The sequence below is a fragment of the Balaenoptera borealis genome (assembly GCF_965194805.1).
Source record: "Balaenoptera borealis genome assembly, chromosome: 1".
In the NCBI taxonomy this organism is placed as follows: Eukaryota; Metazoa; Chordata; class Mammalia; order Artiodactyla; family Balaenopteridae; genus Balaenoptera; species Balaenoptera borealis.
In genome coordinates this window covers 167,676,163-167,962,299 of record NC_138860.1, presented here as the reverse complement: position 1 = coordinate 167,962,299, position 286,137 = coordinate 167,676,163, and the positions used below count along the sequence as shown (strand labels likewise).

Genomic DNA, 286,137 nt, shown 5'->3' with positions numbered 1-286,137 from the left:
TGCGTGCGTGTCACACACACAGGGGAGGAGGGGAGAAGGGAGAGGGAGGAGGGAAGGGGAGGGGGAGAAGGGAGGGGGTGGGGAGGGGGAGAAGGAGAGGAACACGCAGAGGGAGACGGAGAGAGATTTTTTAAAAATAGAAATGAGTTCACTCTCTAAATCATTGCTCCTTTTGAACCACATGTGTCTTTAGCATAGGTCCTTCTAGGAGCTGACCTGGAGAAAATAGTGTATTTGGGAGGTGTAAGTAACACTGCAGAGAAGTGGGAAAGTGATACAGGGAAGGGGAGGCAGCCCCCTAAGGCTGCACTATTAAGCCAGCTAGCACAGAGGGCAAGCGAAGATTTCTCCCACAGGGAAGCCCTAGGAAGTGGGATAAAACACATGCCTCAGAAGGATCCCAGCCAAAGGACAAGGGAGCTGGGCATTTATACATCACCTCTGAGTGCTGAAGCTGCTCCCCAGCACTTGTGACCTGTGATGTATGCAGGCAGCTTCCTGCAGTTCTGGGGAAAAGATCCCTCAGCCATGATGCAGATGCTGGCAGCTGGAAGTCTTGGGGGCACACTGATGGGTTTGAAGGATAAGGGCAGGGCAATGACAGTATCTGTTTCAGTCCTCCCTTGTACCTGCTCAGATCAACTTGCACCCCACACTGAGTTTCATGTCCTTCCACTGCTTCTTCAAGGTGGTGGCCAGTCACTATTTTTTAAAAAGGAAGACGATAGTAGGGTTAGTGGAACAAGCCAAAATGCCACTGCTGTAGCTGGTCCTGAGACTAAGTGATGTTCACCATCTTCCTTCTCTACCACCCATTCTAGATGCCCCTCACCTGGGCCAGCCGGGATCACTTACCCCTGCCAGTTCTTTTTTTTTTTTTTTTTTTTTAATTTTATTTATTTATTTATTTTTGGCTGTGTTGGGTCTTCGTTTCTGTGCGAGGGCTTTCTCCAGTTGCGGCCAGCGGGGGCCACTCCTCATCGCGGTGCGCGGGCCTCTCACTATCGCGGCCTCTCTTATTGTGGAGCACAGGCTCCAGACACGCAGGCTCAGTAATTGTGGCTCACGGGCCCAGTTGCTCTGCGGCATGTGGGATCTTCCCGGACCAGGGTTCGAACACGTGTCCCCTGCATTGGCAGGCAGACTCTCAACCACTGCGCCACCAGGGAAGCCCCCCGCCTGCCAGTTCTGTAACCACTTTCTTTGCCTGCTGGTCTCCTGGCATGAGAAGCTCAAATTTGCCAGGAGGCACATATAATTTTAGATTTAGTAAAACCATTACTGTGTCCTCTGGTAGCAGTGTTCTCCCCTTACCCTCTGGGAACTAGGATCTCTAGTCTAACAGAGCCTAAGGATTTGGGGAGAGGAAGCATAAATTTACCAAGTGGGACACTGGGATTAATGGTGAGAAGGGCCACTTCCATGGTTCCCAGAGCTGTATAGTCTACTGATCAGGAACACAGCATGTATATATATAATGGCTATTGGCTGAAGGTACATAAATATATCGTAAGGACAGCACCTCGACCTTACCTTCTAGCTGATGCCTTAGTTCTACCTTCAAGTGATTATTCCAAGATTTTCTCAGGATGGCAGCTTCTGGTTGCTATGGCATATAGGAGGACCGGTGGATAATACGGTCATGCCCACATCCTCCATGGTTGTATTATTGGGGGAATCCCATGATGAGATATTAGACACTCTGGGAGCCTTCAGATAGTAGTGCTAGCCAAGACATTATGAATTGAGAACACAAACCTGTATCAATCCCATGAAGTCATAGAAGAATCATGGCCCCTCTGGAACGGTTGGGTTCTTTGTAATCAACCTGTCACCCTGTGGTTGGGTGCTCTTCTTCAGGGGTGGTACCGTATCAAGAGCTTGGCATCAGTCTTTGCTCTTACAGACTGGACACTGAGTAGTGGTAATGCCTAGATCAGCTTTGGTGAGGGCAGCCTGTGCAGTTGGGCCACGCATGGCTTCCATCCTTGCCGCCATGGCTGCTTGGTCCACCGGCCCATTGTGCATGCTCTGAGATGAGAGGATAGCTCATTTCGGTGGGATGAACCACGCTATCTAACTGGCTGTTCGGTGCCTCCTCTGCAGTGAGCACTGTCTGGTAGACATTGAAATGAGACCGAGATCCACACACTTTGTACCTACCCTCAGAGGTCAATCCACAAGCTTCTTCTCCAGATTTCCTTAACTCCAAGTTTTCAGTCTTGCCCTTTGCAGGTTCCTGATTAATCAACCAAACCATCACCACTGCCCAGAAGTGTCCTTTACTCAGGTCACTTCTCCTTTTGAACCAAGATCAGAACGCCAAGGTTTATTAGCGAAGCTTCGGATTCCTGGGTAAAGGCCTTTTGGTAGACTTTCCATCCACCTTGCCTCTGATGGTTAAGTGCTGCCGCCTGGCCTCTGCAGTTCTGGAATCCCACTGTCACACCATTAACAGACACGAGGGGGTCCATGCACATAGCAGCCTCGCCTACTATCCTCTTAGCTTAGAAAGGACAGCCGCCACTGGGCTGCTCCATGATGCCTTCACGCGCTCATTTCTTATTGCTCCAGTGAAAGGAGCTTGCTGAGAACGTCTCAGCTGGAGGGTCCTCTGGTTTCAGGTAATACTTTTCTTCTAGAGAGCCGACTTCTCTGAGCCTTTTGACTGCTTCCTCCAGTCCTGGCAGTTCATGTGTTGCTACATCATTGATTGTAGCTATTCTTTCTGTCTGTTGTTAAGCTATTGCCTAAGCGCTATAACCCGTTGTTTAGTACTGGAGCCAGGACTCAGAAAATCATATTTCAGCATCTCCAGTTGCTCCCCATTATGTCCTGCCAATAAGGAGCGCAGAAGGGAGTTGATAAGGCTAAAGCACGAAGGAGGGACTTGCTTCTTCCTATTGGCTTCCTGTCGGCTTCCTCTTCCCACGAGCATCACCCTAGTGAAGCTTCTTCACCCTGGCACAGCAGTGACTTCCCTTCATGGCCGCTGAATCCATTCTGCAGTTTTCCCAGTACTCTGCAGCACCAGTTTCCAACACTTTGGTGCCCCTCCTCAGAGATCGGAGTTTTAGTTTCTTGGAATCCCTCCTCTAAGCTTTTCAATTTTGGTAATTCCACCCTCTTACCTTATTTCACCAGCCCTGGGTATGGCATCTGCTCCTGTAATTGCCGCCTTTGTGATAACTTAGCGATCACGCTTTTTACCTTTTCAGTTACCTAGTTAATATCGTTATACCTACTTAATACTTTACATTAGATTCTATTTAAATTAGTATTGTGGTTTCTGTCTCCTGATTGAACCCTGATCTTGGTTTTTTCTTTTTCTCCAAGTTTCAAGGAGTCATCCCAGCTCCAGGTGCCCTTGCTGGGATGATAAACCGAGAGACCCAGGAAAGTACCTCCATCTCAACAAACTTCTCTAATCCAGCCCCATGTTCCATCCCTCTCTTCACTCAACACCCTCAATATACATTCCCAGGTATGTTCTCCAGATTTCTCTTGCTCCTTATTAGTCAGATCCTGCGGTTCTTTTTGTAAAAATCCAATTTCTCTAAGCAGAGATAGTACCTTCTCAGTGGTGCCATGCTGGGACTTGACCTTAGTGATTAGCCTAGAAGTCACAAGAGAACGTAGTAGCAGGCCTTGAAGAGAGCAGGTATCCTCTCACAAGGTATCTGCCTTAGGTGAGGCCTCTGCCTGTTCTCCAGGTAAGGAGGGGGAGCCTCTTACCCTCCAACAAAGGTGAGTGGGACACTTCTGCCACTCTAATCATTGGGTCCTGGACCTGGTTTTCAGCCCTTTCTTCCCTCCAGCTGCAGGAGATTAGGAGATTTTTAAATGCTGTCATAGAAGTCTTCTGGTTTTCATGCCATGACCTAGATTGGTAGTTGGCTAGTTAGTTACAGCGTATAATTTTCTTCATTCACCACATCAACGGTACTTAACAGCAACCAACAAACTCCACAAGTTCTTTTAAGTACCATTGCCTCCGTATCTCTCAGATGTTAGAGAGGCTATATAAACCGTCACATCCCCTTACACTTGTATCCTAACCCCCATTCACAAGTGTCCTTATAACAGAGCTTCTACGACATGTCAAGGACTGTCAACAACCGGGTCTTGTTGCCATTGACTGGCAAGTGACCCAACTCTAGAATTCCATCGTAAGGACCTGTTTCCTAACACCACTTCTGGTACAAACTGTCCAGATTTGACAAGGATTTGAGTTCACTTCGTTTATTTGAGAAGTGTCAGTTACTTTGGGAGAGAAGTGGGAGGTGATGAAGGAAAGGAAGACAACCTTCCTTAAGGTTGTCTTACCTTAAGGTAAGGAGAGTGTACTATTAAGCCAGCTACCGGGACTTCCCTGGTGGCGCAGTGGTTAAGAATCTGCCTGCCAATGCAGGGGACACGTGTTCGAGCCCTGGTCCGGGAAGATCCACATGCCGCGGAGCAACTAAGCCCGTGCACCACAACTACTGAGCCCACGCGCTGCAAGTACTGAAGCCCACACGCCTAGAGCCTGTGTTCCGCAACAAGAGAAGCCACTGCAATGAGAAGCCCGCCTGCTGCAACGAAGAGTAGCCCCTGCAACGAAGAGTAGCCCCTGCTAGCCACAACTAGAGAAAGTCCGCGTGCAGCAGCAAAGACCCAATGCAGCCAAAAAAAAAAAAAAAGCTAGCTACCACAGTTGGTAATCAAAGCTTCATCCATCAGGGAATCTCTAGGAAATGGTACCAAACACATGCTTCAGAAATAACCCATGTGAGGGGTGAGGGAGCTGGGATGTTTATATACCACCTCTGAGCATCATTGGTTAGGTGTGGAACTGGCAGCATCTACATCTGAGCCATCTGATTACTTGGTTAAAATGCAGATTCCTGATTGGGGGAAACTATGAAGAGCATTCAAGACTTCTCTGCAACTTCTTGAGAATCTATAATTATTTCAAAATTAAAAGTTAAAAAGATAGATAGGATGACCAGAGAAACCAGTTATATGGAAGACCAGTTATATGCAATTAACAGACTACATATACTTAATGTGTGTTTGGGGATTTCCTTTCAGTAAGTATGGGACACTACGGTGAAGAAGAAGCCCCTTTCATATCCTGCTGTAAATAAATAGATACGGTGGATAAAATATAACAAATGTCTTTTTAAATATATAGCTGAGATCAAAAGCTGTAGATAGAAAAGAGTCACCTGAGAATAATTGTAATCACAGTTTGTAATAGTGTGGGTATGAGGGTTAAGTTTGTAATAAAAATACAGTGGTGGTGGTGGTGGTGTTTGGGGGAAACCTTAGCCAAGAAATTGAAAGAAAATTTGTCATGGAACATGTTAAGCGAATGGAGCTTCTTGTGAAACTACCCATGGCACTCCTCTGCAACTTAGGGCACATGGAACTTCTGTAGAAACAACTCCCACTAGTAAAATATTACAAAGTATGAGAAGAGAAAGACTTCTAGGAGATAAAGTCAGAAGATGAAACAACTTGGATAATTCACATGCTGTGTTAGTTGGGTCCTCCAGAAAATAAATGCAGGGATGGAGTTAGGAGTGCAAGGGGTTTATTGAGGGGTAATGCTTGTGAAGGATAAGAGAGGAGGAAGCAAGATTGGGCAGTGAGAGCCTTGGACGTGACGCAGATCTGACAAAGTCTTAGCTAACCCAAAGGGGAATTACAGAGCAAATACTGCCCATTAGAGAAGTCCCATGTTGAGCAAAAATGGCGAGACTCTACTACCCCGTTCGTAACCAGTCATTGCTTGGAGACTGTCAAGGAAGAGCATGGCCTCAACTCAAAAGCCAAGGCAGATCCTGAAGGTACTAACATCCCTAGGTTGTCAGCTAACTGCACCCCTTTGTGGCTGAATGGCAAGTTTTTTAATGAAGGGAGATCTGAATGGTGCACAAGTCAAAAATTAGGGTAACAGAATAATCTTAAAGACTTTAATAGAAGTATGTTTAAAGAGATAAAATTAGGAATAGAAGGCATATGGCTTATGAAAAAAAGAACCAAATAGACATAGTAGAAATAAACTATCAAAAACTCATTTGATGTTTTGAAAAGTAGACTAGACACAGGCTGGAGTGAGAATTAATAAATTCAAATTGGTCTGAAGACATCACCCAGATTGCAGCACATAAAGCAGCACAAAAAGATGAAATTATGACAGCTATTATAGAATATTAGCAGAGTGCATGGGCTCTGAAGCCACACACCTAGAATTAAATTTCAACTCTATTACTTACTAGTTATAAGGCCTTAGGTGTGTTTTTAAACCTCTTTGGGTCTCAGTTTTCCCAAAGGTAAAATGAAGATATACTAGTACCTACCTCATGGTATTGCCATTAGGATTAAATGAGTTTATAGTTCCTATCAACAAGTTATAGTTCTTATAGCACATAGTAAGTACTCAGTAAACATTATCTAACATTATAGAGGAATGGAAAATATGAAAGATAAATTAAAAGTCATGGTGGAGAAAACGAGAAGTTCCAACACTTATCTAATCAGTCCCAGAAGGAGACAATAGGGAAGAAGCAGCATTTGAACAAATGATGGTGGAGAATTTTCTATACATGAAGAAAAATGAGCCCCTAAAATGAAAAACACTAAGTTCTGGGCTTCCCTGGTGGCGCAGTGGTTGAGAATCTGCCTGCCAATGCAGGGGACACAGGTTCGAGCCCTGGTCTGGGAAGATCCCACATGCTGCGGAGCAACTGGGCCCGTGAGCCACAACTACTGAGCCTGCGCGTCTGAAGCCTGTGTTCCGCAACAAGAGAGGCCACGATAGTGAGAGGCCCGCGCACCGCAATGAAGAGAGGCCCCCACTTGCCACAACTGGAGAAAGCCCTCACACAGAAACAAAGACCCAACACAGCCATAAATAAATAAATAAAAATTAAGTGAAACTGTTTATAAAAAAAAAAAAAAAAAAGGAAGGCATTTCTAAAAAAAAAAACAAAAAACAAAAAACAAAAAAACACTAAGTTCTGAGTAGGTTTTTAAATTTATTTATTTATTTATTTTTTGACTGCGTTGGGTCGTCGTTTCTGTGCGAGGGCCTTCTCCAGTTGCGGCAAGTGGGGGCCACTCTTCATCGCGGTGCGCGGGCCTCTCACTATCGCGGCCTCTCTTGTTGCAGAGCACAGGCTCCAGACGCGCAGGCTCAGTAGTTGTGCCTCACGGGCCCAGTCGCTCCGCGGCATGCGGGATCCTCCCAGACCAGGGCTCGAACCCGCGTCCCCTGCACCGGCAGGCAGACTCTCAACCACTGCGCCACCAGGGAAGCCCTGAGTAGGTTTATTAAAATGTCATCCCTAGAGATGTTGTAGAGAAACTAAAAAAATCATAAAGATAAAGAAATAAATCTGAAAAGCTGCTATAGAGGAAACAGATTATCCACAAATGAATGACATTTGCCTGAAGCCAATTTCTCACAAGCAACAATAGATGCCAATGGAATAATAGCCTCAGAGTGATGAGAAAAACAATTAGAATCCTACATTCAGCTAACCAGCATGTAGGCATGAGTGTAAAATAAAGAAATATTCAGATATACACAGACTGAGAGATAAGGGAATCTTATCTCAGACTTTTGCTCCAAAAATGTATGAAGGATGAACTTCAGCAAGAAGAAAATTAAAATCAGAGGAAAAGACTCCTCTACCAGTCAAGATGGAATAACAAGAACCAGACTTACGTTCCTACCTGGAACAACTAAAAAAGAAAAGAAAAGAAAAGAAAAAGGACAAAATATATGAAACAGTGGTTCTCAAGGCATTGGACATCAGACAACAAAGGGCAGTGATCTCTGAGAGATGGGAAGCAAACAAAGTGAGCCCTATAATTGCCCTAGCTTACTGCCTAGAGAAAGTTTCCAGGTCACAGTGCAGGGAGAGGGAACTCAGACAGACCCTGGAGGTCTTCCTGAGATAAGGAGACAGAGCTGGAAGTCCAAGGAGGCCAAAGAAGTTAGAGTTTGCAGGACAAATTACCAGGTGGGGAAGAGACGCACAGTACTGCATATGAGGAAATGACCCAAGGCTGGGGAAAGAACCTCCCAGAAGGATTAGAGGAAAAAATTCTCAGAGTTCACATATAGCCAGGAATTGTGCCATTCCCAACAGCTAGAGTGGAAAATATGACTGAGTACAGTAGTCAAAAGGGTTTTGCCTCAGTAGTGGGGAAAATTATCTCTAGACTAAATGCTACTCCGGTCCTGCCAAAAAAGTTTTAAAGCAAGACTTTTGAAAGGGTCAAATTAGTCCTAAGTAACTTAACCATATCCAGAACAAAGCTAAAGAATATTTATAGGAATACAAAAATTATTCAGCATCCAACAAGGTAAAATTCACAACATCTGACATCCAATAAGAAAGTACCAGGCGTGTAAATAAGCAGGAAAATACTACTTATAAGGAAGAGAAAAATCCATCCAAACCACCCAGAAGGACTTCCCTGGTGGTCCAGTGGTTAAGACTCCACACTTTCAATGCAGGGGTTGCAGGTTTGATCTCTGGTTGGGGAACTAAGATCCCACAAGCCATGCAGTGAGGCCAAAAAAAACAAAAACAAAACCACCCAGAAACGACACATGATAGAAGTAAGAGACAAAGACATTAAAACACTTACTATAACTGAATCCCATATGTTCAAGAAGCTAGAAGAAAGATTAAGCATGTTAAGTAGTGTCATGGAAGATATAAATAAGACCCAAATCAAATTTCTAGAGATGAGTACTGTATGCCAATTATATCTCGATAAAACTGGAAGAAAAAAAAGTTTCTAGAGATGAAAATTACAATGTTTGAGATGAAAAATACACTGAACTGAATTAATGACAGTTTTGATGTTGCAGAAGAAAAGCTTTGTGAACTTAAAGACATAGCTATAGAAACTAACCAAAATAAAACATAGAAAGAAAAAAAAAAGGACCGTAACAAATGGAATGAGCATAAATAAGCTGTGGGATAACTTTAAAGCAGCCTAAGATATGTATATTAGGAGGGAAAAGAGAGGAGGAGGGACAGAAAACAATTTGAAGAAATGTCTGAAAATTTTCCAAATCTGATGAAAACTATAAACTCACAGACCCAAGAAACTCAATAAAACACAAACATAAGAGACATAAAGAAAAATACACCAAGACACATCATATCAAACTGCTTAAGACAAGCGATAAAGAGAAAATCTTAATAGCAGCCGGAGTAAGAAGACGCACTGCATGCAGAAGAAAAGGAATAATGACAGCCAGTTTTGTATCTGGCAACAGTGCAAACTAAAAGACAATGGATCTTCAAAGATATTTAAGGTACTGAAAGAAAACTCTGCCAATCTAAGTTTGATAACTTAGATAAAATGGACAAATTCCTTGAAAGATATAAACTACCAAAGTCCACTCAAGAAGTAATAGATAACGTGAACAACTCTACAAGTTTTAAATAAATGGAATTTGTAGTTAAAAACCTTTCCACAAAGAAAACTCCAGATCCAAATGGCTTCATTGAGGGATTCTTCCAAACATATGAAGAAGAAATAATACAAATTCTACACAAAATCTTCCATAATATTGAAGAGGAGGGAATACTTCCCGATTCATTTTATGAGGCCAGCAAATTGAATTCAACAATATATAAACAGGATACTACATGATGGTCAAAAGAACAATACATCCCAGGAATGTAATCAATATAATTCATCATATTAACAGACTGAGAAAGAAAAGCCGTGTGATCATCTTAATATGCAGAAAAAAAAAACATTTTCCAAATCCAACATCCATTCTTGATTAAAACTCTCAATGCTCTAGAAATAGTAGGGTAGTTCCTCAACTTGATAAAGGGCATTTATGAAAAACCTACAATTTCTATCATACTTCATGGTAAAAGATTGAATGCTTTCCCCTAAGATCAGAATCAAAGTAGAGATGTTAGCACGCATCACTTTTATTGAACATTATACTAGAGATTTTTGCCAGTGCTACTGGAAAAAACAACTGAGTTTAGTAAGGTTTGACACAAGGTTAATATGAAAGAATCCATTTTATTTCTGTTTATTAGCAACAAATAATCAGAAATTAAAACTTAAAACATTATTTACAGTATAATAAAATATATGAAATACTTGGAGATGAATCTGACAAAAGATGTGTAAGACCTATACACTAAATGCTGCAATGCATTGCTAAGAGGAATTAAAGAAGACCTAAATAAATGGGAAGCTATGCCATGGTCTTAGATTACAGGACTCAATATTGTTAAATGTCAATTCACCCAAAAGTCATCTATAGACTCAACACAATCCTAATGAAAACCCTAGCAGGTTGTGTGTGTGTGTAGAAATTGACAAGCTAATTCTGAAGTTTATATAAAAATACAGAGGACATAAAATAGCAAAAACAACTTTGAAAAAGAAGAGGAATGTTGGAGGACTTACTATAAAGCTACAGGAAACTAGACAGTGTGGTATTGGTTTCAAGAGAGACAAATAGATCAGTGGGACAGAACAGAGATTCCAGAAATAGAGCCACACTTAGCCAATTGGTTTTTGAAAAGATATGAAGGCAATTCAGTTGAGAAAGGATTATCTTTTCAAGAAATAGTACTAGAACAATTGGATGTCCATAGGCAAAAAAAAAGAACAAAAATAAGACTCAAAATGAATCACAGACTTAAATGTAAGACATAAAACTATAAAACTTCTAGAAGAAAACATAGAAGAAATATTTTGTGTGTCTTGGATTAGGCAATGATTTCCTGTATACAATACCGAAATTTTTAAAAATTGGATACAACACACAAGAAAAAATTGATAAATTGGATTTCATCAAAATTAAGAAAAATCTATTCTTTGAAAGACACTGTTACAATAATGAAAAGACAAGCCATAGACTGGGAGAAATTATCTGCAAATCACATATCTAATAAAGGACCTTTATCCAGAATACAAAGAACTCTGAAAACTCAATGATAAAAAAAAACATAGCTCCCCACCAAATGGGTAAAAGATTTGCACAGACACTTCACCAAAGAATACATGTGGATGGCCAACAAGCATGTAAAAAGATGTTCGACATCGTTAGTCGTCATTAAAATGCAAATTAAAACCACAGTAAGATACTATAGTGCACCTATTGTAACATCTAAGGCCATTCAAAGTGCTGGTGAGGATGCGGAGCAAATAAACCTTTCTTATGTTGCTGGGGAAACTGCCAAACGTACAACTATTTTGGAAAACTGTTTAGCAGTTTCTTAAAAAGTTAAACATACACCTACCACATAACTCAGCCATTCCACTCCAAGGTACTTAAGAGAAATAAAACCATCGTTGCATAAAGATTTGTACACACATATTCGTTGCTGCTTTATTTATAATAGCCCAAATTGGAAATAACTCAAAGGTCCCAAATCAACAGGTAAATGGATAAACAAAATGTAGTATAGCTCTACAATGGAATACTACACAGCAATAAAAAGAATAAGCTATTTATATATGCAGCAACATAGCTGAATCTCAAAATAATTATGCTGAGTGAAAGAAGATAGACAAAAAAAGAGTACTTACTGTTATGATTCCACTCAAATAAAATTCTAGAAAATGAAACTAATCTATAGTGACAGAAAGCAGATCAGTGCTTTCCTGAGAATGGGGTGGGGCAGGGAGTGGAGGGAAGGAGGGAGAAATTACAAAGAGGCACAGGGAAACTTTTGGGGTGATGTTCATTATCTTGACAGTGGTGATGATTTCACAGGTGTATATATATGTCAAAACTTATCAAAATTGCTCATTTTAATGTTTTTTTAATATAAATTTATTTATTTTTGGCCGTATTGGGTCTTCGTTGCTGCGCGCGGGCTTTCTCTAGTTGCGACGAGCGGGGGCTACTCTTCGTTGTGGTGCGTGGGCTTCTCACTGTGGTGGCTTCTCTTGTTGCGGAGCTCGGGCTCTAGGCGCGCGGACTTCAGTAGTTGTGGCACATGGGCTCTAGAGCGCAGGCTCAGTAGTTGTGGCGCACGGGCTTAGTTGCTCCGCAGCATGTAGGATCTTCCGGGACCAGGGCTCGAACCCATGTCCCCTGCAATGGCAGGCGGATTCTTAACCACTGCGTCACCAGGGAAGCCCAAAATTGCTCACTTTAAATATGAGCGGTTTATTACATGCCAATTATACTTCGATAAAGCTGTTAAAAAAAAATCCCAGAAGGAAAGTGTGGGAAGCAAGAGGTAATGATGAACAAAGAAACTGGCAAACGTGTTAGTGAATCTAAATAAGCAATAATGATAATAATTATAAAATGGATTGAAAACATCTGGTTTTGAATTGGTTGGTAGAAGTAAGGCAAGGGATTTTTACTCAACTCTCAATTTTAAGTGTGCATTATGTATGCTTCACTTCCATGCTAGCTGAGAGAACAAAGAAAGGGGATTTTTGAAAAATCAATTCAAAAGAAGATGTGAAATAAGAAAAATGAAGTAAAGAAAAAGCAGGAAGTAACTGAAGTCACAGGAAAGGTGGTAGGAATAGTTTAACGCACTTCCTTAAAAATTCTTGTGGGAGTCCAGGAAGGCTTCCTGGAAAGGGGGACATTTATTTAAGATGGTGTTTTAAAGAATGAGCAGAAATATTATAATACATAGAAGGGGTTGCATAGCAAATGCACGGGGAGGTAAAAAGACATGCTAGAGGGACTGAAAAAAAAAAAATTCTAGAGTCAGCACGTAGGCTGTGACCCTGGGGGAGGTCTGGAGGGGATGGGCAGGAGGCTGCAAACATGGTTTGGGGCCACTCACTGAAGGCCTTGAATGAGGGCAGTGGGGAACCACAGAAAGATTTTCCAATCAGAGGTGACTCTGGTTGGAGGGGTGTTTTTGATGTATCCCTTGAGGGCGGTATAGAAAATGAACTATCGCGGCAGTACTGGAGGCAGGGAGGACGGTGAGGACGGTTGAGGGGAGGCCATGGGGACAGAGGGAAGAGGCCATTTCTTATTCCCCTACAACTCAGCTTCCTGGTCACCATCAGTGACAGGTCTTTCGGTACAAAGATGTCCCCAGGGAGCTGTGACTTCCAGGCTCACAGATGAGACTAAGTTGGAGAGGATTGTTCTCCCAGCAAATCAGTGGCAGCACCAAATCTGTGGAAACATGCTGTTTAAAAGTGACCTAACTTCTGGGAATTCCCTGGCTGTCCAGTGGTTAGGACTCAGCGCTTTCACTGCTGTGGCCTGGGTTCAATCCCTTGTCAGGGAACTAAGATCCCACAAGCCACGTGGTGTGGCCAGAAAAAAAAAGGTGACCTAACTTCTGACCTCCAGATCTGCCTTATGAAGTGAGCACAGCCAGCAAAGAGCCCTGGCCTTGAGTCTGAAGGCCTGCATTCTGGTGTCTGAGTCAGCACTGGCTCACTGTCTAACCTCAGCCAAGTCCCTTGCCCTCTCTGAACACCACCTAATCGATCAACTCCTGCCTCAAAGTGAGGGTGTTAGACCAGCAGGCCCTCCTTTGACCTTCACAGTGGGCCAGCAGATCTGGCCCCGGTTCTCTCTCTCCTTAATGTCCCAACCCAGTAGCATGCCCTCCTAGTAGGGTCACCCCCAGCCCTACCACTGGGCTCCACCTCTTGGAGAAGCAAGACCCTCTGATTTCTTCCTTTCCTAAAATGAAAATAGCATTACTCTTTTCATTATAACAATAACATGGGTTCATTGTTAAAAATTTAAGCCATAAGAGAAGTATAAAGGAGAAAGTAAAATTCAAGTGCAATTCTATTATACAAAGGTAGTCACCATTAAGATTTTGACAGCAATCTTGCAGACAATTTCCTCTGTTCTCACACACACACACACACACACACACACACACACACACACACATACTTTAAACACCCACACACATAACTTTGTGTAAATGAGATCATAGTATTGATATTTTAACTATGTTGCAATCTAAAATATCTAATTTTTTTCACTTAATAATATGTCATGAATCTATGTAAAAAATATTTTGTTATTAAAGTTTTTAAAAATGTTGATTACATACTCACATACAAATATACCATTATATTTATGCAAATGCATAAATGTGATCAGCCCGAACATGGGCAAACCCTAGTCACCTCTTTATTTTATGTGGCTCCCTATTTTTCTCTATTTTTCTCAACGAATGGACCATGAACACTACTACAATGAATATCTTTAAACATATGTCCTTTTGCATTTTTAGGAGAAATATTCAGATGTGGAATTGTTGGGTCCAAAATGTGAACATTAAAGTTTTTTACGTATATTGCTCATCTATCCTCCAAAAATTAGTACCAGTTCTCACTTCTACCAACAATATGAGTGCCCATTTCTCAACACTCATTTTTTTTTGGTAGGTGGCAGTTTTCGTAAGCAATGGAACTTACATACGAGGCTTGCCTTGGTCAAAACCCTTTTTTAGCAGAAGGCATTATCCATTTCTAATCTAATAGGTGAACATGTCACTTCATTGTTTTTATTTTCATGTCTTGGGTTATTAGTGAAGTTGATCATCAGCTTATTAACTATTTGGATGGTTTCTTTTGTGAAATGGCCTGTTTATGTCCTTTATCCATTTTTCTGTTGGGTTTGTCTCATTGCTTTTTAAGAGCTCTTTATATATTAGGGATTTAACCTCAGACCACCTGGTTTTTCAGGGTCCCTAGAGTTCGGCAACATGGTCCCCTGCAGTCAGATTCCCAAGAGACTGGAGCAATTCTGCCTCTGGTCAGCGGAGGGCAGCAGTGGGCAAGATTCACTTCCAGGCTGGACACACACATACACACACACACTCTCACACACCAGGAAGACCCTTCCAGAGAGCTTCTTGGTCCACTGACTCTTAAGGGCCCCCCAACACAGATTATTTCCCCTCAGTCTCTGGAGACAGCTGTGAACACTGAAGAGAATCAGGCTCTAAAGACTGGAGTTCCAAATCCATCTCTGTCACCTCCCAGCTGTAGGTTGGGTGCAACCTTTGCGACCTCCCTACCTCGGTTTCCTCATCTGTAAAATGGGTCCAGTGATACCCACCTTCCCAGGGTGTGGTGAAGGAACAGTGAACAGAGGAATGTTGTAGTCTGGCACGTGTAGGTGCTGGGAGATTACAGCCCAGCCCACCCAGCCCACTCCCCCCACCCACACGCCAGGCCCATTCACTCTCTGGCTGAACAAAGGGAATCACTGCCTCCTGCTGTCACAGCTGGGTTTGCTTCTTCCCAAGCCTGCCCCATGTTTGATCAGTTCTGTGTCTAAGGAAGATCCCCCGTGGGCTGGCTGTGTGGAGAGAGACTGCAGGAGAGGAGACCAGTGAGGAGGGGGAGAGCTAATGAGGACCCACCCCAGGGCAGTGGGGAAAGACTTGTGGGCAGGAGGGACCAGTGAGAGAGAGGCAGAAAAGGTCAGTGCCTGGCAACCCGTGAGATGCGCTGGCCAGAGGAGGGGTGGGGTGGCGGCTCCCAGGTGTTCTACCTGAGGGACTGCAGCGACAGCTGGGGGAGGTACGGTTTGGTCATAGAGGAGAAGAGTTCTGCTTGCACTGTGCTGAGTTTGAGGTGCTAGAGAGACTTCCAGGACCACCCCCCCCAAGCAGTGGGAAATCATGGCTCTAGCCTCTCCCCTCCTCCCTGCCTTACCTCCCGACCCCTCAGGCTTGCAAAATCTGGGTTCATCCCTGTTCTAGATCTAATTCAGGCCAAGGGAGGGGATCATCTCCTTCCTTGCTTCCTTTCCCATCTCTCCCCTCCCCTTGCTCTCCCAACTCTCTCTAGGTCCCAGGTTTGGGGAGAGGGACAAGAGGGAGACCTTTATTTGACTCAGGGTCCCCTACCACTCCCTTATGCTAGGAGCAAGGCAGGGCCCAAGGGGCCCCCGACTCAGGAGGGGAAACCGGAAAAATGGGTTTCTGATGGGAACAACTATGGCCTGGAGCTGGGATGAATCATCAGAGTCACTAGGCAGAGAAGGCAGTGAGCTGGAGGAGAGGGCTGGACACAGACCCCTAAGCTGCAGGCTTTTGGGGGAAGAGAGGTGGGCAGGTAAGAGGCAATGAGGTCCTGGGACTCTACAACGGCGGCAGGGTTGGAGGGGGTCTCTTCAATCTCCAACCTGGTCCCACGGCTGAGACAGGAATTATAGACTCTTATTCCTTTGTTTCTATTAATGATGATGGCAATAACATCATTTATAGATTGCTTACTATGTGCCCAGCCTCCTTAAACTCTTTACAAACGTTACTTTATTTAATCCTTGCTTACCTCATTGTCAATCTCCATTTTACAAATGAGGTCACCGGAGCTCAGAGAGGTTAAACCATTTGCCCCAGGTGACAAGTGCAGAGTCAGGGAGTTAGGGCACAGCCCTCTGTTTGACCCCAGAGACAAAGAACTCCTCTCCTCTTTCCCCACCATCCTCCACAGTCATGGTTGGACTGTGTCCTGCACCCATCAAGATCAGTGGGTTCCCACCTGGGTCCCGGGCACGCAGAGTCCTCGGAGCTATCATCAAGGTGAAGATGCCCGGAGGGTGATGGGTACATTTGTCCACCATTAGGTCACCCTAGGCACGGTTTCCCTAAAGCCAAAGGATTCTGAGCATGTTTTTAAAATATGTGGACTTGGTGCGGAGGAAAGGAAGGATGAAGCTGGTTGGAGCTACCTGGGGAATGTGGTGAGGCCCCCCCACCAGATTGGCAGCACCAGGGTCATCTGAAGAAGGGTGCTGGGGGCTCCTTGGGGCTCCTTAAAGCTGCACTGTCTGTGGTTCTGGGAGGAAGAGGCAGGGGCGTGTGCATGTGGAGGGGGGTCCTGGCCGGCAGCCCCTGCCATGTGGAGGGGGAAGGCCTGTGCTCATCTCCTATCCAGCCTGAGGTAGGCAGTGGGTGGTGGGCGTGGCTTCCAGAATCATATCAATGCCTGAGGAATGCATGTGGCTTTAGCAAACCCCAGCCACAGGCAGAGGAGTGGGGTACAAGCCAGGGCCTGTCCTGGCTTAGGGTGGGGACCCTGGAGAGTGTCCCCACCAGGCAGGCTTGGCCTGAGGCCAGGTTTGGGGTGGGGCTGACCAAGGAAACTGCGCGGTGAGCATCAGGCATCCCTGCTTGCTGCCCCTAGCTGGCTTCCCTCCCCTGCTGCCAGGCTCCACTCCAGCTTCACATCTCCCCACCCATTTCTCTAACAACAAACCCAGGGTGGGTGCTACAGCCTTTGTGATGTCCTCATTTATCAAAGCACAGAGTACCTGAACTGTACCAGGCATTTCTCTTCAAGATCTTATTTAATCCTCATAACCTATCCAATTATACATTTTTAATCATTAGATGAGGAAAAATAAGCCTCAGAGAGGTTAAGTGACTTGTCCAAGGCCATACAGCTACTAAATGTCAGAGCCTTGTGGAGTCCAGGTGTCTGACTTCAAAGCCGATTCACTTTTCATTTTACGAAGCTAGGGGTTCAGAGGGAATAAGATGTGGTCCTTACCCTTGAGGGGTGTCTAGTTTGTTCCTAGAGGGATAAACAGGTAGGTAAGTAATCTCACACAGTGTGAGTGATCGGGCAGTAGAATACAGTGATAGGAGCACAGGCGGTGTGATGGCTGCGTTTTCTCCTGCTGTAGACAGTTTCCTCAGTGAGAGGGGCATGGCTGCAGTCACTCAAAGCTTAAATCATCCCTCAAAAGGAGGGGGAGGAAGAGGGAGAGGAGAAGGAGGAGGAGGAGGAGGTAATAGAAAGATAGAAAGTGTGTGTGTGTAGTGATGACAGAGTGTCTGGATCCAGCTGTTCATGAGGGTATATTTCCCAAGCGGGTCAGCCAACGATTTCCTATTTTTGCTTAAGCCAGTTTGATACTTGCAACCAAAAGACATCAACTTAATGCCACTTGTATAGCACGTAAATGGCTTCAAAATGGAACTCTTGACTTTTATCCCCCAAACCTATGCCTTTCCTGTACTTCCCCATCTTGGTATATGGCACCACCATCCACCCAAGCCCTTGTCCTCCCACCCCATACCTAACCCAGCAACAAGCCCTGTCAATCCTACCTCCAACATATATCTCAGGTCCATCTATTTCTCTTTATTTGCACTGCCACCCTAGTCCAGGCCACCATCATCTGTCACTTGGATCACTGCAAATAGTCTTATCAATGGTCTCTCTGCTTCAGTTCTTGTTCCCTCATAAATAGCAGCCAGGGTAATCTTTCAAAAACATGAGTGATCATGTCACTCCCTTGTGTAAAACTCTTCAATAATTTCCCATTGCACTTGGAATGAAATCCACGCTCTTTGCCAGGGCTGCTAATATCTGACACTTATCTACCTTGTAATGTCATCCTGCCTTCTTTCTATTTCACAAAGCTGCCAAGTTCATTTCTATCTCAGGGAACTTGCATTTGCTTCTCACTCCATCTGGAAGGACCTACGTCTTCACATGGCTGTTTCCTTCTCATCATTCAGGTTGGGCCTCAATATCACCTCTCACAGAGGCCTCCTTGAGTACCCTAGCTAAGGAAACATCTACCTCTCACTCCAATCCCAAATTGCTCTCTATCATTCAGTTTACCTCCTTCATGGCATTTTTCATGTAATTTTGAGTGAATCAGAAATAGACTAGCCATCATAAGCACTGTAGACCAGCTTTGGGTAAGCTCAATCCCTGATTGCATTAAGGTGATCTGCCTCTACTACTTGTCAAAATTGAAAGTATATTCTTTCTTGAGGAAGGCAACATGAGCCAGAGCTTCAAATTATCTCTACATTTTTTATACATGATGTCAAATTTTAATAAAAAGTTTCCAAACATACAAAGAGATATGAATTGACCAACAAAATCAAGAGAAAAAAATGTATATTAGAAAGAGACCCACAGGAGACCCAGTTATTAGCATTATCAGACTTTTCAATAACAGTGATTAATATGATCAACAAATTAAATGAAAAGATAGAGATATTCAGCAGAGAAATGGAAAATTATTAAAAATAAATTCTATAACTTAAAAATATAAAAACTGAAATTGAGAACTCAACAGATGGGTTTGATAGCAGATTAGACACAACTGAAGTGAGAATTAGTGGGCTAGAAATAGGCAAAAAGAAAACATCGAGACTAAAGTAAGGAGAGACTAAAGGATGAAAAAATACAGAAAAGAATGTAAGAGACATATGAAACACAGTGAAAACGTCTGAGTTATGTGTAATTAAAATCTCATGAAAGGAAAGAGAAAATAGGTCAGATGCAATTTTCAAAGAAATGATGGTTGAGAATTTCCAAAACCAAAGAAAGACATCAAGTCATAGGTTGCATGAAGCACTATGAACTCTAGACGAATTAATACAAAGAAAACTGAATTCAGACACACAATAGCAAAACTTCTGAAAACTAAAGACAAAGAGAGAATGTTAAAAACAGCCAGAGGAAAAAATATTTATCTTCAAAGAATATGCAATAAGACTTGTAGCAGACGTCTACACAGAAACTATGGAAGCTGGAAGACAGTGAAATGAATGAGAATCTCAAATTGCTGAAGGAAAAAACTGCCAATCTAGAATTCTATATCCATTACTACTATGACCTCATCTTCTACTCTCCCCTATACTTATTTAGTTCCAGTCATACTGGCTTCTTTGTTATTCCTTGTATATTCCAGACATGTTCACACCATAGATTCTTTGCATTGGCTGTTTCCTCTACTTGAGTCATTCTTCCATTAGATATTCATATGGCTATTGCCCTTATCACTTTCAAGTCTTTTCTCAAATATCACCATTTCAATGAGGCCTACCTTGAACACCCTACTTAAAACTGTAATCCACTTATTCCTGATCTTTCTTCCCTGAATTATTTTCTCTATATATTATTACCTTCTGATAGATTATATACTTTATGATTTTTTGTCTCCCTTGACTTAAATATAAGCTGACAAATGTAATTGATTGGTTTAAAAATATATTTAAAATAACTCTAGCTTTTTTTAAAATCAGGAGGGTCATTAAGGATATTTAGTATGCCATGATGTCAGAAACAGAAGTCTCCCTTCATTGCTTGTTTACACTTGTTCTGATTTTTCCATGTGTCTTTTATTGTAAGATAAGACTAATCCTCTCTGGAAGTAGATGGGAGAGATAGATAGACAGATGGATAGAAACTGATAGGTGTTTAAGTATGGATTTTTTCAGTTGCATGTTACAGGAAGCCTAGCTAAAGTGACCTTAAAGAAAAAGGATATTTATTATCTTACAAAAGAAGTCATCCAGAGGCAAGCTTTCTCCTGTGTTAGTTCAAGACTGACATCAATTTGCTTTCCATTTTCACATTTGATCACAGTCAGCAGGCTGGCTGCTACAGTTTCACAAGAAGACATGAAAATATCTTGCTAAAGAGGGATAGTTTCTTCTTCTCCATCTCTTTTTAAGGGCTAAGAAACTCATCTTCTGCAGGGCTCTCAGCAGGCCTCTTTCCTGTTTCATTGACCAGGACTGCATCACTAGGTCATTCCAAAACCATTTACAGGGAAGGACAATGAATTATTGTGATTGGCTTAGACTGATCATGATTTGTCTGCTATGGTAGGAGGGGTCCAGACTCATGAGGCAGATGGCTGCTTTGATACCTGACGAAAATCAAGGTTCTGTCACCAAGAAAGGGAGTGCAGTTGGATGGGCAAACCATAGGATTCCTTACATAGCATCTCTCAGATTATCATTTTAATAGTCACTTTTCATCCTTGTGCTCACTCATCCTCACCGGTCCAGGGGTATTTTATCATTGTATTTTGCAGATGAAGGTCAGAGATGTTGGGTGACTTGCTGAAGATCATAAAGCTAAGACATGTCAAGATCCTGTTTGAGGTCCGCCCATGGATGTCCTGTCTGTAGGTCTGTGATGGTTTAAAAAATTGGCCACAAAACTCATAAGTGAATGTTCATGGCAGTATTATGCATAAGAGTCAAAGGTAGAAACGACCTAAATGTCCATCGGCTGATAAATGGATAAACAAAATATGGTATATACATATAATGAAATATCATTTGGTCATAAAAAGAAATGAAGTTCTGATACGTGCTTCAACACAGATGAACCTTGAAAACAATTATGCTAAGTAAAAGAGATAAGTCACAAAACACAATGTATGTGATTCCACTTATGTGAAATGTCCAGAGAAAGCAAATCCACTGAGACAGGAAGTAGATTAGTGGTTGCCAGGGGCTGGGTAGAGGGGTGGGAATATTGGGTAAAGTGAAAACTGAAGGATATAGGGTTTATTTTTGCAGTGATGAAAATGTTCTAAAATTGGTTGTGGTGATGGGTTGAACATGTACTCAAAGCCAATGAATTTTATACTTTAAATGAGTGAATTGTATGACACGTGAATTTTATCTCAAACTGATACTAAAGAAACTGGCTGCAAATTGTTTGAAAAAATCCTCCTATGGAAAGGTGGGGTCTATGTCACCTACCCTTGTGACTGCTTTGACCGATAGAGTATGAGGGAAATGACAACACGTGACTTCTGAGGCTCCATCTTGTAGCAGTTTCCACCTGGCTCTCTCTAGACTCTGGTTCTTGAGATGTTCCCTCTCAGAACCCAGCTGCCATGCTGTGAGAAGCCCAAGTCACATTGAGAGGCCACATATCAGCCCTCCAGGTGGCATTCTCAGTTAAGACCAGCCTTCAGCCATCCAAGGCCAGGAGCCAGACATGTGAGTGGAGGAGCCTCCAAATGATTCCAGTCCCCAGCCACTGAGTCTCCCCAGTTGAGGCCTCAGACATCCTGGAGCAGGGACAAACCCTTCCCACTTGCTCTGTCCAAATTCCTGCCCCTGGAATCCATTAGCGTAGTAAACATGTGGTTTTATCCTACCAAGTTGGGGTGGTTTATTATGCAGCAATAGAAAACCAGAGAGCCACCTTCCTCCTCCCAACTCTACAAGCCCCATCTCTGTCCCATCTGATTCCTTCTAGGTCCCTCAAGAGTCCCTCATTCAGGTGTCCGGGAGAAGCAGATGGTGCTCAGAACTGGGGAGGGCAAGGGTCCTTCTTTTCCCCGCACCCAGTTCTTTTCTGAGAGCGTTTCCCTCACATTATATATGGTTGACGGCTTCACCTGTGGGTTCAAATTCCTGTTTTAATCCCTGGAACACCTGCACTGACACCTGTTTGCCCTGGCTCTGGGAATTGGGAAAAGGGCTCAGGTTTGTATAGATTTGCATTATTTTAATGTAAATTTGCTGGGCTTCAGTTACCCTCTGTCTCTGTCTCTTACCCAGACCTCTCTCCTGAGCTCATGACCTCAAGACCCGACTGCCTGCCAGGCCACTCCCCATTCCTCGTGATGTCCTAGAGCCCCTCGGACTCAGTGTGTCCATAGAGAACACATCATCTTCCCTTCAAAATCTGTTCCTCCTCCCATGTTCTCCATCTCTGAAAAAGGAAAACCATCCATCCAGCAACCCAAGCCTGAAACCCAGTAATCATCTTCTCTATACTCACTCTTGGACCTTCTCATCCAGTACTTGGGCTTTAAACATCACCTGCACATTGACAACTCCTATATTTTTGCCTCCAGCCCTGACCTCTCCTCTGAACTTTTTTCCAGCATGTTCACCTGTCTCCTTGACATCTCCACATGGATGTCTGAAAGGTATCACAAACTTAATGTGTCCAACAGCTGCTCCTGGTTTGCCTTCCACAAATCGGGTTTTCTGGCAATGTCAACTCTATTCTCCCAATTGCATGGGCCACACATTTGGACTTACCCTTGACTCCTCTTCTGCACCGCACATCCAGTAAGTCAGGAAATGCTGTTGGCTCTAATCAAAGTATATTCAGAATCCAACACTGCCCGGTGTGGCTCTACCACCCTAGAAGCCAATGTCATCTCTCCTCTGGATTATTGCAAAGGCGTCCTAGCAGGTCCTCTGCTTCCAACTTTGCCGACATCCATTTCCCACATAGCCGCCTCATGATCCTTCTGATGAAGGCCAAGCCTGTCACTCCTCTGCTGGAAACCTCCACTGGCTTCCCATCTCACTCAGAATAGGAGTCCAAGTCCTGACGATGGCTGACGTCATTTGGGCCCCTTATCTCTCCCTCCCATCACCTACTGCTGTTTTCCTCCCTCTTTCCAGCCACCCTGGCCTCCTTGCTTTTCCATGACACCCAAGACGCTCCTGTCACCAAGTCTTTGTGACTGCTGCTCCTTGTGCAAGAATGGGTTTCCTCAAGATACGTGTAAGGCTTCTTCTCTCGTTTTTCTTTCATTTCTGCTCAACTCTTTCTAAAAGAGAATCCTTCCCTAGCTGCCCCACACCCCACCTTGGCACTCTCTGTCCCCCTCGCCTGGCTTTGCTTTTCTCCGTAACACTTAACACCTGACTTCTCAGGCCCTGCTTGTTTATTACCTTCCTTCTCACAGTTGAACGGAAGCTCCATGAGCTTAGGGTTTTTTCTGTCCTGTGCAGACTGGTTCCTAGAACAGCTCCTAGACCACTAGTAGGCACCTTAATAGTCATCTGTGGAATGAAGGAATGATCCCACCAGCTCCCTCACCCATATCCAGTCAGCCACAAAGTCGTTTCTATTCTCCTGGACCCACCATTTCCTTCACACTCCCGAGTCAACGCCCTGGTTCTCCCCCGTCAACTATTGCAACTGTCTATTAACCAGTGTCCCTCCCTCTGCTCCGCATCCATTTAGGCTCTTGCCGCAGCCGCTTAAAACATTAATTTTGATTATTTTCCCCCAATATAAAAATAATACATGTTGCCAATGGAAAGCTTAGAAGACACAGATCAATGAAAAAAGAGGGGAAAAAACCCACCCATATCCCTACCATTTAGAGATAAGCACTATTTACATTTTGAAGTGTTTTCCTGCCAGTCTTTTTTTGGGTGCACAAGCGATTACATTTTGTACATATAGCTGTGCTTCTGCTGATTCTTCAGATTAATACTCTACTTTGAAAAAACCTATCATCATGGCAGCTAATTTAAATTTATTGTGTAACTTTAAGCATGTTATTTCACCTTTCTATGTCTCAGTTTCCTCACCTGTAAAATGGGAATGATATTAATACCTACCTTCTTGGTGGGTTGTGAGGATTAAATCTGGAAAGTGAAACTGGTAAGTGCTCAGTAAGCATTAGCTACTATTATTGTTGTTGTTTCTGAGTGCTTATGCTGGACCAGGCACCTTTCCAAACATGCTGCAGGCACAAACTCATATAATCCTTACTCTCACCCTATGAAGTAGGTGTGGTTATAACATAACACAATTAACTAAAGAGGCTTCAGTGGCTTCACAAAGGGAAGGGAAAGCAAAGCTGGTGAGGGTTCTCTCCAGCTTACAGGAAAGTCTGATGCTCCCACCATCTGGAGGGTATGTAGTATCAAAAACAATAGCTGGCGTTCCCTGAACAGTTAACGTCCACTGGGCCCAGTGCTAAGTGTTTGCATGAGCAAGCATTCCTCCACAGCACTGGTTTTCATAACCTGAGCTGCGCGTAGCTTGGTGGATCAATTAGGGAACACAATTTGCATCCCGCGGCTTGCGATTGGTTACACACCACTGCAAGCTGGAAGCAGCCCGGAAGCTGCAGCTGCGTCTGGCTGCTGGCTGGGTCTTGCTTTGTTTATACTAACAATGGTTGCTTCTCAAGGTGTGTTACTGATGGTGCTGGAGGTGACAGAAATAGGAAGGCCAGTACTCAGGAGGAATATCGAGATGTAATCAAACCCACAGATGCTCAGGGATGTTTAACATTCATAGCCGTACACATACTGCTAGGACAAACACCTTTATCATTAAACTATCAGTAAGAAAAATGACTTGGCATTGCTAGACTGAAAGTCTCTAATCCGTCCATGTTTTCACATTCGTTTTTATGAGTAATTTCAAAACAACAACACAAGAATAATAATAATGATAATAATAACCTACATCAACATTTCCTGAGCTTACTATGTGCCAGGCCCTGTGCTAAGAGCTTTATATACATGATCTATTTAATCTTTACAACAGCTCTATTTGTTATTGCTATTTTCCAGATGGGGAAACTGAGGCACAGAGAGATGTGGCAGTTGCTCAATGTCACACGACTAGAAGAAGGAGGCAGAGCCGGGTTTCAAACGCGTGCGGTCTGAATTGAGCTGGAAGCCTCAGCCACTGCTGTACTGCCGGATAGTTGATAGCATGAGGTTTCTGCATTATTGCTTGATGGTTGAAAGAGGCCACAGCATCCCACTGAGTTTTCCTACCCATCCCAGGGGATGCTTACCATTATTTCTGCTGTTTCCCAATGAAGACCAAGGCCTAGGGATGTCAAGCAAATTGCCTTTGAAAGTCACACTGCCAGTAAGTGGCTGAGCCTGGGCTCAAAATGACACCAGCTGAAGCCAAAGCCCTTGACCTCCCTGCCTGGGTCAGGTCCTCCTGCTATGTCCTCTCTAGCATCATGTGCCTGAAACAGCTCACAACTGGATCATGATTGTCATTTTACACACACCTGTGTGGTTATTTGATTGTCTCCCCATCTAGAAGGTAAGCTCTGCAAGGGCAGGGTCTGTATTGAGTTTTGCTCATTATTTGTTCCCCCACAAAGCAGGTGCCCAATTAATATTTGTGTATTGAATGAATGAGTGATGGATTCTGGAAGAGGCACTGAGCTGGATGCAGGCGGCACAGCCCCACTGAGGTTGTTTCTAAGACTCAGGGCATTGGGCTCAGCCTGTCCTGATTTCAGGAGTCATAAAATGATCTCGGCACCTGAGCCCACCAGCAAGTGTGGCCTGGAATTACCTTTTTGGCCCAGAGCTTAGACCCAGGTCCTTGGAGTCATGTTAATGCTCATGGCCTAGCCAAAACCATCCCTACTTCTTTCTTGCTGGAAAGGGCTGTTTTGTTTGGGTGCCACCCTCTTGAGGCCAAGCACTCAGGAGACAGGCCCCTCCTCAGCCCTGGGGCATGAATCATGATTGGTCTAAGCCAGTCGTGGTGATTATATTCCCTTTGCCAGTATTGGCTTAATGAAAATTATGTGATCTAATCCTGGCCAATGGGAACTGAGGGGAAGTCTAATGGGGGGCTTCAAATAGAGGTTTTCTTCTTTTAAAAATGCATAGGAGGAAACACCTTGTTCATCTAACACTGTCATGTCTTCAGGTGATGACAGGCACTGCTGCATCCATTTTGCAACCATGAGGCAAGCCATTGCCAACAGGGGAAGGAGGCTGATGCATCTTTGAAGGCATCACTGAGCCACTGAATTTCCAAACTCTAGAATGTCTCTCCCTTGTTATGTAAGAAAATGAACTCCTATGGCTTAAATCATATTTAGTTGGAGTTTCTGTTCCTTGCTGTTCAAAGCCTCCTGATTGGCACTCAGGGAGCCTCTGGCTCCTGTGGCATTTGCCTAGTTGTTCAGCTGGATGTCTGCACATTGAGTCTTCCTTTAGGGGGCGGAAACTAACATTTGTGAGGTTCCTACTACAAATGCATTGTCTCATTTATTCCATTGCAAAGTAGATTGTTTTACTTCTAACTTACTGATAAGGAAACTGAACTGCTGTCTGGTAAAATGACTTGTCCAGGACCACACAGCCAGGCTCCCTACTGCCCATGGGATAAAACCCAAACTTCTTACCCTGGCATTCAGTACCCATCAGGATCCTTGGTCCCTCCACCCTCTTCAGCTTCAAGTCTCACTATTCTGCACTCCCCACCTCACTCCAAACTCTAGCAAGCCGAACATCCTCTAGTTTCCCTGGTGTGCCCTTTGCCCATGTTGCTCCATCTGCCCAGGATAATCTATTTCCTTTCTGAATCTTTACTCTTTGGGCATTAGTTTTGCTGTCAGAAGCCTTTCTTGACCACCTGAATTGGCTTTGGCCTGCCCTTTCTCTGCATGCCTGCAATGCCCTCACCCACCTCTCCTCACACTTTATAGAATTGCCTGGAGTCATGTTTGTCTTCCCACGAGACTGTGAACTTCTAGAGGCCTAACAGGGCAGTGCTGTGCAATTGTCATGAGCACTGACTTTGGCACCCGAGTTTGACTGCCAGCTCCATCACTTCCTAGTTATAGGACTATGGTACATCCCTTCATCTCTCTGTGCCTTAATTTCACTCCCCATAAGATGGGGATATTTAATAGATTCTACCTTGCACAATTGTGAGGATTAAATGAGTTCATTCACGTAAAATACTTAGAACAGTGCCTGGCACATAGCAAGTTCCCAATAAATCTTGTCTATTTTCATTACCTCTGTACTCAAAGCACTTGGCACCTACCAGACGTTCAGCAAGTGTTTGTTAAATGAACGAATGGAGCAGTTGTGATGGTGTTTTGTGTCAGCTTGACTAGGGATGCCCAGGTATATATTTAGACAATATTTCTGAGTGTGTCTGTGAGGGTGTTTCCAGAAGAGATTAGCATTTGAATCAGTAGACTGAGTAAAGCAGATTACCCTCCCCAATGTGGGTGGGCATCACCAAATCTGAGGAGGACCTGAAAAAAAAAAAAGAGGCAGAGGAAGAAGCAAATTTGCTCTCAGCCTGAATACTTGAGCTGGAACTGCGGTCTTCTCCTGCACTCAGGCTAGGACTGATGTGATTGGCTCTCCTGGATCTTGGACCTTTGTGCTTGGACTGGAAATGCACCATCAGCTTTCCTGGGTCTTCAGCCTACTGGGGAACTTCTCAGCCTCCATAATCCCATAATGAGCCAACTCCTTATAATAAATATCATCTATCTACTATCTATCTATCTACCAGTTCTGTTCCTCTAGAGAACCCTAATACAGAGGTGAAAATCCGGATACCCAGAACACAACTCTTTGGGCACTGATGTGGCCTGAAGTTAAACACTGCTAAGGCTCTTGCATCAGACGCACTTGGGCTCCAACCCTAGCTGTGTGACCTCAAGCAAGTTACTTCACCTCTCTGGGCTCCATGTCCTCATCCGTAAAATGCGGAAATCAATCCCTACCTTGAAAGGCTGTTATGTCTATGAAAGATTTGCCTGGCACAGAGCCCAGAATATAGTGGTGGCTCAAATACCTGAAGTTTCCTTGCCTCCACCCCATGTCATAACTTTTGCCAAGGGCCACATCAGAAGAAAGGATGTTAGGAAGTTGGCTCCGGGCCACTCAAAATCTCAGAGGATACAGTAGTCTTTGTGACTTAAAGACCCACTCCCCACCCTGTGCTGTCCAGGCCCCCCCCAGCACCATTCCAGGAGCCTTTGAACTTCCTCAGCTTTGACGGGAAATGGACGCCCACAGCAGAGACTGGAAAGAGCAGGCCCTCCCTGCTTGCTTCCCGCTGGGTTAGAGGAAGCAGGAGGAGCTTTGAGGAGCTGAGGCCGCCCTGGGTGAGCACTGTGTGACCTTGACCAGGGCCTGCACCTCTCAGGGCTCCACTGGACCCATCTGTCCAATGGGGTTGGGCTCCGTGACCTCTGAGGTCCCTTCCAGAGCAGGCATTCTGGGACGCAGGAAGTGGGACCCCTCGGCTGCCAGGGAGATCAAAGGGTGGCTCTCCAGAGGAGGCCTCCCAGCTGCTTGCCCTCTGGAGCAGCTCCTGGCTTCCTGCTCTGCACGGAGCCACAGCGCAGCCCTGGGAACTGCGGAGACCTCCGCCCGAACATTGGGCTTCCTCACCCCCCTCCCACCTCCAGTCTTGAGTCATGGGTTTGAGATACTTGACTCCATTTTCCTCTGTTAGCCACCTGTGATGGAGGCACCATGCTGTGTATTCTTCAAGTATAATTCATAGGAAATGTCTGTCTGTTCCTTAGGACACTGGGGAACTTCCCACTTCACCCTTTCAGAACCTCCCAAGACTCTGCATGGGTAATGGATCCCATCCACACCCCTCATCTGGCCTTTGAGGCCTGTGACACCTGCTGTGCCTGGCCTCCCATCCTCTGGTTCCGGCTGGTTGATTTCACCTTACTCTGCTCAGTGTCACCTCTGTACCTTTACAGATGCTGTCCCTGCCCCTGCACCTCCCCATACCTCCCTCCCCAGGTACTCACAGCTAAGCACAGGATTGGTGCTTTCCTAGGTCACCTCATTTCTTCCTGGCAAAAGCCTCTGAGGGAGACATTATTGCCATCTTTGTTTTCCAGTAGGATGCAACAGAGACTCGGGAAGGTGAAATGCCCTGCTGAAGGTCTCTGGGCAGCTCCAGGCTGAGCCCAGTCTAGGACCCCACCTCCTTTCTCCACATCCAGTGCTCTGTCCATGCTCTCTCCTCTCTGCTTCCATTGGTCAGGGCTCTTGGCTTTGCATAGCACCGAAATCCAACTTGAAGAAGCTTAAGCCAAAAGGGAAGTCATCAGCTTATCAGAAGGATATTAGGGGAATTCCCTGGCCGGCTAGTAGTTAGGGACCCATGCTTCCACTGCAGGGGGCATGGGCTCGATCCCTGGTTGGGGAACTAGGATCCCGCATGCCATGTGGTGTGGCCAAAAAATAAAATAAAAATTAAAAAAAAAGAAGGATATTAAGGTACATTTTAGAGTGAGACCAGGAGCCAAACTGCGGGGGTACAAATATTGACTATGCCACTTCCTAACAATGCAGCCTACAGCAAGTGAGGTTACTTCTTGGTGTTTCAGTTTCCCCATCTATAGGATGGAGTTTATAATAATACCTCCTTCAATGGGTTGTTGGGAAGGGTCAATGAATTAGAGGAGTAATTAGACTGCAACCCACAGTAAGAAAGATATTTTATATCATGACCCAGTATACACATACTATGAAACAAGTCTGTAAAACAATATTTTCTGTTGTAGTTTAGTCTAGTTCCAGTTCTAGTTTAGTCTAGTCTGTTTTGTTTATTGAAAAATATTGGTACCAACTCCTTAAAATGATTTCATGACCCCTCCCCTTGCCATGGGTTGTGGTTTGAGTTTGAAAATTATTAACATCTATTAAGAACTTCGCAAAACATCTGGCACATAATAAGGCCTCAATAAATGTTAGCTTCCTATTATTGTTGATATTCATTGCAGATGAGCAAGACTGGAGAAGGACAGGTTTGACTGCAGCAGCACTTTAGTACAATCAGGGTTCCCTCTCTGGCCTCTGTCTCTCACCTTGGCTTCTCTTTCTGTGTGTCGGCATCTCTTCCTCACTCTGGCTTTCCCATTCAGTAGGGGCCATGGCCGCAGCTGCTCTAAGATGACATCAGTGTGGCTTTACTACAAGTAATCATAGCTGACATTTATTGAGTGCTTTTGAGAGTCAGACACTGTTCTAAGGCTTTAAGGTTTTCTCTAACTCAGTCCTTATCATAACCTGGAGTCCAGAGCAGAGATTGGCTGGATGCTCATCAGATCCAGTTTCTCTTCCTTGACCCACAAGTGAACTACATTTCCCAGAACCCCTGCACCTAGGTGGGGCCACGTGACTAGTTCTTGCCAATGGAATATTAGTAGAAGTGACCTGTGGTCCAAGGCAGTTAAGAGTGAATACTCTCCTGTGCTCTCTCTTCCTTTAGTCTGCCAGCTGACTGAAGACAGGGCAGCGCTGAAACCATGTTAAAGATGGTGGGACCGGGTCTTCCCTGGTGGTGCAGTGGTTGAGAGTCTGCCTGCCAATGCAGGGGACGTGGGTTCGAGCCCTGGTCTGGGAGGATCCCACATGCCGCGGAGCGACTGGGTCCGTGAGCGACAACTACTGAGCCTGTGCGTCTGGAGCCTGTGCTCCACAACAAGAGAGGCCGCGCACCGCGATGAAGAGTGGTCCCTGCTTGCCGCAACTAGAGAAAGCCCTCACACAGAAATGAAGACCCAACACAGCCAAAAATAAATAAATAAATAAATAAATTTTTTTAAAAAAAGAGAAGATGACTGCTATCTTAAAAAAAAAAAAAAGATGGTGGGACCACAAGGTAGAATGAGTGTGGGTCTCCGAATGACTTCACAGAGCAGAGCTAATACTCACTGTCCCACCCGTCTCTGACCATCAGCAGTGGACTCTGAACAGCTTAAGAAATAACTTCTTTGTTGTGCTAAACCACTGAGATACTGGGGTTGTTTATTACAGCAGCTGGCATTGCCCAGTCTGATTAATACAAAATTGTGTTTTCTTGGTCCATATTTTACAGATGAGGAAACTGATACAGCAAGATGATAAATAATATATATATTTTTGCAAAGATAGCAGATGATGAAGTCAGGATTTGAACGGAGAAACCACATCATGAGCCCACATTTTATCCATCATTCTATGCTGTAGATCAGAAGTCAGCAAACTCCAGCCCACCATGGGCCAAATCCAGCCTGGACTGTTCCTTCACATATTGTCTTTGGCTGCTTTCACCTGCAAGGACAGGGTTTAGCACAAATTTAAGAGTTCTGAAAGCGACCATATCTCCCTTTCCCCCAAACCTGAAAATATTTACTATCTAGCCTTCTATTTAAAAATCGGGATCCCAGATCCAAATTGTAAAATAAATTCCCTTGGAAAGCCAGTTTGAGTCATGTGCCTATGGATGGACCAATCATCATAGCTGAGGAGAACAAGGCACTGTGATTGGCCAAGCTCGGATCAGGTGCTTGCCCCACAGCCAGTTGATGCAGCCAGGAAGGCAGGGTTGTATAAAAAGTTACATAGGGCTTCCCTGGTGGCGCAGTGGTTGAGAATCTGCCTGCCAATGCAGGGGACACGGGTTCGAGCCCTGGTCTGGGAAGATCCCACGTGCCGCGGAGCAACTGGGCCCGTGAGCCACAATTACTGAGCCTGCGCGTCTGGAGCCTGTGCTCCGCAACAAGAGAAGCCGCGATGGTGAGAGGCCCGCGCACCGCGATGAAGAGTGGTCCCCACTTGCCGCAACTAGAGAAAGCCCTCGCACAGAAACGAAGACTCAACACAGTCATAAATAAATAAATAAAAGAACGTGAATTTCTTTAAAAAAAAAAAAAGTTATATAGCCAGAGCAAAAGGAGGTGTTATGGACTGAAATGTGTCCCCCTGAAATTCACATGTTGAAATTCTAACCCCCTATGTGACTGCTTTTGGAGATAGAGCCTTTAACGAGGTAATTAAGGTTAAGTAAGGACATATGGGTGGGGCCCTAATTCCATAGAACTGGTATCCTTACAAGAGGAAGAGACAATAGAACTCACTCTCTCTTTCCATATGAAGTCACAGTGAGAAGGTGCTGTCTGCAAACTGAGGAGAGAGGTCTCACCAGAAGGCAACCCTTCTGGCACCTTGATCTTGGACTTCCATCTAGCCTCCTGAAGCAGGAGAAAATAAATTTCTGCTGTTTAAGCCACCCAGTCTTTTTTGCTGTTTTGCTGTGGTAGTCTGAGTAGACAAATACAGGAGGAGTGGTTTTCCAAATGGTGTGTGTTGGTTGGGGGCTTGGGAACACAAACATGGTGAATTAGCACTGGGAGAACCATTGTGAGCCAAGTAACACCCACCCCATCCCCCAGTCTGTATCTGTTGCATTATTATCAAATACTATTAACAATAGAGTATTATAAATGGTGGATAATTATACCACTGGGCAGAACAATGGCAGCAAACTCACTCTGGTGGGGACTTGCAGAAAAAAATTGAAAGGAGATCTCAGACTTGCTCTCTCCTGCTCCAATATCCTTGGCAAGACCCAACACATGGGCCCCAGTAGGGGTCCCCAACATTCTCTCCGGAGCCCCTTAGGTCATTTTCCTAGTACTCATACACATATTGGTACATAGACACATAATGGTATACAAACACATACTGGTATGCATTATACATATTGTTACACAGAAAGTAAGGAAGTGCTACAAAGAATGAGGAGACATATCAAAAAGGACACAGGAGCTAACTTGAAGAGATTCCCACTGCCCAAATCAGGGACAATCTGAAAATCAAAATAATAAATGATAGTAATGGATTATACATCATCGAATAAAATAGCAATCTATGAGTCTCTATTGATATAAATGAATGGATGGATGAATGAATGAATGGGAAGGAAATTTTTTTCTTATCCAGAATGTCAACTACTAAATATAGAAAGAATGAGAGTTAGAAAATCATCAAGGGATGGTAGAACTAGCGGGTGAAAGCCTGATGAGGAACAGAAAACTAGTGGGGTCTCGGAGTATCTCCCCCATGTTATTTATTAGTTACAAAAGGAAACATGGTAACTTTACGGTTACTTTATGGTGGCCTCTATCTTCACCTAGTGATTGAGGTAAACTTCACCAATATTGGGGTAAGATGACATGGTATGCTTTCTGATATGATGCCCTGGATCAGTTGTATACCAAGGGTGGGGCTGTGTGGTGGAGAGTCAACTGCCCAGGGTGCAGGCAATAAAGGAATGAATCGTATTTCTAAAGAATTTAAAAATAGGAAAACTGATTAAAATTGATTCGCTCTTTGTGATGACCACGTGCCAGCAATTTGGTGATGAAACACCTGAAAATACCTAAGCTATTGCTGCCATTACTTTTGAGTTTTAATTATATATTTAGTACACACACACACACACACACACACACGGGTTTCATGTGAGCATATTTTAATTACTAATCTTTTAATAAATGTTGGGTTCAAAGCAGAAGCGTATTTGGAGAATTTCCGGTTATACAGTTGATCCTGGCATATGTGGCCTCTGAAAAATGTGGGGTTTTTTTCCACTTTTTTTTTTTTTTAGAGTAAGTCAATTTCAGTTCTTAACCATTCAAGCTAACTTTGGAGCAGTTTGTGCCTCCAACCTCTATATTTCCCTGTATTTAAATAGTAGACTCAGAATAAGCAATAACAGTGATGGCAAAGAAAGTGATCCTGAGTTAGTTTAATTCTGACATTCTATGTGACTACCTGGAGTTTTCCCCCCATGTGTGACATTTTTTTTGAACTTTAGAAAAAAATGTAGTCATCCTTTTCAGGCTCACTTCATTGATGGAAAACGCTGCAGAATGAGGAACAGTGAAAAGGCTTTCCCAGACAAAAACGATTGCTCTACATGAAGCTATGCATGCAGTAGAAACAACGATGGAAAAGTTAACTTCAGCCTTTGAAGAACTGCGCGATCCAAAGGAGAACCAGTTCAGATTTTGCTCTCTGCTATGTGTGACAATTTTCCCCGAGTTATCTTTGATCAATGTGAAGTTTTCGATGAGGTCCATCAGACACAAAAATATTTTAATCAGCTGGAATCAGCTTTCATCCCTGTATAGTAAAACATCAAGCTTTAAAATTGCTTCTTGAAGGTTGGTGGACAGAAATTGTGGAGAAACTCATTAACTATGTAACAACAAATGTAAGGAAGTGAACATTTACATAGAAGTTATCATCAGATTTCTAAAAAGAGAGCGGGAGAAACAACAGAAGATCTTCTTACCCTACCAGAAGTTATAAAAGGGAAATGTTTGAATGCTGCAATTGTTTTCACCAAGAATTGGATAGTTTTGAAAAGCAATGTATCATATAATGTCAATTTTGAGCCATTTTGTCTGTTTTTGCGAAAGAAGAAAAACTTTGGAAGTTGTTTTTTAACCAAGTATAATAGAAATATTTGATGAATTTTCTGGTGAATATATTTTAGTGGAAATTTTTTGATTGTGGAACTTTTAGAATCAGTATCAATCTGAAAGAAACAAAGCCACGAGCAGCAGTGAAATTTCTTGGATTTATCGTGAAAGGGGATTTTTATGAGTGTCTTCAAAACTTCCCCGTTTTTCTATTTATTTATTTATTTGTTTGTTTGTTTATTTACCTTATTTTTTGGCTGCGTCGGGTCTTAGTTGCAGCACACAGGATCTTCCTTGAGGCGTGCGGTCTCTTTGTTGTAGCGCTCCGGCTTCTATCTAGTTGTGGTGCGCGGGCTCCTGGGTGCGTGGGCTCTGTAGTTTGCGGCACACAGGCTCTCTCGTTGAGGCGCGCGAGCTCAATAGTTGTGGCGTGCGGGCTTAATTGCCCCGCGGCATGTGGGATCTTAGTTCCCCAACCAGGGATCAAGCCTGAGTCCCTTGCACTAGAAGGCGGATCCTCTACCACTGGACCACCAGGGAAGTCCCCACCCGCCCCACCCCCGCACCCCTGTTTTTCTGTTTATCTGTTGATTCATATGAAAGAAACTTTTCTAAATTAAAGTTAATAAAAACGATTCTTGGATCAACTATACGGACAGATTTATAAATCTAGTTATGCTTTCCATTAAGCATGAAAATATGAATAAGATCAATTCTGATGAAGACATGAGAAATTTACAGCAGTTGAGACACAAAAACACAAAGTTATTATGCATTTCGGTGACAGACCAATATGTAGGTATAGGTTTTACTCCTTTCTTCTAAAAACTATACCAGTGTAATTAAAAATCATTAATCCGTTAATTTTTCTTTTGTCCTAGAATATTTTTTTTTAATTTAATTAATTAATTAATTAATTAATTTATGGCTGTGTTGGGTCTTTGTTTCTGTGCGAGGGCTTTCTCTAGTTGCGGCGAGCGGGGGCCACTCTTCATCGCGGTGCGCGGGCCTCATCGCGGCCTCTCTTGTTGCGGAGCACAAGCTCCAGACGCGCAGGCTCAGTCGTTGTGGCTCACGGGCTTAGTTGCTCCGCGGCATGTGGGATCTTCCCAGACCAGGGCTGGAACCCGTGTCCCCTGCATTGGCAGGCAGATTCTCCACCACTGCGCCACCAGGGAAGCCCCTAGAATATTTTTTAATATTTTTATTTCCTCATATTTTCACTGGCATTTCTATGTTTCTTTTCTGGGCCATTATTATCATTCATAACATTTCATGAGTATTTCTGAAAAGAATGGTATCATATACAGGAGGAGAGTCTGTTCAGGGTCTTGGATGCCCTAAGTAGGACACTGAGAAGGATGCAACCTTCAGTAGTATTCCTGCCCAAAATGTATCATCTGATTCTGATCGTGAGGAAACATCAGACAAACCGAAATTGAGGCCATTTTACAAAATAACTGGTCCATGGAATCTTTAAAAATGTCAAGCTCAAGAAAAACAAAGAAAGGCTCAGGAATTATTTCGGAGTGAAAGAGACTTAAGAGATATGAGAGTTAAATGCAATGTGCCACTGTGGACTGGATCTTGGACTAGGAAAGAATAGTTATAAAGGACATTAATGGAATAGTTGACAAAATTTGAACATGAACCATGGACTAGACAACAGAATTGTATCAGTACTCAATTTCCTGGTTTTGATGATTGTATTATTGTTCTTTAAGAGACTATTTTTGTTCTTTGGAAATTACCTCTGAAATATTTAGTGGAAAGGGGGCAGGATGTCACTATATGAGTGATTGTGTGTGTGTGTGTGTGTGTGTGTGTGTGTAGATATAGGTACCGAGAGATAGATATAGAAAGAGATAGAAAAACAGAGTGAATGAGGCAAAATGTAAACAACTGGTGAATCTGGCTAAAGGACATTTGGGAGTTTCTTGTACTATTGTTGTAACTTTTTTGTAAATTTGAAATTATTTCAAAATTAAAATTTACCCCCCACACCAAACCAATAAAGCCTAAACAGGTTGAGCTGGACTCAGTGGTATGTGGCGTAAAGAAAAGCCGATGACACTGAGCCACCTATTATGGGTGAATAGAAAATGGGAGAGAGAGAAAGACAGGGGGTGGAATATATCAATTCAGCAGGAAGAATTGGGGGAAGGTGATGAGGAGGCTGTGGACCAGTGGAATCTCAGACTCCTGAAGGATAATCAGGGAAGGACAGAGCAAGCTGCTGGATATGTGGTCCTGGTGCTGGAGGGACCTATCAGGGTGGAAGAAGTAACCTTGTGCAAGTCCTGGGAAGATGGAAAAAATTACACGGAGAAGAGAGAACTGGGGACGAACCGTAAGGAGACCAAGATTTAAGAGCTGGCAGAGGAAGAGAGGTCAGCAAAATAAATAGGAAAGGAGTAATCAGAGAGCTAAAGGGAGAGTTAAATGGCAGAGATGTCACAGAAGTCAAGGAAGGTGAGAATGTCAAGCAGGAGAAAGCAGTCACTGGGGACAAATGTCATGAAAAGTCAAACAGGATAAGGACAGACTTTTACAGTGGATTCCAGCAAGCAGTTACCGATACACTCATGAACATACCTATGAAAACTCAGGAAAGGATAAAAATTCATTAAGACATCAAAAACCAGGGTTGGAAATCAAGCCATGATTGGAATCAAGACTTCATACTTATTAGAAAGTGACAGAAGTGGGCTTCCCTGGTGGCGCAATGGTTAAGAATCTGCCTGCCGATGCAGCGGACAGGGGTTCGATCCCTGGTCTGGGAAGATCCCACGTGCTGCGGAGCAACTAAGCCTGTGGGCCACAACTACTGAGCCTGTGCTCTAGAGCCCGCGAGCCACAACTACTGAAGCCTGCACGCCTAGAACCTGCGCTCCGCAATAAGAGAAGCCACCGCAATGAGAAGCCCGCACACTGCAACGAAGAGTAGCCCCGGCTTGCTGCAACTAGAGAAAGCCCGTGTGCAGCAACAAACACCCAACGCAGCCAAAAATAAATAAATAAAATAAATAAATTTATTAAAAAAGAAGAAAGTGACGGAGTTGGATTAAGAAGTGGGATTCGCAAGCCACAAGTGATATTTGATAGGAAAGGGTAAACTGTAAATATCCTTCCCTCTCTGTCCCTGGGTCAGACACTTAAGGTATGTCGCAACAAGAAAAAAGGGGCAGCTGTGTTTCTAAGGCATGAATGCTGCTTTTGGGGGAGCCAGAGTGCTGTCTCCCCTCCTCCAAATCAGTCCTTTAAAACAAATCCATACAAAAACTGCAAGTCCTAGAAAATGACCAAGTAGGAAGTGGAGGGAGGGACCTGGGAGTGCATTGTATCCTGAATTGGGGGATTCTGGTTAATACTTTTTTTCTTTCTCTTTTACTTTATGTGTTAATTTTAGTCATGTATTATAATAAGAAAAGAGAGATATTAAAAATAATTATACAGGGCTTCCCTGGTGGCGCAGTGGTTGAGAATCTGCCTGCCAATGCAGGGCACACGGGTTCGAGTCCTGGTCTCGGAAGATCCCACATGCCACGGAGCAACTGGGCCCGTGAGCCACAATTACTGAGCCTGCGCGTCTGGAGCCTGTGCTCCGCAACAAGAGAGGCTGCGATAGTGAGAGGCCCGAGCACCGCGATGAAGAGTGGCCCCCACTTGCTGCAACTAGAGAAAGCCCTCGCACAGAAACAAAGACCCAACACAGCCATAAATAAAATAAATAAATAAAATTTGAAAAAAGAAAATGCTCCCTATTAAAAAAAAAAAAATTATACATAAGTTTGGTAAAACGCCTTTGTGAAAATGCCTGGGGAAAAAAAGATTGGAGGAGCATACAACAAAATAGTAGTTACCAAAGGAGATTTTTCCCCTCTTCCTTCAACTTTTATGTAGATTCAAATGTTTCTGTCATAAGCACGTGTTGCTTTTATAATGGAATGAAATAAGCATACATTTTTAAAAGGAGAAGGAAGTTTAAAAGTGTCTATGAACTTGGAGATTGGTGAAAGAATTGTTAGTCAAGGGATAGGATGGGGGAAGCAGAAGTGCAGTTAGTTCCTATGAATAATCGCTGACATTTCTAGAGCACTTTCTGTTTTGCAACGTGTTTTTACAAACATTATCTCATTTTGTAGACTGTGCTGGCTGGCTGCGACCCGGGTCAACTCCATCACTGCCGCACATGGGAGACCTCCCTTGGGGTCTGCAGTGGGTGCTGCAGTGGGTGCTGGCCCAGCTCACGTATTGATAACAATAACCACTAAAGTGGCAAAAGTGCCTGGTACTCAGCTCATGCTCACACAAGTCCTATGAAGTGGGACATATTATTAAGTCATCTTCACGTTGTGGATGAGGAAAGCGTGGCACAGAGAGGTTAGGGAACTCGCCCAAGGTCACACAGGACGCGGATTTGGGCTCAGAGAGTGTGGCTCCATAGCTCCTCTGCACTCCCTGGACGCTCTGAGCCTCCGTAAGGCCTGCATCCCAGCACCTTCCTAGCCCCCCAATCCTCCCAGCCCCCTCCCAGCCCTGCTCTATTCCCGGGTTGTGCAGTGGTAGCCCTGAGGCTCTATTTCGTCCCCACCTGCACCATGCAGGGCACCAGGAACACCGGGGTTGCACACGTGCCTCAGTTCTCAGATCCCAAGAGCTCTCTGGGGTTCCCTTCTCAGGGGCCCTTTAGCATTCTAAGCTTTGTTTTTGCTGCCCCTCTCTGTCTCCTCTCCCTCCCCTCATTCCCGGGGTGGTGGGTGCAGAGGTGGTGTCTTTTCTAGTCTCAGGGATTATCACATGTTCTCTTAAATCTTTGGTCTTAGGTCTGGGCCTAGGGTTTTGACACAAAAGTCCAGAACTTAAGCCCTTGTTATCCCTGTTATTACGTCATCCCTTCCCAGAGGCACTAACCACAGGAGTGCCCTAGCTAACTGAATTATTAAGCGCAACAAATATTTATCAAGTGCCAGCTATGTGCCAGGCACTGTTTTAGGCACCAGGCATAAAACTGTCAATCAAAATCTGATGGAGGAAGGACTGAGGGCACAAGGGCATTTTGGTGGGGGAAAACCCCTCAGTTAATGCTTCAGAATGCTATCCCGCCCTGATTCTAAGCACCCCATGCCACTGTGTGTGGTGGGAGGAGAGAGGCGGAGCGAATGGAGTCAGACCAGGCCCCACCATTCACTTCCTGTGTGGCCTTGGCCCCTGACTTCATCTCTCTGAGCCTCAGCAACTTTGTTCGTAAAATGGGGATCACCAAAGCTGCCTCATGGGATTATGGTGAAGATTAAAAGGGGTGGGGGGGTGTCAATGGCCTGAGTATGGAGCCTGGCTCGGAGGAGGCACTCAGTAGGGAACAGCTACCAATGTTGTGTTTTCCTTATCTCTGGGATCTCCCCCTGTGGCTGCAAACCTCATTTAATCAGCCTTCGGATTCCTGTCCCTCTACAAGGCTGATGGGCTTGGCAAGAGGCTCTAGCCCTCAGCTCTGCAGGAGCAGAGATTTGATTTTATCAGGCCCCGGGGGTCATACTCTTGGGACCCCGATGAATAAACCAGGTGTTGGGCTTCCCTGGTGGCGCAGTGGTTAAGAATCCGCCTGCCAGTGCAGGGGATACGGGTTCGAGCCCTGGTCTGGGAAGATCCCACATGCCGCGGAGCAACTAAGCCCCTGCGCCACAACTACTGAGCCCACACGCCACAACTACTGAGCCCGCGCACCTAGAGCCCGTGCTCTGCAACAAGAGAAGCCACTGCAATGAGAAGCCCGTGCACCGCAACGAAGAGTAGCCCGTGCTCGCCGCAACTAGAGAAAGCCTGCACACAGCAACGAAGACCCAACACAGCCCAAAATAAATATATAAATAAATAAAATAAACCAGGTGTCAAGTGCCTCCTCCTTTGTGGTGACCTGCGTACCCTGTCCACCATCAGGCCTGAGGAGACAAGCTCATGTGGAGTGTTAACTGTGGGGCCGGGTCTCGCCTGTATCACTTCAATCTGCTCAACCTCCCTGTGGACAGACAGATGGCCCCAGGTTTACCAGCAGAAAACAAACACTGAGGCTCCAAGAGGGATCACACTCCTCAAAGGCCTTGGAATTAGTTTTTAAAGTGTTGTTCAGAGTCCAGGACCAGAACAAAGGGAGGAGGACTGATCCATAGCTGACCCGAGGCACGTATGAGTGAGGGTTCTTTTGGTTACAAGGACATAGGCCTGCTGTAATGGGTTAAATGGTAGCATGCCCAAAAGATAGGTCCCTGTCTGAACCCCCAGAACCTGTGAATGTGCCATCATTTGGAAAAAGGGTCATTGCAGATGTAATAAATTTAAGAATTTGAGATAAGATCATTCTGGAGTACCTGGAAGGGCCCTAAATCCAATGACAAGTGTCCCTATGAGAGACAGAAGGGAAGGAAGGTCATGTGAAGACAAAGGCAAAGATTGGACATCTGTAGCCACAAGCCAAGGGATGCCTGGAGCCATGGGAAGGTGGAAGAGGCCAGGAAGAGTTCTTCCCTAGAACCTGAGGAGGGAGTGTGGCCCTGCCCACATCTTGATTTGAGACTTCTGGCCTCCAGAACAGTGACAGGATAAATTCCTGTTTAAGCCACTAAGTTTGTGATCATTTTTTACAACAGCTCTACAAAACGAATACACCTGCCCATGGGGAATTTGGCTCATTGTAGCCAAACCAAGGGAGGGGCTTGCAGTTAGGCCAAACTTTGGGATGGCTTGGTGGAGGCATGAGGGTGCTGCCAGCACCTTCTTCTCTGCACTCTGCCCCTCTCAGCATGGGATTTCTACTCTCTCAGATGGCTTCTTCTGGGGCCATGGCTTTAGGTGCCCAAGGATAGCCCAGGAGAAGGCTTCTGATTGGCCTGGTTTGGGTTATGTGACCCTCCGGTCCCCACTGGAACCACCTGGTTGGAATAAGAGGCACAGCAATTCCCCCAAAGAAGGAAGCTGTTGCCGCCTGTAGAAGGTAAAGGCCCAGCAGGAAGCATGAATTGATGTCCACGCACAGGTATTTCATCCAGGCCATTGAGAAGCCTGGAAGCTGCTTCTCCCCAGGTGGGTGAAGTGTCCATCCAGATAGGACTGGGTACCCAGCTCAGCGGGCTGGGGTCTGAAGTCAAGCCTGTAAGGTCTCCCCACCCCGCCCCAGGTGAGCCTCTAGTATTTCTGCATTCCTGGGGATTTATACCACTGCTTTGGTTTAATGACATTCCTCCCCTTTCACTCTTCTACAGGCCATGTGCAGGGATTTTTGTTTTTAGTGAATGACCATGATTTTGCCTGCCTAGTGCCCCCTACTTCTCCCCAGGGAAACTTGCCCCTTCTCTTACTGGCTCTCTAACGCTCCCCTGGGATGCTATAGATGCCGCCTTACTGGCTGCAGTTGATTGGTCCAGAGGTGGCCACCTGACTCAAGCAGGGCCAATGACAGCAGACTCCCTTAGGAGGATACAGCTCTGATCTGCAGGTTGGGGTAGCTGCTGGTGCCCTTGCACTCTGGAGAAAGATTAACGCTTATTTGAGGGAAGCAGAAAGGAGGGAGGCCTGAGGTATTCTAGCCCCTGGTTTGATTGTTCCTGAGACCTCTGCTCCTTGTACAGCTTGGTTGTTCAAATTTGTCTTGGATTCTGTGAGCCAGTAACCCCCTTTTCCTGCTTATTTGCCAGCCTGAGGTGGAGTTCTCTTTCTTGCTACCCGAAGTGTGCAAAAATAAGCGTTCAATATTATATATGAACAGAATAAAGCCTAGAACAATAGACTCACATCAGGTCACGTGTTGACTCTGTCTCATTTTACCTATGGGACAACTGAAGCCCAGAGAGGGAAGTTAGCTCCCCATAGGAACAAAGCATGTGAGCAGTGGCGCCAGGACCTCAAATACAAGCCCCCAGTTGTCTGCCACTCTGAGTCACTTCTTTAAGGATTTTTCCATGACTCTGGCACCCTGATTTGTGTGTGGCTTAGAGTGGCTGGCCTTATTCCTTTCTTTGCCTCAATTTCCCCATCCCATCCCTGTGGGCACACAATTCCTCGCAGAAGAGAAGGGAATCAGATGTTATCCATGTGGGCTGCTTTGTGTTCTCAGGGCCTGCAAAAGACTATTATTATTTAATTTACTGCAAATGGTAATTATAAGGGAAGGTAATTGTCTGCCCTTTCATTATGGCACTTCTGCCCTTTCCCCCTGGCAGCCCCTGGGTCAGTCATAAAAAAGAGCTGTGTCCAGATCTGCTGTGACAGCCCATCTCTGGAGGTTTGTGGAGACCACCTAGGAGGAAGGGCTGAAAATAGTAACTGCCATCACTTTCTGAAGGTGATTTGTGAATGATAAGGCCCTTCCATATCCATGAACTCCTTAGATCCTGTAGGGATGGGGGAATTAACACTCCCTGAGCCCCTGCCAGGTCCTGGACACTGTGCTGCCTGCCCTACGTTCTCCATGTGAGATTATGCCTATAAAAAAACCCAGCAAGATGCCTCACTTATAGTAATGCTTGGTGAATGGTGGTGTATACAATTTCTAATCCTGACACACTGCTCTGTGAAATAAGGGTTATTATCCTCCTTTGATAAAGGAGCAGGCTGAGATGCCCTCAGGTCCTAAAGCTACTGGGAGCCAGTATTTGAACCTTGTGTGTCTGATCTCAAAGCACTCATGCTTTTCACTTACAACTTGCCCCAGGCACTGTTGACCCATTTCACAGTTGAAGAAATTGAGGCCCAGAGCTGCCATGTGGCTTACCCAAGCTCATTGAGGTTAGTAACAGAGTCAGGACGAGGATCCACATGTCCTGCCCTGCCTGGTTGGGGCTCTGACTTGCTTCTGGCTCTGCTCTCCCCGCACCCCCACCCCCACTTTTCCTTCTGCCACCTCCCTCTATCCCACAAGCCCCAGCTCACTACTGATGGTAGAGACGCATAGACGACTAAGTCACAGTCTTGACCTCTGGCTAAGCAAGCACTAAACTCAATTGCGGACCTGGAAACTCCTGAATAAGGCTGGCCCTGCCCATGACAGTCATTACTAATGAGTCACAACATTCTTCCTGTTCAGAGGCCAGATTCCTAATCCTTTGAGATTTAAATAAAAATCGACTGGAATTTCCTACCTCACACTTGGTGGAAATCCAATGATGTCCCCAAGGTTTCTTTGCATTCCAGTGACTTACAGAGTCCTGGTCATTTCCAGCTCCGACTTTCTCCTCCCAGTGCACCTTCAAGCTCTCTCCTCTGCCTGCCTTTCCTCTCTGCTCTGTGCCAATCCAGGTAACCCAGAGCCAACCTACCATTCAGTATGCATCTCATCTTATTAAAGGCTTAAGGAAAGAGAATGGGGGTTGTATCATAGAGATGCAAAGAGCAGAAAGTTGAATAATAGCTATCACTGCTTTTACAAGTCCTGCAGACCCCTGTTCACTGGTCACCTCTCTCCTCAAGCTCTTGCATTTTTCTGATCATCCTCACATTTCAAGACAATGCTCATATATTTCATTTTCTGAACCCCCTCGCCTTCAAAAATTCAACCCCCATCATTTTTTTTAAATATGATTTTTAAAATAAATTTATTTATTTATTTTTGGCTGCGTTGGGTCTTCGTTGCTGCACCTGGGCTTTCTTTAGTTGCGGCGAGCGGGGGCTACTCTTCATGGCGGTGAGTGGGCTTCTCATTGCGGTGGCTTCTCTTGTTGAGGAGCATGGGCTGTAGCGCGCGCGGACTTCAGTAGCTGTGGCACGCAGGCTCAGTAGTCGTGGCTCACGGGCTCTAGAGCGCAGGCTCAGTAGTTGTGGCGCACGGGCTTAGTTGCTCTGCAGCATGTGGGATCTTCCCAGGCCAGGGCTCGAACCCACGTCCACCTGAATTGGCAGGCGGATTTTTAACCACTGTGCCACCAGGGAAGCCCTCAACTCCCATCATTTTAAATTGAATGAATGAATGAAAAAATATGTATTGAGTATGCAATTTATCATCTGGTGTCCAATGAAAGGATTAGCAATCTGAATGCAGAATTACAGCTGGGATAAGTGCGCAAAAAAGAAGAGGTCCATGGAGTTATGAGATCATCCTGAAGATAACAGAAGTTCCTAGTAGGGGTGGGTGTTCTCAGGGAAGATTTTTCCAGAGGAGATAAGGTGAGAGTGGGTCCCCGAAGTACAGGCAAGCCAACATTGCAATGGCCTAACCCACACATGATCTCATTTTGTACTTCCCCTGTGAAGTAGGTATTGCCATGCTCTATGTGCAAATGAGAAAACTGAGGCCCAGAGAGAGAACAAAAAACCCCCAAAACTTGCCTAGGGCTTCCCTGGTGGCGCAGTGGTTAAGAATCCGCCTCCCAATGCAGGGGACATGGGTTCAAGCCCTGGTCCAGGAAGATCCCACATGCCGCGGAGCAACTAAGCCCGTGAGCCACAACTACTGAGCCTGCGCTCTAGAGCCCACGAGCCACAACTACTGAGCCCGTGTGCCTAGATCCTGTGCTCCACAACAAGAGAAGCCACCGCAGTGAAGAGTAGCCCCTGCTCACCGCAACTAGAGAAAGCCTGCACGTAGCAACGAAGACCCAACGCAGACAAAAATAAATAAATTAAATAAAAAACAAACAAACAAAAAAACTTGCCTAAAACCACCAGCCTGTAAGAGACAAAGTTGAGGTTCAAACCTAGCTCTGTTGAACTCTTAAACCTAATCTGTTGACTCTAAACTCTACAGCCATCTTGAGAGAAATAAAATAGGCAAAGGTAAAGAGAGTGAATGGGCAGAGAACTCACATGCTCATTCATTCATTCATTCACTCAGCTAACACCACATAGCACCCACCAGGCCCTGCAGCAAACAGAGCTCTGGACCAGGAGTTGGAAGACCTCAGCTGAAAACCTGGCTCCAAACTTAGCCAACCATTTTCCTTCTTTGGGCTTCAGTTTTCCCACCTGTGAAGTGGGGTATAACATCCCTGCCATCCGTCCTCCCAGGAATCCTGTCAGGGTGCAATTAGAAAGTACATGTGTTGATGCTCGAGGTTGTTTTTAGTTCTGATGGGAGGTACACCCCAGTCTGTGGGATGAAGAGGCAGCTAGCTTCAGCTGAGGGCAAGGAGAGGAAGATGGAAATCTCTTGGCATCAAGATCCCACTGTGAACAGGCTGGGGATGCAAGGCTATGAAGCCAGCCTTGTGCTTGCCATGATGGGGCTGCGGCAGCTGGGAATCGCCTGGACACCTCTTGTTTCTTCACTACCTACATCCATTTGTCACCAAGTCCTGGTGACACGGAGTCCTTAATATGTCACACATTTGTCCAGTTCTTTCCACATCTGCTAGTGCCACCCTGGTCCAATCCATCACCATTGTTCACCTGGCAGACTTTGAAAATCTCCCTCCTGTCCTCCCTGCTTTCCTGCTTTGCCCCATTCCAGTCCATTCTTCTCCCAGCAGTGACAGGGACCTTTTGAAAAGAAATCTGACCACTTCTCTGCTTAATGCCTGCCTCTCCATGACTTCCTATTGCTCTTAAGCTAAAGTCCTAAATCCTTGCCAGAGCCTCCCTGGGACTTCTGGCCCTCAGCGCCACTTTGCAACCCCCCTCATTCCATTTGAGCTCCACTGTCTTTTTGGCCTTGCAATACAGCAAGCTCCTCTTTGCCTCAGAACCTCACGTGCTGTTCTCTCTGCCAGAAATGCTCTTCTCTCATCTCTTCTCTGGTCTCGGCTTATGTGGCCCTTCCTCTGGGAAGTTCTCCTTGATTTTCTCTTACCCCCTTCCCGACACCTCCAACCTCCCCTTTGAAGCTCTTATGAGATGAATTACTTATTCACTTGGTTATCTGTTAAATTCTGTCTCCTGGAACAGATGGTGGGAGAGCTCACTAAGGTCCACTTCTCTTTGCCTTCCAGAGGAACACTGCTTCCCAGCCTCCCTTGCAGTTGGGCAGGACCATGTGACTAGTGTTGGCCAATGGATGGAGAGGATTCTCTAGCCTCTCTTCTCCTGCCATGGTAACTGAGAAAGCCACATGTTCCAGTGGGTGCAGCTTCAAGATGGTAGGGACTCCTCAGCCTAGGTCTCCAAGTGACTAGAGCAGAGGACCCAGGATGAGCATGTGGCACACGGGAGAAATAAACAACTCGTGTTATGTCACTGAGGTTTTGTGATATGTCACTGGAGTTCTTTGTTACTGCAGCATAGTCTGGCTTATCCTAACTAATGCTCTAACAGAGCAGGGCCTGGGTCTTGTTCACTGCCTCTCCAGAGTCTGGACCCTAGCGGCAACATAGAAGTAGGTGCTTTGCAAATACTTGTTGAATGAGTGAAAAAGTAGAACATGTAAGACATGGTTTCTTCCTCAAAGCATTTACTCTAACCCAAGAGACAGATACTTATATACACAACAGTTAGAATGTAATCAGGGGCTAAATTGTAAAAATTAAAGAAGAAGGAGGGAGAAGAAGAAGGAGGGAGGTCAGTGGGTTGGAGTGGTCATGGAGGGCTTCCTGGAGGAGAATAAGGAGGATTTGAAGAACTGGAGAGGCTAAGAGTGGGTTGCTGTTCACCCGATCATTTGTCCATCCATTCAGCAAACATTTATTCTAATGCACCATGATAAGTGCTTTGCCAGCAGTGTGGCCAGAGGACTATGGTGCTCTTGGAAACCAGAGGAAAGTGCCTATCCCCACACAGAGGACCTTGAATAGCCTCACAGAGGAGGTGATGTTTGAGCTGAACTTTGATAAGGAGGTGTTCACTAGAGAGATAAAAGATGGGTGGAAAAGAACTGAGGATCCCAGGCAGAGGGAACAGCATGAGCAGAGGCCTGGAGGCACGAAGGTGCACAGTGTGTTCAGGGAAGGGGCAATGTTCAGCGTGCTTGGATTTGGGGTAGAGGGGCCTGGGTGGCAGTGGCAAAGAGATGAGTTCAATTTCTTCACCTCTGGCTTCTTGCATCTCAGCCCACACCAATTCCATTCAGACCATATTAAAAGCCTCTTGGATGCTCCCAAAAGACTTTTTAGAGAACAGCTAAGTTAAGACCTGAAGGATGAGTTAAAAGTGACCAGGAAAGGTGGGATGAAAGGACAAAGAAGGGTATTCCAGGCAGAGGGAACAGCGTGTGCCTTGGAAGGTAAAGAGCCAGGTCTGAGACGCAGCTCACTTAGTCTGACTGAAGCATAGCTTTCCAGGTGGTTAGACGGGAGGCTGGTGAGGCAGGGACAGATCATGTTACCCTCCCCCATAAATCCCTTATAAAGATTCCAGCTCAGCAGCAGTCAAAGCCTTCAGGATTCTGTCTCCCATCTCCCTCTCCACCCTAAACTCCAGTGCCTTTGCATGTGCTATTCTAAGTACTTAGAATTGCAATGATGATGATAATAATAACATAATAACACTCGTTGGGCCCTTAGAATGTGTTAGGTGCTATGTCAAGCACTATTTCATTGCACAACAATGATATTAACAATCACATGGGTTGGTGAATTTTTTAAGTATTTTTTTTTTTCCTATTAGACTTTATTTTTTATTTATTTTATTTTTTAAATATTTATCTTTTTAAAAGTATTTATTTATTTATTGGCTGCATCAGGTCTTAGTTGCAGCACGAGGGATCTTTCGTTGCAGCGCGGGCTTCTCTCTAGTTGTGGCACAGGCTTAGTTGCCTCGTGGCCTGTGGGATCTTATTTCCCCAACCAGGGATCGAACTGGCGTCCCCTGCATTGCAAGATGGATTCTTAACCACTGGACCACTAGGGAAGTCCCTAGACTTTATTTTTTAGAACAGTTTTAGGTTTATAAAAAAATTGAGAAGATATTACAGAGTTCCCATATGCTCCCCCACCCTCCCACTCAGTTTTCCCTATTAGTAACATGTTAGTATGTTATATTTTTTAAATTTGTTGCAATTATTGATGAAAACTTTTATTGATTTATTACTGTTAACTAAAGTCCATTGTTTATTAAGATTTCCTTAGTTTTTAGCCTAACATCTTTTTTCTGTTCCGGGATCCTGTCTAGGATACCACATTACATTTAGTTGTTATGTCTCTTTAGGCTTCTCTGGGCTGTGACAGTTTCTCAGACTTTCATTGTTTTTGATGACTGTGACAGTTTTGAGGAGTACTAGTCAGGTATTTTTTTCGGATGCCCTACTGTTCTATTTGGCCTGATGTTTTTCTCATGACAAGACTGAAATTACAGGTTATTGGGAGGAAGACCAGAGAGGTAAAGTGTCATTTTCATCACATACTGTCAAACATACATACTGTCAATGTGACTTGTGACTGTTGATGTTGGCGTTGATCACCCGGCTGAGGGAGCTGGTGTCAGGTTCCTCTGCTGTGAAGTTACTCCTCTTCCCCTCCGTTTTCATACTGCACACTTTGGAAGGAAGTCACTCTGTGCAGCCCACCTCCTTGGCTATCTGCAGAAATTATTTCAAATTCTTCTGCATGAGAGATTTGTCTCCTCTCCCATTTATTAATTTATCATTTCACTGAACTTCTCAACAATGGCTTGCTATTTACCACCCCCATTTTCCTGGAAACTGGAAAACCCTCCCTTCTTCCTAACCCGGCTCACCCCAGAACTAATTTCTGAAGAGCTTCTCCACCTCCATGAGGGAAAAAAAAAATGGCCTCCTCTGTGTCATCTACACCCTCTTCCCCTTTATAATTCCACCGAATTCCCACTACACAGATGTATTGTGCTCCGCTCGGTGCCAGGCACCGTGCTTAGGGCTTGAACACAAATGGTCCACGTGGGCGCTGTCCTCCAGTAGCTCACAGCCTTGACATCCTGTGCTAGACTGGAATCTCCAAGAGGGCAGGGATTTTGACCAACTTGCTCATAGCTGTGTTTCCAGCCAACCAGCACAGCGTCTGATAGGAGGTCCTTAATCACTATTTAACGAATTGGGAAATGCTTCCTGGAGGAAGGCAAACACTGGCAGGTGATTGTTTATGTGTGTGTCCTTCCCCGGGGGACTGGGTGCTCCCTGAGGGCAGGGCCAGCCTTGATTCATCGTGGCCTAGAGGCCGGCTGGCAGTGAGTGAGTGTCACAGGAGGTCTGAGCCCGGTGAAAGGACCCAGGGACTGGCCGCCGCCTCAGGTAGGAGTGAAGTTTGGAAGCTGACACAGCCCGGGAGGCCGAATCGGGAGGACTTGGTGACTGATTGGCTGGGGAGGGTGAAGCGGGAGGAGGAGTCACACACAGATGGCTCTGAGGTCTGGAGCTGGGGGACAGCCGGTGCCACCTCTGAGAGACTCGGCGAGGACAGCCACTGACAACCTCCGGCGGCCCCACCCTTTGGGGGCTCGGGCCTAGGGCCAGGGAGCGCCGGAGCTTACTGAGGGAGGGGGTGGCCTGGCCTGTACAAACTTCTCCCCCTCCCCCCATCCCCGTGTCCTCGACTTAAAAACAAAAATCTCAGCCTGGATTTTGAGCGCGATCGTTGGTTATCAGGTGTGGGAGCCCATCCTGGGGGTCCCCTCCTGCCTGCCGTCTGCGAGGGAGACCCCCAGGCGCGGCCTGGCCCCACGCGGGCTCGGCCTGGTCGGGGCCGCGGCCCGCCAGGCCCAGGTCCCCAGTCCGCCGTCGCCGGGGAGGGGGCCTGGGCGGGACAATGGCCGCGGCAGCCGGGGCCCCGGGAGCCCCCGTGCTGGGGAAGGGGCTGGCCTAGGGCCGGGCGCCGGTGCCCTCCCCGCGCGGCTCGGGCGGGCGGAGGGGGGCGAGGAGTTCCTTTGTGGCTCTGCCTCCGGCGCGGCGCGGGCGGGGGGCGCCGCGCAACTTTGCGAGGCGGCAGCGGCGGCGGCGGCGGCGGCGAGCGCGAGACGAGGCCCCGGGGCCCAAGCGGGGCCCCCAGCGCGCGGCCCGCCCCCGCCCCCCGCCCGGCCCCCTCCCCTCCCGCGCCGTCGCCCGCGCCCGGCGCTGCCCACTCGCGGGAGCCCCCGGGGCCGGACGGGCTGCGCAGCCGGAGAGGCGGGGGCCCGACGCGGCCCCCCCGGAGCCGGGCGCCTGGCGCGGGGGCTCGCCGAGCGCACGGGGGGCCGCGCGGCGCTGCAGACCCAGCCTCCCGCCGCCGCCGCCGCTGCCGCCGCCGCCTCGGCGCTTGCAGAACCCAGAAGTGAACAGCAGGCGACCCGGAAGGTTTGCGCGCGGCTCCGCACCGAGCCGGAGCCGGAGCCCGGAGCCGGAGCCCCAGCCCGGCCCTACTCGGGCCGCCGGGCGCGGGGCTGCGGCCGCGTCCCGGAGCCGCCGCCAGCACAGCCAGGTCCGTGCGGGCCCGGAGCGCGGGGAGCGGGCCCGGCGGCGGCGGGCGCCCGCCCGCGGGAAAGTTGCGCCGAGTTGCGGGCGGGGGGCCGGCCGGGGCGCGGGCGCTGTCAGCGCGGGCCGGGGCGCTCAGAGGACCCGGGGCCGCCTGCACCTCGGGCCCGGCCCAGAGTGGCGGCGGTAGCGGCGCGCGGGGTAGGAAGTGTCTCCGGCGGTGTGTCTGGTCTGCTCTCCGAGTGTGCGTGTGCCTGTGTGTGTGTGTGTGTGTGTGTGTGCGCGCGTGTGTGTGTTTTCTTAAGCCGGGCTATTCAAACCTGCTGCAATTCTCCGGTAAACAATGATTCATGGGGCTTAATGCAAATAAACGGATTGCAAACGACGCGGTTCGCGCACTTTGCAGCCGGCCGGGTGGAGCGGCCAGTGCCGGATTTCTCCCTTTTTTTGCAGATCTGCAGAATATGGCGTCCCTGTCCTGTTTTAAAAATAAGCCAGGCTGCCATTTTTGTTTTTCTTTTGTCTGAAAATTTTAATAAAACTGTCTGAGAATGTGGGAGAGGCGGCTGGAAGCAGAGGGGGCACCCGAAGGGTTGGCTTTTTTCCTTTTCTTTGGCGAGAGCCGCGAGCCTTTCGGGGAGGTGAGACACAATGCAATTGCACTTTAAAGAGAGAGAGAAAAAAAAAAGGAAGCCTCTGGGCGATTTTGGGGGGAGGGTTGGGAATTTAAAGTTAACTCCGAAAGTTTTCTTTTTTTTTTTTTAGTTTTTTTTTTTTTTTCTTTTGGAAGGCGGTGAAATGCCGCGAAAGGATCTCGGGGCGCATTTCTCCCCCCAGCCAGCTGCCTCTGCGGGATTTTTGGGAAAAAGTTAACTGCCGGTTTCCCCAGAGCTGCGGGGGGGATGTGGAGGATTGGGGACGGGGGTTTCGGGGGACCAGGAAATGTCTTTTGGAAGAGGCCGCGTAAAACGGCATTGTAAGGAACTATATTCTCAGATTTGGAGGAGAGGGTTGGCAATAGGGGCTCTGAGTGGGCCCTGGGTTTCCAACTAAGACCCTCGGCATGAGGAAGTAATCGTGCTCTCCCCCACCCTGTCCTGGAGCAGTGTGGAACCCTCAGAGCTCTGAGCTGGGGGTGGGGTGGGCCTGTCTCCTTCATGGGTGGCCGGGGCCCCATTGTAGGCGGAAATCCTGCCCTGGGTGCTGGGGTGGCTCCCTGAGCCCTTGGGCAAGTGTGCTTGGCAGTTGGAGAGCCCCTTCCCCGACCTGGTGGGCCTCCTGGCCCTGGTAGGTGGCTTCTGGTGGTGAATGCCCCCAGGTGGTTGGCTCTTGGCTGGGTGCAGGCCGGCAGCCCCAGTGGGACCTGTCTGAGGGGAGGGGCCAGGAGAGGTCCGGTGGTGGTCGTCTGAGCCTCTTCCCTCGGGTGTGCTCTTACCCCCTCTGCCGCCCCTGCCCTGCCCTGGAGGCTCCCTGTTGGAGGCAGTTTGGACTTGGGTGAAGTTCCTGTAGTATCTCTCTGGACAGGTCAGGGCTTGCTGGCTTTCAGGCTACAGAAGTGTTCTGAAGGCCAGGCCCACGAGGTCTGGGGTGGCTGGCGCTGTCCAAGGCACCTGGGCAGCCTTGGTTGGGTGTGGTCTTTCCCTTTTGGGAAAGTTTGTCTGTCCTGGGAGGACCCTAAGCCTGTCTAACCCTTGCCCCAAGGTCTCCTGGAGGGGAGATCCCTCCAGTCACTCCTGGTCTCTGTCCTGGCTCCACAGGGCAGGGTGAGCTCACTTCGGGCAGAGCCAGGGGTTGAAGCCTGGGGCTTAGGGATTCAGGGCTGCAGAACTTGGCATGTCTGAGCCAGAGGGTACCAAGCCAGGCATTTTTCTGATGGAGAAACTGAAGTCCAGAGAGGGGAAGTGATTTTCCCAAAGTCACACTGCCAGTTAGATGGAGAGCTGAGACAGGGACTCAGATTTCAGGTTTTCACGTCTGGGCTCTCTCCACTGTTCTGTGTTGGGGGTCTGACCCTTGGAAGAGTCATTTTGGACAGAACTGGACTGGAATGGGACAGCATGTCCACCTTCACTCCTACCCTGCCCACCACCATCATAATCCTGCCTGGGTGAAGGGAACTTTACAGTTTGCACCGTGTAGTGCATGATTGTTATCACATCAGGTTCTCCCAGAAACTCAGGTGAAATTGTCAAGGTGGGGGATACTTAACCCCATTTTAAAATTTAGGAAACCGAGGCTTGGAGAGGTTGAGCCGTGGAAGAGGAGGGCTTAAACTCAAGCTTCCGGACTCGTTGTCCAGGGAGCCTTTTCCTGGGTGGACTTTGGTAGTTGTGGACAGATGTCTTTCCCAACTTCTAGTTTTTGATCTTTCAAATTCTTCTGCTGACCCCAGTGACTGTGTAAAAAATCTAGAAGCCCACCCCTTAAAGAGTGTCAGAGCTGAAAAGGCCCTGAGAGGTCATCTCGGCTCAGAGAGGGGCAGCCACAGACTTGAAGTCACCCAGCAGTTTGGGTCCCAGCTAGGAGCAGAGCCTGTCTCCTGTCTCCTTTTGTCTGTGAGACACTCAGAGGGAGAGTGAAGCACTCTACCTCCCGCCAGATTCCACTGCTTGCTGGTGGTTATGGTGATGGGGCCACGGGCACTATAATGGCCAGCACCTGGCAGAGGCATGGCTTTGTCCCGGGGGCTGAGGAATAGGCTGTCTGTGGTCTGGGGGATGGGGGCAAGATGGCCCCTGGTGTGTGGGTGAGGTGTGGACTGGGTCTGAAGCTAGCCTGGCTCCAGCCCTTCCCTGGGCAGACACTTCCCTGCCTCTCTGTAAAGTGAGAGTCCTTTCTTCCTTCCTTCCTCCATTCATTCATTCATTCATCTCCATCCATTAGTTCATTCATTAGTTTGCTAGATTATTCTTTTATTCTTTCATTGTACATTCATTAGTTTATTGGTTAGTCATTTCAGTAGTCATCCATCTGCCCTCCCATCCATCCATCCATCCATCTGTTCATCTGTTCATCTGTTCATCTGTCCAGCCAGCCAATCCCTAGCTTACCTAGCCCAGGTTGGACAGCCATGTGAAATACAAGGACAGTCCTTCAGGGTTCCAAAGCTAACAGGGTGCAGAGAGCACTAGCTAGGGCAGTATCCATGGGTGCCTACATGAGTCCCCAGGGAAGGTCTCTTGGAGAAGCAGGGGCTTGAAAATACCACTACCATGATGGTGAATCTGGGTCCTGGGTCCAAGATCCATTTGTCTTTACAGTTTGTACAGTGTGGTGTATGGCTCGTGTGACTTTGGGCACATTCTTCCCCTCTCTGAGCCTCGATTTCTTGATCTTTAAAATGGGGTAATCTCTGTGACTCTCTCATGGCTTGTTGGGAACGAACACAAGAGTGTCTGTGATGTCTCCCCGCCGTGGCCAGGCATGTAGTAGGAGCTCAGTGTACACCAACTGAATTAGAAGGATTGTTGATTACCAACTCAGGCCCTACCTCGATTTTGAAAACCATTGTGCTGGTTTCAGAATGAGCCCAATGATCTGGGGACCCTGAAAGCCTTGTTTAGCCTTGTCATTCCCCTGCTGAAACTCTTTTAATATTTCCTAGGCATTTTGAAGAACAAAAATCCAAAGTCCTTTAGAGGCCTACAAGGCCCTTTATGGTCCGGGCCTGCCCATCCCTCGACCTCAGCTCCCCCTCTACCCTCCAGTCTCACCACTTCCAGCCACACCAGCTTCTTTCTGCACCTCGAATTTACAAAGCCTGTTGGCAGGGCCTTTGCACGTTCACCCCCGACCTGGAATGCTTGCACGGCTGGCGCCTTCTTGTTTTACAGGTTTCGACTCAGTTGGGGCTTCCCTGGCCACCTTGTCTGTGATAGCTTCCCACTGTCACTCTCGGTCACATCAGCCCTTGCAGCTCTTACCAGTATCCGAAACTTCCTCATGTATTTGTTTATTTGCACTTCTTGCCTGTCTGCACAGCTGGCACATGCTTAAACCCCATGCAGGCGAGTGGGCAGGTGGGTCCAGCACGGAGTGGCTGTGGCTTTGGTGGACGTGAGGAGATGCCCGGGGAGCCCAGGTGTGGCGGCAGCCCTGGCTGCGGGGCAGCCCCTGGGAGATGAAGTGACACCAAGCTCTGCCCTCTCCTCCCCTGGGAGGCTCCGGGCTGTTGTCAGGAAATAATGAGATGATTAAATCATGGGATCTAAGAATCCTAGTCTCTTTCAATCTCAGAACCTTAGCATCTAAGAAGATTTCCGCCTCAGAACCTTTGACACTGGAGTCTGCACTTGATCCAATCTGGGACTTAGACCCTTTACAAAGAGCTCTCACTGCCTTACTTATTTAGTGGCCCAGAGTGCTTACATTGTGCCAGGCCTTGTTCCAAAAGGCTTTATAAATGTTGACATATTTAATCCTCATTGTTATTACCCCTGTTTTACAGCCAAGGAAATGGAGGCACAGAGAGATTAGGTAACTTGCCCAAGGTCACAGAGCTCAACAGGCACATTGTGCGATTTGAACCCAGCACTCTGGGACTCTGCCTTAGAATCCCACAGCTGGTGAGGGGAAGCCCAGCCTCACCTGACCCCTGCACAGAGCGGGAACCCCCTTCCCACATCCTTGACAAGAGGGCCTCTGATCTCCGCTAGAGTGGCAGGGAGTTCCCTCCTCACCAGTCCCCCTAGCCTCCCTTTGTCAGACAATTGTCATTGCTGGAAAGATCTTCTTTACACAGTGTGAAGTACTGCACCTCCCCCTGTGAATAACACTTGGGAAGTGATGTTAGTGATAGACGGTTTCCCAGTGCTTTTGACCTTATAGTTTCATGACTTCAGTAGCTTCTTTCTCCCCACTGGGTTGTGAGCTCCCTGAGGGCCTCCTTGGTGCCCGGTGTTGAATGTATGACCGGGCATCGAGTGTACATGCATCCCGAGCTCCTCCTGTCTCTGTAGCACCGTGCTAGGCCCTTGTCCAGGGTATTGGAAAGGCTTGGTGTACTGGGGGAAAGAGGACAGTTATCTTTCCATGTAGCCGCATGTATACCCAATTCGTGGAGAACCATTTGAGATCTAAAGTCACGCACTAATTGAGGAGAGGTGGACCTCACAGATTATCCAGCCAAACCTCAGTCTGTCCATTGGGGAAACTACAGCAGGAAAGGAGAGGAGTAGGCCTTGTCCACACCTCCCGACGCTTTGCCTGGTGGGCTTTCCTCTCCTCGGGTGCCGACAGGCTGCCACAATATGTGCCTTGGGGTTCAAAGGCAACGACAGCCCTGGTTGGGGAGCTGCTCCCTCTGTTGCATCGGCCTCCTCGTCTTCACAATGGGGGTAACACTCCTCGAGGTGCAGGGCTGCAGAGGGCCCAGCGCCCCACCTGGACTTGGGTGGGATTGAGAGGTGGGTGGAGTGGAAGTGGGTTGGGGGCTGTGGGTTTGGCTTCGTGGAACCAGGGCTGGCGCCGGGCTTTGGAGGCTGGTAGGATTCGGGGACGGGGCGGAGTGGTGTGTTGAATGGATAAGGTGTGTGGGGAAGGCCAAGGGATTTGGCTCTGGGGCCCAAAGCGTCCTCCCTTGTCCCTGCCTCATCCGTGTGGCAGGATATCCTTGGGGGGCGGTCCCTACCATTTGAGTCCTTCTCTGAGCTTTGGGCAAAGGCTTCATGTTCCTTGAGGGGACAGCTTGGCCATTTCAGGTTCTGGGGTTCAATGGGAGGACACCTGGCTGGGACGGGCACACCCCCCCAGACACACTCAAATACACACACTTGCACATATTCATACTGTCAGCCATTTCGCTTCCACCTTTGACCCTACTCCCCCTGCCCCACTTTTGCCAATTTGAGATGCTCCCCTGCTATTTCAGAAACACCACCAGAGGTGCCCCAAACTGGGCCTATAGGAGCCAGGAGTTCAGGAGACAAGTCCACACACGTGATGCACACACATCACACAGAAGCACGTGTATGCATTCCTGCCACCCACAGCTTACACACATGTTCATATACCCGTGTGCACCTGCCAGGAAACAACACACAGCTGCCTGCCTGCCCCTCCTCGTGTACTTCCACACTCTTGTACACGCCATGTTTATCACCTGCACGCAGGCATACTCATGCACACATGTGTTTTACACGTAGGTGCCTCTTACACCAGCCTCACGTTCTGGCCTTGCACACAGTGCCTCCTGCACACCCGTGCACCTGTGTGTGCCCACACCCTGCCCGGATCTGCTTGCACCCTGCGTGGACCTCCCACCTTCACTCAGCAGGACTTCTTGAGCATTTACTATATACCAGGGCCCACGCTCCATGCTGGGGACAGAGGTGGGGAAAACTGATATCGTTTCTGCCCTGGTCGGGGAGACATTAGACAAACACAAATGATGATACGATTACAGACTCTGGTAACTGCTGGAAAGGAACCACTTTCCTACGATGAGGAAAGTGGTGCTTTTAGATTTACTATAACCAGTGACGATAATCGTGTGCGTAGGGGAGAGGGGCTTCTGGGAGGAAGTGATAGCTGAACTGGCTTGAAGTTTTCCAGGTGAGGGCATTCCAGGCAGCGGGAACAGCTGGAGCAAAGGCCCCGAGGTGGGAAACCAAGGAACATGGAGAAGGCGGTAGCCCTGAGACCTGGGGGAGGTGGGCCTGGCCTGCCAGGGCCTGTAGTAGGTCTTCCCTGGCCTCGACCCCGACCCACATGTCCACCTCAGGCCCTCTCCATCCCTCTCTCTGACCAGCCCAACCTTCCCTTTGCTGCCTTGCCCTGCTCATGGCCCACTCTACCTGCTGGCCTCCACCCCGGGCCTGAGCCCTGTCTGTCCTGCCCCACCGGCTGCCCACCCCAGGGGTCCTGAGATACAGCATGAGGAGAGGCTCTGACCACCTGCTGGGGGTTCCCGGTCTGGGACCCCTAGGACCTGTCTAGAAAGCTCCTGGGGGCCAGGCCACAGCTGGGGTTCAGCAGCTGGCTCTCTTGCTTTGAGTAATCCCAGACTTGGCTCTCCACTGGTCTGCCAAGCAGCCCCTGTGGGGCCTGAAAGGCTCCCCGAGCTGCCGCATCCACCGCCCCCCAGCCCAGGTGATGTCTCTGGTTGGTCACATTTCCATGTGGGTCTTTGAAATGTTGGGAAAGTCTCCTGAGTGCCTCGGAGAACCTAATGACAAAACCGCAACGACCAACACTGAATCCTTACTGTGTACCAGGCACTGTTCTAAAGACTTGTTACGTATTCACTCATCGAATCCTCACAAAGACACTGAGGCCATACCTTTATCATCCCAGTTTGGTAACAGTCTCTGGGGCTTTGACCCAGGTTGTCTTGTTCCAGAATCTTTACTTTTAACCCGTCAGTGGCCACATCGCCCCTCGGAGGGTCCAAGAATCCAGGCTGCGATTTAGTTGAATCTCTTTGTTTTATAGAGGAAGGAACAAAGGCCCAGAGAGGAAATGGACTTGCTGAAGGTCACACAGCGGGCAGATGGCAGAGGCGTCCAGCTCCCTCTGCCCTCACCAGCCGCACGACCTTGGGCAGGTTACATCTTCTCTGAGCCTCATTCCTGACCCCAAGCAAGGGAGAGATTGCCCTGGAAGCCAGCAGGGTGGGACCTTTGGGGGATGCGAGGACTGCAATCGAGAAGGGACACGGGTGGGGGCTTTTGGGCCCTCTGGATGTGTGCTTGGTAATAAGTCGTTGAGCTGCTCATTTTTGTTCCAGGCATCTTTCTGAATGTGTGTTACATTTCGAAATGTTCACAGCATCCACCTCACAGGGTCGTTAGGAGCCTGAGTGAGAAATACTTGTAAAGCACCTAATAGTGCCTGATATGGAAGAAGTCCTCAGTGATTTATTATTATTGTCATTTCACCCTGGCAGAAGGAGTTCCCTGTGGGGATGGGAGCTGGGGACCCAAGGGGAAATGGAAGCAGAGAAGGGCATGTGTTCAAAGCCTGCTGAATGTCCTCTCAGCCCTGAGAAGGCGGTCATGGCCCGTTCCCTGGTGAGGGCACTGGGGCTCCCAGAGAGGGTCACCTCCCAGGGTGTCTGTGAGTGGCTGGTGGTAGAAGAGGGGAGGGACAGGGAGGGAAAGGGATAACATCCCAGCTTCCATTGACCAGGGTGCACACAGCAGCCCCCTCCCGCTCTGATCAGCCCCACCAGCACAATGAAAACGGCCCTTCGCAGCCCTGCAGGGCTGTGGAAACCCAGCCTAATTGGATGCAGGACCCTCAGAGGCCTAGTTCCTCACAGGAAGTTCCCAGGAACAAGTTTCCGAGGCTGGCCTGGGTACTGGGGGTGGCGTGGGGGGCAGCAGCTGGGACTCAGGGCTCTGGCTGTGTGGAGTTGGGGGCACATGGAGGGCAGAGGGGTCATGGGAGAAAAACTTTGAGCACGTGGGGTCTCAAAGCGCTGGGAAGGTGGGAAACCTCAGCTTCCCTCTCGTAGACCATCTCCTGCTTGTCCCTTCCAGGCCATCCTTCTGGCCCCATGATGACCTGTCTGTTGAAAACCTTGACCATGGCCTTTCCTGGCTCAGGGACCCCTGAACATGGCCCCGCATGGCCTTTCATCCAAGCACTTTATCCTGGAACTCTGGCCCTTTATGAACTGCCCCGGCAACTTTTCCCTCCTTCCCCTGTGAATTCCTGCACTGGGCCCACACCAGACCAAACACGAGGCCACGTGCTTTCCTGCCTCGGGGCCTTTGCACATGCATTTCTTCCCACCCGGCTTGCCCTTCCCTGGCATCTCTCTCTTGACATCTCCCCTTCCTGCTATCAGTAAGTCCCACCTTCATGCAGTCTTTGTTCATCCCTCAATGGGATGAGCTCGTCTTCCCAGGACCACCCCCGCCCCTAGCTCAGCCATACCCCAGCAGTACCTTGTTGCCCCTCCCTGGGTCAGGGGGCATTTTTTTTTTTTTTTCCAGGGGGCATTTTTGAGAAAGCTTTTCTGTCCTAGGAAGCTAGCAGCTTTCCATGTCTTTGCACACATGCCCCTCTGCTCTCTCTCTACCCTCTTGCTCTCCTGGCAGACTTCCCCATCTTCAAGACCCGCATGGACAGACCCCCTCCTCCCATGGCTTCCCTCAGTGAACATTATCGAGCAGTTAGGGTGAACTAGGCACTTGAGCACCTACTATGTGGCCGGTGCTAGGCTCTGGGGCTGCAGCAGTGGCCCTGTCCTTGAGGGTCATGGCGGGAGGCAGTGTTTAGAGGTGTGATACAGAGGTGGGGTAGGGGGAATGCAGGGGGCCACAGGCGTGTGTAACAGGAGAGGGTCAGAGAGTGACCTTCAGCTGAGACCTGAAGGAAGAGCTGGGTGAGCTGTGCCACTGAGTCTGGATATAGGGTTGTAACCAAGAATCAGACCCAAGCCCTGATCTCACTGACACCTGGGGGATTGGACAGATAAGTTATCAGGCAATTCTAGGGTAGGGGGATACGTGCTTAGGTAAGGGGAGCCCAGGAGGCTGTGGGAGCTCAGGGGAGAGGCTGCAAATGTAGCCTAGGATGGGGCTGGCGATCAGGAAGGTTTCCTCTAGGCAGTGACACCTCAGCTGACTTCTGATGGCTGATGGGCATCTGACAAGGTTCCAACTGGATGATGGCCCCCCACGTGGAAGAGCATAGCCTGTGCAAAGAAAGGCACGGTGGCATGAGAGCAACTTGTTTTGGGAACCTGCAGGTAGTTTAGTGAGGCTGGAGGGAGGGATGCATGTGGCCAGCAAGGCCTCCTTAGCAAAGGCCCTGGGCCACCCTGGGGAGTTTGAACTATACCCCAAAAGTTATGGCAACCCAATAGGGATTTTAAGCAGGAGAGTGAGTGAGTGGGCAGGCTTTCCTTTGTTTGGCTTTGGCTCCCAAAGTCCCCAGATAGGCAGGGGAGTCCCTCTCTGACTGCACTCCTGGCCGGGGTCTGGGGTGGGGCTTGAGGCTCACTGTGGGACTTTGAGCAAGCCCCTGACTCTCTCTGAGCCCCTCTCTCCTCCTGGGTAAACCTGCAGGGCCTGAGGCCAGGATCCTAGTGGGGCCGTAGGCAGAGGCTGGGGTGTCTCTCTTGGCCAAAGCTGCCTGAACCTTTAGTTTTATTTAAAATATTCCTTAAAAAGTCATGTAGCCACGTTTCAGAAAAGTCGGAGCATAGGGAAATGAAATATACCAAAACCCACCCCCGTTTCTGTCCCCACCCCAAGCCTGAAACACACCACTGCTAGCATTTTGGTGTTTCCTTCCTATCTTTTCCCTCAGCACCCGGTTTTTATATAGATGTCATTGCTCTATCTATACAAATAATTTTAAACTCTTCCCTTCCCCCCAACTAATGTTGTATCATGAGTATTTCCTAAATGACTGCAGGGTGGTTTTAATCCCTCTTTTTAATGGATGTGGCGTCAAGGTGGAAAACATGGGCTCTGGAGCCCGACTTCCTGAGTTCAAATCGTATACACACTGCTTGACTTTGGGCAAGTTACCTAATTTCTCTGTGCCTCAGTTCCTTGTAAGGTTGATATGAATGTTAAATGAGTCATTGCAATGCCAGTAAACATTGGCTATTATCAACGACTGTAGAGTATCACTGTGTAACATGATTTACAGAGCCACCCCCCTATTTAAAATTTTGGCTGTTCCAGGTTTTTGCTACTGTAAAAAAACCATTGAAGCAAACAGCTTTGTGCATAAAACTTTGTCTATATTTGGGATATTTCCTAGGTACAGATGACCAAGAATAGGATTGCTAGGCCAGGAAGTCTGAAAATTTTTATAGAGCTCATGGCACGTTATTGCCAGATTGTTTTCGGAAATGTTTGTTCTAGTTTACACTCCCAGAAATAATGCATGGAAGTGCCATTTCACCATACCCTCACCAGCATTGAGTATTACCATTTTCTTATTGCTTTTTGCTATTTTAACATGTGAAGCTCATTTAATTTTCACTGCTAAGGAAGCAGAACCATTTTCTGTGTTTATTAGCTGTTAACTTTTTTGGTCTGCTAGTCTCTCAGCCTCTTCTCAGATCAATTAAGAAGATAGGGCTTAGATACAGAAAATAGGGAAGAATATAACACAGGGGACAACATAGTGCCAGAGTGGCGGGAGGGGACTCGGAGGAGGGGGAGGGGACTTTCCTCTATCTAGGCCGTGACACTTTCAGTTCCCTCTACCTAGACTATTCATTCATTCAAACATTTATCAGGTACTTTTTGGCTTAAAGGTAAATGACTCAGCCTTGATTGTGGCCTGACAGAGAGAGCATGTCCAACAGCAGAGATGGACGAGAAAACGGGCAGAAAATGGACTGCCAAGGGTCTGATGATGAACATGCAGGGCACAAAGGGAGCAGAGAGGAGAGGCACCCAACATAGCCTAGCAGTCCTGGAAGGCTTCCAGGAGGAAGTGGCCTGTAAACTGGGGCCTGAGGAATAAGTTGTAGTTAACCAGTGAAATGGGGAGGGCAGAGGGTTCCAGGGAGAGGTGAGGAAGTGAGAAGGGAAGTGGAGCACTGGGGGAGCGCTCGGTCTGGCTGGGCAGAGTGGAAGGCAGAAATAACCACTGAGGCCAAAGAGGTCAGCTAGGGCCAGGCATGGAAGGCCTAAGGAATCCAGACCTTGTCTGGAGGGGAGGAGGGAGCCATCAAAGGTTTTCAGTAGGGGAATGTTGTGATCTGATTTGTATTTTAGAAATATCACAGTGACTGCAGTAGGAGAATAGAATGGGTCGTGTGGGTAGAGGTGAGGGACCCTGGGAGGAGGCGATAGCTGAGGCCAGAGCAGAAAGGGGTCCAGACCAGGGCAGGGAAGGTGTGGAGATAATCCCTGTGGAACCCTGACGAGCTTCAAAGTGCCAATTGAATGTCACCTGTGCCAGGCAGCCCTTGCCGACATCTGCCATGACCCACCAGGTCATATGTACCTGGAGGATGGGGCCTGTGCAGGGCCTGGCATGCGACGGTCAGTTGAGTGCCCACCATCCCTGACCCTGATCCCCCTTGCTCCTCCCTGCCTCCAGACCCTCCATCTGTTCCCCCCACCCCCTTGGCTACCAACCACTTTCTTTCTCTTTTTTTAAGAATAAATTTATTGTTTTCATTATAAAAGCAACAACAACATTGCAGAGTATCTGGAAATTAGAGAAACAAAGACAAAAAACCAGATCAGCTCCAGCCACCTCCCCCAGCGCTCCCAGCCTCCCTCTGGGCGTGGTTCCCTGCAGCTTTTTCTGACGCAGGTTTTTATTTTTGCCTCCTTGTAATCATAGTATCCGGACAGTTTTGGGTCCTGCTCTCTCCCATTTGCTTTGTTGGGAGCTAGTTCCCCTGTGGCCATGGGGTCTGGGCAGATCTCATTTTTTAATGTCTCTGGGCTGGTCTGGGGATGGGGTAGGTGGGACAAAAGTTGCTGTCCTGCAGCGGGCAAGGCTAATCACATTCCCCCTTGGGCTGTCCATTTTCTTTTGTGTCTGTTTGTCTAGGCCTGAACCTCCCCAGGTGGCAGGGCCTGGCACCTGGTGTGCCCCTTCCTCAGTGCCCCTGCCCCTACTGCCCCTTTGTGGAGCTTGCTAGGCTGGCCTCAGAGGCCACCGTCCTGGGAAAGGGTGATGGACAGACCTGGTTTCCAATCCAGAGTCAGTTCTGTGACCTCAGGCAAGTTACTTAACCTCTCTGGACCTCAGTTTCCTCATATGTATAATGGGTCTATTGCAACAATAAAATAATGGCTGTAAAATGCCCTGCTACCATTCCTGGCCTATTTTAAGTGTTCGGGAAAAGGTAGTCGGTATTATTGTGCTTTTTCATTCTACAAAGAGTTTCTGAGACCCCCTTGGACTAGATGCTGGAATGGCAGAGGTGAATGAGCACCACTTCTACCTGTGAAGAGCTCACAGTCTGGTGGGGAAGTCACCCAGGGAAACATGACTGCACCAGGGTGTGATCAGACCTGTAGTGCTTCACCAGATCTGGGTGGCATCCTAACTCCATCACTTGCTAGCTGTGTGACTTTGGGCAAGTTGGTCAACCTCTCTGAGCTGCAGTTTCCTCTTCTGTTAAATGTACATCTCACAGGGCCACTGGGAAAATTCAGTGACGTGATGCGTGTAACATACTCAGCACAGTGCCTGGCAAGTAGTAGGTGTTGAAACCAATGGTAGCTGCCATTTATTATTATTATTGTTATTGTTATTCCCATATACAAGGTGCTGTTGGGAACACAGAGGAAGTGACTGACTGGGGGTTCAGGGAAAGCTCCGTAGAAGAGGGAACACTTGAGCTGGGTCTTGAAGGATGAGTAGAAGTTCACCAAGTGGGAAAGGACACTCTAGGTAAGGAGCCTGTGATTCCAGGTTGAAATCTGTCAATGAGGGGTTTGTTCTTTGGGGGAATAAGGCAATTGTGTTCATCCCAACTTCCCCGAGTGCCCCTCACTGCCTCCTTCCGGGTCTGCCTGGGGGCTATGTGCGCTCACCCTCCTGTAATAGCATCCACCTGTGACTCTGTCCTGGTGGCTGTGGGATCCTGCCCATGGGAGTTGCCATGTCCCCATCTGTCCATGTTTGGGACCACAGATCTGGCCTGTCGGAGTTTGGTGCTGTCTGTCTGCATGTTCCTGTGACTCTGTCTGTCTGTGTCGGTGTCCAGAGGACCTTCTGGGCCACACCTTGGAGGGCAACCTGCATGCTTCCTTGGCCTCCAGCTCTAACCAAATAGCCAGGCCTCCTTGGTCACCCTTTTCCCTGGCCCAGGGTAGCCCCCACCTCTCACTTCCGTTCCATTCCCTGGGGGCCTTCGACCTGTTCCCTCTCACTGCCTCCTCTCCTGGCTTCTCCAGGCCCGCCTACACTCAGCAGTCAGAGGGGCCTTTCTAAACCACAGATTCTGTCCCGTCACCTACTGCTTCAAGTCCAGACTCCAGGCCTCAGATTCTGGAACCGCCTTTCTAGGTCTGACCCTGGCCGTTGGCTCTAGCCTCATGTCCTGTCTCCCGGTCTACACTGATCACTTTAGCTCGCCTCACGCACTGTGTTGCTTCTCACCCCTGGGCCTTTGCACAGGCTGCTGCTTTTGCCAGGAATGCTCCCCACTCCTTCTTTGCCCGGCTAACTCCCACTCATCCTTTAAGACCTAAAGCACGTATCACCTCCGCTGGGAAGTCCTCCCTGATCCTTTCTTTCCATCCTGTGCTCTGGGCTGCTGATCCCTGACTTGGGGGGCAAGAGCAAGTGACTTGCCCAAGATCACACAGCTGGTGTTTTGGAGCCAAGATTTGAACCTGGGTGCACTGGGCTCCAAATAAAGCAGGTTGTTCCATGGTCCAGGTGAGGGGATAGTAGCTAGGACTTGTGAAGAGGATGGAGTGGATTTGAGAGAGAGTTTGAAAATGGAATCCTGAAGATGTGGCTGCTGGTGTATCTGAGCTGGGAGGGGAGGGAGGGGACGTGCTGTGGATGAGTGTCTGTGGCAGGAGCATCTGGGCAGATGGTGATGCCCCGCTCAGAGGGGATCGCTAGGGGAGTACATATCCTAGGGGAAGACCAAGTCCAGCTCAGGCCTGCTGAGTCTGAGCAGCCCATGAGTGGTCAGGGAGGTAACTGGAAGGTGGGCCTGGAGCTCCAGGGGGCAGCCTGGTCTGGGGGTGGAGACCTGGGGGTTGACTGGTATTTAAAGTCTTAGAGTGGATGGGCCACCCAGGGACTGAGGCCAGTGGAAGAGAGGAGGCTTCCGCTCACCCTGAGGAGCCCAGGCTGTGCGGGGTGGGAGCTGGGAAAGAGACTGAGAAGATGAGGAACCCAGGGCTCGCGGCACACAGATCTTCTCAAAGGGCCCAGGGGGCCGGGAGGCCATGAAGGACAGGACTGGAAGGTAGCCCTTCGGCTTTGACGGCATGGAGGTCCCTGGTGGCATGTGGCAGGCCTCACAGGCAAAAGTTCTTTTTTTGCAGAAGCTTGTGGGTCACGTGTCTGCTTCCTTCACTTAGCTCAGGGCTCCCAGAGAGCAGGGCTCTTCTCTTTGCCTACGGTTCCCCAGCACCGGTCCCCAGTTTGGCCCAGAGGATGTATCCAGAACGAATGGATGGGCGGATGGGTGGGTGGGCGGCTCTAGGAGGTGTTTCATTCATTGACCCATCCAACTTTTTTCACCTTTTAGAGCAAGAAAAACAGAATGACAGCTTGCTTGCCCTACCGCAAGGATCAGGGCTGTGAGTCTCGAGGCTCAAAGCACAGTCTTGGCTTCTGTCTGGGGCATGAAGCCCGGTCTGCATGTCCTCCCCAACCTCCAGCATGTCTCCTCTGCCTGTCCGGCGTGGACACTCAGCCCTAGCCGGCCTGGCTCCTCTGCCCCAGGCACTGTCCTCAGGCTCCTCCCGCTGACCTGGGTCCTCCGAGCTTCAGGCTCCCCGGCTTAGCACACTGCCTGACGCCTCCTCGCCAGCAGCCCTCAAGGCCCTGCTGGCTGGCCTCACTCTCCAGCTCCCTTTGGTGTCAGTGGGCGGCTGCTCCCTGTCCCAAACCTGCCTTGTACTTTCACACCTCCGTGTCTGCTCACACTGTTGCCTCTGCCTGGATGCCCTTCTGCCTTGTCCATCTGTCCTAAACAGACATCTGACCAGTCTCTCTCCTGCTTAAAATCTCTCCCTCAACACAAGGTCTGCGTGGCTCAGCCCGGCCCCGGCCACCCTGTCACGCGGGTCCCAGGGCTGCACAGGTGCATACCCACCTAGAAGGCTTGTTGGGGGGCTCACATGAGATGCTCTTGATGCACACCTGGCAATGTGCCTGACACTCAGTAAGGGCTCAGCAGACGCTCCCCCCCGCCCCCGCCTGCCTTCCCTGCGCTGACACACGGTAGATGTACACCAGTACCTGGGTCACTGACCAAATCATTAAGTTACTTAAGCCCAGCCAGAGAAGGACACAGAAAAATGAAGCAGAGGCTGTGCGGATTAGAGTACATGACCCAGGGCAGACCCTTCCCCTCTGTGTGCCTGCTTCCCCAACCAGGGTTAGGGGTGGTCCCTGGCTGACCAGGGGCCTGATAAGTGGCAGAGAGGATGCTCTATCCCGGCTATGGGACCCGGTACCTCCCTGACCAGGGTGGAGTTTGGGGAAGCCTGGACTTGGCATTGAACTGAGGAGGAGGAGAGGACAGCTCCCCCAGAACTGTCTGAGGAACAGTCGGGTACAGTGGGCAGAATCCTGGGCCAGGGCAGGAATGAAGCAGAGTGGCCTGTTTCAATCCCATTTTACAGATGAGGAAAACTGAGGCTCAGAGAGCCGATGCCCAACACTGCAGCGCAGCGCTCCCTCCTGTTTCCCCATCCGTGTGGCCAGGAGCAAGTGCTTCCCTCCTGGTGCCCTACCTTCTTCCTCTGTGAAATGGGGGTGAAGATTTTCCCTGCTTCCTGGGGCTCTGCTGAGAATGCTGCTGGATACAGAGGGCTTTGTACGCTGTCAGCAGTGCTAGATAACTGTGTGGGACTGTCTTTAAAATAATTCTGATTATTTCTTCATTTATTCATTCTGTCACACAACTCATGTTGTTGATCACCTTCTGGGCCTGGGTGCCAGGGATGCCAAGCTGAACGAGACAGATGTATCCAATTCCCAGGCCTCTCTGAGGCAGCCCCCCAGCTCCTCTTCCCCTCAGCCCTGGAGCCTCCTCACCCTGGCTTTACAGCTCAGACCCCTTCACGGTTTCCCCAGTGGACAACAGCAAGGGAGGGACAGGTCTGAGGCTGCTGGGTGGATGGGTAGTGGGTGCTATGCCATCCTAAGACAGGACATATTCACAATCCTACAGTCAGCATGCTTTGTCCTTCCCCCTGAACAGCTAAGGGACTGGTGAGCTGGACTTTGGAGTCAGGCAGATTAGAGTGGGAATCTCAGCTCTCTGCTTACCTGCTGTGTGACCTTGACCAAGTCACTCCACCTCTCTGAACTTCAGTTTCCTTAGTAGTAAAATGGGGATGATAAGAGTACCTGCCTTTTGGTGTCAGTATGCCTGGCACAAGGTGGGTACTTAGTAAATGGCAGCCTTCTCACTATTTTTATTGTGTTGAGGTCTTCCTTTGAAAGGAGAAGTTCCAGGGATCTGGAGCAGTCAGGGAGAACTCCAGGCAGGAAGTGCTTCTGGTATTGGGTTGTGAAGGATGGGCAGGGTTGGATGGGTGGAGAGAAGGGCAGCTTGGTCTCTGTGGGTGGTGGGAGCAGGAGGGCTTTTAGAGCTGCCCCAGCCACCCAGAGGAGGATACTCTTGAGTCCCAGCCTGGCCAGGCTTGGACCCCAAGCGGGCCCCCAGGCTGGGAGTGAGAGGCAAGGACCTTTGCATACAGGTATTGAGTCGTCTGCATGTGGATTTGTTCCACCAAGGACTGGGGTTTGCAAAGCAAGTTCCCCAGAGGAACTGGCTTGAGCAAATCTGATTTCTAGTCTTGACTCTGGCACCCTAGCCCTATGGTCTTGGACAGGTCTCTTTCCTTCTCTCCAAGCCTCAGTTTCTTCACCTATAAAATGGGATAATACCTCCTGTGCCTACTTCTCAAGTAAAGATCACAAGAGATAATTTATATAAAAGATCTTTCTTAAAGTGTTCTGATTAGGTTGTATCCTTATTGAGGGCTTTTTCCTGAAATCCTCTGCCTGCGATTCCAGTAGGGGCTTCTCCCACTTGTAGGGCCAGGAAAAAAGGTTAAAGGCACTTCATTTCAGCCTTGACTATCATAAGAAACAGTTCCATTTAAGCAACCAATACCAGTAGGTATTTAGTTAGTAATTTCTGTAAAAGAGAGATAAATAAGAGAAATTTAATAGGGAGCAAGACTTAATGGAATGCCTCTGTCCAGCATGGTCCCTATAAGTCACTTCTTGACTTACTCTAGGGTCACAGGAAGACTTGAACCCTATGGAAGACAAAGATAGCTTTGAAGGCCCACCCTTCATACTGCCCTGGTTGAAAAGCCCTTTTAACTGCACAGGAACTTGCCAGAGGTGAGGGCCACCAGACGGGTTTTCACATACTTCTACTGAAGAGCCCCAAACTGCCCTAGCCTCAGGCCTCCTCAACCCCCTCCTTAAGCACAGTGTTCCAACACATCCTTGTAGGGAAAATGTTTCTGGCCATGCTTGTTTCTTGAGGATAACTTTCCAGAGGTACGGTTTCTTTGGTCAAAAGGCAATACTGTAATCATTTGGGTCCCCGTAAATCATCCTGCCAGATTGCCCTTCAGAAAGGCTGTATCTGATGACCCAACTTGCCCCCTGTGTTTTAATGGGGCCAGGGGTCAGAGAGCAGGGATCAGGGAGGGGCAGTTGCCTCAGCTCTGTGGCTATTTACAAAGTTGGCCCAGGACCTCTCAGTTTCTCTCTGGACAGCAGGCTTCTGTGTGGAATCCATAGGGTTGGCTCTGCAGCCCAGGGCCCTTGGGGGGCGGGGTAATAGGGATTGGTCTGCGGGCATCATGGGAGCGGGGTGGGGGGGGGGGAGCTGGGAGTACTCTGTTTTGGATATGACCTTTGCTCTCTGGGGCCCACCGTGGGACACCTGAATTCCAGACTTTTCAGCCTGGAGATGTGGTTCTCTGGGCCTGGCAGGAGGCCTGCTCCGCTGCGGGGTGAGGGTCCCACGGGGGCAGGGATCCCAGACACTGGCCCAGACTTGAGTGGGTGTAGCTGATGGGGGCTCGCCCCTGGCCGGTGGGGAGGGCCCTCTTCCCTGTGACAGTCGCTCTCTCCCCGCAGGATGGCCGAGCCTCGATTTAACAACCCCTACTTCTGGCCCCCTCCTCCAACCATGCCCAGCCAGGTAAGACGGAGCGTCGCCCCTCCCGCCACCCTCCCCCCCTCGGAGCTGCTTTGCTTTGCCCCGGGCTTTGGCTGCGGCCTGCGGGGCGAGGGGCGAGGGGCTCGCGGGTGGCCCGGCGGCCCAAGCCCCCTCAGTACCTCTCCTCTCCCGCCCGCAGCTGGACAACCTGGTCCTGATTAACAAGATCAAGGAGCAGCTGATGGCGGAGAAGATCCGGCCGCCTCACCTGCCGCCCACGTCGGCCTCGTCGCAGCAGCCGCTCCTCGTGCCGCCGGCGCCGGCCGACAGCAGCCAGGCCGTCATGTCGCTGCCCAAGCTGCAGCAGGTGCCGGGGCTGCACCCGCAGGCCGTGCCGCAGCCTGACGTGGCGCTGCACGCGCGGCCGGCCACCAGCACGGTCACAGGTACCGCGGGGCCGGGTGGGGGGTGCTGGTTAGGGCTGGGCGGAGACTACCTGGGAGGGGCGTGGCCAGTATACCCTGCGGCGGGGCGGGGCGGGCAGGCAGGGCCTGGGGCGGGGGGTGGAGCTTCCGGACTTCCTTCCGTCCTGTACCCTGACGAAGCGCCCCGCTAAGCCACCTGGATGGGACGAGCTTGGGTCACTGCCCGTCGGGGGATCACCAAGGAAGCCAAATCCACGTAGCTATTTCAGGAATCCAGAGGAGAGCCCTAACCAGACTTGGGGGGTGAGGGGTGAGGGAAGACTTCCTTGGAGGAGTCCCTATGCAAGGAAGGGTTGGTGGTTGACTAGGGAAATGGAGCAGCAGGAAGAAATAACATGTGCAGAGCGAGGATGTGTGTAGAAAGCAAGAGTAGGACAGTGTCCGGGTAGGGAAGATCAAAAGATGATGATAATAATCCTATTATGGCAGCTAACTCCAGGTGGGCACCTGTATATGTTCACCAGTATTCATGTTATTACTCCCAGCCATTCTGTGAGGTGGCTACTGTTAGGTTGACTTAAAGAAAAAGCAGTTGCGTGTGGTTCGCCCTAACGTTTCCATTGAACAGATGAGCAAACTGAGGCCCAGTTTCACAGCCAGTAAGAGGCAGAGGCAGGCAGTGTGGTTCCAGAGCCCATGTGTGAACCCTTTTGCTCTACCGGTTCTGCTGAGGCTGGAAAGGAAGCAGGCACCAGACGGTGAAGGGCCCTGGGGGCCACCTGTGCAGCTTGGATTTCACCCTCGGGCAGTGGGAGCGTGGAGGGTTTTTAAGTAGGCAAGGGAAATGCTCAGATTTGGGTGAGAAAGCTGGGTCTGGCTATAAGGTGGAGACTGGGTTGGTGGCAGGGAGAGCTGCAGGAGAGGGTGGTGGCCTGGACAAGGCAGCCGCAGAGGGATGGAGAGAAGGGGACAGATGTGAGATATGTTGAGGAGGGAGAGCGGACAGGGCTTGGTGCTGGGCTGGTTGTAGGGGTGAGGAGTGGGAGGAGGCAAGGGAGACTCCCAGGCATGCCAGTGAGATGGAGTCGTAGGAGGGGGAGCGGGGTGGGGGAAAGTTGTGAGCCCAGTCTTGGATCGATTGAGGCTGGGGCCTGGGGGGACATCCTAGGCAGTGTCATGAGGCTGGGCTGCCTGGTGCCCACCTCAGAGCCTGGTGGACAGGCTTTCTCCAGTGGCCACTGTATCTGGACTGTTGTTCCTCCTCTAGCTGGCCCCGCCGCCAGCCAGATGCCTGTGCCTCTCTCCCCCTCTCCCTCCTGCCTCTCAGAGATGCCCAAGAGTCATGGGGCCCCGTGAGCCTCCCCCCCCAGGCCCCAGCCACCCTCTGCACATTCCCTCCTTATTATGACCTTATTAAATTTATTTTTTCATTATAAAAGTAATATTAAAAAAGTAATATAAGCATATTAAGGGAAATTTGGAAAAAAGAGAAACTAAGAAAAAAGAAAATCACTCATAATCCCCAGCTCATAACCCAGCAGCTTAGAGAGCCTTTTAGTCCATTTCCTTCCTTTTCCATCTTTTTGTTTTGTTTTTTTAATATGCGGGCGTGTTTTGATGAGCTTGTGGTAGGGCTGTACCCATGACTTTAACTTTCTTTTCCTACTCACCATTCTATCGTAAACAAATTTAGTGCATTTTTTATTATAAAGGTAACTCATAGTCATAGAAAATTTAGAAATTACAGACAAGCTAAAAGGAGAAAAAAAATTAACCCTCGTCCTACTGTTGTTAGCATTTTCATATGTTTTCTCTATAATTTATTTTATTTTATCCTTTAATCACAGATGTAAAAAATGGATGAATTCACCAGGTAAAAAATTCAAATAATATGGAAGCAGATAAAGTATGCATATCTCCTTTTACCAACAAATTCTTTTCCCTCCCTACAGAGAACCACAATTTATACACAGTTTACTTTGGTGTGTCTCTTCTCTGATCAATTCCTGTGCTTTCACACACACATTATCTGTATATACATATGTAGTTTGGATGCGTGTTTTTTTAAATAGGTGGATTCATACTCTGTGCAGTTTATTACTTTTTCACCTGGCAGCATGTTTGGCATTCTCTCTACGTCACTTCACATCTATCTTGTTTTCATGGCTTCCCTGTTCTCCGTATTGAGGATGGACCACATCTCTTTACATAGTCCCTGCTGAGAATAGCAGGTTGTGTCCAGTTTTGTCTGGTCACAGTTTTGTATGGTAGGTCCAAGTACGCAGATCTTTGTGCTCATGTGCAAATAAATATCCATGGGTGATTACTAGAATTAGAATTGCTTCGTCAAAAGTTTTGTACATTTGAAATTTTAATAAACTATTGCCAAACCACCCTCCATTAAGGTTGATAAATGTACACTCCCAGCATGTATGACACACACACAAAATACTGATGCCAACTCTGGATATTATCTTTTTCAATGCACAAATTTTGGGTTTCTTTTTTTAAAAAAGCATAGTTTTAACCATGTGATAGATACCATTTTCATCTTTTTGTGTACTTTACCTATGTTGTAAATGTTTCTAGTCCCCTCGTTTTTAAAAGAATAACTTTTATTACAGAAATTTAAAAAAAAGGAAAAATTTCATTGTCAAAGAATCAGAAAGTACAGTTAAGCCAAAAAAATTGTTTTAAAATTAATCCTAATTCTACTATCCATATCACATTTTGGTGCATCTCCACCTCCTACTCAACTTCTTCTGTGCCTTAAAATTTTCTTTTTTTTACAAACATAATCTCCTTTTTAATGGGCAGTTAATGTTCAGTAGAGGAGATTGATCACAATTTATTGAGCCCTTCCCTAATATTGCATACTTCAGTTGCCTCTAATTTTCGCTGTTATAAATAACACAGTAGTGGACATCTTTGTGCCTCAGTCTTTTTTTGTTTGTTTTTTGTTGGAATGATTTCCAAAGTGCCCCCGTTACAGGTAACAGGACTCAGTTTAGTCCTTAGGTATCTAAGGAATCTTACACATACACAGTTCTCATTTGTACCCCTGAGTAATAATTTCCAAAGGGAAGGGGAGGCTCAGAAAGGCTGGTGACCTGCCAGAGTCACACAGCTGGGTGGTGGGGACTGAGCCGGTCTCTGCAGCTGCCCCTCACCCCTGCCCCCACCCCCGTGTCTTCGCAGGTCTGGGGCTCTCCTCCCGGACCCCGGCTGTGAGCACGTCTGAGTCGAGTGCGGGCACGGGTACCAGCACCCCATCCACACCCACCACCACCAGCCAGAGCCGCCTCATCGCCTCGTCCCCCACCCTCATCTCAGGGATCACCAGCCCCCCCCTCCTGGACTCCATCAAGACAATCCAGGGCCACGGCCTGCTTGGCCCCCCGAAGTCCGAGCGCGGCCGAAAAAAGATCAAGGCGGAGAATCCAGGGGGGCCGCCTGTCCTCGTAGTCCCCTACCCCATCCTGGCCTCGGGCGAGACTGCCAAGGAGGGCAAGACATACAGGTGGGGGTCTCGGTGGGAGGGGGTCCAGGTGGGCTTGGGTTAGAGGCCAGTGCCTCAGGCTGCAGCAGGGGCCCAGCAGTGGGGCACTGCAAAGAGGGGCCCCGGAGGCGGAGGGTGAGGGCTACGGTCCAGAGGGGCGGGGTCTCCTGGCTCGCCCCGCCCACAACCCTTCAGAGGTGGTCTCTGGCTGGGGCCGCCCTCACCACAGCCTGGGATGTCAGAGTCTGTTTCCAACACTCTTCAAGCAGTGTTCTGAACCCCCAACGTTAGAATCATCTGGAGAGCTTTCGAAAAATGCCAGTGCCAGGGCGCATCCCCAGAAGTTCCGATTTAACTTGCTGGGGGGAGACATGCGGAGGGCCCCAGGTCAGGCTTTCTTTTTTTTTTTTTTTTTTTTTTTAAATTTTATAGCTACTTTTATTTTTATTTATTTATTTATTTTTTATTTTTGGCTGTGCTGGGTCTTCGGTTCGTGCGAGGGCTTTCTCTAGTTGCGGCAAGTGGGGGCCACTCTTCATCGCGGTGCGGGGACCGCTCTTCATCGCGGTGCGCGGGCCTTTCACTATCGCGGCCCCTCCTGTTGCGGGGCACAGGCTCCAGACGCGCAGGCTCAGTAGTTGTGGCTCACGGGCCCAGCTGCTCCGTGGCATGTGGGATCTTCCCAGACCAGGGCTCGAACCCGTGTGCCCTGCATTAGCAGGCAGATTCTCAACCACTGCGCCACCAGGGAAGCCCTGGTCAGGCTTTCTTGAAAGCTCCCCAGACGATTCTAAAGTACCCCCAGGGTGGAGAACCTCTCACCAGGAGTGCTGGAGCCCCTCCCCCAGAACCATGAGTCACCAGCCGCTCTTCCCTGTGAGGTGTAAGCCTGCTCCCCAGCCTGCTGTAAATCTGTCTCCAGGGGGAAGAGCTTTGGCCTCCAGATTGGAGGGTGTCCAGGCTGGAGGCCTGCCCGTGCCCCCTGGACCCTCCCAGGAGAGCTCTGTCCCTGGTGCAAGGTCTCTCTGACGTAGAAGGTCTCCCCTGAGATGTCCAGGCACGGAGCGGGGGCGGGAATCTTCCCGGTATGAACCTGCCTCTTGCCCACAGGTGTAAGGTATGCCCGCTGACCTTTTTCACCAAGTCTGAGATGCAGATCCACTCCAAGTCGCACACAGAGGCCAAGCCCCACAAGTGCCCGCACTGCTCCAAATCCTTTGCCAACGCCTCCTACCTGGCCCAGCACCTGCGCATCCACCTGGGCGTCAAGCCCTACCACTGCTCCTACTGTGATAAGTCCTTCCGACAGCTCTCCCACCTCCAACAGCATACCAGGTGAGTGGCCGGCCTGGTGCTGCCCCGATGCAGCCAGTTTCAGCTCAGCACCTGCACCTGGTGCATGGACCTGGTGCAAGGAGGGACAAGGACCTTCTCTAGGTGCCCGTTGCTCTCAGGGTCAAGACCAAACTTTTTCTTGTCATTCGAGGCCTTTTATGATATGGCCTTTGTGGACGTCACTTCCCATTGTTGCTCATCTGTAAGGTCTTTGCACGTGCTGTGTCCTTTACCTGAAGCGCCCTCCCCCTCCTTTATCCTGTTTTTCTGACCCTCTCCTATCCATCTCTCAGTAAAGCTTCCTCCAGGAAGTCCTCCCTGGCCCCACTGAGCTGGTTTCACAGGCCCTGGGCTTCCCCATCCCAGCAGGGTAGACTGTCTTCTACTTGCCTGGTATTTGCCCACCACCCCCAATATATTGAGGGTTCTTGAAGGCGAGGGCTTGGTCTCCTCCGTTTCCACATCCCCAGTGGGTGGCACATAATAAACATTGAGGCATACGTTTAATATTTGTGGAATAAATAGAACTGGCTTTTACAGGGCATATGATTCATCCATTTAACAAATATGTACAAGAGGTGAATTGTAAATATGTATGCCAGACATGCCCCTAGGTGCTGGGGATACAGCACTGAACAAAGCAGACACAGATTCCTGCCCTCTTAGGGTGTACAGTCTAGTCGAAAGCATGAAAGTGGGATTTGGAGATAGACCTGCTTTAAGGAAAGAGGTTTTTGCAGGGGAGTACAGACATCAGAAAGACTGGCTCACCAAATAAAAATTCCATAGGTATTTAAATAAATAAACTAAAGGTTACCAAATTACAGTTCATCTCTTCAGAGGGGAAGAAACACAGCAGTTTTCTCACATGATGGTTCTCGTATCTATAAGCACGGCTGTGTGTCTGCCCGTATCAGCATTGGCAGGGATAAAATTGTTTTTGCTGTGGCGTCTGTAACTCACAGAAAGCGCTCAAGGTTTTCTTTATCTTGGACACTAAGGCTAGACACAGGGACCTTAGGTTTTGTTTTGTGATGTTGTTATTTATTCATTTCTCTCTATTGTCTTTGTTTGCTTTATCCCAGGGGGCAAGATGTTTTGTCTGTTTCTCTGACTTTGGGGCATGATTAGTAGGTTTGATAGTAAGGAACAAATGACAGGATAGCGGCAGGGTGGCATCAGTCTGCTTTTCTCGTCCCCATGCCTCCTGAGGCATGGATTTGACCACGTAGATTTGTTTCAGAAACTTTCTGATTTTGTCATGAATTTATTTTTTGAAGTTTGGCTAGTTTTATGGACATAGGTGTGTGTAATGAGGCGCTGATCAATAAACAGGGTCCCCCTGGTTGTATGGCTACTAAAATTAGAGCATGCCACCCCAAGATTTGAGAGTTAACTTCTGTCAGGAGATTTTTGTAAAGCCCCCAGGTCATAATTTTAATCTGTGTATGTGTGAAAAAAAATTTTTCTTATCATATTATCTAATCTAAGATCTATCTAAGTTCCTATCTAAGATCCATCCAATTCACCTCTTGTCAGGTTGCGCCTATACAACCTGTAACGGGAAGGGTACTGTCCTTTTGGAGAATCCCAAGTTTGTCCGTGTTTCTGGGCTAGCAGGAATGACTTTTCCCATAACCTTAAAGGCAAGGATTCCACAAGCCATGGAGTAGATTCAGTTCAGTTTCCTGGAAGCCTGGGGAGGCTACATTCCCACTTACAAAGTACAGGCCTTGTTTCTTCCTATCAGGCTCGTCATGCCTAATTAAATCAAATTTGTCTTTAAATGTGACATTTCTGGCATGGTCATGGTTACAAATTTGATTTACCCAATTATATCCTGTTAGGAAGGAGGACAGATTCTTAGTGAACCTATTTACAGAAACTAATGGTCATAAAAAGGAAAAGGTCTCAGTAAAGGCACTTTGTATATTTTTTAGCAATTGTTCTGAGTAGTTTTGTAGACAAGGCCAATAGTGTTTTTTCAATAAGACCATTCTTTTAAAATTTCCTTGATAATTCATTAGTTTATATCTATGTCAAATTTGTATAGTCCTCCTGCTGTAACCACCCCCCCCCCCCAAATTCTAAAGGGTTAGCTGGAGCAAGGCACCATTTAAGGAATATCCTATTCCAGTTTGTTCACATATAGCCTCCTAAATTGAAGATTAGGGATAGATCAAAGAAAAAAAAAAAGGGGGTTTTCTCATATGCCCGTTAGAAAATAGAACATTAACCACAATTAAATCACTTTGATCCAGTCCTAGGTCATAATTCCTGTTCCCCAGTCTTGGAGAGTTAGTCTGCTCTGCAAAGTTGCCTGCTTCTGGACTAAAGGCTTGGTTCCTGCTTTGGCCTTGCACAGTGTCTGGTCATGGTGGTGGGTCATCTTGGAAGCCTGTGCCCCATGTCTCTTCCCAAAGTGTAAAGAGCCAAGTGCACTGGTACAGTCCTCTACTGAGGCCATCAGCTCTTGATGTTTCTTTCAGAAGACTCAATCTCTGACCTGAAGCACAGGCCTTGAGGCAAGTGTGAGGGAGGGAACCAGACCTGTTGATTAGACTAAATGACTCTGGTCCATTTATTATATAACCAACAATATCAGAATGGAGGAGAATGGAGGCCTCTATTAAGGTATAATGTATGATCAGTTGTTCAGATTCAGAGCATATTATAGGCAGCAGGGGTGTTGACCCATTGTCACGGTCTTTTAATTGATCTCATAAAGCATGTGTTATGATTGGCACTAAAAAGCATAGTTAAATCTAGAAAAGAAATCTTTTTAAAGATATTTCTCTGTGGATACTAATGGTACTAGTCTCTGTACATGAAACCAAGTTGTTAGGTTTTTTCCCTCCATCTTAAAAAGTACACATATATATATGTTATATGCAATTATATATTATATACGATATTACTATATATTATATTTATGTGACTTATATATGATTACATATATACACACACATAAAATTAACTCAGGGAGATTGAGCTTCTTTTCTTTTGATCTGCCAACTTTCTTATGCTAGACACTTCATAGGCCGGCTCTCATTCTAGTGTTTGGCTAATTCAAATGTGGAGAATACAAAACATGCCCTCACTGGGAGCTTTTATAAAGCGGGGGAGCAAATCTTTGGTGTTGCCCAGTGGCCAGCTGGAAACTCCAGGCACATCTGGGTGTAAAAGTTACCTTGATATTTTATTATTTTGAAGGTGGGGCCTGGGTTTGAGAAAGGCTACAGCACAAAGTTGGTAGAGTAGGCAGAACATCAGTCTGGTAGGAAGTAAACACAGTAGCAAGTAATAATTAGTAAGAATCCTAGTGTTTCAGAAGTAGACGTTTGTTTGAAAATATTATTTAAGACCATGACCAAACAAGCAACAAAAAATTAACAGGCCCTTGAGGGGAGAGTGTTTTTAAATTTATTTATTTAATTTATGTATTATTTTTGGCTGTGTTGGATCTTCGTTGCTGTGCGCGGGCTTTCTCTAGTTGCAGCAAGCGGGGCTTCTCTTGTTGCAGAGCATGGGGTCTAAGCGTGCAGGCTTCAGTAGTTGTGGCACGCGTGCTCAGTAGTTGTGGCGCACAGGCTTAGTTGCTGCGAGGCATGTGGGATCTTCCCGGACCAGGGCTCGAACCCGTGTGCCCTGCATTGGCAGGCGGATTCTTAACCACTGCGCCACCAGGGAAGCCCAAGGGGAGAGTGTTTTGTCAGAATGTTCCTTGTTCAGGGATTGCTCTCTGTTCCTGAGGGCACAATTTTTTTCTCCCTCTATTTTTTTCTTATGAGTGATTTGAGTTCATAGCGGTTGGAAACCAAACAAGCAACATAAGAGGGTCCTATCAACATTTAGAGACAAATTATTAGTCATTATGCAGTGGCGTATATAATTAAACCAATGTATCCTAACCCAGTGACAAAGAGGCTGGTGTCCCTAGTGCCCGCAAGTCCCAGAATCCTTAAGACAAACAAACCAAAAAAAGCCAAACAGAAAGAAGCAACCAGATTCCAGGTTGCTTTTCTCCCATTCCACAGAGACTCCTGTTCTTTGCCCCTTGATAGAGAACCACACAGGGCATATAATCAAATCCATCTTCTCAACGTTATGCCGATAATAAAGGGGGTAAAAGAAGGTCATGTCAAAACAGAACCAGCCCTGGTCAAGTAATAAAAATAGAGCTAGAAGCAGGTTGAGCAGGAGCCCCCTGGGAGTTGAGACAGATGTGCCTGGAAGCATGTGGCGGTTCATGTAATTGAACGGCGCTGGCGGTTCTGGAGCATCTTGGTGGGACCTCTGTCTATGAACGGAAGGCAACAAGACAAGAGAAGCAGGTGACTTTGCAAAGTGTTTGCAGAAATCCAGACTTCAGAAGGATCGGCCCTGTAAATTATAAATACATATATTTAAGGGGAAAATTTACAGGAGTTTGTAGGGAGTCTGTTCACGGTAGAGATACAGCAGTAGTCTCGTGCAGTTAGCATCTGGATAAGATCACACATCTGTAGATATCACGAGGCAGAAGTCAGGGGGTAACCCTGTTTTATGAAGGAGTTAGTAAGGTATAAGAAAGGGCTCAACGTTTTACCTGTTTGGGGAACGTATGCTAGACAAAGTGACCCTGGATTTGTTTGTTTATTCAGGCTGCAGAGTGGTTTTTGCCCGTGTTTTCCTTCTGGCTGTGCGATGTTGTGTACATGTGTGGTGATAATTGTGGCAGGGGTAGGTTTTCTCAAGTGTGATGATAGTGATGGTGATAACATCCTAGCAACAACTGTTCCTTGTCAGAGAGCTCCTAAGTGCCCGGCCCTGCATAAGGTGTTTACATATGAGGTGTCCATAAAGTCCTTACAAATCTGAAATAACAAATCTGAAAAGTGCCACGGAGAGGCAACCATCTCGAGGAAGGTCCACTGTCACCGTATCTACCATCGTTTTAGTTACAAAGCACAGTGGGACTGAAGCCATTCAATATAACGTGCCGCTTATTACCTGGAGAATAAAGGATCAATGATAACTAATGAATCCTCGATAATTTTATTTAAACATTGAATAAATTCCCCCTTTGTTGTTTTTCATAAATTGTTTGTCTTAAAGAGACATGAGTGTATTAAAAACTAACACTGGGGGTACTTCCCTGGCGGCCCAGTGGTTAGGACTCCGCGCTTTCACTACCGAGGGTGCGGGTGCAATCCCTGGTCGGGAAATTAAGATCCTGGGAGCCATGCGGTGCGGCCAAAAAAAAAACCCAAACCAAAACAAAACTAACACTGTGAAACTGTCTTAGGAACGCCCTTTCAGTAAGTTACAGCCCTTACAGCCCTTATTATTATCCCCATTTTAGAGGTGAGGAAACTGGGGCTCGGGAGGCACAGTCGCTTGGCCAAGGCCACACCACTAAGAGGAGGCAGAAGCGAGATGTGAGCCAAGCACCGAGGAGCAGCCCCGCCTCGGAGGTGGGAAGGGGCTGGGGATGTTGGCTGCAGAAGAAACTCAGGTGGGAGCGAGGTCCAGGCAGGAGAGCAGGGCTAGTCTTCGGGGCCCCGGGGTGGGGCTGGGACAGTGGGGGTGAAGGAGCAGCCCGGGGGCCCCGATTTCAGCTCAGCTTCCCTGCGCCTGGAGTTGGTGGTGAGCTCCCCATCACTACAGATGTGGGAGTCAGGCCTGGGTGCCCCCCTAGTGGGGAGATGCCCTGCAAAGAGAGGACTCTGATGTTGGGATTGAGGGCTTGGCCTTGACTTGAAATTCAGGGGTGAAGAGCTCAGGGGCCAGTTATCAGGGGGAACCTTTGCTCCCTGAAGCCCTTCTGAGGCCCAGTGCTGGCTGCCATGCATAATGACAGATCAGTGGTCAGAGGCTGGCTCTGGGCCACAGGAACTCCCACCATGCACTGGGAGGCTGGTGGATGTGAAAACTTCCATGAAAGGGGGAAGTATGTAATGGAGGTTGGGGAGGATCATCGGAGGCGAGTGTTGAAGGGTCCATAGCCCTCTCTCGTGAGAGATGGGAATGGTGTTCCCAGCAGGAGGAACGGCACGAGCAAAGGCTCAGAGACTTGCTGGGGGGTGTGGATTTGGATTCTGTCCTGGAAAAGGGGGAGCCAGTGGAGGAGACCATGACAAGGTCAGGTCCCTGCGCTGCTGCTGTGGTGGAGGGGAGAGGCTGAGGCCGGGAGTCCAGGAAGGAGGCTGGGCAGCTGTGGCACTTGGGGAGGAGGCCAGAGGAGCAAGGTCCTGAGGTAGGGCCTGATGTCCCTGGAGAACCATCCATCGGTCAGTCAACAAACACTTGTGAAATACCCTTGAGGAACGGGCGTTGCTGATTATGTGGAACATATTACTATTGTCAGTAACTGACTTCAGGAGGAAAGAACTCACCTTCCTATATACCGAGTCCTCTCTGCTGAGCCTGTGCCAGGCCCTGGGATGATGGTGGCGAACGAGACCAAGGGCATTCTTGCTCTCAAGGAGGGAGGCAGCTTAGAAAACAGTGACTAGACATTGACAAAATACGTGCCCACACACAGACTTCTGCTCAGGGGTGGGCTGCAGGGGCCAGGTCTAGTCTGGGGGGTCAGGAAAGGCTGCCACGATCAAGGGGCTTTTACATTGAGAACAGGAGTCTGGGTTTTAGCCAGGCATTAGCTGGGGGAAAAGTGTGCCTGGAAGAGGATCAGCCTGGATACCGGACGGAAGGTAGGAAGGGACTTGGAATGCTGGGGCGGGGGGCGCAGAGGGAGGTTGGTGGGCCTGGAGCCTCGGGGCAGGGAAGGGGCATGACTTGGGCAGCAGTGGGAGGCGAGGATTCTGGGGTGGGTGTTGCGGAATTTAAAACAAAATCAGCACATGTCCTGGGGTCCCTCGGTCCCCTCTGCCATCCGAGTTCCACAGCCCTGGAGGGGAGCGAGGATGGGATGAAATGGAGGGATTCTGGCGGCAGGCGGAGCCGGTCCAGATGACCCTTAAGGTCCTTCTATTGTAGAGACGGGGTGCGGTAGCCTGGGATGATGTCCCCAAACATGTGACACCCCCAATGTGCAGGTAGAATAGAGGTCCTCAGAACTGGGCCAGCCCATTTCCACCTGGCCTGTCTCCATGCAGCCTGAGACGAGCCGTCCCTGCCCTTGGGGTTCCCCGTCTAGTAGAGGAGACAGAGGAGGGGCGGCCTCACTGCTGAGGATGCAGCCAGGGCACAGGGGTGGCAGGCAGAAGCATCAATCAGCCGTGGTTGCCAGATGAGAAATGGTCCTCTGACCAGGACTCAGGGTGCAGGAGCAGGGAGGTGAGGCCGAACCACACGTGAAGGGCCTTGAATGGCACACTAGGGAATTCGGACTGTCACTGTTCACAGTGGGCAGTCAAGGTCGTGGGCTTACTGATGGCAGGGAGTGTTCCTTATTCCAGCCTGGCCAGCACGGGGCCTGGCCTGGGGGACCTTAGTTTGTCTGATGAGTCTGTTGATGGGCGGAGCAAACCCAGGGCGTGCTGTGGCTTTAGGGAAGGAGCCATACCGGGTGGTCAGAGCTGGATTCTCCCTCCACCTAATGCTCATTGGCAACTTAGGCAAAAGAGGTTCAGATCCAGTCTGCATTTCATTACCTACCTGCTTGGCACAGGATTTGCCAGAGCAGGTGACTGAAGACGAGCCTAGGAGAGCAGGGAGGGCCTCCTGTCCCGGTGTGTGCGCCTCGCTCCCGAGCCCCGTTTCCACACCCCGTCCCGGTCCTCCTCCATCCTCACCTGGCTGCTGGACCAGCACAAGCGGCAACAGCCAACAGAAAGCCCGGCCATCAGCCTGCAAGCCACTGCTCCCAAGTCTCCTTCTCAGTGAGGACCCCGACCACCCTATTTAACATTGCACCCTCCCCATGCACTCATGACCCCCCTCACCTGCTCTGTTTCTTCTCACAGCGCTTATTACCTCCTACACGCACTTTACTTACTTATTTCATAATCATTGTTTCCACGAGGCAGTGGGTTTTTGTTTTGTTTTGTTTACGGATATGTTCCAGGCACCCAGGGTGGTGCCTGATATAATAATTGTTAAATGAATGAATAATAGTAATACTGGCAAGTGGTGATGGAGCCCTGACTCTGTGCCAGTACTTGGCTAAGCCCCTTCCACATATTATCTAATGGAATCTTCACAAAGCCCAGTGAAGTAGGGACTGTATTTTTATACCCATTTTGCAGATGAGGAAACTGAGGCTCAGTGATTTGACCAAGGTCACCCAGCTAGTAAATGGTGGAGCCAGCGTGAGGACAAAAAGGGGCTCACAGGAAGGACACAGAGGCTGACTTTCAGGGCCACCCAGTCCTGCATTCTCTCAGTAGCTGGGGTGACCAGGTAGCCATGTGGGGAAGAGGCAGGAACTAGAAATTGGGGGCCAATTAGAGGGTGATGTCTCCTGAGAGAAAGAGGCAGGGTGGGCAGGGAAGGTCCTGGCAAAGATGTGAATCTGCCCTTCTGCCCTTTTCAGTGGGTGGTCTGCAGGTGGCTTTTTTAGAAGAGGGGCAGAATACCATCAAAGCAAGACTGTCATGATTAGCCGGGGGCCTGGGCGGGCTCTCTGAGTGGGTGCTGGTGGAGGGCCGGGTTCAGCGGGGCCCTGTGGGGAGCGTGGAGGCTCTGGTCACAGAATGGCTGTGGGAGGCCAGGGAAGAAAGGACGCGAGTAGCCTTTGAAGTCCCAGCTCTTGCCTGGGGCTCACTCTGGGGAGAGTGTGTGGAGCGGGGAGCCTGGGAGGCTTGGGGGCCGGAGGGGTGTGCAGGCTAGCCGAGGGCTTGGGGGCTGGAGCTGGCCTGGGGGACCTGTCAGGGACGCCACCTCACTGGGCTGCCTGTTGCAGAATCCACACAGGCGACAGACCCTACAAGTGCCCACATCCTGGCTGCGAAAAGGCTTTCACTCAGCTCTCCAACCTCCAGGTGAGTGCCCGCCTGCCTCCGCCAGGTGCACAGCCCCTCCTCCCCAGGGGAGCGAAAGGAGGGTGTGGGGCTGGGGGAGTCCAGCCAGCTCCCGACCCCTGCTGTGCTCCCCACAGTCTCACCAGCGCCAGCACAACAAGGACAAGCCCTACAAGTGTCCCAACTGCTACCGGGCCTACTCGGACTCCGCCTCCCTGCAGATCCACCTCTCGGCCCATGCCATCAAGCATGCCAAGGCCTACTGCTGCAGCATGTGCGGGCGGGCCTACACCTCGGTGAGTGCGGGGCCCCCAGGAGCCTCTCCCTCTCCCCAGCCTCCTCAGACCTGTACTGATGCTCCCATTTTCCAGATGAGGAAACTGAGGCCGAGAGAAGGGCAGTGACTTCCCAAGATCACAGTGAGTGGCAGAGCCAGGGCTTCTGCTTTCCAGTTCAGTTTTCGGCTGCTAAGGCCGAGCTCTCCCCAGGCAGCCTTTCGCCTGGGTTCTGGAGATGTGGTTTCTTCCAGGCAGTGTGGGGTGGTGGGCGGGGAGGCGCTGGCAACCTGCTCCCCAGAGCCAGGGAGGGAGTAGGACCTTTCCCCACTGGGGAAGCTGCAACCCCCGTCATGCCCACAAGGTGGCACAGTGACCTGGCCCAGAGCCACCTTCATCTCCCAGGAAAGGCCCAAACAGGGCCAGAAAGGTGCCGGTCCTCCATCCCTGGATGGGAATTTCCCTAAACAAGGGCCTTTCAGACCCAGGAGAGGGAGTCCAAGTGAGTCACTTATGTGTCCAAATATTCTGGTTAACAGACCCCCACATGTACCCAGACTGATCACCAAGCCTCAGTTTCCTCATCTGTAAAATGGAAGAGGTAATAGTTCTTAACTTGTAGGGCTGTTGGCTGGCAGAGTCAGCGCCTGACAGACCTTAGCTAACACAATGATTTATTCACCCAGTGTTTGCTGAACACTTGTGCCAGGCACTTGGGAATCAGGATGAATCAAACAGGCATATTCTTTGCCCCCAGGCAGGTTAGAGTGCACTGCTGGAGACAGACATTAAACAAGTAACCACACAAGCGGATATGTAATGACAAATAACTGCTCTAAGCAGGCTTTGTCAACTTCGACCCATGTTGACATCTTTGCCGAGGGGTTGCTGTCCTGTGCGTTACAGGATGTTTAGCAACATCCTTGGCCTCTACCCACTAGCAACCCCTCCCTGAAAATGCCTCCAGACTTTGCCAAATGTCCCTGGGGTGAGGGGGGGAAATTGCCTCTGATTGAGAACCACTGCTGTAAAGGAAAAAAAGGAAACATATGTTTTGAAAGGCAGCTGCAGGGAGGACAAAATGGAGTTGGGGAAGGGAGATGGGTTGGGATAGGAAGTATCCTATGATAGGAAGTATCCTATGAGGAAGTAACATTTAGAGGAAGCCTTGAAGGTAATTGGCCAGGTGAGGAGGAGTGGAGCGGGAAGGACTTTCCATGCAGGGGAACAGGGAATGCAAACACCCCCGACGTGGAACAGTCGCGGTATGTTCCAGGAACTGAAGGAAAATCAGGTCACACGAGGCTGTCGGTCCCTTTTAGGGAGTCTGGATGTTTTTCCTGGTGGAGAGGGGACCCATGGGGAGGGGACTGTCCAGGAGGGTAGTTTTGAAAGTTCACTTTGGCTGGAGAGGGGCGCATGGATTGCACCTTCCTATACGCGTTCCCTCTTAGAGGAGGGGCCACCAGCGGTCACAGCCTTTGTTCTTAGAGGGGATCTGAACTCTGGGGGGAAGGGGCTGTCACATCTCACCTGGCCTGAGGCCCCACCCTGAACTGGGCCTGACTGGGCTCCACAGAACAAGGATAATTACCTTTTTTAAAAACACATATTAATGGATTGACTTTTAAACTACTTTAATACATAAAAGAAACATTTTAGAATAGTGAACCCTCGTGTTCCCATCAGACCCCAGAACCTGGCATCGGTCTGTGCTGCCTCATCCATATCCCTGTTTTTTGAAGTAAAACTGACATCACATTGTTCCATCCGAAAATTTTCACTTTGTGTCTTTAAACATAAAGACTGCTCTTTTGAACTTATCCACAATACCTTTATAATACCTTAAAATGATTCACCGTAGTCCTTAATATCGTCAAATACCCAGCTGGTATTCACATTTTCATTTGTCTCATGGATGCCATAATTTATAATTTTATTTACTTACAAATTTTATTTTTTAATCAAGATCCAAATAAAATTCTTACATTGCACTGGGTCAATATATCTTTTAAACTATTGGTCCTCCACCCCACCTCAACACCACTGTCTTTTTTTTCTTTGCAATTTACTTATTGAAGAATAGTTTCCTAGTTTGGATTTTGCTGATTGCTTCCCTTCGGTGTTGTTTGATAGCGCTTTGCCACCACATTTGAGGGCTTCCTCTGCCGGATTCTGAGCAAGCTGAGGTATGAGGCCAAGGAGTGGCAGGTGGGAACCAGAGCACCACCTTAGTGTGAAAGCCTGTGGGCCTGCAGGTGAGCCTTGGGTCACCTCGCCCACCCAGTCTTGGGTGCCTCAGGTCAGACTTAGCAGAGTCTGTGGCAGCGTTCAGGGGATTAGGTGAGCATGCCCAGTTTAAGCTTCCCAAAGTCACCAATCAGATCAGGCCCCACTTCTTCCCAAAGGAGGATGGAGCATGGGGGTGCAGAGGCCGGGGCTCCCATCACCACCTAGAACGAAATGTAGAGACTAGGGAAGCAGTGGTCCCCTCAACCCTACTGCATGCTAAGAGTTTTACCCACATCACCATAGCAACCCTTTTCCCCATCCCTGCCTGCAGAGGAGGAAACTGAGGCTTGGAGGGATAAGATGACTTGTCCAACATTCCACCGCTGAGAAATGGCAAAGCCAGGGTCACCTGAGGCCTACCGCTTCGCCCCCACTGGGAGAACCAGCCACATGGGGGCAGCTATGCTCAATCGGACAGGACTCCACTGCAGCCAGTTGGTAGACGGCAGCTGGCCTGGCCCTAGGGAGTTTTAGGTGGGCACTGCTGTGGGGTGAGCCTGGTGCCTGCCAGCTCTCTAGTCAGCACACTGTGGGCTCGGACTCTGGTAAATAAGCCAGCCCCCACTGCTGGCAGAGATGCAGCATCCCTAGAACCAATGCTGATGCCCATCTGACCCCCCCAAAGCTGTGGCTGTCCATCACTAGCCAGCCCACCTACCAAGGAGCCCTCCAGTGGCTGCTTGTGGGAGCTGCAGCTCCCCCTGCACCCCTTGCCAGCAGTTGGTTGTAAGTTCTGAATCTCACCCCACCCACAGGAGACCTACCTGATGAAGCACATGTCCAAACACACGGTGGTGGAGCACCTGGTGAGCCATCACTCGCCCCAGAGGACGGAGTCCCCCGGCATCCCAGTGCGAATTTCCCTCATCTGAGCCGACCCAAGGCGCCGCCCCGCCCTGCCCACTGGCAGACACAGACCCAGGCAGCACCAGGCCCCGACTCCCTCCAGGGGCCCTCCAGGAACAGCCGAGCTCTCTCATGACCTTCCTGACCTTCCAGAAAGCCTGGGCCGCAGAAGCCCTGCCCGGTCCAGCTCCGGGGGCGGCCAGGCCAACTGCAAGATTCTGGACTGTTTTGGTGGCATCCAAAGACGATCTCAGAGCACTTTGAACCTCTCTGCTGGGTTTTCCTTTTGTTCCCCACCCTTCACTTGCTTCACTGTTCTTTTTTTTTTTTTTTTTTAAGTTTGTTTTGGAAATAACAAAAAAGATATTTATTGGCCAAGAAGTTGGTGCTGCTAAGACCGAGAAATTAAAAGAACCGGACAGATGGACACAGAGAACCAGAGGGCAGCGTGGGACCTTATCTTGCCACGGCCTCAGGTCTTGAGGGAAAGGCTCAAGCCTGGGTTTCTGGACTGCAAAGGGGGCCCCCAGGTGGGAGGGGCAGGAGGCAGCTGGAGTGAGCCGCTTGCCCCTGGGTGCCAGCTCGAGCCTCCAGAGCTGCGCCCTGGGCGTCACTGAGCAGAGGGATGTGGCAGCTACCAGGGCTACCCAGTCTTCAGGAGACGAAATGAGAGGGGCCGGGAGGTCCACAGGACCAAAGGGTGCAGTGTTGGCTGGGCTGGGTACAGGCCCAGGGAAATGGGGTGGGGTGGGCTGGGTAAGACCTGGCACCCCTGCTGCCCTGAAGACCACCCCAGTCTACCTCGGTGCTGGCCAAGAAACCTATTGGCTACCTCTCCCACCATCCCAGACTGTGGGCAGGGGGAGGGAGTGGGCCTGGGGCAAGGACCCCCCCTCTCCAGAATTTCCTCCAGATGGGGCAGTGCCCAAGGAGGGGTTACTTGTCTTCCCTGCCATGGAGGGGAATCCCCAGCCCAGGCCCTAGGCCCCCTCGGCAGGGAAAGGATCCTCGGGGAGGAGGGTCCCGGGAGCAGACCCTGCCCTCAGCTCCCACAGACACACCCCAATCTGAAAGCCATGCGTGTCCGTGTATATAGGAACCATGTACAGAGCCCGGAGAAGCCCCCCCTACATCCCCTGGGGAAAAAAAAAAAAAGAAAACTAGACAGAAACTCATCTATATATTCTGTATCTGGAGTCCCATTTTGAATATTAACTGTGTTATTTTTATACACTTTTTAAGCCTTAACTCGCCATTGATTTACCAGTTTAACGTCTCCTGGGGTTTCTTTTCCCACGGGGTTCTCTGCCCCACCCCCATCCCTTTGTTTGACTGGCGTCGTCTGATACTCAGTATTGTAGCTTTTTGTCCGCATGTTACTACCCTGTAAATACGCTGTTATACATACTGTTAACACCCCTTTGCTTTTTTCTATGGGACCTCCAGGCCACCATATTTAGAACTAGTTACCTTATTAAAAAAGAGAAAACAGTCTGTTGGCTTCTCAGTCTGCATCGTGGTGGCAGGGAGGTGAGGGCAGGTGCCCCTCAAGGCTTCAGGAACGAAGTTTGCATTATATTGAAGGAAAGGGGTGGGGAGCAAAAAAAGTCAAACGTGGGGGAAGACACTAAAGGGGGCAAGAAACAAAGGAATTCCAAACCCTCTGCTCTTTGTATTTCTCTGTTGTGAAGAATAAACTGTACCTGCAGCCGGGTGGCGGCGGTGTGTGGCGTGCTCTGTGCGAGGGTGGGGCTGGGGGGCACCTTTCCACTGCTCCTCTCCCCTCCCCCGCCCCCCACCCCCAGACTGGGGGAAGAAGGGAAATGGCCCTTCCTGTGTCCATCACTCGCAGCCAAGGACCATGAGGGCTCAGAGGAGTGAGTTCCCCATGGTGGCTCATGGCTGAGTCACTTTCTGTCTCTCCCACGAGGCGGCTAGCACAGGGCCAGCCTTGATAAACTCTGGGGGAGTTCCTGCATCTCCCTCCTAGGCAATCAAAACAGTGACCCCCATGGGGAAGATGTGTGTGCAGGGGACTTCTTGGTCCCCTCGATCACTGGACTAGCTGGAGGTTGTGAGGCTGGAGCTGCTGCTGCTGCAGGAGCCCGAGGATGAAGCTGACTCCCAACAAAGCCAAGTGGAGAGCCGGAGACACATCATCGAGCCCGGAAGCTGTCCCGACCCCAGCACCGTCCTGTTACGTAAGCCAGTAGATCCTCGTTAGGGTTGATCTTTCGTTTTCCTCAAAGAGTCAGTTGCTAAACGTTTTCCACAACACCACTGGCTGACTCTGCAATCAGATTCTTCATTCAGTGAGTTAGGAACAAGTTAGGCGATGGTGGGCACCTGAACGGGAAAATCCTGTGTGTGGGGGGGGGTGGGGGGGGGTGGGGGTGGATGGGGTGCTGTGTTGGGCCAGACACAAGCAGAAGGACAAAGGAGGCAGAAAGAAGCGGAGACGGACAGAGGAGACTGAGGGCCAGCCAGTGGCAACCTTAGCTCCTGACTTTGTCTCCATCTTCTGGCCCGCTCTAATTTCCTGCTTGTTCTCACATCAGTGAATTTATAAGTTACCGTGTGACATCAGGTAAGTTAATTAACCTCTCTGTGCCCAATTTTCTCATAGGTAAAATGAGGGAAATAATAGTAACCAATTTATAGGGTGGATATGAGGATTAAATGAACCAATAGATATCTAAGGCTTAGAGCTGTGCCTGGTGCATAGTAAGTACCCAATAAATGTAATTGTTATTATTTGACGTAGCCCTGATGGATTTATGTCCTTTCTGATCAAGGAACCCTGACTAGACAGCTGGTGATGTTTGGGAATTTTGGGGGGGCGACATCTGAGCTGGCATGGCAGGTGGGATGGCTGGACAGGTGAAGATTTTGCATGTAGCAGTGACCCTCGGGGGAATGGGAGTCTGATTTTCACCGGCTCACTTGGAAGCTCTCAGGAGCTTACGCGGTCCCTGAGGGTCCCAGCGTGGGTGCTGAGGATAGTGTTGATTAACAGGGACACTGATGGAAGCAGCGGCAGAAGGAGCTTATCCCCTGTTATCCCTGCTGCTGCTCTGAGCCTCTCTACACCTGAGCCTGCCCCACCCACACCTTGGGCCTCTGGGGAAGACAAAGGAGGTCCTCCACTCTGTTCCGCTGCAGCTTCTTTTACCACTCCCCCTCCTCAGGAAGGTCTTGACCCACAGCATGAGGCTCCCCCAGCCCAGCACCTGCAAACCCCTGACTCGTGCCATCACTTCCTCTTTAAAACAGGAAATGGCTGTCCTTCGGCGACTCCTTTGCACTCCACGAACTTGCTGGAGAAGGGGCAGGCAAGGAGAGGGAGAAGGCAAGTTATTTTCTGCGGCATCACAACCCCTGCAAGGAGGGTGATTGGCATCCCCACTTTACATATGAGAAAACTGAGACTCAGCAAGGGTAAGGAACTAGTCCACAGCCATGCACAGAGTCAGAAGAGGAGCAGATTTCCATCCAGATCTTACTGGCCTGAGCTCAGGTCTCTGCTGGCCCAGGGCTCAGTGTGTGTGGCCCTTGGTGAATGATGAAGGCAGTGTAAGGTGGAGGACAGTCTCCCACCAGAGGAAGGGATGTCAGCCTATAGCCATCAAGCAATAACCTGTTCTTAGGCACACCTAGCCTGTTCTTAGCTCTAACCCAGAGTCCAAAAGGTCTTCTGGGTTCTGCTAATCTAGTTGAGGCAGGAGACACTGGGACCTTGGAACTGCTTGGGAGAAGGGAGATATCTCTTACATCATCAACTGGAAGTGTTTGTAAAAACTGTTACTATGTGAAAACCATCAGAGTTGGCTTATAGCCAGAATTGCTGTCCTACCTGAAAATAGTGGAGCCTGTTAAAAATGCAAGGTCTATAAGAACACTACACAAACGGGTCAGAAGACCTGGAGGGAAGTCCCACCCTCTCCGGGCCTCCATTTTTCAACTGTCAGACAACACCTCAGGGACTTCCAGCAGATAACTTCCCCATCCCCACAGCTATTTCCCGGAGGACACCACCTTTCCTGGAGAGCCTGATGACTTCACGCTTCTGTTCGGGACGTGTGTCTTTCCCTATTGAGGATGAAGAGCCTGGACAGCAGCCATGGATGAGGAAATTTATCTCCCAGACACTGTGGCCAAACAGCCATATGGGTCCCATGGCAAGGAAATGTCATTTTTATGGACTTGGATTCTCTAGGAGAAAGGGCCATAGGACACTTTGGAATAATGTATTTTATTATCATATTACTTAAATATGTACAAACTTTGCCGAGGGCGGCGGAGGTGAACCGGATGCCACTGTGTTTCTCTATCTGGGGCTCCTGCCCAGTGGCAGCTCTATTTGACCTGAGGGCCAGTCCTGGCTTTCCAGCTGCTGACCTCACAGACTGACTCACAGATTCTCTGGGTCCTTACATAGTTTTGTTCCCTTTTTGTGCCTCAGTCCCATTAAAAAAAGTGGGGGGATATGGGGAAGGGGCTAAAACGTCTCTTCGGCCTCCACTGAACTCAGTAAGGTCAGAGGTGACAGGTTTCCAGGCAGCTGGCGGTATCTGGGTCGCCGTGGAAAGTCAGGGAAGGGATGGATAGCCCGCCTCAGGGAGGCGCTCCCCAAAGGCCAGGCCTCCTCCTGCCACCTCCGCGCGGGGGCGATATTCACGCAGTCTCCCCGCCCTCCCCCCCTCCCCCCTCCCCTCCCCCCTCCCCCCTCCCCTCCCCCTCCCCAACCAGCGCCACGCTGCTTCCAGAAGGGCCCCGCCGGCGTTCGGGCCTCCGGGCCGAGGGCGCCGCTAGCCGGGCAGCAGGGCGTACTCCTTGGTCGCTCAGATCAGTTGGGGGCGGCGGATCTCGGCCCGGCGGCTGATGTCGGGGCTCCAGCAGAACTCGGGTGACAGCAGCTTGGCGGGCTTGTGCAGCCAGAAGAACTTGTTGAGGTGGCTCTCGTCGTGCCAGCGCACCTCCAGGCCCCGCACGCAGTAGGCTGTCAGCTGCCGCAGAGCCGCCACGCTGCCCCCGAACACGGCCGCGTGGTAGAAGTCGCCCTCGCCCGGGCCCAGCGCGGCGGCCGAGCGCGCGTCCCGCTCGAAGGGCAGCAGCCGCCTCCGCCAACGGTAGTGCCAGGCGTGCAGCTGCGCCACCGACCCGGCCAGCGCCTCGGGCCCGAAAGTCCCGCTGAAGTGCTGGTCCACGGCCATGCAGAACACGAAGCGTGCCTCGCGCCCCAGCCGCCCGCCCAGCGCTGCGTGCAGCGTGCGCATGCGCGCCATGGACACGTTCTGCCAGCGCCGCTCGCGCGCCGCGCGCTCCACGCGCAGCCGGCGGCCCGGGCCCAGCCGCACGCGGGGCACGGCGACCGGGCCCTCGGTGAACACATAGTATACCACGCGCTGGCCCACCATGAAGTGCTGCTCGGCCGTCTCCAGGAAGCGCGCCAGGTACTTCTCCAGGTATCTGCCGGGCGGGGCGGGGCCGTCTTGAGTTAGCCGGGCCTTGGCGCACTCTGCCATCCGCGGAGGCGTCGGGCTTCTCAGCCCTCCCCTCAACCGTCCTTGTGACCCTGCAACTCCAGTCCCTGGAACTCCAGAACTGTCCAGCCCCAGAATCATCCGAGGTGGATTAAAAATAATTACCCATTGTTTGACACCCCTGCCCGGAGAGGCCCTGTGTTCCCCGCATGAACGTGGCTCTCCCTGACGGCTTCGGTCACTAGAGTCCCGAGGAAGGGATGCTGTGCTGGCCCTTGGAAGGACCGGCTCGTTAGCCTTTGTCTCTTTAGAGCTCTGACCCTTCGCTTAAGAAGTCCCAGAGCTCAGGGCTTCCCTGGTGGTGCAGTGGTTAGGAGTCCGCCTGCCAATGCAGGGCACACCGGTTCGAGCCTTGGTCCGGGAAGATACCACATGCCCTGGAGCGACTAAGGCCGTGCGCCACAACTACTGAGCCTGCGCTCTAGAGCCCACGAGCCACAACTACTGAGCCCGAGCGCCGCAACTACTGAACCCCATGCGCCTAGAGCCTGTGCTCTGCAATAAGAGAAGCCACCGCAGTGAGAAACCCGCACACTGCAACGAATCGCAGCCACTAGAGAAAGCCTGTGGGCAGCAACGAACACCCAACGCACCGAAAAATAAATAAAAATAAAAATAAAAATAAATAAATTTAAAAAAAAAAAAGAAGTGTCAGAACTCAGATGCTGCCACGAAGTGAGGGAGCCCAGGCTAGCCACGGAAAGAGGCGCCCGCCAGTCATCCGCAGGACGTTTGGGAGCAGGGAGGGGGCCCCCCTGCTGCTGAGCCCTGTCAGAATTCCTGAGCCACAAATCATGAGCTATGGTAATAATGAACTGTTTTCAGTCACTGAGTTTGTGGTGATACCTTACATAGGTAACCGGGACGTTCAGAATACTGGAAACTGTATGAACAGGCTTTGGGATCCCAGGGTTCTAAAATAATCGTACTAATGCCTGATCTTTTGGAACATTTGTCATGTGGCAGATAGTGTTCAAAGTAATGTGCATTATCTCATTTAATCCTCACCATTATTATCTCCATCTCTCAGGTGAGGAAACTGAATCTCAAAGAGCTTCAGTAACTTGTGCAAGCAAGCATACACATAGCTGATAAGTGAAAGCCAGGATTTGAACCCAGCTTGGCACTGGAGCCTGTACCCTTACCTGCACTTGCTCTATTCCGGGTGGAACTGTGAGAAACTGGAATCAGAGACCTTGGAAGCCTCAGCATCCCAGGGTGCTGGACTCATAGATCCTTGGAACTCAGGACCTCAGGACCCTGGAATTTCTGGACTCAGAGACTCTGACCCCTAGGGGTGGTGCAGGAACACCCTACTCAGCGTCCAGAACAGAAGTGGGAGCACCAAGGCTCTGGAGAGGCCGGCAGTCCTGTTTGCCCCAGGCCTCTCAGGGGCCCTCCTGGCTTCCTCTCCCTTCTAGAGTGTGAGGGACGGAGTTGGAGGAGCCCTGAGCAGTTGTCTGGGGCACGGGTCCCCAACCCGCCCGCGGACCGTGGACCGCTAACGGTCTGCGGCCTGTTAGGAACCAGGCCGCACAGCAGGAGGTGAGCGTCAGGTGAGTGAGCGAAGCTTCATCTGCCTCCATCGCTTGCATTACCGCCTGAACCATCCCCCCCCTCCTCCCCCACCCCCCGGTCTGTGGAAAAATTGTCTTCCATGAAGCTGGTCCCTGGTGCCAAAAAGGTTGGGGACCGCTGGTCTGGGGTGTCTGAAGACAGAATTCCTTCCCCAGGCTTTTGGATATCTTTTCCTGGATGCAAAGCTCTCAGTGCCTTCCCAAAGCAGCCTGTTCCATTATTAGAAACTCTTCCTTAAGTTGCCTTGAACTCTACCTCTCTGCATCTTAGGACTGTAGGATCTGATTGCCACTCTAAGCCCGGAGTCCCATTTGCATCACTACTGGAAAGTGAATACCAGCTTGGACACCCTGACATCCATAATGGGGAGATGGGCAAGTCAGCCCCCTGAGGTTTCTTCTCCACCTCCCACTCTGGGTTCCTTCTCCATGCCTGGGGGCCCCTTAGTTCTTCGATTGGCCTCCTCTCCTGTCGTGAGTCTGTCCTCCCCACTCCTCAGTCACTTGCCCCCATGGCCTCTCCCTCGAATTGGTCATCATCAGTCTGCCCCCCACCCCAAGTTGCAGCTTCACCCGTCCCACTGTCTGAGCCCCCTGTCCTTCCAGCCCACTTTCCTGTGATATATCACCCCCAACAGTCCTTCCTCACTGACTCCTCTGGTCTGCTGACCCTACCACTCTCAGCATCCTCCTTTCTTCACATCCCTCTTTATCCAGCCCAGATTCGCTCCCTTGCAAAAGCCCTCAGCTCCCCAGCCCCTCTTCCGCCTTCAGACTTTCTTGGCGAACCTCCCCCCACCCGGCCCTTTCTGTGTGCCTGCACCTGAGCCGCTGACCTCCACGGACGCTTCTGCAGCCGGGCCATCCCTTCTGTTTACCCAGTTCTCACCTCCTCTCACCACTCTCACCTGAAAGACTCCCATCATTTTTTCACCGCAAACCCAAGGCCTCCAGATGATCAGCCCCAGGCCCTGGGCAGGTTCCTTCTAGGTTGTGATGCTGAGCCGTTGGCTGCCTGGCCTGGGTGGGCTCCAGGGAGGAGGGGAAGGGAAAGGATGGTCCTGCCCTCATGCTGGGAGTCTGGGACAAGGGGTGCTGTCTTTGCTTCTTGCTTTATATTGGGATCCTACAGCCCAGGAGAATGGGGTGCTCCACCCCTACATCACGTGCACACCCCCTCCCACTCCCTGCTTGGATAGCACCGCTCCCCTCCCTGGGCCTTACCTGCCTACAGCAAAGACAGTCAGACCAATGGTGAGGTTCTGCTGTACAGCCTCTTGCTGGGCCACATCTGGGTCGAAGGTGCCATCCCAAATAATGGGGGCCCCCCAGCAGGTACAGGTCGGGACTTGAGCCCGTGCCCTGGCCAGGGCAGGGATGGAGAGACAGGTCCATTCATCTACCTGCTTGATGCATGGTCACTGCCACCTCCCCAGTCCTGGGCCCTAGGGACCCACAGATGGGTCACACCCAGGCTCTGCCCCTAGAAATCTCTTCCCAGATCCAGCAGAGTATTGGGGATGTGTTACCTGATGGGGCCCCTGGGTAGAGTGCCTAGCCCTGCCAGGGTGGGGGGTGTGAGGAGGGCAGGAACTCTGGGCTCTGTAGGGTGTGTGGGTGTCCTCGGAATGGGAGAGATGGCAGTTCCTTACCAAGGATGCAGGGGACCTGTGAAGTTGTCTCTCGGCAGGGACATTCTGGCCAAAGGGCAGACACCCATGGGGGTGAGGACTTCCAGGTGCCTGTGGGGTGGGAGCAGCAGTGAGGGGCATGCTGGCCTGCTCAGGAGCCCTCTCGCTTTGCTCCTTACAAGGAGGGAGAGCCCACAAGGACGCTTGTGCGGGCCATGACAGGTGCCACTCTCCGTCCCTCAAGGAGGCACTTGGAAAGAGCCACTTTAACCCTGCCCCGCTGGTCCCATCGCGAGTGCTGGGCGAAGGGGGTTGTACCTGACGACAGGGAGCCCGTGCGGGAGCAGCCCTAAGGCCAAGTGCAGATAGGATCAGAAGATTCTCTTCCAGGCCCTGGGGGGTGGAGGGGGGTGGGCAACTCATTTCTGCATATATTTTTATACACACACACATATATATGAAAAATGAGGTAATTCAATGTTTCATTTATTTGTTCGTTTTTATATGAATGTATTATTCTGTTCACTTGGCACAGACATTCAAAGGTACAAAAGAGTATAGACAGTGCAGTCCTTCCTGTTCCCAGCCACGGCCACCCGGTTCCCCTGCAAGGGGATAGTTTATGCACATACAGGCAAATATAAATATGGTAGCAAATTCTCTCTCCCTTCCCTCTGTCCCTTCCTCTGTTTTCCCCCCACAAATGGTAGCACAGTGATAGGCTGTTCTCCACCTTGCATTTTCCACTGACCATTATGTCCTTGAGGTTATTCCACCTCAGTACTTGAAGCGCTTCCTCACCCTTTTTTCCAGCTGCCTAATATGCCATTGACTGGAGGTGGCATCATTTACCTGACCAGGTCCCTTGTGATGAGCATTTAGATGTATAATTTTTTGCTCTTCCTGACAGCAAACTTGGGGGACAGTAATGTTAGGGGTTGGGGTGCTTAGCCTGGGTAGGATTGACCTCGGACAGGGGAGAGTTTGGGAGGGGATGCAGGGAGGTTTGTGGCTTGGTGGCTGGGATTTGAGAGCGTCTGGGGCTTAGGGATGAGTTGCTGGGCTGCCCGGAGGGCCAGCTGCGGTCAGGGACCACGTGTGTATGGCGGCTCCAGTCACGGGGCCGGGTCCCTCCAGCAGAGCTCAGCGACCCCACTGCTGGCTCAGAGGAGGTGGACTTTGGGATTTGTCCATGGTTGCTTGTTTTCCAGAAGGGCCCTAAAAGTTGAGAATTTTAATAAGCTCCTCTGGGGGGGGGGGTCTCCTCCAACTCTCCTCAGCCCTTCTGGGTTCTGGTGTCTCTAGACAGACAAGACCCATATGGTGAGAAGCCTGGCCACTGGGGCCAGACCCCCATGTTCGAATCCCAGGCCACCACTTCTTAGCTGTCTGACCTTGGGCAAGGTTCTGGGCCTCTGCACTTTAGTCTCCTTGTCTAGAAATGCAGATAATAAGAATACATACCTTAGAGGGCTGCGATGGATATTGAGTTAATACCTGCTAAGTGATTAGAACAAGGCCTTGCACACAGTAAAAGCCCAGTAAGCTTTAGCTATTGTTGATTATCATTAGTAGTAGTATTCCTAATCAAGCCCTCAGGATTCTCTGCACAACCTCCCAGCTCCCCTCCCTGCCCTATGAGTCCTTCCAAAATCTGCCTCCTCTGGTCTCTTTCAAGAAGCCTGCCTGATCAGACCCTCCCGCCCCTGCCTTTTCTGCTACCCCACCTCACCGTACCTCAGCAGGTGTATCCAGTAAATAGCTCAGAGAGGCCCCTTGCGGTTGTGTGTGTACGTATCCGCCTGTGCATCTCAGGGCAGACACCCCTTCTGTTCAGCTGGTGAAACCTGGGTGCACTGACCCGTCCCTCTGCCTCGCCCTCTGTCAGTCCCCAGGGGTGGGTGGTTGGCTTGGCCTCCTATTTCTCCGGCCCCCCCAGTGACCCTGCCTGCTCATCCCCCACCAGGACCATTGCAGCAGTGACCTCCCTGCTCCCAGTCACTCCTGACAGAGCCCCCAGAGTCAGCTCATAAAACGCCACCTGCCTTAACTGTCCATGTCACATGAACAGGGAAATCCTCGAAGGGGAAATGCATTTAGTAGGCAAACATATGGAAAAATGTTCACCCTCACTAGTAATCAAAGACTTATAGATTAGAACTCGGTGGGATGTTTTGCCTATAAAATGAGCACTTTTTAAAAAGAAAGAAATGAAAATAGCCACACTGGGAGAATACAACGAGACAGGTACTCTTACACCTGCTGGTGGGATGTAAATTGCTACAGCTTTTTTGGAAAGCTACTTAGGTGTGGGAATTGAAGCTTTCATTAGTCATCCCCTTTAATCCAATCACTGCAACTTCTGGGAATCTGTTCAAAGGAGATCATCTTCAGCATGGGAAGAGTTTATGCATCAAGATGTTCACTAAATTCTGCTCATTCATGCGTTCAGCCTATACTTACTGGTCACAAGCTCAGGATCAAGCACTGTGCTAGGTCAAGGATTCAGAGGTGAGCGAGACACAGACCTTGTCTTTAAGGGAGCAGGGTCAGGAAGATGTGGATGGCCAGGAAGGGAGGGGAATGGGGTCACATGACAGACTGCAAACAGATGAATGGAACACAGCACAGCTAAGGCTGTGATTAGTGTAAATACAAGATACCATTATCTTGCAAATGATAAGATACCATTGGGGAGAAATCAGGGAGGCTTCCTGGAGGAGGTGACCCTTAAGCTAGGACCTGAAGAACTAAAAGTTATCCACACAAAGAAGGCAGTGGAGGGGAGAGGGAGGTCCATGAAAAAGAAACAGCACTGTGTAAAAGTGAGGTGAGAGTGCTTGGAAAGTACGGGGAACTGCAGGCCTGCCACAGGGGCGGGGTATAGGGTGTGGATAGGAAGTGATGAGAGTTGAGGCTGAAGATAAGCCTGAGCCAGGTCACCCAGGGCCCACATTCCAGGATAAGGGGTTTGGACTTCATCTTAAAGGCCATGGGGAGCCCTGAAAGCTCTTTCCTTCAGGGAGTGATGCTGTGACATTTTTACTTGGAAGATACTCCAGCTGAACTGTTGAGCCTGGACGTGGGGCAGGGACCAGGGAGCATGTGGAGGTGGGAAGACAGGTGAGTGTTGGCAGTGGGTTGGGGAGGAGTAGGTGATGAATGGCTGTCAAGGAGGTTGATGGGCAGGACTTGGTCACTGATGAGAGGGACAGGGCTGGGGGACCAGGAAAGGAGATGGTGGCTGATAGTCTGGTTGGGGGTAAGAAGCTGGAGCCCAGAAGGCAGGCAGGCAGGCAGGCTCGGGAGAGAGTTCTGGGATTCACCAGGAGGGCAGGGACGCTGTGGGAGAGGGAGAGAGCAGAGGAAGGAGAGCCAGGGCCCAGGCACCGAGGACACGGTTGGGGACGGGCAGGGGACTGAGTGAGCAGAGGAGGAAGTGGAGGCTGGGGTGGTGGTGGTGGAAGCGGCTCTTTCTGGAAGTTTGGCTGTAAAAGGAAAGGGAGAGGATGGTAACTGGAGGGGCTGAGAGCTTGGGATTGATGGAGGTGCGTGTGTTTCTTTCAGGCAGGGAGACTTGAGCTCGGTTGAATGTGGGCTGGAGAGCACCAGTGGAGAAGGCATTGTGCAGGCCTCTCAGATACAACTGAAAAAGGCCCCAGCATCCAGGCAAAGGGACTGGCTAAATAAACTTTTTATGAAGAGTCTGCAGTCACATAGAAAAAACTTGCACAAGAACCGTGAATGAAAAAAGCAGGATCTAAAATTGATGGGCACTGTGGTTACAATCTAGCAATGAAAACATGCCCCAGCAAATACGGCTGAAAGGAAAAACTTAAGTGTCTGTGTAATAAGTTATGGGAGGGTTTTTTCCCTTTATTTTTACCCCCAGTTGTCCGTAATGTGCTTTTATTTTTTAATGAAGGAAAAGTACAGAGTTAGCCATTTAGGAAAAACAAGTGTTTTTAAGCCTTTCTAGTGACTGCAAGGTGAAGTCCACCTCTCTTAGCCCTGCCTGAGGAGCCTGCAAAATCATTTCAAGCACTCACACCAGACCCAACTTTCCCACCTCTAGAAACGGAGACTTCACAGCGGGCAGGCCAAGGATGCTCTCCTAGCATTGCTGGAAAAAGCAAATGGAGATAAACAACCCCCCTATTCGTCCTTAGGGAGTTGGATGAATGAATTATGCATTTCTATACAATGGAAAGCAACGTGGCCACTGAAAAGGATGAGGTAGATTTATATGTACTCTCGGGAAAAGAGGGCCTAAAGAATCAAGTGGAAGAGGAAGTAGCAACTGTACATAGAGGCTGGCTGCACGTCTGTGAGGGGGGAAGCCCCTATACCTGTGTACCTGTGCATTTACAGACATGTGTTTCTATGTCGTCCTATAAAAACGTAGGAAAAAATCTGGAACAGCATTGCTCAATAGAAATAATGTGAGCCAGGAACGTAAATTAAAAATTTCTAGTAGCCATGTTAAAAAAGTGAAAAGAAACAACCGAAATTAATTTTAGTATTTTAATTTAACCTAATATATCATTTCAATATGTAACCCAAAATATCATTTCAGTATGTAATCGATATAAAAATTATTGAGATATTTTACAGTCGCTCCTGGAAGCGAGACTGCCCCCCCGGAGGGACGGCATGGGAGGTGCCGGGGCAGGAGAAGGCTGCGGCGGAGCTCTCTCTGCCCTCACTGCCGTCTGACCCTCTTAGCCGGCCCTTCCCAACTAGGGCAGCCAGGAAGAGTTGTCCCCAAGTGGTCCAGGTGGGCTCCAGCTGTCAGTCCTGGGAGGGTGCTGACACCCAGGCCTGCAACAGGCTCCTGCCGCCCCCTCCCCTGGCCCAGCCTGGGAGCCCCTAGTCCACAGAGGCGCCTGCCTGACCCATTCCTCCCGGTTCCTTGCTCCGATATTTTCAAAAGGATCCCCACCCCTCCACCCCGCTTCCACCTGCAGAAGGTGGTCCCGCAGGTGGCCTCATGCCCTGCTCCTGTACTCTCCTTGCTTTCAGGAAGAGGTTAAAGATCAGTCATTAGTTCCTAAGTGGGAACAAGTTTGCAGTCCTGGACAGTCACTCCCAGTTGGAATAGAGGGCTCACAGTTACAGTGGAAGGTGCACCCCGAAGTCTGTTCTCTGCTCACCAAGGGGGCTCAGAGTTTAGGGCAGCAGGAGGAGTCGCCGAGCTCTTCACAGGCTACGAGATCTGCCAGGATGCAGCCTCCCCCCGCCCCACCATCCATTCCTTGGACCGTCTCTACCCCTTGGGCGATGTCCTCCAGTCGCCTTCTCCCAGGACCTCTATGGCTCGGCTGGTTCTCAGCAGGCCAGCCTTGGTGCCTCCTCCTTGACTGTTCTGGCCACCAGGCTGGACTCCTCTCAGGACAGCTGTCCCGCCCCATCTTCCCCCTGACACTGGCAGTGTCCCCCCCTCACCTGAGTCCTCGCCTGAGAGCCATGACAGGAAGCTGGTGGGACAGCCTGCCAAGAACCTTCTCAGCTCAGAGCCAGGGAAGAAATGACCCATTCTTGGTGACTGGGACAAAGCAGTTTCAGGCCATCTGCCGGAAACCGCACCCACAGGAGCAAGCAGGGATGAACTACCCGGAGAGGAGCCCCCTGGGGCCAGTCACCTGGGAGAGGGCGGATGGAAGGCCGGCTCTGGTTGGCCAGAGGCGCTGGGACATTTTGTACTGACTCCTCTTCCTCCCCAGACCTCTTTGTGCCCCTCTTCAGTGTCGTGGTCCTCGGGCCGGACTGTGGTGTTTGCCACCCGGGGAGAACCTTGTCCTGCGCAGAGCTTCAGCCGGATCTCAAGGGCACCGGTCACCTGATTGTGACCTTGGACAGTTCACCTTGAGGAGCCCGTGATCTCTTCAGTGAAACAGGTATGTACACCAGCCACCAGGACAGGGTAAGAGCCACACAAGGTAGTTACATGGAAAAGTGCTGGAAAGTTTGCACTAGGCAGGGTTTTTTTAAAGTGCAGGTTATGATCCATCAGAGGGCCATGAAGTCAATCTTACGGATCATGACTGAGATTTTAACAGTATGAACAGGAAGGGAATTGAAAATATCAGAATGTATCGTACATCAGGGTAGGTATTGTTTTGTGATTGTTTTGTTTCAGTTATATATATTCAAGTACATATACGAGGGTGGGAAACTTTTTTTAAACTGTTGGTCATGATCAAAAAAGTTTTGCAAAATTCTGTGTAAGGTGTAAACATCAGGAGCAAATGTTATGTTGAAGGAGGCACGCTTCAAACTGGGGCCTTTCACCCAGAGTGAAGAAACAGCACTGATATTTACCTGTGTCAGTCAGTCCTGCAAATCCACCATATCCTCTTTCAGGAGTTTTAGTTCCCTTCTCCACCACACACATAAGGACAAACTCAGTTTGGGCCCGGCGTTGTCCTCCAGAAAGGGGAAGTGGAGGTTCAGCGTGGACTCGCCCAGCTGCATGGGCCACAGTGGGCTGGCCCATCTGGCCTGGAGAGGGGAGGGCAGCGCAGGGGGCTCCCAAGGCGTCCTCTCCACCAGGCACCTTCCCCGAGGTTCTGAGGTCCTTGCCCTCTGCCACTCCCCCTCGGCCCTGCGTCCTGCCCTGGCCTCGTCCTGTCGCCATTCCCGACCTCCTGGACCACCAGACTTTCCAGTCCTGGCTCCACCCTCTGGGTCGTCCACTAACCAGTTTGTTTCTCCTCTTCCTCCGGGTAGTGGCTATATTTTAAAAGGCCTTGCAGAGAGTTCTCGTCCAGATATGGGTACTGGCTCTTAAAAGGTCCCTGCTTATCTCCCCAGGTCCCACCGATACAGACTGAACGCACGGCGAGCGGTCTGCGCCTGGAAGGCCCTTCTCCTTTATTCGAGGCTTAGGCGTCACCTCCTTGAGGCAGAGACTCTCCTAATAGTTTGCTATTGCAGCATCCAGAAAATGCTCAGGTGTCGAGTGAGCCAAAGCCACCCCAAGGGCAGTTCTGGACGCGGAGCTGCAACCACCACAGGTGTCTGCGGCGGAGGGAAGGGTCTGGGCTCTGCCTCAGGTGTGCCAGATATCCCTGGCCCAACAGCATCGTGTCTCCCTGGTGGCAGTGCTGGGTAGGGGGGCTCAGAGTTGAAGGGGCCCTGGACCTCACACTCCAGGGGACACCCGTGTGAAGAACAGAGGTGGGATCTGCTTTTCTCATGTGGACTGGGGCCAAGGGCACCCTCAAAGGACCCAGCCCCAGCGAAGCGTGGAGGATATGCTATCCAGTTAAGGTGGTCGTCCCTCTCCCAACCCAGGGACCCATCCCTCTCCTGACAGATGAAAAGTAGCCATTCAGGACCACAGAAAGACATCCCCAGGGGAGAAAGGCACAGAAGGAACAGATTTTACGGATTTATTTTTAAAAAACAAAAACAAAAGGTTAAAAAAGTCCTTCATTTCCAACCCTGCCTGTGGGTGTGAGTGGGGAATAGGACAAGCTGAGAAGGGCACCCACCCTCCCCCCAGGGAGAGTCCCACTCTCCCCAGGAGTCTGCAGAGGACCGGGCAAGTCAGAGGCAGGCCCTCGCCCTTCCTGCCCCGCCCCCTCCACGGGCAGCTCAGACCGCCGCCAGCAAGTTCCAGAGGCAGAGAAGTGTGGGACCCGAGGCCGAAGGCTGCCTTCTTCACCTCAGTGGTGGTCACTCCAGCTCTTCTGCCCTTGGACGTTCCCTGGGCCCCACCGCTGGGCTCCCAGGGCAGGCGGGCGGGCAGACGGGGAGGCGCGGCCCGGCCCAGCCCACCCGCAGCTTCCTCAGTGCAGCCTGTGACACAGCAGGGCAGTCAGGGGGACGTCACAGTGCGGGAAGGGGCTGCGGAGACACCTCGGCCATCTGGAAAGGAAAATCTCCTACTAATCTTCATCGCTTTCTGATCGTTCCTCTCCGCACGGAGGCGGCCCTTCTTTCCTATTCCCCATCCTGAGGCTGAGTGGAGTCCAGGACAAAGCACTAAGTGGCTGTTTGCTACAAAACACCTGGAGATGCCAGAGGGGGGCTCTCGGCCTGTCAGTCCAGGCTCCCACACAGTCACACAGTCACACACACAGCGTTAAGGCGTCTGTGCCAGCAGGCGTGGCCAAACTGGGCCCAGCTTCTCTCCCTCCACCTGTAGAGGGTGAAGGGGGAGAACCTTTCTGGCTGCTTCAGAAACAGGCTGCAGTGGGAGAAGCTGGCAGCAGGAAGAGTTAGCTGGGCCCGGAGAAAGAAGTGGAGGAAGGCAGGCAAGGGCTTCCGAAGCCTCTGGGCAGGCCTGACGGCTGCCCTTGGAAGTGACCCAACTCAGGTTGGGAGCCCTGACCGTATACCCCCTGGAAAATGGGGGACAGAGGGAGGGGAAGAGAGCGGGGCTAGAGTAATGGGACTTTGGAGGAAGCCAGTGCTATCAATATGTACAAGCATAAAGCCCCATCTTCTGCGCCACCTACCTCTCCGCCCCTCCCACAGAAAGAAAGGCCCCTGAGAGCCATTGAGGTGCCGGGACCTCCTCCCCAGCCATGCCCCACAGGGAAGGCCCCTTCCCTCAACTGGCCCCATTTCTGGGCCCCCAGGAGTGTCCGCTGGCTCTGCTCAGTCGGGAGGAGGAGCCCGGGGCCAGAACCCCGGTGCCCGGCCAGCCCTAGGAGTCCTTGAGCATGCTGATGCGCGCGTAGATCTTGAGGGCGGGCCCCAGCTTGATGTTCATGGCACTCATGAGGTGGTCCTCCTTGAGCAGCAGCAGAGCTTGCCCGTCGATTTCCTGGGCACGGAATTCCTCTGCTATCTCCTGGCAGCCTGAGGGGACATGACCAAAGACAGTATCAATACCAATTAGAGCTACCAGCGGTCACGCTTGGCAGTCACTGCCCTTCAGATGCATCATCTCACTTGATCCTCATGACCACACCTTGAGGAAGGTGTTGCTCTTCTTATTTTACAGCTTGAGAGAGGCCGAGTGACTTATCCGAGATAGCCAGACTCTACGGTGGTCCTGTGACCCGACACCTCCTTGTTCACCCCCCCACCCCCCCAGTGAACTGGGCTGGCCCCATAGATCAGTACGGTGTTGTGGAAGTGACAGCATGGGATTTCCAAGGCTGGATCATAAAGGGCACAGCAGCTTCACCTTGGTCTTTTGGATAATTTATTTTGGAATATGCCAACCACTGTGTCGTGAGGACACTCAAGCAGCCCTCTGGAGAAGCCCACTTGGAGAGGAACTGAGGCCTCTTGCCCAGAGCCAGCCCCCCGTTGCCATGTGAGCGCGGCACCTTGGAAGGGGGTCCTCCAGCTCCAAGCCCTCAGAAAACTGCAGCTCTGGCTGCTATCGTGACTGAGCCCTTGAAAGATACACCGTGCCAGAAGTGCCCAGCTAAGCCACGCCACAGAACTCTTGAGATAAGAAGTGATTACTGTTTTAAGCCACTAGGCTTGGAGTAATCTGTTTCAGAGCAGTAGGTAACTAACGCAGATCTGGGTACTTGGAAGATGGGTGCTGCCATCACCACACCTTCACCATGTGGGCGTGGCCTTGGACTTGGCAGTGGGCGGGAGCTGGAGGGACTTTGAGGAGAGCAGCAGTGAAGGTCTAAGTTTCCCTGAGAGACGGAGTAAGAAGCCTGATGGCCTTTGAGGAAACTGCTGGGGAGGCTTAAAGGAACGTGAGGAAACTTACTGGAAATTGGAAGAAAAGTGATCCTTGTTATGAAATAGTAGAAAATTTAGCAACACTGTTGCTGGTGGTAACCCGGTGGGTGTGACACGCCTACTGAACGTTGCCTGGGCTCAGGAGACCTCAGGCAGACCGCTGCAGTGCCACCTGGCTTCCCACCGTGGCCGCGGGAAATGTGAGGAGGGATGAGGTCGAGGAAAACGAGAACAGGAAGGAGCCTGGATTTGCTGATTTTGAAACTCCTCAGCCTCTCCAGATGGCAAATGATGCTAAAATTAAGAAATGGTTTCTAGGCAAAGACCAAATCCAGGACACAGTCAAAAAGACACAGTCTAAAGACGAAACTGCGGGGGTGACTTAAATCATTTGTTAAGACCGCAGAAAGCTCTAAGGTGCCGCCTCACAGAACTGTTGGATCAAACGCTCTCTCAGAATTTTATGGGCGTGCCTCACAGAGCCTCTCCATTCAACAGCCCAGCTCCTCAGACTGTTACGGGCACTGTCCCTCAGCTTCAGAAGAGACCTAATGTGGAGTAAGGCTTGTCTTGAAGACATTGTTGGATAACATTCATACAAAGCCCACAAAGAGTAAGAGAATCGTCTGGCAGAAACACTGCTCACATGGACGGAAAGGGTCAGAGATTAGTAATATGAAATAAAAGCAGCAGGAAGTAGTCTGAGAAAACAACTCCACAGGCTACCTTTCATGGGAAAGGAAGGATGACTCAGGGTGGAACCAAGAGCGAAAGAGAATCACTCCGGGCTTTGAGTCCTAATCAAGGAAATGCCAACACATGCCCTGGTATGGACTGGCGACTCCTGTAGCCTCCTGTGTTCTCCCTTCTTGAACCGGGCATCCTGAATGGGCACGTCTACCGTGGTTACCCGATGCCCATCCCACCATATCCTAGGTTTGTGGAGGGAAGTGGATAACCTGTTCCTCGTTCTCAGGTCTGCAGATTGAGAGGAATCATCCTTGAGGAGCTGGACCCAGTGAGCCTCATCCGTGCCTGGACCTGAGTTAGATGCCGAGATCCTGGACCTCGAAGCTCCGCTGTAATGGGATGAGACTTGTGGGGGCCTCGGGTAGGGGTGAGGGTATTTTGCATGAGGGAGGAACATGAATCACTGGGGTGAACTATGGTAGTAGCTGGCCTCCAAGTAGCTCCCAAAAATCCTTGCTTCCCTTTCGTGCCTTCATGAGTCCCTCACAGTGAATGGGTTGACCTGTGTGATCAGCAAGATATTGTTGAAGTGACAGAATGTGATTTCTGAGGCTAGATCATAAAGGGCATGGTGGGTGGCTTCCACTTTGCTCTCTTGGATCACCCCTTGGGGGGACAACTGGCTGCCACGTCACGAGAACACTCAAGCGTGAGCGTTCTGAAGAGACCCGTGGGAGAGTGACTGAGGCCTATTGCCAGCAGCCACATGCTCCCTGAGAAGCATGTGAGTGAGGCACCGGCACCCTGGCAGAAGATCTGACAGCCCCAGGTGACCCTTCAGATGGCCTCGGCTGGCCTTGGCCGACATCCTCATCGCAACCTCCTAAGAATCCCTGTGGCAGAACTGCCCACCTAAACCACCCCTGAGTCCCTTATCCACATTACCTGTGCGATAACAAATTTGGGGGATGCAGTAATAGGTAACTAATACACTGGGTTAAGTGGCAGAGCCAGGATTTGAGCCCAGTTCTGTTTAACTCCGAAGCCTGCTCTTAACCACTATATCCCACTTTGGTCTCTGAGTGAACGGGCTTACGGTCACCACTGCCTGACCTGGTCGGTGGCTGGGTGAGGCTGGCACAAGAAACAGCGGAGAAGCTCTGGTCTCGACGAGCGCAGCCGTGCAGACGGGAGGTCTTTCAAGGTTCGTTTCTAGACCCTACCCTCGAGACCACCGGCACTGCGCACCCAGGGTCACGTGCAGCTACCAGCGCCTGTACATGCTTGCGTGTCTTTGTGCTTAGGCTGCTTAGGCTGCTCCCTGATGCGGTCTCTCCATCTGGCACAGGCCTGCTTGTCCACTGTCACTCAGTGTAAACGTTCTTCGTTTTAACGTTCTCCTTGACCGATTTCCTCCACTCCCACTTGACGCCCCTCCCAACTCGCCCCGGAGACACACAGGGTTGGTCACGTCATCACCTTCACACAGGCCCCTCGCCGAGCCCACAGATACGGCAGGTTACAGCCACAGAACATGACAGTCGGCGCTCCATGCTAGAATGTAAGCTCTTACTGGCAGGCACCTCCTCATACTCACCTCTGACCCCCTGTTCCTGAACCCGAGTCTCTCCCTGAACTGCCTAGTCTCTCCTGGTGGTGGCAGGTGAGGTCTCTCACACCCTCTCTTTCCTTGCTACTCCAGGCAGGTGTGGAACTTCCAAGGACCTTACCTGGCAGAGAGCGGATGAATTCGTAGACATCTTCCACATTCCATTTGGTGGGCTCGCTTGGCAGGAAGTGGTGTCCCATGCCCACCAGGTCCCGCATGTGCATGTCAGGGAGCTCCAGGTCCCGCTGGCCTTGTCGCCGGCGGGAGGTGGATGAGCTGGCTGAGATGGGTGATAAGGGTTCCTCGTAGCTTGAGTTATCGGAGCAACGGCTGGAGTCTTCCTGGCTGTGTGTTAGCTGCAATGCAGCAGTAACTGAAAGGGGTACAGTGCCTGTTGGCTGGGAGCAGAGAGAAACAGTTTTCTTCAGGATGGGGGCATAAACCACCTCTAACAGAGTGCTGGGCAAAGGCAGGTATATTCTCCCTTTTTTACGTGGTCTGCTACTATGTATGTTTGAATTTGAGATCAAAAAGCATCTTTTGCAATGTCCCCTCTCTGATCCTAAGCAGAGTTAGTCCCAGTACTGGAGCGTGTACCACACTACACTGCAATAATCTGATTCTACGTCTATTCTTTCTTCTAGACGTGGGGTTTTTAACCAGGGCTCTGTGGGTTTAGGGGGATGGTCTGTAAACCACCTGAAATAGCATGTAAATTTTCTTGTGCATGTCCATGTTGGACTGTAGCTTTCATCAGATTCTTAAAGAGGTTTATGGCCAAAACAATAACAATAAACAGCAAAATACACATAAGGTCTGAAGCATCATACTAGGCTGTGAGTTCCTGTAGCACAACTTAAGAGATTTAGTGCCTAACAGCTCCTGACATACAGCCAGTGCTAAAACATATTTCATGAACAAATACCCATGTTCCTGGTAGAGACCTTCAAGGACTCAGTGCTCTGATGGTCAGAGAGGCAACAAGGAGGGGAAGTAGAGGGTGTCGGCTGCCTCTCACCTAGCCCTCCTCGGAAGGCAGGTGCTACCTGGGACAGCAGCCTGTCTCTTCAGGCAGGGGAGCCCCGAAAGTCAAGGATGGAGGCAAACTGGAAGAAAGGGGTGAAGTCGGGGCAAGGTCACGGAGGAGGGAAAGTTGAAGCATCCATGGGTCTAAATGAAGGGACCTATGAAGGGACACGGGGACGGCTTGACCTGACAGATCATGAGAGATGAGAACATGATGGAGCACTGACGCCAGCAGCGGAAAAGGACGGCAGGCGTCCCGGGTCGTGTTAGGAAGGGAAGTTGGTGGGGACCCGAGAGCACGAGCTTCAGGCTCCGCCAGCCTCTCACCTGCTTCTTGGTATCCTTGCTAAGTGTTGGGAGACTGGCTTTGCTGGCCCGACGGCGGTTGTGGGTTGTGGCTCCCGCCTTCTGCAGCTTGCTCCGGTCCGAGTGGAAAAGGCCCACTCGTTTGGTGCATCCCACATTGTACCTGCCAGAGCCAGGGGAACAAGGGTGGTCAGGGCAGTCGCAGGGTGAATGGCCCAGGAGGAGTAAGAGCAGCCAAGATACCTGGCAGAATCGGAGTCTGCCTACTCGTTCCAGTCCTAAGTCCATCACTTAGTACTAGGTGGGTGGATTTGGGCAAGTCACTTAGCCCCTCAGTTTCCTTATCTAGAGTTGGGGAGGAGACCACTCACTTTCTGTAACCGGTCTGGCAATAACATAAGCTAATGTGTGCAAAGTGCCTGACACAACAACTTGGATCACGGTAAAAACTCAGGGCTGCCACATTCCACTCCACGTATCACCGGGGCCGGGAAACTAGCGTCCTCCGTCCTGACGGAGGACAGCTTGGCAGAGCGTCACAAAGGTGCGGGAGGCCCTCCAGCGCAGCCTGTGGGGAGGGAGGGCTGCGGACAGCCCTACTCCAGCTGGTGTGCAGGGCACCTCTGCCTGGGGCCTAGAGAGTTCCTCTCTTGTGGGGGCTCAGGCCTCTTCCCTCTTGGCACAAGGAGCACTCCGGGCTTAGAGTCAGACAAGTCTAGATCCCCAGCTCGAAGGCTTTAGGCGATATTACTTCTCCTTGGTGCCTCAGTTTCCTAACATGTATAAAGGGCACGATAGCAATACCTGCCCCACAGTATTACTCTGAAGATTAGATGACATAATGCGTATTAACACCCAGCACAGAGACTCACACACAGCCGGCCCACAGTAAACAACGTTGGTGTTTACTGTGATCATCTGTCTTCTAAGCTGGGTGAACGCTCACAAAGGAAACATCTGTAGCCAGCGCAGTGGCTCTGGGCAAAGCTTCCGGTCGAGGCTTCGGTAAACCCTAAGGAGATGGGAGCTGCCAAGGGCGGGTGCCAGTGGGACCCAGGAGGGCCAGACAAGCTAAATGCTGCTTCCTTCCCTTGTACCGTTGCCGCTTGCCCTGCTCTGCTCATGGGAGTTCTTCGGTGAACGAGTGACAGGATGCTGCTTCCAGGCAGGTCACGGAAGTAAGTAGCTGGGTACCAAGGCGCAATCCCAAGAAAAGGGAAGGGGCTGAGGCTCTTACCTTTTTGCACAAGCCATGGAGCAGAAGCGCTTGGAACGCTTGAACTTGTAGGCAAAGTCCACCCGGCCACAGAGCTCACACTTGAGTTTAAGGGGAGTACCCTCCTCTTTGGATTCTGAAAAGCATGAAAATCGGTAAGCGCGGACAAGGAGTAGTCCCCACAGGACTGCCCACAGCCCCACCCTGGGGCCTCTCTGCTCTGTCCTGCCTGCAGCAGTGGCTTGGAGAGCGCCAAACTGCTTTTGTCGCTATTTTTGGAAGGGCTGTGGTTTCACCCCTTGGAAGTATCCAAAGGTGTCCAAAGATGGCCCCTGGACACCCGGCAGTTTCTTCTGCTAAGGGCTATGAGACAAAGCACGGGTGGGGAAGAACCAGCGCCCCTCTTTATGACCCTGGAAGAGAGCAGGCGGCTCAGAGGGAAAGCTTCAGTGCTGTCACCACTGATCTGGAATGACCCCGCCCTTCCCGTGAGGTGTCCGGTTGGCTGCCGGCCTGGGTAACAGAGCCCAGGAGTTCTGCAGCCTACGTGGGCGTCCTGTCCCGCCTCCACTTAGTCGGTGGCTTGTGCGGCAAGTGCAGCCCTCGCTGGCCCCCGTCCTGAGTGCAGGCTCCTGAGGCGGCAGAGGAAGGGCACAAGCCACCTGGGGCTGCTCCTGCAGGCCTACAACTGGCGAGTGACTCACGCGGGAAAAGCCGCTCTTGGAATCCTGGGGCTGGCAGGGGTGGGGCTGGAGACAGGCAGGGCACACTCAGTTCCCCAGGGGCAGGAACTGCCATCCGTTTTCTAGGGACAGGGCTGAGCGGGCACTGGGGGAAACGTCAGCTGACATGTTCACACGCTCCCCGGCTCAGAGCCCCTCCGTGGATACCAGGAAAGGACCTTCCAGCCTTGCTGAGTCCTGTTCAGCCCCGTCAGAAGCCCCAGCATCCAGGGTCTGAGGCGCTACCTTGCAGATAGGGCTCCTCCATCTCTGAGTCAGTGGTGGTGGTATGGTCCTGCTGCGGAAGCTTCTCAGGCAAGAACCCCTGTGCATACTTCTTCTTGAGATTCCCCACCAGCAGGGATGAGCGTCCCACCTAGGGGACAAGGCAACATGGAGGCCATGAGGGTCAGGTGGGCAGGCTTCCTTGCTATCCAGCCTCATCAAAATTACATGTATAAAGCACCCAGGCACAGATGCCCACCCCTGTATCACCATCCAGGTACACCCTGCTCAAGACCTGTTTTGCTGTTTAGCTCAAGAGGCAAGATGCCGATGACCACCAAAGCATGGGGATGGAAATGGCTTCAACCCAGGACCAATGGATGGCTTAGGAGGTCAGGAGAATATCTACTCTTCCAAGCGTCTAGGGGGCAGAGATGGAGGCAGGGATCAGGTTTCCCGCAGCACCAGGACAAGGGCCAGGCCCCAGCACTCACACGTCACGGGGCAGGAACACAGCTGAGGCTGTGTGTGACTGTTATGTGTGACACAGAGACCCAGCCGCCATTCCTGGATGCCTTACTGTTCTCTCCCTTACCACTGCCCTACCCGAGCCAGAGGGACAGGCAGCCACGGAGGAGAAGAGGAAAACGTGGACGCTGGGCCTCACCGGAAAGCAAAGGCCCTCGGTGGTGCCAGGATCCCAGACTAGCTGATTCCCTCTTCGGTGCACTCCCTTTGTTGTCTTTTGTGCAGGCAGCCTGGCTGCCAGATCCCTAGGGCGATGCTGGGGCTGCTATCCAATCTGCATCGACCCGGTGAGATCAGCTGGGTTCTGGAGCTTCTCCAGGGGGCCAAAGGGAGGACCTAGTCTAATGAGGGAAGGGATGTGACAGGGCTAGAGCTACTTACAGCTAAGGTGCCACAGGCCTTGACCGACCTCCAGAGGGAAAGAGGACAAGAACCTGTCTTGGCATTTTTGTCTTTTGGCATTTTAGAAGGGCAGTCCACCCATCTCAGTTAATCAAGCTCAGAGGCTTCGGCTGACTACTCAAACCACTCGTGGATCCAAAGAATGCACAAAAGACAGATGGCCCCCCATGAAGATGTTGTGTCTCTAACAGCCAGTTAAGTTTATCACAAGAGAGGCTGGAGTGCACCTGGCTCTGGGCTCCTCCCACCTAGAGAGCAGGCCACCTGTCTCACCAATTCACACTGCGCACTACTGGCTCTGGGTGCTGTTCTAATGAGCCATTTTCTTGATTCTTCTGTGTTTCCCCTTGGTCTTATGCTTTAATTGGAGACACCTGATGAAGTGCCCCTTTCTGAAGTGCCCCTCATTCACTCCCCTTTCAAGGCTCTGTCCCCAGAAAAGAAGCTTCAGGCTGTAATTCTGTTCGCCTGTCTTCCATTCAGATAGATCTTGAGAATTCTCTTCCACACAGGTTCCTTTTGCTCTCTAACCAGCCAAAGTGTTGCCATTTGGGGGTTTTGGCATTCAAACCTGAATGCCAAAGTCCATCATCCTGCACCAAATACCCCAATGTGAACTCCCTTCTAACCAAGGGGTTCGCACTTCACCAGGCAGGGACACAGCTGAGTCTGTGTGGAAACTTCTAACCAAGGGGTCTTGCCAATTATTCTTAATCACTGACCCCTTCTGGACCTTAGGAAGACACTCAATCCTAGAAAGAAAATGGCTCTGACATTCCTCTGGGGGAAAATTAGCAAGGAAAGAGCAAATTTTTCACATTTTCAGAAATTTTACATGGAAATGTAAAGCTATTCTAATACACATCCAAAGTATACTTATTGAAAAAAAAAAAAAAAAAAAAAGGGGAAAAGAAGTAGTCCGTACCGGGAAAGGCTCCGCCCCCTCCTGGATCACAAACCCTTCGATAACATGCGTCAGGATTTGGGGTTTCACAATGGCCTGTGGTGGTTTATTCTCACCATTCTGGGGGGCAGTGCCGGCGATGCTGGAGGCAGAGTTTCCGTTCCCTGAGGTCATGCCGGGGCTGCTGAGGTCGGTCAGTGCATGAACAATGCCCTGCCCTGTCTCTGTACAAGGGAAAGCAGGAAAACACAAGCAGCGGGGGTCAGACAGAACCAGGTCTAGGCCAGTAGCAGAGCAGGGACTCAACACTGCCCGACGATGCAAACCAAGCGGCCCCCTCCCTCAGTGACCCACTCCGAAGTGGTACCGTCCCAGCGGACCCACCGCCAGGTGAGACTGCAGTCTGCTCTGCAACCACGCAGCTCATCCGCCAGCAGTGTTTCTGAACTTCCCAACTGTGCTAAGAATAGTCCAACCAGGTTACACAGGCAAGAATTCTGCCTTGGAGGAGTTAAGACCTTGGTCAATACTGATGTGGACAAACGAGTTTACATTCTGCTCTGCTCAAGGGAGAAAATGTATTCAAGGTGACATCTAAAACCAAGATGAAAAGCTGAACTAGTATAGGGCTTGGGGCATGACGGGGTTTGGGGGAGAGAGGATAAATGAGCCTTCTACAAGATTCCTCAGGAAAGGGTTAGATTTTAAGCGTGCTGTGAAATGTCAAAGTACTGAACCCCAAGTAAACATTTTAACACAGGTCTGCCTCATCGGAGGCTGGTTATTTGGGATCACTGCATTAAGATGTGCGTGTATTCTGTTTCTCCACCGAGGAAGCCCCTGGGCAGAGCTGAGGTTTTCTATGCTGTTCCTGCAGGTATCCTGCTCCCAATCAAGCCTCTTGTCCAGTTCTCAGCTCCACATCCAATCTGATTCTCAGCCAACCACAGACTCCTTCCCTCCATGGAGAGCCTTAAGTTTTCCTCTCCACGGGCCTGCCAGCCTTTCTCTGAAGAGCCTGACAGAGCTCCAGTAAGTATGATGAGGTGCCTTTACAGAAACACACCACAAGGGACCCCCTTTTCTCCACTCCAAACGTACCTCTCCTGAGTTGCTTCACTGTTTTAGAAGCAACTTTTCTCTCTTCACTTTTTAAACTCTTTCCCCACCCCACCCCCTTCCCAGGGCCATTCTCTACCACCACCAACTGTGTGAAGCTGAGGTTGCCTTTAACCTGGAACTTCCTAAAAAAGAAAAAAAAGAAAGAAAGAAGAAAAAAAAGAAAAAGCCATTTCTTTATTGCAACAAGCCTATTGACAGTAAGCATAACCCAGTGTGAATGTATGTATTACACACTTTAAAAACAAGTTCAGTATATTTATTAGCTAAGTAATTTTTGCACAAAATTTATATGAAGATGCTCTTATTTCATGTTAAAGATCTAAAAATCCCACCACAGAACAGGAATTCACAATGCCTAATTATGTGGCATGGAGAAATCAAAATAAACTCATTTTAGAAAAGGTTTATAACCGGCTCATTTTCTTACTAGTAGTCCTAATGTGCAATAAACTGGGATAAATCTTTTTTTTTAAAAAAAAAAGAGCTGGCCATGACACATGCCCTCAGTACTCAGACCTCTATAATTCAACTATAATAAATTTCAGAGCTGAGCAGGAGTTACCTAAGAGATGTGATTAATGAGATTTTTTAAAAATTAATTTTTTTGGAGACACAGTCATACCAGCAAGTTAGAAAAATTCCTTTACGTGTTTATAATCCTTTGAAAAAAAATTTTTGACACTTTTGACCTTTCTATAGGGATGGAAAATTTCTCCTTTAGAATCAGTCTTTCTAAAATTGTAAAGGTGTTTGGGAACTAGAAAAAAAAAATCTTTCCTTAACAATCCATGAATAACTAGGAGGACTGAGTTAATTATACAATCAATCAAGTTAAGTTTCTTTGCTTTTAAATTTTAAATATTTAAGTCTGTATTTACATAATTACATTTTTGCTGCGTTTATATTTTAAAATATTTTAAATACGCAAAGAAACAAATCTGTATTTTATTTAAAATAATGAATAAATGTTGTTAAAATAGAAAGGTTACTGTGTAAGTTAAAATTCTATTTTTAGATGATGGCTATTCCCTTCTAATTAGAGCCTAGTAAAATATTCCCTGGCTTCGCTAATGAGCTACTGTACGGATTATGGAATCACAAGATTAGAAAGTCTGGTTCAACCCCTTACCAGTGCTTGACCCTTCCCTATAATAGCCCCACCCCCAGTGATCTTCTGGCATTTGTTTGAATACCTCTAATGACAAAGGAACTCACTACCTCTGAAGTAGTTTGTTCCCAACTTGGGCAGTTCAATTAATAAGTTCTTCCTTACAATGAGCCAAAAGTCTATCTTCTGTTAATTTCTGTCCACTTACCCTGGTTCTATTCCTTAGGACCACACAGAACAAGGCTAATCTTATTTGTATAATAGGCAAAAACGCAGACTTAGACCTGGCTTAGAGACTGGTCTCTATCACTCAAGTGGATTAGGGACAAGTCCTCTTCTGTCTCTGAGCCTTGGTTTCTCCAGCTATAAAATACATACAATAATAAGACCTACCCTTTAGTGTTGCTACGAGGACTAAGTGAGAAAATGAATAGCAATGCAGTGCTAGCACACTGGGAAACACTCAAGAAATGCTCTTGGTGTCATGAAGGATGTCACTTATGAGCCCAGTTTATGTTCTCTCCTCCAGGCCACACTCCCTCTGCTCCTTTGACTACTTCTTATATAAAAGGTTGCAAATTCATCATCACCCTAGGTCTTCTTTGCCAGCATCTTTTAAAGTCAGGTACTCAGTCAATACTAACATAATATATCAAGTGTATTGATCCAAGAGATCCTGTTGGTAAGAGTTTTGTTTTGTTTCTTTTGAACACAATCTCGTTCCTAGCTGAGAGCACAGATGGAGAGCAATGAGTGACTCCCTTGTTTTAGTTTATAATACTTCTATGGAGTTAATCCATTCTCCTCTGAATTCTGGGATCACGCCCACCTCCCTCTTTTCACTGATATTTATCACCAAACAGCTGCTGATACCCTGTCTCCTTTTATGGGATCTCTCCAATCTTGTTCGACTCTTCTCCTTGCCCCCTCTACCCCCTTCCCTCCTGTCTCTCAGATCTGTGCCTACCAACGTACACTGCAAGACGAGGGGGGAGCTCCTGAGGGCAGAGTCCTTCCTCATGCCAAATACAGTAGCAAACAGAGACATTCACCAGCTCAGAGGCTACAGAGCCAATACTTAACTCTGGGAGGAAAAAGACTTTTTGGGAATCTAAGTTTTTAAAAAAGGATCTTATTAAGCAAGAGAACAAACTAATAAACCCCTTCACCACAACATTAGAAACTGTCACTCTCCATTATACCTCTGGGGCAGCTTACAGAAGACACAGAATCCAAGGGACGGAAGGGAGAGCGTTTCACGACTGTACAAAGGTTTGCAGCTATTTTGCTTTGCAGTCATCTTGTAGGCAATACCTTATCATGTGCTTTAGTCACAAAGGAGTTTGGGCTATTTCTGGAATGACCATACACAATCTCACCCCCTGCCAAGCTCAGCACACTGAGATTAATTTAATCTGCTTCCCTTTCTCCCAGACTGCTTTGCAGCCTGCTTAGGGGAAAGCAGCTTAAACTTGCAGAAACCTGCCCTGTTGGCCCTGAGGCCAGATGAAAGACAGAGACAAAGAAATTCTCTATCTTTGGAATTCTTCCTTACTCAATTCCCTTGACCAGTCCCGAGGCTATAAGTGCTGCCGGGATTCCCACAGGTCTCAAATGCCTTCATACAGAGTTAGCTAGCTGGATCTGAAAGGTGGAGGCCAGGACACCCTGAGTAGGAGAGGCTGCAGGAGGGAAATAAAGCCAAGCTTCAGTGGTGGTGGTGGCAGGGGGAAGTAGAATCTAGCCTTCAACTGAAGCTGACCACAAAGGGCCAAGTATTTGGATCAGAATGAACAAAACAATGTGTTCTGGGGGAGTTGTTACATAACATAGGCCTGAACCTCGTAGGTTGCTTCTCAATCTGGTCTCACAGGCGCTGGCAGAAACAGCCCTTGTAGGGACTGGATTAAAATAGGAAGGACCCCCCAGTGGCCCAGTCTGTGAAATTATCTGCTACAGGGCCCGTCTCCTCTGCTAGGCAAAGCAGGTGCCGTTAGGTGGGGGCCGTCTGGGTCTCATCTGTATCTCCAGGGCTAACCCAGTGTCCAATATATGACAACCATTTAACGGCTGCTGAGCTGGAGCATGGGGAACCCGTGGTCCCCGTCTTCACTCTTGACCAGCGTACAGATCTCCCTACTCTTCCGGCAGCAACCGGCCACCAGCTGAGACTGGCACATCACCTTCTGAGGTGATAATGACGAGAGGGAGCAGCTGGGCTGGTGCCTGCCTACGGGGGTGGCATTTCTGGGTACCTGGCTGTAAAGAAGAATGAGAGCTATTCCTTAGCCCAGTTCTTCCTGTTAGAGTGAGGACTTCCTCAGCAGAAGGGAGATACAGCATTAAACTGGCCCCAAAGGCTGCAGCTCTGGGTTCCCTGGTCCCTTTGAAACACTGATGCTGGCTCCAGGCATTTGGAAAGGCGTGAGGACCTCTAGAGGCAGAGGCCGGAGGCGCCTATAAAAACGGCCCCACCCTCGGGGCCAGGAGATAGGTGCCCAGAGAGGCCGAGCTTTCCTGCCCACTGAGGACAGAGGTCAGGCTGGCCCCAGCTACGCACCACCTGGGCCACTTCGGAACCAGTTACGGTGCTCTTTATAAGCACAGGTAAGGCAAAAATCATCAGTTATGCTGAAATATCGTTCAGTACTAACATTTATTGTGGGTATTTCAGATGACCTGGCCACTCATTCTATGTGCCCCTAAAATAAGTCGCCTTGAAGACCTGACTTCAGAGGAAATGAAGGGCAAGCAGAGCCTCTCCTTCTACCCTTCAACGTGGCCAGTGGCTATTTCCACTTTCTCCAGACATGAGGAGAAAGGGGCATTTTAATTTACAAGACTTCTAACTACCCTTGCTTGGCAGCAGCAGGAGAAAGACAAAGCTAATGAAGTTCATAAAGGATTCAAGGAAGCAGAGTAGGTGATAACATGGATCATTTGCCTGCAACAAATTCTGCTGGACAAATGGCAAAACAAGGTCGCTTATACAACACAGAGCGTTCTCTCCAGGCCCCTGGCTCTGAAGTCCGGCTCACTGTGCCTGAGCTTAGCAGGCCAGTCACGTGGCCAGGAGGGGTGACAGCAGGATTCCTAAACAACTGCTTGCTCTAGAGAGACCCTGAGGGGAGCACCTGCAAAGTGACGCCCAGGGAAGCCACATCCCAGACGGGGAGCAGCTGACACAGACCAGATGCCCCTGGTGCTAACAGCACGGCAAGCTGAGGGCTGAGCCCTCTGGAAAGGCTGCGGCCTCCCTTTACAATCTCATTAGTTATATTTGGGCCCCTAAAGAAATCAGTGCTGCTCTGAAAGTGAGGGAGGTAAGATATCTCATTAAGCACCAATTTGTTGAGAGAGAGAGAGGGAAGAGAGAGGGAAGGAGGAATGGCGGCTCTATCCTGGGACCCTGACAGAGTATTCCATTAAAGAGATTCATTTGGTTAACAACCTGCTTTAAAATGCAAATATACACCTGTGGCCATTCACACCTGGCTGTGAATCACTTAGAGAAGCAGATAGCTTTCCTCCCAATTTAGGGATAAGGTTTGGTGGGAGGATTGGGGCATGAAGAGTGGACATTTTGGATCAGGGGCACTAGATCACAGAGGACTGGAGTTAGAAGGGCCCTGGGTCTAACATCTTAATTTCCCAGAGGAGGAAAAGGGTGCATAGTTAAAAGTGTGCATTTCAGAATCAAGGCAAGAGTGGGTACCACCTAATTTGGAAGAGAGTACCTTCTAAAACAAGCACAAAAGGAGCCCTTAGAGACGTGGGAAAATTGTAGGCCCCTTCCCACCGAGGGTCCCTCCTGAGAACCAGAAGGCTGGAGGTACCAATGCCAGATGTTTGTAGCTTTTGCAATTCTGCCAAGGACCGAGTTACTGTCAGACCCACGAAAAGCCCCTGGCTCCCGGACGCACAGCAGGCCGTGGCTGCCTCACACAGGTGCCCTCATCACCCTGTCCCTCGGAGCGCCTCTGCTCTTAGGGGCCTCTCCCGAGAGGGAAGAAAGGGCTGCGACAGGAGGCTCTCTTCGGGGCGCTTTGCCGAGTCACGGGAGGGCACGGCCCTGGCTCCATACCTGGTGCCTGGCGGGGAGGTGGCGGCCCGATGAAAGGGAAGCTGGGCCAGGTTGCCTCAGACGCGCCTCGGTGTCCCTGCGGAGTGACCTTGTTGAGTCTGGGTTAAGAGGACTGGAGAGCAGACGGGCCTCCTGGGTCTTAAGCATCTGGCTCTGGCAGGGTGGGCTCCTCCTCCTCCCTGGCGGCCATTACCATACAGCTGACTCTCAGGCTGTCTCTTAGGGCACAGGCAGAGGGAGCGGGCCTTCTGACTCACCCACACTCCCCAGCTGAAGTGTACATAAGCTGAATTGTAAACAGCTGAACGTTTTCCAAGTGGCCACCCCCAGCTCTGGAGGCAAAAATCAATGGAGCGACAGCCAGCCGCCCCCGCGTGGCTCGGGACCCGGAGCCAGGGGGGATTTCCAAACAGCTGCAGCACTGCTGCCCGGCCCAGGCTGAAGACCAGGTCCCACTCAGCAGCAGCACCTGCGGCTGGTCAACGTGCGATGGCTCACTGGCTGCTGGGAGCCAGGGACAGCGTTCAAAAAAAGCTCTGCAGCCCTACGGTCTCCAGGGCTGCGGTTGAGGGCTCCCAGATATCCTAACATCACAGTTCTCTAGCAGACGCTGTGCTTTCACAAGGCAAAAGGTCTGGAACCAACAGGAGAGGCTCTCCGCTAGAGACATCAGGATCACAGGAGACAAGAGGAAAAATGGCAGAGTGGAAAGGCCACCAGCACTGGGGCAGACCTGGGTTCATACTCTGGTTCCATCTTTGATTACCTGTGTAGCTAGCTTCAAGCACTTGGTACCTGCTCTGCACCTTAGTTTCTCCATCTATAAAAATGACAATCATGCTGCTTACCTTGCAGGGTTACAGGGAATGTTAGAGTTTATATATGTAAAATGCCTGGCACTGATTACATTTAGAGGCTGTGCTACCCAGCAGTTAAGACTGGGATCAGAAAGACCCTAAGCTTAAATCCTACTCTGTAATCCCAGGCAAGTTACTCTAGGCCTCAGTTTCCTCATCTGTAAAATGGGGAAGGTACTCTCTGTCCCATATGGCTGTGGTAAGGATTAAATAAGTCACTGCAGTTACGACACAGTGGAAGAGGCCTGACATGGCCATTGGAGGGCTCCCATCGCTGAGACTTGAGAGATCAGGAAACTGCCCCAGTCTCACTCACACTGAGCCTGGCCTCTTGCAGCCCCAGAGCAGAGCTGTTCTTTCACTGGTCCAAACTCAGGTATCATTCATGTTCCTCAGGTGCTCTGGCCTACTCAGTGTCCTGTCCTTGCACTCCTGAAGTAAGGCTTCGGGAAGAAATCTTACTTCCACTTTGACAATGACTGCAACACAAGGGAAATGCACCTGCCCTTTGGGGCAGACCACACGTCCCAATTCACCTTCAACAGCGTTAATCCAAAGGACATGACAACTGCCAGATTCCCTCCCTTCCTATGCATTTCTTTCATAAACAGTCCCAGGCTATTACATAAAAGAACCCCAGGAACCAGAAAAGAAAGAACTCAGGAACAAATAAAGAACCACTTTTCCTAGTGGTTCTTATAATGCCAGGAGGCGGTTTAGCCTGTGAAAAGAAATTACTTTAAAAGGCTGAAGAGAAAATCATGGAAGATGGATTTATAACAGTTAAAAAAACAACTAGAAATGTTTAGAAAATTCTCTATTTTCAGGTTGATAGCAAGGAAAGGCCACCATGTTGCCTGATATAATGCCTTATTTATTTACCAACTGCAGAAGCACTAATATTCTTAGAGAAATGGGAGAGGGGGAGAGAGAGAGAGAGAGAGAGAGAGAGAGAGAGCGCACACGCGCGTGCTAGAGAAAGCCAAACCTCAGTTGTCCTTGTCTATATAATGGGATAGATAATACTTATCTTGCAAATCAATCTTCTTGATCATTTCTGCTCTTAGAAAACACTGCCCCCTTCCTTTAATAACCACTGTCTAAGTTTTCAATCATGCTACTTTGCTACCAATCAGCTGACAGAAGAGATTAATACTGATTACTGGAGGCCTGGAAATGTGGACTTAACCAATTTTTTAAAAAATGGTAGTTGATTCACATTAATTTTGTTTTAATTTAAAGTGTCATTTGCTTTGATTGTTTAAAAATGTCTTAATATAGCTGTGTGGATTTAGGCCACATATGGATGGTTTCAAATAGGCTAAAGATATCAGTAACTAGGGATAATTATACAGTATTTGAGACATAATAGCCATGCAAATAGAGCTTTAAAAATAACTCCGGGCAGTCATGAACTCTCATTTTCTTGCCAACGGTCTCAATATTCAGCATCAGGCCTGCTTCTCCTAATCTACTGGAGAAGAGTTGGTTATGACACGGCAGCTAACAGTCATCTTTTCTTAAGAGAAGCTATGACAAATTTCACTGCTAAGAAGAAAATCATCCAAGAAACAGGTTTTTGCTTTCAAGAGAGTCTAACAGCAAACTGGGACACTCTTCAACATCTGGATTCATCTTAGAACACTGGAAATCCCTATTTAATAGCAATCATTTCTTTGGCAGATGTAGAAAGAATGTTCTCTTTTGGATTTAACTAAAAAAAGCATTTGGAAATTTCAAGTATAGGAAAGCACATCCCTTTTCACTAACTATAAATAAATTTGGAAGGGGAAGGAAAAAGAACAACAAACCATTAAGTTTATTATGCTGGCCTAGATGGTCTTACAATGAATCACATAACAACAACTTATTAAATTATATGCTATGTTTCTTACTATATTTTATACCTTCAAAAACTAATCATTCTTAACTGTATAACTCGATTAACTATAAAAGAGCCCATCTCGGGACTTCCCTGGCGGCCCAGTGGTTGAAACGCCGAGCTTCCAATGCAGGGGGTGCACATACGATTCCTGGTTGGGGAACTAAGATCCTGCATGTCGTGGGGCGGGGCCGGAAAAAAAAACAACCATTTCTTGACCATGGCAATTATATTCTACTTTTGTTATTGATGGGGGAAAAAAGCCCTGAATCTGTAAGACTGTTGTCTTGGATAAATAAATGGTTGATTATTTTCCTAACAATTCCAAAATGTCATAAAGTTGAATTAAAGATGGTTTGTTTCGGAGTTTCTTTGCAAGCATCAAATCAGTGTGCTGATGTAGCTAAATTAAAACTGAAATTTTTTAAAAAGTCAATGCTTAAAATGAAACCTGCATCTATGTGAATTGTGAATAAGTAATTCAAGTTATCTTAAACAGGCCTACTTTAAACATTTTTAACAGAACACATACTCAAACGGAGTCTTTTTAACTGTTGACTCACACTGTAGTTTAAAGCATGCCATAAAAACACTGAAAACATAAATCTGTATATATTCATACCTCTACCTTGAGGGGTAGTCCCAGCTTTGATTTCCACCAGACAAGGTGCTAAGTCACTGCAGAGAGTCATTTCTGTTACTGGTACAAAGGCCTCATGAGAGTAGATTGCATAAGGCAGCCAGTCCTCACCCTGCTTTTCCACGGGGGTGGAAAACACAAAAGAATCTCTACAACCACTTTTGTGAGATTCCTCCTGACCACAGAAAATCATCATCTTCATCTTCCAGTTGCAAAATGGCACAAAAGAAAGGGAATAAAAGAGAAACTATGCTTCTATGAAGGTGTCTCATTTCCCTACTCTCAACTCTAGTAGATGTGTCTTTTCAGGAGAGAATCTTTTTCAGGATGGGACCAAATATGTCTGGAGAGTAAACGGCACTGCACAGCTGGGAGAACTTTAATATAAACTTGGACTGACCAAGAGGAAGAAAAAACCCTCGGTGAATGTCACACTAACACGGAGCAGCGTTACCAGAACTGGAGCCACCATCCTACTCCCTAGTTTTTTCAACTTAAATTTTATGTTGGTTTACTGATCCATGCTAGCTGAAAGTGAAGGACTTTGATAGGAAGGCGGTGAACTTAATTCAGCAAATAGTTACCGAATGCCTAGTGTGAGGCCTAAAGCCCAAAGGAGGGCAGAGACTTAGAGGAAGCGTCTAAGGCAGTCGAGTCATCCTCTTCACACATTCACAACAGGAAAAAAACAGAGATAAAAAGACACTCAAAACCTCAGGTAAAGGTTCTTAATTCTGAGATAGCAGTCATTTTTTTTCCCCCTAAAACAAGAAAACCTAGGGAGGGGATGGCCTAAGTTAGAGCATGCAAGACCAGAGGCAAGAACAGTTCAATTTTATAAAATCGTCTATCTATTCCTCTTTTTCTCTTTCCCATTGAAAGATCCAAGGGATCCAAAGTATCTGAGACAGGAAATGAGTAAGGCAGGAAAAAGGATGTGGTCTGAAAAAGAGTGGATTCTGGGGCTGAGCCAGAGCAAGTCACCGGCACAGGGTCACAGATGGGGGAAGGGGCCTTGGTAGCAGGAAGAGAAGCCTCAGGGTCAATCAGCTTAGACTAGAAAGTCAGTGACAGAGGAGGTATGTCTGGAGAAGCAAGCATAACAACACTTTCCTAAAAGGTTACCCTGCATTGAAATGCAGAGGAACAATGGCTGAAGAGACCACAGCCAGGAGAATCATTACTGGGACAGAAGGAAGAAGAGCTGGGGTTTCCTCCTTACTTTGAGGAAGTGGAAATAATATATGTTGAGTGCATCTGACAAAGGTAAATCAGAAATTAAGCCAGGACCTGGAAGAGAAGTGGACAGGGCTGGGAGGTGAGTGCATGATAAAATACCAACATTCATTACGTACCTATGTGCCACCTATTAATAAAACAACAGCTTAAAAGGGGTGGGGGGGAGGAGAAGGCAATGAAAACAGGAGCTACCTCTCACAAAAATGCAGTTGGACAACTGAGAAACCAACTCAAGAACAACAGAAAAGTGGCAAGATTAATGCTGGAGAAAAAAGTCATCTATTCTTCCCGATGTGTATGGACAAGCCTGGAAACAGATCTTGGGTGGGCTGAGAGGCAGAGCTCACGTGATAAGAGTGCCTGGAAAGGGCAGGTGCCACACGAGCACCACTACCCATATGCTGGGCCCTCTGAAAGAAGCCAGCCCTTGAGAAGGAGCCAAGCCAGAAGCTCTGGTTCCCGCCTTGCAGGGACTGGAACTTAGGTAAAGAAACAGTGGGAAACACTGTATCAGCTGATTCAAAAATGTGGCTATTTCCAGATATAGATCCAGATGTTGGGGGCTAAGTGAGAAAATCACTTCTATATTCTCCACAGTGCCTAGGATAATGCTTTACATGAGGCAGGAGCCTAATGAAGGTGTGTGAAATCTGAGTGGAACCAAAACTACTTAGCTGTGCAGGTATCTTAAGATCCAAGACAGAATCTCCTGCCCTGTAACCAACACAGTAAGTTTCTTTCTTTCTATTCTGGAGTCAACATGATATGAAGCCCTGCATCCCATGTGACCTCAACTTAAGCCCTTATCAATAGAGGCTGCCACAGGTCTGAGGCCCTCTACCGGAATAAAAAATGGGGAGGGCAGCGGGGGCAGACATACAGGATCAAGAAGGAATTTCCTTGCCTCATTAACCTGCAATTTTCAGACTCATCTAGAAATCCTAGCAGTTCCAACATTTGGGTTGACTCGGGGGTGGGGGGAGGGATGAAAAATCCCAGGTGAATGATAATTGGATTACCCAGTTATGCCCCAGAGCCAAATGGCTGGAAAAGGCCAGGACAGCAGGGCCTGATATGGTTAAAATGACATTATTTTCTAAACCAAAAATCGAGACACTTGGTTGATAGACAATGTGATAGAATATTTTAAATTGGGGTTGTCCTAGAAAAATCGGGGACATATGGTGGATTTAGGTCGGTAGCTTATTTCACAACAAGGGATCCTCTGGGTCCAATATGCTAATGGAAGGGGATTAAAGATCTAGGATGGGAGATATCTAAGGGGAGAGCTGTCACTAAGTTGTTTAGCAGGAAAAAGAATAAAAGAGCGTCTCTGTAGGCAGCATGGGAAGAAAGTCAACATTCTAGGTATGGAGCAGGAAGGAAAGGAAAGTTGATCAGAGCTGAAAGTATGTCAGTGAAATCTGTTCAGGTCTAAAAGGCAGGCTTGGGGGAGGGATGGTGAGGATTGGGATGGCGGGGGTATCACTGGCACAAACTGGTATCCAACAATACAGGAGCCGGGGACTAGGAGTTCACACTGTAGGTTCACCATTAGTTTGCAACCTGATCTTGGGCAAATTATTTCCCTCTCTGTGGACTTCAATTTAAATAAAGAATCTCACAAGTCCCGATTTTAATGTAAAGAATCAACAATACAATATGCCTTCATTTGGCACGGGAAGGAGAGAAAACGCTCTTCTAAAAATGGAAGAGAGGACAGACACAGAACAGCTTGTCCCTTTCCATCCAATTAAAAGCTTCGTGAGACTGAACTAGATTAAAAACAAAACTCTCCAGCGAAGCCGCAGGCCTCCGAGATAGGCAGTCCCCTACCCAGAGAGTACAGCGGATGCCAGTAGCCCTGTCCCTAAGCGGACCGTCCATCTCCGGTAAAGCACCGCCCCGGAGGACCGAGGCCGGGGTGGGGGTGTGCGGGGACACACGGAAGCGTCTGGCACGCCGAAGGTGACACAGCGGCTGCCGGGGAAGTGCGGGGCAGGCAGGGTCCCCGACGAGGGGGGAGGCGCAGGACACCACCCCGGCGCCGGGAGGGCGAGAATCGCGGGCTGGCACGGCCTGGCAGCCGAGTAGGCCCGGGCCGGGAGTGGCACCGGAGGGCGGTGCCCGGTGTCCAGTGCGACGAGAGCGGGCCGCGGTACCCCTCCTGGCGAGAACCCCTCCCCCGCCACGGGCACTGACCTGTCCAGGGCCCGGCTGGGCCTGGCCGGGCGGGGCCTACGCAACCCCTCGGCCGGGCGCCGCCTCGCGCGGGGTCCCGGGCCCAGGCGGGCCGCCTCCTCTCCGCCGGGAGCCTCCGAGCCGGGGCCCGGGGCTGCCGCGGCGCATCCGACCGTACCGGCCGGGCCGGCGTCCACAAAGGGCGGCGGGGGCGCGAGGCCGGGGCGGGGGTGCGGGCGGCGGCGGATTGCGCGCGCGCGGCGGGCGCTCGAGGGCTGCAGCCGCCGCGGAGACAATGCGGCGCGTCCCGGCAGGGCTCCCGCGGCCGCCTCCGCCGGGGGCGGGGCCAAGCGGGGGCGGGGCATGGGCGCGCGGGGCGGGGCCTAAGGGAGGCGGGGCGCTGTCGCGGAAGCCGGGCCGCGCGCTTCCTTTGTGCGACCGCGCCGGCCCCGCCCCGCCCCACGCCATCCGGAAGGCGCAGGGGGGCTGGCGGCCGGTTAGGAACGTCAGGGCTCGGTTTAGGGAGGCGGGCGCCGCGCCACGCCAATGTCCGCTCTCGCCCGGTCAGAAGTCCCCCGTGCGGTCGTGGACTCCCGCCTGGCCAAGTCGGAGGCAGGAAGAATAACGACTAGCAGTAATTGAGTGCTTAATATGTGTCAAGCCCTGCATGCACGCACTTCCTCTCACTTAGTGTTCACGATAACCCCACAAGTAGTCGTTATCCTCCCCACTGGGAACTGAGGAACAGAGAGGTTAAGTAATGACCAAAGTGACCCAGTTACACCTCCATAAACGGGGCTAATGCCTCCTCTTTAGGCTTACTGTGCAGGCTAACTGAGGGCATTTATACAAATTGCCTGCAGTGCCCGGCACACAGGTGGAGCCCAATAAATGTTACTTCTCTTCCTAAACCACGCTGGATTAAACTGAATTGTCGGGAAAGCACCTTCATTCAGTAGATATACTAGAGCTTGTGAGACTCACAAGGCTCACTGCACCCCCATCCCCCAGCTTTATGCTGAATACTTGCCCCGAATTTCTCTCTCCATGCTTGACTTCTATTTCCAACATTTTCTCATATTCTTACCTTTCTTAGCATTCATATCCCCAACCTTTCCCCTCAGGCCTCATCCCTTTTCCTTTATTTCCACATTTTACATTTATTTTATATTCCCTGATCGTTTACTTTGCTCCCTTTCTCTTTCCCTCGTTCCCCGCCCCCCCATGTTTCAAATTTTCAAAGTCTTCTTTCATTAATATTCACATTTCCTCCCCCTTTCTGCCTTTGCATTTCTTACACTTAACATTTTGTTCTATGAATGCTTGGCCTCTCTGTCCCCCAAACACGCCCACCCTCCCGCCTCCCTTCCTTTACTTCACTAGTCCCTTCTCCCCAATGCCACATGTCCAGGTCCTACCTATCCTTCAAGGTCTAGACTCAAGAACAGTGGCTGGCAAACTTTTTCTGTGAGAGACCAGATAGTAAATATTTTAGACTTGGCAGGCCATGTGGTCTCTGTTGCAACTACTCAACTCTGCTGTTGCAGCAGGAAAGCAGCCACAGACAACACTACACGAATGAACGTGGCTGTGTGCCAATAAAACTTTATTTATGGACACAGAAATTCGGATTTCGTATAATTTTCATGTATCACAAAATATTCATCTTTTTTTGAGTCTTAAAAAATTTTTTAAATGTAAAAACCATTATTAGCTTGTGGGCTGTACAGAAACTGGTGATGTGATGAATTTGGCCCTCGGGATGTAGTTTGCCAACCCTCGCTCTAGAATAATGCCACTTCCTCCCTACAATCTATCCTGATAATCTCTACTTGGCAGTAACTTCTCTCTCTTACCTTTTAAAGCATTTACCCATAATCTTTCTATGCCATTTATCATATCTTAGTTTTTACTGTATTTTTTTCCTATGCATTTCTCAAGTTTCCCAGAGGACTTTAAGCTCCTTGAAGGTAGGGTACAGACCTTATTTCTCTATGTATTTATTACCTCCCACCCCACAGTGCTTTGTGCAGAGCAGGCATTCAAACATACACAGAATGAATATTTAAATCTTGGGTGGTTGACAATTGTTTCCACTGTGCAAAACTTACTTTTCTCATGAGATAGAACCTCAGAAGCAAGATGCTTTGTTATGTGTGTATCATCTAGATTAGATTTCAGAAAGAGATTTTTGAGAGCTTTCTAGACAAGATGAAGAAAGGGAGGCAAATGTCAGTTCATTCAGAGGTTGTTGGATAACAAATACTTGAACAAAGGCTGTTGATTATCACCAACCTGCAGACAGGGGATGTGTCTTCAGTCAGGTCCTATTCAATATTTCTATCAGCAAATTGGTTAAAGACAAAGAAAACACGCTATATAATTTACAGATGGCAAAGTTAAGCAGAGGAGTTAGTATAATGAGTGACAAAATTCAGATATAAAACATTCCTGCCCCACCACTTATTCTTGCTGTGCCTCAGTTTTCTTATCTTTAAAATGGGCATGATAAAAGTTCCTGCTTCAGAGGGTTACTGTCAGGATTAAATGAGGAAATGCATGTAAAGCTGGTAGAGAGGACTCATTAAATGTTAGCTGTTAACTATTACCATTTTCTGGCTAGCCTGGAACTGTGGGCTAAATTCACAAGATAACATTTAACAGATATAATTAATCATGTTTTGGCTCACAATATAAATTGTACAAGTTTGAGATGGAGGAGACCTGAAGTGATAGCAGTCCATGTAAAAAGAAACCACAGAAACAAAGACAGAAACAAAAACCAAACCCAACCCCTCTGGAATTCAGGTGACACAGTGCTCGGTGAACTAAGGGTATTATTCCCCTGGGTCAGGGAAGTTAACGTGGGGCCATAGGTGCAATGTCCTGCTGAAGGCAGGTGAGGGAATTACCCCTGGAGCCAGAATCATGGCGCTGCCCTTTCATAGCTGTGTGACCTGGAGCCTCTTCAAGCTTTTGTTTCCTCCTCTAAATAATGGAGACAATAATATTTATCTCTCAGGGTTATCATGAGTGAGTAAAGGAAAACTTAGAGCAGAACTTGGCACATAGGTGTTCAACGAATTTTAGTTCCTCTCTACTATACCATGCAGATCTCTGTCCTCTGAAGGGCTTATAAAGCTAAGTCTAGGTGCCAACCTAGGGTGACTAGCGGCTTTTTGTATTTGGAATTAATGTGCTTCATTTTGGGGCTCACACTTTAAGGGAGTTAGTGGAGAGGTAGAATGTAGCTAGACAAGAATGATCAGCATGGTGGGAATGGGAGGTCTGGATGTGTGATAGGTAGAAAATGAAATAAATCTCAGATATTTAGCCTGAAGATTTTCTCTTTTTTTAATGGGGGAGAGGAAAGAGACATGATAACTGTCTATACACACTGTAGGAGATGGACAATCCACAAGACAGAATCATAGCCAGTGGTGGGAGTTCCAGGAGAGCAGATTTTGGCTTAATTTGAAGAGCAACTTTCTGATAATTAGAGCAATCCTACAGTGGAATGGGCTGCTTTTCAAAATGGTGAGCTCCTTATCACTGCAAGTTTGCCAAGAGAATGCTGACCTCCTTGCTGTCTTTTAATTTTTCTAATGTTTTTTTCTTCATATTCCTTTGCTTTCCTTTTCCTTGATTCTACCCTCCATTCCTTATAGGGCATTTATAACTACTTTGTCCCAAAGTACTTTTCTTCTCATTTCTCCTTCTTCCGTTTCCAAACCCCTTTTCTCTTGGCTCTCCCCACCCGACTCCCAGCACACATTTAGTCCGATGATGGAACTGCCTCCCTGAGTTGTAGGCAGCCCATGGCCCAGAATGTCTCTGAGATCTGGGCCAAGATTGCTGTGCACACTGGCAGAGAAGGAAAGGAAAGCGAAGGGATCACTGTGAAGGCAGAGGTACTGCTGTGACTCTCTCGTCAGGGTAGGGGGATCAGCAGAGTCTCCTAAAACCCAGGTCTTGGAGAAGCCCGCCTGTCACTGAGCACTCACAGACAGAAGGTGGGGATCCCAGAGCTGAGCACCGTTCCTTCAAAGATGCTTTCCGCGAGCTGAACCCACCCTGAATCCCCTCCTAGCTCCCCCTAGGCATTTCCCTCATCTCTGCACTACGCAGCCACCTTGTCATATTGCCAACTTCAAGAACGCCCTCTCATACCAAGCAGAGCAGAGGACTGAGACAACTGGATCCCTGGGTGAACTCTCAACCCGGCATACGGATATGCAGATACATCTGACAGCAATGACAGGCAAGCCTTATCTAGAACTTTCAATTCTCCTTTTCTTTCTCCTTTATGCCTTCTGGGTCCCCTTTCTTTATCCTTGCTTCATCTTCTCAATCCTCTCTCTGTTTCCACCTACCCAGCTTCTTTCTTGCTTCTTGGGGCTTGGAGTAGTTTCCCTCCCATTCTAGATGCCCAAGTGAGATGTGCCAGGGGGTGGCAAGGAAGGCCAATGCTCTCCCCTCCCCCGAGGGCCCCGCTACACTTCATACCATGAGCTGGGGACTGCTGGATGTTCGGGCTCTTGGGTACAGGCAGGCCACCTGGCATGGCAGTGACGATGGCTTGCTGATGCGGTGATGGGCCAGACCGAGTCTCAGGCCCACTCTTCTCTCCAGGTACCACTTCCTTCCAGTCATCAGGGGTGCACTGCTGGGGCTGTTAAAGGACAGGACAGAGATGATCTTCTCGTGAATTGCCTCTACATTCCTGGACACGTCCCCCGTTTCCATGGAGCTTCGGTAGAAGGCAAGAACGTTAAGATTCAGCCAGCCCCAAATTAGGGAGAGGCCCCTTTTCTTTCCTGGAATACTCAGAGAGGACTTCAACACTCAGCCCACCCAGACACACATCCAAATGGGGGCCACGGGATTGCCTGAGCTGTGTCCTCCCACTTTGTTCCCTGGACCTTGCGATCGGCTTACTCACCACTGGCGAAGCAGGCTGCAGTTGTAAGATGACAGCCGAGGCATGCTGGAACCTGTGTTGAGGGGTGTGAGACAGGCCCTCAGGGTATCCATTGTGAGGCCCGACATCTGGCGTGGGAGGGTGACACTGCTGAGCGCTGCCAGGCTTGTGCAGGTTGGCAGCGGGACACTGGAGAGGCAGGGTGGATGGGACTGGGCCTAGCGGCATGGCATGGGCTTCGGGGCCAGGCTGCAGGGCCAGGCTTGGAGGGACCGCGGCCAGCTGGGGGAGGGACGGGGCTTGGAGCGCTGGCCGTGATGGCTGGGGCGGCGGCGGCTGTTGTGATGCTTGCTGTTGCTGCTGCTGGATCCCAAACTGGGGCTGCAGGTGCTTTGAGGATGGCTGGGAGAGGAGCTGGTGTGGCTGCAGCTGAGCATAGGCTGAAGAGGGGGAGGCCAGGTTAGGTGGCATGGCTCGGTCTCACCTTCTGCTGTGCCCCCTCCCACATCCACATAAAGAAGGCTTTCCAAACTCGGTGTTCTTGCTTTCATCTCTTTCCTCTTTCACCTAGAGCCTGGCCTGACCATTGCCACGGTCTGGCCTTCTCTCTCTGTTTTCTTGCTTTCTTCCCATGCCGAAACATTGGGCCCTTGGCTGTCCCTCAAAGGCCAATGCAAAGCTCACCTCCTCTGCAAAGCCTTCTTTGATCATTCCAGTGGCTGAGAGAAACACTGGATTCTGCAGTGTGCTATGTTCTCTCTCCTCCATGCCCTTCACTCGCTTTTCTCTGTGCCTGCAACAGGTGCAGGCTCCCATCGCCCAGCCCAGCTCTGTAAGGCTGGATCTTATTCACCCTACTGGCTCTGCTCAGGCTGGGCCCCCTCCAGGGAGTGCCGGTTGTACACACGGTCCTCAGGCTCTGGGGGGAGGCAGCCTGGGATGGACCACTGGTTCCTTCTGTTATCCAGTGGGGGACCTTGGGCTAGCTGCTTAACCTCTCTAGGCCTCAGCTGCCTTGTCTGAGAACCAGAAACAAAAATAGTTCTTGCCCAGAAAATTGTAAGGATGAAAGAAGAAAAATGCTGTGTGAATAAAATGAGAGAAAAATGACATTATGTGCACAGCGCAGTGCCTGGCACATGGTCATCGTCAATCATTTAATTCATATATTCAATCAGATAATTTAAATTATTATTTCAGTCTTGGCTTAGGTTCTGAGTATCCTGGGCTCACCTCTACCATAATGACGTGTCTCGCAATGGATTATAATTGTTTCTTAGCTGTCTTCTCTTCCAGATCATGAACCCCTCGTGATCAGAAACTATCACGTATCTCTTTATTCAGAACCTTGTATGATGCCTAATATTAGATGGGGGCTAAATAAATAAACAAACGTATTGTCCTGAACTGGAATTCATGTGTTGCCATTTGCTGCTGGTCCTTTCTTCTTCCATTTTAACCAGGCTAGCTCTTTGAGGTGAGGATCCTTATACTTTTTAGTTATCCCTCCTGTGTCCAGCTCATGCCTTATAGACAGAAGGGGTTCAGGAAATTCAGCTCAGAGACTGATTGTCCTCAAGCCGCTCACTCTCTTGTCTAGTGGCATCCAGGCCAGCTTAGCATGAGGGCTGCTCAGCTGAATCTGTCCTGCCTAAAAGCTGTCCTCTGCAGGGACTCCCACAGCTGGAGGGCTGGCAGAGAGACATTGTGCCCTGCAAAAGCACAGAGGGCCACAGCTGGAAGCTCACAAATGGATTTTTACAACCAAAGGCTCCCAGCCAATGAGGGGAATGCAAATTCTGGGTCCTGAGCTAACATTTAAAAAGGATCCTGTGACACAGGTGCAAAGTAAGCAGATTTCAAACAGAGTTAGGGGAGGTACCTTTTTTCTTGAATTCTGTCCATTTACAAGCAAGTTTCCAACTATCTCATCACAACCCAACACAGAGTTCCAAGCAGAATGCCAATAAGAATGGAAAGGAGAGGACAGAAACGAGGCGGTAAGGAGAAACAAAATGCTCCTTGGTGACCGACTGCTGTAGGCAGAGGAGGGAGTATGGTTGGCCCACGGGCTGTAACCTGGATGACAGGGAAAGATGGGAGGGGGAAACACGGATGGCCATGAGGTTTTGAGAGAAATGTGTGGGGCTTGAGGTGATGGTAGAATGTCCAAATGGAAATTGCCAGCAGGCATTTGGTGATTATGAATTGCCCCTGACCTCACCCTGAGCCTTGTCTCCTAATTTCACCTTGAATAGCTCAAACTTAACAGTCAGGCCAAGATTGTTAGTCAGGCAAACTTAATAATCAGGGATTTTGGGGGCTTCCCTGGTGGCGCAGTGGTTGAGAATCTGCCTGCTAATGCAGGGGACACGGGTTCGAGCCCTGGTCTGGGAAGATCCCACATGCCGCGGAGCAACTAGGCCCGTGAGCCACAACTACTGAGCCTGCGCGTCTGGAGCCTGTGCTCCGCAGCAAGAGAGGCCACGATAGTGAGAGGCCCGCGCACCACGATGAAGAGTGGCCCCCGCTTGCCGCAACTAGAGAAAGCCCTTGCACAGAAACGAAGACCCAACTCAGCCACAAATAAATAAATAAATAAATAAATAAAATTAAAAAAAAAAATCAGGGATTTTTAAGATGACCATTGTTAAGACACTGGACAGATACCACAGAGGCCATGAAATGCCTGGCTAGTCTCTAGAGGCTAAAAAGATCTGCAGAATGATGGGCAGCGTCACTGAAGACACAAGTAAAACTTGTTCTCCCGTATTACAAAACCATGAATTCCTGCCGGGGGACAGAGTCCCTCTAGGGGCTGCTGGTCTGAGCTGAGAGCTGGAGATGGTGCAGCTCAGAGAGGCTAGGAGGGTCAGAGGCTTGTCCCGCTATCCACTGGCTGTGTGGCCTGAGACAGGTCCTTTTCCTTCCCAGGGCTTCGGGGTTTTAACTGTGAGACAAGAGGTTTGGACTAGCGATCATACAATCTGATGGGGGTGGCTATCATAGGAAAAGAGTTTAAAATTCAGGATTTATAAGGTGGAAAAGGGAAGGTTAGAGAAGAAGGGTCTAGATCTGTAGAGTATAAAGAGTGTAGTTAGGTGCAGTACACCTTTGTTTACCAAGATTGGGAGAGGCAACTGTTGGCTTCGCGGCCCTCGATCCCGGGGCCTCCTCTCTGTCCCACTCTCTCCCCGACCCCGTGCTGCTTGTGGAAACCCTAAGGCCATTGTTTTAGAACAAATGATGCTAGTATATGACAAGGCTGGAAACAAAGTTCTTGATGGCTTAGATAAGTTCATAGATCAAAGACCCCAGGGTATTTTGAGGGGAGTGTACATCCTTAACCTTTCAAGGTTAATAAAAAGCCAAGACCGTGATTTAACTCAAGCATTATCCTGGGTCAAATTCCTTTCATTTAAAGGGTTGTAATAGCTTTCTAATTGGTCTGATTCCAGTTTCTTCTCTCTATAATCCGCCTTGTAGATAGATCACAAATTAATCTTCCTAGTGCACAGATCTGATCCCTGATTAAAAGCCATCAGGGACTCTCCTTTGTCTGAGGTTGTCTAAAGATCCTGACATTCAAGATCTTCTTACAACATAAACTAACCTTTCAATTTTATTATTTCTTTGACCTAAGCAATCTTTTCTGTCCACTGTCCCCTGTACAGAAGTTTGTGCCTTGTCTCATACTGTCTAGAGTGCCATAAATCAAATTCTCATCATCCCTGACCTCCTGTGGGAGGCTGGTCAAGTCACTGGACCTCCCTGGACCTCTGTGCCATCATCTTTAAAGTGGGAGTAACGATGATACCTATACCTCATAGTTATCTCAGTAAATGACTTATCTCCCCTTGACAGGCAGAATTTAGGATTTGCTTCCTCCAAAGTACCTGGAATTTAGTAGATGCTCAATCAGTATTGCTGAATGAATGAATGAATGCATGAATGACAACACGGTGGGACTCCAGCTTGTTTGTCCCGCAGAACTTTTCCTCTTCAGAGTCAGAATATGGATGAAATGGGGGTAACCCCACAGGCCACTTTGGTTTTATCAGCACTCTGGGTTATTGAAGCCTCTCCTCCTGTCCAGTCTCTGCTCACCACCTTCCTGCCCTCACCTTCACCCACCCTAACTTCTCTGCTCATTGTCTGTACAACATCATTTCCCCCGTGCCTTTCTGGCTTTGATTTCAGTGCTTCCATTTTCTGGAATGCCCTCCTTCCACTTCAGTGATCTCAGTAAAGCATTAGCTTCTTTGGCCCAGGCTCAACTCGTGTTTTCTCTCTTTGCCTTAACCCTCAATTATGGGTTTTCCCTCAGAAGTCCTGAACACTTTATTGTTTCTTTGATTCATTTATGATTTAACATGTGCTATCTTGTATATGTATTTCATTGATTCTTAAAAATCGATTCTTACCCCCCCACCTCCACTTTAACATCTTTTGAATTGGGATGCATATTACAGTTGATGATGTTGGTTTAATTGGTAGTGCTTTTCTTAGAGTTAAAAAAATAATGGGGGCTTCCCTGGTGGCGCAGTGGTTGAGAATCTGCCTGCTAATGCAGGGGACACGGGTTCGAGCCCTGGTCTGGGAAGATCCCACATGCCGCGGAGCAACTGGGCCCGTGAGCCACAACTACTGAGCCTGCGCGTCTGGAGCTTGTGCTCCGCAACAAGAGAGGCCGCGACAGTGAGAGGCCCGCGCACCGCGATGAAGAGTGGCCCCCGCTCGCCACAACTAGAGAAAGCCCTCGCAGAAACGAAGACTCAACACAGCCAAAAATAAATAAATAAAATAAATAAATTAAAAGAAAAATAATGGTGTGTCATAATCAGTGGTGTCTTAAACTGGAATACTTTCATGCTTTTATGTGTTTATTTCCTATCTATCCGACCAGACTATATGCTTTTTGAGTTAAAGACTTGTTTTATGTTTTTTTTTTAAACTTAAAAGATGTGCTTTAGTTGAACTAGGTTTTTAATGTTTCTTTTCCCTTCCACATTGTCCAACATAATAAGCTACGTCTGTGGATGCTTAGCAACTGTCTGCTGCCGATCCTGGTGAGATGGACGGATTCTCCTCCCTCTCCCACGCCCTCCCGGCTCAGCGTGGGGTGGTGAAGGTGGGCACTTCCCACTGAGGCCACAATGCCAGAGGAGGCCTCATCCCTCTTCACTACAGCCAGGATGGGGCATACGGTTTATGAAATATGAATGCACAGAAATCACTCTGGACCTTTATTTTTTCCTACAGTCCAGTAGCTTCATTTCTCGCTTGTACCTATTTTGGCTGCCCCATCCCCTGCAGCTGGAAAGCTCACTGCTTCTAAGGAACAAAGGGTTGGTTCCATGGGACCTCAGCCACGGCTTTGGAAGGCCTCATCAGCCCTTTCTGTCAGGGAGCAGAGGAGGGGCAGGCCTAGGGCCTCAACAAATTAGGGCCCAGTTAAAAGGAGAGACTCCAGCCAATGCTCACCTTCCCATCCGGTGCTCTAACCTTGATGGCCTCCTTAGAATCTGAAGAGACCAATTCACTGTTCCCCAAACAGTTGGTTGTTAGCAACAAGAGGATTAAGGCCCCCATGCAGGAGGGCTGGCTGTGACGGCCTACTGGCACGCCCCCTTCGCTGCATCCACTGCCAGAACTTGCGATCAGTAATGGATCTCGATTGATCCCAAGTCTTCACAGATGCAGGAAACAGCTCACTGTCCAGAAATGCTGGGACTCTTGTCTCAAAGTACATGGGAGCTGCAAGCATCCCAGTTGTAGGCTGGAGGTTTGCTCAAACACTTATTTTTCTCTGATCTGCAATACTTGACTAGAGTTTGGGGTTACCTGGACCATGGGTGAGAGGAGGGTGCCTGTGAGAGAGGAATGGCATAACTTTTTACAACCCACTACTCTTCAAGGTTTAGAGAGTTAAGTGAAGAGATACTTTCAACCATTCATTCACTCAACAAACATTACTAAGCACCTACTATAGACCAAGTACCATGTTTGGTGCTGGTTAAAACATGGTCCCTAGAATAGGTTACAGTTTGGTCAAAGAGATAGCTGGAAAACAGACACTCTCGGTATTACTTGGTAAATGTTATGACAGGAGATAAGCACAGACTACTGAGAACACAGAAAAGGGGATTCAGCTTGGGAAGGAAAGCAGAGAAGGCTTCCCAGAGGAAGTAAGTGTTTAGCATGACTCAGAGTTCAGAAGATGCTGAAAGGAAGAGCACGTGGGAAGACTTGGAGGCACTGTACACCCCGGTGCTTTCAAGGACCCACAGAGCATCCTGTACAGCTGGACCCGGGACGACTATGCAGGAGCAGCCAGAGAAGAGGCAAAATGATGGGTGGGTCTAAATGATGCCAGCACTCTCCAGAGGCTGCTCATCTCCAAAGATGTCTCATGTGATCAGGCCTCGGGGAGTGACTGAGATTGAGGTTGACTCTAGAGGTCAGAGTCCCACATATACATAACTAGACAAGAAAGCTCCTTTTAGGAAAACCGAAAGCAATAGCCACGTGAATTTTCCCGGATGCAGTCCTTCCAGGCTGAGGGGTAGGAGGAATAGGAGAGGGGAAATGGAGCTAAGGGAATTTCCCCATAAGAGGAAACAAGTTTATAAAAACAGGGTTGCTGACCTCAGGGGCACTCTATGGTGGGCTGTCTATGCCTTAATATCTTTAGACCTGCTCTGCAACTACCTGGCAAAACCACCACATATCCTCTGTGAGCAGGATTCCTTATAAGGCAGCTTGCAGCATTAGAAAAGAAACTACTCACCCTTGGCAGAGGGATGAGAATACAGCATAAGTGGCTAAAGGTGTCGGTTTTAGAGTCAGACAGATCTGGTTTGAATCTTGGTTCTGCCACCTACAGGCTGTGCAACTTAAGACAAATTGTTTAACCTCTCTGAATCTTGACTTCCTGTTCTGCAAATGGTGATATACACTTCATAGAGTAGTCATTAGTATCAAATGGAATATTATGCTTCAACCACAAAGAGGAGAGGTTCCCTGCCTTTGTTCATACTGAGAAGATGCACAATAAGTGGTAGCTATTCTTAAAATACTACCTGCTATTTGTATATTGTTTTGAACTTCTCAAAGCATTCTCGTAATTTGAGTCTCATTTATTCCTTACAATCAGCCTCTGAAGCAAATGGGCGGTATCCCCACTTTACAAGCAAGGAGAGAGAGTTGTTTCCGAGAGACTTCCACAGTGCAGCAAGTTCCGGGGAAGTTGGCTTCACCTGACAGATGAGGCATAGTGCCTTGTATCTCACAAATGCTCAAAAAATGCTGACGGGCAAGTGAATGGCGCAGTCAGCGAGCTCAAGTTGAAATGGCAGGCCTTCAAGTGTTAGTTGGGGGCTGTTGAGAACTTTGGAGGTAATCTTGGAGGGGTGGACAACGACGGGGGTGTGTTATGCCAGAAGGTGGGGAGGTAGAAGGTCTATGTGGGTCAAGTAAGTTACAAAGGTGGGCGGGGGGAAGTGGGGAAGGCGAGGCAGAGGATCTATGCGAGGGAGCTGGGAGTGATGAGAGTGGTTCAAGGGGCAATTGGGGGGTCTTGAAGGCTCCCACCCCAGAGTCAGAGTCAGTCAGTCAGAAGTCATTAATGTGCTGATTATTGAATCCCTCCTGTGACTGACAGAGTAGGAAATAAAGACCCAGCGAAGGTTTCTAAACAAGAAAGGAGTCTCTGAGGAAGGCGATTCTGGCAGCTATGAGCAGGATGTTCTGGTGGTCAATTAAGCCTCGTATGGTCAGCAGGCCTTAAGCAAAGCCGGGAGCCGACACGTAGGAAATGTGGTCAGAACCTGGTGATAAACTGGGCGGTGATGGAGGGTGGGAATAAGGAGGGAAAGGGAACGGATATCTACTGTGAGCCTACTCGGTAGATATCTGATCACTTCTGCAGGCCATCTCATCCATTTTTACAGTCTGTTGTAAATATAACCATCTTTGTTTTACAGATGAAGAAATCGAGATTTACAGAGATTAAGTAACTTGATGACGGTCATAAACCTAGTAAGTGATGAAGCTGGGGTCTGAAACCACGTCTAACTCCGAAGTCTCTGCTTTTCCCATGATAACACCCTGCCTCTCCGATGAAGGAAAATGAAGTCAAAACAACCCTGAGATTGTAAGTCTGAGTCTAGGAATACCTGATGATTGTGGACAGCAGCCAGGAACCGGGAAAGGGGGACCTTTCTGAAGAGGAAGACTTCCGGGTTTTGGTTTTTGTTTTATTTATGAATCTCCGAATTTTAAAAATCTGTATGCCGGTGGGGTGATATCCACGTGGGCGTATCCTATAGACAGTTGGAAATCTCTGGGGAGAGGGGAGGAGGACAGGGACGGACACGCATTGAGAAGTCATCTGTGGACAGGTGGCAGGTGTCTGAAAACGTAGATGTTGAAGTCAAACACAAGGGGGATGGACAGAGTGTTTTGGGAGTCCCACAGCTAATGGCAGTGGGGCCAGGGAAAAGCAAGGGGCAGCAGGGCCACCTACACAGACAGATGGTCACAGGCACACGTGGCCGCTCTGGGCATAGTGCCTCCCAGTGCCAGCTGAGATAATCCCCCTTCAGTTCTGTTCTGGAAACGTACTCATTTTTCAAGGCACGACTCAAATTTCCACAACCCCTCTTAGACTATACACTTGTTCAACTCTAACACCCATATGGTTGGCATCACGTTTGGCACCTAATAGGTGCTAAATGAATATTTGTTGAGCTGAACTGAACAATTAAAGAGAGAAAAGCTATATGGAGATGGTAGTTAATTATTTTTTTCTGAGCCCTATCTTCTTAATTTGTGAGATGAATAATTATTGCTAGGATTAAATGAAGTATGTAGGTTAGGCATTTAGTACAGTGCCTGGAACATGGTTGTTCATTAACTGGTAATAATTATTATTACTGGCAGCAACCATGGAAGTAACATAACAGGAGCTTAGGGTGAAGGATTTCAGGAAAGAAGGAATGCTCAACAGTTCCAAGGAACACAGTCTGCTTCTTCTCTCTCTCTCTCTCTCTCACACACACACACACACACACACACACCCATGGTGAGAAATGTTCAGCAAAATATAAAACTCCTCCTCTGATATCTGCTGGCTTTTCCCCCCCTAGTATAAGGAGGAGATGGTTAGTAATCTAAATCTGATCCTACAGTGGATAAATGAAATGACTTTCATGGCTGGCTGCATGATTTTAACATCAAAATTGTAGGGGATCTGATTCCAGCTAGATAACAGGCCCACATGTGTGTTTTGGTTTCTGCTGGATTCTCTAAGTAAAAGTGCATCTACCCTACAGTTTGGCAGCTGCTTTGGGAGGGGAATATGGTACCCAAGAGTCCTGGAATCAGCACCCATCACATTGTCCCGCCTATCACAGACAGAATCACCACTCCCCGACACAAAACCCTCTCTGTGATAAAACAAAGCCGCTGTGTGGCAGGCCTTCCCAACAGTGAATTCTCTCTCCTTCCAGAGACCTGAGGAGGGACCAAGAGACACAACAAAGACCTGGCATCTGGAGCACAATTGTGTGAAAAGGGCCCAGGCTTTTCAGTTCTCTTTTATCACAGCATCTCCCTCCTGGTCAGTCACTTTCTCCTCACCTTTGAGCCTGCATGTGCATCCAAGGCCTTGAGTTTAGCCACTAGAATGAGGACTCCAAGAACCAAGCCTCCTATCAGGAGCTGTGGCCCAGCTCCCCGAGGTCTTGGCGCCTCTGGAAGCCAGGCCCATGGGACCTTGCAGCCTGTGCCTCTTCTGCCCTCCTGGTTGGGTCCTCAGATCACCAAGAAGCCCAACCTCTCTGCTCTGCTTTCCGCCTCCTACTCCCCTCCCCCACCCACCAACCCACGCCTTTTCAGGGCATAAGGGACCTTTTCTATTTGCGGAGCCTAAAGAAGCCCGTTGCCAAGGTGACAGGAGCAGGAACAGCAGGGAGCTTGCCATGGGGGAGGGGCTTTGCCCCCAAACAGCTGTCAGTGGGAGCAGTCCCAGCTGGGACTAGAGCGTTTGCCTGCTCTGGGAGGAAAGAGCCCCCAGGAGAACGCAGTCCTGTCTGCCCTCCTCCCAGCACTGCCTCCGCCACAAGTCTCCACTGGTTACTTTCCCTGGGGGCAGCCAGCCAGCCAGCTCAAAAAAGGCTCCAATAGCAAAAACCTGCCACTCTGCTCCCCATCCCTCTCTCTCTCTCTCAATCACACATACGCACACACGCACACACGCATGCGCACACACTCTGATCCCTCCGTTCATTCGCAGTCCGTTGGCTGGGCAGGAGGCCAGAAGTTACCTCCTTGCTGGGGAACTGTGGCACCCAAGGCAGGTGCTGCTCCAGGCCGCCCCCCATCAGGTCAGGAGGATTATTTCAGCCTTTTTTTGTTCTAGAGGCCCTGAGAGGGTCTGCCGCATCTTAAACCTCCCTGCTGCCTTCCGTTTGGGCGGTGGGGGTGAGGAGTGGACTCATGGAGAGGAAGGGGTGGGAGAGGAAGGGAAGAACAGGAGGGGACGGTGGGAGACAGGAACAATGCAAAGCCTACTGATTTGTCTCACTGGGGAGATGGTCTTTGTGGTCTGCAGCTCACAGCTGCTCCGTAGAAAGTTCTGGGGAACCACTGGTCTCTGTACTGCCTATAGCCACATGCTGTTAAGTCTCAGGCCACACCTGGGGCCCTGGACCTCAGTCTGTAACTCACGGGCCTTCCCCTTTACCAGGCTCAAGAGAAGAGAGCCCTCCACTAGACTCTGTAAAACCCAGAACAGTCTTAGAATGGTCAGGCTCTTCGAGCTCTGGGTCAGGAATAAGAAAGGCCTAGGAAGCCCCACTGTAAGAACTGAGAGAGGCAAATGTGGCTTGATGATTAAGAACACAGGATCTGACTCAGCCAGACAAGGAATTGGTTTCCAGTTCTGCCATGTAATACTGATGTGACCTTGAGTGACACTTATAGTAAGTTCTTGGGTAACCGCTTTGAGCTTCAGTTTTCTCATCTGTTAAATGGATAAAAGCATCTACCTTACAGGGTTCTTTTGAAGGTCAAAAGAGGTGAGGTACATAAAAAAGCCCAGCATACTATCTAGTCTACATCAGAGGTTTTTATCAGGGCTGGTCCCCTTTCTGTCCAGTTTTCTTGAGGCCCCAGGGTTGCCTAGGAGCCTTAGGAAGAACCCTAAGGACTGGTCTCTCCTTTGAAGGGTCCTTAGAATCTGGGGGGCTGGCTTAGATCTAGGGAGAGGTTACATTTTGGCCTGGGCAGAAATGGGGTTCTCAGGAAGTCCTGAAGCCCGGATGTTGCTCTAGGGTTTGTAGGTTGCATGGGAAGGTAGAAGAAATGTTAATTTGGGCTCCTTGCTCTAGTCTCAGCTGCTATCAGCTCAGGGTAAGACCCTCCAGACTTTACCCTCTGAGCCTCCGTTTCTTTCTTCATAAAAGGAAGAGGCTAGACTAGTCTCTGGAGAAAGCAATGCCGGACAGGGCGAAACGCCTCGAGCCACAGGGCAGTCAGGCCTCTGCAGGGAGGTGCCTGCCTCAGCTCGGAGTGACCACTGGAGGCTGAGACCACATCTGTCCTTGAAGCCTCAAAAGGGCGAATAAAGGACTTGAATTCAGATTCTCCCCAGCTCGCCTCCCACTGTCTGTCTAGAATACCTTCCCCTCCTCTGTCTGTTGGGGAAATGACTCCTGCTTCAATACTCAGTGCCGTTTCCTTGGAGGGACAGCATCTCTGACCCCTCCTGTCTGGCAATGAGGTGCCCACCTGGGCCCGCACTTACCTCATACTTACTCCTACAATGGTATTTATGAAATCGAATGGATTTGCTTATATATCTGGCTCCCTCCTTTTGACTGCACACTCCTTTAGGTAAGAAATCACATTTTGACCATCTTGGTTAGTCTAGTAACAAGCATAAAGTAGGCTCTCAAGAAAAAAAAAATGCAGGTTAGATTGGATGGTAAAATAGTCTGGATGAGGACAGAGGGTTAGTGGTTATTTCAGGGATGTGACCAGGGTGAGTCTCTCTTTAATGCAAAGCCACGTGGTCCACCACTACATTTCTGTGCTGTAACAGCTTGGTCTTGTTCCCGAGACTGATAAGTCTGGCTTCTGGGGCTCTTGGCAGATTTTCTCATTAAAGATTGCCTACAATAGGCAGCACTGGGAGAATGTTAGCAGGCAGGGAAAGAGTCTAGCCCCAGGGAATACTGATTCATCCCCTTCACAGAATCTGCCTCACAAGTAATCTGCTGGATTATTACTTTTTTAATCTGCAAGATTTATTCTCAAGTGTCACCGTCACCAGCAAGCCTTTCTCGGCTCCTCTCCGCCAGGCTGTATCGTGCCTCTGTGATCACATCTATTACAGTACTTATCACCCTATATTGCATTGTACTTGTCTGTCTCTCCAGACTGTGCCCTCCTGGGAGGGCAGGGCCCACGCCTTATTTATCTCTGCACACCCAGAACTGGCAACATAACTGGCGAATATTAGTCAACAAATGTCTGTTGAATGATGAGAAAATAAGATTCCCACTTTTCTTCATCTCCCTGTGGGATTCTTACATGCCTTTGGCTAGCCCCTGTCCTTTTGGCTGACCCTTAGAGTATTTCAAAATAGTCTAACTGCCAAACCTCCACTCTCAAAGTGAAGAGCTATGATTGTGGACCCTGAGAATCACCATGATGCCCATTGTGAAGAAGGTCTCATTTATTCCCACTGATGTGGCTTCCTTCTTTAAAGCTAGGCTAGAAGCCTAAAACAGAATCTGGAGCTGATGAACATCTCAAGACTGTAGGAGGGGAAAGAGAGACACATGGCTGACATCTTAGCATGTCCATGGGAAAAAGGAAAGTTTGAAAGTTTCCCCCTGACCCATAGTCCTTCTGAGTTTTCTGGGATAGGATCCTTCTTCCTGGAGCCCTTACCTGGTGCAATGAGGGGGTGGGTTGCCACAGCAGGTACCATTCGGCTGAGCCCAGCCCGACCCTCCAAGCTCCCTGGCACACTGCTGTTGCCATCTCCTTTCTTGAGTGGCTCCGTCACACCGTCAGTTATGCCAGGCTTGGCACCTGCAGGGGAACCCTGAGCAGTGTTTCTGCCTTGTGATGGGGTAGGCAGAGGCTGGCTAGCACCCGGCGTGGGCTTCAGGGCCAAGCTGGGCAGGACAGGCTGAGTGGGGGTAGGGCCCGAGGCTGCTGCAGTTGGTGTCTGCTGTGCTCGGAGGGTCAAGTTCTGTACCTGGAAAAGAGGGGTCTGTAGGAGTCCAGAGAATGTGGGTAGGAGCAATGCCGACACACAGTTCATACAGGGGAGGAGTTAGGGATGGATCCACCAATGGCTGAACAGGAGAGTGGGTTGTTAAAATCAGAAAGAAAGAGAGAGAGAGAACGAGACAGGGGCTGAAAGAGGAACCAGGAGCAGAGTTTCTAAAGGGGACAGAAAGAGTGCTAGTGATTGGATTCATCAGCAGAAGAAGCTAAATTCTGAGCAGGGATGTCTGCCCTTCCTGGGGCAGGCCCAGGCAGGGAGGCCGGGCTGTCTCTCCCTTCTGTTACCTCCCCTCCTCCCCCAAACTATCAGGATGGGCTGCACACAACTTAGAAAGAATTCCCAGATACAGCGGGGCACGGGGCTTCCCACACTGGAAAAGGCCAGGGCAAAAGTGAAAGTTAATCGACCAGTAAGGTCCCCCAGGCCAAGGATTATCCTGTCCTCAGGATCAGGTTTACGGCAGGATGGGCATGCTTACTCAACCTGGTCCCTGGTGCCCTCTGCTGGACACACGGAGGCTGTGCCAGACTCACATCTGACAAATCTGATAATCTTGCTACCAGGTGGGTCCTCCCGTTCTGTAGCTGGGGATGGTTCCTCTCCCCTGCAGCCCACAGAATCTTTACAGCCACTGCAGTGTCTGGGTACTCCCAGCAGAAGGAAGGGACCCAGGACTCATCTTTGCTCCCTCTTCCATGCAATTTTTGCTGATTCCTAGAGGTGCTAGCATGTGTAACCAGAGTGGAATTTTCCTCTTAAGAGGCAACAACAACAGAAGTTATCCTGGGGAGGGTGTAAGGTAAAAAGGTAGAGATGACCACCGTTGTTGGCACTCACGGCGTGCTGCTGACTCCTGCTCTGTGTTCGGGGCTCGAAGCAGAGTCAAGAGTGGCCGAAACCTTCTCAGCGGTGAATTAAGGAGCAAGTCTAGGAGCATTGGGACGCCCTGTCTCCCACCTGCTTTCCCAGAACATCCCAAACTTTCCAGACATTCAAAGCTCCTCCAGGGCTCGGGCCCACACCCATTATCAGTGCCCCTCTACGGGGGTGCCCACCCCCCTGCCCTCCCACAAGCATGGAGTCCTCACCTGGGCGGGGGTGGGGGGCCGGGCGGGGGAGCCAGTGCCGAGCTCAGGCTGCACAGTAGCGACGGTGGCCGTGGGCGTGAAGATGAGCTGAGGGGACAAAGGAACAGTGCCGCCTAGGCTCCTAGCTACCTGCACCAGGTTACCTGGCTGGGCCTGGAATCACAGGAAACAGCCGCCTTTTACCTGCCCAATGTGGGCTCAGCCACAGGACACAACAGTTTAGCCAGGGAGTGGACTAGGGAAGCAGGGAGGCACGAAAGGGAAAGAGTCCAAGGGGATCTCCCGAAAATCTCAAGAGGCTCGGCGTGGTCTGACCCAGGCCGGGCAGTGAAGGGCCAGGGGCGGGGGGCCATTCTGGGGCTGCACCCAAGGCAAGTTTACTTCAGAAGGATCTGTGAAGAGCTCACCCCAGAGGGACCAACAATCGCAGGACACCCTCAAGTCCCTCTCTGCAGCATCCCGGGGAGCAGGGCCCCTGTGCTGAGACAGACGCCCTAGGGACCATGTTCTAAATCTAACCTGCTCTGGACTCCAGGTCTGGGTCAGAACAGGACTCTCCACCAGAAGAGATCAAATTAGATGCATTCTTTTGGCCATTTTTTAGTCAAATTCAGATTAGGCTGTGTGTGTGTATGTGTGTGTATTTATGTGTGTGTGTTTGTGTGTGTGTGTGTATTTATGTGTTTGTGTGTGTGTGTGTGTGTATTTATGTGTTTGTGTGTGTGTGTACGTGCGTGTGCAGAGACAACAGCGGTAGAGGAACCAGAGCTCCCAGAGCCGTACTCGTGTCTGCATCTCCTTCCGTGGAGCGCTGGGACTGAGGGTCTCTCTCTGCGTGACACCCCCGCCCCTGCGAGTCTAGCTCAGTGTCCGAGGGGACATGCGGCGTCTGACAGCGTGTCTGCTCCTCTGAGCGCGAGTACCCCACTTTGGGCAGGGACATGGCCAGGCTGCAGGGCTCCAGTGGGGGCAGTTAAGTAGGACAAGGGTCAGGGTAAACTGAAGACAGAGCAGGTTTGGGCGGTGTCACATGGGCTGCCCGGCCCCCTGAAGAAGTGCAAGTCTAGTCCACACGTGTGTCTAACGGGCTGTTCCCCGGGAGGGGAGCTGCACCTCAATGAGCTCAGAGTCAAGAATGGAAGTGCCGGAGCAGGACCCAGAAAAGCTCCCAGTGTCAAGTCCTGGCTGTAGGAGCCGAGGGAGGGGTGGGACTGTACAGTCTTTAGGATAGTGTGTCGAGGAGCTGGAGGGAGAACTCTTCAGAATGGGGGCTGGGAGGCTGGCCTCACAGTGATCTGAGCCCCGCGTAGAGCTAGATGTTCCTGCCTCCTAGGGCGAATGCTGCTGCTTTCAGATGGGAAGTTCTGCTAAATCTTAGGAACCTCTCAGTTTCCTATGGGCCTTTGCACCTTAGGGACAGGTGTAAAGGGGGGACTCTAGGTATGCGTGTCCAGGACTGATGCCGTCCTGAGTCCATTCGGCCCAAGCAAGCCCGCCTGATGAATGGTTGACAGGGTGACCCTGATGGGAATGGGGGCCCAGCTGGGAAGGCAGTGGAGCAGCCGCATGTCCTGGAGCTGGCTGCCACCTTCACCACCTGGGCTGGAACACACTTTTGACCCTGAACTACTGGTGGCCAGTCCCTGCAAACACTGTCCCAGTGGGGTAAGACCCCACTTCTGTAGGGTACTTGGATGATTGTGCGCTTGCTTATCTTATGTGTCTGAGTGTACACACCACCTGGGCACAGATCCCTGCATTCTCTACCCTAATTGATTTTAGGGAGTGGTTTCTGATAAGAAGAGGATAGTTCTGTTTCACTCTAGGAGGGGAGGGAAAGGAGGCATCATGGGTAACTTTATTTCGGCCTGGAACCCCACCTTTCCTTGAGTCGTGGAGCTTGTACCAAAGCTCCCGCTCAGCCTTCCAGGCTGCCTTCTTGATGCCACCCCTTCTTTCCTGCCAACTGTCCCCCTAGTGCTTCTTCCCCACCCTTCTCTAATCCCCATGCTTCTCTAACTGCCCAGCTCCCAACTTCTCTGCCTCCGTCCTCCCGGCCCACCTGAGCCGTGGCCCGGGCTGGGGACTCACCATCTGTGCCCGCAGATACATCTGTGCTTGGCTTGCAGTCAGGGCTGGGGAAGACGTGTTGCCCAAGAGCACAGCCTGCTGGGCGATGCCTGAGGCTGCTGCTGAGTTGACACTCTGAGCCCGGTTGATGAGCTGGGCTGCTGCTGGGGAGGCTGCCAGATTGATCTGAGGAGAGAGACACGCGAAGTAGGAAACAGGAGGTTCTGTGGGTTAACTCTGCACCCCTTCATCCATCTCTTTCTCTCTGCCTCTTCTGTCCCTTGGTGGATTCAGCCTTCTTTAGGACCAGCTCTGATCTGTGGGCCCTGGATCTTCCCCCAGCACTGCTGCATCTCTGGCCTACGTGCAGAGCTGCAGGGAGGATCCGATGGGGAGAGGACTGAGCTATGAACAGAGGGCCTTGACATTGGAAAGAGGACGGGGAATTATTAAAAGAAGTTAGAAAGCGGCATGCACTTGTTCTTTCTGGCAAGAGTAACAGGTTCCAGCCATGGTTCTGCACGGCTAAGGGTTCACCACAGTTGGGTCTGGAAGCCCAAGAGAACTTTGGGCAAAGAGGAAGGAGCCGGTCCTGGAGCTGTGGGCTCTGCCAGCTGCTCCCCATCCTACTCACCGAGGAGGACTGCGCGGGGGTCTGTGCAGACACACTGCTGCCTGAGGTGCTCCCTTGTCTGCTGGCCACCAGGCTTGCCTAGGAAAGGAGAATTCTCATCACTAGAGGCCCAGACCTCCTCCAGTCATGCCCCCCGGCTCTCACCTGCCGCAGGGTGCACTATAGGGCAGTGGTGCAGAGTCAAACCCTTATTCTGGCTCATCCACGTGACCTCAAGCAAGTGCCTCAGTTTCCTCTTGTATAAGGTGGGGATAACCACAGTACCTACCTTGTAGGATTGCTGAAAGGATTACACGAAGCGGAGCATTTACGTATAAGCGCCTGAACCGTCAGCTCTGACTGTTACCAACGTTTCCAGCTCTCTTCAGCTCCCGCCCCACCGTACCCACTCTATCATACCCGGCTCACCGGCCCCCACGTGGAGCACCGGGCACGTACTGTCTGGAATGTCCAGCCTGTGTCCTCCCCGTGGCCAGCTTCTTCTCAGCCCGCAGTGTCAGCTTCACTGTTCCTCCAGCAGACAGGCTCCCCCCTCCCCAGCAGCTGAGGCTCCCCCCTCCCCACCAGCTGAGGCCCCCCGCTCCCCACCAGCTGAGGCTCCCCGCTCCCCACCAGCTGAGGCTCCCCGCTCCCTACCAGCTGAGGCTCCCCCTCCCCAGCAGCTGAGGCTCCCCCTCCCCACCAGCTGAGGTTCCCCCCTCCCCGGCAGCTGAGGCTCCCCCTCCCCACCAGCTGAGGCTCCCCCCTCCCCACCAGCTGAGGCTCCCCGCTCCCCAGCAGCTGAGGCTCCCCCCTCCCCAGCAGCTGCACCCAGCGTAAGGCGGGCCTCCTTGTTACTCAGCCACAGCAGGCTGCTCTTCTCTTCTGCAGAGCTTATCAGCACTCTGGTAGTGAGCTACTTTGTCTCCTCGTCTATTTGTGTTTCTGACTACTTGCTGTCTCCCCACTACAGGCTGCAAGAGGGCAGGGTCCACGCGTGCTCGGTGCCCGACATGAACCCTGGCATGCAGCAGGTGCATAAAGATTCTGTCAAATGCGTGACTGGGCTCTTCTCGGCCACGGAGGGCAGACAGGCAAGCGGAATGGGCAATGGCCTTCTCCTGTGGACACCTCCTCGCACCCTCGGCCCCCTCGCTGCAGTGTGGTGAGGCGGGGAGGCAGGCCCCCACCAGTCCCTCCTCGGGCGAGGCGGGCGGAGAGGTCCAGCCGCCCCGCTTGAGAGCTGTGTGGCCTCGGGCGAGGCGCTTAGCCTCTCAGAACCTCTCTCCTCGTCTGTCAGAGGACTCGGGGTGATGATCACACCCACTTTGCAGTGGTTCTGTGAGGACGCATGGGCACACGCGTGCAGTGCTTGCTTTTCCTGCCCCTTCCTTCGGGGGCATCTGCGGCGCTCCTGCGACGTCGTCTTACCTGCTGCACGGCCGCGAGGCTCTGGAGCTGGGCACTGCTGAGGTGCTGCTGCTGTAGGGCCGCCGTCTGCAGCATGAGGTGCTGCTGCTGGGCCGCGTACATCTGCTGCAGGTACTGGGCCGCCGTACTGGGCTGCCGGTGCAGGGCTTGCTGGATCACCTGCGGAGGGCAGGGCGGGGGTGGCGGGGGAAGAGCCCACGCTGCAGCCAAGCCTGCTCAACCCCCTCTCTCCCCAGCTGCTCGGATAAGGACCAGGCCTGCGATCCCCACTCGCCAGGGAGCCGGGGAGACGACTGTGTGCAAAGCTCCACACGTTCCTGCCTTGCCTATCTAGCGGCTCTCCTCAGCACACGTGCTCCCTGCTCCTCCCCGATATGGGCTACACACGCCGCTACCACCAACCCTCGGGGCAGTGGGAGCTCAGGAGACGGGAGTCCTTCAAGCCTCCAGTGACACTGGGTCCCACGCCAGGCTTGTTAGGTACCCCCTTCCCCGCCGATCTGCAGCCTCAGATGAGTCTAACTGGACCGCGGGGATGATGATGACAGAGGGAACCGAAGTTCAACAAGGCCGGGAGGAGGACAGGGGTGGGAAGAAAGAGACAAGTCCGCAGCGGGGCCTATTCTAGCTTTGAACACACAGCCAGCCAAACTAAAACCTGCTCAAGGGCAACACCCTTCCGGCAGGGGCTGCCCCCAGCTGCTTGGGACGTCCTTTCGGTCCCTTAGGAGACAGTCCCCCGGCCTTGCACGGCAGGGACGCTGCAGCTACAGGGACGCCACCTTCCTCTTTTACTCTTTCCCTCCTTTTCTCTGTCACTCTCTCTTCTGAGCCACCATCTCCCATTCCCTGGCCTTACTGCTATTCCCTCTTTCCCGATGGGACTGGCTGAGCCACAGTCTCTGGGAAACGACAAAAGGCTGCTCTTTGATCCCCTCCCACCCTCCCATCCCTCAAAGCCTCTCCTCCACCCCCAGGAGCAAGGAAAAGCAAATGCCTTTCCTCCAGCCCTGAGACCCTCTACCTTCTTCTCCTTAGCCCCGTACATTTCTCCTCCCTTCTCACCTGGTCACCCTCCTGCTGTCTTCTCATGGGGTGCCCTACATGGGCCCTCGCTAGGCTCTGGCCCACTTCCCACCCTTGGCTCTTCTGCCCTGGCTCCAGGGCTGCTCCTGCCCTAGGTTCTGCCCCAGGCAAGTGAGCCTCTAGTCTAGCTCTCTCCAGCTTAACGTGACTTCTAGGGGCTGGCGGCTCTCGGACAAAACCACCTCTGGGCTCAGATTTGGGGTTCTGTAAAAACAGGCTGATACCACAGATTCTCCATGGGCTCTGGGGTCTCCCCAGATACCCCCCATCCCAACTCCTCCACCCACTTCTTTCAGTGTACTTTCCCCTCCGAGGGTCCTGGTTTACATGAGCTCAGTTCTTTTTATTTCTTGTTCTCCCTGGAATTCTTTCTTCTTATTCCCTTTATCTAGGCCTCTTTATTTTCCTTAGACCCCTAAAAGCACCCCCAAGCATCCAGACAGAAGTAGTAGAGATGGACTTTTTCTCACTGGAGGATATCAAGGAACAGAAATAGGAGGCACCCCAATGGTTCTGCTTGGGTGCGGAACACAACTTTGGGTCACTACATTTGCCAGAGCAGAAACCTCAAATCCCTTTTGCCTAGAACTGTGGTGCGGGGCAGGAGGGCACATCCTAACATCAGCTGCTAGAAATTGGTGCTAAAATACTCATGTGCAGAGGGGCCAGAGGAGGAGGCTGGGGGAGGTGGCAAGGATGGAAGCACGGTTTTATTAAGTGTGAGGCAGAGAGAGCTGGGCGAGGGAAGACTCCAGAGTCACTGATGGGGTCTCCTTTAACTAGGCTTTTCAGGCTCTCTCACCATCTGCTGTGGCTTCTCCTCCATCCCCTAATCCGGGCCTAGGGCCAGAGCAGGATGTGCTCACTCATCTAGTACATCCGAACTGCAATAGCAAAGCTATTAGAATAAACGCTTCTCAGCTGTGGTCTCTCTTTTCTGCCTAGTTTATCCAGGAGCCTCAGTCAGACATCGTAGTGAATAAGAACACAGGTTTGGGGGGACTCAGGTTCAGATTTTTGTCTTTACCTGGTGACCCTGGATAAGTCACTACCTTCTCTGAGCCTCAGTTTTCTCAATTACAGAATTGTGCCTAATAATAACCATCCTCACAGCTGGAGAAGAAGATAAATAAGCAAAATGCTTCAGACAGTGCGGGGCATATGGCAGATGGCAAAACATGGTCATGACTGCATTTTGGAAGAGTGTGTAGTCACCCGGAAGGCCTCATAGAGGACACTTTGCAAACCGCTGCTTTGGGGAAGCAGGCAAAAAGCTGTAAAGACAAAGGATTGTTTGGGGTTCTATTTTGGTCCTCCATATGTAAGAAACTTAGATTTGGTACAAGGCAGTGGTCACTTAGGTAGGGGATCTAGGTTGTGGCTGAGCAGATTCTAGTCATTTTTTCTCTTTGCTGTTTTCACCTGTGTGTCCTTTATGATTTCACATGTTTATCCTCCCCAAACGGCACTGTGGGATCTGAGTCACCAGATAAGAAAGGAATTTTCGGATCTGCTAAGTATTCCCACTCTCCCCAACCTTCCCTGATTGAATCCATCTAGTATCACTACTCCTCTAATGATGCACAATTATTTACCCACTGACATACGCCCTTATGCCCATTCTAGATTTAGCACCCCGGCTGTCCTACCAGACCATGCCAACACGTCCTCCTGGCTAGCCCTGAGATGATTAATCAGGTGGCGTTTTACCTGCACAGTCTGCCGGTCAGGAATGCCACTGTACACAGAAATCTGGGGCCCCGTGGGGCGGCCACTGCCGCCACTGCTGCTACTGACGCCGCTGGTACTGCTGGCGACACTCGCGCTGCTAGACGTATGGGGGCCTGGCAGCTCGTTCTCCATGGCCTACGGGAGGGCACAGTCAGGGTGCTCAGGTGGCAGATGAGCAGGCAGGTGCTGGGAGGGAAGAAGCAGAAGGGAAATGCTTAACAAACGCGTTCTAGAGAATACACACATAGGCATCCGCTCTCTACCAGCCTGTGTGGGACTACTTCTGAACTGAGGTCTTGAGCCACCCCTGCCATCAGGACAGGTCTAGGCTTGGCTCACTAGGCGAGGTGTGAAATCAGGTCAGCCTGAATCTAAATTTTACGACTGTTATTCTGCTAGAGGAGATGAAAAACAGCCAAGGAGGATCCCCGATGATGGGCTTCCTAGCAATGATCTTAGGGACTATTCCACACACCATCAAACTTTTCATCACTGGGGTAGAGAAACTGGACATCAAAGAAATTATTATTTGTCCATATTTATATAGGCCGTTCTTGAAAGAAGTGGGATCCAAAATCTAGAGAGAACAGAATGAGAGAAAGAGGCAATAAAATAAACTGCAGTGTTTATTTTGTTTTGTTTTCCAACCAGAAGAGCTTCGAGTATGTTTGGAGTCTGTTTCCTTCCTGAAGTACTCACTGAGTGCTCTCTGATCTAACGCTGAGCAGGGCACCACGTTGAGCAATTTGGTGAAAATCACAGGTTTCGGAGTCAGAAGGACTTAGGTTTGAGTCCTGGCTCTGCCACTTACCAGCTGGGAAACCTTGGCAAGTCACACTTCTCTAACCTTCTGTCTTAATCTGGCAGACACAAGAGTGCATGGATTGTTGGGAGGATAAAGTAAATTAACAATACAAAGCGTTTAGTGGGGTGTCAAGCATATATTGAGTGTTCCTTATGCATTGGCTGTTGTTGTGGTTATGAAAACTGTCCCCAGCCTGTTTCCCACTGTCCGGTTCCAGTAGATCAATCCTCTTCCAAGGTGGAACTGGCAGAGCCTCCTGGAACTTCTATCCCAGTCACTAAGGGTAGAAGTGCCAGAAATTCCTTCAGGGACCAGCCTATGATTGGGACTCAGAACCGGAAGCTGTGCATCCCCTTGAGGCAAGGAGTGGAAAAGGGCTGGGAGAGAAGGAAGGAGTGGTGGGAAGGTCATGCCCATGTCCTAGGTCAAGTTCCTCTCTTTTTCTTCTTTCATGCTATTCCTAAAATCCTAATTTATATATCTATCTATATCTATCTATCTATCTATCTATCTATCTATCTATCTATCTATCTATCTATCTATCTATGTATATATGCTTTTCCTTCTACCCATTCCTTCTTACACCTAAAAACAACACTTCTTTGTCATCCCATCATAGACATTCAGTTCTCTGCTTGCAGAAGATTATACCAACTTAATAAATGAAGAAAATAATATGATTTTTTCACAGTATTGAGAACATTAGTGCAAAGAACTAAAATAGTCCTTAACGTCCTGCCATCTTCTTCCCAATGCGCTCCGTTTGGAGGTTGTCAGCATTCCTCAGGATGCCTTCCTCAGCCTGGGTGGGTTTTTACCATGGGCTGCAAAAAGTGTAGATGAAGGTTCAAAGACAGGAATGTTAGGGGTGAGGAAGTCCAGGTTACTCCCAGTGGGCAGGCAGCAAGTTGAAGTTCAGAGGCCTATGGCTTCCAAGGCAAAGCAAACAGCGCTCATGACCTGGGTCCTTAAGCAGTGATTTCCCCTAATTTTTATATGTCTGCTTTGACTGCCACAGGGCAAGGCCATCCTCCATGAATTCGCTTTGTCCTGAACTGCACTCAGCTCTGGGCCTCATTTTGGCTACTCACTCGTTAAGGATGCTTATGATGATGATGGTGGTGCAGGTTGAAGAAACAGCAAAGTCTACAAGTATTTCCTGTGCCCTGCTCAGTTTGAATCTACCTTATCTTATGCTCCATGGAAGGAAGCATTGGCTGGATAGAAAGCAGTAGAAGGTATAATTCTGATCTTGCAGAAACTGACAACCTAGTTGTCGAGATGAGGCTCCGTTGGAATTTTGAGTCTCACCAAGCAACAAATCAGTAAATGGGAGTTATATTCAAACTTGGAATATCCCACAGAATCCCAAAGTCTCTTCTTAGTTCAATGCCCCACCTCCCTTTCCCAAACTGTCGATCAGAATTGGGTTTCAGTTCTTGCTTTGCATCCCACCCTAGGAAATCTCAACGCAAGTATTAATCCTTATAACCATAAACAAATAAAATAAAACAAGGCAGAAGCCACAGCAAATTAAGGAGAGGGCAGTCTACATCCTGGATGATCAAGCCTCAGCTCTGTTTTTTTTTCTTTTGCAGCAGCTAGGGCAGATCTTGGGCACAGTGTATACTCAATCCTTGATGAGAAATAAAACAAGACAACATTCTAAAGAAAGTATGGCATTTGTTTATGGAAAAACTGCACAGGCAAGACAGCAACTGCTCCCTGAGAGAGAGAAAGAGAGAGAGAGACAGACAGACAGACAGACAGACTGACCTTAGTAACGTGGGGACAAAATATGTTTCCTGAGGTCTCTTGCCCGCCTGCCCCCTTCCTTCTGCTAACAAGCATGCCTTTCCCTCCTCTCTTCATCACCTCGTTCTTGGCTTCTGCACCCCCTCTTCCGCTTTCCCCCTCTTCTGTCTTGTTAATTTCTGCCCCAGCCCCTGGTTTTCCCATTCTTGCCGCTGCCTCCTCAGCCCTATCCTCTCTCACCCCTGTGCTCACGCCCGCCCTCCCTTTCCCCACCCTCCTGTGTGCTCACACTCACCTCTCTGTCTGATTCTCTTGGACACGTGCATATCCCCCCCCCCACCCCTGCCCTCTAGCCCTCATTCCATTGACCCTGGAGGGCTGCTCTGGTTACTCAGATGAGCTCTCTCCCCACTCCTGCCCTCTTTTCTCTCTCCCAGACCCTCTCCCAGCTGCAGCCGGCTCACTCTGGGCCCCATTCCCTGGCTCCAGCTCCCTCCCCTCTCTCGTGGTCCCCCTGCCTGGCCATCTCACTCCCCCAGGCCTGATGAGGCACGTCCTCTCTTTCATTCCCATGCACATGCCCTTACTCTCCGGACAGCGCATGCTCCCTCCCCTCCCCTTCTCACTGGCTGGCCGGTTCTCTCGGTTCCAGCTCCCACTTTTGATGGCTACAGCTGTCTCTCCAGTGCACACGCACTCTCTCTCTCTGGCTCCCTCTCAGTCTCTCCTGCAAAGCACACAGGAGGGAAGGACAGACTCTGCCTAAGAGACTAGGGACCACTTCAAAGGAAAAGTAACATTTGAGCTACCTGAACCCACGCTTTCTCTGCTTTCACAGCATAAAGCTGCCCAGTCCCACCTTCCACTCCTTGTCAACCACTTCTAGAACGTTCCCGAATAAACACGCTCCTAGTTTTCCCGCAATCTGAACATCTACCGCATGTGGGGTATGTTTGCTAAGTACTGGGAATTGAAAAGAGGGAGATGACATGGATCTTCCTTTTCGGGTTCATAACTTTTGAAGGCATATTAGAAATGGTAAAACCTAAGGCCTCTTGCCCGGGAAAAAATGCACAGATGTGTAAAAAAATGTACTTACAATTGTAGAGGTTCATGAATCCTTTGAAGCCTCTTCCTTAACTCTGGACTCTGTTTCTTAGTTGGTAAGGACTGGGCACGAAGTACAAATTTAAAGATACAAAGAATATTGCTGACCCTATGCCAAATGAGCGATGAGACCACACCTGCTGGCGTTCAGAAGAGCGGTGTGTTGAGGAGCGAGTGCGATGTGACAGAGGGAAAGTGGAGGAGGTTACTCTAGGCTTTGTGAGTGCCGAGATTGACACTTCCGCTGGGTAGTTACTGCTGTAGGGGAACAGATGGCCAGCCCTTCCCTCTGCCCATTCTCTGGTCTCTCAATCTTCCCAGGAGAGGCAAAGTGCTGAAGGAGACAGAGCATGGACTTAGGAGTCAGGCAATCCTAGCTCTGGGAATGCTAGCTCTACTGTGACTGGTTGTATGGCCTTGGGCAATGCAGTTTACCTCTCTTAGTTTTAGTTTCCTAGTCTGCAAAACTGGGTAATAAGAATACCTATTTGGGGGTGGTATATGTGGGTTAGGATTAATCTCTTAGCTTCATCCCACTTTTCTAACCTTATATTCTACAATGTGAGTTCACTGCTCTGGTTTGGTAGATCTGCTTTTTTTCTCCCAGAGACCACACACCCACGTGCTCATGATTACCTCCTCTGCTCTTTAATTTTGATGAAGTCCAATTTAACTTTTTCTTTATGGTTGCTGTCATATCTAAGAGGCCATTGCCTAATCCAATGTTTTGAAGGTTTACACCTAGGTTCTTCTCAAAGAGTTTTATAGTTTTAATTTTTACATGTAGGTCTTTGATCCATTTTGAATTAATTATTGTATATGGTGCGAGGTAGAGGTACACCTTCATTATTTCTTAACTTTTTTATCCTGGTAAAACATATATAACATAAAACTTGCCCATTCATAATGTTGTGAAACCATTACCACTATCTATTTCCAGAATTTTCACCACCCCAAAGAGAAACTCTGTCATCATTCAGCAATAACTCCCCATTCCTCTCTCCCCCCCTGCCCAGCCCCTGGTAAATTCTCATCTACTTTCTGTCTCCATGAATGTCTATGCTAGAAATCTCATATAAGTGGAATCGTGTAATATTTGTCCTTTTGTGTCTGGCTTATTTCATTTATCATAATGTTTTCAAGGTTCATCCATGTTGTAGCATGTATCAGAATTTCATTCCTCTTTATGGCTGAATAATGTTCCATTGTATGTATATATCACACTTTGTTTATCCATTCATCTGCTGATGCACACTTGGGTTGTTTCCATATTCTGGCCATTGTGAATAATACTACCATGAGCATTGGTATATAAGTATCTGTTTGAGTCCTTGCTTTCAGTTCTTTTGGGTATATACTTAAGAGTGGAAGTGCTGGACCATATGGGAGTTCAATGTTTAGCTTTTTGAGGAACCACCAAACTGGCTATTTCCTACCTCTGTGGTTTTACTCATGTTGTTCCCTTCCCCTGAAATGCCTGCCTTCCATTTTTCGCTTAACCAGCTCCTTAGATCATCAGAACAACTTGTGTCTCTTCCGTGAAACCTTCACCGAATGCAGCGTCCTCTAACACTTCTCTTGCTTCACACTGGGTCCTAATTTCTTTCTTAAAGCCATCCAGTTGGTTGACTTACCCCAAGACACTTTGTGCTTACCTCTCTCCTAGCACTTGTCATCACAAGAAAGTGATTTACTTATGTGTCTGTCTTCCCCAGTAGACTCTGAACTCCTGGAGAATAGGGATCGTATCCTGTTTTCCCGTATATACCTAGTGTTTCATTCCATAAATGTTTGTTGAACAAAATTGCTTGAAACACACTGTACTCCATCCTACCTCTCACTGGAAAGCTCTGCTTAATTTCTACCTCATCTTCAGAATTCTTGCCAACTACTTTAAAACATATAGCGCTGGTGATTTAATTTCAGTACCTTTCATCAATGGTATCTACACTAATAATATTGATTATTTATTGAGCACCTATTATGTGTCAAGCACTATAGTAAGTGCTTTATATATACACATGACCTCCCTTATGGGGTAGGTATTATGCCAATTTTGTCAATGAAGAACTTATCAAAGTAACTTATCTAAGATCATCACAGAACTAGGATGCAAAACCAAGTCTGATGCCAAAGCCAGAGCTCTTCCCACACTACACCCTCTGAGACCTCACCCATGATCTCACCTTGAGCAATTATTTCAGTGACATTGGCCAAAGTCTATATTGGAGCATACTAGATTTTCAGAGGAGTTAAGGAATTGCGATTGCTGAATTTAATCCCTAATTATTAATTAATGTCTATTAAATATTGTATACTTACAAAATAACCTCTCTCTATATATAATATACAAAGGATAATACACAAGTGTACCCACCATTCAATTTAAGAAACCGAACATTACCACAATCTCCCTTGTTTTTCCTATGCAAAAGAACCCTAGTTTTTGGGGAAGTGAGTCATTCAAGGAGATAGGGCTCCGCTGACTGTCCTGCAGCAGCATGAACACGGAGGCACCCCCAGAAAACCGGCTGGACTCATGGTGGGGATTTGCTCAACCAGAGGGCTGGAGTTTGCCCTAAGGGGAAATCTGAAGCTAGGGTCCTGCCATATGTCACTTTCTCACTGGTCTCCTGGTGGAAGGGAACTTGTGTTGCAAAGAAACAGAATTAATTAGGAAGCGTGGAACAATACAGCAGCTTTCAAACTTTTTCTACTATAGTTCCCCTCTTTGAACCCAAGCTTTCAAGGCCTTCTGCCTCAAAGCTCTGCTCTGTGGGCTCAAAGCTCTGAAGGCTCAGTGAGGGCCACCGAGGCACATGTGGAGTCTCCTAGCACCCCGAACTGGGGCCCCACGTTAGAAAATCTGAACACTTAAACTCGCTAGGCTTTAAGCATTTTACACACCCCTATTGAATTTCCTGTTAATTCCTACCCTTATTCCTCCTTCTAACTAGTTCCTTACTTCTCCCCCCAAGGCCACCCATCCCTGTGGACTCCCACTATGAACCCAAGCCAAATCTGATTAATGGCTATAATGTCTAGAACTGAGAGTCTGTTTTTCTCTGGGTTCCAACTCACTGTGTGGTTTTGTGCGAGCCGGAGCTCGGAAGGCTGCGATTCGTACGTACTTTAGTCAGTTTTCCCCTCCCAACCGCGAGGGACCACTTTGAGTGATGTGCTGACTGTAACCAGCTCCAGACAGGGATCTGATTACAGGCCTCTGCTGCCCAGAGGGCCTGAGACCGGCAGCTGGAGAAGTGCTGATGGTCCTGCCCTCCCAGGAGCCACCAAGTCTGGAGAACACTAGGCCTTTGTCCTGAGGGTCAGGGAAATCCATTTGCTGCGGATTACAGCTGTGACAGAGGTTCCAGGGAAGTAGAGGGGAAAGAAACTGAAAACGGAGCCCTCCAAATGGAGCTTAAAGCCCTGGGGCAGAGTGGGGTGGGCTTCTCTTATGGAAGCAGAGACTGACAGGCGATGAGAGGTCTAGTTCCCCCCCCCCCCCCCCCCACAGAGGCTGCTGCTGTTATCACCCCTGCAATGGCTCGGGGGACAGAGTTTGAAGAGGCAGGCGATGCTGTTCTTTGCTATGGCTCTGCCTCTCCTCTGGCTGCTTCTCTGTCCAGGAATAAGTCAGTATTAGCAAAGTGTTCAGGCTCTCTAGACTCAGGGGCCTGAGGGGAGGCCTCCTTATGCCTCCTTAGTTACTGAATCAACCTAAGTGTCCTGATTTGCACTGATCTGATTATGCCTCTGGCAGCTGTCTGAGGTTACTGATACATTGGAAGCAGTCCAAATGGATTCAGCTCAAACCACTGCAGAAAGTTCCCTCTCTCTCCCCAGTCCTCTGCATGTTGTCTCCTTTAGTGTCTCTAGAAACCCAAGCAAATAAATGAGGGCTCACAAAGCAGAAATGAAGGATGAGAAGTTAAAACTGACCACACAGTCCTAGCCATCAAAATCGAACAATTTCATCGTGAAACAGAACCCAAGAAATAAATTTAAAAAATATTTAAGAAAGCCCTGGGATGCATTTATTTATTTTACTTTGTACTTTGAAATAATTTTAGACTTACAGAAAAGTTGGGAAAATAGCCAGGAGTTCCTATATACTCTTATGAACCACAGTATAATGATTAAAACCAGGAATGTCACATAGATACACTATTATTAAACAAATTACAGACCTTATTTGGTCCTTCTTCTGGTCCAGGATATCACATAGCATTTGGTTGTCATGCCTCCTTAGTCTCCTCCAATCTGTGCCAGTTTAGTCTTGTCCTGTCTTTCATGCCATTGACATTTTTGACGAGTACTGGTCAATTATTCTCTAGACTGCCCCTCAATTTGAGTTTGTTTGGTGTATTTTTTTTTTTTTTTTTCTCATGATTAGAACGAGGTTAGCCTTTTTTGGGCAAAAATACCACAGAAGTGATGTCGTGTCCTTCCCAGCGCCTCATCTCAAGGGATACATGTTATCGATAGGTCTATCATTGGTGACGTTAACCACAGTTACCTGGTTAAGGGCAGAACCTCATAAATTTAAATGAACAAACTTTTTCTGAAAGCTCATTGTTTTCTTTGTAATTTAGCAAGTGTTTCCATAACAAGCTGGTGCTGGTTGGCTGAAGAATGTAAAGAGGAACAAGAAGGATTTGATCTCTTGTGGACGGAACATACACTTAATGCCACGTTATGTAAACGCTGAGTGTTTTGCGGTGGAGGCACTTTAGTCTCACTGTTCTAAGACGGGGCAGCCGTACAGCCTGCATCATCTATGGCAGGGACTGGCACTTCTGTAACGGGCCTGAGAGCAAATATTTTACGCTCTGCCGTGACCACGCAACTCTGCTGGGCAAAAGCAGCCACAGACAAGTCCTAAGTGGAGTGGGGCTGTGTTCCAACACAATACTAGTTACAAAAAGGGAGCTGGGCTGGGTTTGGCCTGTGGGCTGTAGTTTCCAGGGCCCCTGATCTGTCCACACCCACATGGCTGACCGTGTACCTGCAGCAAGTTGGCTAACAGCATGGGCTTTGGTGTTAGAAAGACCTGGCTTCAAATTCTAACCAGGCCACACATTAGCCGTGTGTCCTTGAGCAAGTTAAGTCATCTTTTGGGCCTCAATTTCTTCAGCAGTGAAATGAGACCCCATTTCCCTCATGGGCTGGTTAAATGCGATGTCTGTTAAAGCACTGAGGCCCATACTTAGCAAACAGTAAGCATGTGATGAATGGCAAGGCTGCGAGCCTGATTTGGGATTTGGAAAATGATCACTTTAAGCATGTTAAATAGTGAGGACCCCATAAGTTATTTTTATCATCGGTCACAGTCACGCTCAAAAGTCTCTTCATAAAAAACCATGGTCTGTTTTACCTGTTTAAATGTTTGCCTCTTTTTTAAAGGGCACTTTTCCAGAAGGCTCTTTAGGAACATAAGATTTAAAGACAGCCCATCTCTATATTGAGCAAGAACGTGTGCTCTAGAGCCAGCCTGCCTGCGCTCAACCTTCAGCTTCCCAGTTTGACTCTGAGCAAATTAGAAAGCCGCTCTAGGCTTCAGTCTCCTTACTTGTAAAACTGGGACAACAACACCACCTTGTAGGGTTATTTGGAGTATTAGATAGGTTAATACATAGACAGCAGTTAGAACTGTAACGGGCACTTAGTAGACACTTAAAAAATGTTAGCTGCTGTTGTCATGATATTATTAATTATTATTATTATTGACATTATTAAAGGTTCTTCAGTCTTAACTCCAGGGTTTAAAGAGGGATGCTATTCTACTGGTTTCCCAGAAGACAAACTTGGATCCAATCATTATGTTAAGTTGGTGCCTAACGTTAGGACATCCATCTCTTTAATTTCCCAGCTAGCCATCATATACTGTATCCATGTCCTTTTTTCTCTCACTTCAAATATTGCCTGTTATGGGCTGAACTGTGTGCCCTCAAAAAGATGTTCAGTTCCTAACCCCCAATATGTCAGAATGTGGCCTCATTTGGAAACAGGGTCATTGTAGATGTAATTAGTTAAGATGAGGTCATACTGGCATAGGGTAGGCCCCTAATCCAATCTGACTGGTGTCCTTATAAAAGAATGCAATGTGAAGAGGCAGACATACACAAGGAGAAAACAGCCATGTGAAGATGGAGGCAGAGATTGGAGTTATGTTTTCATAAGCCAAGGGATACCCAGGGCCACCAGAAGCTGGGAAGAGACAAGGAAGTATGTCAGAGGGAGCATGGCCCTACTGACCTGGATTAAGACCTTGATATTGGACTTCTAATCTCCAGAACTATGGGACAGTGCATTTCTGTTGTTTGAAGCCACCTAGATTATGGCACAGAGAGAGAGTAGGTTGGGGTAGGGTAAAAGAAGACTATTTCTTGAGAGGAAGACACTTTAATTTCCATCAATAACCTCAAACTTAGAAAAACCTTCTTTCGTATGTCTGGTGACAAAGTAAATTCTTCATGCTATGGTTTTAGTCAATTCTTCCTCGTTTAGTTTTAGTAGAGCTCTGCGTTCCTGGGATTTATAGAGAGAAATCTCAGGAGTCAAGGCTATAAAAAGACCTCTATAAAAAGCCTCTCCGTACTAAGTTTCTCCACAGAGCACACATGCACACCTCCCTCCCCCATTTCCAGAGCATGCCATTTTCTGCTACTCCATCTCAACCTTGAACTGGACCGATGCTGGGTTAAACCATGGTAGGCTAGTCTTTCTGCCACTGCTACTTCTTGACAAGCATAACTAAGCCAGGACAGGGATCGTGGGAAACAGCCAGGCTTTCAAGGTAATTGTTCAAGGGCATGGAAATTTATCTATAAAGTCTTCACCAGCCTTTTTTTCTCTTCTTCTTGTCCTACCCTCCAAACTGGATATACCTCAGACCTACCCAGTGGTTCTACAGGTATCTCTTGACTCTTTGTAGCACTTGAGGTTAAGAAGTTAGCTCACTCTGTGAACACCAGGGTCAAGAGTACCTTGGAGAAGCGGGGGCTATACTGGGGTGCTGCCACCTGAGCACGCTCCCCCCAGAGCTTATTCCAAGAGTGTAGACTTCCTCCTTTAGAGTTTCCTTTTACATCCCCTATGAGGAGATTAGGAAATGGGGCTTTGATAGATTATAGAAAGATAGGTTCCCTGGGATAGAAGTGGTACCTCCTGTCACGAAGACTCTTGGTCTGTATGTGAATGATCTTTTATCCACTAGGAGGCCAGTGGCTTTAGGCCTGGTGCTGGTAACCAATAATTCTTGCCATTTTGGGGATACTTGCTCAGGGACAGGAGCTTGATATGCATGATTTCATTTATTCCTCACAACAAACCTATGACACAGGGATTATGTCTTCATTTTTCCCACAAGAAAACTGTGGTTCAGAGAGGTCCAATAACTTATGTGAGGCCATGCAGCTTGCAAATGGCGGGTGCAGGATCTGAAACCAGGGTTGCAAGTCCACACACAAGAGGCAGAATGACTTGTGCTCACTCCAGTCTAGGCCTCTCTGGGCCAGTGAGTTCTCACCAGTTTAATTTGGCTCCTATTGCCTTCCTGATAGACTGTCTCACAGGCGTTACCTCAAGCAGGGGGTCAGTCCACGGTGGGCCTGTCAACTGTAACTCTTCCAGGGCTTGCACACCTGGAGTGATAACTGGGGCGTGTTTAACACTTGTAGGTCTTTCCTGTTCCTATTTTCAGATATATTACCTTACTTAGATATAAGCCTGGCCCTGCTGGCGGTGTTTACAAAATCATTTGCACAATCTAATTGAAAAGTAATACAAAACAAAAACAACTGCCCCACAGTCCTTTGGGGAGTAGGGATGAAGGAAAACTACCTTTCCCGAAAGCCCACTATGTGCCAGGCACAGGCTCAGGGAGGCAGCTCGATTTAGAAGAAAAAAGGACGAGTTCCATATTCAGAGAAAGCTGCTTTGATTCTTGCCTCTGCTCTAGCTAGGAAACCTTAGACAGGTTACTTAACATCCACAAGCCTCAGTTTCCTCATCTGTAAACAGTGCTAATGATACAGATTTTCAAGAGTTATTGGGAAAAGCAAATAATAAAATGCAAGCAAAGCACCTAGCACAGTGAATGGCACAGAAGAGGCATTTAATAATTATTAGCCTCCCCCTGCCTGCTTACTCTTTCTGGCATTGTTTTGGAGTAGTAATTACTGCTGAGGAAGCAGATGCTGAGTGGTCAAGTGACTTGCCCAAGATCACAAAGCTATTAAGTGGCATAAACCAGAACAGTCTGAGAACAGAACTCAAGTCCGAACTGTAAATATGGGAGGTACCTTGAACGTGGAGAAGGGAAAACGCTCGAAAATTTGGGCTTTTAATCCTTTACAATTATTGAACATACTCTTATTCCAGGCTTGATTATAAGTTCTTCCCCAGAGTCCAAAAAGCCCCATTCTCAAACTTTAGGAATTTCCTTCCTAAGAAAAGGGGGGGGGGGAAGGAAGAAAAACCCCACCCCACCTACAGGTGAAACTGGAAGAAGTGGTAACCAGGTAGACTTAACCATGGTGTGCGTGGTGTGTGTATAAGAGGGGCATGTTCACGCATATGCACTCATGCACACGTGTGCTGTGAAGGAAGGGGGAAAGCGAGAGACTAGAAGCTTATTAGCGTATGCTATTTCCAGCTTAAGTGCCTCACACAGCTCCAAGCTCTGTGCGGTAAGAGTGCTTCAGAAATCCAGAGAATAAGTGATCAATAAACACTGTTCTTGGAGCTACTTTTCATGCAGTGATTGGTTTGTCAGTTTGCAAGGTGTCTGGACTAGTACTAAGCCTACATTACATTGTAAACAGGTGTACAACTTGAGATTTTAGCCCCCTTCCTCCACTCCTCTCTTCCCATCTTCTTTGGGATGGTCCCCTCCTTAGGCCCTCGCTGCTTCAGCCCAGCCCACCATTTAAAGGACTTGGCCATTCCTAAGAGGCTTTCTCTTGCTGTGCTTCTCTGCCCCAGCAACTTGTCCTGGCAGCTGTTTCACAGCTTTGGGATCACAAAGCAATTGCACAGTCCCCCCACAACCCCAGAACCGACCCACCCTGCCAGCCCAGCTCCGGGCCTCCTTTCCCTCTTTTGTCCCAAATAATAGCCTCTAATTGCTATTAACATTCCTCTCTAGCACACACATAAGGCATGTCTGTGGTCAGCCTGTGATCTACTGTCACCACCAGTCTTTTGTTTCCTATTGTACTTGGAATGTTATGTTCTATCTCATTTTATACCCATGCGTTTGCTTTTCTTCTCTTGGCATATCTGCTGGCTTTTAGCTTCTTGTATTTCTAAACCATCTCACTACTGTTTGTAGAAGAAAACTATCTAAATGGGGTAGGTCCCCCTCAATCTTCTACTCTTTCCAGTCAAGTATACGTTTACCCTACTTTATTCCTCATATTTATAAAACTTAGGTAGCTAATTTTGATAGCTAGAATAGGACTGCAGAGTGGAAATTGTAAGGAGATAGATTTCAACTCAACAGAAAAAAGTGCTTACTAACGGTTGGAGTTGCTAAAAGTGGAGTGGGCTGGTCTGTGAAGAAGTGAGTTTCCAGTCGGCAGAGGCAGTCAAGCAGAGGGTGAGTCATGGCAGGTGTGATCCGTGCAGCATTTGCCTCTAGGGTCTCTTTTAACTCTGGTAGTGTATAACCATGAAAATATTTTACTGGACACCAGAAATCCAAGTGAAAATGTAAGTTTTTGCTTATTTTTATAGTACTTCCATTTATGAACGTTCTAAATGCTAGTCTTGTTTTTCAAGAGGCAGGTCAGCTCCTAACTGGTTTTCATCATTCTAGTTACCAACAAAAAGAATAAACTCCATTAGTGTGAACTTCCTGATTCTCATCACCTACTCAAATGAGAAACTATTGTTCTTATTTCATGGATGGGGCAGCCACAAAGTGGCTAAGTAGAGAAGCTGATCATTTCTTTTGTTGGACTTTCAGAACACTGGTTAAACACAAAACTAGCTCGCCCAACCAACATCCATCCTTCCCCTGTTTGTTGAACAATTATTATGTGCTTGGGACTGAATGAAATACAAAAATGATTCAGATATTGACTCTGGAGTTAAAGTTTATGAGGAGGAATAAGAAAAGTACATAAATAAATATAACAGGAACTGGCAAACTTTTTCTGTAACGGGCCAGTTAGTAAATAGTTCAGGCTTTGAGGACCACATATGGTCTCTGTTGCATACTCTTATTTGACCCCCGTCCCCCAACCATTCCTAGTTTGCTGATCCCTGAAATGTAATAAGGTGTAAAGTGATAACCTTATTACCTTTTGAATTAGCTAGAAGTTTCATTTGGGGTGGGCCTGCAAAGATGGGTTTGATTGGGACTTTGGAAGTGGGGAGGGGGCATTCTAGGTGGAAGGAGATCCTTCCCATTACATGCTGTCCTCCATTTTCTATTCTTACAGCAGAGGTTTTCAAAGAGTGGTCAGTATCATCTGGGAACTTATTAAAAATGCAAAATTTCAGGCCCACAGTGGTTCCCAGACTTTAGCATACCTGAGAATCCACCTGCAGAGTTTGTCAAAACAGACTACAGGCCCCACCTGCAGATCTGTGATACTGCTGGTCCAGGGACCACTGTCTTGGAGAGCATCTGTCACATCTGTACATAGGGTGTTGACGTTGCCCTGCACCAGGTTCGTGCTATTTAGTGCACGTACTCAGAAAGGGGCTTTGAGCCACCGTAAGTTCAGGATGACTTTTTCCTCTGGGGCAGGGGCTTCGAATCTTGTTAGGCTCACCCACTGGAGGTGGTTAGTCACCGTGGAGGGCTGTCTGCTTGGGAGCCTGTTTCCTTCTGCGCTTGCTTATTGGCACACATTCTGTCTTGCTCCTGATACATTTGTATATTTGTATCGCTGTTACAAAATGGTCCCCTCCCATCGCGCAGGGGACTACCTCCACTGATCAGGGCAAAAAAAAAAAAAAAAAAAAATGACAGTGCTTCTATTTTTGCACTTAAATTAAATGACTTCTAAAAACTCAGATGTCAGGCTCAGAGAGACTGAGCTGAGGAGGCGGGTAGAAGGGAAAGACAAGCCAGAGAGAGGACACAGAGGAATCTCAGAGGAGGCTGTGGGCAACCAGACACAGGAGGGGTCATTAATCTGGCAGGCATTGAATGGTACAAGGCAATTAGCTTGCCTGGGGTTGTAGCCAGCCAATGAAGTATGCAGCACGGCAATGGAGGGTCTAGTGTAAGGGCAGGGTCATTGCTAGGGAACTCAAAAGGAGGACAAGAGAAGGGAGGTTAGAGGTGGGAAAGCCATCTGGGACTAGCAGGAAGGGAAAGGAAAGTACTCATGGTCTCTATGGATATTCATTACCCCGTGGAAGTGTCCAGGTGTAACTGTACACTTGTCAGGGCTTGCCATGCTGCTATTCCAGTATACAGTCTTGAAAATGATCTAAGTGCTCCAAAGTGCATGTGTGTGCACATGTGTGCACTTGCGCATGTGTACACACACACACTCGCTCTCACACACACACACAAATGCTCTCTTCATGTTACTCTTCATTCACCTGCCAAGTCCAACCAGGCAGAAGGGTAGGCTGAGGACTGCCTGGCTGAAAAACAGTAGGACCACATGCCTAAACACCGGCGGGGTCATAACAGACACAATCCCAAACTTCAGTTTACGGGGCTTCCTTCCACATTTGAAAGCATGCTTGGATTTCCTCTGTCACACGCCTCATTCACATGCACATTCTCAGGTCTGTTCTTTGCAGGCATTCTGCAGCCACGCGAATGGGGTCTTATCTGCCTACACACACTCTCCAGACACATTCATTTATTCATCGTCACTTGGAGTCACTCTCATATATTAAGCACTACCTCCTGCTTCTAAAAATCACTTCAAATGTCAGAGTTGCTTCCATAGCTCCTGTTCCTGCTGTCTGTAGGAACTGCTAGCTTTGTCATTCTTATAAGAAAGGAACACGTACCAATATTGGCTTGACTGAGTAAAGAGCCCAACCCAAAGCAGATTGTCCTACCGTGGGATGCAGGTTTGTGGCCGTGGTGTCCCCGCCTTCAAGACCATCCCATTCATCTCTCTTTGTTCCACTCCCTCTCTCTTCCCGCACAATGCTGCAACCACACACTCCGGGTTGGGAAAAAAAAAGACAGCCTAATTTCCTGATGATTATGTTGTTACCTAGCAACAGCCAATCGGGGGCTGGGCTTTTTGCCTGCAGTATTTCATGCAAATAGTTTGGAGAAATTGCAGGGTAATCCAGGCTGCTTAGTCTGTCTTCTCAGGGGACGTATTACAGAATAAAACCAACCCAAAAGGGGACTACTAAAGCCAGGCACATGCCTCAGATAGCAGGCCATTTGATCTCTTTTCCTCACCCCCTCTGCCCTGCACCCCCTGACAAAAGAACGCGGGTCCCACAGACAGACACTCAGGGAGGCCAAAAAGTTGAAAAGAGGGGCTCATTAGCAGCCATCCTTTACCCTGGATCTCTGTTCTGATAACTGGAGCCCAGAGCAACCTCTGATACTCTGGAAACCCTACTTCCCTGGGAAGGCAAGAACACTGCATTCTCAGTAGTTGTCTGTAGAGGACATGAAGGAGGAGGCTCCACAGCCCTCCTGTTCAGAAAGGAGCTAAAACGTGGCACTTCTAGCCTGATTTAAGATCCTCATCTATGCCCACTCTGGCCTGTCTCACATGGGAAAACCTATTATTCACAATTGCATTCTTCCTGGTGCCCACTGGCAAATCCTTACTCAAATGGTTGAACAATGAGAGAAGCCACATCACTCAGAAGACCCCTTAAAGAGGTTTTCGTTGTTGCTGTTTTCCCAACAAGGATTGAGCATTTGATATAAAACATTGTCAGGAGTCACACAAACCAGCTTTCTGTAAGGTTTAGGGGCCAGTTCACTCAGATCTGAACTGGTGTCATAAAAGGTGAACTCAGAAGACAGAGTGTCCAGGTCTGTCTCCCCTAGGGGAGTGGGCCAGGCTTCAGATGGTAGGGATCAGATTTCAGTGGTTTGTTTTGTTGTAGTAGTTGACTCAATGCTCAGTAATCAGCTGCTGGATAGCTCCTCCCTGTTGTCTTAACACCGCCTCTAGCCAGCAGTCTTGCAAAGGTGTGTTGTTGGTTACATGGTGAATAGCTAGAGCAGCCCAAGTTACCACTGGGATGGAAAACCAACTCAAAATCCTTATCCTACTCACTTGTGCCTTTTACATATTTGTAAGACAAGAGATAATTACACTTCAATCATTATAGGGAGGTGGTGACAGCTCTTCAACCTCTGACATTCACAGCCTTGCCATCCAGAGCCGTATTAAGGAACCAAAGAAAAGAACTGTCAATCTGCCCTTGTTCAGAAAGGCAGAGTTAAGGAATCCCACTCATCTGGGGGGTTGGAAACTCTCTTCCCACCCCAATCCTACGGTGAATTTCAGAAAATTCTTTGAGTCAGGCACATTTATCCTCATAACCTTGGAAATCATACAATAAGCCCCATTTTATAGAAGAGGAAACTGACGAGTAACTTGGTCAAGTGATACAAGGTGGAAAACTGGGATCAGAAAGCTGGTCTTTTTACTCTGAAGTCTGCATTGTGACATCCAGATCATCCTAGACCATACCCAGGTCTTTACAGCAGTAAAAATAAAGGAAAAAAGGGAACAGCAACAGAAAGCCACTTTTCAAAGTAAAAAAACAAAAAAACCACTAAACTTTTTGCATTTAATATAGTGAAGTATATCTTCAGTGATTCTTACCTCTGGTTGTACATTAGAACCACCGGATGATTATGTCAGAAACAATTACACCTGGGCCACAATCCAAAATAATTAATTAATTATTTAAGAATTTCTGGGGATAAGGGGGAGGCATTGTATTTTAAAAGCTTCTCAAGCACAACTGCTTTGGAAAATGGTCTGGCAGTTTCTTATGAAAATAAACATATACCTACCCTATTACACAGAAATTCCATTCTTAGGAACTTAGTCAAGGAAAATGAAAACATCTGTCCATAAAAAGTCTAATACAAACATGTTCCTGGCAGCCTTATTCATATTAGCTAAAAAACTGTGGTACATCCATACGGTGGAATACTAGTCAGCAATAGAAAGGAACAAACTATCCGTCCATACAGGCAACACCATGGATGTATCTCAAAAATGCTATGCTGGATGAAGGAAACCTTACACAAGAGTGCAAACTGTATGGTTCCACTTATGTGAAGTTGTAGGAACAGGAAAAGTTAATCTAGGGTGGGAAATATCAGAGTGGTGATTACCTCTGGAAGTGGGGGGATGGGGGATAACTGGAAGCGGGGACTTCCAGGGTGTTGGCAATGTTCTATATGTTGATAGGGGTTGGTATTACATTAATGTATATTATATGTATACATATACATAGTATATGTATCTGTCAAAACTTACATAATGGTGTACTTCAGATCTGTACATTTCATTGTACATAAATTTTACCTCAAAAGAAAAAAGAAACAAATATTGAACTCCAGTTAATGATATGCATGCTGAAGTGTTTAGGGGTAAAGCATTCTGATGCCTGCAACTTACTTTGAAACTGCATAAAAAAGAAGCTAGACTCATGAATGGATAGAGGGATGGATAGTTGGATAGATATGTGATAGGGCAAGTATGGTAAAATGCTAACTGTAGAATCTAGAAAACTATACGTATATAATATTCACTGTATAATTCTTTCAACTTTTTCATATGCTAAGAATTTTCATAAATAAATAAACTTCGGGGGAAAAAGCTCCCCAGGTGATACCAGTGAGCAGACACTGGGATAAAAGACACATTTTAATTGTCTTAGTTGAAAAGTACAAAATGAATAATTCTGTGTCCCTAATCTCCAGAGATGATTGCAATCACCCCCTCAACACACACACACACACACACACACACACACACACACAGAAAAGAAAAAAAAATCTGAAACCCTGGAATAAATGAATAAATGGTCAAGTTGAAATAAGACTTCCTAGAGTCAGGCTAAATCTTACGAGGACACTATGGCCTATTTCACACTGGACTTAAATAGGACACATCATTTGACATATGGTCTGATGAGACAAAATGTTTGAAATGAGGACAGCTCTGGAAAATCAAGCCAATACGGTGGCTATACTTAAGCTCTAGAACTGGAAAGCCTTAAACCATGCTCAGCAAGTATGAGAGTGATGTGCTATTCACTACTCAGCATTTGGCTTAAAAGCTCCTATTTAGCCCCTGATTCTCTTCCAGGGCTTGTACGTCTAGGCTTCTCAGACTGTAATTTTCCCTTCTCCATTTTCTCCCGGTTGGACCACAAATCCATAGGGATCATGCAGGGTCGGGCATTAGAGAGGGAGAAGCTGGTGTGTGGTGCTCCAAAGGATCGGCATGGACAGCTGATTTCAACGGGGTGGGGAAAGAGTGAGGGGAGGAGTAATGGGGGAAATAATGCAGTCAAGTGCAATATGGAGCCCCTATTCCCTGAGCTGCCCCATTTATTCTGTGTAATTGCTTCATTTCCACCGGCGGTGCATCTCAAAATGAATTTCATTACTGGTGCCTTGGATATCATATTGATTACCAGTTTCATCGATTCTTATCTTGCTAATTAGCATATAAATTAGCCATTTGGGGGAGGCATTAGGCAAAATTGAATTTTCTCCTTAATCTTCTTTCAGAAGGTAAATGAAAATGCATGTGGCCTGTTAAGGCCCATGGCCTTCCCGTGACATGATCTAAGTGCTGTTCACAGCCAAGGAACCCTTTCCTTGGGGTGAGAGAAGGTCCATGGGAGCAGCCTTCCTACCCTACCCATTGGATGATACTGCTGCCGTCAGAACCCCTTCAGAGGTATCAAGAAAATTTGAGGCAGAGGGTAGATCTGCAAGCAGAGACATGTTCCCTTGGAGGAGATACTCTGCGCCGATGGACAACAGTGTCCGCTCCCACATACACATGATGCAGTGGTGTTTACTTCCAAGTCTGGAACCGAGAACGCCATTCTGCTCTTTGGTTCAGCAGTAAGATGAAGGCTCTGGAATCGGATAATCTGGGTTGGAATGCCTGCTCTGCCCCTTACCAGCTATGTAATCTTGAGCACTTTATCCTCTCGAAGGCTTGCACTGTTCTCATCTGTAAAATGGGGACAATCACAGCACTGCCTTCATTGGGTAGCTGTGAGGATTAAGAGAGAGAATGTATTTGGAGCACTCAGCACAGAGCCCGGCACCCAGCAGAGCTCACAGAATGTCAGCGTTCTTCAGCAGAGAAGAATCTTAGGAAACCAGGTGCCAGGGTTCTCCAGAGGGAGCTCTCAGCTTCAAAGGAAATGTTACTCCAAACTCCCAGGTGCTTAATCCCTAGAACAGGTCATGGGCCATTAGTCAGGCCAGCTTGGTTCTTGCTACTCAAGACCTGAGCCTCAGACCAGCAGATGACATCACCTGGGAGCAGCCTTAAAACGAAGACTCTTAGGCCCCATCCTAGATCAGCTGAATCAGAATCTGCATTGTAACAAGATTTCTGGGTGATTCATATGCATATTAAAACTTGAGAAGTACTGTTTTAAGTTATCCCCTGTTATGGACTGAATGTTTGTGTCCCCCACAAAATACGTATGTTGAATCCCTACTCGCTCAGTGTGATGGCATTAGGAGGTGAGGCCTTTGGGAAGTAATTAGGATTAGATGAGGTTATGAGGGTGGAGCCCTCACGAATGGGATTAGTGCCTTTATAAGAGCTACCAGAGAGCTTGCTTCCTCTGCTCTACTCTCTGCCATGTGAGGATATAAGAAGTCAGCCATCTACAACCCAGAAGAGGGCTCTCATCAGAAGCTTATGATGCTGGCACCCTGATTTTGGACTTCCAGCCTCCAACGCTGTGAGAAATACATGTCTGCTGTTTATAAGTCACCAGTTTATGGTATTTTATTATAGCAGCCTAAGCTAAGACATCCTCTTAATTAATCTTCCATGGTTAGAGAAGAAAGGGACTTGGAGATTACCTAGTTAAAACGGGCATCTCAGAAAGGTGAGGTAACTTGCCTAGAGCCAGTCCAGGGCAGAGCCCAGATGAGCCTTTCAGTCTTCTGACGCTGAGACTGGTCTGGGGTCAGCGGTGCCTCCAGTGGCACAGAAGGTGGCAGTTTTGACCCTGCCTCGAGATACAGCCACAGGGGACTTTGGAAGAGGGAGATTCTGTTTCATTTGGAATATTGTCAGAGGCTTTGCATCCCAGTTACTCAGATGACCTCAGCGGAGGATACAGATGTGATAGAGGAAAATACAGAAGCGCATTCTTCCCACCCTTGATCACCTCTGCACGCCCCTGCCCTTTGAACTCAGAATGCTTCAGGTGAGGACACACAAGAACTGCTAACAGGGATGCTCCAGAGAAGGTGACTGAGTGGCAGAGGAACGTGGGGGATGAGAGATAGGGTGGGGGACTGTTTTCACGGTATACCCTTTATAGCTTTTAAATTTTTTCCTATGAATGTAAAACATATTCAGAAGTTAGTCAATAATAATTTTAAAAAGAACGCCTCAGATAGATATGCAGTTAAAAACAATATCCCATCTGGCCCTGACATTTGATCATCTAGCCCTACTTACAATTGTACTTTTTCTCTCTCTCCTCCTGAAACCTGAAACTTTAAAGCATTTGTGGAAAGATGGAATAAATAGTGGTGGAACGATTCTGAGGCTGGCATAAAGATATAAACACTGATCTTGCCTCTGCCCTATGAGTCAGACTAAGTTTTTTCCTCATCAGGATGTGAAATGCTTTACAAACTTTTAAATGGCATTAAATAAGTGTAATTATGATCTAACCCCATCTCACCCACTAAATCACAGTGAGAGGGAGGAGAGGACTTTTCTCTAACAGGGCTTCCTCTAGATTTGGAATAACCAGTAAAAATGGAAGGGGATGAAGCAGGTTACAAACATAACATGCATAATATAATTCATTTTTGTGAATTCCACGTTACTGAATGTATAGCTAGCTGGGAGGACATGTACCAAAATGTTAATAGCAGTTGCTTGGGGTGGTATGGTTACTGTTGATTCTCATCTTCTTATTTGTGCCTTTATTTATTTTCTAAATTGCCTACATTTTTACAAGTAACTGGGCTTAAACACCACAATATTCTTAACACAAAACATAAGTGAAAAATGAAAATGTCAGGGAAAGGATGTTCATTCTCCATCTGAACAAGTCCTGGCCATTCAGAAGCTGGGGGTGCAGTAGGTGCAGACACCTGCTGACCAGGGCTGGGGGTAGTCCTCGATTCCTAAGTACACATTCCAGTGGACCCAGGGACTGTTGGGTGGGTGTCAGAGCTAGGAAGCACACGAAGATGGGAGGTAGTGGACTCCTGGGATCGTCTCCCAGCAGAGAGTGCAACTCCTGACCCAGACACTGACCCTGAAGTGTTCCTGGGCAGGTCACTCAATCCAGTTCACCTCGTCAGCCTAACTTAGTGCTGCTTGGACAGTAGGTGGAAAAGACACAGTTTCTGCCTGTAAGGACTTTGACAATATTGTAAGGACAATAGAAATATACAGGGAACTACAACACAAGGCACAAAGTGGAGAATCCTACCATGGACATACAAAGTGAAGAGTGGAACAAAGTAGTGTGGGGTAATGGCTTTGGGGTTACCCAGGCCTGGGATGGGATACACCTGTCACCTACTACCAGTGTGACCAAGGACAAGGTGCCGTACCTCACTGAGTCATTATTTCCTCATCTGTAAAATGGAATAACCACCCTTGAAGGGACACTGTGAGGGGCAGACAGGATCCCTGTAAAACCTCTAGAACAGCACTCACACACAGTAGGCGCTCACAGAAGCTACTGCAGTTGTTATTACTTTGGACGATAAGCTGACCAGGGCCATGAGGGCCACATTACAGAACGTTATCATCACCACGGTCCCCATTTAGAAAAAGTTCTATGAAGTCATACAATTATAGGTGAACGGATACCAAAAAGCTCAGTCACTGGTGCCAAGGTTTCCTGGCTGATGCCACACAAACAGGCCAGTCTTTTTATTTGCTGTAATAGACTTGAACATTGCCCTTGTAGATATGTAAAGAGTCTGCTTCGCCTCTGGACAACCTTCTGTTTCCCAGGCCGTACATGACCCAGTGAGTGGTTTACATCCTAGAGTTGTGACTTAGTCCACGTTTTTGAAATTTCTGTAGCAAGCCTCCTCTACCAGTCATTGAATTTGGCAAAGAAGCTGGTGCTACTGGGGAATGGGGACGGGAGAGAATAAAGGAATAGAAGTCACAACCCTGACCCCAAGAACTTTTAGGTGGGAATGATCAGGATATGTGTGGGGGAGGGGAGGTGCGGAAGAGGGTAGCTTTAAAATATTTATAAGATAATACTAAGTGGATGGAACTAATTCATAATTATGCCTAATTTTCCCAGTAACTATGTTTCTGAAAATTGATGTGTTAATATTTGTATTTACAAGGCCCTGGGGGCTCACAGAAATCAGTAAGAGGATTGGGCCAGATACTTTTTTGATGTAGCACTGGAATAAACTCTGCTCTTGAGAGCCCACTGTTGGCATCTCTTCTGAACTCTGCATTCTGTGACATCATGTTGGTAGCTTGAAACTGGTCATGGTGGGAGTATTTACACCCCACCAGAAAGCAGCAAATGCTACAAATCAGGGCTTTTTTGAATCAGGAGAGGAGAGAGAGGAGCTGGTTGCTAAACATTTATCAGCACATCACTGAATGAAACCAAAGAGGGATTCCCAGAACAAATCCACACATTTGTGAACACCTGTTATCTGACAGATGGGTATGTTAGATCAGTAGAGAAGGGATGGATATTTCTTTAAACAGTGCTGGGAAAATCAGGTATCTACATGGAAAAAAATGAAACTGATATCCCATTTCGCACCAAATTAATTTTTAAGTGGAAAATACAGAAATATAAGACTTTTAGAAGAAAATCATCATGACTTCAGTGTCGGAAAGGGTTTTTTAAACAAGAAAAGATTGATAAATTTGACTATATTAAAATTAAAAACTTCTATTTATTAAAAGGCATCATAAAGAAAGTGAAATTCAAACCTTACACTGATAAAAATATTTTCGACACACATCATCAAAAAAGAATTTGCATCCAAAATATTAAAGAATACCTATGAACCAATGAGAAAAAGGTACAACAGGAAAACAGACAATAGACTTGATTGGATTTTCTCTTTTGTGAAATACTACATGGCCAATAAGCATACAAAAAACATTCACCGGTCAGAATGGCCATCATTAAAAAGTTTACAAATAACAAATGCTGGAGAGGCTGTAGAGAAAAGGGAACCCTCCTACACTGTTGGTGGGAATGTAAGTTGGTGCAGCCACTGTGGAGAACAGTATGGTGGTTCCTCAGAAAACTAAAAATAGACTTACCATATGATCCAGCAATCCCACTCCTGGGCATATATCCAGACAAAACTATAACTCAAAAAGATACATGCACCCCAATGTTCATAGCAGTACTATTCACAATAGCTAAGATATGGAAACAACCCAAATGTCCATTGACAGATGAATGGATAAATAAGATGTGGTACATATATACAATGGAATACTACTCAGCCATAAAAAAGAATGAAATAATGTCATTTGCAGCAGCATGGATGCAACTAGAGATTATCATACTAAGTGAAGTAAGTCAGAAAGAGAAAGAAAAATCCCATATGATATCACTTATATGTGAAATCTAAAATATGACACAAATGAACCTATCTATGAAACAGAAACAGAATCAGGGACATAGAGAATAGACTAATGGTTGCCAAGGGGGAAGGGGGTGGGAGAGGGATGGACTGGGAGTTTGGGATTAGCAGATGGAAACTGGTATATATAGAACGGATAAACAACAAGGTCCTGCTATATAGCACAAGGAGCTATATTCAATATCCTGGGATAAACCCTTATGGAAAAGAATATGAAAAAGAATGTATATGTGTATAACTGAGTCATTTTGCTATACAGCAGTAATTAACACAACATTGTAAATCAACTATGTTTCAATTAAAAAAAGTTTGCCTTATTAATAATGAGAAAAATGCAAATTAAAACCACAATGAGATAAAATTTCATAGCCATCAGACAGGCAGCAATTTTAGAGTTTGACAATGTCAAACACTGGGGAGGATCTAGGGCAGTGGTTACTCTCACACGGAGAGGGTGGGAATGTAAATTGACACACCACTTTAGGGAACAGCTGAACATATCCATATGACCCAGCAATTCCATTCCTATGTATACACCCATCCTAGAAACACTCTTACACAAGTTCATAAGGCAGCACATATGGTGATATTCATGACGGTGTTGCTGGTTACAGCAAAAATGGGAAGTGACCCAAATGTCCATCAAAAGCAGAATGTCAAAGTAAATGGTGGTATATTTATTCAACAGAATACTATATATAACAGTGAAAACAAACGACATACAGTCTCAACATCACCCCAGACAGATCAGAAAAACATAATGTTGGGCAACAGAAGCAAGACCCAAAAGAGTGGATACAGTATGATTCCATTTACACAGAATTCAAAACAGTCAAAACTAAAAAGTATACTGTAAAAAAAAACAGTGTATTGTTTAGGGAACCATTCATACGTGGTAAAACTATAAAGAAAAGCAAGGGGATACTTATCCCTTAAGTACTGGCAGAGTGGTATCTCTGGGCGGAGAAGAAGATGCTAGCAGGGAGGGGCAGACAGGTGTCTTCTAAGATTCTCTCAACTTGGGTGATCAGTAAATGTTGTTCACTTTATAATTATTCTTTAAATTCTGCATATACATATTATACATATTCCTGCATTATTAAACATTTCACAGTAAAATGAACAAATATATCCAGTGTCTACCCTATGCAAAGGCACTGGGGGTGCAAAGCTAAGACTGACTCAGATTCTACACTGCTCTGCTAAAACAACTTTCACTGAGGTCACAGGCTTTAATGTCACTAAATCTAATAATCATTTTCATTCCTTGTCCTCCTTGATGTCTCAGCAGCATTCAACACTGCTGACCCTCCTCTCTCCTTGGAAAGGTGCCTAACTTTGGCTTTCATGAAACCACATTCTCCTAGCCATTCCTCTCAATCTCCTGCAGAGGCTGGTCTCCCACTGCCTAACCATTACATGTTGGAGTTGCTCAAGGTTCAGCCCTGGAACCTCGTTTTTTTCATACTTTATTCTCTCTCTCTCAAGACATTCACATCCACGCCCATGGCTTCAATTACCTTGTGTACATCAAAGAGTTAGAGCTCCAGCTCAGACCTCTCCCCTGAGACCCAGGCTGATGTATCCCATTATCTAGTCAACATCTCTCTCTACTTGGATGTTTCAAAAGCCTCTAAATCTTAACCTGTTCAAAATGAAACTTATGATTTCCCTCCAAAATGAGTTTTCTTGTATTCTCTCTCAGTGAATGGCACTACCAGTAATCCCGGACAAATATTACACCGTGAAGGCAAAGAACCTTTTGTTTTTCCTCCTGTAAGATGAAAGAACTTGCTCTTTTCCTCCTAGGAAAGAGTTGAAAACAAAGAAAATTATTTTGGTTACAGCTCTAAATAGAAATGAAACCTTTCAAAAAACATCATCTGGCAAATTTAGGCTTCCTCCACAGAGGGAGCTCAACAAAGTTACTTCCTTTCCCTCTAATTAAAAGAGCTTTTCTGAAACACAACAGTACTACTATATGATTAAAGTGTTTTACCCCCTCCTCCTTTCAACACATTGTGCACATCTTCTTGTCTCTTCTTTCTCTTTTTAAAAAACGCTATAGTTTTGTATACAATAGGTTCTTAAATAGTTTGATTTTTTTCTTCATTTTCTGTTTCTACTTTTTTCCTATTTCCCCTAGCCTACCTCTCCCTGACTGAATGAGAAGATGGTATTTCAATCAACATACATCTATTGAGCACCTACTGTGTGCACTCTGGTGAGCAAGATAAGATTCCTACTCTCATGTGTTTTATATCTGGGGCAGGGAGGAAATAATTAAGAAGTCAGATAATAATATGTGCTAATTAGGGAATTAAAATTGGGTCATGTAATGGGGAATGACTAGTGGCTACATTAGGCTGGTGGTCAGGAAAGGCCTTGCTGAGGAGATTATGGTTAAAACTGAGATCAAACTACAAGGAGACAGGCATTGTGTCCCAGAAAAACTGACGAGTTAGAGCAAAGTCCCTAAGACAGAAACAGACTTAGCATGATTGATGGCTGTACAATAGACTTGAGGGCCAGTGATATAAAATGAGAGGATCTAATCTAAATGATCAGATCACACAGGGCTGTGTACACCCAGGGTAAGAAGCTGGAGTTCACTCTTTTAGAAATATACTATTTTTATGCCTGTAGGTTCTATAGGGATGTTCTCGTTTTCATTCTTTTTTTTTTTTTTTTGGCCGTGCCACGTGGTATGCGGGATCTTAGTTCCTTGACCAGGGATCGAATCCGCGCCCCCTGAAGTAGAAGCACAGAGTCTTAACCACTGGACCACCATGGAAGTCCCTCATTCTTGAAATTGGTAATCTTTGTATTTTTTTCTTCACCAGTCTTTATAAGGATTTTGAATCTTATTAGTCTTTACAAAGAACCAATTTTTGGTTTTGCTGATCCTCTCTATGAATGTTTTCTCTTTCATTAATTTCTGTTCTTGTCTTATTTCCTTCCTTCTACTTTTTTTGGGTTTAATTTGCTGTTTTTTTCCCCTAACTTCTTGAGATGGGTGAGTTTAAAGCTATAAAATTCTCTTTAACTCAGCTTTATTTACACCCCAGGAGTTTTTTAATATATTGTATTTTTCATTATCATTCAGTTACTTCTAATTTCTACTGTGATTTGTTCTTTGACCCATGGGTTATATAGAAGTGTACTGCTTAATTTTGAAATATTTGGGGCAGAGTGTGTGTTTCCAGTCACCTTTTTCTTATTGTGCTTAATGATACCAACGTCAGAGAGCATAGTTATGTGTCATTTTAATCTTTTGGAATGTGTTGAACTAGCTGTATGTCCAGTATATATATGGTCAAATTTATAAATGTTCCATGTGTGCTCTTGAAGAGAATATGTATTCTATAGTTGTTAAGTACAGGATTCTATAAATGCCCATCAGTGAAATTAGCTGTTATTCAAATCTTACATATCTTTTTTGACTGCTTGTTATATCAAATACCATGAGAGAAATGTAAACATAAAACACCTTGATTGTGAATTTGTTTTCATCTTGCAAATTCTTGCTTTATGCATTTTGAGGCCATTTTATTGGGTAATTATAAATTTAAAATTCTTATATCTTTCTGATAAATGGAACTTTTACTCTTTTGAAGTAATACCTTTTATCTCTAGAAATGTTTTCTGACTTAAGATAGTTTTGCCTATCATTAATATAGCTGTTATCGGCTTCCTTTCGTTGTATATTTTCATGGTATATCTTTTTTCCATTTTTTAATTCTTCAAATTTGCTGCTTATTTATATCAGAGTTTCTCAACCTTGGCACTGTGGACCCTCTGGGCCAGATAGTTCTTTGTTGTAAGGGGGCAGTCCTGTGCACTGTAGTTTAGCAGCATCCCAGGCTACTGCTTGTCAATAGTACACCCCCTCCTGCCAGTTATGACAACAAAAAAAATCTCCAGACACTGTCAAATGTCCCTTTGGGGACAAGATCACCCTCAGTTGAGAAATACTGTCTGATATTTTAGGTAGTCTTCTGTAAATAGTAGACAACTGAATTATAATCCAGTGTGACAATCTTTGTCTTTTAATGGGAACATTTAGTCTATTCACATTTAATGTAATAGTAGTAAAGTCTCAGTTTTTGTTTGCCTCAAAATACCTTTAATTTTCCAGAGCTGTTTTCCTCTGCCTGGGTCCACTTAAAGGAAGAACAGAAAGAATGTGTAGCTTCAAAACTAGAAGAGGCACATGAAGTTATTTTACTTTCTTCTGCAGAACCCCTGCTAGCTCATCTGGTGATTTACACAAGTTAAAACAGGGTACCTCCTGTGGGTAGATGCTGCCCCACTGGCACATGGCTTGGCAAGTGGAAGCTATCTTTGTGAGAATTAGAAAAATGCACCCCTTTCTCTGGGCAGAAGCAGCTCAGAGCGAGGCACAGGTTCTGGTGACTGGAATGAGGACCAGATTTTTGCCTCCACTAACTTGTTGGCAGGAGGTCCTTGTAAAGCAAACAATCTGCAGAAAGAATTATGGAAGCCTTGGTCTTCTGGCTTCCATTGTTGATACTGAGAAATTAGCCATCAGCCTAACTGCTACTTCTTCGATGATAATCTATTTATTTATCACAGATTTGTCTTTGGTTATCTGAAGGTTTACTATGACATATTTTAAGTGTGTATTTCTTTTCATTTGCTAGCTTGAGACTCATTAGGCTTCTTGAATCTATGGATTGGTGTTTTATATCAGTTTGGGAAAATTCTCAGCCATCATCTCTTCAAATATGCCTCTGTCCCAAACTGCTTCTCCTTACCATCTGGGACTCTCATTAAAAGCATGTTAGGGCTTATTCTATCCTTTATGTCTCTTATCCTATCTTGTATATGTTCTATCATTTTATCTCCTCTCTTGCATTCTGGTTACGTCCTTTAGATCCATTGTTCAGTTCTCTCCTCAGTTGTGTATAATCTGTTGATTAATATGTTCACTGAGTTCTTAATTTTGGTTATTGTATTTTTCAGTTTTGGAAGTTCTATTTAGTTCTTTTTCCAATCTGTTACAACATTTTTTACAGATTCCTGTTCCTGCAGATATTTTTAAGCTCATTTAAAAAAACCCTTTAAATGTAGTCAGCACAGTTGTTTTAGAGTCTGTCTAATAACTGCAATATCTGAAGTTTTTGTGGGACTTTGTGTTGTCTGCTGTCTCTATTGGTTATTACTCAGGGTAGCCTGTTATTTTTTGGAACTAATTATCTTTGACTACCGGTCATTATACTTGGAAAAAAATCATTTTTGAGATTGAGTCCTTAGGATAATGGCACAATCCTCCAGAAAGGATTTTCCTTTGCTTCTGCCAGGCACCAGGGAACATGACTAGTATTCATTCTGGTCTAAGTTAATAAAAGTTTGAGGTTCTCTGGACCACCTGTGTCAACAAGTCTGAACTGCTCCAGGGCTGGTTTACTTTCACTTTACTCTTACTCTGAAGGTATAGCTCTTCATGGTCCCAGCTTACAAAGGGGAGGGCTTATTAGATTTCTTACCTAGGTTTTGATTCTTGACCTGTAAGGCTACCAACAACCCAGTTTGATTTCACAGATATTTCTTCCAGATTAGCAAATGTCTTTAGAGAAAAGGAGGCTTTGAGTGCTCAGCTTACATCTCTGGGTCCTTGCTTTACCCTAGATTTTGACTCAGGTCTACAAATCTTACTATTTTGTTAGCTCTTCAATACATTTAAGAAAATTAAAAAGAATATTTCTCTCAACCTTTAGAGTTGTCCTCAGTGGTTCTAACTACCTAGCCCACCACTACCAGAAATGAAAATTCCTAGATTAAGAGGGATGAGAAGCCAACAGAGGACTTTTAAACAGAGGAGGAAGGTAATCAACTAGTTTATTTTGGTCACATTCTGTCAGACTCTGCTTATAAGCTGAAGGGATAACATATTTAAAACATTAACCAAAAAAGAAAATAACAGTTTGAATTGTGTGAATTTGGTATTTGCACACTGTCTGCTTTACAGGGATGTGTGTAATGAAAACGACTTTACATCAAGTTTGAGGATTTAATCAGAGTTCAAGGATGCACGAGTAGGTAAATACAAACATGGAGATTGATACTGTTCAGTGATGTCCAGCTTACAAGTCAGACTTCCCTCATATACTCACTGAAGGATCTAAAATAAAATGTTAACGGCATCACTTTGGGGTGGTGGGATAGCAGGCGTTTTTCCCTTGGCTTTGCTTATCCACACCACCCCCTACCCCGGCACCAATCTCCTGGAATGAAAATATATTCTTTTTATAATAAGAAAAAATTGATTGATATAAAATAGAGTTCCTTTCCCTTATGGATACATCTAATCCACCACCTCACACCAGCCATTTCTAGGTCCAGTCCATCTAATTAGCAGAGAAGTCTACAGTCTCCTAATTCCATCTTTTTGTCATGCTTAGTCCATACACAGCTTTTCTCAGCTTTTCGGGCCACCCAGCATAAAGAGTAACATTTAGCCATCAGCAGTGGGTAGGTGGCTCATAATACATATATTTGTTGAACTGAAAACAGATTGCTAAAAGCCAGAAATTTACCCACATAACGGTAACAAAATATCACATATTTCAAATGTGATTATTTTCTACCAAATAATCTGCATTTTAAACTATCCTTATGGCATTATATTATCTCTTATACCCAAACTAAATAAAAATATTTTGTGAGAATACCCAAGGGGAAAGTTACTGTTATGATGACTTCATGTATTGTTCCTGGAAGGCTGGTCTGTTCTATACTTAGTAACTCTGTGCAGTGCTGCTCAATAAGGCTTATTTGCCTCTCCTGCCTGGAGGGAATCATACCTGCCCCCGTTCCTTTACAGAGAAAACAAATGCCTGGAACAAGCTGGAATTTCCAGGAAAAACATCCAAGCTCAGTTCAAGCCCCTGTGGGATGACTGCACTGATGCCAACTTCAGTGTGTCTTCCTTTCCCCCTCTGGCTGGCATGGCTCCTTGTCTGCTGCCTCACTGACTCTGCAGCTTTGCCTTGGAGAGCAGACTGCCTTTGTGAATGACTCGCTCAGGGAGCATGTGCAGGACGAGCCCAGAGCCTCCCTCCATGGGAACGTGAGAGGAGAAGCTGAAGAATGGGCTGAGAGCAGCAGCTGAATGGAACGGGTCATGCTGCTTCTTGAGGCTGAAAAGGCCAATCCTGTAAAGGAGTCGATGAGAGCACCTCATCGGGTTTCACCCCACGGGCCCTGTGTGTGCAGAGAGGGCTGGGAAACACTGCTCTGCACGTGAGCGGGGGCAGTGAGACTCCGGGGCTGCTCTCCAGACACACTTATCCACTCATCTGTTTCATTCAATTTTATTTGTACAAAAGGTCGGTTGAGGCAACGGCAGACTAAGCCTTTAGAGACCATGCGCTATGCAAATAGAACCTTAATGGAAGATTAAATCAGCCGAGGTCCCCCTCAGTGCTTTTCCATTTGTGGGACTGGAGCTGGCAGTAGGAGGGGATGAATCACTCTTACTATATTTGAATGGCTTCTTTATAAAAATAGCAGGCACTATAATAAAGCAGCCCCAGAAATACCTAGTAACAAACAATAAAAATACCTTCCTATAAAGAGAATGAACATGATATTATGGTCATGGTTAAAAAGCAAGCATGATAAATCAAGGCACCAACTATGGGGGTCCTCTTTTTCTTTATCACCTGATGAAGAACCAAGACTTTCTTTACTTGGAAACTTCTGTTTATTATGATTACTACTCCAAAATAATTTCTAAATATGCAGTGAACTACTTCTCAACAATTATGTATTACCCAGCTAGCTTCATTATCTAGTATATTGATTTCCTTAAAAAATAAGATCTCAAAAGAGTTAAGATTATTTTTCTGTGGATTACAGGAGAACTTAATGATCAGGAAGTCAGCGTAAATACTATATTATCCTTACACTGATTCAGATTTCACTAAAATATATTTAAATCATCAATCAGGAAGACTCAATATAATCATTTGTTTACCCCTCGAAAGGTGTATTACTGTTGATTATTATGTCTTTAACATATAGCTTTATAATTGAGAGATAACTAGGGAATAAGCCTAGAGATTTTAAATTACCTTAAGATATTGCCAGTTTCCAAAAAAATGCACAGAAATATGTATGGCATATCTCTATTTCCTTGTTTTTAAATTAAGAAAAAATTTAACATTCAAAAATCAATCAGTGGAAATCACCAGATTAATACAATAAAGATGATCATATGATGATCCCTATAGATGAAGATAAAGCATTTGACAAAATTCAATACCCAATCCCGACAACTCTAAGCAAACTAGGAATAGAAGAAAACTTCCTCAATTTGATAAAGGACACGTAACAAAAACCTACAGCTAACATCATATTTATTTAGTGAAAGACCAAATGTGTTCTCCCTAAGACTGGGAACGACAATTCAATTGTCTATTCAACATTATACTGGAGGTTCTACATAAATCAGGAAAAAAGGCATAGAGATTGGAAAGGAAGAAGTAATATTGTATTTATTTGAAGACAACATGATTGTATTTGTAGAAAGTCCTAAGGAATCTACCAAAAAAACCCTATTAGAACTAAAGTGAATTTATCAAAGTCACAGGATACAACGACAGAACGAGGTAAAGTAACTTGACCAAAGCGACTCAAATAGTAATAGAGGAGCCAGAATTCAAACTCAGGTAGTCTGGCCCTGGAGCGTTCCTCTAAACTATTACTTATATGGTCACTTAATAATCAAGGTGTTACTATACACAGATACCCAAACACTAACGTCATTTCTCTTCTTCTATTCGATTACCAGTGGCTTCACCCTAAATTTCCGTGAAGGGGTAGAAAAAAATAAGATGTGAATCCTGAGTCCTCACTCTCTATATAAAAAGCATGAATGTTGATTGTCTAATAAAATCAAAGCTGTAGATCTAATCCTTATACGGGCTAGTGCATTTCACACTGGAAAGAACCTCACTAATACAGCCCAGATATGTGTACCCTACCCAGCCCCTACCCAGATAAGTTGCACATGCTCAAGTTCAGTGCAGCTTATCTCTAACAGTAGAAAACAAAACTTGAAAGAGTACTATGATGCATCAGGACCATCATTCTTGTATGTGAAGGACAGCATGTTCACTGACAAATTCAAAAACAGAATTTTAAAAACTGGTGTAGACTTCAAAAGTAAGGCACCGATATCCATAAGACAAAGTAAAGACTGGTAGCATTTATGTCTTTAAAGAAGCAGCTTGGGTTATCATCAGGGACTTTACATATGGATTTTTAAGTAGTTATAATCAAAGTTGTACCAGAAATAGCATGAATAATAGGATAACTAGCATTGCTAAATTACAAGTATTTATTGAACCTACTATCAAATACTGAAGTCTTGAAATACAGCCAGTCTACCAACACTGGAGAGGGCATAGGCAGAGAAAACTACAGCAGGAGACTGAGGTAGCTTCATCATGAGCTAAATCAAGGAAACTGCCAGCAAAGCAGATAAAATTATATGAACTTGGTGTAGCTGGAAAACAACCACAGAAAAACCACTCCATGACAGCAATCTCAAATATGAAGGCTCTTTATGAAGATCGTAAGTTTAAAAGACAGAGCTGCAAACACTGTTAGGCTTTGCTAATAGTGACTACAACCTCAAACTAAAAGGTTTGCCTTTGAGTGACAGGTGGTATGGTATTACGAATGTATCACGCTTTTTCAGTTAAATTGGCCTATATGGAAAATAATATACTGTCCTTATTGCCTTATTGTTGTTTTGTTCTACTCTATGTAAATTATGAACTTTAAATTCTTTTTCTAATGAAAGATACTGATTATCTATCCAACTCTGTCTTACAATGCCTCTTGTGGCCCAGAGTACATGATTGCAACATGAATGGCCCAAGGCTGTGTTTATAGCCTACTGACAACAGAATTATGGTGCTACTGAGGGGAATACAGTATGGCATTGTGAGAGGTAGCATGGTGTGGTGGAAAAACTTGAACAAGTCATTTGGTATCTCTGGATCTCAGCTTTTTCACTGAATACCTAATATGTAATACCTAAAACCCAAATTTATAGGGTTATTATGAAGATTAAATGAGATGCCTGGCACATGTAAGATGCTAAATAAATATGTGAGCATGTATACTTGCACATGTATTACCCCCGCCCCTGCCGCCATGCTCGCTAGCGTGCTCTCTTTCTCTCTCTCTCTCTCTCACACACACACACACACACACACGAAAGGTTAACAGTTGAGCTTGATTTATTGCCCATAACTTGGCTCAAGGATAGACTGTTGTAATTGGCTTCACTTATTTTCAGTGTGGCCAGCAAGGACTTCAAGAAAAATATTAATTCTGGGTCAGTAGTTGGTGGAGGGTTCCACAGTTTAAACACTATTAGCGTTTTCTTTGTCTGACCTTCTCACTGTAGTTTTGATCTTTACCTCAATGGTTCCGACTGTTTCACTCCTTGTTTGAATATTGGGATGAGGCATGAAACTGAACATTTAAACACTGAAGACCATCGATAAAGAAGGAATTTAAACAGATAGTAGGGCAGTTAAAGGGCTTATTAAAGCCAAGACTGAGCTGGTTACAGCTCTGTACAACCATGGAACCTCAGTAAATCACCATCTGGGCAGCCTCAGCCCTATTTTGAAATTCCTTTTTGACTCCCTGCCATACTAATAACAATGAATTAGTCTCTAAATCCCCTAAACACTATTTGATTTACCTAGATGTATGACTTTGTTACTTTAAATACAGATCTGCTTTTTAACTATCCAGAAACCATGTCTGAAGTGACAGAGTTTCTTTAAAGAAAGGAACCTACAATCAATATGTAAAGTCCCTAGAAAAGATGTTAGAGACTTTCACTTAAAAACTGGAGAAACAGGGACCCTCCTGCCTCAAAAAACTAAAAAACTGGACAAAATACATAAAGCAATGTCTTTCGGACACTGGTTGACAGACGATACAGGCCTGTGATCTAAGAAAAAAGAAACAAAGTGAGCCCTGAGATTGTGTCAGCTTATTGCCTGGAGGAGTTTCCAGGATGCATCGCAGGGACAGGGAACCCAAACAGAGCTCAGTGGTCTCACTGGGCTGAAGAGACTGAGATGAGAGATCCAGGAGGTCAAAATGGCTAGAATTTGTGAAACAGAGAACCACAGAGAAGGGTGCTGAACAGAGAGAAGGAGAAAGAGAGACAGAGGCACACACTCCGCAGTTCTATTTATAGACAGGCCTCCTTGGAGTCTTTGGCCAAGTACAGATTCGCACACACATGAGAGGAAACTACTCAACACTACTATAAAGGAGTTAGGAGAACAATTCCCAGAGTTCACACAGGGCTAGAAATAGTTTGTGTTCACATCAGTCAGAGTAGAAAGACCTTGTAATATTTAAGGAATTAGATAGAATCTTCAGAAGGGTATTGTCATAGCAGTGGGAGCTATATTAGTCCTAGAATAAAGACTGCTTTGGACCCACCATAACAAAGCTTAAAAGCAATCCCTGAAAGGATCCAGCTGATTCCAGGTAACTTAACTATGTTCCAAAGCAAAATATAGCAACCAAGAATATAAAATTAACAATGTTCAGTATCCAATAAAAAATTACCAGGCAGGAAAAGAAACTCATTAACCAGGAGAAAACAATATAAATAAAAACATACCCAGAAATGACAAGGACGGAAGAACTAGCAGACAGGGATATTAAAACACCTTTAATAAATATGTTCCACACAAAGTAGAGGAAAACAAACATGAGGACAAGAGAAAGGAAATGTAAAAAAACTTAAACATCTGGAGGCTAAACTATAACATCTGAAATTACAAATACACTGAATTAGATTAACAATAGAATAGGAACTTCAGAAGAAAAGATCAGTAAACTTAAAGACACCATATTAGAAACTATCCAAAATGAAGCACAGACAGACATTAGACAGAATAAAAATGAACAAGGCATCAGTGGTCTGTGGGACAATATCAAGCAATATAACATTCATGAATTTGGAGTTTTTGAAGGAAAAGAGTAAGGAAGGGGAGGAAGGGGACAGAAAAAAATCTGGGGAGGAAGGGGACAGAAAAAAATTTTGAAGAAATAATGGCTACAATTTTTCCAAATTTGATGAAAATTATAAACCCACAGATCCAAGGAGCTCAAATCCAAGCAGAGTAAATATGAAGAAAACAATTCCAAGGAACATCATAATCAAATTGCCGAAATGATAAAAAGAAAATCTTAAAAGCAGCCAGAGAAAAAAGACACATTACAGAGGACCAAAGATAAGAATTACAGCATATTTCTTATCATAAAGTATTCAAGCCAGTGGGCAATGAATAGACATCTTTAAAGCCCTAGAGGAAAAAAACCCGTCAACTGAGAATTCTTTACTCAGCAAAAATCTCTCTCAAAATGAAGGTAAAATAGAACTTTTAAAACAGAAAAACACTGAAAGAATTAATTCTGGCATACCTGCACTACCAAATATATTAAAAGAAGTTCTTTGGGCTAAAGGAAATTGATAAAAGATGGAAACACAAAGGAAAAAAAAAGGGTGTCCAAACAATAAATAAGTGGATAAATACAAAAGTCATGTTTTCTTATTTTGATAAGTTAACTGATTATTTAACACAAAAATAACATATTAAATAAAACATATGATAATAGTGCAAAGGACAGGAGGGGAGAAATGGAAGTATATAGTTTTAAAGTTCTACACTACACATAAAGTGATATTATTTGAGGATAAACAAGGATCAGTTAAAGATGTATATCATAAACATGAAAGCAACAACTAAAAAAAGATAAAACAAAGACATAGGCAATAAACCAGTCATAAAGATATAATGAAGTCATAAATAAGAAATGTGAATAATCCAAACTTGGGCAAAAAACAGAAAAAAGGAACAAAGAACAGATGGAATAAATAGAAAACAAACAGCAAGATGGTCAATTTAAACCCAAACATAGCAATAATTATAATAAATGTAAATTGTTTAAACATCCCAATTAAAAGGCAGAAATTTTCATACTGGATTAGAAAAGAAGATCCAACTAAATGCTTTCTAAAGGAAACCCACTTTAAAAATAAAGAGATATAGGTTGCTTCCATGACCTGGCTATTGTAAATAGTGCTGCAATGAACTTTGGGGTGCATGTGTCTTTTTGAGTTATGGTTTTCTCTGGGTATATGCCCAGTAGTGGGATTGCTGGGTCATATGGTAATTCTATTTTTAGTTTTTTAAGGAACCTCTATACTGTTCTCCATAGTGGTTGTATCAATTTACATTCTCACCAACAGTGCAAGAGGGTTCTCTTTTCTCCACACCCTCTCCAGCATTTATTGTTTGTAGATTTTTTGATGATGGCCATTTGACAGACGAATGGATAAAGAAGCTGTGGTACATATATATATACAATGGAATATTACTCAGCCATAAAAAGGAATGAAATTGGGCCATTTGTAGAGACGTGGATGGACCTAGAGACTGTCATACAGAGTGAAGTAAGTCAGAAAGAGAAAAACAAATATCGTATATTAAAGCATAAATGTGGAATCTAGAAAAATGGTACAGATGAACCCGTTTGCAAGGCAGAAATAGAGACACAGACATAGAGAACAAATGTATGGACACCAGGGGGGGAAAGGAGGGGGTTGGATGAATTGGGAGATTAGGATTGACATACATACACTAACGAATATGTATGAAATAGATAACTAATGAGAATCTGCTGTATAGCACAGGGAACTCCACTTCACTGTACAGTAGAAACTAACACAACATTGTAAAACAACTATACCCCAATTAAAAAAAAAAGATATATATATACTTATATACATATTTACACACACACACACACATATATATATAGGTTAAAAGTAAAAGGATGGAAAAGATATATCATGTAAATAAAAACCACAGGAAAGCTGCAGTGACCAAATCAATGTTGGGCAATGCAGACTTCAGAACAAAGAATATTACCAGGGAAAAAGAAGATTATTTTAAAGTGATTTCATCAAGAGGACCTACGATCCTAAATGTTTATACACTCAGCGTCAGAATTTCAAAACACATAATGCTAAAACTGATAGAACTAAAAAGAGGAAAAGAAAAATTTACAGTTTTAGAAATTTCAATTCTCCTGTCCTAGTACTTGGTAAAACAAGTAGTCAGAAAAATTAATAAAGATATAGAAGTCTTGAATAACACTACTAGCCTATTTAGATAGATAGAACACTCCACCCAATGACAACAGAATACACATTCTGGACAATAAAATAAGTCTCAGTAAATCTCAAAGAATCAAAATCACACAAAGTCTATTGTCTGAGCATAACAGAATTATACTTGAAATCAATAATAGAAAGCTATTGAGAAAATCTTATTATTAGGAACCAAAACAACACATTTCAAAGTAATCCATGGGTCAAAGAAGAAATCACAAGGGAAATTAGAAAATATTTTGAACCAAATGAAATGAAAAACATTTCATATCAAAATTTATAGGATATAGCTGAAGCATTACTTGGAGGAAATTTTAGAGCATTAAATATCTATATTAGAAAAGAAGAAGGATCTCAAATTATTAATTTCAGCTTCTACCTTAACTAGAGTGGAAATCAATGAAATAGAAAGCAGAAAAACTATAGAGAAAAAATCAACAAAATGAAAAGCTTGTTCTTTGAAAAGATCAATAAAATGGATAAACCTCTAGTCAGACTGATGAGAAAAATAAAAGAGAGAAGGCACATTATCAATAATAGGAATGAAAGAGATTCTGCAGACATTAAAAGGATAATAAGGTAATATTATGAACAACTTTGTGACAATAAAGTAAACAACTTAGGGGAAATGGACAAATAACTTGAAAGACACAAGCTATTAGAGCTCATTCAAGAAAAAATAGATAACCTAAACAGCCCTTTATTTAGCAAAGAGCCTGAATCCTTGGTTTAAAACCTTTCCACAAAGCAAACTCCAGGCCCAGATGGTTTTATTGGTGAATTCTACTAAAGATTCAAGAAAGAAATAATACTAATTCTATACAAACTCTTCCAGAAAATAGAAAAAGGAAACTCTTACCTACTCTTTTATGAGACCAGAAGTACTCTAATACCAAAACCACACAGATATAAAGATATCTTTAATATCTTTTCTTTTTTAAAAAAGAAAATATATTAAAGATAAAGGACAACACATGGAGGAAGACAAATGCAGTGAACACAGCAGAAAACATGGAGAGGAAGTGGCCAGGGGCTTGAAAAGGCTTTAGACATTGTTGAATGCCTCCCAAGTGCAAAGTGGACTTTTGGAGCTAGACTGCCTCGGTTCAGGTCCTAGACCCACTGCTTACTAGTTATATAACTTTGGTCAAGTTACCTAACTTTTCTGTGCTTCAAACCTCCCATTTATAAATGGAGATAATGATAGAAACCTCCTCATGTGGTTGTTATGAAGACTGAATGAGTAAATACATTTCAAATGCTTATAATAGTGCCTCACACATAGTAAGCACTACACAAGGGTTTGCTGAAATTATTATTATCACACACGTTATATTAGTTGGTTGTCACCTTTATTAAGTCATGATATTTGCCCTCAAAATGAACTAAGCAGTACAAGAGGTAACTATTCCCCTTATATTAATTCCCTGTGGCTGGCATAACAAATTACCACTCTGTAGCTTAAAACAACAGAAATTTATTGTCTCATAGTCCTGGAAGCCATAAGTTCAATATCAGTTTTACTGGGATAAAATCAAGGGGTTGGCAAGGTCACACCACTGGAAATTCTCAGGGAGAATCCATTCCTGGACACTTCCACTTTCTAGTGGCTGCCAGCTTTCCTTTGCTTGTGGTCGCATCACTCTAATCTCTGCTTCTGCGGTTGTTATCTCCTGTGTGTGTCAACTCTCCCTCTGCTTCTCTCTTATAAGGACATGTGTGATTGCATTTAGGGACCATTCAGATATACAGAATAATCCGTCCATGTCAAGATCATTAACTTAATCACACTTGCAAAGACCCTTTTTCCTTACAAGTATTGTTTATAGGTTCCAGGGATTAGGACCTAATTATCTTTGGGTAGCCATCATTCAGCCTGCTACACTCATCACCAGGGGTATATTGATCTTGTGTGGAAATACAACATAAACAACATTTTTAACAACATTGTTAATCAACTATACTACAATAAAAATCAAAAAAAAATTTTTTAGAAAGGACATTTAGTTCTTTCTACAGCAAACCTGTTAGGATATGCAACTACATTCCAAGGCACAATCCCTCCACCTGGAGGTAGGTCCCCAAACTGTCAGCATAGCATCCACAGTGAACTACAACACCTCTATAACATAACATGCAAACTCAAACCTTTAAAAATTAGGATAAACATTACAGACTTTTTGCGGGGGGGGGGGGGGAGGGGATGTTACTAGAAACTTATTGTGCCGTTTTGTGATCCAAATAAAATAGCTTATTAAAATGACTATTAAAAATCAAGAAAACTGGGAGAAACTAGATTTGATGATGATAGTTATGACTAAAGGAAGGTTGAAAATAATTGGCTCACTCTTAATGACCGTGGGTACCCCCTCTCCGACCCTGCACTACACAGTAGTGAAGAACTTCGCTTCTGGAATCAGACAGGCCTGAGTTCGAGACCTGCCTCTATTCTGTATTAGTGATATGACGGTGGACGAATCATTTCACCCCTTGGAGCCAGTTTCTTCACCTGTGAAGTGGGAGTAATAAGAGTACCTGCCTCCTACAGTTGCTGTGAGGATTAAATAAGAACTCACATAATGTCCTAGCATGGAAATTAGCATATGTAATAAGTACTCAGTAAATTATAATCGTAATTTATTATTATGTAATAAATACTACTATTTCTCATAAAACTCTATCTTCTATTCTATTACAAATAGAAATATCGTCTCATCTTCAATTTATACATTTTCAGGGGTAGAGGAGTTTTCCCTTTAGGGACGGTGATCTCATGGGTGAAAGGCACTAACACCACAAAGAAAAAGCAAAGTCAATAATGCAATCTGCAATTCTGGTATGTACATCTTTGAGGAAACAAGAAAAGAAGAATGAAGAAAGTAAGGATTTTATAAGCCAGTAAAGGACAGGAAGTAGGGCCCAAAGAGTTTAATGTGTGACCAAGAGTGCTAACATACAGCACTTGAGGTTTGGGGGAAACAAGAGAAAGTTAAGAATTTAAATAGTGAAGTCTAAAAAAGGGATGTAATAGATTCATTTTCTACAGGAATTCATTAAATGATTGGAATTTTGCGCTCTGGAGAGATGAGAGGATTGAGAGGAAGGAGGTATGATGGGGACAGTAAATGATGAAGAGTACAGACAAGATGAACACACACCAACTCCTTTTTACACCCCAGACACCAGCACTGGGACTGAGATGAAGTAGAAGATAGACCAGGAAAGCTCAAAACTCAAGAAAGCTTTGGTTCAGGACAAAGAAAACACTGCAAGCAATTCCAAGATACGGATGGTTGTTGATCTTACACCCCTAGCAGTTAGCCCAGTACCCTGCATGTCATCAATAAATCTGGGTTGAAGGAACAAATGTAAATGTACATATGCAATAGTAAAAATACTGGCAGTAGAGGAGAAGCTGAGCTAGAGGTTCCCTTCTCATCCCAGGGTTCTGTCTCCTGTCTCACTCCTGTCCAAACCAGCCTCCACACTGGAGATGTGAGCCTCTGAAAAGAATCTGATCACGTTTCTCCTGAAATGCTTCAACAGCTCCCCATGGCCTCTGACACGAATTCCAAATTCCTTAGCCTGGAAACCAGCCTTCTGTGTTTGACGCTGACCTACTTTTCAGCCTGTTTCTGCCCCTGCCCGAGTCATACGTCATGCTCCCATCATGTGGGGTTACTGGAATCTCCCATGTGTACTATGCTCTCACACACACGCCCCACCTTTGCACATGCTGCCCCTCTTCTCTGAGGTGCTCTGTCTGCCTGAGGGACTCCTCATCTCAAATGTATCTTTCTCCAGAAGGTGACACTTCTAAGCAGAGCTAAGTGATCCCCCCCTAAGCTTTCAAAACACCTTGTCTATCCTTCTATTATGGCACTAAGTACAATACCATAATCGATATTTCCATGTCTGTCTTCCTTCATAAACTTCTGGGCTGCCAGGATTGGGATCGAGTCTTCTTCACATCCCTAGCTATTAGTATGTGGGTACAGAAACTTTAAAAGTGTGTGTGGAAAAAATGAACAGATTTTAAAGACCAAAAGTAGAACTAAAGCTTAAATACTTGGGTGAACAAGGCATGGCAGGATACTAAAAGACACTTAGGGATGGCCAGGTCCATCCCTATAATTAGAAGCTTTTGTCTTGATGGCAGCTACAATACTTTCTAATTGTCCCTTGTCACCATGATCAGAGACAGATTTTGAGGCTGGATATACTACAGGCCTGACCCAGTAAGATATTCCCTGTCTTATATTATTCCCAACCATTTCTCACACTCATTGTGCCTTTGAGAAAGCAATTGCGTCTTCATACACTTTAGTGTCACCATCTTCTGCGAAGTAACCCCTATTTCAAAATGCTCCAAAAGCCAAGTTCCTCTCTCATACTCTAATTCTCATTTTCTCTGTCTCTTACTAAGTAGAATGGGAATTTTCAGTGCTAAATTAAGGATGAAAACAATCTGAGCCCAAACTTAGTGTACAACTTTAGGGAAGTTATCATACCTCTCTATATCTCAACAGTCTCCTGCTTGAACTATATCCAGGAGGTCACAGGAAATAGTAAAAGGTACTTACTGTGCACCTCACACCTATTAACCCGTTTAATTCTACAATCCTTCCAGGCAGGTACTATTATTATCTCCATACACACAAGAAGATGGAGCACAAAGAGGGTGAAGACTTGAAGAGGGCTGTGAAGGTCACAGCTAATGAGGGGTAGAGGCAGGGCGGGCTCTCCTGTCTGTGCTGTTAACCATGACCCTCTACTGCTTCTCTGCAGCCCAGTGAAAGGCACCGTGTACAGTACAAAACTCCAGTATATTCAAGTATAAAAGGAGACACTGAACAGTAGGCCTCGGGTATGGGACAGTGTTGCACATTTCAATCCAAATGCATTTTCCAGCCAAGAATAGACCCTAAACCACCCACCATTTTTAGCTAAAGTCAGAAGGTCCTCTTGTGATCTGGGCCATCAAGGAGATGGATTTGTGGAGATGGATCTGTCCTTCACTGTACGACACCTACAATTTAGAGGACACTGTCACTAGATGACATCCACCTTGGGGTGAGCCTTTATGGATCAACGAGTTAGGTTTTTCTCAGGAGTGATCATCTGGGAATAGAGATGCGGCAGAAGATACAGTTGTGTTTATGCTTTTGCTACAGAATTTTATTCTTTAAAAAAGCATTAAATATTTAAGTCCATATCACCCTCCACTCAAAAAATTAATTTAGACAAAATTTAAGGAACATCCACTAGGTGCAGTACAATATCTTCATATTGTTCTCCATCTCTTATAAGCATATTCCCTGCTGGATAAATATTTGTTGAATGAATGAAAACTATTTCACAGACAGCTTCAGAGAAGCTCTGCATTTCCAGATGTTTCCTCAGAAGGAACGGGTGCCTTATAATAGTCATCTTTCCCCTAGAGAAAATATTCAGTCCCGCTTTAAGAAGGAGAACTTAACTCATCAAGTCTCTAGAAAAGCCTAAAGCCACCTTTATCTGTACCCATGGTTTCTATGTCCTTCTCTTCCCCCATCAGAAAGAGAACACAGAAAGGTCAGGTTACATCGGTTTCCTGGGCCTGTACAAATTCCTGTGAGGTTCCCTCTTCTGTCAGGAAAAGTTTCCCTGGTAACCATATTTACACACTCACTTAATTCCCTCCCCTCCCTTGATTCGCCGGTTGGTATAAAAACTAATTTGCATTGAATTGCTGAAGCTTACAAGTTAATCAGTTGAACAGACTTACAAAATCTTGGAACTTGGCTTTTGGCCAAAACAGAATGTAATTCTCTTCAGTTCAAAACTTTTAAAACACATCAAATATGTATGCTGGATATTTCTGGCTATAGGTAAGGAAAAGAAGATTCTCCTAAAGGGCATCTGGCCAATATTATTAGTTAGGAAGATCAAGAGAGGAAGAGGTACCTTACTTAGTTCTGAGTTAAGCAAGATCAGCTGTGATAAGGTGCAGGAAGAGATGAGTCAAGGACCAACACAGAAAGTCTGGGCCCTGTGAAATGATGAACTCAGGCCTAAGATTCTGGGTGATCAGAGCGCAGGACCTGGGTAAAGGAATGGGATATGAATATCGAGAATGGAGCGTCATTAATTCATTCGCCAAGTATTTATTAAGCATCTAACAGTGCTTGGTGCTGGGAATATAGCAGTGGATAAGTCAGACCCAGATCCTGCTTACATAAAGATATTTAGCCAGTGTTGGCTTTGTTATTGAATCAAGTATCTTTGGGCTAGGGGCTCATTATATAATTTCCTACAAGGGCCAGGATTGGTTTCAGAGTATGGATGAAGCAGGGACTTACAGACAGGAACAAGCTCAAGAAGTCCTCCTTGGAGAAGGTAAGCTGGCAAGTCAAGAAGTCTTTGACTTCTACAATGTTTTCTTTACACCTTCAACAACCATGATACATGAGCTTCTAGATAGGGAGATGAAGGGTGTATTTATCGTAGGGCACAAAGCCAGTTACTTCACAGTATACGTATATTTTCTAAAGAATAGAGTAAAAAGTATATAAAGGTACAAGCCATTCTTAAGTATATTCAACAACCATTTATTGAGTATCTGCTGTGTTCAAGGAACGGTTTTAGGAATTGAAGCTATGGATAGGAAAAGACAGAGTCCTTAGCAATTACAACAACGTGGTAAGTGCTATAATGAGATGTTAAAGCGTAGCGGAAGATCAGAGAGGAAGGATACTAATTCATTAAAAGTGAGTTGGGAAATGCTTCTGAGATGTAACACTTGAATCTTTTCTTTTTTAATCTATTTATCTTTTTATTTTATTTTATTTTATTTTTGGCTGCATTGGGTCTTTGTTGCAGTACACAGGCTTCTCATCGCAGTGGCTTCTCTTGTTGCAGAGCAGGGGCTCTAGGTGCGTGGGCTTCAGTAGTTGTGGCACTTGGGCTCAGTAGTTGTGGCTCACAGGCTCTAGAGCACAGGCTCAGTAGTTGTGATGCACGGGCTTAGTTGCTCCGCAGCATGTGGGATCTTCCCAGACCAGAGCTCAAACCCGTGTCCCCTGCATTGACAGGCAGACTCTCAACCACTGTGCCACCAGGGAAGCCCCGTAATACTTTAGGCTTAAAAGACACAGAAGTTTGTTGTTTTAAGCTGATAAATTTGATAATTTGTTCCACAGCAATAACTACTACAGTGCCTTATGGACGCTCTGCCAGCAGCACAAATAGAAGACCACAGAGAACACCTGGCTGTTTAGACGCTTTCATGATGTACACCATAGGGCATACGCTAAATCTCTTCATATTTTTAATCTCACATATTCTTAGGCTCACCTGATCCATGATGGGGGCAGAAAGTGAGAGTAAGCACTCTTATTCTGGGATGGGAATGACGTTGGTGATGGCAACACAAACTCAATATTGCCTGATAACCTTTGCAAAGGAATCTAGGTTGGCTGGTGTTAGGACTTGGTCATGTGGTCAGCTAGTATCAAGTGGTGTCAGGACTTGGTCAGCACCTGGTCAAATGATTACTCAGAGACACCCGGAGTGGGAGGAGCCTGGGGATGAGTAAATGCTATTTTTGAGGGAGCAATAACCATGAAAACCAGAAAAACCTAGTTTGTTGTCAGTTCCAAGTAGTGATTATAAAGCAAAAGTGAGAGACAATATCGAGAATTAAGTGCTTCTCGTTTTCATGATCCATACAGGTAGATGAAGGAATAGAATGGGCAAAAAAGGGAAGAGTGGGACATGAACATTCAAGACAAATGTGGTGAACAGGGTCACATGGTTCAAACCTGCTGGATAGCCCCTGGTATGGGCACCAGTCTGGCTAAAAAGGCATCAGATCAGGGCAATTTGTATTATACCTGTTCAACCCCAATTTCTGTTTCAGTAGGTTGAGAAATGGTCTTCCTAGCTTCCTACCAATTGGGAACATCTGACTACACAAGAAATAGAAATTAACCATTTCTTACTTAAATTGGGAGTAACAACACAATCAGGACAGTAACTCTATCATATGATGGGTGAGTTTCCAGAAGCCATTCTGGGTAAATAATTCCTTGCCTCTTTATTCTCTATTCTTTTCAAACTGGCTCTATACTTGAAATTCCAAATATCCCCCTTTTGCCCTTTATACCAGGAGTCCAAAATGAGAAGACAGGAAAATGTGATCATGTGCTATGACACAGCAAGGACTTTAGGCTATGCAACCAAAAGGAATTATACAGCACAAAATGTTTTCCCAGCTTTAGGAGGGAATATTGATACCTTCGGGTAGAACTGGTTCCATAATTTGTAGGGCCCAGTGCAAAATGAAACAGCAGGTCCCCTTGTTAAAAAAATTAAGAATTTCAAGACAGCAACAACAGAGCATTAAACTGAGTGTGGAGCCCTTATAAATGCAGGGCCCTGGGAGACTACAGAGGTCACATACCCATGAAGTTGGCCCTGTCTTCAGGGACAGTATAGTATGGTCCTTTCGTAGAGCTTGAGAGTCAGAGCTGGGTCCAAATTCCATCTTTGCCCCTCATTAATTATGTGAGCAGGGACTTCCCTGGTGGTGCACTGGTTAAGAATCTGCCTGTCAATGCAGGGGACACAGGTTTGATCCCTAGTCTGGGAAGATCCCACATGACGCGGAGCAACTAAGCCCATGTGCCACAACTACTGAGCCTGCGCTCTAGAGCCCGCGAGCCACAGCTCCTGGAGCCTGCATGCCTAGAGCCCGTGCTCCGCAACAAGAGAAGCCACCGCAATGAGAAGCCTGCGCACCACAACGAAGAGTAGTCCTTGCTCGCTGCAACTAGAGAAAGCCCGTGCACAGCAATGAAGACCCAATGCAGCCAAAAATAAATAAATAAAATAAATTTATTAAAAAAAGTATGCAATCATAGGCAGTTTATTTAGCCTCTCCATGCTTCCAAGAGGTTGTATGGCTGTAATCCAGTACTGTGAGGATTAAATGGGATAATGAATAGAATGTATACAAAGTGCTTAACACAGAGTTAGCACTCCATAAATGGTAGCTATCTTATTATTGTTAAATGAAATGTGTGGGTACATCTCAAAGCAGTAAGTTTAAGAAATGGATTGCTGAACTGCTATCAAGGATATGAAAGAATGAGAATGATATTTTAGGGCAACTAAATTAATGAAGCAGATAGGGAACAGCAAATCTTTTGCTTGACTGTTCCGCCTTCTCTAACCTCTTTCTTATTTCTCTCTTTTCCTTTTACTGCCAAACATACAAAGGGTGATCTACATGCTGTCTCCATTTCTTACCCGCATCTCATGCCCCCATCCTGTTTAATCTGGCATTTAATATCCCTATGGCCATCCCCTACGGAATTGAAGCTATTATTTTCAAAAAGTCACCATTGATCCCTGTTTACTAAATATAATGGACATTTCCCACTTTTTTCTGTAACATTTCATACTGCTGACCAATCCCTCTAGCTTGAAACCCTCTCTTCGCTTCACTTCTGCGATACCATACCCTCACGGCTAAGAGCATGTCTAATAGGCCTTGCATCTATCAGGTACATAAATAAATGGTCGTGAAGAGAATGCATTCGTTGGGTGAATAAATTAGATGGTTCTTCTGCTTCTCTGATATTCCTTACTTTTCACCATACTCACCCCATTTCTTCTTCCTACCTCCCTGCATATGGGCAATCTCCACTTTCCAGCCTTGGTCCTCTACACCTCTATTTCTATGCTGTTATACCACTAACAACTAAGTGGGAACTACGCTAATCTCATGGCTTCAATTATCACCTACGTATAAGACTCCCTGACTTCTCTCTTTTGAACACTAGGCCCACCCACCAGTTCCAAATATTTTGGCGATCCATCCACTTATAAATTCCAGTATCACCTCAAGAGATCTAGCACTTGGCTTTTCCTCTTCTCTCCCGAACTGGCTTTTCTTTCTGTCTGTCCTATTTCTGTTGATCTTGTCACATATGTTCAAGGCTATATTTGATTCTTCCTTATTTCTTGTCCTCCATATCTATCAGTCAGAGTCCTGTTCATGTTTCCTTTATAATACTCATTGAACCTATCTCTTTCTATTTCCACTGCCATCATCCGAATTCAACCCCTTATCCCCTCATATCTAAACTATTCAAATAACCTGCTAATTGGTTGTACAGTTCTCTTTCTATCCCTACTAAAGTTTATTCTCCACATCGTTGTTGAGAATCTTCATAAAATACTACTTTTATAAGCGCACACTTCCCTAACCAAACATCTTCAGACTTTCCATCATACGGGATAAAGTCCTAACTCCTTAGTTCAGCATTTGATGCCTGTTAAAATCTGGCTTCAACCAACCCTTCCAATCTTACAACTTCTTTAGTTAAACCTGCTGATCTTGTCAGTTTTATCAACTGACCCCTGAAAACTTTCTTCCATATTCCGGTCCTGTGTTTTATGAACATTTTTTTTCCCATCTAGAAATCCCTCCCACTTTCCTTCTCTATGTAACAAAATCCACCATGTCTCTGAAAAAAGCCTTCCTTGATACTCATAGTCCACAATGATCTTTCTCTTTTTTCAACTCCTATAATATCATACGTTTAGCACTTTGAAAATTTACGGAAGAACGGCTTTACGTTGAATCCTCACAAGTATATGAAGTAGGTGGCATTATTACAGATGAAGAAACAAAGTCAAATAACATGCCCAAGTCACACAGCAAGTAACTGATAGAACTGGGATCTGAATCCTTGTTTAGCTAAGAATAATCCCTGGACTACACTACCTCTCTCATTTTCCTGTCTCTTCCAAAGCACAAATACAGCACAGTATTTACACACAAGCAGGTGCTCAGTAAACATGCTGGTTGAGAAGACTGCTTAAATAGCACCCGTGATTCTCCAGCACTTACGGAATTGTCAATCTCAGCAGAGCACATTAGGCATATCCGCCCACTGTCACGTTCTTTATGAGGCTTGGGTTCAAGATGGGGTATCTGCCAAAAATTCACCATGATCCATTCTAAAAATAAACTTTGGTTTAAGCAAAGCTAAAAGGCTGTTATCTGAATCAAACATTACGTGAGTTTTGGGGATGAGGTCTACTTTACCACCTCTGGGCCCATCCTTGCTCTGTTTCCAAATGGTCAGGAAGTAAAAATAGGTTGGCTAAATTGATGGCTTATGAGGTAAAATGGACTATTTATAGTTCTAGAAGTGGAGGCTAAGGCAGCAGAACAGGATTTTCTTTGCTCTGGTAGCTAAGACCTCAGTAAAAGAAGCCTAGTAAAAGTGAATCATGAGTGGAAACTGGATCAAAAGACGGTAATAGTAAGGAGGGAAAGAGAACAGAAAGAAGGAAGTACGGGAAATATTCTATTGAAGAGATGGTGCTGTCCTTTTCTGCAGTTGCTTTAAGCTGTCAGATCCAAGCCCGTCCTCCAGGGCTGGCACCACTAACAGCAAGTTCTATCATCTCTGCATGATTCATGGTCTCAGTCCCAAACTGCTTGTCCTGACCCATACCACAATCCAGATCCTTCCAGCTTCTGATCTCATTACTCATTTCCCAAGGTCTCACAAACTTGACCTCACAGATTTGACATTCAGCACGGCTTCCTTGGGTATGACCCATGTTGCTCCCTTATTGTATGGTTTAGGCTTGCCCTCCTGGGATGATGCCTCTAGCGCCACACCTATGCCCAGTTTTCCACCCCTCTACCTTGGAGCTACAGCCGCATTTTCACTGGAAAATGTGGTGGGAATTAGAAAGTCTAGGTTACTTTATCGAGAAAGGAAAAAGGCCATGGCTGCACTATAAAGCCATTGCCTAGAGATACCATGCTCCTTAAGTGTCTGTATTCACAGTGTCCTCTGCTTTGGCTGCCCTTCCTGTTCTTCCCAATATTCTCTGCAAGGCAAACTCCTATTCATCCTTCAAGACCTTAAACATGTTCTTCTCTGGAAAGCCTTCCTGGATCCTCTCAGACAGCTAATTGTTCCCTCCTCTGTGCTTCTTTATGTACACATCTATCATGATGTTATCACTTTTACTGGCAATTTTATTTCTGTCTCTCCCACTACTTCTTTGAGGACAAGGACTAATTATCTTATTCATCTTTGCATCCCCAAGACATAGCAGAGTGCCTGGCAAACAGCAAGAGTTTGTTGTTGTGTGATAAAAGACATCAAGAGCAGGGCTTCCCTGGTGGCGCAGTGGTTGAGAATCTGCCTACCAATGCAGCGGACACGGGTTCGAGCCCTGGTCTGGGAAGATCCCACATGCCACGGAGCAACTGGGCCCGTGAGCCACAATTACTGAGCCTGCGCATCTGGAGCCTGTGCTCCGCAACAAGAGAGGCCGCGATGGTGAGAGGCCCGCGCACCGCGATGAAGAGTGGTCCCCACCTGCCGCAACTAGAGAAAGCCCTCGCACAGAAACGAAGACTCAACACAGTCATAAATGAATAAATAAATAAATAAAAGAACGTGAATTTCTTTAAAAAAAAAAAAGACATCAAGAGCAACATGAAAGTGAAATTTGCACTTCACTTGCAAAAATCAAATTGGTTCCTGGTACTTTGCATGTGTAACCACATTCTTCCTTGATTTAGAAGACAGGACTTTAGACTCATAAAGGAAATTCTACTGATATCACTGGCACATTAGCCAGTTTTTCATCTGCACTGGTGATAGAAACATTCCCCCCCCACCCCACACACACTTCCGAGAAGCTCCCAGGGCAAGCTTAATATTAGTGGCACATGGCCCATCGTACCATTTCTATTGTAGTGAAAGCTAAATTACACTGTAAGCCTAAAGCTGCCACCAATCTTAGTGAATTGGTGGTGAGGGGGGTGGGTAATTAAAAGAACACACTTCTGTAGCAGACCTCGGAGGAGGATGAGGGAGAAAGATGAATTTAATCCTGGCCTTATAAAAAATTTGTTAGAAACTCACGCAAAACAGCCGCTTCCTCTGGACATGACAGACCCGATCCAGGTGTCCAGCAGTGACCTTTTCCCATGAGTGTCAGGTCATCACCCAGCACAGAAAACAAGGGGCCAGTGCCTTTCTTGGGCATCCCTCCTTCAGAAACCTGGCAAATCTTGGGGTCTGCCTTTCCTTTAGGGGATTGTCCGCTCCTCCCTGCACCGACAATCCCCAGGTCCCTTGGCTGGTGGCCCCCAAGCACCACTCTTGCCTTCGTCCCACCGGGGCCCCAGCTTGACTCCGGGTCAAAAGTGCCGGCGGCTGGGCTGTCAGGTCGCAGCTGGGGAGGGGGCGCCGAGGTCAGGCCCGACCCCTGGGTCTCCTCGCACTCTGCGGGATGCGCGGAGGAGACGCAGGCCGCGCAAGGCCACGGGCTGCTGAGGCTCGGGCCTCTGCGCGGGAGGGGCTAGGCGACCCGAGAAACCGCGAGTGCCGGTACTTCAGCAGCTACCCCGCAGCCTCCCGCAAGCCCTGGCCTCGGAGCTGCCCCGCAGCCCTAGCCGCGGCTGCGTCCCGGCCCCCGGGGGCGCTGCGGCCGGTCGCTCCGCCGGTCTGGGCTGCTCGGCCTCCACCGCGGATCCCGGGTCGGGCCGCCGCCGCCTGCCGGCCGGTGCCCACGGCAATGCCCCGCCCCGCGCGGCCCGGCCCGGCCGTGACAGCTGGGTGCCCAAAGGGTTAAGCCGGCAGAGCGGCGGCCCAAGTGCCCCGCGCGCTGCCAGTCCGCCGCGAGCCGGCCCCAGCGCGCACGCGCCCGCCCGTTACCTGCAGTCGCGTTCGCGCTCCTCCTCCACCTGGCCGCTTTCTCCCGGGGGCCGCCCCTCAGCCCGCCCCCTCGGCTCGGCGCCGCGCACCCTGCTGGCTACTCGGCCAAGGCCCGGGGAGGAGGGGCGTGGGGGCGATTACCATATATTAGCATACCAGCGTGCATCACGTGGCGTCTCCAGCCAATGGTCACTCTGGAAAGGCGGGGATTGGGCTGAACACGCCCAGGTGCTGCTCCGGGCCTGAACCGGTGGCCACGGCAACGGCTGGGAGGGCGGGGGAGTGGGGAGGCACAGAGCATCTACCCTACCTGAGCTCCTTGTGGAGGCATCCGCACGTTTCCCACCCCGCGGAAGGAGAGGGGCTGAATTTGGCTCCTCTCAAAAGGATTCAGATTCAGCAGACATTTATCGTGCATTTACCACGTGCCTAACACTTTTCTGCAGAATATGATTCTCGGGATAACCCTGTGATGTCAGTACTATTAACCCCACTTGATAGAAGGGAAAGAGGAGGCTCAGGGACGGTGGGTCACTCACCCAAAGTCACACAGCCACACTGAATGACAGAACTGGAGATCTGAGCCCATTTCTGACTTCAGGCCCCCGGACTCTCCTGAGTTATTTTCTCCAGCAGGGGTCTCCCAGCACCTCCTCACAATTCCAGGTGTACCAAGTAGCTGAGAAAATCCTTATAGAAACTTTGTACAGTGTTTTAGTGTTTCCTTACAATTACCTTTGAGGTTAGTAGGCAGAACAATTACGGCTAAATAGCAGATGAGGAGAAATGAGGCCCAGAGAGGTGATGGTGACCTGTCTTTGGTCAGACAGCTATTAAGAACTAGTGCTTAATTACTATGATTTACACTCAAGCTTGCTACTTTATAAACTTTTAAATTCAATCTTCTCAACATGATGGTATTGCTATGACCATTTTACACATTGAGAAACTGAGGCTTTGGGAAGTTAAGCAAATTGCCCAAGGTTACACAGCTAAGAAGTAGAAGATGAGGGTTCGAATCCAGGTTTATCTGGCTCCAAAGCTAGTCTCGTCGAGTCTCATTGTACCAGGTTCATTTAATTTAGACTTGGACTTCAGAACCCCTTCTCTAACAGAACTTTCTCTCCTCTCCTCTTAAGATGTGACCATGTTCTCTCTTAATCCTGCAAAATATCACATGACAGGTGATATGTGTTAAGGTCACAGAGGCTAAATATTAAAAGAAAATAGAGTCACCCCCGCAAGTGGGTTAAGGACACTATAATTCTCAGCTCTTCATTTTACCCCTAGGGATTTGATAGTTCGCCTAAGACTGAATTGTTTAAAAGCAGAGGCATCTGCATTTAGACTTTCCTTCTGCTCCTTCCTTTAGTTTAGCTCAGTGGTTCTCTAATTATTGGACAAAATAATAATGCCTCAAATCAAATACACTAAACTTTATAGGCATTTTAAGGGATTAACAAATGTAATTTTTGCATATATGTACATTTCACCTTACTGGGCTGACTTAAAACCCAATTTCCTTCTAAGTTGTGTTGTTGGGTGTTCAAGAGCCCAAACTTGGAGGCAGACCTAAATAGGTTAAAAACCTGACTTGGCTACTCACTAACTGTGTGAACTTGGGCAAGTTACATCTCTGTGACTCAATGTCCTCATTTGTAAAATAGGATAGGAATGGTGTGAGAATTAAATGGATTAGTATGTAAAAATTACTTAGCACAAGCCCCGGCTCAGAGGTAAAACCTCCATAATTGTTAGCTGTTATTGACACAGGAGCTTTCATAGGAACAGACAACCCATGTACAGAATTTCTCAAGGTTTCCTAGCTGGCTCTGGAATTCTGGAGCTGTCTCTCATCCCTTGTGGCATATTAAACAGCCTGTTGTGCTGGTGAAGGCTTGTTATCTCTCCAAATGACATCCTCTCTTCTTAGGATCATAAATAATTCCTTGACTCAAAGGAGCTGGTTTCTCCTGCACATCTCCTAGCACCAAATTACCGGAGTGGCTCCTTGCAGAAGGGGATCTTGACAAACAGCGGAGCCATAAGTCAGGCTTCTTGAAACACTTTTATGAGCGCCTTAATGAAGGAGATGAGTGTCATCAGGAACTCGTCCCGTCCTTCCTGGCCACAGGAAATGAGCTCTTTGTGCTCAAAGGGTTTCCAAAGCTGAGACGCAAAGAGTTTTCAGGAAGTGGGCCAGAGATGAGAAGCTGTTGACTCAGAGAATCCCAGGGCTAAACAGCACCATCCTGCCATTCACCTTATATTGTCAAATTACTCAGGGCTTATTGCAGCAATAGCACCAAAGTGTGGCATATGGGGGCAGGTGTTAATCCTCTCCCCTTTCTCCCATCCACACACTTCAACAGCCATTCTACCACCACCCTGAAAGGGCAGTGTAGATAGTGGTTAAAAGCATTGTCTCTGGAGCCGAAGAAGCAAGTGTGAACCCTGCTTCCACTATTCTCTATCTGTGTGACCTTGGGAAATTTGCTTAACCTCTCTGTGTCTCAATTTCCACATCTGTAAAATGGGAATAATACAGTGCCCACCTTATAGGCTCTTGTGAAGATAAATGAGTTACTAACATAAGGTGCTTAGAACACCCAATAGGAAGCCCTAGAGATATATTTGCTAATTAAACAAAATAAACATATAAGCCCAATACAAACAATATACTTTCTATAGAGGCAACCATAGCCTTAAGTGAAGTGCTTTGGGCCCTCTCCCAACTATATGCTGCCCCTTACCCCCTCTGATTTGCAATAGGAAGAATAAGTGCTTGGGACTTCTAGTTTGAATGTGGACTCTGCCACATTCCCTATTCTGTGAGCTTTGCCAAGTTATTTTACATTCCCAAACCAGAGTTACATTATTTGTAAAACGAAACTAACTTCCTCCTGGAGTTGTCCTGAGCATTCAATCAGATAGTATCTGGTAAGAGGTGATGAGGGCCTGAACTGGACAGAGGTCCTGCTTGATCATAAGCACTTTACTCTTTTACTGAGCTATTTCTGGTGAACATCTTTACTCTCCAACAATGAAAAGAACTAATATGTATTGAGCACTTACTCTGGCCCTGTGCTATATATACATCATCTAACTTAATACAGTAAAATGAAGACCCAGAGGGATTAAATAGCTTGTCCAAGATCACAGTGGAAGTCAGTGGTGGAACCAGGATTCAAGCCTGGACCGTCTGACTCCCAAGTCCATGCTAATTACCCACTATGCCCCAGGTCTCCCACTCCAGCTTGGCTCAGAGAACTCAGGGAATGAGTGTTCTATTTCTTTAGCGTTCCTCCCCCATCCATACACACATACTGTCCACTGGTGCCCAGCAGTGCCCAGCACAGTAAGTGCTCCACATGTGTTTACTGAATGAGTGAAAGTAAATGACTTGACATCCTCTTATAGTGATGAAAGCCCCCTTTTTTCTTGGGCTGCCCCCAGTGGGGAAGAAAAGCAGCTGTCAACCCTCCTCCCCACACCCTAGCATCATCTTCCTGCTAAATAATCGTGTGGAAGGCCTTCTTCCTTCCCCCATGGGGGAGTCAGGCTGATGCTGTTTTTTTTTTTTTTTTTCAGAGATCCACAAGAGACACAATGATGACTCATCTTTAGTGAACATTTGGAGAGATGTCAGGGCCACTGGTGCCTTTTAGGGCTCTGTTAACATCCATCTGTGGGATGATTTCCAAATAATGGCCATATTAGTTTCCAAGGGCTGCTGTAACAAAACATCACAAACCAGGTGGCTTAAAACAACACAAATTTACTCTCACAATTCAGGAAGCCAGAAGTCTAAAACCGAGGTGTCAGCAGGATGTGTTCCTTCCTGTGGGCTCAGAGGGAAAATCTACTCAGTGCCTCTCTCCTAGCTTCTGGCGGTTGCCAGCAATCCTTGGCTTGGGAGTGCATCACTCCAGTCTCTGCCTCCGTCATCAGAAGGCATTCTCCCTGTGTGTCTGTGTCCAAATTTCCCTCTTCTTATAAGGACACTAATCCTTTCCGAGTAGGGGCCACTCTAATCCAGTATGACCTCATCTTAACTTGATTATATCTACAAAGACCCTAGGTTTTAAAAAGGTGTCCGTGTTCCGAGGTTCACTACCAGCTCCTCCAAGCTTCCATAGGCTGGTCCAGTATTTGAGGTATTTTGGAACCTTAGACAAAATCTAGAACCATCCCCTCTCTGAACTGCAATCCTGCAGCCTTTCTTTTCTTCAGCCCAGTTCATTGGCTAATCTTGGAAGCACCATCTTCTCTGAATCCCACAGCAGAACTGAGCATAAGGGAACTCCCTGTGGGCAGACACAATGTCTTGCTCAACCTTTTTGCCCCCAGTGTTAACACAGAAACCATCATGGAATCAGCTTTCAATAACCATTTGTTTAATGAATGAAAAAACATTGTGCCAGTTAGTAGCAAGGGCTGTTTATTTCTTATTTTTTCTACATCTCATGCTCAGTGACAGTTGCAGATTTGGTTTGAGATACCTGAATTCCACCCTGAAAGTCACAGTACTTTTGACATGAATATTCCATTTGTCACTACATTATTAGAAGAGATGGTAGCTTGCTCCCATTATTGATGGCTGATATGAATATTGTCCTGCCTCAAGCTGTCGTCATGTGAGCTCGCAGCCTGGAGCAGTGAGGCTGAAAACTGGGGCAGGCTAGGGTCAGAAATGGGGTCAACCCAGCAGGAGTTGTCAGATCAGAGCAGGGGTGAGAAGGAGGTCAGATGGGAGATCAAAGTCCAGGAACTAGGCAGGTACACAGTCAATCCCAGCTCTCCCGAGGATGGTGGCCTGTGGCTGGACCCCCTTTGGAAAATGACTCATAGCCAGGTCCCCTGAGCTGGCCTCCTGCTCTCAGGTCCCTGGAGGGTTCTTTGTAATTGATCTGGGTTTGGGTTCCCTCCTCACAAAGGGGATACTATCAGTCAACATTATTTGGCAAGCCTCATGTCCATATGATCAGATAAACTTTAAAAGCCTGGCGGCAGCCTTATTTGTTTCAGTCACATGGCCCCAGGCTTACTGCTAATTTTTAGATTTACAGTTTTAGGTCTAATTCTGGCTGTGCATCCGAATCAGCTGTAAAACCTGTTCAAATACAGATTCCCCAGGTCCCACCCCCCAGAGATTCTGATTCTCTAATTCTGGGTGGGCTGCTGACACCTTGAGAGGCTGTGTGGTGCTGTGGTTGAGCGCGGAGGCTCTGGAGCCTGCCTGCTTAGATTTGCAACGGTTCTGCCACTAACCCAGTGAACATGGGTGAACGTCTTCACCTTTCTGAGCTTCAGTATCTTACCTATAAAAGGGAGTAGAATAAAAGAGAATAATAATATTCAGCTACTTGATTGGATGTGAAGATTAATGATTTAATACAAGCAAAGCCTTAGAATACTAAGTGCTCAATACATATTACTTATGATTGTTATCTTTCTTTGCACCAAGCTCTAGAAGTGATTTAGAAGCACAGTCTCTTCCTCCCTTCCTTCCTTCCTTCCTTCTTTCCGTAAATAATTACCAAGGACTCCTACCTGCCAGGACCCATGCTAGACACACACAATCCTCCCCAGTTTATAGTCTAGAAGGGAATCCAGGATTGGGAAGCACTGTTCTACTCACTGACTTCAGCTCTCTGAACCCTTATTGGAGTCTGAGGCCCTGGGCTTCACCTCTGGTGTCCCCCCACCCTGGGGCACAATGACCTTCATTTCATAACCCTAAAATGGAGCAGAATGGAAGGAACACAGGAGTCTTTGAACCCAGTGTGCCGTTTCCTAGCTAAGTGACATTGGATAAATCATATGTAGAGGGTACCTTCTGTCTACTCTCTGCTCAGTATCCCGGTTCTAGCAATGGCCCCGCCCCTTCTGTGTCCACAGGGCGGGGAGAACAGCCAAACACACCTGTGATTCCGCCCCTCACCCAAGCCACCAGTGATTGGTCAGGGCAGGCACCTGACCCAAACTGAGCCAATCACATCCCATCTCCAGAACCCTGGAATGGCACCGAAGCCGTGCTGCCTTGCCTGAAGCTGGCTGCTCTCTCATGAATGAAGGTGCTGTAAACGAAGGAGCTGTTGGCGGTGGGCATTTTTCACCATGCATACCAGGAAAAAGGGGCAGTAAGTCTGCCGTTGGAAAGAAAAGCAAAGCCAGTGCTTGGATTTCTCAGGGCGCTGAAGTTCCTGATTGCATCCCTACTGCAGTCCCCAGCTTTGGATTCTGCAACACAACCTCTATCCTGAAAATTCCTCTTTATGTTGAGGTCAGATGTAGGGCATCTCTTGTTTTCACCCGGAAGGCAGGCTCTATCCCCAGCAGCTGGTCTCCCATGCTCAAGAAGTCCGTTTCCCAAGGGCTGCTCAAAAGAGAGAAGCAAGTTCAAGGGTCCTGGCCTGGATGAGACCAAAGACCTCCTAGCTCAGCTCTGGAGCCTCTGCCTCTACTTTGAATGAGCTTCTGGGTCAGAGAACTTTAGAAGCACAGAGAGGAGGAAAGGGCTTAGGGTCCAGAACACCCTAGGACCTGGGGGCCTGGCCAGGCCTTTCACGGAGGGATCCTGATTTCTAACTTTCCTTAGTTAAGGAGGAAACTCCTGGAAAACCACAGTCTCTCCTGCCACCTAGTCCTGTTCTGTTCTTTCATATTTGCTATTCCTCAGACACTGGCACCATTTGCAAATGGAGCTGGATTCCCCCCAACACTTGGCATTGGTTATTAGGATTTGTCTGTCTCTTGGGGCTGGAGGTTGGGGTGGGGACCAGGAAGGTGAAGGCAGCCATTTCTGTTCTAGTGTTTCCTAAGCTTCTGGTGTTCTCTTTGCCTCAGGCCTGCCTCTCCTAGCATGTCACAGAGCTAATGGATGCTACCTCTCCCGGCACCCCTTTGATCAGCTGGGTATCAGTTCTTCCATTTCACAGACAGGGGTAACATTTAGCTGTTTTGTACCAGCGCAGCCTCACATGCTTGCTAATTTAGTGAAATGTTTTTATCGATTGCTGCTCCAAGTCCTCTAAGTACCCCTCCAGCTTCCCATCACCCCACTTTCTCCCCCGGGATCCCCCAGACACCTGCACCATCCAGCAACTGAAAGGTTAATACCTGACACAGCAGGGACCTCTGACATACTCACTGCTCTAGAACTTTGGCTTGAACACTTGGCATGTTTTCTGTTTCTTTTCTGTTTCAAAATATATCTGTATTTTTATTTTATTTTATTTTTTAAAATTTTATTTTATTGAAGTATAGTTGATTTACAATGTTGTGTTAATTTCTTCCGTACAGCAAAGTGATTCAGTTATATATATATATATATATATATTCTTTTTCATATTCTTTTCCATTATGGTTTATCACAGGATACTGAATATAGTTCCCTGTGCTATACAGTAGGACTCTGTTGCTTGGCATGCTTTCTTATATGTTCCTGCCCCCCACCTTACTTGTTAGATATTCTAAATACCCTCCTTGTTCATAGTGAAGTTTAGAGACGTTAACTAATGTAACTCATTCTTTTACTCATTTATCCATTCATTGAACACATGTTTATTGAATGGTAGCTTTATGCCAGGCCTGGGCTCAGTGCTGAACAAAACTAACATGGAGTGTCCAGGTTAGTGCAGAGACAGATGAAAAATTAGGAGAGAAGTGGATAAGCATATAATAAAAGCCTGACTAGTGCTGTAAAAAGAAAGATTAGGGTGCTGTGGGAGAGAATCACGCAGAGACCCACTTTTAGCTGGGAGGCCTCCGAAGGATTTCAGGCATTAACCAAAAGAGGGAACTGTTCGGGAACAGAAGGCACTGTGTGAATGAAGAATGTGGCATTAGGTGAACTTGACTTCAGGTCAAGGTCACTCAGCTGAGAAGGGACAGGGCTGGGTTCTGGGTTCTGTCAGACTCTGAAGCCTATGTTCTTTCTTGTCTCCTGGATTGTCTTGCCCTTGTTCATCCAGCCACATTTCCTAGGTCCTTAGGTGTGAACCTTGGGTCTCCCGTAAACCACTGATGTCTATCGCACAAAATGATGCCCTTGTCATACAGGGCACAGCCTCAGCCAGGGACCTCTGGTCCCCCAGTAAGTGTATCTTTCACCAAACTGGGTCATCTCATCACAAGAGGTACAGAAGGAGTATCAGAGATGTAGACATGGATGGTGGTGATGGTGGTACAGCATTAGGAATGTACTTAATGCCATTGCACGGTACACTTAAAAATGGTTAAGATGATACATTTTATGTTATGTGTATTTTACCCCAATAAGAATATTTTTTAAAAAAGGAATATTAGAAAAACGGCATAACGGGAGCCTCCTACAGGCTAAACTCAGTGGTAGGGGTGGGGAAAGGCTTTCACTCAGCTGCACGCGGTGTCTGCCTCCGGTGCCTCTGAAGGCAGCCCTGTGCCTGATTCCCATCCAGCTCCTCTACCCCTGGGCACAGCTGAGTAACCCAAGTGTGGGCACCTGGCCCCAGGGCAGGCAGTCTAGAGTGAGGAAGGGGCAAGAACACGTGAGCTGCCCTCATGAATTTGAACCAAGGAGGACTTCTTATAGAGCTGAAGGTGAGGAAGTTGCTGAGGAGTGAGAGGAAAAGGCAGCAGAGACAGCAGGAAACCGTGACCCGACTGTGGCAGAGTCTGCTGATTGCTTCCCAGTATCCATTACTCCCAGTGCTGGCAAATGTTTAATAACGGGCTCTCCTGGCAGATTGGGATGGCAGGGTGGGGGGGTATACAGATTTGTAGTGTTTGCCAGTTTCTGTGGTGTCAGTACTCCCACTAAGGCGGTTTCAAATCATGTCAATGAATACGGAATTGGGGGAAAATTACATGCAGCTGGCTCTCATGAGCCTCTGTGAGCCAGCTCCAGAATACCACCGAACTATCCCCTTCTTCCCTTTACTAATAGGAAGCCCCATTTGCATTTCATCAGAGCATAAGGCCACGTGGTTAGAAACTACTTTCGCAGACTCCTTATACTGGCTATGGCCAGGTAAGTAAGATCTGATCAACAGACTGTGAGCAGTACATCCTATAAATGAATACAGATCATCCTTGCTCTCTCTTTCCTCCTTCCTGCAGGCTGGAATGTGGTCCTGGGGCAGATGAGGATAACACAATAAACACAGCAGGAGCAGTGAGTTGGAAGGAACCTGGACCTCTGGGCAAGTTCATGGAGCAGAACTGCCTAACAACCCTGGGTCAGCCACTTACCTCTACACTGTTTTATGAGAGAGGTCAGTGTCAATGTGTATCTGATTTAAGACTTGTATTTTGGAGTCTCTTTATTATGGCAGCTTACCCTGATCACTAATTAATACTTAGCCCTAGGACTACCTGGGATTTGATTCATTTTGTGGTTATCTTTACCACATCCTCCCTTTTAAGATGTCCCCAGTGACACTATTTACAGTAGCCAAGACATGGGAACAACCTAAATGTCCATCAACAGATGGATGGATAAAGATGATATGAGATATATGTATATATATATATATATAATGGAATATAATGGAGTACTACTCAGCCATAAAAAGAATAAAGTAATGCCATTTGCAGCAACATGGATGGACCTAGAGGTTATCATACTAAATGAAGTAAGTCAGACAGAGAAAGATAAATATCATATGATATCGCTAATATGTGGAATCTAAAAAAAAGTGATACAAATGAACTTATTTACAATACAGAAACAGACTCACAGACACAGAAAACAAACTTATGGTTACCAAAGGGGAAGGGAGGGATAAATTAGGAATTTGGGAGTAACATAGACACATTACTGTATATAAAATAGATAAACAACAAGGACCTACTGCATAGCACAAGGAACTATACTCAACATTTTGTAGTAACCTATTTGGGAAAAGAATCTGAAAAAGAATACACACACACACACACACACACACACACACACACACACTCATATATCTATATCTGAATCTCTGTGCTGTATACCTGAAACTAACACAACATTGTAAATCAGTTATACTTTAATAAAAAATAAATTAGTAAATTAAAAAAGATGTCCCAATGAGTCTGTCTATATTATAAGCAAAAGATTATTAGTTGGCATTGGCTGGGCTATGCAGCAGAAACCACCCCATAATCTCAATGGCTGACAAGAGCAAAGGTTGATTTCTCATGTTACATGACAGCTGCAGAGCAGTTGAGGTTCTGTTCTATGTGTCTTCACATTCTGTGTCTCAGACTGAAGGAGCAGCTCCTATAGTAGTCTAGAGACAGAAGGAAAAAATGCTACAGTTGAACCTTGCAATGGCTCTTAAAGCTTCTGCTGGGATGTGGCATACATCACTTCTACTCATGTTCCATTGGCCAAAGGAAGCCAATGGCCCGGGCTGACACCAAGGGGACAGTGAGGTATACTCCCCCCACCCCCCTCCCAGAGAGGCATTGCAAGTCTCATTGCAATGGGCAGACACAGATAATCCTCTTACTGAGAATCCAGCAAATAACTGGGAATAGTAATACAACTTATCACAAGAGCCTAAAGTGAAAAACATGCATTTATGTCAGGGCAGGTGCTGTCATTGCTCCCATTTTGCAGATGAGAAAACTGAGGCTTAGAGAGGATAGGGGCCACACAGTCATATAGTCTTACACTTGTTCTTAGAACTAGAAATTTCTGAGAAACTCATCTCAGTTTTTCTTCAATGGGTCACATTGTTGTTAATAGAACCTGGTAGATAGTCTAGCACATCCTCTGCCTTCTATAGTCTATTTTGAGAAGCCAAGCTTAGGAGTCTGTGAAGAGCTCTCTCAAGCTCAGCAAGTAGAAAGAGAAGAAAAGGCTGCGGATTATATAGTTAGGAGATTTGGGGGCTAGTCCAGGGCTCTGCTACTAAATCACTGTTCAACTCCAGAAAGTTATTTAATCTCTCTGGGTCTCAGTCATCTGTACACGGAAGAGCTCAGAGTGTGCAATTAATAAGGTTAATCTAACTCTCAGATGCTAATATCTAATTCCACTATTCCCAGTAGAACTTCAGCGGTCCCTCTTAAGAAGCCCTGATCTTTATTTAGAAACTACCTTGGAAGATTCTCATCTATTTCATTCATTTATTCATCCATCCATCCATTCATTCACTCATTCATTCATCAAAGGTTTAGGGCATATCCTCTGTGCCAGGCTCTGCTCTATGCTGTGGAGGTGCAAAAATGAATCAGATCTAGTCTTTTGTCTCTGGGAGTTCACAGTCTATTAGAGGAGACAGATGGAGATACAGATAAGGGTAAAACCTGCATCAAGTGGTCCTTATTATAAAACAGGGTGGTCAGAGGTGTAAAGGAGGTGTACAAAGCCGCTGCACCAGGCCAGGGAGGAAGAGGCTTCCTCAGCCTAGGTGTGGTGCCCACATGGGCGGAGAAGAGCAGCAGAGAGGTGAACGTGATGCATTCAGATGGGGGCCTGTGGGACATGTGGGAAGGGGCGTCCAGCAGGCCATCGGATAGCTGAGTCTGAGGCTGGAGGAGCTGTAAGGTCAGGATGAGGATGAGCGGGGGTCATTCACAAGTAGCTGGTCATTGAAGCCATATGAGATCGTGATTTTCCTTTTGTACACAGTCCCTGAACTCCCGGTGGCCTGACCTCACAGGGTGGCCGCACACACCAATATTTCCTGGGGAGGGTCCTGCAGGGGTTTGACCTAAGCTGGGTGCAACTGTACAAGTCGGTCCTGATAGCAACAAACGTGCAGCGCCAATTCCGTTTTATGGCCTTGTCTGATGCCGGAACACGTAGAGGGGCCACCAGGTCATCCTCGGTGCAGCAGAGACATAAATCAGGCAGCACCCTGCTTCCTGAGGCCCCAGCCTGAAGACGGGGCCTGCCGATCTCTAGCTGGGATCAATTACAGGCCATTCCTCTGCCTGCCCGAGCTCACGTCCACAGACCCGTGCAGGCCTGGCCAAGGAGGCCCTGCGGGACACAGCTCTTAGGTTGTGTCCGTGATAAGACACAGAGCTCTGACCTGGACAGGGCCCAGGACAGAGAGCTGTTTGCCTAAGTGAAGAAGGTCACGGTGATGAGAACAGAACAACAATCTCCAGCTTCAGTGCATGCCATGTGCTATGCCAGGCATTTTGTAGGCATTCTGTCATTTTAACCTCGCAATAACCTTCTGAGGTAGGTTCTGTTGCTGACCTTATTTTACAGATGAGGAAACTGAGGCTCAGTGATTGAATGACTTGATCAGTAAGATTGAAGGCTTGGCTTCCACTTAGGAGGTGGTGGAGCCCCAACTTTAAACCCAAGTCTGTCTGCCTCCAGATTATGAGTTCTAAAGAAAGGCAGAGACAGCAGGCCTAGGCAGCTTGTCCTTTGAAGTCAAATAGAGTTGGATTCAAATTTTGGCTCTGCCGTGTCTTAACTGTGTGATATGAAGCAAGTGACTAAACTTCTGTAGCCTGGGTTTCCTCATCTGTAAAACAGGGAAATAGAACCTACCTTGTGACATTGTTATGGAGGTTGAGAATTACGTATGTAAAGTATCTACAAAAGTGCTATAAGCGGTAGTGTTGTTCTCATCGTCATCCTCATCCTCATCCTTGCCTTTTACCTTTGCTCACCACATTCAGGTAGACGGAAGAGTGTGCGCAGAGGCCTGCAGGCATGAGACAGGCAGCACACTTAGAGACCTGAAAGTGATCTGATATGGCTGAAAGTGAAGGGAGGAGTGAAGGAGCTGATAATGGAGGTTCAAAATGTAGATAGAGGCTGGATCATGCAAGGTTGCCTTTGAAACCGTAATAAGAATTTAGGGCTTTATTCTGAGGTCAATTAGGAGCCACTGAAGAATTATAGGCAGGTAGAGGAGTGACATAGCTGATTTTGTTTCTCAGAGAGATGCTTTAGGCTGTCTTTAGGGAGATACTTTATTCTCCCTAGTACCCCAGTGCCTACAACAGTGCCTAGGACATAGTAGGTATTCAGATATATTTGTTGAATAGAGAGCAGACTTGTGGTTGCCAAGGGGAAAGTGGGGTCAGGGAGGGATGGATTGGGAGTTTGGGATTATCAGATGCAAACTATTATATACATGTATAAGTGAATCACTTTGCTGTACACCAGAAACTAACACAAGGTTGTAAATCAACTATACTTCAAAGAAATAAATTTTAAAAATTTATTGAATAAGTTTACTCAAAGTTACTATTTTATCCAGCCCTGCTTGAATATGAGAAAGAGGTGTGCACTCTTGCTAGTCCTGGGAAAGGAGATGTATTTTAGGGATAGTTGTAGATGCTGTCTATGGAAAGCTAAGAGCAGAGACTGGAATGGGAAGATAATCCTGGATCCAGGTGGCTGTGTGTCCTCAGCAGACAGGAAGAAGAGGTCCTCACCGGTGCGATCTGCCTGCACCTCACATACCTGCTTCTTTCCTACCTGCTGGCGCCTCTCATTCTGAGTTTTGGCACATGGTCCATTGTAGCCTCACTGGCTCCCTCTACACTGTGAACTTTCCATCTTAGATCCTTTTAATAAGTGGCTCGTGATTTGTTTCTTAGTTCAAAAGTTAAGACAGAGAATCTGATTGGTCTAAGCTCATCTTTTCATGCAGCATGAGTCCGAATGAGGGAAGTGTGAATACCTGAATAAAGTCAGGATTCTGTGAGATAAAAAGAAGGGAAGGGAGATAGTTGCTGGAAAGGCAGTCAGTAATGACCCCCACATTACACAATGATTTAACCACAAGTCGTGATAAGTGCTTTGAAGGAGAAGGACAGGGTGCTATAAGAGAGACTTAAGTTAGATTGGGGGTGAGGTAGGTTTTAGGAGGTCCGTGGATTGCGTGCTCTTGAGTCAATGCTATATTACTTCGAGTACAGGCTAAGCTGCTATAACAAAAACTTCCAAAATACAACAGCTTAAATGAGATGTGAGTTTATTTTTACTTACATGAAAAGCCCAGATCTGAGTAGTCCATGGCTGGTAGGACCAGATCTGTCCCAAGGAGTCATCTGGGACCGAGGTTGGTGGGTGGATGCTACTATCTTTAAAATGAGGCTCCCATTTCTGGGTCCACAGCGCCAAGGGTAAGACCAAGAAGTTGTTGCATCACTTCTGCTCACACCCTGGTGACAAGAACTCATAATGCGACCCCTAGCCGTGGGGTAAGGGAGCTGCAGGGGAATGGAGAGTCCAGCGGGGCAGCCTTGCTCTCTGTTACAACTCGGGGGGGTGTTAAAAAAAAAAAGAAAGAGGAAAAGGAGCTCACTGGGGCAACTCAGAGTCTCTGCTTCGGGTACCCTGCCCTTGAGGGAGGAAATGGAGGCCTCAAATGGTACTAAATAGTTAAATGCAATAGGGAAGGCCAGTAAGATGAGGACAGAAGATACACACTGGATTTGGCATTTGAGAACTTTGTATGGTCCCAGAAGGGCAGGGTTGAGGATGAGAAGTGAGGTTATGGAGTTAGAAGTATAAGACAACTCTTTTGAATAACTTGGAGGAGAAGGAAAGAAAAGAGAGGCAGAAACACATCTGGCCCTCCGTATCCCCTAGTTCTGCATCCGCAGATACAGAGGAACAACTGAATCACACCATTTTACGTAAAGAACTTGAGCATCCCCGCAGTTTGGTATCTGCGGGTTGGGGGAGGGTCCTGAAACCAATCCCCTTTGGATATCAAGGATGACTGTAGCCAAATCTAAAACAAAGAACTGTTTGTTTGTTTGTTTTTTAAATTTATTTATTTATTTATTTATCTATTTTTGGCTGTGTTGGGTCTTTGTTTCTGTGTGAGGGCTTTCTCCAGTTGCGGCAAGCGGGGGTCACTCTTCATCGCGGTGCGCGGGCCTCTCTATCGTGGCCTCTCTTGCTGCGGAGCACAGGCTCCAGATGCGCAGGCTCAGCAATTGTGGCTCACGGGCCTAGTCGCTCCGCGGCATGTGGGATCTTCCCAGACCAGGGCTCGAACCCGTGTCCCCTGCATTGGCAGGCAGATTCTCAACCACTGCGCCACCAGGGAAGCCCTGTTTGTTTTTAAGTTGGGAGAACTTTGATAATATTTACAAGCAGAAAATATTTTAAGTAGTAGAGGAGAATTTGAAGATGTGGGAAAGAGGAGTTAGCACCCTGTATTAGGCAAGAGGCAGCTCTCAGAGCAGACAGGAGGGGCTGGGACCGAGAGCAAAGATGCAGAGATGAGCCTTGAGCAGAAAGAGAAACATTTCTTCTGAGATTAGCAGAAGGCGGTGAGGATGAATGGTGAACTGGTTATACTGGGGGACATGGGGCGGGGGTAGCGTCCCACAGCTCCTGCCCCCCTGGCTCCATTTTCTCAGTAAACCAAGGGGAAGGTGTTCCTGGGGCAGAGGAGGTGTTGGAAACAAAACAACAGTCTCTCTAATGGGCCACCTCAGGACCCCAGAAGTCCTGCTGTGATTTCCCCTCTAAGGGAGCAGAGCACCATGGAGGGGATCAGTGTCTCTCTCCTTTTACGAGTGAAAAGGCAAGGCTCAGTGTGAGAGGCCCAGGCATTGACCAGCAGTCCAGCAGATCATTAAGGGGTGGTCAGAGGCAGGCCCTGCAATGCATCTGCCCAAGTGATGTCCAAGGCAGAGCAGAGGAGGCAGCCTGAGTGGTGGCCTTGACCGATGCAGAAGCATGCCTGAGACAATGCTGGGACTCTGAGTGATGCCAAGGGCAAAGTAATCTTGTGATGATTCTGAGCCTGGCAGTCGTCCAGGTTAGGGATGGCGCAGTACTGAGCTAGCAAAACGTGTGTCCAAATGACATTGTGTCCTCCTTCGTCCTTGCAAGCTGGTGAGGCCCTTGGGTGTCCAGGTTATGCTTATAACACAAAGGGAAGAGACCATCCTCCCCTGTTCTGCTTCCCACCACTGCATATTATCTAGGGAGCTCAGGGAACTGCTGGGTTTGAGGGGTCACAGGAAGGTCCAGGCACCAGATCAAAACATAAGAAGTAGACAAAAGCCCAACTGCTTTCATTTATTCACCCAGCGAATGACAGCCTGCTGTGCATGTCGTGGCCAGCAATCAAGCAGGGGGCAGTGGCATTCCTCAGGCCCCAGGCAGCATGGCTGCAGGCATCACAGACAACAGCTGGATCTGGCAGGAGCAGCTGTGTAAATCCGGATCGGAAGGATAGGTCAGCTCGGCAGAGGAGTGTGGCAAGGGCCGAAGTCAGCAAGATTGCAGGGCTGCCATGGGAATACGCATTCCTGAACATAAGTGAGGTGTGTCCTGGGAACCAGTAGAACTTGGCGGGGATGCTTTGCAGGGATCTGGAGGTATTCTGATCACTCAAAACCACCTGCACAAATGCACACAGACCCTCGCCTCTCTTCCCCTCCGTCGGCAGCTGGGTTCCAGCAGCCGGTAGAGGCATCCTTCCACCTCACTCTTCCATCTTCTGGGACTTCATTGCCCAAGGGAGTGGGTCCTACATATTTCTAGGAAGTGACCTCCACATCTCAACAGGGAAGTGGGAAGAAGCTCTTCCCCACAGGAAGGTTTTGGATCCTGCCTTGGATAAGATCGGGTGAAGTAAGCCCCTTAAAGAGGGAAGGAGGCATCTGGGAGTCAAGGTTCCTGGGATCCAGAGAGAAAAAGGTAGTTCAGACAGAGGAACAGTATGAGAAAGAGCACAGAGGCGTGGTTGGAGATAGCACGTTGAAGGAGTTCCATGGGGTGGTAGCAAAAGAGGCACCTGGTGGAGGATGGGGCTGGAGAGGAGGCCAGGGACCAGATTATGCTGCAAGGTGTCACGTGTGAGGCTGTCTGATGCTGGAAGGAGTCAGAGCCTGGCCTGAGATGACACCCACCTCAGAAGGACTTGTCACTGGAGTCATGAGATGTGTAGTAGCTTGGGATGTCTACTGACTAATGATCCACTTCTGTAGATGGCTTTCCAGCATACACAATGCTTGCACGATTTCCTAGAGTTGTAGCTATCTACTGCTGCAAAACATACCAACCCCAAATAGCAACACTGGTTTCGTTCACAGACGTGCAGTTTGGGCAGGGCTTGGCAGGACCTGCTCTCTCTGCTCCACTTGGCATCAGCTGGGTCACCTGGGATCCTCTGAAGGCTCTGTCACTCACGTCTCTGGCAGTGGATGCTGGGACCTCAGTGGAGACTGAGTTGGAACCTCTCTGTGACCTCGCCTTGTGGCCTGGGAGTTTTCACAACATCGTGTCTGGGTTCCAAGGGTGAGTGTCCTCAGAGTCAAGCAGAAGCTTTGCTAACTTCGCCTTGGGAGTCAGATTCCAGTACTTCTTCTGCACTCTACTTGTTAGCAACTGGGTACTAAGGTCTGCCGAGCTGCAAAGGGAGAGGAATGAGACTCCACCTTTGGTTAGGAGGAGTGTCAAAAAATTGTGGACATGTTTTAAAAATATTGGTTTGGCCAAAAATTTCTTTTGGGTTTTCCTGTAATATCTTATGGAAAAACTCAAACGAACATTTCGGCCAACCCAATACCACACCCTGGAAGTACTGATTAGGTCTACATTCCAGGTTCTATATTAGGTCTACATTAGGTCTAAACTGTGGGTGACTTGCCAAGACCACACAGCCACCAAGACACAGAACCAGGTTTAACCGTGTCATACTTACACACATAAATTGAGTGCCTTCTACTTCTAGCACTTTACATCATTTGACATCGTCACTAAGATATATAATAGTCATTTTTAAAAATAGATCTTTATTAGAGTATAACTGCTTCACAACACTGCACTAGCCTCTGTTGCACAACAAAATGAATCAGCCATATGCATACATACATCCCCATGTCCCCTCCCTCTTGAGCCTCCCTCCCACCCTCCCTATCCCACTCTTCTAGGTCGTCGCAAAGCACCGACCTGATCTCCCTGTGCTATGCTGCTGTTTCCCACTAGCTATCTATTTTACATTTGATAGTGTATATATGTCAGTGCTACTCTAACTTTGCCCCAGCTTCCCCCTCCCCTCACCCACGTGTCCTCAAGTCCATTCTCTATGTCTACGTCTTTATTCCTGCCCTGCCACCAGGTTCATTAGTACCATTTTTTTTTTTTTAGATTCCATATATATGCATACGGTATTTTTCTCTTTCTGACTTACTTCACTCTGTGTGACAGACTCTAGGTCCATCCACCTCACTGCAAATAACTCAATTTCATTTCTTTTTATGGCAGAGTAATATTCCATTGTATATATGTGCCACGTCTTCTTTATCCATTCATCTGTCGATGGACACTTAGGTTGCTTCCATGTCCTGGCTATTGTAAATAGTGCTGCAGTGAACATTGTGGTACATGTCTCTTTTTGAGTTATAGTTTTCTAAGGGTATATGCCCAGTAGTGGGATTGCTGGGTCATTTTTTAGTTTTTTAAGGAACCTTCATACTGTTCTCCATAGTGGTTGTATCAACTTACATTCCCACCAACACTGCAGGAGGGTTCCCTTTTCACCACACCCTTTCCAGCATTTATTGTTTCTAGACTTTTTCTAGATGGCCATTCTGACTGGTTTGAGGTGATACCTCATTGTAGTTTTGATTTGCATTTCTCTAATAATTAGTGATATTGAGCATCTTTTCATGTGCCTCGTGGCCATCTGTATGTCTTCTTTGGTGAAATGTCTATTTAGGTCTTCTGACCCCTTTTTAATTGGATTGTTCGTTTTTTCGATATTGAGCTCCATGAGCTGTTTGTATATTTTGGAGATTAATCCTTTGTCCATTGTTTCATTGGCAAATATTTTCTCCCATTCTGAGGGTTGTCTTTTTATCTTGTTTATGGTTTCCTTTGCTGTGCAAAAGCTTTTAAGTTTCATTAGGTCCCATTTGTTTATTTTTGTTTTTATTTTCATTGCTCTAGGAGGTGGGTCAAAAAAGATCTTGTTGTGGTTTATGTCAAAGAGTGTTTTTCCTATGTTTTCCTCTAAGAGTTTTTTAGTGTCTGGTCTTACATTTACATCTTTAATCCATTTGGAGTTTATTTTTGTGTATGGTGTTAGGGAGTGTTCTAATTTCATTCTTTTACATGTAGCTGTCCAGTTTTCCTAGCACCACTTATTGAAGAGGCTGTCCTTTCTCCATTGTATGTTCTTGCCTCCTTTGTCATAAATTAGGTACCCATATGTGCGTGGGTTTATCTCTGGGCTTTCTATCCTGTTCCATTGATCTATATTTCTGTTTTTGTGCCAGTACCATACTGTCTTGATTACTGTAGCTTGGTAGTATAGTTTGAAGTCAGGGAGCCTGATTCCTCCAGCTCTGTTTTTCTTTCTCAAGATTGCTTTGGCTATTCGGGGTCTTTTGTGTTTCCATACGATTTGTAAAATTTTTTTGTTCTAATTCTGTGAAGAATGCCATTGGTAATTTGATAGGGATTGAACTGAATCTGTAGATTGCTTTGGGTAGTATAGTCATTTTCACAATATTGATTCTTCCAATCCAAGAACATGGTATATTTCTGCATCTGTTTATGTTATCTTTGATTTCTTTTTCAGTGTTTTATAGTTTTCTGAGCACAATTCTTTGGCCTCCTTAGGTAGGTTTATTCCTAGGTGTTTTATTCTTTTTGTTGTGATGGTAAATGGGATTGTTTCCTTAATTTCTCTTTCTGATTTTTCATTGTTAGTGTATAGGAATGCCAGAGATTCCTGTGCATTAATTTCGTATCCTGCAACCTTACCAAATTCATTGATTAGTTCTAGTAGTTTTCTGGTGGCATCTTTAGGATTTTCTATGTATAGTATCATGTCATCTGCAAACAATCACAGTTTTACTTCTTCTTTTCCAATTTGTATTCCTTTTATTTCTTTTTCTTCTCTGATTGCTGTGGCTAGGATTTCCAAAACTATGTTGAATAAGAATGGCAAGAGTGGACATCCTTGTCTTGTTCCTGATCTTAGTGGAAATGTTTTCAGTTTTTCACCATTGAGTATGATGTTTGCTGTGGGTTTGTCATATGTGGCCTTTATTATGTTGAGGTAGGTTCCCTCTATGCCCATTTTCTGGAGAGTTTTTATGATAAATGGTGTTGATTTTTGTCAAAAGCTGTTTCTGCATCTATTGAGATGATCATACGGTTTTTTTCCCCTTAATTTGTTAATATGGTGTATCACATTGATTGATTTACATATGTTGAAGAATTCTTGCATCCCTGAGATAAATCCCACTTGATCATGGTGTGATCCTTTTAATATATTGTTGGATTCTGTTTGCTAGTATTTTTTTTGTTTGTTTGTTTGCTAGTATTTTGTTCAGGATTTTTGCATATGTTCATCAGTGATATTGGTCTATAATTTTCTTTTTCTGTGATATCTTTTTCTGGTTTTGGTATCAGGGTGATGGTGGCTTCGTAGAATGAATTTAGAAGTGTTCCTCCCTCTGCAATTTTTTGGAAGAGTTTGAGAAGAATGGGTGTTACCTCTTCTCTAAATATTTGATAGAATTCGTGTGTGAAGGCATCTGGTCCTGGACTTTTGTTTGTTGGAAGATTTTTAATTGCAGCTTCAATTTCATTACTGTAATAGGTCTGTTTATATTTTCTAATTCTTCCTGGTTCAGTCTTGGAAAATTGTACCTTTCCAAGAATTTGTCCATTTCTTTGTGGTTGTCCATTTTATTGGCATATAGTTGTTTGTAGTAGCCTCTTATAATCCTTTATATTTCTGTGATGTCAGTTGTGATTTCACCTTTTTCATTTCTAATGTTATTGATTTGAGTCCTCTCCCTTTTTTTCTTGATGAGCCTGGCTAAGGGTTTATCAATTTTGTTTATCTTCTTAAAGAACAGCTTTTAGCTTTATTGATCTTTGCTACTGTTTTCTTCATTTCTATTTCATTTATTTCTGCTCTGATCTTTATTATTTCTTTCCTTCTACTGACTTTGGGTTTTCTTTGTTCTTTCTCTAGTTGCTTTAGATGTAGGGTTAGATTGTTTATTTGAGTTTTTCTTGTTTCTTGAGATGAGATTGAATTGCTATAAACTTCCCTCTCAGAACTGCTTTTGCTGCATCCCATAGGTTTGGGGTTGTCATGTTTTCATTGTCATTTGTTTCTATGTAGTTTTAAAATTTCTTCTTTGCTTTCTTCAGTGATCTCTTGGTTATTTAGTAGTGCACTGTTTAGCCTCCATGTATTTATGTTTTTTACAGCTTTTTTTCTGGTAATTGATTTCCAGTCTCATAGTGTTGTGGTCAGAAAATATGCTTGATACGATTTCAATTTTCTTAAATTTTCCGAGGCTTGATTTGTGACCCAAGATGTGATCTATCCTGGAGAATGTTCCGTGTGCACTTGAGAGAAAGTGTATTCTGCCACTTCTGGGTGGAATGCTCTATAAATATCAATTAAATCTATCTGGTCTACTGTGTCATTTAAAGCTTGTGTTTCCTTATTTATTTTCTGTTTAGATGATCTGTCCAGGGGTGTAAGTGGGGTGTTAAAGTCCCCTACTATTGTTGTGTTACTGACAATTTCCCCTTTCATGGTTGTTAGCATTTGCCTTATATATTGAAGTGCTCCTATGTTGGGTGCATAAACATTTATAATTGTTATATCTTCTTCTTGGATTGATCCCTTGATCATTACGTAGTGTCCTTCCTTATCTCTTGTAACAGTCTTTATTTTAAAGTCTATTTTATCTGATACGAGTATTGCTACTCCAGCTTTCTTTTGATTTCCATTTGCACAGAATATCTTTTTCCATTCCTTCACTTTCAGTCTGTATGTGTCCCTAGATCTGAAGTGGGTCTCTTGTAGACAGCATATATCTGGGTCTTGTTTTTGGATCCATTTAACCAGTCTGTGTCTTTTGGTTGGGGCATTTAATCCATTTACGTTCAAGGTTATTATAGATATGTATGTTCCTATTACTAGTTTCTTAATTGTTTTGGGTTTGTTTTTGTGGGTCTTTTTCTTCTCTTGTGTTTCCCACCTAGAGAAGTTTCTTTAGCATTTGTTGTAAAGCTGTTTTGGTGGTGCTGAATTCTCTTAGTTTTTGCTTGTCTGAAAAGCTTTTTTTTAAAAAAATTAATTAATTAATTTATTTATTTATTTTTGGCTGTGTTGGGTCTTCGTTTCTGTGTGAGGGCTTTCTCTAGTTGCGGCGAGCAGGGGCCACTCTTCATCGCGGTGCGTGGGCCTCTCACTGTTGTGGCCTCCCTTGTTGCGGAGCACAAGCTCCAGAAGTGCAGGCTCAGTAGTTGTGGCTCACAGGCCTAGTTGCTCCACGGCATGTGGGATCTTCCCAGACCAGGGCTCGAACCCGTGTCCCCTGCATTGGTAGGCAGATTCTCAACCACTGCGCCACCAGGGAAACCCCTGAAAAGCTTTCGATTTCTCCGTCAAATCTGAATGAGATCCTTGCTGGGTAGAGTAATCTTGGTTGTAGGTTTTTCTCTTTCATCACTTTAAGTATATCCTGCCACTCCCTTATGGCCTGCAGAGTTTCTGCTGAAAAGTCAGCTGATAACCTTATGAGGTTTCCTTTGTATGTTATTTTTTGTTTTTCCCTTGCTTCTTTTAAAGTTTTTTCTTTGAATTTAATTTTGGTTAGTTTGATTAATACGTATCTTGGTGTGTTTCTCCTGGTGTTTATCCTGGATGGGATTCTCTGTGCTTCCTGGACTTGGGTACTATTTCCTTTCCCATGTTAGGGAAGTTTTCCACTATAATCTCTTCAAATATTTTCTCAGACCCTTTCTTTTTCTCTTCTTCTTCTGGGACCCCTATAATTAGAATGTTGGTGCATTCAGTGTTGTCCCAGAGGTCTCTGAGATCGTCTTCAATTCTTTTCATTCTTTTTTCTTTATTCTGCTCCTCAGCAGTTATTCCCACCATTCTGTCTTCCAGCTCACTTATTCGTTCTTCTGCCTCAGTTATTCTGTTTTTGATTCCTTCTAGTGTATTTTTCATTTAGTTATTGTGTTGTTCATCTCTGTTTGTTTGTTCTTTAGTTCTTCTAGATCTTTGCTAAACATTTCTTGTATTTTCTCAATCCGCACCTACAATCTATTTCCGAGATTCTGGATCATCTTTACTATCATTATTATGAATTCTTTTTCAGGTAGATTGCCTATTTCCTCTTCATTTATTTGGTCTTGTAGGTTTTTACCTTGCTCCTTCATCTGTGACATATTCTTTTGCTGTCTCTCTTTTTTTTTTTTTTTTATGAGTGGGATTGTGTTCCTGTCTTACTGGTTGTTTGGCCTGAGGCTTCCAACACTGGAGTTTGTAGGCTGTTGGGTAGAGTTGGGTCTTGGTGCTGGGATGAGGACCTCTGGGAGACCTCATTCCGACGAATATTCCCTGGGGTCTGAGGTTCTCTGTTAGTCCAGTGGTTCAGACTCGGAGCTCCCACTGCAGGAGCTTTGGCCCAACCCCCAGCTCATGAACCAAGATCTTGCAAGCTGTGTGGAGCAGCAGAAAGAAAAAAGGGGAGAACAATAGCAAAGTAAAAAATAAAATTAGACTGGGAAACTAACAGATATGTTAGAAAGAATATAAAAATAAAAATATAGATGAAACAACAGCCAGAAGGTAAAACAGAACCACAATAGTAAAAAAGAGGAGGAGAAAAAAAAAAAGTTGGAAAAGGCCTTGGCTATGGAGGGCAGGGCCTAAGCAGGAGTGGGGGTTGGGTGGTGGGTGGGGCCTATGTTTAGGACCCACAGGGCTAGAAAAGGCCCTGGGGGGTGTGGAGGGTGGGGCTTAGGTTCAATGGAACAGAAGGGGCCCAGGCATGCCTCCCACCTCTGGTCTCAGAGGGCAGGGGACCCCACCTGGGAGCTCAGTAGGTTTCCTGGGCTCGAGTAGGCAGGGCCAATGCCCTTCGCTCCTCTCCTGCCTGCTCCTCTGGTCCTGGAGGGCCCCTCCTATTCTCCCCCACCCCGCCTCCCTCCTATGGCCCCAGGACCCACGCGGCCCAGAGGGGGCCTCTGAAGGCATAGGACCTGGTCCAAGAGCTGGGCAGACTTCTCTGCTGATTGGGTAGGGGATACGCTGGGCGTGCTCCTCCCTAATCTGAGCCCCCAAGGGTCCATCCAGGTGTGGGAACACCTGCTACCTCTCAGCTGCCCCTCAGAGGCGCCAGTCCTGTCTAGCCTCTACTTCTCCTCCCCCTCAGTCCCCCCACGTCCTACCAGTTCACTTGGGAGTTCCTCCCGTCACCTTGGGCGTTGAAGTCCCCCACCAGCGTCCCATGGGTGCCCTAGTTGTGGGAAGATGTGAACTTCGCGTCTTCCCACACCACCATCTTGACTCTGCCCCTATAATAATCATTTTAAACTTAACATTTCCAAAGTCAAATTCCTAATTTTCTTAAACCCATTCTCCCACAGTCTTGGCATCATCCTTGATTTCTCTTTCTCCCACATCCCACATGAAACCCATCAGTTAATATTTTAAGTTCTGTCTTCAAAATACATCCAGAATCTACCCATGTTTTTCCCTATGGTGGTCCAAGCCAACATGACCTCTCACCTGAGTTACTGCAATAACTCCTTGCTTGTTTTTATGCTCTGGTCTCACCCACTGAGAGCCCTAGCCATTCTGGTCTCAACATAGCAGCCTCAATGATTCTTTAATAGTATAAGTCAGATTATGTCACTCTTCTTATGAAAACCCTGTAATGACCCTGCATCTCACTCAGAGTAGCCAAAGTCCTTACAACGACCTCTCTGACCTCATCTTCTACAAACTCTCCTGGCTTTCCCCCCTCAGTCTCCTTGGCTTCCTGCTTTTCTTCTAACAGGCCAGGCAAGCTCCCACTCCAGGGCCTTTGCACTTGCTCTTCCCTCTGCCTAGAGTGCCCTTCTCCAGGGAGCTGCATGTGCAAATGTGCTCAAATGTCACCTCCTTGGAGAGGTCTTCCTGGTCCCTATTTAAAATTACAGCTTCCTCCCCACCCCTGCTTCTCTCTAATCTCCTTTATTGCTTTATTTTTCTCCCTAGAACTCATTATTATAATACATACTATATATTTACTTTAAAAAGTGTCTTTTCTCTCCACAGCTCAGGGGTTTTATGTTTTGTTCACTGCTTATTCCCTAACACTTAGAATGATTATTCTTATTCCCTAACACTTATTCCCTAACAGTTTAGCACAGAGTAGGCTATCACTTGTTGGATGAATAAATGAAAACTACCATTGTGCTTCTGGCAACTTCTCTTTATCTTTGTAAAAGCCATGTTTGGTGTGTTTCTTTGCTCTAGTAATGTAGCTTTTATTGTTTCAACATGATCTTGTTTAATCTCACTTAATAATTTGGTCTTCAATGCTATTTTGTTTTCTCCTCCTCTTCCACGTCCTTTTTGTTCTTCTTCTTACCAAGTTATGGTCTTTTTCTCCACCCATTGTTGGAAAGACTTCGAAGTGTTTCTTTTTGTTTTAGGTTGCAAGGCATATTATCTGCTAAGAAAATAGGATGGGAGAACAGAGCTTCTAGGTGGCCTAGGAAAATTGTTTTGTCTCAGGCAAAAAGTTCCTACGGTGGTGACTCATATGCAAAGTGATTAGTATTGTAGCATTAACTTATGATTAGTAAAAATACACACACACACACACACACACACACACACACCTTCCAAGGTCAGGTAGAGCTTACTAGGCAAAGGGAACAGTTATTGCAAAAGCCCTTGGGTGGAGGTGGGCCTGGCCCTTCTGATGAACAGAGAGAAGGCCAAGTGTGGCTGGAAGAGGGAGAGAGAGAAAGAGGAAGAAAGACAGTTGTGTGTGTGATACCTGAGGATGGCGGTGAGGCAGACAAGGCCAGCTCAGGGAGGACATTGTAGGTCAGAGTAAGACATTAAATTTTTATTCTAAATGTGATGGGAAGCCATGGAAGGGCTTAAGCAGGAGAGTGATGTGATGGGTTTGTATTTTTAAAAGCTCACTCTGGATTCTGTGTGGAAGATAGATTGCAGGGGGCAGGAGTGAAAGCAGAGAGGCAAGTCAGGATGCCATTGCCATCATCTAGGTGGGAGACAATGGCCATGTGATCTAGGAGCCTAGCGATGGAGATGGAGAGAAACAGGCAGATTCAGGATGGGTTCTGATGTGGCTTCCACAGGGCTAGCTGTGGGGGGCAGTGGGGGAGCAAAGAGAAGAATCAGGAATGACTTTCAGGTTTGTAGATTGAGCAACTAAGTGGATGGTGTCCTGTTGTGTACTGAAACATCGCCTGAAATGGAGATACTTGGAGGGGAGCTGGTTTTGGGGCAGGCAGAGCAGGGCAGGAAATCAAGAGTTTGCTTTGGCTAAGTTGTTTCAATTGCTTGTTTGACCTCCAAATGAAGATGACAAATAGGCAATTGGATACAAGAGTCTGGAGCTGGGGAGAGAAGTCAGCGGTGGTGATAGAGATTTGTAAACTCATCGGCAAATAGATGATATTTAAAAACCGTGAGACTGGATGAAATCATGTAGGGAGAGAGTACAGAGGAGAGAAGGGAGCTTGGGAGTCCCTGGGAACAAGCCCTCGTTAGACAAACAGGAGCCTGGGAGAGCAGGTCTCCCAGGGCTGGGGCTCCAGATCGGGGGTCCAGTGGAGCAGACAAAGGTGATAAGTGACAACCATATGAATTGGTGGAATATGTAAGAATTCCCAGAGATCCTTGGGAAAGGGAACTCTGTAAGAGACCGGATTTCCTGAAGTCTTGCAGACTGAGGGTTCAGTTTATTGCTGCTTATGCATTAAAAGGAAGTGTGACCTGCTACCAGGAGAAACAAGAGGACGTCTGGATCACTCCTCTTTTCATGGGCTTGTCACTCCCACCTACCATGAGCCTCCCAAGGGCAGGTACCCTGACTCCTTTGCCTCTGTACCCTGTGCCCTGCTCAGAATAGCTGCGGCTTGAATGAGGGAATAGAATGAATGACTAACAGGCCTTGTACAAATTGTCTAAAATGGACACTGTCTAAATAATGAGATCTGCAAGCCAACAGGAAAGGGGACACTGAGAAACCAGGACCAGTGGCTCCTTACAGCCCAGCCTGCAAGCCTTCTTCGGCCATGGAACAGTGGCACACTTTGCTGCTTCTCCCGAGCAAGAGCATATTTGCTTCGCTCTCCAGAACGGTGGAGAAACCCATCCATCCCCAAGCAGAGCATCCTGCAGGCTCACCACATAGACAGGGAACATATGGAGCAGGATTTCTCAGAAGTCCCCAAGGAAGGAAGATGGTGGTTCCTCCTCCCTCTGAGCTCCCTCAGTGGATCCTGGTGGATGGGCAGGGGTGGGTGGGAGGCGGAGCATCAAAACCAGTAGTGGGAAGGGACCTTGAGCAGATGTGGTTGGTGGTGGGAGTGGTGGGATGGGGTAAACTAGAGCAGGGAGGGTGGAGCTTCTGCCACCTCCAAAGCTGACCTTTGGTTTAGTTCAGCCGGGAGTTCCCTTGGGATGGGGTGGCCTCGTCAGCCATGAGAGCATAGAAGCAGAGATATCTGTTTAGGAGGAAGAGGAAAGTTGAAGTAGAGATGAGAGAGAAACTTCTGGAAGTTCTCTGATGGCTATACTTCCTGACTTCAGGCTTTCCCCAGGCCCAGCTGATTTAGGGTTCAATGAGATACCCCTACATCCTCCCAACAAATTGTGCCTGGGGTAGTCTGAGATGATTTTTGTTCCTGAACACAAACAGAACCTCCACCAAGACAACAGAGTAGCCCAGGCCACTCTTGGCCTGGCCTCTTTCACTTTCCCAGAAGGGCTGGTGCTACAGGGAACTCTTCTCCGAAAGTTCTGTCCAGCTGCTCCTGGCTGGATTCCCATTTGTTCTGTGTATCAGTGAAAATATCTCCTCATCCTGTAACCCTTGTTTAGACTCCACTGTCTGTTCTTGTGATGTTTGGAATAACAGGAAACAAGGGCATCCTTCACTCAAGGCTGTCTGGGAATTACACCTGAAAACACCAAAGCCACAAAGGCAATTACAACAAAGGAACTCACAGCCAAACCCCAACTGTCCCCTGGAAACCCAAATGGGGAAGTAATAACTAGGACATTCTCACCTTTGACAGAGGAAGAAACTATCCTGGGGGACTTGGACAGGCCACTGAACTTCCTTGGGCCACAGTTCTCCATCTGGAGAATGTTGGTGGGGTTGGGAAAGCACACACAAACTGGGTCATGAGGATGAAAAGAGAGCATAGTGTCTGGCACATAGTATGTTCTCAATAAATGTTAGTTCTTCTTCTTATTAAAAGGGATTCTGGATAGGCAAAAAAAGGGGATTCTGGGAAATAAAATACTTCCAGGTTTATATTGCTTGAAGTGCTTCTCAGTATGCCTGGCATATAGGAAGGTGTAAAAAATGGTAGCTACCTGTTTAATGTCAGGACAAGAACCGAAGCAAACTCAGGCGAGCCAAAGCCGTTTGATTTGGTGGTGGTGGAGCTGGGGGTCAAGTCTTTCTTCTTTTTGTTTAGAATTCTAGTGATGTTACCTGAATGTGGTTATGCGATAAAATCGCTGAAAATTTGTTTGATTAAAGATTATATTTGCTGACCAGTTAACAACCCACAGAGAAGGCAATCACTTGGGTTTGTCAGAAGTCCATCCTGCAGGAGGACAGGAGTGCCTAGGCAGGGGTGGGAAGGAAAAGGAGGTGGTGGAGATGCGATCAAGGGAAAGTATGGGGAGTAAGGGTCTGCTGAGCTTGGAAGCAGGAGAGATGGGTGAATGGAGAGAGAAAGGAGAAAGCCCCTCCAGAAAGTGGCCCCGTGATGAGGGCAAAGGCATCTATTTTATTTTACGCCATGTCACATTATTTCATTTCATTTATTTATTTACAAAGCTGGTTTCTCAGCTCTCTTTATTCCCAGAGCACTTCTCTGGGCAGCACTAGCCAGACAACAGCATGAGAACTGAGGTCTGACTTCAGGCTCCTTCCATAAACTCCTCACATCCCAGCCCAGGGAAGGGAAGCTGAGATCCCTGTCCTAAATGTGTGCAGGGTACAGTGGGCCAGGAGGATGGCAGGAGGGGTCTTCTGGACTCCAAGAGCTTCACTTCACTTCCCACGGTCGGGAGTGAAGGCTGCTTGTTGTCACTAACACTCCATCTCGACCTGTCTCGACCATGACCCTGGGTGCTGATCCCAGCTCTGCCATCTGCCCTCTGTTTGGCCCTGGAAAATCCCCTTCTTCTTTCCGGGTCTCAGTTTCCCCATCTGAAAAGGGAGGTGTTGGACTGAATGAACGCAGAGGGCCTCTCCAGCTCAGTCTGTAAATCTCTGAGATGCTCGAATGACTAGGGAAAGGAAAGAGACAGGGGCAGGAATCCCAGAGCTTCTGATCAGATGCTGGCCCTCCAACCCCCACTTGGGGAATTAGGGTAAAGTAAGTTAATCTGGTTACTGTAACAAAGGGAAACTGAAGCAGTCCCATTCTAATAGTTCCTTTTTACCTGACTGCAAATTTTACTCTTCTCACTTTTATTTATTTACTTATTTAATTTTAAAAAATTTATTTATTTATTTATTTATTTATGGCTGTGTTGGGTCTTCATTTCTGTGCGAGGGCTTTCTCTAGTTGCGGCAAGCGGGGGCCACTCTTCATCGCGGTGCGTGGGCCTCTCACTATCGCGGCCCCTCCCGCTGCGGGGCACAGGCTCCAGACGCGCAGGCTCAGTAGTTGTGGCTCACGGGCCCAGTTGCTCCGCGGCATGTGGGATCTTCCCAGACCAGGGCTTGAACCTGTGTCCCCTGAATTGGCAGGCAGATTCTCAACCACTGTGCCACCAGGGAAGCCCTCTTCTCACTTTTAAATAGGAAAAAGCCAGGTGGACAATCACCTAAAGGGTACAGTCTACAGTTTTGCATTCTAAAGGCTCTGGAGTATGACTGTCCTAAGGAGTGACACAGTCAAACGTTGCCCCAGGGGTCATGGTGTATTATAATGATCTGCTATGTATCCCTCTCCCACTAGAGTGAGAGCCCTCCAGGGGCAGAGGCTAGGTCACATTTAGCTGCAAAACAGTAAAAAGTATTAGTGGGTTGAGGGGCCTCCTTTTCATCCCTGACTCATGAACCAGTTGAGAAGTATGCCAAAGAATAAACTTTCATCTTTCCTACTGTAGAACTGTTATTGGAGACTATATCTTAGAGCTGCAGACATAATAGTGAACACTAGTTTTATCCATCCATTTATAGACATTGCAAGGAATATGCACATCTCCCCATGTGACGTCTGTTCTTATAAAAATTGGTGCACAAAGCAGATGTGAATGTGTACTCCCAAAGGGAAAGGAAAGAGGAAGGCACAGAGCTCCACACACTCATGTTCTCTCCCAAACTCATCAATAATGTAAGTCATATTTCTTCCTCCAGGAGGTGTGAAGGGGGGAAGACCCAGGAGGGTTATACTAATGGGTTTCTTTACAAGGAAGAAGGAGTGGGTAAGAAGCATTCTCCCTTAAGCACTCCATTCTAGGCATGTATCATGAACTCAGTATGTTCACATAGGGCAGTGGATGTGTATCATCTTTTTGGCTGTCCAGTATCCAAGCCTCTTTCTATGTTTCTTTTTAGGGGAGAAAGTTCATCCAACCACAGAGAGGTAGAGCCTGCTTCTCACTAGAGAAGATAAAAAATACCAGAGGCTTGCATCTCAACCTCCCTTGAACTGTAGTGTAGACTCATGGACTAGTATTTACTGATCAGATAAAACTGATTTTAAATCATAAGATAAGTGACATTAAAAAGTAGGGACTGAGAGATTGGTTCAAGATGGCACTGTAGAAGGACATGCTCTCACTCCCTCTTGCAAGAACACCAGAATCACAACTAACTGCTGAACAATCATTGACAGGAAGACACTGGAACTCACCAAAAAAGATACCCCACATCCAAAGACAAAGGAGAAGCCACAATGAGACGGTAGGAGGGGTGCAATCACAATAAAATTAAATCCCATAACTGCTGGGTGGGTGACTCACAAACTGGAGAACACTTATACCACTGAAACCCACCCACTGGAGTGAAGGTTCTGAGCCCCACGTCAGGCTTCTCACCCTGGGGGTCTGGCAGTGGGAGGAGGAATTCCTAGAAAATCAGACTTTGAAGGCTAGTGGGATTTGATTGCAGGACTTTGACAGGACTGGGGGAAACAGAGACTGCATTTTCGGAGGGCACACACAAAGTAGTGTGTGCACATCGGGACCCAGGGGAAGGAGCAGTGACCCCATAGGAGACTGAACCAGACCTACCTGCTAGTGATGGAGGGTCTCCTGAAGAGGCGGGGGCTGGCTGTGTCTTACCGTGAGGACAAGGACACTGGCAGCAGAAGTTCTGGGAAGTACTCCTTGGCTTGAGCCCTCCCAGAATCTGCCATTAGCCCCACCAAAGAGCTCGGGTAGGCTCCAGTGTTGGGTCACCTCAGGCCAAACAACCAACAGAGAGGGAACCCAGCCCCACCCATCAGCAGGCAAGTGGATTAAAGTTTTACTGAGCTCTGCCCACCAGAGCAACAGTCAGCTCACCCACCACCAGTCCCTCCCATCAGGAAACTTGCACAAGCCTCTTAGATAGCCTCATCCACCAGAGGGCAGACAGCAGAAGTAAGAAGAGCTACAATCCTGCAGCCTGTGGAACAAAAACCACATTCACAGAAAGATAGACAAGATGAAAAGGCAGAGGGTTATGTACCAGATGAAGGAACAAGATAAAACCCCAGAAAAACAACTAAGTTAAGGGAGATAGGCAACCTTCCAGAAAAAGAATTCAGAATAATGATAGTGAAGATGATCCAGCACCTCGGAAAAAGAATAGAGGCAAAGATCGAGAAGATGCATGAAATGTTTAACAAACACCTAGAAGAATTAAAGAACAAACAAACAGAGATGAACAATACAATAACTGAAATGAAAACTACACTAGAAGGCATCCATAGCAGAATGACTGAGGCAGAAGAACGGATAAGTGACCTGGAAGACAGAATGGTGGAATTCACTGCTGTGGAACAGACTAAAGAAAAAAGAATGAAAAGAAATGAAGACAGCCTAAGAGACCTCTGGGACAACATTAAACACAACAACATTCGCATTATAGGGGTCCCAGAAGGAGAAGAGAGAGAGAAAGGACTAGAGAAAATATTTGAAGAGGTTATAGTCGAAAACTTCTCTAACATGGGAAAGGAAATAGCCACCCAAGTCCAGGAAGCGCAGAGAGTCCCATACAGGATAAACCCAAGGAGAAACACGCCGAGACACATAGTAATCAAATTGGCAAAAATTAAAGACAAAGAAATAATTGAAAGCAGCAAGGGAAAACGACAAATAACATACAAGGGAACTCCCATAAGGTTAACAGCTGATTTCTCAGCAGAAACTCTACAAGCCAGAAGGGAGTGGCATGACATACTTAAAGTGATGAAAGGGAAGAACCTACAACCAAGATTACTCTACCTGGCAAGGATCTCATTCAGATTTGATGGAGAAACCAAAAGCTTTACAGACAAGCAAAAGCTAAGAATCAAAAGCTTTACAGACAAGCGAAAGCTAAGAGAATTCAGCACCACCAAACCAGCTCTACAACAAATGCTAAATGAACTTCTCTAAGTGGGAAACACAAGAGAAGAAAAAGGCCTATAAAAACAAACCCAAAACAATTATGAAAATCCTAAAGATGCCACCAGAAAACTACTAGAGTGGGGGTGCGGGTGGGGACAGCCTGCCCCCCCCCCCAAAAAAAAACTACTAGAGCTAATCAATGAATTTGGTAAAGTTGAAGGATACAAAATTAATGCACAGAAATCTCTTGCATTCCTATACACTAATGATGAAAAATCTCAAAGAGAAATTAAGGAAACACTCCCATTTACCATTGCAACAGAAAGAATAAAATACCTAGGAATAAACCTACCTAGGGAGACAAAAGACTTGTATGCAGAAAACTATAAGACACTCTTGAAAAAAATTAAAGATGATACCAACAGATGGAGAGATATACCATGTTCTTGGATTTGAAGAATCAATATTGTGAAAATGACTATACTACCCAAAGCAATCTACAGATTCAATGCAAACCCTATCAAATTACCAATGGCATTTTTCACAGAACTAGAACAAAAAATTTCACAATTTGTATAGATACAAAAAAGACCCCAAATAGCCAAAGCAATCTTGAGAAAGAAAAACAGAGCTGGAGGAATCAGGCTCCCTGACTTCAGACTATACTACAAAGCTACAGTAATCAAGATAATATGGTACTGGCACAAAAACAGAAATATAGATCAATGGAACAGGATAGAAAGCCCAGAGATAAACCCACGCACCTATGGTCAACTAATCTATGACAAAGGAGGCAAGGATACACAATGGTGAAAAGACAGTCTTTTCAATAGGCGGTGCTGGGAAAACTGTACAGCTACATGTAAAAGAATGAAATTAGAACACTCCCTAACACCATACACAAAAATAAACTCAAAATGGATTAGAGACCTAAATGTAAGACTGGACACTATAAAACTCTTAGAGGAAAACATAGGAAGAACACTCTTTGACATAAATCACAGCAAGATCTTTTTTGATCCACCTCCTAGAGTAATGGAACTAAAAACAAAAATAAACAAATGGGACCTAATGAAACTGAAAAGCTTTTGCACAGCAAAGGAAACTACAAACAAGACGAAAAGACAACCCTCAGAATGGGAGAAAATATTTGCAAATGAATCAATGGACAAAGGATTAATCTCCAAAATATATAAACAGCTCATGCAGCTCAATATTAAAAAAACAAAAAACCCAATCCAAAAATGGGCAGAAGACCTAAATAGACATTTCTCCAAAGAAGACATACAGATGGCCAAGAAGCACATGAAAAGCTGCTCAACATCACTAATTATTAGGGAAATGCAAATCAAAACTACAATGAGGTATCACCTCACACCAGTTAGAATGGGCATCATCAGAAAATCTACAAACAACAAATCCTGGAGAGGGTGTGGAGGAAAGGGAACCCTCCTGCACTGTTGGTGAGAATGTAAATTGATACAGCTACTATGGAGAACAGTATGGAGGTTCCTTAAAAAACTAAAAATAGAATTACCATATGACCCAGCAATCCCACTACTGGGCATATACCCAGAGAAAACCGTAATTCAAAAAGACACATGCACCCCAATGTTCATTGCAACACTATTTACAATAGCCAGGTCATGGAAGCAACCTAAATGCCCATCGACAGATGAATGGATAAAGAAGATGTGGTACATATATACAATGGTATATTACTCAGCCATAAAAAGGAATGAAATTAGGTCATTTGTAGAGACGTGGATGAATCTAGAGACTGTCATACAGAGTGAAGTAAGTCAGAAAGAGGAAAACAAATATGGTATATTAATGTGTGTATGTGGAACCTAGAAAAATGGTACAGATGAACCGGTTTGCAGGGCAGAAATTGAGACACAGATGTAGAGTACAAACGTATGGACACCAAGCGGGGAAAGCAGTGGCAGGTGGGGGTGGTGGTATGATGAATTGGGAGATTGGGATTGACATGTATACACTGATGTGTATAAAATGGATGACTATAAGAACCTGCTCTATTAAAAAATAAATAAAATAAAGTTCAAAAAAAAATGTAGGGACAGAACAGAATTCCTTTTTGGTAATGGGGTGGCCATAAGTCTGGTTCTCAACCCCCCAAAGAGTCCATGAGCTACCTCAAATCCTTCCCATAAGCTCCTTTTCTGCTTTGATCAACTAAAGTCAGTTTCTGTTGCATATAATTAAACCCTGACTGATGCAGAGGTGTATACAGGGAGTGGGTGTAAACGACAGACCCTCAGGAAAAGAAGAAGAATCTGAAGATCGGTTATTAGGCCTGTTGGGATCAAGGGCAGTGAAAATCCAGCTTTAAACAATGGGTCTCTGACAGATCAGACATACAATGGTGAAAGAGTCAGTTAAATGAAAACTTCCAGTCACATAAAATGAAGTGCCCATTGAAAGCAAGGCTCTAAGAGGCTGAGTGGCTATTCTATAGAACAATATGAGGGGCACATAGACTTCAAGCTCATATACTAAGTACCCAGCTCAAGTGTCCACCTAAAAACTAAGGACTATTTATGACTGTGATGGAAGAATCTCACATTTCATGCAGAGGCAGGAACAGGGGGAAGAGGTGTATTACTGGGGCCAACCAGGTCAATCAGTGGGAAGCCAGAACTATAGCAGGTCTGCTCTACTGGAGTTGGAATCATGGAAGTATTGTAGCTGGTGGTGGTGGTTCTACCAAAGCAGAAAAGGAGGGGGAAAAATATCCCGGCTTCTCCCTTTCTCCTGCCCTCCAAACTCTTACTCACACAGAAGTCAGAAAACATAACTTACTTATATCAGTTTACCTGTGATATGGAACAGAGGAGGGGAAGGAGAGGAGTGGACCTGAGAAACAGATTCAGACATGATACAAATGGAAGGTCATCTTTTCCACAGTCTAGAGATATATAACTACTGTCAGATTCCAGTGTACCTAGAAGGCAATTACAAAGTCAAACCCAATAGGAGAGCCAAATAAGGGTAAAAATTTGTTGATTTGTATTGGCAAAATCTAAAGCATACATGTGGAAATAGACCCTGAGAGTGCTTGCTAGACCAAGGAGGGAGCAAAATAAATTTAGATTATACTGAATTTATTTGTATGGCTCCTTTACCAGAGATCCTTATTTCAGTAGGCTAGCTTGAGTAGCCAGAAGAGTTCCAATTATTTGTTTGTTTGGTTGGCTGAATCTTGGACTAAACAGTGGTCTACTAAACAAAGTTAAAGTGTCATAAATTCCTTGGTATAAAATAGAGTTTGGAGAAGGGATAGAGGGGGGGAGATTGGAATATTGAGGACATTTCCATGTTCAATGTTTTCTCCACCCACTAACTGAATTTCTAGAATGGGTCCAGAAGACAATTCTTTATTGAAAGTGTTGAGAAATACATTAGTGAGGGAAACACTGTCATCTTTGAACAATACTATCATGGCTATTCTCTGTTTAGGCCGAGGATTGTCATAGGACGCTGCAGTTGAAATGGGCTCCCTGATTTCAATAGGGCTACCAGGATCCTAGGGTGGCAGACTCCAAGCAGTAGCACTAAAGGCAAGGTGGACATGGTTACCAAAGAGGCACAAGAAAGAAATTCAGATGCTAGATGAATAATAAATGTCCACTACTATCTACCTCTTTGCCTGTCCGTTGACATAACTCCTTTTCCTAATACTTACACTTCAAAATAAAGCTTCCACCAACTATAACAGAACCAACCATTAAAAAACAAAACAAAACCCGGTAATGCATTCCAATTATCTTCAAAAGATTCAACCTAAATCTCACCAGTAACTGCATGTCTACAGTCTGTGGGTGATGGTCACCCCTCTGATAACTGCTATTTTGTCTAAAAATTCTATAATCTGAGCAATAAATTGTAAAATTAACCACCACCAACACACTATTAATAATGGAGAGAAGAGAAAAATTATTTTTAAATAGATAAATTGCTGCATTTTATTGAATCTAAGAATCAGTTGTAAAATAAACCCTTATTTTATGTACCATTAAGGAAAATGATCCATTAAATGTTGACACAATACTTTCTCATCACTTATAATTTAGAGCTATTTTATAATTATTTAATGTAGATATAGATTTTTATCTTATATAACTTTATGCATACAAAAAATTAAAATATAAGAAGAATATATTGATTATGGTATTCCTCAGACTTTTTCATATTTATAGTTCTACCCTGAATTCCTCCCACATTATTTCTCCAACAAAGATTATTTGCCCTACTGCTTTCTTTCCATGCTTTTTTCTGAACATAGAATAACTTTTCATTTCAATGTGGAATTGTACTGTAATATTTTAGAAGGCGTTTTAAAGGACAATTAAACTGAGTATTATCAACAATATCCATAACTCAAATGCAGTTATAATAATGTGAACTACTATGACCAAGTAAGCATATGTGCATATAATAACTATACCATGAATGTTGCCTGGTTACCAGCAACAGTGAGGTAATCAATTTTAGGATGCAGCCTTATTTCAAAGGTGTTGAAAACGTGAAAAAAATGAGCATCTTAGAATTGATGAAATACAATAGTTAATGTAAAACACACATGACACTCAAGGAAGAAAATACAGATCTGTAGTTATAGTTCTTTCTTTTCTGGCGGTATATTTTACTTCTGTTCTCCATTAACCCTTTCATGTTCTATTTAGCTTAATCCAGCACCTCAACTGTTGTTGTTTGTTTGTCTGCTTGTTTGTTTTATCCAGTAGGGTAACCAAAATCTTCATTCTTGAGGATTTTGAGTCATTGGTGGCTCTACCAACATAGGGTTACCGTAATGGCAATTCTTGTCTTTTTTCCTGCTTTTGTAATGGGTCACTTTATGTAATCTTCCTTTAGCTACCCATAAGATTTTCTCTTTATCAATTATTTTCAACATTTTGAGTATGACATTCTTATTGTGGTTTTCTTTGTGTTCATTATCTTTAGGTTTTCTTGAAATTCATGGCATAATGGGTTTATAGTTTTCATTAAATTTGGAAAAATTTTGGTTATTTCTTCACACTCCCCCTCCCCTTTTTCCCCTTGGGACTCCAATTACACATATGTTAGACTGTTTGGTATTTTCCTACAGGTCATTGAGGTTTTGTTCCTTTTCTCCTGACTTTATCTTTTTGTATTTCACTTAGGATAGTTTCTATTTCTAGGTCTTCAAGTTCACTGATTATTTTCTTCTTGGTGTGGAATATGCTATTAATCCTATCCCATGGACTTTTCATTACAAATTTTGAATTTGTCAGTTCCAGAACTTCCTTCCTTCCTTTGAGGTCCTCTCATGTTGATATTTGACTCGACTGAATGTCATTGTTTCTCTCAAGGCAGCTGACCCTATAAGACTCTCTCTCCTTCCAGGTTCTGGTAACTTCTCCCAGTCCTTATCCCTTCAGTTCTAGCAGTGTTGATAGCTTCTATGATTGTTAGCCCTGGGTTCCTACACTACCCCTTGTAGTATTCCTAAGCACTGCTAACACCTTGTGATTAGCCTCTTTGCATACAAACCTCTTAGAAAAATCCTCATTTAAGGTGCTGTTTCCTGTTGAGACCCTGACTAATGCACTGGTGTGTTAGAAAGTTTTTAAAGTATCTAGTTTCCAGTATCTTTGCTAAACATACTTTAGTTTTAATAGTTTGTTTCTAGAAATTCTTGAATTTCCTATGTAGACAATCATAGCATCTTATAAATGGTGACCCTTTTGTTTTCTAAAACACTTATGATTTTATAATTTTATTTTCTGTTCTTTTTCTTTCTTATTTTCCTGGCTAAATCCTCCATTATCATGTTAAACAGAAGTAACTATAGTTGTCTCATTCCTGTAATGTGATGCAGGTGATGGTTCACCATTAATAATTATACTTATTATAGATCTGGGGTAGATACCCTTTTATACGTCAAGGAATTTTTCTTCTCTTTGAATTTATTATTTTAAAAAGTCATGATCAGGTATTGAATTGTATTGAATGGTTTACGGCATTGTTTGAAATCATCGTAAAGCTCCTTTCTTTTCCTTGTTCTGCTCTCCCTTGGGGTCTTGCCTCCATTCTGGTAGTGGCACATCAAGGTCAAGGACTCAGAGACTGTTCTTCTTAGCTCCAGCCTGGAAGGGCAGGAATGGAGCCCTATGGGTCCTCTTGGGTAAATTTTGGGCTTCTTGGAATCTTCCATGTGGAGCATTACAAGATGCCCATGAAGGCATCATTTTGATGTATTATTTTGCTTACAAAACAACTGCTTTAAAAAAAATCCTGATTTATTCAAGACCTTTCTGTTGGAGTTAGGAGAGGAATTAGTAAAGACAGTGTTGAGGAGAGAAACCCGTATGTATATTGCAGCAGTCTTATGAAGTAGGTATCTGTATGCTTGGCTTACAGGTGAGGAAACTGAAGCCCAGAGAGGGGACATGCACTGCTCAGGACAATGGCAGAGTGAGATCCCGGACCTCTGATGCCATACCTTGTGCTCACAAACACTGCTTGCTTCCTCACAACAGGGAAGTGAGACGTAGGTCTCACCTCCCACGAGTGTACTTCTGTCTTTCCCTGACCCTTGGACCCTCAGCTCTAAGCATCTCTGAGTCTAGCCCCACCCTCCCAGCAGTTCTTCAGTTTGGAAGCATTGTGGCCCTCCGACCCTGCTTCCAGACCCTCCTGGGGGTCTGTGTATCCTGTCAGCGTTATGAGTATTGTGTATGTATGTGTGCAGGGGGAGGATAGGGTCTGGGTTCCTCTCTGGAAAAGGGATGGGAGCAGAGAGGGGGGTTCTGATTCTGTTTTCTTTGTGGACCAGGCTTGGTGCTGAGATGGGAGGGGTATTTGCTGTTGCCTGGTCTGCTCCTGTCCTTTCTGTGACCGCAAGCTGGACAGCTTCCAACTACCTGGTGACTGAAGGCTCCCGGCTGCCTCTGGTCTCCCTCTTCTTCCTGATCTGCCCTTTGGACTCCAGCCTGCCCCTCCTTGTGGCATGCTCCTCAGTGACCAACCTGACACAGACCCTGGAGGCTGTGCCCCAGAGTGAGGTGGGCCTCTGTCTCTCTGGTTCCACTTCCGTTCTGTGCCTGGACGCTTTCTCCCACTTCCCTGGGCTCAAGGTCCTGGGGCTGAGTCTGCATCTCACCCAGCTCCTGCCAGGAGCTCTTGGCAGCTTGGGACAGCTGCGGCAGCTCTTCTTCACAGGCCCCTACACAGTTTACCTCTTCCTACCCCTGATGGCAACCTAAGCTCCTTCCAGGCCTTGCTTTCTTGGGCCCCTGCCTGGATGGGAACACGGGTGTCCGGTTTTCTCCCAGCCTACGGCGGCTGAGTGTCAAGTATAGTTGCCTTCAGAATGTGGAGGAGCTGGCGGACATCTTCCCAGACCCGGTGCATGGCCCCTCCTTTGGCAATGCCTGGCTTCTGGAGATTTGGACCTGTCATTCAACAATCAGCTGAAGATGGCCAGTCCCAGGGCCCTCCAGGGGCTCAAGCTGGGGACTCTGTGTCTGGACCACACAGAGATGAAGGCAGCTGCAGTGGTGGGACTGGGGCTGCAGAGCCTGGACACCCTGTCTGTGATCAATGCTGACATGGCCAAGCTGCCTGCTGGGGCAGTTGCACACTTTGAGCTGCAGGAGCTGAATTTGGCATCCACTCTTGTAGGGCACATAGCTCTGGAGGCCCTGGCTTCCTGCCACAGCCTGAAGAGCTTGGGTCTTAAGAGCAGTGGCCGGATGACTAACCTGCCACCAGGTTTCCTGGCGGCCATGCCCAGCCTTCAGAAACTGAACTTGAGTAGGAACCAACGGCAAGTGCCGTGCTGGGCACGAACAAGACAGGGGCTGTGTCAAGACTGTGGGCCCTGGATCTGTCCAACAATGGGCTGCACATGCTGTCCCCAGTCACCTTCTCATGCTGCCCCAGCTGCGGGAACTGCTACTTCAGGGAAACCAGCTGATTTGTCTGCAGGGCCAGGCATTCCAGGGCTTAAGGAGGCTGGGGAAGTTGGACTTGGCCAAGAATCCATTGGTAGACCTGGGCAAGGGCTGGTTGGCTCCGCTGCCTGCAGTAACCGCCCTAAGCCTGCTGGATACCCGTATGGTGCTGAGCTCAGCCTTTGGCTTCCAGGGCGTCTGCATACCTTGAACCTGCAGCTCCCCTCTGGCCCTTCCGGGGTAGTGTTATCCCTGCCCATGAGCTTGACCAGCTTGGAGTTTCATGCGGTCTCAGGCAGGAAGCCTGGGATGCTGGCTTCTAATGTCTTTCCAGTCTTGCAGACCTTGACTCTAAAAGGCTGGGGATTGCAGCTGGGGACCTGGAATGTCACCAAGATCTTCCCTGCCCTTTGCCAACTCTCCCTGTTTGGTGATAGCTTGCAGGCCCTCTGCTCCCAGGACACCTCCAACCTTTTCCTCTGGCAGCTCTCCAGGCTCTGGTATCAGAGGGTAAGGGGGGACGGGCACAGCCCCAAGCCCTGCTGCACCACGGGGCTGCCCAGCCTATGGGAGCGGAAGCCGCAGGCACTTCAGTCCCACACCTGGCCCTGCTCAGTGCTGCTTGAGGAGCTGGTGGGTGAGCTGCCCAGGGGAGGTGCTGCATCTGGTCAAAATGGGGTTAGAGACACTGTCTGCTGCTGCTTTCCAGGGCTTGGGAAGTCTCCAGGTCTTAGTGCTAGACTGGGAGACAGGCCTCATGCTAGATGGCAGCCTCCAGGAGCAAAGTCCCCAGATGCCCCCATACAGTAAGTCCCCTACATACAAACAAGTTCTGTCCCAAGAGCGTGTTTGTAAGTCCAATTTGTTCGTAAGTCCAACAAAGTTAGCCTAGATACCCAACTAACACAACTGACTACATAGTACTGTACTGTAATAGGTTTATAATGCTTTTCACATAAGTAATACATAAAAAACAAACACAAAAAATAAAGAAAACATTTTTAATCTTACAGTACAGTACCTTGAAAAGTACAGTACAACAGCTGGCATACAGGGGCATCGGGTGAACAGGCAAGAAGAGTTACTGATTGGAGGAGGGAGAGGAGGTGGGAGATGGTAGAGCTGAAGGATCGTCAGCAATAGGAGACGGAGGGCAAGCCGCAATTTCACTCATGCCTGACGTCGATGGCACAGGTTCTGGTTCCCTGCTAGATTCAATTCTATCTACTCTCTTGAAAAAATGATCCAGTGATGTCTGGGTAGTAGCTTTTTTTTCTCATCATAGATGACACGGTAGCACTGGATTGCATTCTGAACGGCTGCTGCAACCTTCGTGTACCGTCCAACGTTCAGGTGCTCTGCCTCAAAAACTAACAGTGCCTCCTCAAATAAAGAAAATCCCTTTGCCATTTCCCGCGTCGTGAATCTCTTCGGTTCTTCAGTTACTTCTTCTTTCTCTTGTGTCTCTTCGTCCTTTCTCTGGGCCTCCAATTCCATCACGTCTGCATTAGTAAGCTCCTCGTGTTGCACAGCTGCTTCTGCTGATGTCCTTGCCTTTCCTATAGGAAGCCAGGAACTCCTGGATCCTCCATCTCCAGGCCTTGTTCAGGGCTTGGCTTCAGGGTCTGAGGAGTCAGAGGGGTGAGGGCAGGAGGTTCCTTTATGATGTGTTTGTGTCCCACTGAAGGCAAGACCAGAGCTGGGTGACTGGGGAGCTGCTGCCTACTCTGGAAGGCCGCCCTCCGATGGGCCGGGGTCTGCGCTTCTGTCATCCTTGAGCCAGGCAAGGATGTGGATGACAAGGTGGCAGATGGCATGGCAGGGAGCTGGGTCACGCTCTGTGTACTGAGTCACCAGGCCCTGCACACCCCACGCTGCTGCCTGGACCTCTGCCTGGCTGCCTTCCTCCTGCTGGCTGCCCCCCACCCCCCAGGGCTGCTGCTGGTCTTCCTGGAGCTGGTCTCCCACCACCAGCTCCCTTGTTGCTCTAGGCTATCCTGGCTGCTCTGCAGAGGAGACTACTGCATGTGGCCCAAGGAAGCTGAAAGAAAGGACGAGTTCTGGGCTTGGCGGGGGAGCAGGTTGGGGCAGCCTGGGTTGGGCTAGAGTGGGTGCATGTGTGTTGGAGGTGGGGAGAGGAAAAGCAAGCCAGCCTAGCAGGGAGAGAGTGGGTACATGTGGGTGCGTGAGCCTGCCTCAGCTTCTGGCAGGAGGTCAGGGTGCTGTGTGTGTAGGGAGAATCAACTGGTGGCTTTGGGGACACAGGCTTTGGAAAGGCTCTGGAGGCTTTCCAAATGAATGAGAAAATTTGGGAGATGGCAAGTGGCAGTGCAGTATGTGATGTGATCTCAAAATCTCCAAATCCTCAGTAAACCTACTAAATCCATGAAGTTCTTGGCTTAATTGGACTTTTTGTTTTTGATGGAAACCCACATGAGGCAGAGGGCAAAGGGGTTGGGGTCATGGAAACTGTAGCCCAGAGGAAATAAATTTGGGAATTGATGGAGAGTATGGGGAAGGAAGGAGGGCTCTGAGCACTCTTAAGCTGTGGAATGGGGCCCAGGCCAAGTTCAACTAGATCTTCAAGGGGCAAAGGGGTCCCTTGGCTTATAGAGGAATTGGCAGCTGAGGACCAAAAAGCTGGGATACTGCCCAGGAGGCAGCAGATTGATTGCCTGTTCCCTCAATAAGAACACAAAGACCCGGTCATTTCTATCATCTCGTTTGAGCCTCATAGCAGCACTGGGAGGGGAACCCGCCCCCTCGACACTCTGTGCTCTAGCCGAGCTAAACTACTTGTACTCCCAGAACACCATGCGCTATTGCCTCTGGGCCTTTGCACGTGCTGCTCCTTCACCCAAGAACACCCTTTCCCCCAACTTCTTTCCTCTGGGGAGAAAAGTATCCTTTAAGTATCCTTTAAGATTCAGCTCAGCCATGACCAGAAGCCATCCTGATCTCACAACCTGGGTAAGCTGCTGCCTCTGGGTTCCCATAATTTCCTGCACTTCCCTTTCTCAAAGTACTGATCACACTGTCCTGGCCTTCACAGGTCTGGGAGACTCTTTTTTTTTTTTTTAATAAATTTATTTATTTATTTGCTTTTATTTTTGGCTGTGTTGGGTCTTTGTTGCTGTGCGCGGGCTTTGTCTAGTTGCGGCGAGCAGGGGCTACTCTTCGTTGTGGTGTGCAGGCTTCTCATTGTGGTGGCTTCTCTTGTTGTGGAGCACGGGCTCTAGGCACATGGGCTTCGGTAGTTGTGACACGTGGGCTCAGTAGTTGTAGCTCGCGGGCTCTAGAGCGCAGGGTCAGTAGTTGTGGTGCACGGGCTTAGTTGCTCCACAGCATGTGGGATCTTCCCAGACCAGGGCATGAACCTGTGTCCCCTGCACTGGCAGGCGGATTTTAAACCACTGTGCTACGAGGAAAGCCTCTGGGAGACTCCTGAGCAGTGGTTTTCAAAGGGGGGGGATGCACAAGATGAGCCACTGGAGTTTAGGAAGAAAGTGTTAAAACTTCTATATCTATTTTGTTTCTAATCTCACTTTATTCTGAAGCTAGACTGCCTGCTTTTTAGCCATATGGCTTTAGTAATATGGAATAGTATTAGACCCTCTCTCAAAGGACTTTGAGAGGCTAAATGACTTAATACGTATAAAGTACTGAGAGCAGGACCTAATAATGCATTGTAAATGTTCGATAAAAGTTAGCTTTTCATGTAATTATATACGTACATGTATATCATTTATAAGTAGATAAATACACATATATTGGGCGTGTGTGCTCAAAAATGTTTTTGCTAATAGGGAACATTGCTAATTTACTAACAGGAAACTCGACTGGAAAAGTTTAGAGATCAGGCTCTGAGGATAGGGACCAGGTTTGATTCACCTCTGCATCCTTAGAGCCTAATGCTAGCCCAGGTCAGAGAGGGTCTTGATAGACAACTGTGGACAGAAAAAAATGTTGGTGGATGCTGGAGCAGAGAACTGGGATCTAGTTCAGGCTCTGTTGTTTATTTCTATATGACACTGGGCAGGGCGCTTGGCCTCTTGGGGCCTTAGTTTTCCTCTCCTGTAAAATGCCAGGCATTAATTAGACAGAGGCTAAGGGAAAGCGTGGGAAAATTCCAGACTGGATTTAGGGTGAGGGGCGCCCTCTTGTGTCCTAATGGTGTCCTCTCCCTGTGCATCCTCACCTCCATTCCTCCTCTTCAGGGCAGGTGAACCTGAAGAGGACGTTCTTACCTGACCCTGCAAAGCTGCCTTTCCAGCTTCAGAGCCTGACGCTCTGAGTCTTAAATGTCTTCAGTTCTCCTTGCACCTCACACCGCTGCACCATCTCTTTCCCCACTCAGCACCCTGCTCCAGCCGTGATCTTTTCCTTATGCAAGTATGGGGCCGAGAAGAAACCTTTGGAGTTACATGCCCCGAAGTTCAAATCCCAGCCCTGGCTCATATTAGCTATTTGATCTCAAGCAGGTCACTTCACCTGTCTAAGCCCTCATTTCCCCCTTTTAAATTGGGGATAATAATACTCATCTCATAGGGTTGTTGTGAGGTTTCAACAACAATGAGTGCTTGTAGGTTGCTGTTACATTCACTGAGTAAAATCACATGAGTTATTACGACCAATGAGTTGGAACATATTTCACAGAGGACAAGCACTTTGAATTGGGTCTTTAAAATTAAAATATAGAATTCCCTTAATTTTAACAATAGCTAACATGTGTTGAGCACTTGCCATATGCTAGGTGCTGTCAATTTCCCCCGAATCTCATAACTATTAGTAAAAATAATAATAGCTAATGATTATTAAACTCCTTCTGCCAGACACATACCAAGCTCTTTACCTATTTTTCCCCATTTATTCCTCTCACAAACCCTAGCAGGTAGATGCCATTATTATAATTCCCATTTTATAGATAAGAAACTGAGGCATAAAGAGGTTAAGTAATTTGCCCAAGGTTTCACAACTGGTGAGTGGAAAGGCCTACATCCTGCATTTGAAAGTAAGACGTTTCAAACACAAGCACCTTGACTTCAGAGACCATGCTTTACCTGCATTATCTCATCTAATCTTCACAATACCCTGCAATGTAAGTTCTGTTATATCACCTGCATTTTACCAACGAAAAAACTGAAGACAAAAGAGATGCAATAATTCGTTCAAGAACACACAGCTATTAAGTCGTTGGGCTGGGATTTGAATCCGTTTCTGACTACAAACCCCACATTCTCAAACCCATTATTAGATTGCTCATACTCCAAAGTATTCACAACGGAACAAAGCAACTGCATTTATATTAAAATTGTTGTGATTATTATTATTCTAATAACGATTAACATTCCTCCAACACCCAGGAAGTGCCAAGTTCCATACTAACTGATTTACATAATAATAGCTAATATTCGCTATTAGGACCCAAGTTCTAAGCTAATGTTTTAGGTGTATTATCCCAGTAAGCCTCACAAAAACCCAGCGACATGGATGCTATTATTATCCTCACTTCACAGGTGAAGAAAGCGAGGTTCTCAATTGATCCAAAGTTACGCAGCTTAACTGTGAGCTGGAAACTGAACCTACAATTGTTCAACTCTCTCCCGCCCACCAGTCTGGTCACCTCTAGTCACCCTCTCTCCCTTATTTCTTACTGTTTCTTCTTTGATCTCTCCAGGGCCTCGGGTTCTCGCTTCGCCCCTTCAATACACCCCGCCCCTTCTCCTTGAATGCCCGCCCACTGGGCGGTGACGTTACCCCGGAGCTTGTGGAAAGGACCGGGATCACAACAGGCCCCGCCCTCACGCTTAGACTCTGTTCCGATTTGTTCCGGTGCCGGGGACCCGGAGGAGATGACGCATCTATTGGCTGAAGGCATCGGAAAGGCGGCAAGCGGTGGGTGCCGCCCACCGGCGCTCCCGCGGTTCCTTCTGGGAGTTGTAGTCCCAGACACTCCATTCCCGGGGTGGCGCCGTTCGGACTCCGCGTCCCAGCATTCCCTGCGCGAGCCCTGGAACACTTCCGCCCTGTTGTGAAGTGGGTGTCTCGGTGGGTGAGTCCGGGTGGCGGGGCGGGGGCAGCTGAGACTCAAGGCTCTAGGCTGGAGACTTAGAAGGTGGTGGTGTCACGGGGGGCCGGGGAAGGTGAGAGGGGAGAAAGAAGCTTTTATGTGGGGTGGGGGTGAGGGGCGGTCAGAGGATGAAGCGTCCGGAGATGGAAAGGGTCAAAGAGGGGTCGGGGATGAGGAGGGAGATAGAAGGCCCTGGGAGTGTTCTTAGAAAGGTGTGTAGGTGAAGGGACCGGGAGAGGTTCTGAAGGTGGAAGGGTCTGGAGACCTTATAGGGAAGGATAGAGGATTCTGGGGCCCTTCAAGAAGTGAAGGTGAGTGGGCCTGAGCATGAAGCCGGACCTTAAAAATAGTGTTCCAGCCTGTATCTGCTCATCTAAAACAAACATCTGAGTTGATACCCCCGTACAGTTTCTCTAATGGTCTTGACCTCTGGAACCCAGTGGGTGGGACTGGCTATTGTGTTCCTCCCCAAACCTGCACCTCTTTCCTTCTGCCTGATGGAAGTGAATGGTACCAACATCCACTTTACCAGGCGCCCTCTGATTCCTCTTGCATTCTTCCACATCCAGGAATATTCAGATCTTTCAATTTCCTTAATGTATCTTGAGACATTTCTTTGTCAGGGTTTTTGCTGAAGCCTACACCTTTTCACCTCCCCAGTTTGGACAAACACATTGTAGCTACCATGATCTATTGAACCCAAATCAGATTTGGCCTTCTCCTTAAAAAGCTTCATTAACTCCCATTACCTATGGAATTAAGTCTGAACACCTTAGCCTGACATTCAAGACCCTTCATGAACTCCCTTTCCAGCCTAATCTTCGTGTTGTCAAGGTTATCCCCATATCTCGGAGAGGCTGTTTGGTTTTCCACCATTATATATGCTGTTCTGTCTGCTGAGAATACACTCCCCCACCCCCCATTCTCTGCTAAGAGAACCATTCTTTGTTCTAGAACCAACTCAAAGGTTACTTTGTTCAAGTCACCCCCCACCCCAGCTCCCACAGACCTCTTTTATTGCATTTAACCACATTTGATCATAATTATCTGTGATTTTTTTTTTCCTTTTTTGTCTCTTCCACTATACTGTGTGCATCTCCAGGACAGGAACAGTTTCTGCATCACCTCCATTTCCCCACTGCCCAGCCCAGAGTAGTAAGTACTTGATGTAAATCAAGTAAGTCAGTAAATGCTTGATGAATATGTGAATAAAGACCATCCAGGGTGAGCTTTGCTATACCAGGCTTGGAAACTGCTTCATCCAGTGGATTTCCAGGGGTGTGAGCTTTAGTCTTCTCCTGCCTGTCAGGGCTGTCTTTGCTGGAAGCTGATTCAGTGCCTATGGGAGTTAAGCCAAGGGTGGCAAATACACGGAATGTGTGCTGCTACTCCCCATTCTGTGTCTGGAAGTCACAACTCATTGGTCACAACACATACTCACATGGGATTCAGAGTCCTTAGCACAGTTGACTGAAGTTGGTGCCTTAAATGAATCCTATTTGCTCTCCCTGGTTTAAGCCCTTAAGTGTAAGGTCAGGCTGCTTTAAGCAGTAGCCTGGACCGTCAGCCAAGTGAGCTTGATAGCCTTCGGGAACTCCCAGTTTCTTTCTTTTTGGAGGTCACAGACTAGTCTTGACCTTTCCCATGGGACTGGGGCAGAGCTTCTCTTCCAGCCCACTGTTCGCTGGCACCCCACTAACCGTGTCCACATCCACAGGAGCCAGGATGCCCCTCAGCTTCCCTGGGTTTATGAAGGGATCCTGGCTTTGATGGCAGATCCCTCATTGCTGAGAGGAATCTGTACCCTTTCTAGGTCTTCCTGGCTATTGGAAGAGACCTTTGAAATCATTTAGCTGAAAGGTGGCAAAGTGACAGCCCATGCTGAATGAAGCCTACCATCATGCTCTATTTAATCCTTATGGTGTTTGAAACAATTTTGAGTTGGTTGCCAGCATTTAGAATTGCAGAGTTCTAGCTTCTCTGGGAAAAGTTGGAAGGCCTGGGAACACTGGGCCAATGTGCGTCCTGGTGCTCTGTAGTTGGCCGCAGTCTCCACTCCACTCGTGTACTCATTTACATTGCCTGACCCATAGCCATTTAAATTTGTAACCATTGATTCTAGTCTCCCTGTTTCTTTGCTGTGCTCCCATCTTACTAATTGGGGAGACTGGGGCAGCTGCTGAGTAGAGTCTGGCTGTAAGCTGCAGTATAGGTAGGCAGCTGCCGAGGCTACGTGACCTGTACAAAGTCACACAGCTGGTAGAAGGCAGGAGTGGAACTGGAACCCTGATCTGCTCACTCCGGCCTTCATGTTCTTTGCACTCTCCATACCATCTTCTCAGGGGTTTGGAATACTGGCCAACCTAGAGGAGGCTCTGTGTGATGGTTAAGAAAAATGACTGGAGAAAACTGGGCTTAGATCCCAACTCTACCACTTGCTGGTTGTGGAACCTCACATGAATCTTCTTCATAGAAGCTCAGTTCCGTATATGTGAATTGGGGACGTAGTGAAGTCATACCTTACAGGCTAATCATATTCTGACGTCAGCACAGAAGGTGAAAATCACATTTAAACAAAAATCACAGTCAGCTTGAAAATCCTTTGGCTAGGAGCCATTTAGAAACCAACATGCTGTCTTTTAATAAGCTAATAGCACAGCTGGGGTTTATTGGTTGAACGTTAGATGAAAGAGTTGGCTTGTGTTTAGTGACCACAGTGTATGAAAGGCACCCTGCTCACTCTCAGTGGAAAGAGGCTGGGGGGAGCTCAGTCAATCTGGGGACTAGCAGAGTCATGGGTATCATCACCACCTGCTCTGGAATAGACACATCGTGAATGGAACTGGCTGCACTATTTAAATTATGTCCTTTCCTTCTCTTTCTGGTGTTTGTATGTAATTTAGTGTGTGTAAGTTACAGATCAGTGTAAGTCAACTCAACACTAATGACTCTTCAGCTGCTTGCCTGGAAGATTCAGTGAGATCAGGAATGTAGAACACTTAGCACCAAGCCTGGCACCCCATGGGCACTCAATCAATGGATACTCTTTGAGGTTGCTGATCCTTGTGAGCCCCCATATTTCTGGTAGTCTCAGGACTGAGGAATGCCGTTGTCCATTTTTCCTCTGTCAGCTCTGTGTGAAGTCTGCTTTGCTGACTGTGTTGACCTCCCTCTGTGGCTAGACTGCTATTCATATTTGTCTAGGAGCAGAAAAATCTTTCAGATTGTATTTGAAACTAACCTTTGCAACTTTCAAGTATTCCCAGAAGAAAATACCTATTATCTGAGACTCTTTGGGCCTGGTGGGGCTACTAATTGCCTGTTTTTGTTAGTGTTCACTCTGTGCAGGAGCATACACTTCTTTGCTTGCTTTATTGACTGTCTCTCTCATTAGACTGTAACTTTGATGAAGGTGGAGACTGTTTGTCTTACTCACTGTTGGTGCTTTAGCTCCCAGTACAGTGCAGGGTCCATAGTGGGACTCTGCAGATGACTGGCGAATTAGTCTTCATGTGAGACAGTGATGCAATTGTGTTTGGACTAGTGCATGATTAAGGTGTGGTTAAAAAAGAAATTTCATGAAAGGTTAATTCTTTAGCTCAATGTAAATTATGGACCTTCCATAGCCCATTAGGCTTTTGATGTACCCGATTTACCATTTTAATAAAAGGCAAAATTTCCGATGGCCCTGCTATTTATTGGACACTGGGTTGGGTACTGTGGATACAGAAATGGGTAAGATATAGTAGTGGCTCTAGCAATACAATCTAATGGGACTGTCAGATGTAAGAATAGTTCACAACAATAGTGTCAGGTAACATCTATGTTAGAGGTATGTGCCAAGTGCTTTGGGCACACAGGATGAGGGGAGGTGATTTTTGGAGAGTGGGGATGGGAGCTGGGCATGACAAGGGCATGTCAAGAAACTCTTAACAGGTGAGGTGACATTGAGCTGGTAGCTGAAGGACAAGCAGGAAGTTGCCAGGTGGTCATGAGTTGTGTTCCTAGCCTCTCCCTATGTGTGTGGAGGTCCTTAGGACAAGCCTTTATTTTTCACCACCCTTGCCTGTTTCCAGGCAGTCCAGTCAGATGGCCTAAAATCGAAACATCACCCTCCCTCCGTTCTCAATTCAGCTGTGTCATTCCCACTTGGAAGCAGCTAATAGCCTCCTGTGAGTGGGCGTTTTTAATGTTATATATATCTGTTGGGAGTGACGCAGAGAGCTCATTTTTCCAGATAACCCAGCATGAGTGTCGTCAGAGTCTTCATTGTGTAAAAGAAGCAACCCCCAGGCGTTCACTCAACAAGCATTTACTGAGAGCCTCCTGTTTTTAGTGCACCTTGCTTATTGTGGGGTGGCGGAGGGGAGGGGTGTGAAAAAAAAGAGTGAGCTATATTCCTTGCCCTCAGTGAGGCTGTAATCTTTCTGGGGACACACATGTGTACACACAGCCCTCTAGTACAATGTAGAACATGGGAAGTGTCACAGAGATGGAAATAAAGAGGAGAAAAGAATTCCTTTTGACATCAGCAAGAAGGTCATTCTCTGTTTTTTAATCTAGAAAGTGATTAATTATAATCCTTGCTTCATGACCCATCGCTGTTATCAGTTGACCATTATTTCACTGTTTATTGAGTGCTTCCTCTGTGTGCTGAGTGCTGTGCTAGGTCCCTTAGGAAGCGTATGATCTAGTGGGTAAGATAATTACAATAAAGTATGATGAGGATAATGGTAGAGAACACCTAAGGTGGCATGGGAGCGTGTGGCTGAGGATTGAATCTTGTTTCAGGGCACAGGGAGGGCTGCTTGGAAAAAGTACAATTTCAGCTGACAGCTACGTGAAGAACGGGACGAGACTGTTCCCAAAGGAGACGGTGGCGTGTGGGAGGGTTCAGAGGGCAGCCCAATGCAGGAGCCACGAGCCGTGCCTGAAACACCCTGCTAAGGGGGAGCGTGGTCAAGAGATGAGGTGGAGACTTGGGCAAGGCTTGCCCTTTATCCTGAGGGCAATGGGAGGTCAGTGGAGGGTGTTTAGCAGGGAAATGACATGGTCAGATTTTGATCTCATCTGGTTGTGTGAAGAATGGACCAGGGGTTGGGGTGAGGGGAGTGAAGGCAGGGACATGAGTTAGGGGGCTTATCAAGTGAAAGCATGATGTTTTTTTGGACAAGGAGGTGACACAGGCTGGGGATGGAGATGCTGAGAAGGCCAAGAAGACCCAGCTTGGTGATGAATGGATGTGGGGAATCTTGGAAAAATATGATCACCACATTTCTGGCATGGGTACCTTGATGGAAGGTGGTGCCTTCACTGGATGGAGAGCTCCAGAAGAGGGAAAGGTTTTCAAGAGAAAATGATGAATCCAGTTTTTGACCCACTGAGTTGGAGGTGCCTAAGAAAGAGTCAAGTGGAAATGCCTTGTAGGTGGTTGGACTTTGGAGCCTGGAGACAGGTCTTGGCTGGAGTTTTGGGAGTCATCAGTTTAGAGATGGTGAAAAATGGCAAATGGGTGGGATGACCGAGGGAGAGTGTAGAGTGAGGGATTTTGCAAGGAGAGCACCCTTAGAGGAAAGCTTAAGGCCCAGGAAGAAAGACCTTATGGAGGGGGCGACATTTGGAACCCAACTTGAGGGAAGGTCAGACTTGGGACACATGTAGAGGGAGGAAGGCTGGGCTGGGACCAATCATGGCAGCCTTGATGCCCAGCTAAGGCGTTTAGGGTGTCCCAGAGGATTTAATACTGTGCTGTCTTCCTCCAAGGTGTGCTGGCTGCTGGTTTGGTGGCAGATTGTGGACTAACTTCCTGCTTATGGGAAAGGGCGTTTCTTAGCAGTCCCACCCCATGCAAAGCAGCGGAAGGTGTGTGGGGAGTGGGGAAGGGGAGGCTCCTGGTCCTTTGGCTCACACTGTCCCTTGTCTTTCTGCCTTCAGAGCCTGGGGGAGCATTTCCTCTCCCAGGAGCCCCTTGAGGACACACTACAGATGCAGGAAGACATTGCACAAGGACGGCCCAGGTGAAGGGAGGCGTCCAGGAGAGACCATGGCTGTAACCCTGGAAGCCCGGGCCCAGGCCTCCCCGCTACCAGAGCCTGAAGAACTCCTGATTGTCAAGCTGGAGGAGGACTCGTGGAGACCAGACTCCCAATCCCGGGAGAAGGACCATGACCCTGTCCCTGGCCCTGAGGCCTCCCGCCAGCGCTTCAGGCAGTTCCAGTACAGGGATGCGGCGGGACCCCACGAGGCCTTCAGCCAGCTCTGGGCACTCTGCTGTCACTGGCTGAGGCCGGAGATCCGCCTCAAAGAGCAGATACTGGAGTTGTTGGTGCTGGAGCAGTTCCTGACTATCTTACCCAGGGAGGTCCAGGCCTGGGTACAGGCGCGCCACCCTGAGAGCGGCGAGGAGGCGGTGGCCCTGGTGGAGGATTGGCACCGAGAGGCGCGGGCCGCGGGACAGCGGGTGAGGCAAATAGTCTGTTCTCCAAGGAACAGGTCAGGCAAGGTAGTGGGGCTGCAGCTAGGTTGATAATTGCCAAAACCACAATAATAATATTATCAAGCATCTGACATTTATTGAACACTACCATGTACCAGGCACTGTTCTAAGTGCTTTCCATGTATTAACTCATTTAATCCTGTCACCAGTTAAACGAGATAGGTACCGTTAGCCTAATTTTACCCATGAGGAAACTGAAGCAAGGGAGAGAAGGGTAGTTGGCTCAAGGTCACTGGCTACTAGATGGTAGAGGCAGGATTTGAATTCAGGCAGTCTGATTCTGAAGCCTGGATTTGTAACCACTGCTCTAAGCTGCCTCTCAGTACCATATTCACAGTACATTTAATTTGTATTGTGTTTTATACTTAACAGAATCTTTTTACGTATGTGATATCTTTGGATGCCTACAGCAGTAATGTAGGTAGACAGGAATAGCATTATTGGCCTCATCTTATAGATTAAACTAAGGCCCCCAAAGTCAGGTGGCTCACAAGGCTCCATCAGTATGAACCAGAGCCTAAACCCAGATCCTTAGGTTCCAAGTTCATTGTTCTTTCTACTACATGAGAGAGGCCTTATCTGCAAACCATGGGAATTGAAATATCTCTGAGTCATGAGGCTCAAACGAGATATTAACTGACATTTTTTGAGCACTCACTGTGCATCAGACACTGTTCTAAGCTTTCTGTATGTATTGCTCATCTATCTAATCAACCCAGCAACCCAATAAGGTAGGTGCTGTTATCATGGCCATTTTTTCAAATGGTTCAACAGACCCAGGTAAGTAACCTGTCCAAATTTATAGAAGTTGTAGAGCTGAGATAAGGGAAAGTATTGTGGATTTAACATTCACAGTTTAAATAATTTGCAAGAGACCCTGAAAGCCCATGATAATAATTTATAATTTTGCTACAACACAAAGTTTGAATCCTGCTTCGAAGCTGGAACTTGTCGAATAAGCCCTTCAGCTGGCTGTGGGCTGAGCCAGCCACATAGAGCCTTCATCTCAACATACCCTTGGTGCTTCCACTTCTTATACAGTCAGTAATTCTTGTGATATTATACTTAATCACATTTCTTTGGGGGAAATCATAGGTTTGAGGACATATCCCTGTGCACAGTAGGGGTTTTCTGTACGTTGTAAAAAGTAAAGCTCTATACAGATGTGAGACTAGGGGCCAGAAAGATTTAAGGTCTGTGGCTTCGCTTTTTGGATTCCTTTACAAACTGATTGAAGATACAGAAAACATAATATTTAAAGTTAGAGACCTAAATCTGAGAGAGTATACCTTATTTTAATATATTACCGCACCCTCCCAGATTATTTCTTTTAAAGAAACCAGCTATTTGTTTTAAGTGGCAGTGAAGAAACATATGGACGTCTTAGGGCTTCAGAGCTAGAAGATGAAGAACTTGAAACCCGGAGATGAGAATTGACTTTAATCAAGGTCTTTATAATTCTTCATCTGTACAATGAGAAGGTTGGACTAGACCAGAAGTTCTCAAATTATACCCCTGTGAACTGAGCAATCTAAAATTGAAAAAGAAAAAAAAAGGGGTAACGGAATCTTCTCTATAATGTGTTTTTTTCTTCTGTGACTTTTATTTTCATATTTTAACTTTTCTACCTGCTCCTGCGTACTCACAAATGTCAAAACAAATGGATAAGTAGCAGAGAAGCTTGTTGTTTCCCCCTAGGCACATATGCTGTAGCTTGTGATCTTACATTGTAAGGTTGGTTACAGTCTCTGCAGGTGAAATTTTTCCAAGTCTTAGTAATGGAATAAAATACATTAACTATGTTCCTCAAAAAGAACCACCACCTGAAAAGGGTTGCTGTCTAAATGCCCTCTAAAATAGTTTCCTTAAACAAATCTTTCAGCTTTGCTATTTTGTGATTTTGAGCTTGTTTATTCTGTCATCACCCTCTTGCACAGCCCCTCTCCCCATCAGGTTAAAAAAAAAAAAAAAAGAAAAAAGGCTAATTTTTAGAGCAATTTTAGTTTCATGGCAAAATTGAACAGAAAGTACAGAGTTCTGGGCTTCCCTGGTGGCACAGTGGTTAAGAATCCGCCTGCCAATGCTAGGGACATGGGTTCGAGCCCTGGCCCGGGAAGATCCCACGTGCTGCGGAGCAACTAAGCCCATGCGCCACAACTACTGAGCCTGTGCTCTAGAGCCCACAAGCCACAACTACTGAGCCCACATGCCACAACTACCGAAGCCCGTACGCCTAGAGCCCGTGCTCCGCAACAAGAGAAGCCACCGCAATGAGAAGTCCGCGCACCGCAACGAAGAGTAGCCCCCACTCACTGCAACTAGAGAAAGCCCGCGCACAGCAACAAAGACCCAACACAGCCAAAAACAAATAAGTAAATAAATAAATAAATTTATAAAAAAAAAAAGTACAGAATTCTTATTCACCCCCTGCTCCACACATGCACAGCCTCTCCCACTGTCAGCATCCCCTACCACAGTGGTACACTTGTTACAATCCCTGAACATTGTCGTCACCCACAGTCCATGTTTACATTAGGGTTCACTCTGGGTGTTGTGCATTCTATGGATGTGGACAAATGTATAACGGCATGTGTCCACCATTATAGTATCGTACAGAATAGTTTCACTGCCCTAAAAATCATCTGTGCTCCACCTATTCATCCCTCCTTTCCCCCTAATTTCTGGCAACCACAAAGCCACAGATCTTTTTACTATCTTCATAGTTTTGCCTTTTCCAGAATGTCATATAGTTGGAATCATACAGTATATAGCCTTTTCAGATTGGCTTTTTTCAATTTGTAATGTGCGTTAAGTTTCCTCCATGCCTTTTTATGGCTTGATAGCTCATTTCTTCTCAGTGCTGAATAGTATTCCATTGTCTGGATGTACCACAGTTTATTTGTCTATTCACCTACTCAAGGACCTCTTGGTTGCTTCCAAGTTTTGGCAATTATGAATAAAGTGGCTGTACACATCCATGTGCAGGTTTTAGTGTGGTGCACAGGCATTTTTGATGGATTCTTTTTTTTTTTTAATTGAAGTACAGTTGATTTACAATGTTGTGTTGATTTCTGCTGTACAGCAAAGTGACTCAGTTATACATATATATACATTCTTTTTTATATTATTTTCCATTATGGTTTATCACAGGATACTGAATATAGTTCCCTGTGCTATACCATAGGACCTTGTTGTTTATCCATTCTATATATAATAGTTTGCATCTGCTGACCCCAAACTCCCAATCCATCTCTCCCCTGACCCCCCTCCCTTCGGCAACCACAAGTCTGTTCTTTACGTCTGTGAGTCTGTTTCTGTTTCATAGATAGGTTCATTTATGTCATATTTTAGATTCCACATATAAGTAATATTGTATGGTATTTGTCTTTCTCTTTCTGACTTACTTCACTTAGTATGATAATCTCTAGTTGCATCCATGTTGCTGCAGATGGCATTATTTCGTTCTTTTTTATGGCTGAGTAGTATTCCATTGTATATATGTACCACATTTGATGGATTCTTAATTCACCTTACCCCAACCAATATCCTACTGAATTTTTGCCTCCTGATTGTCACTTGAATCTACTTCTTTCTGTGTCTACAATGACTATCCATGGAATAAGAATCTTTGCTTAGGTGTAGCAATAGTTGGAGGAGCTAGGGCTGCGAGTGAGGATTATTGTTGGGTCTAGTCCACAGTACTTCTGTGGGTTATAAGATTGTAACTATAACAAAGTTATTTTTATCTTGAACACAAAGTTATTATTTTCTAAAAATGTTGATAAACAGGTGTTTTCTCTCTGTGAACCACACAGGACATTGGTGGGTCCCCTCATTGGGAATGGCTTTTGATGATCATGGCCCATTCTTATATATCTTCTCAAAGATAAAATTCCTCTCTGTGAGAGTGGATTTGAGTTTTCAGATTGGCCAAAAGATTTTTGGAGTGAAGTTTGGCAAACTCAATAATAAAGTTTGATGAAGATGGATATTATTTTGGGTAAAAAAAATAAGGTTCAGGGCAATGTATATATATAGTTGCTATCTTTTGTATAAAAATGGGGAAAAATAAGAATATATATTTACAGTTGCTTGTATATAAAGAAACTTGAAAGGATGCAGAAGAACCGTGTTTACCTGTGGTGAGGAGTCCAGGAAAATACTGGGCAGGTGGAATGGAGACAGGTGGGGATGGGATATTTTCACTGATTATATCCTTGTGTATATTTTCTATTTTTGAACCATGTGAGTATTGAAAATGCCTATTGAAAAAATTGTAATACTTTTTTTAAAGTTAGGTGTTTCTATGACACAATGAGATTGTTATATTGTTGGGGTTTTAGGGCCAGGAAATAACATCTCAACCACTACCTCTGAATCTGGAACCAATTGAGAGAGAGTTAAGAAATTAGCTTTATGATTGTTAGAGCTGAATTGGGTAATGTTATCTCTTAATTGATTATTTCCTTTTATTGTATGTATATTTTCCATATCTGAGTACTTTTTTCTGTACTTCTACATTGAGATTAAAATTGCCACTCCTGTTTTCTTTTTGCGTTACAGTGCCTTATCTCTGCATATCTTTCTGTTTTGAGATCAGATGTGCTTTTCTGAAACAGCACATTCTTTCATTTCATTTTAAAATTGTCTTTGCCTTTCAGCAGGAATATTTAGAGCAATTACATTTAGAGTTATAGTTGTATCTGCTTTTATGCTTCCTTTTGCCTTTTAACATATACCTGGTTAACTTTTATTTTGTTTTTTTAATGTCACAAAAATTTTACATAATTTATCTTGTTATGATTCAAAAATGTTTTGAGTAGTAGTGGCCTCATTTAGACACTTGTATAGCCTTTCTGTGTTGAATAGAAAGTACTCATTTGGTGGTATAAATGCTGGTATGTTTACTGAAGTTAGTCTGATGGCTTTGTCGTCAAACGTTAAGCCATCTTTGGTTTTTAAAAAGAGCCTGTTAACCTCTGAACCACAGCTGTACTCAAAAGAGCATGCCCTGCCCTACCAGTTATTGAACTTACGGTTGGGAATTTTGGCTGTCTGTGTGTAGGAACTGGAATTGTGTGCAGAAGAGACCAGGTCCTTAAAGACAATGAAGGAATCTCAGAGCTTCCAGCGGTGGCCAGCAGATCACTGGCCCGAGGGACAGTCCCAGAAGCAGCGGGTGAAGAATCCATGTCCTGACCTTCCCAAGCATCTAGACACCAAGATGGCACCACAGCCCTTGAAAGAGAGTGGTGAGTACCAGGAGTCAGGGACCATCAGGGAAGAGGGGTAAAGGGCGGGGGTGAGGAAGGGTGCCTGAGGAGGGATATGCAGAATTCAAGGCAAGGGCTACAGTAGTGTCTGATGGACACCCTGAGAAGTAAGAAGATGAAGCTCCCAATGGTGTTAGCATACCCCACTGTAGCTGAATCATGTAGCAGGTTCAGGCTGGGCCTGGGGCAGGCTGGTGATCTTAGGAGTTCAGGGCTGACATCTCACACATGGCAACTTAGGAGCTAGATACTCTAGAAGGAAAGAAAGTGGAAGTCTGCACTGGCTACAGGAATAATCTCAGTTTGATCCAAGCAAGGCTTTAGGAAAGCTGGACCTGAGAGGGAGGTGGTTTTTTGGGAACCAGAGCTTGGGTTTCAGAGATATTTTCTCCTCAGCTGTCCTCACTCCCCGAGTCCCTACTCTACCAAAGATGGGGAGCATTGGAGATTGGGAGGTGACAGTGGAGTCCCAGGTAAGCTGCTGTTTGTTCCTCCTTTCCTGTCATTACTTCTCCTGTGCCCTTGCCCTGCTCCTCTCTTCTCTCTCTGCCCTGCTGTCGGGTGCAGGTTGCGAGCCTCTGCCCCTCATCCCCCGTCCGCTGGGCCTCTCCTGGGTCAAGCTGCTCCTTAGGATGCTAGCCTCACACATGGTATCGCTGTGTCCATTATATTTCCTGGGGCCTGGTGGGACTCCCAAGCTGTTTTGAAGGGTCAGTGACATTTGAGGTCCTTCTGTTGTACATCCCGCAGGAAGCCCTGGGTCCCGGCAGACACGCTGAGAAGGAGTTCTGCAAGGACCCCCCAGGAGACAGCTGTGGGAACGGCCTGCCCCTGGGTAAGGAAACAGTGCCCTCTGGATAAGATACGGTCGGGTTTCCGGTACACTCAGTTCCCAAGGAGTGTTTCATCACTCCCTAAGACTCATGGCTCTGTGAAGTCTCTGGAATTTCAGACCTAGGGAGAAGATGTGCTCTTTGTGGCCAGCACTGTGGCAGCAGGGAGGGGGTGTGGGGAGTGGATTTCTGGGCCGGCAGGCTGGCTGCCAAGAGCCTGCCCTCTCAGCACTCATTATCTTTTATTTCCTCAGTACATTCACCACCGTCCCAGGGCTGCGCCCAGCCTGCTGGCCCAGAAACCCAGTCTTTTCAGCATCAAACAAGGTCCATCTCTCGGGGCAGAGTCAAGTAAACTACGCCCAGGAGACTGACGTGTTTAAACCACAGTGAGAAATAAATATCACAGGGCTCAAAATACTTGAAGCCCATATGACCAGCACAGACCCCTTTCTCTTTAGGCACATTTTCACAGGAAGTCAAACAATAATGAACATTTCCCCATGGAGCCTGGGATCAGTAAGAGGAGAGTTAGACGTGAGAGTGGGATAAGGTAGAGAGACAGTGGCAGGTCTGACTCACGGCAGTAAAGTAAGACACTAGGAGCTGTTGGCTACTTGCTGGGCAGTGTATCCTTTTTACACATGATGAAAAGTGTGCCCTTTTTACACATGATATCTGGGGAAAATAGTGTTCAAAGGAACAACCTTTGGGAAATGCTGAACTATAGAATCCTTAAGCCTCTTTTAGCTCTAAACTCTTTCATCTAGTTTTCTTCAAATATTTATTTTAATTAAATACTTCCTATTTGCTGGGGTTGGGAGCTATTGGGACATCTGTCCTTTAAACACAGCTAAGTGTTTTGAGAAATATGGAAATTTATTTTCTCACAGTATTGGAAGTCTAGAGGAGGGTGTGCTCCAACCACAGTACAAACTGGCTCGGCAACTTCACAGCGGACCTGGATTCTTTCTCTCTGCTCTGCCATTCTTTGTGTCAGCTTCATATTAAAGCTATTTTTTGTCATAGACAAAAGGTAGATGCCAATGGCATTTGAGACCTCAAGTTCCTAGCAAGAGGGACTCACACCACACACAACCTTTCCTCCAACTGTTAAATTTATTCTGATTTGGCTAATTTAGGGCATGTGCCCATCTGTGAACCAGTAACAATCACTCTTTTGCATGATGTATTTCATGACACCAACCAAAAAGCAAATGAACAAAGCATACAGGTCAATATATTTCTGATGAGGTTACCTCTAGTTACCTCTCCCTTTCCTTCCAGACCTCTTAAGGGATTAGCTTGGGAATTTCTCTTTAGTTTCTTGCAGGCAAATGTTTCAAGGACTTCTTAGACAAACGCTTTGCTCAACAGATCATTTCCACTTAATCATGTCTCTTCTTCCTTTTGTATAGGAGTTCCAGTTTCAAAACCAACCATCATCTCCCAGCAAGAGCAAGGACCAGAATTTTGGGGTCCAAGACTTGTAAATTCTGGACAAAAGAACCCTGCAGATTACAGCTGGGATACTGAGCAAACAAAACCAGCTCAGGCTTTGGCCTGGAGGGATTCCAGGGCCTGGGAAGAACGATATCAGTGGGACATGGAGGATGTGAAAGTATCAGGTGTGCACTGGAGCTATGAGGAGACTAAGACTTTCCTGGCAATTTTGAGTGAGTCTCCTTTTTCTGAAAAACTCCGGACTTGTCACCAGAACCGCCAGGTGTACCGGGCCATTGCAGAGCGGCTGAGGGCACAGGGCTTCCTGCGGACCCTGGAGCAGTGTCGCTACAGAGTCAAAAACCTCCTACGGAATTACCGGAAAGCCAAGAGCAGCCACCCGCCGGGGACCTGCCCCTTCTATGAGGAGCTGGAGGCCCTGGTGAGGGCTCGGACGGCCATCAGAGCCTCAGATGGCCCAGGAGAGGCTGTGGCTCTGCCCAGGCTGGGGGACAGTGACATGGAGGTGGATGAGCAGGAGGAAGGGGGCTGGGAGCCTGAGGAAACAACGGACGACTGTAATGGTGATGACAGTCACCTGGCCACTGAAGAGTTCGTCCACGGACCCAGGATTCCAGGGGGCCCAGCTCTGCTCCAGAGTCGTATTGGTAAGAACATCGGGGCTTAATCGGATCCAGATTCCAACCCTCTCACCAACCAAACCTCTGCTCTCTAGTTCAGGGCACAGTCTGGAGTGATGCTGCTAGAGTAGGTCATCCTCAAGCTCTTCTTCTCTCTCCTATGATCAGTTCTGCTTGTTTGAGTTTTCTTAGTTATAGAAGCAAACACTTAAATTTTTTTGTTTAATTTTTGTACAATTTTTAAAGGTTACTTTCCATTTACAGTTATTACAAAATTATTGGCTATATTCCCCATGTTGTGCAATACATCCTTGAGCTTATCTTACGCCTAATAGTTTGTACCTCCCATTCCCCACCCCTATATTTTCCCCTCCCCACTAGTAACTACTAGTTTGCTCTCTTATATCTGTGAGTCTGCTTCTTTTTTGTTATATTCACTAGTTTGTTGTATTTTTTAGATTCCACATATAAGTGATAACATACAGTATTTATCTTTCTCTGTCTGACTTATTTCACTTAGCATAATGCTCTCCAAGTCCATTCACGTTGCTGCAAGTGGCAAAATTTTGTTCTTTTTTATGGCTGAGTAGTATTCCATTGTATATATATATTCCACATCTTCTTTACCCATTCATCTGTTGACGGACACTTAGGTTGTTTCCATGTCTTTGCAATTATAAATAGTTCTGCTATGAGTATTGGGGTGCATGTATCTTTTCAAATTAGTTTCTTTGTTTTTTCAGATATGTACCCAGGAGTGGAATTGCTGGGTCACATGGTAGTTCTATTTTTAGTTTTTTTGAGACACCTCCATACTCTTTTCCACAGTGGCTGCACCAATTTACATTCCCACCAACAGTGTACACTAGGGTTCCCTTTTCTCCACATCCTCGCCAACATTTGTTATTTGTAGACTATTTGATACTAGCCATTCTGACAGGTGTGAGGTGATATCTCATTATAGCTTTGATTTCCATTTCCCTGATGATTAGCAATATTGAGCATCTTTTCATGTGCATGTTGGCCACCTGCACTTCTTCTTTGGAAAAATGTCTATTCAGTTCTTCTACGCATTTTTAAAATTATTTGCTATTTTGATGTATGCTTTTTTATATATGTTGGATATTAATTCCTTATTGGTCATATCATTTGCAAATATTTTCTCGCATTCAATAGTTTGTCTTTTCCTTTGGTTGGTGGTTTCCTTTGCTGTGCAAAAAGAAGCAAACACTTTTAAAACCTTAAGCAACCTTAAAGAGCTAATTCAGTATTTCCCAGAGTGTGTCACTGGTAGTATGGGGATGATCATAAGCGTTACCTGAGTGAACTTTTAATTTTAATGTGTATGAGCACATCAACAGGTGACTTCACAAATAGTAAATTTAGGTGAAGCAAGATGTTGAGTGAAATATTTAATAGATATAGCAGAAATCATGACAGTATATACTTGAACAGCTGATGCTAGGGAAACACCCAGTCCCTGTAAAAGTGGAAACACAGAAGCCCAAGCTGTGAAGTGTCGAGACCAGAGCCCAGGGATCCCGCCTCCAATTTTATTTGGTTTTCCCTCCACCATGCTGCCTCCCTGGCTGCATCATTTAGCTGCAGAGGAAGTGAAAATAGACCACCTCCTTTTCCTTCTTCCACAAAAGAGGAAAGGGATCCTCAGTTGGACTCTGTTGCAAGATTATCTGAAGTCCACTTATGTCTTCAGGGATTCTCAGTTCCCATGTTTGTTAAAAAGGCAATTCATAAAGTAAGTAGAGAGGAAACTTGTACAAGCCTCTTAGATAGCCTAACCCACCAGCGGGCAGACAGCAGAAGCAAGAATAACTATAATCCTGCAGCCTGTGGAACAAAGATCACATTCACAGAAAGACAGACAAGATGAAAAGGCAGAGGGTTATGTACCAGATGAAGGAACAAGATAAAACCCCAGAAAAACAACTAAATGAAGTGGAGGTAGGCAACCTTCCAGAAAAAGAATTCAGAATAATGATAGTGAAGATGATCCAGGACTTCAGAAAAAGAATAGAGGCAAAGATCGAGAAGATGCAAGAAATGTTTAACACAGACCTAGAAGAATTAAAGAACAAACAAACAGAGATGAACAATACAAAAATTGAAATGAAAAATACACTAGAAGGAATCAATAGCAGAATAACTGAGGCAGAGGAACGGATAAGTGACCTGGAAGACAGAGTGGTGGAATTCACTGCTGTGTAACAGAATAAAGAAAAAAGAATGAAAAGAAATAAAGACAGCCTAAGAGACCTCTGGGACAACATTAAATGCAACAACATTCGCATTATAGGGGTCCCAGAAGGAGAAGAGAGAGAGAAAGTACCCGAGAAAATATTTGAGGAGATTATAGTCAAAAACTTCCCTAACATGGGAAAGGAAATAGCCACCCAAGTCCAGGAAGCGCAGAGAGTCCCATACAGGATAAACCCAAGGAGACACACGCCGAGACACATAGTAATCAAATTGGCAAAAATTAAAGACAAAGAAATAATTGAAAGCAGCAAGGGAAAAACGACAAATAACATACAAGGGAACTCCCATAAAGTTAACAGCTGATTTCTCAGCAGAAACTCTACAAGCCAGAAGGGAGTGGCATGACATACTTAAAGTGATGAAAGGGAAGAACCTACAACCAAGATTACTCTACCTGGCAAGGATCCCATTCAGATTCGATGGAGAAATCAAAAGCTTTACAGACAAGCAAAAACTAAGAGAATTCAGCACCACCAAACCAGCTCTCCAACAAATGCAAAAGGAACTTCTCTAAGTGGTAAACACAAGAGAAGAAAAGGGCCTATAAAAACAACCCAAAACAATTAAGAAAATGGTAATAGGAACATACATATCGATAATTACCTTAAGCAAGAATGGATTAGGGCTTCCCTGGTGGTGCAGTGGTTGAGAGTCTGCCTGCCAATGCAGGGGACACGGGTTCGAGCCCTGGTCTGGGAAGATCCCACATGCCATGGAGCAACTGGGCCCGTGAGCCATAATTACTGAGCCTGCACGTCTGGAGCCTGTGCTCCGCAACAAGAGAGGCCACGATAGTGAGAGGCCCGTGCACTGCGATGAAGAGTGGCCCCCGCTTGCCACAACTAGAGAAAGCCCTCGCACAGAAACGAAGACCCAACACAGCCATAAATAAATAAATTAAAAAAAAAAAAGAATGGATTAAATGCTCCAACCAAAAGACACAGGCTTGCTGAATGGATACAAAAACAAGACCCATATACATGCTGTCTACAAGAGACCCACTTCAGACCTAGGGACACATACAGACTGAAAGTGAGGGGATGGAAAAAGATACTCCGTGCAAATGGGAATCAAAAGAAAGCTGGAGTATCAATACTCGTATCAGATAAAATAGACTTTAAAATAAAGAATGTTACGAGAGACAAGGAAGGACACTACGTAATGATCAAGGGATCAATCCAAGAAGAAGATATAACAATTATAAATATATATGCACCCAGCATAGGAGCATCTCAATACAGAAGGCAACTGCTAACAGCTATAAAAGAGGAAATCGACTGTAACACAATAATAGTGGGGGACTTTAACTCCTCACTTACACCAATGGACAGATCATCCAGACAGAAAATTAATAAGGAAACAAGAACTTTAAATGACACAATAGACCAGATCGATTTAATTGATATTTATAGGACATTCCATCCCAAAACAGCAGATTACACTTTCTTCTCAAGTGCGCATGGAACATTCTCCAGGATTGATCACATCTTGGGTCACAAATCAAGCCTCAGTAAATTTAAGAAAATTGAAATCATATCAAGCATCTTTTCTGACCACAATGCTATGAGATTAGAAATCAATTAAGGGAAAAAAACATAAAAAACACAAACAGATGGAGGTTAAACAGTATGTTACTAAATAACCAAGAGATCACTGAAGAAATCATAGAGGAAGTCAAAAAATACCTAGAAACAAATGACAATGAAAACACGACGATCCAAAACCTATGGGATGCAGCAAAAGCAGTTCTAAGAGAGAAGTTTATAGCAATACAATCCTACCTGAAGAGACAGCAAACATCTCAAATAAACAATCTAACCTTACACCTAAAAGAACTAGAGAAAGAAGAACAAACAAAACCCAAAGTTAGCAGAAGGAAAGAAATCATAAAGATCAGAGCAGAAATAAATGAAATAGAAACAAAGAAAACAGTAATAAACATCAATAAAACTAAAAGCTGGTTCTTTGAGAAGATAACCAAAATTGATAAACCATTAGTCAGACTCATCAAGAAAAAGAGGGAGAGGACTAAAATCATTAAAATTAGAAATGAAAAAGGAGAAGTTACAACAGACCCCAGAAATACAAAGCATCCTAAGAGATTACTACAAGCAACTCTTTGCCAATATAATGGACAACCTGGAAGAAATGGACAAAATTCTTAGAAAGGTATAACCTTCCAAGACTGAACCAGGAAGAAATAGAAAATATGAACAGACCAATCACAAGTAATGAAATTGAACCTGTGATTAAAAATCTTCCAACAAACAAAAGTCCAGGACCAGATGGCTTCACAGGTGAATTCTATGAAACATTTAGAGAAGAGCTAACACCCATCCTTCTCAAACTCTTCCAAAAAATTGCAGAGGAAAGAACACTCCTAAACTCATTCTATGAGGCCACCATCACCCTGATACCAAAACCAGAAAAAGATATCACAAATAAAGAAAATTACAGACTAATATCACTGATGAATGTAGATGCAAAAATCCTCAACAAAATACTAGCAAACAGAATCCAACAACACGTTAAAAGGATCATACACCATGATCAAGTGGGATTTATCCCAGGGATGCAAGGATTCTTCAATATATGCAAATCAATCAATGTGATACACCATATTAACAAATTGAAAAAGAAAAACCGTATGATCATCTCAATAGATGCAGAAAAAGCTTTTGACAAAATTCAACACCCATTTATGATAAAAACTCTCCAGAAAGTGGGCATAGAGGGAACCTACCTCAACATAATAAAGGCCATATATGACAAACCCACAGCAAACATCATTCTCAATGGTGAAAAAGTGAAAGCATTTTCTCTAAGATCAGGAACAAGACAAGGATGTCCACTGTCACCATTATTATTCAACATAGTTTTGGAAGTCCTAGCCATGGCAATCAGAGAAGAAAAAGAAATAAAAGGAATACAAATTGGAATAGAGAAGTAAAACTGTCACTGTTTGCAGATGACAGGATATTATACCTAGAGAATCCTAAAGATGCCGCCAGAAAACTACTAGAGCTAATCAATGAATTTGGTAAAGTCGCAGGATAGAAAATTAATGCACAAAAATCTCTTCCATTCCTATACACTAATGATGAAAAATGTGAAAGAGAAATTAAGGAAGCACTCCCATTTACAATTGCAACAAAAAGAATAAAATACCTAGGAATAAACCTACCTAGGGAGACAAAAGACCTGTATGCAGAAAACTGTAAGACACTCTTGAAAAAAATTAAAGATGATACAAATAGACAGATATACCATGTTCTTGGATTGGAAGAATCAATATTGTGAAAATGACTATACTATTCAAATCAATCTACAGATTCAATGCAATCCCTATCAGATTACCAAGGGCATCTTTTACAGAACTAGAACAAAAAAATCTTAAAATTTGTATGGAGACACAAAAGACCCCAAATAGCCAAAGTGGTCTTGAAGGAAAAAAACGGAGCTGGAGGAGTCAGGCTCTTGGACTTCAGACTATACTACAAAGCTACAGTAATCAAGACAATATGGTACTGGCACAAAAACAGAAATATAAATCAATGGAACAGGATAGAAAGCCCAGAGATAAACCCACACACCTATGGTCAACTAATCTATGACAAAAGAGGCAAGGATGTACAATGGCGTAAAGACAGCCTCTTCAATAAGTGGTGCTGGGAAAACTGTACAGCTACATGTAAAAGAATGAAATTAGAACACTCCCTAACACCATACACACAAAAAAAAATTAAAATGGATTAGAGAGCTAAACGTAAGACCGGACACTATAAACCTCTTAGAGGAAAATGTAGGAAGAACATGCTTTGACGTAAATCACAGCAAGATCTTTTTTGATCCACCTCCTAGAGTAATGGAAATAAAAACAAAAATAAACAAATGGGACCTAAGGAAACTTAAAAGTTTTTGCAAAGCAAAGGAAACTACAGACAAGATGAAAAGACAACCCTCAGAATGGGAGAAAATATTTGCAAATGAATCAACGGACAAAGGAGTAATCTCCAAAATATATAAACAGCTCATGCAGCTCAATATTAAAAAAACAAACAACCCAATCCAAAAATGGGCAGAAGACCTAAATAGACATTTCTCCAAAGAAGACATACAGATGGCCAAGAAGCACATGAAAAGCTGCTCAACATCACTAATTATTAGGGAAATGCAAATCAAAACTACAATGAGGTATCACCTCACACCAGTTAGAATGGGCATCATCAGAAAATCTACAAACAACAAATGCTGGAGAGGGTGTGAGAAAAGGGGACCCTCTTGCCCTGTTGGTGGGAATATAAATTGACACAGCCACTATGGAGAACAGTATGGAGGTTCCTTAAAAAACTAAAAATGGAATTACCATATGACCCAGCAATCCCACTACTGGGCATATACCCAGAGAAAACCATAATTCAAAAAGACACACGCACCCCAGTGTTCATTGCAACACTATTTACAATAGCCAGGACATGGAAACAACCCAAATGCCCATTGACAGACGAATGGATAAAGGAGATGTGGTACATATATACAATGGAATATTACTCAACCATAAAAAGGAATGAAATTGGGTCATTTGTAGAGATGTGGATGGATCTAGAGACTGTCATACAGAGTGAAGTAAGTCAGAAAGAGGAAAACAAATGTGGTATATTAATGTGTGTTTGTGGAACCTAGAAAAATGGTACAGACGAACCGGTTTGCAGGGCAGAAATTGAGACACAGATGCAGAGAACAAACGTTTGGACACCAAGGGGGGAAAGTGGAGGGGGGTTGGTGGTGGTGGGATGAATTGGGAGATTGGGATTGACATGTATACACTAATATGTATTAAATGGATAACTAATAAGAACCTGCTGTATAAAAAAATAAATAAAATTTTAAAAAACCAATAAAACCCCCAATAAATAAATAAATAAAGTAAGTAAGTAGAGCACATGTATTGAATGGGTATAGAGACAGTGTCTTGTATCTCAGTTACAGGCCTTTCCTTGAACCAATCAGCTGAAGCCAGGGACGTGGGTCACCTGGTATAATATGGCCACTTAAATCCTCCCCTTCAGCCAAGACTCTTAAATGTTAATAGAATCTCTTAGAAGTGGGTGGGGATGGGAAGCCCTGGCACAGCCTTGAGAAACAAGGGTATATTCTTTGCTGGTGTGCCAGGCACGTGGACGATTTCCAAAGTGCCTAGGTGTTTAGCAGGGCAGGTGACCCCAGTCCCTGATGACCTAGGCAAATCTCATCAAGTCTCTCAATTCTGAACTCTTCACTCCTGACAGCAGGTGTGCACTGGGGCTACGAGGAGACCAAGGCCTTCCTGACCATTCTCAGTGAGTCCCCATTCTCTGAGAAGCTTCGCACTTGTCACCAGAACAGCCAGGTATACCGGGCCATTGCAGAGCGGCTGTGTGCACAGGGCTTCCTGCGGACCCTGGAGCAGTGTCGCTACAGATTCAAAAACCTCCTTCGAAGCTACCGAAAAGCCAAGAGCAGCCACCCACCTGGGACCTGCCCCTTCTATGAGGAGCTGGACTTGCTGATGAGGGCTCGGACTGCGGTTAGAGACATGGGGACCAGCAAGGAGGCAGTGGGTCTTCCTACTTCTGGGGAGAGTGGTACCCAGGTTGTCAACCAGGAGGCCTGGGATGAAATGGCAGGTGAAGATGCCGTCAGACCTCCAACCCCAGGTCCTAAAACCCCAGACACTGGTAAGCTTGGAGTAATTAGATGTCCACAAAATCTGCAAGCATGCAGAGAGAGTGTGGAAGCCAGGCTCATTTCTTTTCTCTGAACTAAAAGAGAGAATGAAATTGAATAAGTTAAGGATTTGTGCTTCGCTGAGATTATCCAGTCTCTAGCTTAGTGTAATCCCCTAAATAAGAAAAGCGGTCAGTCTAGATTTTACTTGGATTCATCTGGGCAGTTATAGAGTTTATTCAGTCTCGTATGACATAGGCCATACTGAATGTACCAGGAGAAGAAAGTGTTCATTGTTCAGTAGTGGGATAGGGTAGCTATAATTCAGGGAGACTGACAGCTGGCTGCCTGGGCTGGGGCTCATGGCTCCCTTGGTGGAGTTACCATGTCCCAAACTCTGTTCCTAAGCTTTACAGGTCAGAAATGCATGTGTGCGCTGAAACTTGATCAAATTCATGTTAGTCACATTTATAAGCTGTGAGATATAAAATATAAGTACAAATTCATGTTAGCCAAATTCACAAGACACAAGATCCAGATGTATAAATAGACACTAACTAATGAATGCATTTCTGTCCATTCTTTCAGGTTTTGAGATGAGGCATGAAGATGAAGACCAGATTTCAGAGCAGGACATTTTTGAAGATTTGCCTGGAGCCTTATCAAAGTGTACTGCAGAGGATGATTGCTACCCTCATGATTGGGGGGAAGACAGTGAAAATGAAAACGAAGGTAAAGGGCAGTGGGGAAATCCATCCCAGGATCAGTGGGAAGAATGTTCTTCTGAAGAGGACTTAGAAAAACTCATCGATCATCAAGGCCTGTACCTTGCAGAGAAACCCTACAAGTGTGACACGTGCGTGAAACGGTTCAGCCGAAATTCGCAGTTAATCGCCCACCAGCGGATACACACAGGTGAGAGGCCCTACAAATGCCTTGAATGTGGGAAAAGCTTTAGTGACCGGTCCAACTTCAATACCCATCAGAGAATCCACACTGGAGAGAAGCCCTACAAATGCCTTGAATGTGGGAAAAGCTTTAGTGACCACTCCAATCTCATCGCCCACCAGAGAACGCACACAAAGGTAAAACCCTATAAATGTGGGGAATGTTGGGAAAGCTTCGCCCAGAGCTCAAACCTTCTGAAACATCAGAGAATCCACTTGGGAGGAAATCGTGATCACTGTGGTGAGCCTGGGAAAAACTCTGGCCAGAGCCCATCCTGTAGTGCTCACTGGAGGAACTCAACAGAGGAGACATCTCCAGAACAAACTCAAAGTGCCAGTAAGAACTTGAATTCTCCTGGACCGCAAAGCACCAACTCAGGGGATAAACTTTATCAGTGTTCCGAATGTGGAAGAAGCTTCTCCAAGAGTTCTGCCCTCATCAGTCACCAAAGAATCCACACGGGAGAGAAACCATATGGATGTGCTGAATGTGGGAAAAGCTTCAGTAAGAGCTCCACGCTGGCCAACCACCAGCGAACCCACACTGGGGAGAAGCCGTATGAGTGCACAGACTGTGGGAAATGCTTTGGGGAGCGTTCCAAGCTCATCACACACCAGAGGGTGCACACAGGAGAGAAGCCCTACAGATGCCTCGAGTGTGGGAAGTTCTTCCGTGACCGTTCCAACCTCATTACCCACCAGAGAATCCACACAGGAGAGAAGCCTTATAAGTGCAGAGAGTGTGGGAAATGCTTTAACCAGAGCTCCAGTCTTATTATTCACCAGAGAATCCACACCGGGGAGAAACCCTACAAGTGTACGGAGTGCGGCAAAGATTTCAACAACAGCTCCCACTTCAGTGCCCACAGGAGAACCCATGCAGGAGGGAAGGCATCATAGGAGACAAAAGAGAGAAACATATATTTAGATCTCCCAAGATCCTAAGATGTATGCTAGAAAGAAACTGTCCCAATTTTTAAGCTTAGCGTGTACCTGGGGAACTTACCTTGGTACAATCCAAGTAATTCGGAAGTGAATTACAAATGCTAAGGATCCAGATTTGAAGGCACTTTTCTTAAGTGTAATGTGTTTTTTCTCCTGCAGAAAAACCCCACACAACCCTCAGGCTGCCCTTATATTTGCTGTCGTGTAAGAGCTTTATCAGTGTTTGAGCCAGACTGGTAACTGAGGGGATTAGAGGTAAATCAGTGGTCCTGAGCAGTGATTCTAGACCTTGCTGTGCCTTCACACCGTCCACATGTACACATGCCCCATCGGTGTACGTTGGCAAATTCTCATACGTGGCCGTTTTCCATTGGGGCATAACCTCCTGGGAGAACTTTGAGACTCTCCAGTGATGGGGGCATAATTGAGAATCAGTGGCCTAGAGCAGGCTACCATGAGCTTATCAAAGGGTAGAAACAACAGTGACATCATTACTAGATCATTATTAATAATAGCAAAAGTAGCCAGCATCTATCGAGCTCTTCAGTAGGCTCTGTGCTAAGCACTTTGTATACATCATCTCATTTACTCCTCACAGCAGCCCCAGGAGGTATTTATATTTTCCCCATTTCCCAGAAGAGAGAAGTGACTTGCTTGGGTCACACATCTGAAAATGGCAGAGGCAGGATTCAACCAGCTCTGTCTCTAGGGCCTGAGGTGCTCTCACCGCTTCACTGAATCCCCTTTCACATTAGGGCAGGTAACTCAGGTGCCAAAGCACTTTGTAGACCACATTTTCTGTTAAAATTCCCTATGGATTCTGTTTTTAACAAATATGGACATTGAGAATCCCAAAAGATTGAAGGACTGGAGATGTTCACAGTTGGCAATGTGCTTTGAGCGAGACTGAGCTCTCATCAAAGCACTTGATGTGAATTTCCATCTTCACAATAATATGGGTGACAGACAGAGGTGAGTTGAGATTGGGAACAATAATGTAGCGAAAGTGATGTTTCTTCCAATGAGGTACAGTTTTGGCTAAGGAAATGGGGTTTTTAAGAATTTCCCTTTTTCTCAGGGGGTCAGACCTGCTTCTTGTTAGACTTGGCTGGATTGTAGGTTGAACCTTAAGAAACCTGGCCTAGCTGGCCAGTGCTCACTCATCCCGGTGTGTTGGCCCCCTGGCCCTTTCCCTCCAGGCGCAGCAGAAGCTTTGCGCCAAGGCTGAGGCAGAAGGGGGGTGGAAGGAGCGGTGTGCGTGGAGTGCTGCGGAGGGGGCTTTGAAGGCTATTGCTTAGTCCAGGTTCATGGTACACTCTTACTCTGAGCCTTCTCGGCCCAGGCCCACCCAGTGCTGTCTAAATGTTGGCTGTAAAGACCTGCCTCCAGCTCCGACAGGCTCAATCAGAAAGGTTCACACAGGATGGTTTCCTAGTTCTCAGTGCTTTGGCCTCCAGGATTTCTCCTCAGGAGGGTTAAACAATGTTGGCCAGGGACTATGGTTTCCAAAGGATTTTAAAGGAGCATCCCTCTCCTGACATCCGCCTATGATACTGGGAATGCCGTTCATACCCTGGCTCGTTCATCAACTTGGGAAGTACTATTAGATAGTAGATGCGAGGGAACCTTGAAGAGGAGCTCTCTGCATGTGAAGCAGTCAGTGGGGAGATTGGCACTCCCACCGACGCATATCACTCCTTAGTCCCTTCCTCGGCTTCCCAAGAACCTGCTTACCTCGGATCACTGCCTGTCACCCCCTTCCTGGTTTACCTCTCCTGGCTCGCCTTATCTCTGAGGAGCAGGGCCCGTGAGTGAGCCCTGGCTTTGAACCACCAGGTGTCAGTAACTGCAACAGTAGGATGGTGGGTAGGGAACCACCTGAGCCAAGAGGAAGGATCCTGGAGGAAGGGAAGGGAGGTCCAGGGAAAGACCAAGTGGTGTGAAATTGCATGGCTTCAGGGTGGGGCTGGGACCATAACTTCTTAGCTCTATTGGGGTGTAAATGGGAGGTGAGGAGTGTTAGGAGCTCAGATTGGAAGGCTGCGGGGGTGGGTCATGGAGGACCTTGTGGCTGCTGAGGGGGACGTGGTCAGATGCGCGTTGTTGAAACCTAATAGCTGAACGGAACCTGGCTATGCTGCAGTTAGGACAGCCTGTTGGGACACTGTTGCAATATTCCAGTTAAACGTGAGGGTCCGAACTAGAGCAGGGGTAACGTTGAAGAGGAGGGGATGATTTGAGAGGTGCCACAGGCAGAATTGAGGGCAGCGGAGGAAAGCCAGGATGCCTGGGTGGCTGGTGGAGCCTGCCGTCTTTCCGAACTGGGATCACAGGAGGAGGTGCAGATAGGGCAGGGGGGCAGAAGATCAGAAGTTTAATTTGGGGCATTTTGGTTAGGGACATCCAAGAGGCGATACGATACGCAGCAGGCATTTGGATATCGGGGCCTGAAGCTGGGGGGAGGTTAGGACTCAAGAGTTATCTGTATGCTTGGGAGTTACCTTCATGTTCAAGTCATAGAAAGGCTGGGCCCGGGACAGAACTGGAGAAGCACCACGTGTAGAGGAAGATGCCCCTCAGAGGAGATCTAGACTAACCCCCAGTCCCACCGCCTCCCGCGCACTCCAGCCGACTTTCGGACACTGCCTCAATCGCTGCTGACACCGGCATTCTCAATGTAGTTCTGAATTTCCTGGAACCTTCCCTGTAGAAGCCAAGCTGAGCTCTGTGTAGAAGTGAGATAATGGCCCTCTCCCCTCCCAAGCATCACCCGTTCCCCTGCTCTTGGAAGTATGCTGGTGTCTCATGTTCTCAAGTGAACAGTTTTGATGTTTATTACCTATTGGTCCTTTCTCGTAACTCAGGTTCAGCCATGAAATCGAGGGCAGTGTGGGCCAGGAGAGAAAGTGGCCCAGGAGGACCTTCTCTCCTTGTGTACCTGACTCTTCCTTTGGAAGAAGTTCCCTTTCAGATGGCTTCCATGTTTGGGGCCCGACCCATCACTCTGCCAGGGCACCCAGACATCCTCCAACAGCTCTTTGCTGCTCAAATAAACCGACATCTGGTTTGATACACCCCGAGCCTTGTTACCGTCAGTCTGCTCTTGGGAAATAGATTCACTCTGCAGAATGGGCGGTTTCTCAGCCTGCGTGGCCGCAGGTCAGACCCTGGTCATGGGAGACAGAAGCGGTACCTGCCTCCCTGGGAAGGTGTTTTGTGTGAGCTGCATCTCCTTCCTTGATTTCTGTACCCTCCACCCCAGGAAGGGCGTTGGCTCCTTGGAGGTGACTAAAGGGCACCACGAAGACTCTCATTCCACAGACTCCGCAGCAGGCAGCAGACCCTAAGGTAGCGGCAGGGAAAGGCGGGACCAGGCTGCTTTAGATACCCGTTTCTGTTCTTAGGCCTTGGCCCCAGCAGCTGAAGGCACGGTCCTGGCTGCCTCAGCTTTAACGTGTCCCCCAGCCCCCAGCCTGAAGGAGTGTCAGGCAACTCGGTCCTCCCGTGCTGGAAAATGTAGCAGCCGGGTCCCCTGGGTTCTCCCTGCCTCATCCTGTCTGGGGCCCGCAGTGGGGATGGCCCTCCACGTTCGGGCTGCAGAAAAGACTCCCTTTAGTCAGTCTGTGGAGAAGAGTGACACCCTTTGGGGCCGGGGGTGTGGAGGCTTTGACGTCTGGGGTGCGTGTGGGTGGCGGGCGGTCTCGTCCCCCAGGCTGCCCTGGGTCTCTGTAGCCCAGCCTTGGGGCCCAGGCCTGCTTCTCCATTCGCTCCGTTCACTCCATTTGCATGTTTACCGCTGTGTAGATGCTGATAACTTCCAGGTGGCCTGGCGGCCAGCCCTACTCGGGTCCCTCCAGGGCCCTCCAGCCCTGCGTCCACCCGCTGCTGTCTCCGGCCTCTTGGTCCACCGCTCAGGAAGGGTGTTCACGTGCACACTTGGGCTCACAGAAAGCCGCCTCCTCGCACCCCCAGCAAGACGTGCACATTCCAGACGTGGCCCCCCAGACACACGCTGTCCCTTCTAAGGGCATTTTCCAGTTGGGCTGTGGTGGCCCAGCGGCCTAGGAAGTCTTTTTCTGAACAGACTGGGAATTAATCAAGTGAAACATCACCTGACCTCAATTTTGATCCCGCCCTTCCTTCGGATGTCCCTTAGCCTCCGCCTCTTAGCAGCAAACGCCCATCTTAAGCCCCTGTCACCGCCTACAAGAGGTTAGTTCTGCCTATAGTGGGAAGTCAGGAAGGCTTTGCCGGCGAGGTGGGGTTCAGGCTGGGCTTTGGGGTCGAGGGTGACAGACGTTTGTCTTCTCCCCCCGCCCGTGGGTGGTTCTCTCTGCACACTCCCAACATCAGTATTACCACCACCTTATCTTTAGCACCACTTCCCCCCTCACTCTGGTTTTAGGCAAATCTGGGATTACTTCCAAATTCAGTTTTTGGGGGTGTCGAGTTTCTCACCTCACTGTGACTTCCCCCAGCCAACCCTGTGGCAGAAAGATAACCTCATCTCCCTCTGGGGCCTCGCTCCCCTGGTCCTTGTCATGAACCCCAGTGACCCCAGCCTATGCTGCTGGGAGGGAAGGCAGAGAGCTCAAGAGCCCCTCTTCTTCTCAGCATGCAGTCAGTTCTCCCACTTCTCAAGGCAGAGAGCTGCTTTGTCCTGGGAGCCACTAGGTTAAGTCAAGGCCAGAATCCAATGAGACCATTTTGCCGAAACTCACTAGGGATCGATTTTCTAGTCACGGCATGGCTAGTGATTCTCTTTGCATGTGAAGATGATTCTGATCTGGTCTGCCGTTACATTGTGCTTCTTTCTATAGTCAGGTTTATTTTTCACATTTTCATTGTAGGAAAATACCCCATCATCTTGCCATCCAGAGGGTGAGGGCCATGGGAGGGAAGATGAAGAAAATAGGTCTACTGCTAAGGCTGCTTCCGGATCAGCTTTATGGGTCCATCTGAGCTCAAGCAGGAGAGGAGCCGCGGGCAGGGGTTGATGGAGCTGTGGTCACTGGAATCTCTTGAGAGTCACTGGGGGTCAGGGAGCCCTACTTTGGTGCCAGACGACCAGTGTGACACAGAGGGGAAAGGGCTCTTCTCCCTCCTGCACAGAACACAGCTTGGCTTTAGTGCTTTGGGGAATTCATAGACCACAGAGTTGCTTCTGTGTAGTTATAGGCGGTAGAGACCAGCAGGAGGTGGGTCAAGGGGCTGCTCTGGAGGCGGTGGTGAGGAGCTCTGCATGCAGACTGCCCCCAGGGTGCCAGGCCAGGAGCACAGTCTACGGACAGCACCCGGTAAGGGCTTGTTCAGGATCACATACGAAGTCCCTAACCCAACCCCACTCCTTGAAGTTGCCCAGAAATAGACGGAGGAGGTGAGGCTACCTGGGCTGAAGGTCATGCTAAACCCATCCGGCGTGTCCTGGTTGGGGGAAGAGAAAACACCGGTGTTATCTCAGGGACCTTTCTTGAGCAACTAATTTCTTAGACATTTGTGATTGATTTTCGTTTCCTGTTAGTGACTATGGCATTAAAATGGATTAAATTTTGGCCACTAGGAGGCTCAGAGATTTAAGGTCCAAGTCTGAAAACAGAACAGGCTCTTTTTTTTTTTTTTTTTAATTTATTTATTTATTTTTACTTTTGGCTGTGTTGGGTCTTTGTTCCTGTGCGAACTCTTTCTCTAGTTGCGGCAAGTGGGGGCCACTCTTCATCGCGGTGCGCGGGCCTCTCACTGTCGCGGCCTCTCTTGTTGCGGGGCACAGGCTCCAGACGCGCAGGCTCAGTGATTGTGGCTCCTGGGCCTAGTTGCTCCGCAGCATGTGGGATCTTCCCAGACCAGGGCTCGAACCCGTGTCCCCTGCATTGGCAGGCAGATTCTCAACCACTGCACCACCAGGGAAGCCCCAGAACAGGCTCTTGATTTTCCATTTGTGCATCAACCCTTGCCTTCATTTTATTTGGCTTTGTTTTCACTTCCCGATCCTTTATTATTTTCTTCTTCCTGTGATATGATGTACATCTCTTAAAACGAGTCAAATCCTATTTTGGGATGAAATGACCTGATAAATTAATAAATTATATCAATTGAACTGCAAACCATAAAAAAGAACTTGTCTTGGGTTCTTCTGGCATCTTGCTGGTTACACTAAAAGCATGGAGCAAAGGAGGAGGGGGGAAATTAGGGGGACACAATGAGACCGTCAGGGAGGATTGGGGCCCAAGATCTCACGCCCCTTGTGGTGGACTGCCATCTTTCACTGTTTTCTGTGGCTCTTCAGCCATGAGTGGATGTATGCAACGCAGGAGTCTGCTTTTTGTCCATAACAGATGGCTCCTTGGTCTGCTGACCTTCTTCACACATCTGCTTTGCTGTGTGGCCCAGGGTCTCTGTGCTGGGGAACCTGAGGTGTCTGGGACCTAAATAACATAAGGGTGATGATGGATGAAAAGAAAGGAAGGCATTCCCAGAGGGCTGAATCTTATCTGATTCCCAATTTGCTTCCTTGTTCAGGACCAGAGCTGACACACTTCATACTTTAGAAAGAGGGAAGAGCTGGAGGGTCTCTAGGGGGGTTCTTTCCCTTCCTTCCTCCACCCATTCCATTTCTGGTAATGTCCAGAAGACATTGTAGTTTAAGGTTGAGGTTTCCTTTGTAAACTTTTACTCTTTCATCCTGGTTGAACGGGGTATAGGCAACCCTTTGCCTTTTAGACTCTGTTATCCTTGAATTCTGATCGTGAATTAGAGAAAGAGAGTGATATTTCAGAGTTTGACGTGACTTTGATCAGAATCCACAGGAAACTTTCTTCCTGTAGGAGTCAGAATGTCAAGTGTAGGTTGAGTAATGGTTGGAATGCATTGATGTTCTGTACATCTTGGGACAAAGATGAGACCTGGGAGAAAATGAGTCTTGGTCTCCCTGGAGGAGAAGTTCTAGCTCTTGTTTACAGGTTTTCATGGAACTTCTTTTCAGCAGTTGCTCCAACAGTGACCAGAGCCACAGGGCTCGCCTTCCTGGAGACAGGACAGAGGCCATAGATAACTCATTGTCATTCTCTTGCTGTTAGCAGGGCCCAGAGGTTAGGTACAAACGTTGGGGTCCACTAAGGCTGACCAGCCCACCGGGGCTGGGACAGGAACTCTTTTATCGATCTTGACAGAGAGCTGGCCAGGGCCGGCATGACTGAGAATGTACTACTAGGAGGGAAGCCCTGCCTGAGGGGATGCCTGTGGGCTGGGCCGGCTCTCTGTTGGCACCACATCCACAGGCTGCTGGGTGCTCCTGTTGCCAGAAGTTCTAGGCTGAACCAGGAATCTGACTGGCAGGGCACCTGGTCCCCAGCTAAGCAGTGGGAATCACCAGGTGAGGTCCGGGCATCCGTGCGGTTGAGGTCTGAAGAGGAGGCGTGTGGGATCCGATGGTTACAAGGCTCAAGCAGCTTGAGGAAGGAGCCAGGTCAAGGTCAGAGGAAGGACTGAGGGTGGAGGGAGCAAGTCGGAAAGGATGGTGGGTGTATGGGGAGGGCAGAGAAACAGAAAGGGAAGAGGAGCAAAGGGGCAGGCAGGAGAGGAGGCAACCAAGACTGGGAGAGAGGAAGGGTAAGAGGTAGAAACGGGGGTGGGCTATCCTGGGTGTCCAGTGAGTGAGGTGGGGGATGGGCAGGCAGAACTGAGCAGGGAGGAGCAGGAATTGCAGCAGGTGAGGGGGAGGGAAGCAGGGAAACGGGGGGCAGCTTCTTCATGGTTCCCAAGTTAGAAATGGAGGGCTGGGCTGCTTGGGTCAATAAGCTCTATCCTTCCCCTGTTCCATCCTCCTGTGGTCCAGACTCCATAGTAACCGAGATCGAGCGTTCTCGGCTGCGCTGTCCTGTATGGTAGCCACCAGCTACATGTGCTGTTGAGCCCTCCAAATGTGGCTGGTCTGAACTGAGATGTGTTGAGATGTGTAATATATACACCAGATTTTGAGTACTTATGTGAAAAAATGCAGTCTCTCCTGGAGCCTGTGCTCCGCAACAAGAGAGGCCGCGACAGTGAGAGGCCCGCGCACCGCGATGAAGAGTGGCCCCCGCTTGCCGCAACTAGAGAAAGCCCTTGCACAGAAACGAAGACCCAACACAGCCATAAATAAATTAATTAATGAATTAAAAAAATGCAGACTCTCTCAATATTTTTTATTTTGGTTATATCTTGAAATGATATTTAGGATATATTGGGTTAAATAAAACATATTATTAAAATTAATTTCACCTGTTTCTTTTTGCTTTTATATATGGCTACTAGAAAAATTTAAAGTGCTCGTGCAGCTTGCATTTGTGGCTTGCGCTATATTTCTATTACACAGCATGGTTCTAGGGCATTTGAACTAGAAAAGACCCCTGAAAGCCTCATTTTATAGGTGAGGAAATCAGATCCCAGAGGCTTGTATACGGTCACCAGGCAAATGTAGTAGCACTTGGACTAGGATCCAGGTTTGTTGATCCCCATCAGTGTGGGGTCTTCTCCATAAGGTCAAGCTGGTTAGGCACGGCCAGGCTTGTGCACAGGCATGAGGTCACCCCCCAGGTATCGCATGAGAAGCATGAAAGGCATACCTGTTGCCTCTATATCTACCTCTTTTGCAAGCTCAGGGCCTTAAATGGCCCCATTATTGCTCTTGTCAGGAAGGCCACTGAGTGATGGGCCGTGTGCCCCAGATGAAAGCAGTAGCACACCTGACCTCCTCAGTGGGCTGTAACTGAGCAAAGCTGAGTCTGGATGCTGGGAACCGGGAAGAAGCTTCTGAAGCTGGAATAGGTTGAAGGAGAGAAGTCAAAGTCACAGTTTCAGCCTATATGTCACAACTCAGGTTTCAAAATCTTTTCGGAGTTTATCCCATTGAAATCTACTCATGTGAAGATTTCAAGGGAAGATGTTATGCTCATTTTCCAGGTAAGGAACCTGAGGCTCAGAACAGAAGCTTGTCCAGAAGTCTCTGATCCGATGAACAAAGAGGTAGAATAGCAGATGCCTTTCAAGCAGGCTTCCTCATGTTGCTTCAGTGCTCTCTCTACTTAATAGCCAAAAGCCAGGTGGCTAGGATACAGGGCATTAAAAGGAAGGCCACTGGCCACTGGTGAGCGCCTTTCCCACTCCCTTGGCCCCAGTGAAGATAAAGACTCTTGGGTATTTCCAGCAGGGACTTTCCAATGCTGATTCACTCTTGGTCTCTGTGGGATTCTGGGATGTGGGAGGGGATTTCATTGGCTGCTCCACATACACAGGGCCAAAGTCTACCCAGTGCTGCCCATCCCAGAGTGCCGACTGACCCGACTCAGTTCTCCTGTTCCTCGCCCTCCGCTGTGTGTGCTTCTGAGGCAGCTACTGCCCCACAGCCTCTCCTGAACCTCCTCTCGCTGCCCACAGAATAGAAATAACCACAGCTGAATTCTCTGAGGCTAAAGTGCCCAGGGTTAGGGCCACCTCTGCCAGGCCCCTCCTCCCATCGCTGATTTTACTGATCAACCTCTCCACGCCCTGGGCGGCTGCTGCTTCCTTGAGCCAACCTCTTTGGACATCTGCTCTCCCCCGACCTGTCCATCCAGCGCTTTAGAAATCCTGCTCCGCACTGACCAAGCCCTAGGCCCTCCACCTCCTCCTCACCTAGCCCTTGCTGCACCGCCAGCCTTGTGGAAGCCCGCCGTTCTCAGAGGACGCTGCCCCCTCAGCCCCCTCAGGCAGGCTGCTCGCGGAGTTCCTCTTGCTGGGGAGGTAGGGCTGCTGTCTTCCTCATTCCTTGCTGCTGCCTCCAGATCATCACTTCTGTTTCTCCCTTGTGCATGTGACCGATCACTGAGAACGAATAGCTCTAAAGGCTCACATTTGTCCAGTACCCAAAAGCCAGGCTAAGGACCGTGGGTGATGTAATTTCAGCTTCATCACAACTCCAGGAGATCATGTTATCCTGCCTGTTTGGGGGCCAGAGGCAAATTCACAACTTGCCTTGGGTCACACACACAACTAGTTAAATGGGAAAGTCCAGAGTCCAAA

At 46.9% G+C, this 286,137-nt stretch overlaps 4 protein-coding genes, 1 long non-coding RNA gene and 2 pseudogenes across 16 annotated transcripts; 5 read left to right on the top strand and 2 right to left on the bottom strand.

The window, feature by feature from the left end:
• Positions 1–35,085: 35,085 nt before the first annotated feature.
• LOC309607130 lies at positions 35,086–38,271 on the top strand. The gene is made up of 2 exons (XR_014232267.1): positions 35,086–35,390; positions 35,697–38,271. It is a non-coding gene; the product is annotated as an uncharacterized lncRNA (long non-coding RNA).
• Positions 38,272–50,426: 12,155 nt separating this feature from the next.
• ZNF362 (zinc finger protein 362) lies at positions 50,427–88,627 on the top strand. 6 transcript variants are annotated; one of them, XM_082345295.1, is made up of 9 exons: positions 50,427–50,799; positions 63,996–64,121; positions 69,534–69,597; positions 69,755–70,001; positions 73,179–73,500; positions 74,590–74,814; positions 83,663–83,741; positions 83,858–84,016; positions 87,043–88,627. In XM_082345295.1, exons 2-9 carry the CDS (start codon positions 64,084–64,086, stop codon positions 87,157–87,159), a joined length of 1,251 nt encoding a protein of 416 aa, XP_082201421.1. In that variant the 5' UTR covers positions 50,427–50,799; positions 63,996–64,083; the 3' UTR covers positions 87,160–88,627. The 6 variants fall into 6 exon arrangements, with proteins under 6 accessions (XP_082201421.1, XP_082201422.1, XP_082201424.1 ...); XM_082345294.1 differs by lacking the exons at positions 50,427–50,799; positions 87,043–88,627 and adding exons at positions 68,675–68,783; positions 86,132–87,022; XM_082345293.1 differs by lacking the exon at positions 50,427–50,799 and adding an exon at positions 68,675–68,783 and having other exon boundaries at positions 64,007–64,121.
• A 3,314-nt stretch (positions 88,628–91,941) lies between these two features.
• A3GALT2 (alpha 1,3-galactosyltransferase 2) lies at positions 91,942–101,420 on the bottom strand (the record flags this gene model as incomplete). The annotated part of the gene is given in 5 exon segments (XM_082378356.1): positions 91,942–91,974; positions 91,978–92,602; positions 95,478–95,615; positions 95,906–96,122; positions 101,330–101,420. Coding segments are annotated over 5 exon segments (1,104 nt in total).
• A 1,844-nt stretch (positions 101,421–103,264) lies between these two features.
• PHC2 (polyhomeotic homolog 2) lies at positions 103,265–205,105 on the bottom strand. Of its 5 annotated transcripts, none has more exons than XM_082342144.1 (15): positions 205,001–205,105; positions 152,514–152,720; positions 149,718–149,876; positions 148,308–148,385; positions 147,695–147,859; positions 145,604–145,756; positions 144,170–144,482; positions 131,231–131,649; positions 130,795–130,960; positions 113,197–113,399; positions 111,363–111,492; positions 110,416–110,530; positions 109,200–109,341; positions 107,968–108,244; positions 103,265–104,695 (listed from the first exon to the last, which is right to left on the bottom strand). In XM_082342144.1, exons 2-15 carry the CDS (start codon positions 152,664–152,666, stop codon positions 104,541–104,543), a joined length of 2,628 nt encoding a protein of 875 aa, XP_082198270.1. In that variant the 5' UTR covers positions 152,667–152,720; positions 205,001–205,105; the 3' UTR covers positions 103,265–104,540. The 5 variants fall into 5 exon arrangements, with proteins under 5 accessions (XP_082198270.1, XP_082198269.1, XP_082198271.1 ...); XM_082342143.1 differs by lacking the exon at positions 205,001–205,105 and adding an exon at positions 204,206–204,883; XM_082342145.1 differs by lacking the exon at positions 205,001–205,105 and adding an exon at positions 204,206–204,879 and having other exon boundaries at positions 145,604–145,690.
• Positions 205,106–228,921: 23,816 nt separating this feature from the next.
• On the top strand, positions 228,922–246,500 carry LOC309634058 (toll-like receptor 12 pseudogene; annotated as a pseudogene). The gene has a single exon. The product of its transcript is annotated as a toll-like receptor 12 pseudogene (transcript).
• A 494-nt stretch (positions 246,501–246,994) lies between these two features.
• On the top strand, positions 246,995–251,321 carry LOC309621393 (toll-like receptor 12; annotated as a pseudogene). Its single transcript has one exon. The product of its transcript is annotated as a toll-like receptor 12 (transcript).
• Positions 251,322–251,485: 164 nt separating this feature from the next.
• Positions 251,486–284,261, top strand: ZSCAN20 (zinc finger and SCAN domain containing 20). Its single transcript, XM_082403582.1, has 9 exons — positions 251,486–251,519; positions 257,476–258,001; positions 263,103–263,289; positions 263,707–263,783; positions 264,061–264,145; positions 265,562–266,254; positions 273,793–274,221; positions 274,799–281,703; positions 282,020–284,261. The coding sequence occupies exons 2-8, from the start codon at positions 257,585–257,587 to the stop codon at positions 276,055–276,057; spliced, it is 3,147 nt and encodes a 1,048-aa protein (XP_082259708.1). The 5' UTR covers positions 251,486–251,519; positions 257,476–257,584; the 3' UTR covers positions 276,058–281,703; positions 282,020–284,261.
• The last annotated feature ends 1,876 nt before the right edge of the window (positions 284,262–286,137 follow it).

Bases quoted from the DNA above. Each gene is read 5' to 3' on its own strand.
- PHC2 (XM_082342144.1), bottom strand. From the start codon at position 152,666: ATGGAGAACGAGCTGCCAGGCCCCCATACGTCTAGCAGCGCGAGTGTC. The intron at 131,650-144,169 runs GTAAGGGCTCCA...CCCCCTCTTCAG, and splicing joins CCACCCCCTCATTGCACCAG to CCTATGCTCAGCTGCAGCCA. The intron at 130,961-131,230 runs GTGAGTAAGCCG...GTCCTTTAACAG, and splicing joins TGCAGCCTGCTTCGCCAGTG to CCCCAGCAGTGCACCCCTGA.
- ZNF362 (XM_082345293.1), top strand. From the start codon at position 68,698: ATGGAAGACAAAGATAGCTTTGAAGGCCCACCCTTCATACTGCCCTGG. The intron at 70,002-73,178 runs GTACCGCGGGGC...GTGTCTTCGCAG, and splicing joins GGCCACCAGCACGGTCACAG to GTCTGGGGCTCTCCTCCCGG. The intron at 73,501-74,589 runs GTGGGGGTCTCG...TCTTGCCCACAG, and splicing joins AAGGAGGGCAAGACATACAG to GTGTAAGGTATGCCCGCTGA.
- ZSCAN20 (XM_082403582.1), top strand. From the start codon at position 257,585: ATGGCTGTAACCCTGGAAGCCCGGGCCCAGGCCTCCCCGCTACCAGAG. The intron at 258,002-263,102 runs GTGAGGCAAATA...GTCTGTGTGTAG, and splicing joins CGCGGGCCGCGGGACAGCGG to GAACTGGAATTGTGTGCAGA. The intron at 274,222-274,798 runs GTAAGCTTGGAG...CCATTCTTTCAG, and splicing joins TCCTAAAACCCCAGACACTG to GTTTTGAGATGAGGCATGAA.